The 288,358-nt window shown below is 32.3% G+C and overlaps 10 protein-coding genes, 2 long non-coding RNA genes and 1 other non-coding gene across 18 annotated transcripts in view; 8 read left to right on the forward strand and 5 right to left on the reverse strand.

Moving 5' to 3' along the window:
• The first annotated feature begins 12,000 nt into the window (after positions 1-12,000).
• LOC111000083 (discoidin domain-containing receptor 2-like) lies at positions 12,001-135,003 on the forward strand. The gene is made up of 18 exons (XM_022269425.2): positions 12,001-12,164; positions 70,475-70,744; positions 84,083-84,194; positions 86,519-86,750; positions 88,066-88,213; positions 88,351-88,539; positions 88,605-88,738; positions 89,003-89,210; positions 94,985-95,294; positions 95,437-95,540; positions 98,756-98,850; positions 117,685-117,852; positions 129,032-129,150; positions 131,726-131,884; positions 131,969-132,061; positions 132,666-132,807; positions 133,939-134,043; positions 134,416-135,003. Exons 2-18 carry the CDS (start codon positions 70,480-70,482, stop codon positions 134,620-134,622), a joined length of 2,790 nt encoding a protein of 929 aa, XP_022125117.2. The 5' UTR covers positions 12,001-12,164; positions 70,475-70,479; the 3' UTR covers positions 134,623-135,003.
• Positions 125,133-127,048, reverse strand: LOC123690591. Its single transcript, XR_006751197.1, has 3 exons — positions 126,745-127,048; positions 126,184-126,315; positions 125,133-125,393 (listed from the first exon to the last, which is right to left on the reverse strand). It is a non-coding gene; the product is annotated as an uncharacterized LOC123690591 (long non-coding RNA).
• Positions 135,004-143,553: 8,550 nt separating the features above from the next.
• LOC111000100 (polypeptide N-acetylgalactosaminyltransferase 35A) lies at positions 143,554-150,897 on the reverse strand. 2 transcript variants are annotated; one of them, XM_022269444.2, is made up of 11 exons: positions 150,574-150,897; positions 150,060-150,329; positions 149,668-149,803; positions 149,006-149,438; positions 148,249-148,489; positions 147,498-147,643; positions 146,759-146,911; positions 145,770-145,987; positions 145,315-145,444; positions 144,502-144,636; positions 143,554-143,992 (listed from the first exon to the last, which is right to left on the reverse strand). In XM_022269444.2, the coding sequence occupies exons 1-11, from the start codon at positions 150,668-150,670 to the stop codon at positions 143,861-143,863; spliced, it is 2,091 nt and encodes a 696-aa protein (XP_022125136.2). In that variant the 5' UTR covers positions 150,671-150,897; the 3' UTR covers positions 143,554-143,860. The 2 variants fall into 2 exon arrangements, with proteins under 2 accessions (XP_022125136.2, XP_022125137.2); XM_022269445.2 differs by lacking the exon at positions 150,060-150,329.
• Positions 150,898-151,745: 848 nt separating this feature from the next.
• Positions 151,746-155,216, forward strand: LOC111000086. The gene is made up of 5 exons (XM_022269427.2): positions 151,746-151,870; positions 153,780-154,032; positions 154,174-154,284; positions 154,547-154,678; positions 155,088-155,216. Exons 2-5 carry the CDS (start codon positions 153,781-153,783, stop codon positions 155,169-155,171), a joined length of 579 nt encoding a protein of 192 aa, XP_022125119.2. The 5' UTR covers positions 151,746-151,870; position 153,780; the 3' UTR covers positions 155,172-155,216.
• On the reverse strand, positions 152,667-153,756 carry LOC111000087. The gene has a single exon (XM_022269428.2). The coding sequence runs from the start codon at positions 153,174-153,176 to the stop codon at positions 152,667-152,669; it is 510 nt and encodes a 169-aa protein (XP_022125120.1). The 5' UTR covers positions 153,177-153,756.
• A 697-nt stretch (positions 155,217-155,913) lies between the features above and the next one.
• Positions 155,914-183,091, forward strand: LOC111000096 (ubiquitin carboxyl-terminal hydrolase 38). 2 transcript variants are annotated; one of them, XM_045634107.1, is made up of 12 exons: positions 155,914-156,313; positions 158,495-158,665; positions 160,510-160,662; positions 161,005-161,228; positions 161,394-161,552; positions 163,353-163,523; positions 164,141-164,328; positions 178,462-178,641; positions 179,186-179,317; positions 180,389-180,453; positions 181,190-181,565; positions 182,484-183,091. In XM_045634107.1, the coding sequence occupies exons 2-12, from the start codon at positions 158,509-158,511 to the stop codon at positions 182,914-182,916; spliced, it is 2,238 nt and encodes a 745-aa protein (XP_045490063.1). In that variant the 5' UTR covers positions 155,914-156,313; positions 158,495-158,508; the 3' UTR covers positions 182,917-183,091. The 2 variants fall into 2 exon arrangements, with proteins under 2 accessions (XP_045490063.1, XP_045490064.1); XM_045634108.1 differs by lacking the exons at positions 178,462-178,641; positions 179,186-179,317; positions 180,389-180,453; positions 181,190-181,565; positions 182,484-183,091 and adding exons at positions 165,817-165,996; positions 167,947-168,078; positions 170,293-170,357; positions 171,066-171,435; positions 172,038-173,606.
• Positions 183,092-185,563: 2,472 nt separating this feature from the next.
• LOC110997382 lies at positions 185,564-192,961 on the forward strand. Its single transcript, XM_022265520.2, has 9 exons — positions 185,564-185,974; positions 186,166-186,363; positions 186,452-186,562; positions 187,166-187,285; positions 187,363-188,552; positions 188,695-189,823; positions 190,544-190,659; positions 191,402-191,777; positions 192,305-192,961. The coding sequence occupies exons 1-9, from the start codon at positions 185,821-185,823 to the stop codon at positions 192,505-192,507; spliced, it is 3,597 nt and encodes a 1,198-aa protein (XP_022121212.2). The 5' UTR covers positions 185,564-185,820; the 3' UTR covers positions 192,508-192,961.
• Positions 192,962-193,716: 755 nt separating this feature from the next.
• Positions 193,717-213,662, reverse strand: LOC110997384 (SPARC-related modular calcium-binding protein 1). Of its 2 annotated transcripts, none has more exons than XM_022265523.2 (12): positions 213,230-213,662; positions 211,679-211,847; positions 210,889-211,107; positions 202,007-202,060; positions 201,157-201,356; positions 200,593-200,719; positions 200,182-200,247; positions 199,438-199,544; positions 198,110-198,302; positions 197,349-197,442; positions 194,665-194,921; positions 193,717-193,992 (listed from the first exon to the last, which is right to left on the reverse strand). In XM_022265523.2, the coding sequence occupies exons 1-12, from the start codon at positions 213,305-213,307 to the stop codon at positions 193,913-193,915; spliced, it is 1,644 nt and encodes a 547-aa protein (XP_022121215.1). In that variant the 5' UTR covers positions 213,308-213,662; the 3' UTR covers positions 193,717-193,912. The 2 variants fall into 2 exon arrangements, with proteins under 2 accessions (XP_022121215.1, XP_022121214.1); XM_022265522.2 differs by having other exon boundaries at positions 200,182-200,280.
• Positions 213,663-214,152: 490 nt separating this feature from the next.
• LOC110997363 lies at positions 214,153-216,073 on the forward strand. Of its 2 annotated transcripts, none has more exons than XR_006751195.1 (5): positions 214,153-214,365; positions 214,706-214,813; positions 215,089-215,221; positions 215,517-215,604; positions 216,019-216,073. It is a non-coding gene; the product is annotated as an uncharacterized LOC110997363 (transcript). The 2 variants fall into 2 exon arrangements; XR_006751194.1 differs by having other exon boundaries at positions 214,161-214,365; positions 215,093-215,221.
• Positions 216,074-220,737: 4,664 nt separating this feature from the next.
• On the forward strand, positions 220,738-221,619 carry LOC123690562. The gene is made up of 2 exons (XR_006751182.1): positions 220,738-220,824; positions 221,480-221,619. It is a non-coding gene; the product is annotated as an uncharacterized LOC123690562 (long non-coding RNA).
• A 3,316-nt stretch (positions 221,620-224,935) lies between these two features.
• On the forward strand, positions 224,936-259,753 carry LOC110997367 (peptide transporter family 1). 2 transcript variants are annotated; one of them, XM_045633994.1, is made up of 13 exons: positions 224,936-225,016; positions 245,778-245,856; positions 248,652-248,793; positions 250,614-250,700; positions 251,805-252,079; positions 253,849-253,931; positions 254,074-254,238; positions 254,588-254,713; positions 255,053-255,175; positions 255,697-256,037; positions 258,088-258,304; positions 258,737-258,973; positions 259,567-259,753. In XM_045633994.1, exons 1-13 carry the CDS (start codon positions 224,951-224,953, stop codon positions 259,711-259,713), a joined length of 2,088 nt encoding a protein of 695 aa, XP_045489950.1. In that variant the 5' UTR covers positions 224,936-224,950; the 3' UTR covers positions 259,714-259,753. The 2 variants fall into 2 exon arrangements, with proteins under 2 accessions (XP_045489950.1, XP_045489951.1); XM_045633995.1 differs by lacking the exon at positions 224,936-225,016 and adding an exon at positions 226,628-226,802.
• A 5,667-nt stretch (positions 259,754-265,420) lies between these two features.
• On the forward strand, positions 265,421-269,826 carry LOC110997385 (T-cell acute lymphocytic leukemia protein 1 homolog). Its single transcript, XM_045634146.1, has 6 exons — positions 265,421-265,512; positions 265,580-265,752; positions 266,164-266,269; positions 267,985-268,105; positions 268,562-268,652; positions 269,100-269,826. The coding sequence occupies exons 1-6, from the start codon at positions 265,460-265,462 to the stop codon at positions 269,216-269,218; spliced, it is 663 nt and encodes a 220-aa protein (XP_045490102.1). The 5' UTR covers positions 265,421-265,459; the 3' UTR covers positions 269,219-269,826.
• Positions 269,827-274,594: 4,768 nt separating this feature from the next.
• Positions 274,595-288,358, reverse strand: part of LOC110997372 (forkhead box protein F1) — a 15,094-nt gene continuing 1,330 nt past the window's right edge. The window contains exons 2-3 of the mRNA XM_022265507.2: positions 275,334-275,565; positions 274,595-274,735 (exon numbers count right to left, since the gene is read on the reverse strand). Of these exons, the coding sequence (XP_022121199.1) occupies positions 275,351-275,565 (215 nt within the window). The 3' untranslated portion in view covers positions 274,595-274,735; positions 275,334-275,350. The remainder of the gene's footprint in view (positions 274,736-275,333; positions 275,566-288,358) is intronic.

Here is a 288,358-nt window from a genome sequence, read left to right on the forward strand (position 1 = left end):
TATACTAGTATAATACACGAACTCTGAAGGGGTGAAGGGCTCCTGCAGATGCATCTACTTGTTCTGTCTCTGCTTCTATTTTTGATTCTCCCCCATATCCTCTCTATCACTTTTATTTTATCTTCCCAGGTTTCTCGTGGTGGTCCCTTCTTTTTTTCTATTCACTAGGCCATTCTAAGTTAAATCACGAAATTTCCAATTTAATTTTCTTGTGTTAGGCTTCGTGTTAATTTATTTTGCTGTTATTCAGTCTGTTTTTAACTTGCAACCAAAGAATAGAACGCTCTCAGCCCTTCGGCATACTGTCATCCATATGTTAGACATGGAAGTAAGCATTTGTCTATGACTCTTGAATCAATGGCTGACTAAAAACTCAAGGTCGGATTTCAGAACTTATAGTAATGTTCAAAACTTCATCTATGCTCACTTTATTTTCTTGGTAGTTTCATCTAAATTAACTAATTATTATAGTATAAGTAGTATATTTGCTCCCCTGAGTGTGGAATGTATCGTACTCGTATATAGTTTAAGACATCTACAATGAACGTTTCGTTTACAAAGACTGATCGGTCGTTGCTTTAATTCATACTTCATTTCAGTGATACTTTTTTTTGGAGCTGTTAATATATAAGCCAAAGTTTTTACTTGCGCCACCCAATTTGTCTGTCTAGTAACTGTGTGGTACTGTTTGATAAATTATAACATCAGTATCATATTGCTTTGATACCGGTTGCTGATATGACTATGGCGGCATATTTTAAGTGTAACGCTCAATTACCCTAGTCCAATATTATTATATATAGAACTTTATTTAAATACGCATATCAAATGATATTTATTGAATTTATACTGTGTGAAATTGCTTATGATCGATAAATATCCCCTTAAAGAATACGTAAGTAGCGCTTAGGGTGTCATTTTTCATTCCTATTCAATCCAAATAGTTAGACCCTTACGGGTAACCATTACTCTCAATTGACTCTTATCAATATCTTACTTGAGACGTATTTATAGCTTAACTGAATACTTTGTATTTTTTACTTAATTATTTCATTCGATTATATTTTTATTTTATTTGTTTTACGGACAAAATTAAAATGAATAAATAATAATAGTTTGTAACAAGCATGGATAATGTAACACAGCTGCATTGGGTGTTTTTATTGCGGAGTAAAGTATTAAATATTGCGATTATAATGCCGTAGGGGAGTGTGCCCACGATTGAACAGAATTATTGAGGGTGAGTTGCGCTAACCAAAATAATACATTCTGTTGCGGACACTTTTATGCACCTGATGTTTAATGTAAATAGTTGAATTGCAAGTGTTTTTTTTTCGTAATCTCAGTAATCAAATTAAAATAAAGTTTTTGAAATAGTATAGATATATGGACCACAAAATTGAATGCTTTTAGTACATAAGGCATTTTATATGGCGACAACTCTAAAGTTTTAAGGCACGGTTTTAAAAATAGATTAAGAAATACATGAATCTGAGGACGTATTTATCTATAATAAATGTACATATAATTATTATTTTTTAGTATATATAATATAATTGTATTATACCTTATACATAAGGTATAATACATAAATTATATATTCTAGATCATGAAGGTTTTTAAATATTATATTAATTAATTATAGCGATATTACATAATTAGACAGAAATGTAAAATTCAAGTGGTATCAATCGAGACACGCTATAATATTTTTTACGATGCAGTGCATAGCACAATGGCTCTTATTCCATTCGAAATCAGTCTCGGCGACATAATCAACCTGTGCATGTGAATAAGGTTGAAAATTCTATGTACTTGTAATAGATTCCCTGTTCCTGGCTGTTTGTTGTCCGTTTGCACACTCGATTATTTAAGCCCTCTCTAAGACACAGTAGGAATCGAGCAGTGCGTCTCTCGACTGAACTGCCCGGCACATTTCGTTTTCATCCCAGACATCCCTACTCATCAACAAAGAACACAGAGGGTGTAGGCCGAGAGAAAAAGCCAGCGTAAAAAACTAATTGATTATGGCAACACACTTATTTTAAAACAAATATCGCAAATTAATTCTAAGTAGCCTGTCTAGCACTAGACCCAGGCCCTTTTATCAACTAGGTAATCGTTAACTAAATAGTATGACTTTTTACATATTTATCTATTTTGAGGTCGCACATAATCAGTTAATGGTAAGAATTTGTTTTCATTGTATTTAGATGTTAAAAAACATAAACAATTATCAACTTATGATAAACATTGATTGTGACCAACTGTTTACAAGATAACTGTGCTCCCCGGTACCGGGGGTGTTTCTTGCATCTCTTATTCATAATAATTCAATTCAAGTACCTATCACTTCATACAAGTGTATCTTTTATTTAAACGTGTCGTAGAATTATTAGCCGACTGTTTTTATAAAAAAAATGGTTTTATTAGGTACATGATTTTCTCATACTAATATTTTTGTCAGGACGTATTTAATATCGGTTCCATAGAGACTTTACTGTTTTCAACTAAGAGTACGATCTTGTAGTCCGCCACGGAGGCCAAAGGTCTGCAACAGGATGACTGGACGTCTATGACCACGTGGATGTTGATAATAGTATGTTCCATTCTGGGCAAGTTGGCCCATTCTCACGTATCTGGGACAAGTTCAAAAGCCAGCGCAGCCGCAGTAGGCAAACAAACGGCAATATAAATGAATTTTCTTCAACTTTTATTTGTTTCCTATTGGAGTAGAGACTGGGGCCATGGAGTACAATTTCCAAGCAGCTATTTTAAATCCTACCCCTAAACTGTTGCTTTCCCCGCATAGCATGGACATATAGCCTCGACGAATTTCTGCCGGCATTGAGGGTACTCTGCCGTTGGGATATTCCGACTTAGTTCGATACTAAATTTAAATATAGGTTAGGATTTCAATCTATTTAATTAATTTTACAAGGATTAATTTGTTATTTATGGAAATAAAGTTTATTTCATTTATCATTTTATTTTACTTTGGATGCAGGATGGTTATTTTACATTAATTCCCATAGCCGTCGACAATATAATAATTAATAATTCGTTATAATAATTGTAATAACCAATCCGGGTATAAGCAAGTAGATTTTCGTATTCCTTCGCCGTAGGAGAAATTTGATTATCATATACTGATTTATTTTTGTCAACCGTCGCTGTATACCATTATGTGTGTAATTAGATACAATAATCTGTTTATCGCTTGTACGTCAAAATTGTATTATAGTGTGTTAACAGTAAATTAGTCTTAATATGTTTTAAATAAATTGATCCGTCTTTCATTATATGATACCATTGCAACAATTTGAAATAAATTTGTAAATAGGCTATAATCACAGGAGGTAATACGGATTAATACCTTTAGTCGAGTATCATAAATAGAAATTCCACCCGTACACCTGAGCATTTTATCAGGGACCTCCTGCCACTCATCTAGGTATAGCCACAAATTTGAATAAAGGTCATTCAACAAAATAGCCTAATAATTCCTGTCACAGATATTCATATAATAATATATAGTCATATTTTATTTATAAAAGGTGAGAATAATTAAGGTAAATACTACACCATTATAACGCCACTGTTAGTAAAAAATTAATTTAATATTTTATTTACTGAATACAACCTTAATGAAGCAAGTACCATTTATTGTAGAAAATTCTATTGTCGTTCACATTAAAGATTTCGTATTAAGAAGCCTGCTTTTGTTACCTTAGTAACGTTACAGAGGTATCAAATAAATAAGGGTATTCCGATAATTCCAATGAATTCTATTTTTAGAAGTTTGGGGTTATACAGATAAAAACTAGGAGAAATAACGATTTTCACTTAATCTCTATAGAAAAAAAGCGAATAACCAAGTATAGTACAAATGACTTGTAGCCCTTCCTTCGACGGAATTCATTTTGTAGGGTGTAATCAGTGTGAAATCGTGCAGAAGCGATCTAAAACTTATCTAGAGAGGAATTCGGGAAAAGAATGTGTTTCTTTCGCATGACAATCTGTTAGACAGCAGTTAATACATTGTTCTAAGAAAGAAGGAATACTATACAATATATATGTGTTTCTATATATTACTGTAAAGCAAAAGCTGTAGTATAGTAGCGGTATAGTGTGACACATTTCAAAGTTATTTATTTTAGTATAAATAATCAAATCTTTGAAAAATAACAACAAATTAGATAGATTTATTATAAATATAACTGCAAACCCGTGTATTAATTTTTATGAATCTATTGTGTCAATTACTTATAAATTCCTGTAAATATAGTACCGAGTCTCACCATTTAAACTCTTATAATATTAACAATAATAAATAATTTCTTTGCAAGAAAGTGGTACATTTCGATCGTTTACTATGTAACTAAATAAGTTTTTTTACTAATATTTTAGTTTATATCGTTTATATATAATATAACTAGCAGATCCGACAGACGTTGTCCTGTCTACACGTCTTTAATTTCAAAATTTCAATTTTTAATAAGCCATTTTGATGAAAATTATAATTCAAATGTTATGACAATATCTAACGATCCAGCACATGGTCACACACGATATAACACAATGATAACAAAACTTTTTTTAAATTTCGGGACAGACTAAAATTAAAATTCGAATATTATTTAAAATTTGACACTGCGATGGTAGCGCCGTCTGTCGGATCCAATGTAAAACATTCCAAAATCAACAACAACTAATAAATTGAAAATTAATTAAAAAAACATTGTCCAGCGGACAAAATTGTGAATCTAAACCATTCCCAGATCCCCTTGAACACACACAAAAAATTTCGTCAAAATCGGTCCAGTCGTTTAGGAGGAGTTCAGTCACATACACACGCACACAAGAAATATATATATTAAGATTTCCTAGCTAGAGTGACACTAACAAGCAATTATATTTAATTAGCGTATTATTATCCTAATTAAGCCGTGTTACATAGAATTATTCGTTTCGAATTATATAAGAATAATACACCTTCTAATAAACAAAAATATGTCAAGATATTTAATTAATCTAATAAATACAATACAAAAAATTCATTCATCTCTTCAGTATACTATATATAATGCTTCTGGAAATGTCTTGCTGGATTGGGTATATGGATATTTCTAATTAATGAAACTATATTATAACCAGTTTCAGTTGGTCATTTCATAATGCGGTAAAGTCAATCGTGCAACGACATGTACGAGGCACTATCGGGAGTCCTAGAAAAGCTGCTTAAATGGAGTTAAGGTACCAATTAGACTAAAGTTATTATTTCAAACTTTAGTCAATTATTTCTAATCTATGATATAATCTGTTAGGTGCTCATAACATCCAATTAATAAGTTTCCTTCTGATGTGGCACACAAGTTAATAAATATTTATTTCATCCACACGAATATTTGGTTTTTGAATAAAAAATATCAAACAATTTACACCACTTGTTCTCCAGCTAACTCGTCCAAGGCGGTTTATCTGTATTGAGACTTTCCAAATACGCAGGAAGTATGGTACTCAAGTGTGACACAGAAAAATAGTTAAGTTCACTCTCTAAATTATAATTATCATACTACGATGAATCAGTACTACACCCAATCAGACGTAAGACCAACAGCTTTAGGTGTTTAACCACCAACTTTCATTAGGGCGGCTCTATTGAAATTTTCTTATCAAACAATTCGCGCGTAAAAGTGCTGTGTCACAAGTGTTGGTATCTTTCTTAAACCAAGCTATTTCGAATGAACTGTAATTTTGTATATATAAAAAAATTGAAAGGTTTTATTGTATTATTTATGTACAGGTATAATATATTAATATTATAGTATTTTTGAGTAATATAGTATATAACACACTCTCCCACACACTCACATACACACCCTCTCACCTTACTCACAGGGAGAACACTTTAACACTCCACACCATAACATTTACTTTTACTTACTTTTATTTTAATTACTTGTTAAATAGATTGTAAATTATAACATATAAGTTTTGCCAATAAGTCATGTACTTGATGCCAGAGTTTTTGTCTAATATATTTAAGGGGTTAGGCGCTGTATGCTGAAATACAAGTTCACACCTAGTTCAGCGTCAGATAAACCTGACTAATTTTGTTTATGTAACTAGCGCAATTAGATATAAGTTTTTCCTGTGAAACAAACCTTAAATAAATTATTATTATTACATTATATTATTGTATTTAATAGTAAATAAAATGTTGTTATATACGGATTTTTTATTTTTTTCGTAATCAAACTATAGGGTGATGCTATGATTAATAAGATGCATTCAATAAGGGCAACCATCACAGCCTGGATCTATAGATTCATTAGTAAATTGAGCTTCAGATTGCAGTAATAGTATTAAGATATTTGAGCCTGGCTACGTCCCTATTAACTGCGGTCTCTCACTGAGAAAAGATTACATTTAACGTTGGTATTAATTACCAAAATGTAATAATTGAGCAGTCTTAACCTAGTGAATTTAAAGTGCAATTTTCATCAATCAGGTCGTAGGTTCGATCACTAAATTTCTGACGACGATTTCTGAAAAATGATTAGTTGTTTGCATTAATACTACTACTGTGCCCTCGACCAGAATATGTTTAGTTACTATCAATGCCATCGACAGTTACTACGTATAGGCTGCTTCGCAAATGCATAAAAGTTCTTCCAACGTATCTAAGAATGTTAGACCAACCGATGGGAGGTGTTTCTAAATTTCTGGAAATCCTTAATGAGCTGGCTAAAACCAGCAAAATCTTTAGGCTAATTGTCACTCTTCGCCGAATCGTGTAGCTCACATATTGTTTATTATTTGGTAAGAAAGGAACGCTGAATTTGTGTAAACGAAGTTAGTAATAATAACAGTGGTTATTAACTGATAAGTAAATAATCTAAATAGGCAAAATCCATTTTTCAATTTCAAATAAATGTTTTTCATTTCTGGAGATTGAAACGATTGAACGCAATTTTATTACGTTAGGTACGTTGTTATCGGTTCTCGGCAGGAAATCGAATCCACCTAGATTTCTTACCGTGTTGTGAATAGGAATTTTGTGTATTTACTTAATATTGTGCAAATGAAGCTAAATCAAAACCAAATAAATAAGTTTTCTATTCAAAATGTGATTACTCGTTACAGTTTCATATTTCTAGATTTAGGGTCGGCAAACAGTACGGGGACATTATAATTTATTATTATCGATTTAAAAAATAGTTACCAACTACACTATTTCCCTACCAGTTCATAAACCCATTTAAATAAGGCGCACTTTCAAATTAGGTTCATAGGTTCTTTTTTCTTACTTATCTTCTAAAATTTAGATTCTGTTACAAATATTCTATTAAATTATAATTTGATTACAGTTACGTGGAATTCTAAGCTAGGCTGTTTATTCGTCATAGTTTGAATAAGTGGCTTAGTTTAGTTAAATTATCTTACAGAAAAAGGACATCAGAGGACTTAAAGCTAAAGAACATATTATTTATTTGAAACATATTATTATTTCCTTTGAAAAAAGTAACGATTTTTGATCATAAGATCTTTGTAATAATCCAATTGTTACACGTAGCCGCCAAGCGGTGTGTAATTTTTCATGCACATAAGTACACTATATATATTTCAAAATTATTCTCGCTTTAGGCATGTTCTGACTTCCCGAAATAGTATAGACAATTAAAAGAAGAACAAATCACATCTTCTAAAGCCGTCAAAACATTTTCAAACTTCTCAACGGTTCCGGTTTTCATCTGCGTCCGTTGAATTGCCTATTAAAATATTCAATTACGGTTATAGTCTTCATTTTTTTATATAACTTCAACAATGTTTACATAGAAACATTTATGTATATACCTATAATTAATCTCTATGCACACAATTTTTATCAGTTTCACACCACAAAAGTATACAACAAGAGAAACTCATAAAAAGAAGTCACAACAAATTACACAGAAATATATAATTATTAAGTAGAAGAATAAAGACATTAGACACTTCATAAATAATCCCATCGATATTGTATTTAGTTTTTTAAAGTGGCTGTCTAGACAACATTTGAAAACTCATAACATTAAAATTTTAAAATAGATTCCATATAGGTAGGAAACTTTCCTTCGTCGTTTTCTTTTCGTTCGATGTATTATTGATAAGGCTAGCCTAGCCTGTATAATATAATGAAAAAAATATTAATAAGGCTTGGTTCTCGAATCAAAGTAAATATGCGTAACAGATTATTTTACCCGTTAATCTCGTCTTCAATTACTTTAGGTCAAACTGTACTCATATGAGGGTTTTATTCTACAACGGGGTCTTGTGTAAAAATGTCCACTCTTGCTGTACTAATCCACATTGGGTTTTTCTTTTTTATTACTTAATATTAGCCCATGCTGGATTTAGTAACAATATATTGCTCTCCTCTACGCTAGTTTAGTTTCGATTAAATGTTTCACCAGAAACGATGTTAGAACAAATATTTTTTTATCATCACACAATTGTATATTTTTTTATTAATTGGTTAGTTGGAGATTCATACGAATAAAATGATTACTTACAAAAACGTCAAGTACAATTTAAAAGCTAACACAGTATGCAAAACAATAAAGTAGATTTAAATATATAATATGAATAATAAATCAAGTTTAGTTACAGAAATAACATTTCTTTGTGACGGACAGATATTTGCCTCTTATACATCCATTTCTTTATTACATTTCATGACTATTATAAATATATATTGAGAATATTTTTTTTGGATGTACCGCGCGCACAATCTAACTTGGTTAGCGAAGCCCCACTATCGCGAGCAATACAAATAATAAATATTATTTATATCGAGGTAGATCTATTTGTTTGTACACTGGTTGAGTTCACAAGAGTTGTTTGTTATTATTAGTTATGAGAACTAGGTAGATCTTTATTTTTTATGTTTTGTAATTTTAGAATTATCGGTGTACGTATTATTGTGCATGTGAGTAGTAACTATTAAGATTATAATAATAATGTGGAAATAAATAAATTATTCCATAACTAGCTTCCAGTTTGGGTTAATATTTCAAATAACGGAAAACCGAGCGAAGCCTTTACTTGTAAATATGTTACATTTTAAAGAGCTAGCCTACTTTTTCATTCAAGAGTTAACGGAAAGGCACAAAGTTTTCTATTCAATAGTTTACTCTTCCAGCTGTCTTGCCATTTCCAACGTCAAATTAAAACTCCACTTGTCAAATAGTCAGGACGAAGTTATTATGGTTGAATTGAGGTTCAATTTAATTTTATATAATGCTTATGCTGTTTTCCTCGTGTATAATACATTTATCACGTCGTCTATAAGACGATTAAATATTTATATATAAAAAATAAAACATCTAGAATTAACGAACTTTTAGATGGATGGAAAATTTTATCCCCTGCCAGGAATTGTCATATTTAATTAGTGCACGAGAAAAATCAAACTAAAGATACCAAAAAAGTCATCAAATAAAAAAATATAAACGTTCTCTGCAAAGGTTGGTTTTTTATTTGACTTCTAGTTTCTGAGAAACTCTTCTGATTTTCTACGCTGAGATATTTATTATTTATTCAAAGATATTTCTAAATAAAAACTCAACTAAGCCATTCTTTGAAATAAAATGAAAGGAAAAATAAAACAAAACATTTTTTAATGATTCATAATAATTAGTTGTTAGTTAAGCTTAATTTACAGACTCTAATAAGAAGAAAACACTCTGTTCTTAGGAATGTTCGATACACTATTTCATTAGAAATTATGAATTTCTTTATAGATTGCAATTTATTCTTGTTCGTTTAGGGAAATGATCACATCTAAAGACTAATGACCGACGACGTACCTAGGATTACCGAATTATAAATTAACTGTGGAAACCTAAAAACAAGACATTATTCCAGGGTTGTTTCGCCATTGGGTTATTAATAATTATCTAAGTTTGGAATTCACGAGTTACCAGAAGCCCCTGATATTAAGAAGTCTTATAATATAATAATATTTTATGCGTAGTGGAGCACCAGCCCCTAACCCATGTACTCTTCTATGCTGGGGTAGCAACCCAAAGAGAGCCTAGGCCTACGACACTCGTTACAACAGTTAGTTACAACAATCGGTTACTTGGAGTTCGTATTGGTCCATCTACATGTATCAGTGTATAATTCCAGTATTCTAATAAGGTCCGCTTTTTTAAGACGTATTGACTAAATACCTTACTCATTTACATCCGAAATCATACGTAGCTACTATGATCTATGTGCCTACAGTATGCGATAGTGTATTCTTGGGCCGTGGTTTGAACTTGTGTAACTCGTATCTAATTAGTGAATTGTAGGTAATTGTGTTAAATATCTGGTGCTAATGAGCGGCTTTGTGATCTTGATTAAAAATTGTTGCAGCATAGTTAGAAATATAAACATCACGTTAAAGATACATAAGCGTGTGGATAAGTAGTAGGTAAGAAATTTAATATAAGATAATATATACAATGTAATTATCGAATGTAATTATATATTTTTCCTATTATATATTCACTTTTGTGTTCACAACTTAATAAGCAATTATAATTTTTTTAAGGAAATTAATTAGAATTAATCCATATTACAACAGTGTAATTAATTCATTTTGTAGGAGGATAGAGATTATGTAGGAATTGTTGAACTTATGTTGTATCGAAATTAAAAAAATACAAATTACCTAAAGCAAAACCCAACAAAAACTTTTAATGTCAAAGTATAGTTGGAACTTTCTTGTGTGGACACGATGCCCGTCTCACCTGCCTCGGACAAGCAAAGAAGCTTGGGCGGCCGCAGAGCAGGTGGAAAATAATAGACGGCTCAAATATAGAGAGCCTTTAACCAAATCCGATTTTGTTCCCTTTGAAGTAGAGATTCTTGGGCCGTGGGGTTCAAGCGCACAGGCGCTAATTAAAGAGTAAAGTTGGCGTCTGTTAGATGGTACCTGTGACCCCAGACCTGGTACATTACTCGCTCAACAAATTACTTTAAACCGTTTTAATTTTTTTTTATAAATTTTTAATTATTCTTACTCAGTACTAAATATGTTTTTGATGAATATTAATAGCAAAAATGCTAATTTGTATTGAGGATACGTACTTTGCGATCTTAAATTAAAATTGCTCACCTTACAAAGGTTAAATATATGTTAATTGTGTTTAATGTACTGTAATTAAATTCATCATAAACATAAGTTTTTTGATAAGTCAGGGTGCAGAATACAGGGTGGTGGGTGAGTTACAGGTTGCACGGGGGTGAGTTCAGGTTGCTTAGTGATGTGTACGTTCTGATATCGCTATTTTTATTCTAATAGAAAAAATATATCTGAGAATCATAACCTGTTGATAACATCTTCTTTTATATACATGTTTGTATATGTAAACGTCAGTAATCTTAGGCTATATTTAACTATAAGAAATATTTAGTATTTCAGCCATTTGGCCTGAAAACATTAGTGTTTTATATACAAAACTGGTTGGTGTGCAAATTTTTTCGTTAAGTAAAACATAAACAGTTAAAGCAAAAATAATTCTTATATAATAGAAACTAAATAAAAAATCGCGAATTTTATTAATAGTGTATTTTTTAATGAAATGTTTCTGCGCTCTTTTATTAATTTAAGACCATAGATATTTTCATAGCACATTTTTCCTTTCGTTTTCTGCGTATAAATCTTTAAGCGTGGCAAAGTGCCTCATAATAGTCTTATTACAGTAACCACGCCAAATCACGAGGTCTTTCTCATTTTATAACATAAATAGTTCTTTAACTACAATGTTAGGCGTTATTGCATGCTAGATAGAAGTCTATACCAATTTTAAATACTGTAACAAAAAAATTCTATCGATACCGACACACTATTATTAGATTCACTATGAAGCAACAGGGTGTCGGACGCCTGCGCGTTTCCACCCCATCGGCTTATAAAAGGGCTGGCGGGTCCGTTTGGACCTCATATCCTCGCTAGTAATCTTTCAGAGCAGTGCCACTATAAGCTCTGGAAACCTAGATTCAATGACGTAGCATGTCACCTGGGGCCAAATTTTTGTTAGACTGAGTGCTGTGGTTGTTCGCGAAAATGACTTTGTAATTATTAACGCTATGTATCGAGTTCCTGTGAAGAGGGGTTGAGTAGAAAGGTAAGTTTTAGATAAGAACATTTTTCAGGTGGTCGCTGGCGATGGTTAATCAACAGAATTCAAGGTAAGTCAAGGAAATAATCGTGTACATATTTTCTAGCGACTTTTATGTTTTTTGCAAATGCGACAGTGTTTTTTTTATACAGTTTTTAAATATTTTTTTTTATTTTTGTAACATTAAATTATTGTTAAAGTAGAAAATTTTGCCGGAAAATATTCAAGTAGATTATGATATCATATTTGTACACGATTATTTTTATCCAATTAATTTTTAGTATTTCAGCAGTCTGGGGGCCTACGTTATTTTTTTTAAAGACCGGCGTTCATTGCAATTTTTCTACTCGTATGAGCTTGCGCTTCAAGAATTATGCGTTTTAGAAATATTTATAACAGAGTTTGAAATTAAATTCCATTCCGTATTTTCAAAAATAAATCATATTTTAAACTTTAAAGGGATTTTATTAGCTTAAACTTTTATTTTTAAGCTGCCAACCTGGCTTGCTGTGCCAAATTTGCTGTAAAAAAATGATTTCTTTACATTTCAAAGACCACTTGTTTTCTCAAAGTATAGCTTTAGGCTACCGCTAAAGATAATTTAATTTGTAACAGTACTATTTTAAAAACTACAAGTACTATTTAAAAATGACAAATAATTAAAGCTAAAAAAAGTAAATCAAATAAAACTACAATTAATGAGATTACCCGCTGTCACCTGCAATGAGCCGATTTTACCTTAAAGTTTGAACTTGTTTCAATGAGAGTTTGTAATCGGACCACCCTTGCTTTGTGAGAAGTAAACTAAAGCTCTAGAGAGCTTTTGAAAATTTTATGGTAGACAATTAAACATTTTGTTTTCATTCCATAAAATATGTAAATTTTAAAATTGACGATGACGATGCCTTTTACTTCTATTCCTACTATATCAGAATATGATCAGTTTTAGTCTCCCTTAAGATGAGTTTTTAGTAGAAGTATAGAAAGACAAAAAAAATATTTATCTAGAAGACGATTTTGAAAACTGAAACTGCAACCAACTTTTCTTAGAATAATTAAAGTAGTCTTGAACTTAGACTCTTTCTTTAAATTGGTTTACTTTGTCACACGAAATGAGAGTCAAGTACTTCAGGTAAAATAATTACAATAAAGATATTCGCGTTTAGATTCGCGCTCACTCCTAAAAACTCTATAGGTCTTTTTTTATAAATATGATGTTTGCATATAAATTAAGTCAAACGTAAGTATAAAAGCAAATAGGAAAATTTCACTTTTCCCGCATTGCGTATGCTTCGTACAGATACCGAGGGAATAAAATGACTTACATCCGCATGCTATTGTAATATTATGTGAGATGAATATTGCCGTTTTAAATAAAGTTAACGGAGTTTAAAGAACAGTTTCCATTTTATGAGTATTCGAAAGGATGGAATTTTAGCTACAGTCTTTTAGATGATAATTTAAAGTAAAACACGTTGATTAGATGCGTCTGAGATGTTCTTTTGTTTTGTTTGTTTATATGAAATTTGAAAGTAAATATGTTTTAAAGTTTATATATTTTAAAAAACTCGTCATAAGAAGATATTGTTAATAATCTAGAGAAAATTAAAAGTCATATTTAAACATTATAAAATACTAGCGGGTCCGACAGACGGTTTTTAATGAAAAGTATTCTCGAAAAGACGTTTGGGAGTTTAAATACAAATATATACACTGAGGTTTTATATATACACCAGTTCATTTGCTGTTTAGATAAATTACCTATTTATCGACAGCCCCACTATCAAGAGTGCCAAACAAACGCAACCAAAAAAATCACACAATCAATTTAAAACATATAACAGCGGTAGAAGACGAGTTCTGAGACATACACACGTATAGTAGAATTATATTATATATATAGATATCGCATTAGCAGTTGATTATTAAATATAAAAAATGCCAAAATCCCCTTAAGTGCAAAAGCTAATCAATGTTGGTGATTTCTTGTTTGGTTTGCGCACGCAAAAGTCACTTTTTGAAGAGATATGTCCCATCGCGTCGTAACTAAGTCACTCGGTTTTGAATTTTCGTTTATAATTTTAAAAGGTTAATATTTCTTTAAATTAGGATTCTCCTAAAATTGTTCTTATAAAGAATTCAAATAAAGTACTCGACGTGAAAATACCGTACATTGTAAGCACCTTTGAAAAATGTGTACATGTAACAGGAGAATGCACTTTAAAAAGTTCAATAGTTAGCAATTTTTTGAGAGAAAACTCCATTCTTTCACCCCAGTGAGACCAAGTATAAAAATTCAATTCCAAAAGATTTTTACTAAAGTATTGAAAATACCGCTCGAATTTAGTTTGGAAACAAATAAACGGATTTCTTGGTCGCCTTCTTTTTTATACATAAAAGCGTCGAGTGATTTATTATCCATGGAAATGCGTCCCACCGCTGATCGACTGAACATTCCAATTTATTTTATGACTTAACGCCTTCTCATTTTGTCTTCTATTAACCATGTAAGGAGATTTTCTGTATATAATTATTTTTTTCAATATTACCCCGGTTTACTGATTTGTCTTAGAAGCACGAAGATTGTATTGTCTTTTAATAACATAGCTTTTTCACATTTAAAGAAAACTCTTTTTTTACTGGATTGAAGCTATGTATTATTGTAAACTTATTTAACATAATTTTAAATTCATCCGACGTTTCGCGCGCTTTACAGCGTGTGTGTTCACGGTGCCTGAAGGTAAAAAAACGTAATAAAACAAACAAACACACAAAATGTTTATTCTTGACTTCAATTATACAACTATGCGATTATTATTTATTTAATTACACATAGTGCGAATATTTTAGGTTACACTTTGGCCGTAGGATTTATTCATTGTAAATAAAGAGGCAAAAATTTCAGTGACGTAAATCGCGATTTTTCGGATGTGTTCGTGTAAAATAGAAAAATGTTCATATTCCGTAGAGCATTTCGTCGGTCGTGTGTTCATTCTCTACTCTAATGCCACTTTATTGAATTTTGCTGTAAAAGCATTCGTGTTCAAAGATAAAAATTTTACTGTTTTGTAAATAAATACGGTTTGATGTCGTTGTTTGTATGCCAGTACTAAACTTGCAAAGGATAATTAGTTTGAAAAATAAATCAAATCATATTTCATTAGTTTATTCTTTTATACTTTACGCAAACTTGCGTTTTTACTAGCAACTGATGTAGTCGTAACTTTATGTATGTAAGTGATGATATTTTTAAAACAATAATTTTAAAAAAATTACCGCCGACATCCTTAGCTACACGTTAACCTTTTTAACAATGGGACTGCTATACCCACCTTATTATTAAAAACTAAATAATAGCGCTCTTTTAACTAAAATACTTTATTGTCTCTTTCTGTCAAATGGAAAACGCTGTGTATCAAAAGAGACAGTTAAAATATATAGAAACTGGACGTTTTATTGAAAACGTTTATTTTATTTCACACATCGAAACATGATCGATTGTGTCATAAACCAAACTTTATATAAGTGTATGGATATTGAATGGAATAGTAAAATGTAATAAACGGAAAATTTAGTAGTTACAAATGAAATATACGATATTAAAGTAAGCAATATTATTAATAACAACGCTGTTTTATAACGATTACTTGGGCTAGAAAAATACAATACAATTCTTTGTTTTACGTTCTGCTTCGATGGACCGTAATATTTTGAAGTAAAATGTGAAACATTGAATTTATCATATTGGCTTTCAGTTCGTCTTATTTCAAAGTGTATGATATGAAAAATAATATTGAACTGAATATGTATATTTAACTTTCTGATGAGTGTTTTATCTATAAATACCATATAGTTACTATGTTATAAATAATTAAATATGTTTTATGTACAATCCGTTTTCGAGGGTCTGGGTTCAATTTCATGAGAAACAGTAGTAGGTATTACAAATTAAATACGACAATACATTTTTGAAAATTGAAATTGAATTGATGGATAAAAAATAAGAAATAATTTGTAGATGATCTACACATTTAAAACTTAAACAATTAATTAACATTAAATTTAATTATAAAACATTGTAAAGGAAAATGAAAAAAAATCTTCGTAGTTATTTTCTACCCTGTTGAAGTTGAATACTTTTAGAAAAGCTATCGAAAGGAAAGGCAAGAAGAATGATGATGCAAACGGTAGCAGCTGCCAAAGCTCGGACGGGGTTAAGTAAATAAGCTTTTGTTACACTCATTGTGTGGGGAATACATCACAGTCGATAAGAAATAACCCTGCGTTTGGTTTTGAATGTGTAATATTGTTTAGTTTATTCTATTATATATATATATATATATATATATATATATATATATAATAGTATATTATATAACATAAGCAAATATACGTGTCTCGTGTTCCGTTAAGTATGTATTAGTCTAGGCTAGTTATAATTCTTGTTCAGTATTTTGATGTCAAATCTTTATAAAATCGTTTTTCTTCCGTAAATGCTTTTTTAATAACGATTGTTCCTTACGTTTTAACCTTAAACTTAATTTTATATAGCATACTATCAGTGGCCGAGAAACTAGGCAGCAGGAGAGTGCCAAATCTCCCCTTTCCTAAAAAAGTACTTTATTTGCTTAAACTAGGTCTGGTGATTGTCCCGTCCAGGCCTGGGTGTCATGTTCTTAATCTTACTTTTAACTTCTATCAGTAATAAATAGTGACGGTCACAGTTTATTTTTTACAAAGCTTACACAAATAACGATTAAATGACGTGAGTAAGAATATTATTAACTTTATTTCAATAACTGAAAACTTAAAAAAAACAACAAAACATTTGTACACATATCGGATATAATCTAAAATATACAAGAAATTTTTGTTATTTTAAAAGCATTATAAATAGAATTCATGATTTGAAAATAGCAACAGTTCACATGAAAGGAAATATTTAAATAAGCTGACACTAATGGCATGCCTGTAACTAGGATAAGCTATCATATTCTTTCATGTGGAAGAGATGTCGGCCTGGGCTTGTGGTTTATGCGCACTCACAAAACGTACCTATATGAATCCCGTGGATCTAATAGATATATATTTTTATAAGCATTGTGAACGCAAATATCACGTGAAATTTATAATAATTTTAAAATTCAATTAACCCAAAGTTTAAGATGTGTCAGACATATAAGGCTTATCAACTGTCACTGTAGAATTTCCGATTCAATTTGACTAAGGCCCATTAGGCTTAAGAAGAGAGCGTCCCAAATTTTTAAAGGCCGGCAACGCACTGGCGTACCCTCTGGCATTTAGCTTTTCTATGGGTTTGTCTGTTAAATGTTACAAAAACAGATGGAATTTGAAACCATTCACTTGATTATTGTTACTATATTATGTTGTACTCATGAGCCCGAAAACCGTAAATAACAGTATTTATGTTTTAACTGGGCTCCCAAATCGAAATCATTGCCCAAACTAACATAAAATACTATTACTCAACTTGATGGTTTAAACTGGGGCATGTGGCAGACACATTTCTGAGTCTTAACATTATTGAAACCAAGCGATAAGGTAAATTGTGAATAGACTTGATTTTTCTGTCCGTCACTTTTATAAAAGCTCTTTATGCTGCGCCATTTATCTTGGATAAATGGTAGATAGTTAAAATCTATAATCTTTTTAGTGGTTTTCGATAAGCAGTAATTGACAGATGAAAATGGATATTGTTTTCTTTTAGTTTTCTTTCAACCTTCCGCCAATAAATTTTAAATTATTTTATTTGTGAGAAGTTTATAGGAATTCTGGTAACTATCAGTACGGTATTGACACAAGTTTGAACAAAAGTCGGAATGAACGTGAATTTAAAGCGCGCGGCAAGCGGAATTCCTGTGGGCCGTTACCCGCGGAATAAAAAAGTAAATGGCACATAAACCGTATCAATATTGACTGTGTCTCGAGCTGCGTACATCACGGTTATATTGGTCATATTTCACACACTATGACATTTTGCCATACACTCTAATTCACGCAGGTATTTTCCTCTACCACGTACTACACATTTATTAATAAGCAACATTTTTAAATAAATGTTTCGCCTTTGTAACTCCTATAGATAGGACGTTTATATTTAAAATATGTTTTATTATAAATATTCAAGATTCTATATTATTTATTTTCATATCGTCTTTGGTTGGGGTACTATACGTTTAAATTATAAAGCCACTAATGAGAGGTGTTCCTCCCGTTGGCTGCTCATTTAATGTCAATTACAAGAGTTTTATTACAAATTTAAATGCTACAATTAATCTCAACTATCATTTATAGACTTCAGTTTAACGTTTTGGAGCGAAAAACTACGAGGTAAAGGCATATTCGTATTTTATAAGATAATCGTATCGGATACAGTCTATCAAAGAATAAAAACCTCAAACTTCACAATAAATAATCTAATGTACATTTTGTTGAGACAGTTATGGAGTACCTTAAAAAATAAAATAATTTAGGCAAAGAAAGAAAATTAAGAACTACTAGCGGATCCGACAGACGTTGTCCTGTCTACACGTCTTTAATTTCAAAATTTCAATTTTTAATAAGCCATTTTGATGAAAATTATTATTCAAATGTTATGACAATATCTAACGATCCAGCACATGGTCACACACGATATAACACAATGATAACAAAACTTTTTTTAAATTTCGGGACAGACTTAAATTAAAATTCGAATATTATTTAAAATTTGACACTGCGATGGTAGCGCCGTCTGTCGGATCCAATGTAAAACATTCCAAAATCAACAACAACTAATAAATTGAAAATTAATTAAAAAAACATTGTCCAGCGGACAAAATTGTGAATCTAAACCATTCCCAGATAAAACAAAATAAGATGTTTAAACACACACAAAAAATTTCGTCTAAATCGGTCCAGTCGTTTAGGAGGAGTTCAGTCACATACACACGCACACAAGAAATATATATATTTAGATTACCAACTGTGGTAATAAAGGCCATGATTCTATTTGTATTTTGATACAAAATACATCTGGTTTTCTCTACGAGAGTACGCAACGCATTCGGAGAAAAGTCTTATGCGTGACACCATTAGGCAATATTAAAATTAGAAAATTAAGAAGAAATGTAAAAGTCATCTGTGATTTAAAACATTGTTAAAAATCGACGGCATGAAACTAAGCATGTAAAGAAAGTATAGTAAGAAACAATTCTGTGGCTCAAAAGCGAGCTGTAATATGCCGTATGAACAGCTGATATAGTTTCTACTTAATATTTCTGTCCGTACTTCTGTGTGTACTTCTCTTTTGTCAAACATTTTAAAATAAAACTGCAATATCTACCTATACTTAAATGTAGTTGAGTTATTTACTATTTGCTGTTTTCAGGTAAATCATGTAACCTGCAAGATTTGGTCACTCTTCAAAGTTATTACATATATAAATAACATACACAGTACGTAGAACGTATCTAATGTTTTTGCATTATTAATGAAATCGAAATGGGCTTTATAGCCGGCGTATCCGCTGCGTTGAGCAAATCTGTATTGCTTACTATCTCGGTAGCTGCTTGTAATTTTAAATTATTGATTTGTTAATAAAAAAAATAAAATGTGTTAGGTTGGTTTTGGTATTCTACTAAATACAATATAAATAGTAAAATTCTTTATAGTATTACAAGTATCAAATGAAAAGGCGTTTCGAAAAATTAAATTATTCAAATTTAAAATAATAATAGAGATTACAGAAAAAAAACAGTCAACATATAAGGAATAATCTTAAAAGACGGAAAAGTTATAATTGAAAATCGCTTGATAATAAACACTTTTATGTTATATTTCAGTAGAATTTGATATTTAAAACTAAACTTTTGTCGTATCAAGTATCTATAAAAGATTCAAACAGTCTTTGACTCGTTAAAAGCAATCCCATTTAATTTGTTTCAATTATAAAATAGACACCCTTTGAAATTTTACGTCGCTAGAATTCTCTTTCATTAAGGTACTTTTAATTTTGTTTTCGATTAGAGTAAACGCTTTTGTTTCTTTGCAGAAAGAAGAGTTACCATTATTTTGAACGATTTGTTCTTTTCACCAGATTCAACACGTTTAATACTTCTACAGTATTTATATTTACAAAAAAGCTCGGTAAATATAAAACAACTAATTTAATTGCGAGGCATTATGGTATAATTTTGCAATAAATAAAATATATATGAAAAAGTGAGTCAACATTAAGTCAACTTATTATACTGGACCTTTTTTAGAAAATTAAAAAATATACATACAATTCCGCCACATATAGTCTCTGTATAATTTCGTCGTTTTCACAGCGCAAGCAACAAAAGTTGTCAAAAAAATCTCTCCCTTTATTGCAACATTTTACATTCATACTCATTATAATTGTATGTTATATAGCCTAACTTAATAAATGAACTATCTAAAATACATTTGCATAGTAAAAATAATTAAAATTTAATAAAAAGTAAATTATAACAAATTTAGAAAGTTTGGTCCCTGTGGCATTATTATACCTAAAAAATATTTATAAGAGTAATCACTACACTATAGGATAGGTTCAATATGGAACATGGGAATGAAAAATATAACAGATAGGTGTCGCTATTGTTTATGTTATGTATAATTTTATGTCTAAGTGCCAGAAAACAAAAAACACACATTAAACGCGTCTAAATGTCAGATGTTATACAAGCTATGTAAAGCATGTAAAACGTCTGGAAAGTTTTAACGTTTTAAATTAAATTTAAATAATTTTCAAATTTGATACGTGAAAACTTTATAATTTCAATACTAAAAACGTTTTTCTACGTAAACGTAACGTAACGTACTTTCCAATAACACAGACAATATTAAGGTAAAAGTATGGTTCTATAGATAACTGCTGGTTATGCACTTCTTGCACTCATCATTTTTATTAATTTTTTCTTTTCTTACTAAGGTTCCTGGAAGAGATCGCTTGTTAGCGATAAGGCCGCCCGTTGCATCCCTTGTAATTTTTTATGTATTGTGTCATTTGTGTTTCTTTGCAACGAAGTGTGATTAAATAAATATTACTGCTTCTGTTGGATGGATTTTTTTTTCTTTACACCAAGCCGAACAGTCTAGTGCATGGCATATCATCGAATTTTGGTTCGACATTCATACATACAGTGTGGTTTTCCGAAGATCCTTTCCCTGTCCGAGCATAAAATGCATATACTAAAAAAATACGGTAGATATCGATTAAATTGCAGCCGAATAATAAAAAAGGCGGTTAAAGCTATTGATTCGCCCGTGGCTAATAGAAGCATTAGCACCTCACTCAAAATAAATTATTCATTACTACTAAAACTGTGGGTTTATTCCTCCTGCCTGAGATGTAGTCTGATAGTTTAATTGTTCTCTTTATTGATCCGTCTTGTTTGAATTGTTAAACAGATAATTTATATATAATGTATGTTTCTACATAATATACATTACACAGGGAGTATGTATACAAAGTTCCTACATGACAGTTAGTGAGTTTTTTTAGACAAAGTACATATGTTTGAAAAATTTGTAGTTTGGGATAGTGAGTAGTGTCAGAACCCGAAGTCGAACTTTAGTGGGAGATCGGATGCTTGCTAGAATGCCAAGTTCACCATCATTCTTGCAGCGGATGCTGGAGCAGTAGAAGAATGCCTAGACTCACTCTCTTTAGTCGGCAGCTCATGTCTGAGCGTCGTGGTCAGCAACGAAGTATCTAGAGTGGACTATGTGCTTCTATCGGTTTCTGTCCAGCGCTTGCCTTTTGACACTGTATAGCTTTGAAGACGATGAGTCTTTCACCTGATCGGTCCATCTGGTTGGTGAACGGCCACGTGATCTTCTGTGTTGCCAACCACGGTCAGTTTTCTCCAAGTTCTCATCGCCTTTGCGCATTTGCGCATTGCATGCCTAGACTTAAAGTACATAAAGTATCAACTTCTAAAATAGGATAAAACTTATTTTATTAATACTGTTAAGTTAAATAACTTAACACAAGTTTAAGTCTGCTTTTATAATTTAATTTGCAAATGTTTAAAGAATAAAGTAAATAACAGTTTTAACTAAGTAGGCGTAACATCAAGGACTGAAACCCTTTTACTGCAAAATACTGTACTGATATCGTTTAATGTTCTTCAAAGAGTTGTTTTAGGCCCTACTTTGCATAACGATCTAGGGAGAGGCGGCGAATATTATGCTTAAATAAATATCATTCGTGTTAAAATATTTTTACACGTAATGGTTTTAGGATGGTGTGAAAAAGTAAATTATGGCCGTTTAAGATGACATTAATGATCGAAGGGAAATAGGCTGGAGTGAAAAGTCCTGAGCGTGCACAAAAGAATGAATGGGGTGCAGCCGTTCACCTTAAAGATCTTTGATTCTCAATAGTCTTTTAGCGAGTGAAAAATTGCTCACGTTTAAAAACGTATCCAAGTTATTTTTTCATCCCGTCCCCAATAGTACATTGTGGTTGTTTCTTATAGTATTTAGTTTCTCAAAATCATGTTAAATGCATTGAATAATATAGTGAACTGGGCAGGTCGAGCCAATTAAAATTTACTATGAAGTCAAAAAGAAAAATAAAGTTCTTATTAATAAAATACGTTGTGTTACAATTTTTCCTTAACAGACCGGTTGATCCATAAAATTCACGTTGTGGGGACATTGAAACGCAACCCGCTGCACGGGTTAGCTCAAAATGGCTACCAGAATTTGAATTTTTATCGGTTATAAGAGTACCCTCGCAAGTATTTGTAAAGATTATCCGGTGAAATAAACAAGTGACACGTTGTACCGTGACTGTGGGGGTACGATAAGAACGGGTCGTGAGGACGAATATGTTAGTGATTTGCCTCTATTTCTCTGAACAACGGGTGTCAACGAAACGTTTTTATTCTAAATTTAAATTAATATTTTAAAATTATGTTGACCTCAATACATATAAACTCATTTCAAGGAACTATGTATTCATTTATATAGATGCATGTGTGGGTTTATTTCCTTGAATAGATAAAAAGTTAGCGCTGTAATAGTCTTAACCCTGTGGGGTCACCGAAATGTGTTTCGGTGAGGCAAGACATGCTGTGTCTAAGACATCACGTCGATTTTTGGGTAGAACCCATGCTGGTTTAGTAAAATTAGATTTAGTATTGTCTTTTATCAACATAACTTTTACACGTTTCATTTTAAAATTAGGTTTAAATAATTATATGTTTACAATAATACATAACTTCAATCCGTTAAAAAAGTGTTTTTCTTTAAAATTTAGATTTTTTCACCGTAAGACCGAGTGTTAAATGCGAACGTAGAAAGGGTACTTTATGGAATATTAAAATTTCTTACAAACCTGGATACTGGGGGATAAAGTTAACTTTTTATAAAATACTAAAATTCCCAACTTTACCAAAAATTTAACATACATTTTGTAAGTGAATGCTTTAAAGGATATTCCACGTAACTGCACTATATTGTACTTTGAAATAATATTACCCATACAGTTTAATACAGGAAAACTTTGTCAAGTTTCTGTAAGTATTTTCTGGTACTTGTCCCTCGGGAGCCGTAAGGTTTACTGGTTACAATATTATCCTTTTAGAGTGCGAAAGGGTTAAAGTTTTTTATTTATAGTCTTTTGAGTGGAATAAATTTCTGAAGTCTAAACTAAGGTGAAGGGGAACGAGCGAACGAACGAACCTTACGAGCAAAGCCCTCAGCCCTGAGTCAGGCTGCCAAACTTGCAAATGTAGCTACGTATGAACTTAGATAAATAAAATAAATCAGTGGCACTACAACCTCTTTAGGTCTTTGCCTCAAATTTCTGAATCTGTTTCATGATCAATTTTTAAATCTAATAGGCAAGTAGGTGATCAGCCTCCAGTGCCTGACTCACGTCGACGACTTTTTGGGTCTAAGACATGTCGGTTTCCTCACGATGTTTTCCTTCACCGTTCGAGCAAATGTTAAATGCGCACATAGAAAGAAAGTCTATTGGTGCACCACCGGGGATCGAACCTACGACCTCAGGAATGAGAGTCGCACGCTGGAGCCGCTAGGCCAACACTGCTCTTGTTCATGAACTTAAATGGTGTTTAATAAAAATACCTCTCAAAATGACAAAAAAAGTTCACTGACTTTCGTTTAGTCAATGGATATGTAGCCGGTTAATTCAGTCCTAGACCAAAAATCAAAACTTTTTTCGTACCACAGACTCATTACTTCGCTAAAGAAACCCTTTAAAAACTTATAGTGACGAAACATTTTTTTTTGGAATAGAGAGGAAATCCAATAAACTCATTTTGTAGTGTTTGACATTGAAAAGGCTAACTGAGATACAGGCCAGTATTTTCTTAAATGCTTAGTCAAAAGTTGATCACGTTGATGGTGAAGATAATTCGAGTGTCAATGTAGACTCTTCGCGAAGGAAGATTGCATTATCCAAATACTGTCTATATCTGATATGGTTTGTAATATTATGATAAGGGAATAGATGATGGTAATTTAAACCCAACTATTATTATTATTATTATTTACGTTTTAGCCTTTTGGCAGAAGCCTTTCCAATATAACTTTGGCGGTGCGTCCATTACTGTAGCACTGATTAAACCCGTACATTGTAATTTTAATTTGAAACTAGAAAGTACTACTATTTATCCATAAACCAGTCAACCAAAATAACTTAACACATTTTAATATGCTTGTAAGTAACCATGACCCATTGGCTTCTGATACTATATTGCCTATTTTAATAGATAAGTAATAATACATGTTTTCCTTAAATTTACAACCAACGATTTATAAAAAAATAAACATATTATTTCCATTAGTGCCCCACTCCAATAAATCGTATAATATCATTGTGATTCCGTCCTCTAAAAGACAATTCAAATATCAGCTCGCTGCATTTGCAAGAGCAAAAGTGCTTAAGCAAGATACAAATGGGCCAAAGTGGAGTAAATTTTAAATGCAAATCCTAGAGTATTTCATTTACATAGCTATAAGGCTAATAATTGCATCAAATTTACACTTTTCATGACAATTTTCTGGTTAATATTTTCTTCCTATTAACAAGAATGGGATTAGGAAAGCTTTTTAGTTTTTAAATTCCGGGATTTGTTGCTCGGGTAATTGTTCCATTAGCAATAAGCGCATTACCGACTTAATGTAAATCAATTAGCACCTTACCCTAATTATATGAACTGAATTAATGCTCGTTTTAATCTTACAAGTGGTTACCTTGTATACCTTTGAAGGTCCATTAAAGGGTTTTAAAAGATTAGTCGAGAACCCTCGACACGGTATTGTTTTTACTCTTCACTGTACATTCTTTATGTATCTAATGTACCGGTAACACTTGTGTATAATATCAGGTATCTACGTATAGATAAGAAGAAAATTAATGTCTGTATTTTGAATTATTATTACGAAAATATCGGTTATACTGATGATTTCGTCAAGTAATAAAAATTAAACTTTATATGAATGTAAAATAAGAAGTAATTTCCGTCAACATTTTGCACCTTATTTTTCTTGTTAAATTAATGAACGTATCTCAACTTATAAGATAAACGAACATAAGCCAACACGTTAACGTCAGGCCTTTGTACCAGTATCATTTTATGAAAACTTAAGAGCTTTCCACATAGACATATCAGTCCTCATAATTAAAAATTAATGCAATTCTTAATTGGACGATGTTTAAACCGCTTTGCTCACCAAATCTGCTCCCTGTCTATGGCGTGCATCGATTGTATGCGGGCGAGACAAAGGGACCAAGCATCCCATTATGATAATGCATTGCGATATAATATCGCGTCCGATCGATGCCGCAGTAATGGACGTACCGACAAAGGTATATTGGAAAACATGAGGCTGCTGTTATAATCTTTTGTTTAGTGTTGAAGGAAAGGATTAATGTGCGCTTGGTACAGGCGTCTGGTCCAGGGTACTGAGGGCACCACGTATTTTTTTTTCATAGCATTTTAAAACCGCAAAATGACGTGATGAATCTGTGTAAATCAAACAAAGAGAAAAACATGTCTAGATTAATAATTTTACATTTAACTTTTTAAACTTTTTAATTGTATTTTTTTAAATAATATTTTTTTAAATATATTTATAAATAATATAGACCTAAATGGTGTATAACATAATATTTATTTGACTAAAACTTTTTTAACGAATTTACCTTTTTTAACCTATTTTATTATTTTGCTCTGGCAAGGGAAAACGTTCCAAGTTCTTTTTATAAAATAAATAAGGCATTTTAGTGGTCTGAAATACGAAAAAAGCTTCTTTTCAATGGTGTTTGTTAGTCTTAAGGTATTTGAGTGTTAAGTAGAGGCAATTCAATTAAACTTGCATACTATTATCTCGAGTCGGGAGCGACCGAGACGCTATCGAGTTCATACATAATATTCTTAAAACAAAAAGGAATTTTCAGCGCATTTTCGAAAACTATGTGGTAAAACTAACTCGAGAGAAAATTACACAAAATATTTCCCAAGCGGAGTTAAGTAAGTGACTCGTAATAGAAAGTTCACTGCAAGCTCTTAAGTATTACTTAAGCGTCAATTAGGACGAGAACAGTGGCAGTTAAACCCGCGTTGCATTAAATATTAAGAAAACTAATACTTACATCTCTGATTTTAACTTTTCTTAAAGAGCTTAAATTTTGTATATATATATTTATATTAAATGGTAAATATTAACTCAGTAGTAATCTTATAAATCTTGTCACATAACACAAATAATAAACATTATGACTAAATTTTTAAATGGATTTCGTAACAAGGAAATATATTTGGAAAATATTTCTTGACCCTTAACCATAACCCTTTTTCTTTAAACATAAAAACGGCAACATACAAACTAATTAATAATTCATGTAATATGTATTAAACAGTTAAATATAACTTCGACTATTGAATTTGAGGTAACCACGATGTGGTCATTTTGATAGCCCCTATTTAATCGGCGCAATGATATTTTGTATTTCGTGCTTAAATACGCTGTCAGATTTTCAATTATACATAATTTATGCCACACTGATAATCCCAGTCAATATGTTGTTGTTTTATTATTTAATGGTACTTAAATTATTGACTTTTTTAGTATATTAGGACGGCGCAGCCACGGCGACACCAGCAGTATATGCAACAAAAAAAACCCTTTACCACGACCTGCAAATGTTCATATTATGCCTTTTCTGAGGCTGAGAAAGGCTGTTTCAGTGGGTAGAGCCTCGATGCCCCTTTTACAAGCTGGGGGCTCTTAATATAGACCCCAACAAGTCTCGTGCCAGTAGGACTTTACTTTGATTTTCAAGTATGCGTAAGGTGCGACATGGGCAGCTCTGAAGTTACGTAAGTTCTTCTAATGTTTATAGCGATGGCTAGTATATAAAATAATTTCTTACATAAATAAAAATGTTAAGATATAAAACTGCTGCACCCTAGGTAATGTATTTTATTCAACGTAAGTACATATCTTTTCGAAGATCTCGCTTTAGAAGTTTCACTCGTCCACCGTTTCTATCTAGTTCGTATTTTAAAAATTTATTCAAAGCGAACGGGCTCAACTTCCCAAGTTTATTGTCTATGTACCGAAAATATCATATCTAACTCAAACGATTTCACAGTCAAGGCGTTCAAAGACTGGAGGGACCATTTATAGCTTTGATCTCAAGCCTTCGAGACGTCAATAGCAGAACTCTATTGCAATGTAACTTTACTAGGGAATGAGTTGTGAAGTTTGAAATAAGATAATGATTGATTAAAAAGGTTTGACAACTTTCGAAAATTTGCTATCGAAATACTGCTAAAAGGCAACGTATCGAGCTAAGAATATTGCTTTATTTTTTTAAATATCTTTCAGATTTATCTGTCATTCACAATTCAGTTAGTTCAGTCAGATTAAAGATCACAAAAAGTGTGTGTGTGTAGACGTATTTTTTAGTTTAGTTTTTCCGCTGGAGATGAATCCAACAAAATCAAAATCATTCTTTAAATTGTGCAACTAAATCTATATACATATTATATTGCATATAGACGTTCTACACATAACCCTATAATATTTTAGGTAAAAAGCGTATAAGCAAAACGGACAACACATAAATGTTATATTCTCCAAGCATCAATTAAGGTTGATCGAAAAACAATTTTATCCGAAATTTTGTAAGCAAAATGTCCCTTCAATTTATATGTAAAATGTTATACTTAGAACATGCTATTTTAAATACAAAGAAAAACCGTTAAGCATTTGTGATATTTGAGAATATGGTAGATCACTTTATATACTTTAAGAGTCAGTAATAAATCTGTAACATGATATCAAGGCAATTGCGTATTAATTAAATTAAAAGGCCGGCAGCACGCTTGCGAACCTTCTGGCAGTGCGAGTGGGTGGTATCACTTAACACCAGTTGAGCCACCTGCCCGTATCCCTCCTGTAACATAAAAAAAACATGATGTTTCTAATTACAAAGGAATTTAATTTCTCTATTATATTGGCCGTAGCCCAAGCACTGTAGCTGAGTAGTGAGCAAATTTTACTAGGGTATTGTAAAATTTTAAATTAAAGATCACAGTCCTGGAGCACTTTTCAAATAACGAAATTTAGTAACAGAAACCCTCGCTCTAAAGTTTATTACAAATCGAGAAAACCTCATACAAACGATAGCGTATCGTGCCGACATTGTGTGCGCCCAATAACTGTATTGCAGAGCCTGTCTCACGCTATTTCAGTAGGTCGAATCGATGTGTATCGGTTGGAATGGTCGAAAGTACATTAAAAATCACTCTTGAGAGGTCTATTCAGTCGTAAGAGGCTGAATACGGTATGCGCTTGTAAGTTTTGAAGGGTAAAAGGAAATTTACATTAGTCACTCGTGTTGCCCCAGATTTGCGTAATTATTATACTTTGCGAGGTCGAATATATTTTAATGATGTCGATTTTGTTGGTTCCTATATATTTTATGATGTGTCAAACAAATGTTTAGTATTTGTAATTTGGTTAAAAATGTTCGGATGAGATTTTGTATACAAATAAAACTTATTTGAAAAAAGAACACCGCGGAAATCAAAGACTGATCTATTTGCTTGATAAATGTTTTTCATTGGTTAATCATGATCACGATGTTGATAATTAACCGAAACTGACGTTTTATTGTTAAATACAGAACAACAATTTATGTTAGATTGCGTAGTTCGAATCTTAGAAGAGCTAAATCGCTTGAATAAACCTAGCTTCCAGTTAGCAAATCCCTACAGATTGAGTGTTGAAATGGCCGCAATGGTCAGTTTGCAAACCCACAAAACGTGTTATGTGAACGGAACTGTTGTCTAGGCGCATATCTACTAATGTCTGCGCGAATTTAATTTACATTTGAACAAAGTCATTGCAACCGAAGCAAATGTTTCAATTGTTTTCAACTTGAGCCTTAGAAAGACTGTTCATAAAATAAGCATAAATCTAAATTTAATCCAAAAAAGGTTTCGTAAATGAGTAACGCGGGTCATTTTTCAACGGCCTTAAGACCGTTACGTTACTGAGACCACTTTTCTACTTTTTTGTTTTAAACTCCGGTAATTATGACCAAGCACATTTTGTGAATTAAAAACTGTTCTGACTTGTGAAAAATGCATTCATCGTATTGCGTTCTTTGTATACATTATTCAATATTACATACAATATATTTTCAAAGGTTAATATTATACTTAATAGATTATAATTATTTATATAATTTATTTAGACCCGAAATTATTTTATATTATTTAAGAAAATTATGTAAATCAGGTTTCATTGTTGTCCTTAACATTCTTTCTCATATTTTTTAACCACAACTTGATATCTTCGAAAATCACATCAATAAATGATAAAACTTTCAAAATAATAAAATGTCTAGGAATAACTGTATGTGGAATATATAGTATGGAAGTCGACAAAAAGTTCAATTAGTATTCTTAACTATAGACTACTATCAGATCCCACAGACGCTGTCATGTATGATATTTCAAGCGATTAGGATATTAAATAAAGTATGAAAGTACCGACTGCAGCGCCATCTGCTGAGCTGATTTATGAACCTAAACCATCCTGGGCTCCACCCAAACGCCTGCTGAAAAACATTGAAATCGGTCCAACCGTTTTTCAAACAACGTGACGCGCAATTTATAAATAATAACAACGATAACACAGATTATGACTTCATAGATGATGGCAAATCGATTTTTGACATATGCTTCATACATTTGGCGAATATATTGACTGACCTTTCCGTCTCCCAGGAGAAATTTACGAGCGCAATAAAACTACATAAGTAAATATTTAACGAATGTCTATCAATCATGCTTTGAGTCTGTAGAGTTTTTAACTTTTGTAGTTATTCCGGCATAACATTAGAAATCTCTACTAGCACAAAGGATGTGTCTAACCAAAGTATTTTTGTATGCCAAATACAAGCTAGAGAAATTTCATAAAATTCAAATAAAGAAATGGTATTCTACAACATAGGTATGTTCTAGAATGTCGTGTTATTCATGTACCGTCATTGTATTGTTTCTAGTTTCTATGGCAGTAATTGATAGCGGTGTGTAGAATGCACGGCATTGAGATTCCACTCTCGTTGTCGTCACGAAACAGGTTGGCCATAGGCGACTGAACGTATGGCAATTTGGTTCATTGTTCAAAATTCAAATGCTTTTAGTTGGGCACAAACTATGTGTATCGATCGGAGTCTGCCTGAATTTTCATACTATTTCATACATATTAATTTTTCTATGGCGAACATGTACCTATTTCCGTCCGCACTTTGCTGTTTCCGAATGCTAGGTTTTATTGATTATTTAACACATAAAAATTATTTAAGATTACTGAGAAAAATTATTAATTTAGTTCGTTATGTTTAGCAAACAATTAAATGTTCACTATATATTTTAAATAGATTAGCTTTAGATTTTTTTATATGATGTAAAGTGATACCGCCGCCAATGGACACTTACATTGCCAGAAGGCTCGCAAGTGCGTTGCCAGCCTTAAAATTTTGAAACTCTTTTCTTGAAGGATCCTAAGTCAAATTGGTTCAGAAATACTTCGATGGGCAGCACATTGTGGCAATCATGATAATATATTGGGGCAATTATATGTAAATTGCACCGTTCTCCAAATATGTATATACTAGAGAAATATTTTAGCTTGTATATTTTTATATATGTAATACGTTTTTAGTGACAGCCCAAATTATTAATTGAAAGTAGTAAAAGGTTTCCTTGACTAGTGTGCGTTGAAAATAAATGACAGGTCTATGGCGTGTTCAATTGAGAACTGTCCCTTGGAGACAATGTCACGTCTCCGGCGTAATTTCCGCTAGAACTCAAGAGCATCCTGCTAATATTTGACGACATTCAGCCCAAGTGGATACTACTGTTGAACGTAAGCTAACTTTGAACTGTGGAAATAGATCTATGTTTTCGGTATTTAATTTTCAACTAAAAAAACCTTATATATATTTAAAGTCTAGTAGGCTTTTGTGCTTAACTTAGCTGACTTAATTATCTATATTATATATATTCAAATAAATTAAAACTTTTAATGAACTGTTAATAGTTAGCAAATTCTTCGAATTACCCGTATGGTATGTGTTATATCAATTTATTAATGATTTGTATAAGTTTTATCTATGAGGCACTTTCGTGAATGTAGGCATTTCAAAATATAAATTAATGACAGTTTATAAACATTCCCATTTAAATTTTTACAAACGGAATTCTCTTCATTAAAATTCTTTGGAAAAATTAATGCAGCATGATAATAAGAAGGCTATTTCACAGAAAATTGTCTCAACTTCAAACACGAATAATAAAAAGCGGCCAGGCGCGTATTCTCATAAATTAGCAAGGTTTATGTTTTTGTATAATTAAAGAGTCTAAAGTTATGGAGCAATTTTATCTGTAATTTGTTTCTAAATTAAACCAATATAAAACATTACAAGCGTGTTTAAGTATGTTTAACCACTTCTGTGGTTTCTAAATGCCGTGCATGGAGTTTGTATTAAAGAAACTAATATGACAAACGCCGTTGACTTTTTGGGTGTTTAACCAGTTTCTTGACGATGTTTTCCTTCCCTGTTCTAGCGAATGTTAAATGCAGAAAGACAGAAAGTCCATTGGTGCACAGCCAAACCTACAACTTCAGAGCTGAAAGTCCCACGCTGAAGGGCAACACTGCTCTTTGCTCGACAGCAGAAATCGAAATTTAGTTGAGACCAAGGATTGAGCGTGACATTATTTAACCTCGTTTTGTATATAAATACTAAAATGTACCAGGTACATAAATTGAAAATCCTTGTTTATTGGTTGAATCGATATTTTGCGAAACGACACTTTGACACGAAATCATGTTGAGCAAAATAATGTTCATAGTCTAAATTGTGCAATGAAACCCCGGTACAAATAGGCCACTTTATCACGAATATTTAGTGGTACATCACTATTTTTTGTCACCAGCCCCGACAGTTTTATTACTTGTTTAAATTCAACCTCAAACGAATGGACCTTTCCGCTAATTTATTTTTGTACAAATGTAACCCTGATAGACAGCAATTCAGAAGATTTCACCAATAAACCCTCGTTTGTATGAAAAAAATCTAAAAAACGATTAAATACTGCAAGACTACCTTCAGCTACGACGTGTAATCTCCATTGAGACGGGCCATGGCCCATGTGCGCACGGGATGTGCGTGTGTGTACTAAGATACCCATACACAGAGCTTATATAATGGCTACTGTCACGTGTAATTACTTCGAAAGCTCTTGAAATTTTAAGCTATACTATGCAAAAACACGACAGATATTATTATTTCAACAACTTTCATCACATGTAGAAAGAATATATGGCAAAATAAATTTGGTTTGTCAATGGTATAATGCGAGATTAAATAACTTATTTAAATTATCAGTGCCGAGAGTTATTATAATTGAACTATAACTGAATTTGAACTGCCGTTATGTGGTATTATATTCAAACCGGCATTGAATTTAATTTAAATGTGTGTACGCCTAGAGCCTTTATTGGTGTGCTATATATAAATTTTTATTTTTATATGATTTTAATTCGTTCAGTTAATCATAATTATAAAACTTGAGCTATATTATTACGTAAATATATTTATATTACAAATGTTATTGGTATTTTATAAATTATCTTAAAAATCTAGTAGTCTTGGATTCAATTCTGGATTTTGACTCCAATTGCAAGATTGGAGAATCCTTTGACAAGTTATTTTACCATATTTTTTCCTCGTCCTTGTCTTCTTTATTTATGGAAACCTTTCTACCAAGGAATTTAAGCGAAATATTTTTATAAAACTAGAAAGATAGCTCACCTTGTGACACGCACACTTCCAGAGCACAAGCGAGCTTCCCTTGTGCTTTTGTAAAAAGTTCAAAAATAAAACAACACTTGCGAGAACACATAAAAAGTTCGTAGCGTATCATTGCCGTCTAATACTATTTTAACAAGCTATTTTTATTCAAATGGAACACTCTAAAATTATTAAAACATACGAACATTTTGTTGATATAGCAATATTTAAGGACGTTAATATATATTTAATGTGAAAATCATAAAGCAATTTATAGTATTGATGTTGATATTAATTATCCGTATTTGACAAGTTATAATTGGCATATCAAGCTTTTATAACAGTCATTAAATACTGATATAGCATTCATTTAATATTTAAATAAAAATATTATCAAAGATATGGAAAACTGGGATGAAATAAATGTTTCTTACTTTATTCGTTTCTTTAATTCGTTAATCGACATCACAATTAAATACTACTATTACTATTGAAAAAATATTTAAAGATTTAATAATAAGAATTTTTCGCACCTTATCAAATTTTTTTTCACAGTAGTTGCCTGGATGAGATCCCTCGAAACCATGAGGCTGCCAGTTGCCCTCCTTTTTATTTAATTTTTTTAATTGTGTAAATAAAATCACTAATCACAACTTAATTGTATACCAATAATTAATCCAAAAGGTAGATACTTTTCTATAAAAGTAATATAATAATAATTTATTTCAAGAATATCGTCCAAAAATGTTATGGTGGTACAATCGTAAGCTCGCATATTCTCGCACACATAATGGCGTCCAGATTGGCCTTAAAAGGAATTTTACATTATTAGTCATATAAATTAGTCAAGACTAAAAAATACAATTATAGTGTTAAATAAACACATATACTTTAATAGACAATTGGTGATCACCTTTTTGTGTCTGCATGCCGTCGATTATAATAATTATCCGATCGTCTCCATATTAATTGCGCAGATAGAATGAAAATCCATCTAATCAGACCTGATGGTCCAATACCATAGTCAACACTACACCCAATTATAAACATAGTAAATCAATCAAAATAATTACTCCTACGAAAGCTCATAGTCATATTACATATACTTAGGTAGATTCCTATTGGGGAGGGCTGGGAATATAGCAGGCTGGATGGCATTTTGAATGAATAATTGCGGCACAGATTTGACGTGAGGTATTTTTATTGCCTCTCTGCATGAGCAATATCCGAATTCTATATTTCTGTATAAAACCTTTTTGCATAATATAATGATTTTATGAAACCATTATGTTGGGAACGTTGTATAACATTTATATAGAGTTTAATATGTATGTGCTATAATTGATAATTAATTTAGAAAAATTCAATCATGGTTAAATGCGATATAATATTTAACTATGGTTAATGGTGTAAAATCCAGGATTCGAATCCTAAATAGAAAGAGAAAGAGAAAGCATATATAAGTGTATTCAGAGCATATATATACACAAATACCTTAAATATTTTATCCGCTATTGCAATTTAATTTATTTCTTCCTCAAATAGCGTTTCATATTTAAAACTTTCAAGTTACACCATTAGCTTCGAATCGCATAAGCAATAATGTTACCAATACTTGACGTCGTATAATCCAACAAAAGGCAGGAATATATTCAGATTGACAGGAGTTTTGCCTATCAATAGCAAATCATTTTGTAGGATAAGTGAAGCGTGTGGCACTCTACTCAAATTCGAGTGAGGATGCTTCTTTAGAAGGTATGATAAATGTAGAAGGAAACGCCGTATTTCCCTTCGAGTTTTTATCCTATTTCACCTTATTTTGTGTGAATTCCTTTGTCGCTTTCACGATGGGGACAATTAGCCAAGTTTGTAAAAAATTCAACGGATTTTCAAAGTAAGTCAGTCATAAATAACGTAGTTCACTATTTTTTATATCATATATGTAGTTATAGGTTTCAATAATTCGTATATTAATCTTGACTTGTAATGCGATTTAGGCAAATACAATATATTTATTATATAACTATCATAAATTATAATAACTTTAAAAAAGCAGTAACTAAGGTTAGTTTATAGGTATATGTATTTTATGTTTTAAATATGTAGTACTCGCAAAACAAACTTATTTTATATATAACAAATTACATAGGAATTAAAAAAAGACGTCTGATATTCATACACTTTGCCTCATAATAAGCAGTTTATGCACGCGCTAATTTCGTGAAAAAAGGCGTTTGTCGAGGTAATGCCGAGTTAAAAAAAAGATTATAGCGGACCATCCTCATAGACAATATCTCATAGCTCATAGGCACCGCAAATTATTTGAAATGCCACTCGATTTAAAATCGGTTTAATGGGTTAGACGGATCTATTAGATCTGAGTGTTGCATGTATAGACTAAGTACTTAATTTTTTTTCGCACACATATGTTAATGTATGGTTATTTAATTACACGACAAGCTTGCGGTGCCTTTACTCTTTACTTAAAAAAATAACGTTTAAGTAATTAAGACCATATAATAATTAAAACTATCTTTAATTAATGATATATAGTATGATTTTGTTATTTATTTTATTTACTTTATTTTATAGTATTGATTAAATAGCATTTAATTACATGGCTCATTTAAGTCGCTGTGCCAGACACAGAAATCCGATCACCTACTTGTCTAGAAAATAAACCTGATCAAAGAAACGCATCTGATTGTAGCGGTGGAATGTTATAATTATGAAACGTCTGTAGGCATAGAGAAGTGCATATTGTATATAACCAACACTAATAATGCATCACCTCCAATAACGGAATAATTTCGTTAACATTGATGTTCGCATAATTAACGATAGACATGCGTTGTTTTGAATAACTAAATCACTCGTTATGAGGGGCTACGATGAATTTGTTATTTATGGAATGCCCGCTAAATGGTTATTAGGTACAATATAACGAAAGGGCTTCAAAACATCCGACTAATTTATGTTACCTCCAACAGAAATAACTTCAATAATTTCACAACGGAAGTATGGAACATATTCAAACGGGACAAATACATTAATAAAGTTATAAACGCCATAATGTTCTGAGCTCTTGCCATTTTAGTTCTAAACACCATAGGCACAGAGTTGAAACTTCTCCGAGTTTAAGTACGAAACGCTGTCGAACCTTTGTCATTTTAATCATACTTCCGATCTTCCAAAGTAAGGTTATTGAAATATGTTCAATTTCCTATATTCGAAAAGACTTTAGAATATTAAATGTTAAAATAGTTTATACTTGACATCTGATGAAAACATTTATGCGGGATGAATTAAAGACCGATAGAACGCGTATTTTTAAGTTTGATGTTTTGTATCCTATGTGCTAATAACTATCGCTCGCTGCAGTTTCACTTCACTAGTGAGTTTATTGGTAAACATCTTGTGTGCGGGAAACTTTTAGAACACCATTATTACCTTCTCTGGCTTATATAGCACAAAGTTTTAACATTAAATCATACTCGTACGCCAGTTGCAGCGATAAATCACAATAGCATAGCAATAAGCTCTTCTGAATATTACTGATTGTGTATTGTTTGAATATAACATTTTAACCACTAATTAATGAGATTAAAAAATGGTAAGGTTATAAAACTTGTATCAATTTCACTGCCTTATAAATTTCTATGAAAACTGATTGGTCGTGTCATGTCATGAACCAACCTGCTTTAAGGTTGGTATTATTATTTACCTATCGCTACCTACGCTGGTTTTTTATCATAACAATTCAATAATATCATATGTTGTCATTATTTATTCATTTTGCCTAGTTATTTCTCTCAGTTTATAAAACAGAGTGATAATATAGTATTGTCTTTTATTAACATAACTTATACACATTTAAAGAAACACACTGTTTTAACGGATTAAAGTTATGTATTATTAATAATAATGATTATTAGTAAACTTATAATTATTTAAACAATTTTAAATTTAACCGACGTTTCGCGTGCTTCACAGCATGCGTCACTGGTGATAATATTCTTTTGCCTTTGAATTGACTTTAAACGCATAAGGTAACGTAAAATCCGAAAAATCCAGATTTTATTATGCAAAAGTATTCCCGATAGAAATAATGAAAAATATTATTCTTGTAATGTAATTATCACAATAATTGATTAGGAAGTATGTTACAAGCTTGGTATATATATATATAAGATATTGATGTATTTTTGGATTATGTTTGAATCGGATTAGGATTTACAGAAATCATAATTTGTGGAATAATACGTAGTGCGACACTTAAAAAAGCCAGCCGTAGTAATAAAAAGAATCATGAATGTAATATTTGCAGTTTATTCCGCACAAGAATGTCGCATTGAGTGATTTATGAGCTACCAGACCGCGTGTTCTCAACTGGTTCTAGCCCAATAATATATTGTCCGCAAAGTTTCCCCGTAAAGTCTGGGGTCTTTCGATTTACTTTGATTGATGGGAAATTTCGTGCTTTGTTTTGTGATCTACTGATCGAGACTTATGAGGTATACTGAGCAGTCTCATGGTCAGCATGTGTGTCATTATATATATATATATATTTAAAATAGCCGTCTTCGAGTTTTGCGCTCAGCAACATATTTTGGGAAGCATTTTCATTTATATAGCAAGTAGTAAGGGCTACGACCATGTGCTTTTTGCAATATATATGGTGTATATAAATTAAAAACGACTTCATATTAATAAATGTATATATACTTATTATTTTAGACATCTTCAAAGACACCATCTCACAAAGAACGAGATCTCTGAAGATTACCCCTACATAATCCTACTACGAACATTGTCTACATTATTAATCTGGTAGTTTTCCTTCATTAGCGAATTACATACTAATTTATTATTTACGGTGTCTATACACTTGCATTAATCTTTTAGTAGTGAGATATTACATTTATATATTTGCACTGCGTGAAACTTTGAGACATTTTATTATTATTATTTTCAATATTAAAATATAGTCATATATATCTATATTGAAAAAATTAGTACATCCAGGTATGCATTATTCTTTTTTAAAGCCTTTTTCCTACACTATACTTCTTGCCATACTTTAAATATGCAAATTTTACGGCATCCGTTCAATTACCGTTGACCATATAAGGTGTAAAAACAATGCTAGGTTTTAAACCATACAAAACAATAACGTTTCGCTTAAAATATATCCATTTGTGGATCCTCCTGCTCAACAATCATAGCAGCTTCCATTACACTGAATGACATCACACAAAACGTGTTCAAACGGAACTGTAACCAAACCTCGCCTGTTAAGACAAAAGCGTTATCCGTTATCCCTCTCGCACTCGTAGATATTGCTACGGTAGAATATCCTTGTTTTACACTCGTAGGCGTCGTAGAGCGGAGCTACGGGACCTATAGACCTACAAATTGAAATTGCAAAGGGTTCAACGCGTTATCCGTCGATAAACATTGAGTGGAGTCAGACATATCATTGTTCGATGTTTATTTTAATTATTAAGCTACTCTCGAGAATAAGTGATGACCCTTAATGGATCCTTTTGGGATCCTTTACTGATAAGTGGACTTCGACTGTTTATCTGTTATAATGTTGATAATATTATCGTGAATTGGCTCCAATCAATCAGGTTTAAAAAAGATTAATAAATATCAGAATCGCTTTAATTACATGTTACTTTATCAAACAAATATAGGCAAAAGGAGGTCAATTTTGTGTCAGTAAAATTTCTATGATTTTATTTTTATGGCGTTATTATATCTGATACTTTCCACTATTTACATATAACTATATCGTTATATAGTACAACACTATATCATAATTTGATTAAGATTAAAACAAAGAAGTAAAAAAATTATTTGATTTCTTTCTCTCTACATTTATTAATTTAATTTCCAAAAAGTGTGTGTGGTAAAAGAAGGACAATTACCACTTAATACTATTGTAAAAATAAAACTACATTACTTAGTAATATCAATGTATTTTTAAATTTTAATTAAATATTTATTTAACTACTGGGATAGGGTTCAGGATAGACGGCAGTTTTATAAAATTTCAATTAATTTCATTGTTATTTTTGAGTATTATCTTATAATTAAAAGCAGTGTTCGCCCAGTGGGTAGGCGTGAGAGTGACACACCCCTGTGATCATTTGAAACCAACCTTACTTAGGTATAATCGAAAATAACCATTGAATGTAACGTTTTACTAATTCCAAATATCTTCAAGGGAATTTTTGTACGATTTTTCTTGTAATTCAAAATATAACAGTGAAAAAGACAGTGACAAAAGCACGTTTCCGTTCCAATTTCAAAATCAAATAACTCTGTGACGTTGGCGCTTTTAGTTCGTCATTCCTTTCGTTCATTACGTAGTAACGACTGAAATAAAGCAAGGGGGTGTGAATGGAACGAGTGAATGGAACATTATCCCTAAGAATTGTGCCCCTTCCCAAGCTGATTCTTACAAAGAAAATATTTAATTTGAATAAAAACACTTGTTTGTTTAAACGATGGTTGCTTAGTATTTATAACAATTGATCGAACGTATAATAAATATATATATTTGAACCACTAGTAATATGTATATAATTTATTCAAATATAGTCTAGTACGGGACACGAAAAATTATCTTTCATAACTCAAACAATAATGTTATAAACACCGAGATTTCCGTTATTATAAAATACATATAAATATGCTGTTACGTTACACTGCATCATTAAATGATATTAATCACAAATCATGATGGAAAGGATCCATATAACGTGAAAGTTCATCGTAATGATAACAAATTTGTATAAAGCCTTATTGTGTGTGGAAAATAAGGCCATTTACTGTATAACAATGAACAAATTGGTTTAATTCAATATGGCCGATTTACCGGAAAAGATAACATGATGCAAAGTAATAAGCGTATTATCTTGATTGTGAGAAAATTATTTAAACAAAAAGAAGTTAATAAATTCCATTAATTACATTGTAATTTCTAGAGGCAAATAATGCATTCAACTCCTTACAGAGAATATATGAGACTTTCCTCCAAGTTTGATTTGGTTATCTCTGGAGTAGCGAATCTTGGTTCGTAGGGTTCAGGAACAAAGGCGCTAATAAAATATTTAAGTTGCTAGTATCAGTGTCACCAGAGCTTTGCTTTCCTTGCACAATAAATCTTCTTCTGCAGTCTCACTCTTCATTTCTCCACTCTCCCCTGTCTTCAACAAGACGTAAGTAATACATCGAAGAACCGCTGCCGGCATTTATCAAAAGCATAGGGACCATTCTAAAAATAACATTCTGTTAATATGCGCATAATAAATACGTTAAGTCTGTTGTAGAAGAGTTAGGAACTCCGGCATGAGTATTTTTAACATTTTTTTCATTCATGTAAAAAAAACGGTAAACGACATTCCTTAGATTAGAGCATTCAAAAACAAAACCTTTCAATCATTTAATATATAACATGGATTAGCTTAACCTTCTCAATTGTGTATAATCGATTTAAAGGATCTTGAATTAATAATCTTGATTTCAAATCTTGAGTGAACAATTAGACATGTTAACTCTCTCTGGATATAATATTTGTGGACCTAACAGAGGTTCATCTTAGCGTCTGTTAGTTTGCTTTAGTGACGTAATTTGTAAACAACAGTGCCACTATAACAGCACAGCCGCCAACATTCTGATTGGATGTTTACTCAAGACACTAAGCTTATATAATTTAACTTTGTATGATCTCTGCTGATTGCAGCTATCTATTAACTATATCTGAGTTTTTGCTGCTGATTTCTGTGTCTAATTAAGTATTCTTTTATATTTTCTGGTGGTCCTACTCTGCCAGATGCTGTCGGTATTGTAAGTGTTAACGTAGTGTTGTAGGATATGTTGCATTTCTTGCAAGTATTTTAATAAGTCCAAAAATTCACATAAAGAATTTGAACGAACTATGTCAAATTTGAAAATCAAAAGAAGTTGGATCCAATCTTTGTATCTCCTCCACTTATAATATATATATTAAAAGCAAGAATTATATCATTAAGAAGACACCTTTATTCTTCGAATTAAACCCAGTGATGGTATGCATAGAGATGGACAATCTAAACTATTATGAATAATCGGAAATATATGTTATATTAATTTTAAGATCGCAGTTTATCGAGAAACCTCTATAATAACTTCAATAGATAAGATCGATCTACGACCATACAATTTCCGACAAAGGGGAAATGTGAAAAGCAACGAAAAAATATCATACACAATTTTCAACGTATAATAATGTTGTGATAACAACTTTTTACCGATTACAAAAATACCGATTCACAAAGCTTTTCGATAAAGAATTTTTGTGAACGCTTGTTCTCACATTCAATTACAGTAGTCGTAGTCATATCTTTTGTATTTAGCTTCACCATAAATCTATTCTTGATTAATAGTTGAAGATGGTAAGCGACATGCTATATAATGTTAACTCACGAGTACACAGTTGTCTAGCGCCTCAAACATATCGTATGTTCAAACGAACATTTCACTTCAAACGTCACTGAAATATGAAACTGAATACAACCGTATTATTTATCTATTTATGTACTTTGTTACTCCGGTCACGAACTATCACCCTATCCGCATCGAGCACTATGGAGTGTGTATAAAGCACTTGCGACATATACAAATTAATGTAAATTAAGTAAATTTACCCCAATTAAATTCTCCGTGCGACTACAGTGTTTTGATTGTGTCGTGCTATTTGCGTTGAATCAACAACTGAGTTAATCCACTATCAGCTGAACTATTAGCCCGTGATCATCTAATCCGTCATGCCTGGAGGCTCAACGTTCATTTTTATTGATATTCATTGCATTTACTTTTGAGACATATGTGATAACTGCGGTTTACAAGGGTCATGTACAGTAAATAGTTGGCGAATAAACGTTGAATTGATTAAAACCGTTCTTGCCATAAGTACATTCTATGCCTTAGATTTGATAAATTAATTTAATTTTTTTCTTCGTTCATTTAAATCTTGGAACGCCATTTCATGTTCAGTTGATCAGTTCAGCCATTGAAGTCAAAAACACTGTAGCAATGAAACACTCAGATATACACTTCCACACACCCACACACACGTGAACAAATAATATTTTGGCAGTACATAATGTTCTTTGTAAAATCCGAATTAGCTATATGTTTTTTTAATCACTTTTAATTAAGTAAATCCATCAATTATTTTAAGATATCATATTATAATTTCCTAAAATGCATGTGTCTGATATCTAATATTTCGTATAGTGTATAAGACAATTTTCATTACAGTAGTCCGGCTTAAAATACCCATTTTGGTGCAGCTCAACGTTACATTAACTGGGAAGCTTACACTGTGTTAATAATGTAGCGTCGAACCTGATAGGATTGGGTTAACACATTAATCATTCCAGGCATTATCTTGACTGGTCTACTCGTCAATCTGTTTCCCATTTATGATCATATTTGCCAATTTCAGTAGACCTTGTTATATTTAAACATGTGGCATTTGAGTGATTGCATAGAAATCTCGCAGAGGAAAATCATGGCGTTCTTCGTAACCAGTGAACGTACTTTTTAAACCTTTTAAAAGGCCGGCAACACACTCGCGAACCTTGTGGTATTGAGAGTGTCCATGGGCGGCGGTGCCACTCAAATCAGGTGAGCCACCTGCCCGTTTGCCCCCTGTTCTATAAAAAAACATTGTTACACAAACTGCACTTCATGTATATCTTAATTTTTCAATAAAAATACCCTAGAGTTGCCACGAAGAGAATGCTTATTAGTTACTGTTTCGCGATTAGTAAAGGTAATAGGATTATTGTAGAGGTTTTATATAATTATAAACACAAACAATGATAGGCGTATAACATCACTGGCCTACGGTCAACGTAAAAAATACAGTAGTTATAATTCTCATCTGCGTTACGTTAATTTCACGTTCCATAGAGTACTAACCGAGCGACGCCAAAACCGTAGCAATAATAATTTACGGCTGGCGCCATCTTGTGAAATTCTACGCTTATTGTGCAAACGATAATGACCCTTAAAGCTACTTATTTGCAGCGAATATGGAAATTTATAGGTCGTGGATAATTTCCTGAAATGTCGTCAACGTTTGTGTACTTAGATAGGGTACTAAATAATTTTATTTCCATATTAGAAGTCCTCTTTATTTAATACCTTATTAGTTATAAGACAGTTTAAGCCCAACAGAATATGTCGTAGTTTTAAAACTACTTTTAAAAGAGGAAGAAAAATTTGTAAATAACGATATCGATTCGACTCGGGATGTAATCATTTTATTCCATACAAAGTAATAACATAATTAACTGCCTTAAATATCATGTCTCGGATGAGTTTGGTACTCTGTAACTCCTAATAGCAATACCGTTGCCAACTGCCTTGTAAATTTCGATGTAGGTCTCTAAGTTTACGGATATTCCGTAAACCTTAGGATCACGCGGTACAGTTACTCAACATTGAAAGTGGGAGTCGCTATTGAAAGTTGTAGAGTACCAGTGCTGGTTATAAGATTTATGGAACTAAGCTTCTGTGTATAATACACAGCAGCGAAATGGTGAAAATTATTTATCATAATGTTGCATAATTTAGAATTTGAATAATACAAAATAATATTGAATTAAAAATTACGGATCTTAAAGTGAATGATGAATCTAATAATGCCCCGGAGATGGTTTGATTAAATATTTTTACTTCCTTGTTACCCGCAGCTCCACCTGTGCAGAACAGAAGTGCAAAAGAAATTATAATATTCCTTTAACTTGGCAACATTAAATTTTCCTGTAAGTTTCTTAAATTACGGAATGCTTTGGAAAATTTTCGTGACCTTTTATAAGAATATTTGTGAATGTTTCAAAGTTTGCTTTTTTAAGATTTCATCATGTTTTACAACTTGTATCTGTGTCGGTAATTTCTCTAGACTGCATGTAATTTCCACCAAGATTTTGGTTTGCCTTTTCAAATAAATAAATACCTATAATTACTGTGATTAATGTATCCCAGTGAAGCTCTATTCATATAAAAGTATATTTCGATTTCTATATTCGGAACCAAACTATGACTCGAAAATTGAACACAATATTTCGTATAACTGCGAAAGTGCAATATTTGCAACGCGCTGAAAATAAATCTCTCGTCGCCGTAACGAAATAAAGATAGGAAAATCTTACATTTTCCTTGAATTCGAGCGGATACCTAGTTTCAATAACTTTAAATTGTAAACTATATTTAACACCATATTGGAGACTATTGTCATACTGCATACGTCCGTCTACGTCTAGAGTAATTAAAATTTATTATATGGATATATTTTTTTATGTTAAAGTTCCACATAATAATATATTTACGTTATTAATTAAATCAGCATTTATACATACATACCCAGATGGTACATCGAAGTGGCTAATAATAAGAAAGGCTATTTATTGTTCGTCATTAATTCACAGTACAAATTAAAATTGAGATTGGATGAACAAACGATCGTCATTTACTAAAACAGTTACCTAAAAACCAAATTATTACTCACTAGTACCTTTTATCAAATAGTAATTACGCCGTAAAAAAGGTCACGTTAAGTACAGTTTGAAAGGAGCAATTAGACCGATTCAGTTTTTATGAAATTGGGTATAAAACAATATCGATCCTGCATATCCATTAAGGCGCGCCGATTGACCGAACACTGTTTCTAATCGCTTTTATTTCAACTGCGAAGTAACAACAACAAACAAAACCGCTTAATGGGTAACTATTAACCACCAGATGCGGCAATAAAAATATTTTACCTGTCTTTTTCCATGTCTGTGGGGAGGGTCACGCGATGTACTGCAACCATTAGTACTAATTTGGTCGGTCCGTTTCTAGTTTACGACCAAATTCTGCGCAATGTTCATGGAATAAGCATGTATTTTCTGTCTAGGGGTAATATGCTTGCAATATTGAATTATTAATCTTCACTGTTTTTCTGTAAACCTATATTAGGTGTAGATATATTTATGTTGAAGTAAATGTTGTATATTTCAAAATACCGTTAGGAAATATAATTCTTTATTGAAAGTACTTAATGTTTATTGGAATAATGTATGTTATATAATTTTTGAAATGAGAGAGTGGATATCCGGAAGCTATGCCCAGGATGCTCACTTCCTTCGTTAAAATACTATTTATTGGTTCGGACGTCACGTATATAATAATAATCATAAATAGTATAATAAAAAAAGATATCCAAGAATCGATCAGACCACGACTTATCAATGCTTCAACGGTCCTACACCAAGCACTGGATACTTTAATAATTTATTTACAGTTACGGTACACCTACCATTTCCGATTTGTGTGTAAAAGTTAAAACCAGCAATCCTTCTTTGACTGACACCGATTTAGAACAAACTACGAGAATGATATAAATTCAAAGATACTGTCATCTTTCACTACTCTGTTTCAAAATAATAAATCGTTAAATATAAGAGGCATTTATCTTCGTACATAAGTGTACTGTTCATTAGATTACTAACACATCTAATTTGATGGATTGGTTTATGAATATTATCGCAGTTAATGAATTTTAATATTACCGCATGAAAATACTCTTCAATGCATAAAAAGACAACTTATTTGAACTCAGGTTTCCGTCAGATTCGGCTGAAATCTGACAGCTGACAGCATAGGCTCACAATAGCCACCCTTATCGCGAAAGGGAAATAAATGAGAATACTTCTTCCTACTTTACGAGCTAGTCACCTTGTTGTTCAATTCTATTCATATAAGTTTAGCTATAATAGAACAGTTCAAGAAACTTATAATGATCCAATATGGCGTGCATTTTGTACTTTTCTATTAAAGTATGTGATTGTTGAAAAGGATGTGTTTGTTTACGGGTTTTCTCATCCGAGATCTCAAACTTTGCCACATCTTATACTTATACACTAATATATATAACAGTTTTTCACAAACACAATCAGTATATTTACTATTTACTTAATTGAAAAAATGAATACAATAAAACTAAAACAGGTACGTTCTACATTTTCGTCTGATGTTACAAATATAACGCAATACAAAATCCACCAAAAACTTTTATGAGCCTTTTGTCATAGCCAATCGTAAACAACATATAACATTCCAGCCGAGCATAATGGCTTAAACACAGCTGCTTCCTAAGTTACATTCTCTGTCCCTTTGAGATTAGTACAAAAAGTAAAAAAAAATCTGATTACGAAGAGAAACTAAAATCGAAAATTTATATAATTTAACAAAAACAAACCTATATAAGTATATAATGAACGTCTAAAGTATCATTATTATTTATCAGTATTTAGATTTATAAATCAATTATTATGTAATAAAGCATAGTATCTTTATATACTTAATATTTTTTTAGGAATTCTAGTCTGGTGTAGTTTCACAAAACCAGAATCGTACAGTGAATAACTGAAGCTATCTCCATCTTTTTTAATTTAATCTTCTCATTATAAACAAAAATTAACTACCGATGTGGGAGCAATCTCCTGCGGGGAATGACCGACATTCCATCGCGGTCAAAGTTAATTAAAATTTTCTCTCACTCAAGTTATTAAAAGTTCCACGAACAAAAAATACTTAACCCAATACCGTCGGTAGGCCGCCCGGTTATCCGCAAAGTTTCTTCCCAATTTCACGACCGGATGTCTCCCTTGGGAGTCTTAATGAGAGGAAACTATAAAACAATTATATATCTTGTCTAGTCGGGGGAAAAAGAGACGAGAATAATTATAGAATGCGCTGAAGTTTATTATGCAATTTAATTTTTACCTTCATCCATCCTACGTACCCGTTGGGTTTACGAATGACGTTTTTTTTAAAGTGTCTGTATTGGGAGATTACCTAATATACCAAACTGGACAAAAATTTGTGGAATATATTTAAAGGTGTCAAAATGTGTTGGATGGCCCGGACTCCAGTAATAATTGGTTTAACGGGAAATCTTTTGCCTATGCATTTCGCTTTGCCATTGTGTGCAACGGTATAAAAAATCAATAGTTTTCGAACCTTAGTACTATGCAAGTATATGCACATATTGCTTAAACTGTAAACTATTAGGCAAAATATCAACCCGAATTCCATTCGCCCAATACTTCGGTACCGACACCTCGTCTTAGACCCGATAACACATTTCAAGGAAAGAATTATATTGGTCATTGTTGAACATTATCAATTATACAAGATTTTTTCCGAGTCATTAATACTGAGAGGCGCTACTGAATGATTACTAATGTTATAGCTGGGAACCTATCAGCATGCGTTTTCAACGAACTTACTACATCTTACATATTTAATACAGTACGTGTAATACAACTAAGATAATCTGACACTGATAACGAGTTCTTACCTAGATTAAGGCTATTAGTATAGTTAAGCTTTCCACCCTAATCACAAGTCACATATAATGTGTACATTATAGTATATTGTAAATATTTAGTATGTACTAAATAGTACAGTTACGGACTTGATTGAATTTCCGATTCATCTGCGCCTAATGTACTTAATAAACAAGTGCAAGAATTGTTCCTTAATCAGTTATATGTACATATCGTTCTAGAATACTTCAGAAAACCATTCGGTAGTAAAAAAAACTCCTTAACCAATCAATAAATATCACAGCCATCTAATAACTCTCCTGTCCGCTTGCCCCCCTTTTCTATAAAAAAAAAACATCAAAAAACATAAATGTTTTGTTAAGGCTACATATGTGTACTTTGTGGAACCAGCTACCCACTGGAGTATTTTCAAATCAATTTGACTTAGGGTCCTTTAAGAAAAGAGCCTACCAATTCTTAAAAAGGCCGGTAACGCACTCGCGAGCCCTCTAGCATTGAGAGTCCGTGGGCGGCGGTATCACTTAACATCAGATGAACCTCCTGCCCTTTTGCCCCCTGTTCTATAAAAAAAAACAACTCACGTTATTTTTAATATAATTCTCAATCAAATATAAATTTTCTTGCATTAAAACTTCCTAAAATCATCCAAAATACAAATTAATGTAGTGTGAATACAATAAAAGTTTTAGTCTTTGTTATCATTTCAGTAACAGACGATTCCAACTCTCTACGGCTCTATATGAAAAAAATGAATATCCAAATAATTCTAAATTGCATACAAGTCATATGTTTAATGGAATTTTGAAAGTCACCCTCGTAATGTGACCGGAGTTGCCTACGGATATTTGCAATATTGCTTGCCTAACGATTTAACGCCCCTAGGAGGACTCTGTAACTTGATCATATATCATATCTAGTATTATTTACAGGTGATTAATACATGTCATATAATTTAATAGCCAAGCATTTAACAAACCTTATTAATAGGAACCCGATATTTCAAGTAGAGCTCCTTCAGTCAGAGAACTTTTAAGTAGGGAATTTCGACACCAATGAGCGTCATATTTACATAACTTGATATTATATTATAATAAAGTATGTCTACAGTAATATAGTGACAGTATATTACCCACTATTTATTATGCTATGCGATGTATTTTTAAAGCTCATTACATTTCATATTGAAATTCTAGATAAAGTACTTTTTGTTACTATAAAATGCGATCGTCATAAAGAAACATTTGCATAGCGGTGAGGCTAACATAACAGTGAAACTATTTCAGGAACAAAAATCTCTATGGAATAGGGACAAAGAAGTGTAAATGGAGTAACGTTATTTTGTATGAACGCGTCCCTTTCAACCTGTTTGAAATATTCATACAAAGAACGAACTGAATTTCAGAAGTAGATTTACTACAAAAAAATAAAAAGTATTTCTTTTTACAACTCCCGAACAAATAAAAAAATACTTCTCAATAACTAATATCTTGAATAGACCTCTTTAATAAAAATAAATCAACAAACTAAACTAAACCATAAACAGTCTATTTGTCTCTCGCCTCAATCTCTTTTGTGATAAAAATATACTTTGTAAACATTGCGGATTATTTATGCGCCAAGCAATACTAGCTCTACATGCCCAAACAAAACCTTTTAAAAATGACACTCAAGGCTAGCTGTTCCACATTATTACTATGGTCCGTAAAACGTGATAACTACTGAAAGCGTTATATAACGGTTTTGAAAATTTTAACTATTTTTAACCTACCTAATCTTTTTATAACCTATAAGGTTTATTTCAAAAGGATCGTCACAAGATAATAATCGATTAATACCCTTGTTCAGTACTGCTTCGGATAATTTCTACTTGCAGAAAAACTCATTACAATAAATAGATTCCGTAACAAACAAACAAGATCCGACATTCCAATTTCTACTTACCAGAGGTAGAAGCGGTGGACACAATAATTTAATTTCATTCCGTATAACGAAGGAATTATTTGGAAAAAATATGAGGGGAACTCATAAAGCTATTATTTTCTCGGAAAACTCCGGACGTTTCGTTTACAAAGTGAAAAACGTTGTTTTAAATTAATATTTGAGAAACTCGCTTGTTTGGAAAACGTATTTATTAAATATAATATGTTTCACCGAATAGGCAATGTAATTCGCCCCAAAACATTTATCGGAAATCTGAACGAAATAAAGGAGGTTTAATGGAAAATTTTGTAAATGGATCCTTGGAAACAGACCAATTGCTATGCTTTTATCATAAAAATATTTACAACATAACCTACAACTTTGCTTATACAAACTCATTCGGTCTTTATTTTTTCGTTTGTCTCCTTCTTTTAAATACCGCTGTAATGAAACTACAACTAATGTAGTCATTCGCTGTTAATTTGTATTAAAAAGTTTAATTGAACCGATTCTGCTATAAGGATCTATTAGACGTGTTGGCCTAGTGGCTTCAGTTTGCTACTCTCACCCCGGAGGTCGTTGGTTCGATAGGCTGTTGCGAATGAACGTCCTGTCTACGTTTCGTATTTAACACTCGTTCGTGTGGTAAAGGAATCATCGAATCCTTAACGATAAGTCTTAAACCTAACATTTTTTAAACGTATATCATAGACTGACCTATTAGAAAAAGAACAAATTATCACAAAACACAGATCATTCAATCATATGCATTGCTTATCAATAACCACATACTTTAAAGGCTTATATAAATGCAATCTACGATTGAACGGTGTTTTTTTAACTAACACCCTTATTCATAAAAACTAACTGCAGTACAATATCCGTTATTAGTCATCTTTTTAAAAAATCGTGATTTTATTGTGCTAAAAAGATAAAGAACCTATATTATGTCTTTAATAAGTAAGGTATTCGGGATATAAAACTTGTTTGACAACTCACGTCACTTAGCACTATTCGCACACAGAAGTCACGTCAAAATATCTCAAAACACTGCAAACTGTAGAGCGTATATTACTAACATTCACTCGAATACCTTGTCAAATGCATTCTCTAACTACGGTAAACTTTCTTGATGCTTGTTACAGATAATCGGGAAACTTCACTGAATCTCTAGTTCAACTATATATTAACGTGTTAGTTTCTTTTCATATACTTTTAACATATGGTATTTCAATACCTGCAGCTGAGTTTCATCATCGGACGTCGAGGCAGAAAACGAAATTCCACCCGTATCGCCTCGACGTCCACCGTTCCACAACTGCGCGTTTTTCTAGGCAGTTCTTGCCGCGTACCACCATTTTGTGGAACCAGCTGCCCACTGAAGTATTTCCGAACCAGTTCGACTTAGGGTCTTTCAAGAAAAGAGCGTACCAATTCCTAAAAGCCCGGCAACGCTCTCGCGAGCCCTCTGGCATTGAGAGTGTCCATGAACGGCAGTATCATTTAACATCAGGTGAGTCTCCTGCCCGTTTGCGCCCTGTTCTATAAAAAAAAGTTCCAGCGTTAATTATCCACTATAAGAAAACCGAATATGTATTTTGTGATGGAATCAAAAACATTTAAGAATTCTTAGAAAACATTGTCATCATTATATTTTAATGAGCTAGTTATGTCTGTCAGCGCGTCCTGTAAAATAACGAGATCATATTAAGAATCATGTAAGCCTCGGGTAGTTTTCCAAACAGAACTTGAAGGCGTATAACTCGAAGCTATGGCCTGTTATAAAACAATTAACATTTTTATTTTACTAATTACTATATTTTGAGTAGTATGCGGACACAAGAACAAATATATTATGTTATGAAATTAAAAAAAAATCTACACATACAGAGTTTATTCGCCTTTCGATTATTATTATTACCTCATGTTTTTAGATTGACGTTACAGTATGTGTATTTGTTAATTAGAGATTCTTAGTGTAAGCACAGCTGACTCAATCTTATTACAATTTGATGAAATTGAAGGAATAAATCGCATTTTAATACTACAAAATTTCTAATTTAGAATATTTTTTCTTCATTACACAAGACCGCAAATTGTACAAACCAAAGAATACTGCCAGAGGTTGTGTTATTAGAAAAATATTTCGGAAGCACGTTAGATAAATACAGAATCAGAATTAATTTCCGAATCAATGAAGACTGTTCCACAAGACGCGCTACTTCCTCCCTGTAAATTGAATGTAATGAACGTTTTTAAGGCTTTCTTGGGGAAATATTAGCTTTTTCACGCGTGAGTTAAGAGTTTTACAGCCCGATATACAAAATGAGGTCTGAAGATTTTTTCGCTGACTTAAAATGAATTTATTACTGGGGTCGTTAGTCTTATCCTATCCATTTTAGGAAAGTTAAAGTTTTATTGCTTAGTAATAAAATTCCTGTGTCTTAGAAATATGCATATGAATTCGCGGGTGAAACAGTGTCTAAAGACTAGATACTTATAGATATTAGTTTACGCGTAAAGGATTTCCCATCGCTTCATCATCCATCGCCATCACACACACAAAGCTTCATACTTAATTATAAAAGCGATTCATATTGACTCATGCTAAGGAACGCCTCTAAGATATATTGGTTCGGAAATCCTTGAATCGTTTCTAAGTTGATGCAAATAAAAGGCGCGAGCTGATACACAAATATATCTAATACTATGTTACATATACTTAGCTTTAGTTTATCCAAAGCACAAACATAACTTAGATAGAAAAAAACTATATTACACTGAGATGATATGCAAACTTTGTTACAACGAGAATAGCAACAGACTCTGCAATTAATATAAATTCTGTTTAAATTTAGAATCAAAGACTAAACCGTCCCTAACCAAAGATCTGCAACAGTTTTCATATCCTGAAACACACAAGCTTATCTTCAATATACCAGTGCAGCTATTAAGCTTGCAATTTCCAATCCATTACTCACGCCTTATGGAAAGCAATCGTTGGAGTAGGAAAAAAGAATAACATTTGTTTTAGCTGTTAGTCTTGCCTGAGTGCATAAAATGAGCAAAACGCAGTAGAATAGGGAAGCTGCATGCATTCGACGCCGGCATACTATGGGGTCATTAACGATAACGTTTACGAACCTTTATATGTACGAACAAAAATTATATTATTCAACATGTATTGTATAGGACAGAAATTAAACACCTACGTAATACCAGAATACCAAAAATAATACATTTATCGCAAACGCTTAAGTGCATGCGCAAGTTCAGAACTAGAGTTGCTTTTATGGTTACGGCCATGGGTAGGTTGTTGAGCCTGCATTGAATCGTGGTGGAACAAAAAATTACTTCATGGTCTTTTGAGACAATAAAAAAATATAATTGATGGCATAAAAATGTTATGGAGTATAATAACTTGTAAATCAACAGTGAAACATCTAAAGATAAAAATATTATTTTTAAACGTCGTAATACGTTGACAATATGGCCTCGCCTGTTGTAGCCTCTTGGAGTTTAGATTGTGATTGTGAATGATTGGAGACTGTTTTAAAATATAATATGTACATACATATATTTTGACCAATTGGTGAATAAAAATTAACACGTTAAAATTTATAACAGGCATTGTACCTCATAAAAACTGTTTGGACTCCAACTTCCCTACAAAGAGGTTTCAGGGGGTTCTTAAATTAATGAATATATACGTATACTTTATATTTTTAATATTTTATATATCTTATAATATATTATCCCGCGGACAAGCAAAAAACACAACAGCCGCAGAGCAGGCGGATATAACCGGATTAAATACATATAAGAGTCTTCTCCAACTATTTTGTTCGGAGTAGAGTCTCTAGGGCAGTGGGCTTCAAGTGAACAGGTGCTAATTACAGATTTAAGTTTGCGGTAAATAGTACGGGTGGCACCAGATCTGCTTTCCTTTCTCAACGCATAGGCATCGCAATACAGCGAGAAAATGCTGCCAGCGTTAAAAATACACTGCCACGTGGTCAAAACTTTTTTCAATTGTTTTAATTTTCCATTTACAAATTTTAGTTATGCATAATTATATATTTTTACTATTATTATAAAGTATACTGTATATACGTATATAATTAAAATAACATTATGTGTTGGTATCTAGTAAATTACTATCTAAAAAAAATCGATTAGCCTAATTATAAAAATTTATAATATTTTTTGTGAATACTCGTTAGTAATACTTCAAGCATCTAAATTAGACAGGTACAAGGTTATGCAGTTAGCTCGGTTCCACTTAGCCTAATTGCTGGCTAGATTACATTTACAATCTAGGTTATAAAACTTAGTATTTGATTTTAATAACGCATAAGAGCGTTTTAGTGTTTTTTTCAATTTCTGAACAAATATTCAAAGAAAATTATATAAAATAAACTTACATTGATCGCTAATGAATATCATTTGCAATGTTAGAAAAGTTTCTGAAGAACCGAGATTTAAAAAAATAATCAATTTTAAATAATACTTTTCACTAGGTGATACAAAGTGTTCTTCGGCTTAAGCGTTTTACTTAACTTACTTACTTTAACTACTGCATATAGATGGTAATATTGGTATAAAACGCTAAGATCAAATTAACATTGAAAACTGTTTCACAGTATTCTTCTGAAACGACATATTTTGATAAATCCTATGCGCAACTTGCACAGAATTGAGTTTATTAAAAATATCATGCTTGCCAGGTACGCTAACTGTATCAGATATTAGATTAACAAAATCTTCCGTTTTGCGAATTTCCTTCCACGTTTTCCAGATAATTTGTAGTCTGTGCCGGCTTGCGATTCTAATACGATTGTGATAAATAAAGTTCTACAAGTCAAGTGGCATTCCAATTAAATTGAATCCATTTTGCGGTGAACGGTGTTAATGCATATTTAAGCTTAAAGTAAATATTTTTCGAACGTTATTTAAATTGTATTTATTTAAAGAACACCATTCGGAGGGCGCTACATTGGGTACGAAACGTTTAAAACTGTAGTATTATATTGTATACGGAATACAAAAATGTACTAAAACAAAGTTTTGGGTCTCAATAAAACATTTTTTATGTTAAATATCCTTATTAGTAAATTTGATTAGACATAATTACTTAGTAGTCTTAAGTTAGGCTAGATTGATTTGATATTCCATGATGTCTTAGGCAAACCCAATAATTAATCCACATTTTTGTTTCCACACACAATTCACAGATTGTTTACAATCTGAGACCAGAAGGTGACAGTCCATCGATCTCCTATGTGCATCCCAATAACCAAACCATACGAAGACAATCCATTTATGGCGACGGATAGAATGCAATCTCTTCGCTCTTTTCACTATTATTTGATAATCAATATAAACCAAATAAAGTAAATAAAACCGTACAAATAATTTAATTTTAATTTATTTAACAAATAATTTAATTAAAATATACATGTGTATATTTAAAACATATCAAATTGGTTTTTAATTATTTTTAGATTGGATATTGGCACGGATCTGACCTACGATGGATAGTTTGTATCGACAGATGGCTATTACATTACTTCGATAAATTATTGGCACACTTTTCTCAATATTTGGATTAAGATTGCTAACTCAGATGGTCAAAAATGGATTGAGATAGGTTAATGGTATTGGGCGTTAGTAAAGACTCATGTGTAAAAAAACATGTGTGAAATTCACACGTGGTAGAAGTTAAACCTTCGAAAAATTTCAGTTTAAAGATTATAGACCGTATATTACTATGTCATTTTCTCCCACGTTACATATTATGAAGTTATGTCTGTCCCTTTTTCCTGTCGCTTCAATCACAACGATGGTAAAGAATTTTTCACTTCAAAATATATTATATATATTATATATTGTATATTTCTGTTTCATTCTTTCCTGGAATTTTTCATTCTCCTACACATTACTGTATTGTGTCTCTTACTTGTCTTTTTTTCCATTGCATCTGGTTTGTAATCACAACGAATGTAAAGAAGTATCCTTTCAAAAAAAATAAAAAACATCTACATATATTAAAATAAAGAATGTTAATTCTTTAAAGCCCAACCAAGGAGTATATTCTTGGACAACTTTTCTATCTATTCATATTTGAATATTGGAAATTTCTTTGATTGTCTCTATAAGTATGTACCCAGACGAACCACTACCCTTAACATGTTCAGCCTAAGACATGTTTTCTTAATATTTTCCTCGGTTAGTCTACCTGGAACGCACAGATACAGAGTTGGAAGTATCGCGCTAAATGCTAGCACTAGTATGTAGTTTTTGTTATGAAGTTTAATACAAAAAATTCAAGTATTCATTAAAACTTGCCTCCGTTCTAGAAATAGTCACCATTCCATTACGAGTTGACATTCAACTGTGTACGGTTGGACCAAAAGCATTCAACTTATTTAGATGGAATGATAATCTAGCTTGTGTGACACGCGATATAAAAATGCGGTCATGGACTAAAGGCGTGCATATAACAAACAATTACATGTAACACTATTTCACTATTTATTTATGAACTTGCACTAAAATGCAAACATTACATTTACGAAGAGTATACAAAGATATTAAAAAAAAAAAACAATTAATTATAAAAACTAAACGAAAATCGATGGTAAGTGTGAGTTGAGCAACCTAGACATCGGTAACCAAACCGCGTTTGGAAAGGAGGGAATGATGGAATGGAATGGCCTAGGGTATCTAGAGTGTTCATGAAATTTAAATTTACTCGATACACCTTAATTTAACACTAGACATATACTTACTAAAACAAAACATAACACAAACACATTTGAATTCAACTTTTTTAAATATATTTAATAATCTGGAATCAATTACATTATTCAGTTTCACTAATCACCATCGAACCTAGGATTTTGTTTCGTTTTACATTGGCATTACAATAAAATCTTACATCGAGAAACATACAAAAGAAAATTTAATTAAAAACTCATTGCACACCCTTTTAAGAGGAAAATACGTTCGTTAAAGGAAGAAGAAAATCATGGATTAAATAACTATCCTACCGGCTAACCTAACGGCTACTGGATAAATGACAAATATCCGTATTTAGTGTACTAATATTAAGCTCGCAAGTGCGTTGCCGACCTTTTAATAATTGGTCCGCTCTTTTCTTGATGGATCCTAATTGTTTCCGAAATACTTCGGTGAGAGCTGGTTCCAAGTGGTGGTGCGCGGCGAAAACACGTTCAGTTGTGGTACGTCAGAATTTAAGGAGGATAAGGTATCTTGCATTCTGCCTTAACGTCCGATGATTAAAAACTCACTCTCCATGGTCACTGTGGTAGAGGATGTAGACATTCTCCACATCTTTACGCAATGCCAAGTGATCAAGCCATTATAAATGATTAATAATAATAAATAGACATCTCGACATGGTTTAAATATTTGCACCATAGATTAATATTATATTATTATCATCTACTAAGTGTTATTATATTCTTTTTTGCGTCCAAGGCGCAAACTAGCTGCTGTGGTCTCTGGCAGAATGACTATTCTGTGGAACATTCTGTGAAAATAATATTAAAACCACATACTTTGATTCATTTATTATTAAGAATTCACCCCCAAAATGTCAGCTTAACGTGTATTTCTAATCCCACTAAACACATTTTGCACCGTGATTTTCATTCCACATAATCTTATGAAGCTTATTTCCGAACCCTAGATTTCGGTACGAAAGGTATTACATTTATGGGAAGGTAGACGTTCGGTGGGAAAATTATTAACAAATTCTCTCACCGTAATACTCTCAGGTACTTACCATACTTTTAGGTATACGCAGGATAACCGGTTTATAGAGGTCTTTGTCCGAAATCAATTAAATTCCTCCAACATTGTCTGACATGACATACATAGAGATATTTGTGTATATAAGTTATCAACTACATTTACTTTTTCTCTTATATGAGAGCGGAATAAATATGAATCTGTAACAGTATGTATAGGTAAAATCAAAACTTCCATTTTTGAAAACACAGACCGTTAAGAACATTTTAGGTCTCGGACTCAGATTACTGTTTTGTGTACCTTCTATGCCTGATACACACTTTCAACTTTTAGGGTCAGTTTCCTCAAGATGATTTCCTTTACCGTACGCGTAAAATACGCACAGAAAGTCCATCTGCATCCAGTCGGGAATCGAACCTACGACTACTCAGGCACGCTAAAACCACTAAGACTGCTGTTAGTTCAGATAATTAAGTCGTTTGCTTTCTTATGTGAGCATACAAAGAAATAATAATGAAATGGCGATATTTTTCTTTGTTTGATGAGACGTTTCTTCTCACCCTCGGAATAAAAAGAAGATCTAAAATATAACAAAAATTTAACGTATGCCCTTTCCATCAACCCTAAAATATGTAAACAAGAAGTTTATATTTCTGAACGCGCAGAGGATTCTTGTGGATTGAATAACCCATTTCCAATATCCCCTAATCCTTATTTACTGCTGAGTAGGGCTGTCGCTAGAAATCTCAGCTTAGCGCATTTCCAGGTGCATATTTAATAAAATGGATTGAACATTTTCGTGGTATGAGACATTATCTTATTACAAGGTTCTACTGTTTCACCCACATTCATTTAAACAGAAATGCATATTATAGATGCGCACGTTGTTAAACTGAAATTTCTGAAAGTAATTCAAATTCAAAAATCATTTATTCATGTAGGTAACACAATGTACACTTATGAACATCAAAAAAATACAATAAATGCTACTAATTTTACATTAAATGCCAGTTTTCAAATCAAGGGCGTAGAACGGAAGTGAAAAATTGGCAATAAACTCTCCGCCACTAATTCATTCGTCATTTTTATTTTGCGTATCTATAACATACATTGGAAACATAACGCCATGGGAAATTTTATTCCATTAATACATATACAAAATTTTCAAACTTAGTAGCCAGGAGTTAATTAAACGATTAGATAAAGTTTAACTTCTATGTTACTTTCTTTGATATATGTACTTTTGCTTTAAAATAAAATACTAAACTTAGAGACGATTTCAAACAATTATAACTTTTGTGTGATACTCTGCTTTTTTAATGTAGATGGTGTTAATATACCGTTTATATTTAAAACATTTGCTTACCAGAAAATTCAGTAGAAATAACTCTTTAAAGTTGAAAGCCTGATATTGCATGACAATTCATAATAGTGAATGATTAATGTAACAAATTGTGAATTGTTGGACTCAGCAGTCACGATATTTTCCTTCAAGACGACAAAGAAAGAAAAATGTGTTAGTCGCACGCTTAACACACAAGCACCGTTACACAATAGCTTCCAAAAGATCATATGACGGACAAACCGCCCATTGACGTTAAATTCAATTCGCGTATTGTCCATTCTGACATCCCTAAGTTGGTGGAGCTGCGGTCACGATTTTCGTGAATGCTCGCAGCAAAATTCTTTTCAACCTGTCTCCATAAGCTTTCCCGAATAATCGCTTACTATGAAAAGACGAATAAGCATACTCGCTCAATATACCGAAACATATTCTATTACATTACTATTATTTGTTTTTAAGTTACTTGGTATTTTGTAAATTCCAGAAGCTATTTGGTCTATAAATATTGTTTTCGATCGGCTCTAAAATAAGGCCTTTTGTATTAGACATGACTCGTCGAGAATAATGTCATCATTATTATACCACCAATTATAAATATTGATAAATGTTTTTGAAACCCAAATTCAGATCTCATACTTTAAGGCTAAAATTATTTTTATTGAAAAATGTTTGTATCCGTTTCTAATTTGTACCACATTTATAGGCTTTTATCAGGGAATCTCATCAAGCACGAAAGCATCAGTACTGGCTTATGATATTTTTAATATATGCAAATCGCTGTTTGGTCTGGTCACGAAACAGCGTTATCAAAATTATTAAATCAATCCACGGTTAGGCGAAATTAAATTCTGCCAATTAATTATTTTATTATTGAAATTGAGTTAGAGATATTGGTGTCGCTTTGGAGTAGCATACGTCAGAATGTAAAACGTAAGAGGAAACAACGACGCGTTCCGTTTGATTGTGATTGGTCAACACAATATTACGTCCGTTTGTGCAATCACTATCAAATGCACGATTTCGTGTAAGTCTTCAAAGGAGCCGGGTGTTGAGTTTACTTTATTTATTTATTTATTCAACCATTTTTTCCCTCACAGGAACACAAATATACAAAATAGTATTCAGATTGTATGTCACTCAATTTCCATAAAATGATCTAATGTTTATCGAGCGATTTTATCACAATTGCACCAAGTATTGTCGTCGGAGAATACCTTTTTTCTCGACAACAAAATTGCATAACGTAGCGAAATAGACAATGTTTTCAATGGAATATAAAATTTCCTACAAATGGAAAGAAATATTTTTCAAACAAGAATGATTGTGATTAGTTAAGTAGTAATAGATTATAAATTACTTTTTAACTATAATATAACTTCCTTAGGTCTGGATATCGGATGGGTAGCTTTAGATTCATTACGGTGTTAGGACGTAAGCCTTCATCAGTGGTTCACATATTCAGTATTAATTTAATATTCAGTAAGACACTTAAGAAACGTACTTCCTTATATTTCGATATTCATATGGGTACTGACTGACATGCCGTCGCCGGGGTTACCTGGCCACGCCTGGCCCGCGACAGACGCGAGTGGAACCGAATGGAGGAGGCCTATGTTCCAAAGGTGGACAAAACAAAACTTAACTAAATGATAAAACATCCTTTGCTATTGTGATTGGATCATCCGGATCCGTTAGTACGTGTAATGTAAACTTAAGCCTAAGTTTTTTTGGAGATAAAGGCTATTATTATTATTATTATGGCTACCGATCTTTTCAAAATGGAATATTCATTTAGCATCTAGCGAAAGTTAAATTCAATACAATTTGTCAAAGTGACAGAGGCTGATTGCTATTTTAGTAGGTGAGCTAAGTAGGCTTTAAGTTGCTAAAAAGTTGAACAATGACAAGTCAAACGTAGACAAGAAACAAGGTGTTTGAAGTAATCGATGATCACTTGAACGACAGATGTTACAAACGGGCAACCATAAATCTCCCCCTCTTTAGGGGACCACCCACTGAATTGTTATTCACGTACCATTACTTACCTCAATTTTTTAGCCAAGATACCTGAAAGAAACCCTTTCACTTATTGTGTCTCGTCACTGAATAAGTATACTTACGTCAAATTAAATTTACTTCGATTTCTCGTCATACTTACAGACTCATAATTTATCGAGTTATTATTTAGATATTGCTCTATTTATTTTTCTTTTATAAAAAATTGGGGTCCTAGTATATGTATACTTTTGAGTTTAAGTATGGTATTTAGACTTGCTAGGTATGACACCCGCGTGTCAAAGGCAACGTTTTTGACAAACAAACAAACAAAAATGATTTATTCATATAGGTGACATAATTTACACTTATGAAGGTCAAAAAAAATATACATTAAATTAAATGATTCTAATTTTACATTTATCGTACGGGTTTTATGCTTAGCGCTTAGTTAAACCCTGTCTCTTAGACCCGTATTCTACCAATCTAGTTTCATGATATGAAACCCATGTTTTCCGTATGAAGTTTGACGTATCTGACTTTAGACACGAATTACAATATGTGCATAAGTCAAAGATGTGCCGGTCTTCTCACGATGCTATCTGCACAAAGTGTGAGTTTTACGCTAGATATACCCAGCTTAAAGTTAATTAAATTATAAGATGGAGTATTGGGATACAAATTCAAGAAACTCCGCATGCACTTAAAAACTTGTTCAATGTTTTCTGTTTACATGAAATTTCGCAACGCGCCCGATTGCACCAAGCAAAACTTTTACAAGCAAACGTTGATATATTTCATCATTTTAGATTCTCGCATCTGAATCACTTTAAGTTTGAACTAACCGTAAAATTTCATATGGAAATTCAAATAATATTTTTAAATAATAAAATTACAATGTAAAACTGTACTAACTTTAGATTAAGCTATTCCGGAAGTCATAATAAATAACTTAACTTATTATATTGAGAAAATTAATATGATATCAGCCTATTTTTATATGGCTTATAAAAATAGGGTTATTCAAGAAAAGAGCGTACCAATTCTTGAAAGGCCGGCAACGCACACGCGAGGCCTCTGGCATTCAGAGTGTCCGTGGGCGGCGGTATCACCTAACATCAGATGAGCCTCCTGCCCGTTTGCCCACTGTTCTATAAAAAAATATGGCTGATTGGGTGGATTTATATAATTCATCAATCTAAATATACCACTTTCTCTGCAAAGGTATCTACAATTTATTTATAATTTATTTTTCAGTGTTAAAAATATATGTTATTGTAAATTTACGAATTTCAAACCTACTAAGAGCTAAGGAAAATTATGTTACCATTTTTGACATTACTTACTTATAAGATATTTTAGCTTTAGACTGAATAACTGAAACATTTGATGTTACCTAATACATTTAACTTTACTTTGTCATGACTCTGGCAGCTTTCCTAGCTAATTACGGAGCACTCACTAAACTTTTAGGAATTATGAATTGCGTTATAAAAGTAGTAGCTTTCTATCCTGGGACTAGAAGATTATACGTAAAATAAAAGCTTTTAGTAACGATCGCAGAAAAAGACATGTTTTTAATTCTTGTATTAAAGTATACACTGTGCCATACACGAATAATACAAAAATCGTAACATATTATCAAAACTAATATTGTGACAGAGCAGCCGACTCTATTATTTAAATACACAGTAACAGTAAAAAAATAAAACTTCTGGTCCATATAATATTTCGATTGAATATTGAAAGAATTTTCTCTTCTCTTTTTTCACTTATTATTCTCCATGTACAGAAACATAAAGTGCAAAGTTCAACTAAGCCGAACGCTACTGATGTTAATTGCACAACGGCTTAGCCAAGTTTCAGTTTATTTTTTGAAAACACTCAGTACGGGAGTTTCGCACTTGCAGTATAGAACCAGAATGTACGGCGTACAAAGGACTTAGATCACCTTTTTATTTAACGATTTCTACGTGTATTTCATACTGGAAGTCTTTTACACAAATTGATCACTGAGGTATTACAAAATTTTCACTACTTTGGCAATCATCGATTGCCAGCTAATCTAGTGTCACTTTGTTTATTGTTACATCTGACACAGTATTTATAATAATCTTAACCTATATAATATTATTAATAATAATTAGGTTTAGAGTAATGGAAATTCATAAATGAAAAATAAATTCAAAAAGTTAGTCCTTGTGTGGCAGTGTAGTGTGTATTACGATACTTCTTCGCTGAGCAAGAAAAGTACCGGCTCTGGGGTCAGTGTTACTATGGCTACAAGGTGCTAACTTAAATCTTTAATATGCTGTGCACTGTGCACTTGAAACTTTCGCGTTGGCCTCTCTTATCTATAGACAGGTTTTTTTTTACAAAATAAATTTGATAAGATTGTATTTTATACTTCGGACCACAGTTAAGAGTTTATTGCTTTGTAGCCAGTAACGAGTTTTTAAATACTAAAAGTAATAAATAAAATATCTCTGCCCAATGCCTGAACTGATAGTTAAACTATTAGATATGATGAGCAAAAATAGTTGTTTATATGTAAAGTGTGTTGCGTGCCTCTTAAAAGCATTATGAAACATTGCGACCGTAATCACATCTCCATTGCCAAAAAAAATATTAACAAATGTTTAAAACCATATTAACTGGAAACCAAATTAAATTCATGAAATAGGTGTGAGGTCAACAGCAAAAAATAAAACTGGCGAAATAAATAAACAGCGATATTTTACTTTTCCCATTTTGAAAGAGTGCATTAAACACCGACACACCTGCACCTCTGAAATGTTGGATAAGTTAAAAACCATGTACGACGCGTTCCAGCTCCCATGTGGACGCCCGTCGAGAAAAATGGGACTGCAAAATAAGGAAAGGCTTCCTCCTATTCGTATACTACATTCGATATTCATTCTAACTTTAATGTTATTATGAATATAGCTTATTTAGATGTAATTCTGTAAGTAATATACGAATTTTATTCTTAAATGCTACCTTTAATATGTTAGCTAATAATGACTATTATTATACTACTTTTCATTTCGTGTTTAGTTATTTTTTTGTTGTTTCTTGTTTAATTTTCAACCTTGCTAGCTTGCTTATGTTCTAATATAATTGATATTAAGTGTGCTTCTATGACTGTATGGATAGGTACATGTTGTTTTAGAACTTATACATAAATAATTCAATGAGCAGTGTAGGCCTACTGGCTTTAAAATCGTTTAGTCGTAGTTTCGATACCCAGCCGTACGCCAATGGACTTTCTGCCTATGAACACATTTAGCACTTCCTTGTATAGTGAAGGAATACATCGTGAGGAAACCGACATGCCTTAGACCCAAAAAGTCAAGGTGTGTGGCAGGAACCTACTTATTGTTGAATTCTGAGTCCCAGAACTAAAAGTTTGGAGCGTTTTTGGTGTATATTAATAACTATCAATTCCTTAGTGTCAAATGCGTGTGAGATTGTAATCGTACTCAGAATTTAGCATCGTAATCTAAAAATATGATATTTAAAAACAATCCCAGATTTATATACAATATAAATACATACATTACATATAAATTATATATTTTGAAGGGTTTCTTAAAATTTCCTGAGCAGATTGCTTTACGTAATTTCGAGAGGCGTATTACCGAATGATTACCGTAACAGATTTTCAGATGAGGTAACATACAATTTCTTTATTCAATCGAATCTAATCAGTTCACGTTGTCACGACATGTTGCGTCGATGCCATTCCGTTGTCGGCAGATAAAATTAGGTTACCTCAGGAGTCCGTTGTAAAATTCCAGAACCGCGATTCAATCTTTGGGATAATTCTTGGGAATTCGACGTAGAATTGACGTTTTACATTTGGTTTCATGAATATCGTGTATAACACAATTTTTTATAGACGAGATTTGCAAAGGTTGCGTCCCTGAAAACCTTCAAGGCAAAAACAGAAGTTGCTTGAAACGTTTATTTATTTAGTAATCATACAGCTAACATAAATTATATATAATTACAAACAAATACACTGAAAATATAGCCAAAGATGGAATACACCTTTATATAGAATATATTTTTAATTACATAACAAAATAAATATTATATAAGTAATATTAAGTACTATTTTTGTAGTGACTAACTACTACAACCGAGTTTTGCGTTTCAATTTGTGTTATTCAACAAAACTATATACACAAGAATGTTACGCCGTTATATGAAACATAAATTAATCGCAATGCTTAAGTAAATAACAGAATACATAAAAATATATCTAATAACTAACCTTAAAATTTAATTATTAAAAAATATTATTAAAAGGAGTCCCTTTAGGCAAGGTTCCGAAGATACTAGCAGCGTTCCCCCTTTGAATAGTTAGACTAATATATATATCTTAGAGTTTTTATTATTGAGTATTAGCTCTAGTATTGCGAGTCTCAAACCTAGGGTCTTGAGTAAGAAACCCTGTAACTACCTCCAAACACCATTTATCTTTTGTACGCCCAATAAAAATTATTATAGAAGAGACGTCAAAAAACAGTGAGTATTCAGTATACAATTCTAATGATTCTACAACCAATACATCCACAAATTAAAATTTAGGTCCAAAATAAAATGCATTATTAATACCTAAATTTAAACACATCTGCTAAAGCGCGCCTAACTTCTTGTCAACATTATTTATTAAACTTTGTCTTGGTTTTAGAAACCACATGAGACAAAAGTTTGAACAATAGCCTTTAATTATTACACAATCCCTTTCAGAGGCCCCTAACAACCCTTGAAACGGTGGAATTTGTTTTAACCAAACATCAGAATGAATTAACGTGGACGAATGATAAATATTAAAAAATTATGACTTTAAATTCCTGTGGTACTTTTAACTAACTTTTTTTTATTAAAACCCTTCCTCGAATGATGAAACTCAGTCTCTAAGTAAATGAATTCTAATAATAGCATAATTTTTAACAAGTGAACAATGATAAATTTTGTGTTCTATGTGAACAGTTCAACAACTGCAAATATAAAATAAATATTCTGTGGTACAGGGTGGTTCGCGTCCCGTTCATACATTAGGTTAAGACGAATAAAGCTCACATATAATAGACTTTTACCAGTCATCTTTTTCTTTTAAGAACAGGGGCACACAGGTGTGAATGCGAAATGATTCCAAGTTGTAAAATCATCTACTTATAATAAAATCTACGTTATAAGGAAAACGAAAACATTATCTTTTGTGATGTAGTTAAACTTAAGAACTAATGCTTAAATCATTTTAATCTAAACCCGTTTAATGTTACACAAAAAATGGTACTTTCACCAGTTTTTATATCAATCAAGGGAACACTTGGTCAAAGGCTTTCAATAAAATAATAAAGTAAATTTTAATTAGTCGTGAAGCTGTTTATCCCCTGTAAATGGGTTTCAGGTAACAAAGGGACGCGAAATGAAAACAAACAGTATCGAAATTAATTTTCCTCACATTAAACGACAGATCAGCTTTTGAAGTCCCCCTTCGCTTAATTACCCCAGTTTCTCGATGAGGTGAAAGCGCCTTGAAACATTTTTCGGTCCCGGCAGGGGTCATTGATCCCCGTTGACTACAATAAAGGTACACATATTTTAAATTAACTACAGATTCAGATATTTCATATAACGTTAGTCATCATTCTAAGGAAAATAAAGTTGAAATTTTCGTTTTATACTAGATTTGTAGATGAAATAATGTAATAGAACGAATCGATGTTTTTAAATCGCATATGCAAAGTGTGTGAATGTAACAGGAGACGAAGTAATTTTCAATATTCTGAATGGTAGCCACCATCAAGAAAACGAAATAGTATCACACTACGACCGAGTTAAAGCTGATTTCATTAATTATTCTTGTATCTTATCTACTAACTACGTTTAAAAGTTTAGTTGGTGAAGAAAATTGAGATATATCACCCATTTACAGTTAATAGCTTTGTTAAGTAACCTTTATCAATGAATTAACTGGGAACTATCTGAACCAGCCGCCCAGTGTAAAGCAATTCGACTGAGGCGTACCAATTCTTAAAAGGCTGGCAACGCACTCGCGATCTTTGGCATTGAGACTGTCCGTGGTCGGCGGTGACTTAACATCAGATGACACTCCTGCTTGCCCCCTATTCTATAAAAGAAGAGTTTTCTTAAGTGAAATATTTATTTTATGTTAAAGGCATAAAGTGTAACATAATATATAAACATTTACAAGACCTAATAACAATCCTAAAATCTAAATATAGAATTTATATTCGTTCCGTACATCAAAATGTTTTAATAACAATAGTTCATCCGTCTTATATAACGATTGAAGTAATACCGTTGGAAAGTTATGAACAAAATATAATAAACAAACTTATTGCAAACGCTACCACGCTCATGTTCAAAATTAAAATTCTTCATTTTTACGAGCTCTGAGTAAATTCCAGCTTCAGGTTTTTAATATATTTCGCAACACTTTCTGATGATACTGCGTTATAGAGATTTTATTGGTATGATATTTTTGTTTTAGGCATTTTTTACTTTTTGTTCTTTATTTCAATGTATTACATTTGAAAAGTCAGATATCGTAATATCAATATAGATAATGTATTGAACGTATTCCGCATTTAGCAAATATGTTTCAAGCAAAATTCCTTTAGTATTATAAAAGGTATGCATCGAAAACAAAACTCATATATTGTATTGAACCTAGGTTATGACCCCAAGTCGTGTAGTGCCACCAAAGTCACCATTTGCATTTTATTACCCAATTTTTGGCCGCAGCATGCCTATTTTTATGGTAAACTTATTCAAATGCACGACGGCATCATAAATTGGAAGGGGTTGTCTTGCTTTAAGGTGGAACGCGAGCTTTTAAGCCATCTGGGTTCACCTGAGTACATCGCTTCGCTATAGCGCTATTTTTATTATCTATTTTATAAATGTAAATGAAAACTTAATGTAATTAAAACGAGGACTTTGCATATCAATTAAAATCTACTCGGCTTCGGACGAATATTTTTTTTTACATTATGCATATACAATCTACATTAAAATTAATTGAAGCCTATGTTTCTTAGAAAGATGTTAATGTAGCATTCTAATGGCATAAAAAATTAAAAATTGTTCCACAAAAATACAAATCTTTCGTTTTATATTATTTTGACAGCGATTGCGATTCGTTGATTTTCACAACTTATCAGTTCTATATAATTTCAACTTCTATTTAATAGAGTAACTTCATTCAAAGTATATTTCTTAACAATTTATTAAATTCAGGACCCCGACAGGTTGTTTATCTAAAAGCGTTTTTGTGTTATAAACAAAGTTTTGAAGGAATTATTTCGAGGGAAACGTCAATCGCTCCAAATTGTTTGACATGGGACGGCCGCAACAAGCGCTCTGAAAACCGCCTTCAGCATTCTGTACATTCAGTTTTGATTAAATATTTTTAAAACAACGTATTCCTTTGAACATTTTGCGTCCCTTAAAAAAAAGCAGTTTTACTTTTGTTTATTAACAGTCATAAATCATGTAAGAGACCGGTTTCCTGAACTTTAAACTCCTTGTATTAGGTTATGCCGTTTTGAAAGCTGTTCGCTTCTCTGTCTTTGTTTTAACATTCTCTAGTTGTAAAGGTCTTCGTCACCTTTAAATGACCTTGATCTGTCCAAAAAGTCTTTGTCTTGACCCAAGATTTTGTCTTGGGTCAATTTACAATCCTCTTCGTACACTTCTTTCCACATTTTAAGAGCATTTATTTTTTATTTATTATTTATTTCTATTATGCATTGCCCAGGGTTTAATTTAGGTTTTACTGTATAGGTAAAGTAAAGGTAAGGTAGGTAATACACAAATAAACCATTCTCTTTTTGGTTATTATGAAAATATTTGTGATCCCAATGATCCTTTTAGGCATGCAACAAGGGTGGTCTAATTTTAGGGCTTCTTATTCGTACGTTTATTTATTCGTACGTTCATAAGTGATACCAATTTATATAAAGTTATATACCTATGTGTCTTCTTCCAGCTCCGAAGTTAAGTCAAGAATTAGTTTTTCGGAACCTTTTAGAAAATTAAACCGGGTTAGCAAGTAATTACTTCTCGTTAGTGCGCCAAATTAAAATCGACGTTTAGAAGGTGGTAAATAAATTCATAGATATCTCGAGGGAGGGAGTTTAAAAGCCTCCCCATGATCCCCGTTCCGTTTGTGATTACAGCACTTGCTACTTCTCACCTTTAATGTGACATTGTTTAAATACATTAACTATTTATATATTTCCTTAGTTTCTACTACAATTAGACTAGCTCTAATGTTAGATATTTCATGCATATTGAAAAGTTACATAAATTACTTTTAAAAGAGAGAACAAAGAGAAAAGATTTTAAAAATAAAATCTTTATTGTATTCACAAAAAACGCTTGGATTAGTTTTATCCATTTCAAATATACGACTGAACTTTATCGCACAATTACAATATGCCTGAAATGTATCTGTTGGAGGCTTCGTAATGGAGGCTGGGTGTAATAATAACTTTGACAGTTATAACCTCCACAATGCTTAGTTTGCTAGGGCTCGCCGAAACTTTGACACTTCCGTTTATACGCGATACATTATGCTACTGAATCTTTTAATAGCTATTTGCAATTTATCTCTCACCTACCTCAGTTTTGACATATCATACCTACGTAACATATAAATACTAGCAGACTCGGCCAAGCGTTGCTTTGGCTAAGGTTTTTGTTATATTACATAGTAGTAACCTATTCGATTTGCAATAAAATAAAATTGTAACAATAATAATTAAAAATTTAAGCTATCCTATCACTTAAGTTGAACCAGACTGCTCACGGTGTGCCAATTTAATTTAAAATCGGTTAAGTAGTTTAGGAGCCCATCGCGAACAGTCATCGTGACAGGAGATTTATATATATTAAGAGAATATGATACATCACGAATGATATTATTTATTTATTAATAAGTGATCTCTTCCAGGCAAACGAAGTAAGAAAAATAAATACTAAGATTGCAATTTACTTATATTAATATACTCAAATACAACTTTAACGGACCAGATCGATTCTTAAAGGTTTTACAATTAAAAAAAATCCCAACGTTCTACAAACTCGGTTTTATTAGTCTGTATGGTGTATCACTAGAATATTAATATATTTCAAGTGGTATAAAATTAGACCTTTTCAGATGCCTAATTTAAATGCAAGTCACTCCTTTGACATGTTAGACTACTCGAGTTTATATTACGCGCTTTGAACATAACATTATGTGCCATAAAGTGATCCAACTACACTATAATTTAGTATTTTGCTGAGAGTTGTAAGTTAGGAAATGCCAACTGGCACTATTTATATGTATAATGTTCAGTTAGAATGCAATCCCGAAAAATCTTAAACAGTCGCTGACACTCATGTTTTAAGTTTCTTCTTAAAAGACTAGGTCTTGCGTCTTGACAAGCAAATAATTTAAACATTTCCTTTACAGGCAAAATGTGGCGAATAGCGCCACTAGTGATACGGCTCCTGGCTGTGTCACTGGTGGCGCTGGTGCTCGCCGACCCCGGCCCAGGCGGGACCGGCCTGGTATCCCGTAAACCGGATAGACCCGAGCGTCCGGTACGGGCCACTGGACCCCCTCGCCGCCAGGGACGAAAGAAGAAACGCACTACCACTACAACCACTGTGGAACCGGATGAGGAAGATGAGCATACCACAATTCCAACTACCACTATAGATCCTCGGCTCTTCGATCACAGTAAGTTAAATTTCAGTCATGATTTGAATTTGAATGTGTTATGTCGCACCTACTATAGATTGTTTTAATGGTAACTAATAATGTATGACGTGATCACCGAATAGGATTTTTATTGGATTTATTGTTACTAGTAATAATATCTCAAAACATGTGAACAATAAATAATTTATTATTCACAAGTTATGAGATTAGATACTAATTATTAGTAAGTGTAGGACTATCATGCATTGTCACAGGACAAAGGACATGTGTATGTGTTGAGATTATAGTATTAGTTAACTATTAAGACTATAGAGACTCAACATTAAAAAGCAATCCATATAATTATAAAAAAATAATAATATATCCATATAATTATAAAAAAATTTACAAAATATATTTCGAACGAGTATAACGTGTGTAATTGTAAACACACCACACATATTTTCAGACCTGACCTATTTGAACACATCAATACACGAATGAAACAAAATTGTTATGTCGAAAAGCCTGTTAAAATAGTTATTTTTTTATTTATCTTCTGTTTTAATAGTATTAAGCACACTAACCATAGCGTAAAAATATGATGGAAACTATTTTTATTTAATAGCAAGTAAAAGCCGTCCCTGGTCGAAAATATCAAAAAAGTGTAGTAAGTATATATTAAATAGATAGTTAAACTACAACTAACAGTATCAATCAATCAATAAAAATTTATTTATTCAATTAAGATGCGACTTAGGGCATGCTTATGAACGTCAAAATCGTTTACAAAATTCGCGAAAGAGCAAAACTACGCCATCCGTTCGCAAAACTACCAGGAGGCCTTGTTCTGTATTTTTCCATATTGTCAAATATAATATTCTTGGTGATACTTCTTTTTGATTTAATATTTGATTGATTGAAGTAGCTCCAAGTTGCATTCCGCTTTAGTAACAATATAAAGTTAAAGGCACCTGCTCGTTTGTGGGAAGGTTTATTCGTACTGTATTTAGAAGATAGTTCGCGAGTTATTATTGGTTTTCGATAAGATGGGATTGTTTCGTTAACTATTCATCAGATATCAAGGCAAAATACCTTAAGGTCTTGCCAGGGATGAGATTAAATATTCTAACTGAACATTATATAAATACCTTGAAACTTGTACATAATATTAAAGTGGTAAAGTCCTATCAACATGGGCAACGACATGGCAACATGGGCTAGTTTATGTCTTTTTTATTAAATTTAGTACTTGTACTTTCCTTTTATAACTAAAGATGGTATTAATTTAATTCTATACTAACTGCAAAGGAGTAGTTAAATCAATTTTGACTAAACCACCTCAGTGAATTAATGGCAATTAACTCAACCCAAGGATGGAGTTCGGACCCCAGTAGGTAATTATTTCGAGCTGTAGACACAGTAGAATTTTGCCCATACTACTGGTGCAAATGAGATAAAAATGTTCAAGTTTATATAGGGTCAAAACGCCACAATTGAAACATCCACTGACACTTAAATACCTTGCGGTCAAGGGCTAAATCGTAAATCATTATAATTATACTCGTTATCCAGTACGTGTCCACCTCATTAAGCAATTAGAGCAGACAGATGTCATCTGAAAAACGATTAATTAAATGCCGTATTTTTGCAAGAACAATTTGTGGTTCAACATTGTTGTTCTGCGCTGTATGTACATAAACTGATATAATAATTTGTATTTGGCCGAATGTAAATTAATATCGTTTTGCCTTACAGAATAGTCAGTGTGTGAATTAAACTCTTGTGGAACATTATGTAAATAATATACTGCGCTTATAAACGTTAAATAAGTGTTATTTAAATATGTTGTACTCGAGTGGCCAAAGGAAAACATTACCTGTTCAAATGTGTCAAATCGTTGTCGCTACATCTCATGGCATTCCACCGTCCGTTCACTAACAAGCATATGACATTTTTGGATACAAATTCTAGATGCTGGACATTTCTTTTATTTTTCTAAACAATGAATATTAAAGCGCAATAGAGATAGAATGTGGAATCGATCCAGTTACAGATTTGCGGTTTTTGTTACGAACATAAAAATAATAATAAAGCTCATTATTCGCTGACCTTTTTAACTCTTATTACATTCTTAGTCCATTGTTCTTTGTTAGTCCTCATTATATGTCCAGTCCAGTTCCATTTAAGCTTTCTTATTTTTGTAGCACATACAAACATACAAATATTTCCTCAGCAGCCCAATATTTAAATTTCAATTAAATAATCAAATGATTAAATTATTACTCATTTGATTACTTCCAAGATATATCACATTTACATTACAGTGGGCTACCACTGTTTCACTGAAAAAATGTAAATATAAATGAAAAAATAAAACTCCTTGAAGGTTTTATATGATTTCAAAGTATGTATTACTGTCAAACGGCAACTTCACACTTGAAGTTCTATTATTAGTACAATACGTGGCCAAGAATGTATTGACCTCTGAAATATGAGAACTCGCATTCATCAACCTCGCACTGTTGGTTGTCAGTCGTAGACGAGCGTTATATTTAGCGTGTACGGTCAGATTAGTGAATTAAAAAATAAATTTTCATCTTGTATTTTTCTTTACTCGTTATAATTCATTTTTTATATCCTTTTTTAATGTTACACACTAAACAATTCTTAGTTTAAATTATTAAATATATTAAACACAAATTAAATAAGGAAGTTAAAGAAATAAGCTGATATTTCTTACTTTAGAACACAAATTTACAAGGGTTTCTAAAGGAATGCTTGAGGACGTGAAGCTATTCAAATTATTTGTTGCCAAAGCTACGGACGTAATTTGTATGGGAACATCAGAAGAATCTGCTGAGTTAGTTGCAAGGACGACTGGATATTACAACAACGTGAAAAGATGTTTACACTAGTAATGCACTAACAATTAAAAATATTATTGTAAGATTTTAATTTTTATAAATAGGTATGTTTTAAATTAATAAACTTCATATAATCTAATCTACCTTAGTACTAAATTTGAATTTGGAAATTCGAATAGACTTTTATAAAAGCATACTTTTAAATAGAATAACCAAAAAAACTTGCTAAACGTTATCAACTCTCTAATTACACACTTCCAAGGGTTGCATCAAAGAACCGTTTAACGAAGATCCTTTGAATCAAACATCACCCACAGCTTTCCAATAACAAGAGAGCTACGTTAGAGAGGTCTGGATTAACTGGTGAAAATACGACCAAGGAGGTGGGGGCTGGTCGTCATTTCACACCTCTTGAACGCGTATTGGACCAATATTAGGTTTATTACATTGACGCTTCGACGTAAAAAGCGATTTTATTCCTACTTTACACTTTTATCTTCTTTTTAAGTGTTCTTAATAAAATTACGCTTTCAGACTTTCAGTTATAAATTGTTTTATTTCAGTCGCTCCGTTTTTACACTTCCTTTTGGAACTAAAAAGTCTTGCACTTTAATATAGGTATATGTATGTAAGTTTAATTATATTTTATTCCTTTATATAATACAAAACATAAGATTAGATACTTGGGTAACACTGAAAAAAAATTGCTAATAAAAACTTTTTAGAATTACGATTTTATAACTCTATGGTAACCTATTGTATACATTAGGTTGCATTACATTCATTCGTCATTTGTTTTTATGAATCGGCGGATAATCTAAACTCTGGATGCACGTGAAAATAGACCTAACTCGAGAAAATTTTCGATCAATGATTTATTATGATTTGCATTGGTATGAGTCAATTTCAAAAAACATTACACGAACATTCGTCAGAAAGCATTGTACCAGATGGATATTTATGTTAATAAAAGAGAATACTATTGTCAACTTTCTACATTACGCCGTTTCTCATTTTCTAAACATTTTCAGTGTTACCTGTGTTCTATCAAACATTTCCAAATGCTAGTCTAAGTTCTGATTTTTCTTTCTGTCTTTTATCTTTAACCTTAATGTAAAAACTTATCCTACATAGTCTTTTTGATAATTTTTGTACATGTATTTCTCAGATACTGTTGTTTATTAACAAAATGGGGATATACACCCCAAATAAAATTAAAAACTGTAATATCATACAGCTATCAGCTACACCGCATAAACAAATGATTACCATCATAATTGATTCTAAACTTAATAAAAAAATAAACTCAATTTAAAAATAGCGAGATGTTTGCACAAACAAATTAAAATTCATTAGACGCGTAGTTTTATTAAACAAACAGCACCGATGAAAGCTCAGCGAAGTTATTAAAATAGAAACTTTAATTAAAAATATGGAAGTTGGTGTTTTGAACTGGACAACGATGTTATTATTTATGTATTTTGACTCAATTTCATCATTATCCCTCAATTTAATGAGTAAAAGGTATATTAAAATTGTTTAGTTCTGAACCAGTTAAAAAGTTCCGTTAGCGTGTCTAGTATTAACGTTGAAAAGCATTAAGTATCATTGGTTTGTAACGATAAAAGTCACATATGACCAACGCGATTTATTAGAACAAAAGTGATCTCCAGACTGTTTCGACGGCTATTCTAGAATGGTTACACCAGCACTACTCCATAACTCTGACACTCCACCACGAGATCAAGCGCAAAGTTGACTTTACGTGCTCATTCGAGATATGTAGAAAGGGGTGGGGGAGCATCCATCGCCATCTTCTTAATCTATTATTAAGAATACCGTATAGCCTCAAACACATAATTACTAGCTAGCTACCCACTGAAGTATTTCCGAATCAATTCGACTGAAAAGAGCGAAATTCTTAAAAGGCTCGCGAGCCCTCTAGCATCGAGAGTGTCCATGGGCGGCGGTATCACTTAACATAAGGTGAGCCTCCTGCCCATTTGCCCCCTGTTCTATAAAAAAAAACATCATTATAGCGGGACATGAGAACAATTCAATTTAGCTTTATCTAGTTAGCTAGAGAAAAATAATAGATACACCCTACATGGCTTCTGGTCTCAGATCGCATCAGTTTCTTACATAATTTCTATTTTATAGACAAGTTGATATTCCCCTGACATATTTGCGCCTCAAAGATGCCTCTTAGCTTGCGATGTTTGGTTTCCACATTCAAGCAACTATCAATCGGGATACAGAAAGGAAAATTAATTAATTAAAAAATTAAACTCAAACATACAACGTTGTTAAATAAAAGCAAACATTAACTACCACAGAATACTAAACAGAGAGTATTACACAATTGTTATAAATGCCAATAATGCACACTTATGTAAAATGTAACTGGTATAAAAATGTATTACATTTAAAAGAGAAAAATTTTATGACCACTCCAAAACAGCGTGTACGTGACACCGTTGATAATGATGCTACTTGAAATTCCACCCTCGCTATAAAGCATTGATTAAATAAATTTCAAACTGATATTAATATCCGAAATGCTCTTAGAACAAAAATCACAACGAGAGTTATGTAGCGTTTCAGAATAATTTGTGCCAATTTATCTCTTTTGTTTTTGAATATCGAATGAGGAAGTAATTGTAAATATTTGTCTCAGACAAGACCAGCTTATGTGAGGGTGTCTGCGCATCAAATATCACTCACCTGTGTCAGTATACCAAATTTAAAATAAAAATAATCTTTTATTAAATAAATTGTTTAAAAAACGGTAAGCTAACGGACTATGCTCTCTGGCATTGAGAGTGACCATGGCCGGCGGTATCACTTAACAACAGATGAACCTCCTGCCCCGTTTCTATAAAGAAAGCATATGCATCATATTTATCCGTAAATAAGGAAATCTTGACGCTTTGGCTGACTAGTTCCTATACGATTTTGACACACGACCGACACACGGAATGTGAAAAAAGAAATACAAACTGTTGCCAAAACCCATTCAAGGTTCCACACGGATAACCCTGTGTAATAATTCTAATAATAATAATGTTATTAGAATTATTTCAGGAACTTATGACAATCACTAGACCAACTATGCTTCAGAAACACGTTTATAATAACTAATATAAATTATTATATTATGTTAACTTCCTTCCAATACGAATTTCCCGAACTCAATAACCGAGTTGCACCGATTAAAATCTTAAATATTTTTTGTATATAGTTTTCATAAACGTTCCAGTTAAAGTATGCTTAGAATAATAAAAATTTAGAACAATCAATATTTTTTTTAACCAATTTCAAAATCTTTGTCTGTCTCTTTTAATTCCTGGATTGGAATTGACGGAACATTACCAGTATACTGCGATGTTTAGGTTTAATTACATAGAATCTTTTTCTCTCGAATTTTACTGGATATTATAAAATATCGTATTACATCTATTTAGATAAACAAACAATAAAAATGTATGACGTAAAACCCTTTTCCAAAGCAAAGTAGCGTCGGCAAATAATGCGTTACGTGCTAGTTGAATACGAGTATATTGAATTGTTTTGAAAAATTGATGCATATAAAAGTTTTTCTTGCTAACCAACTAAAAGTTTAAAGCAGAAATTTTATATATTGTTCTCTGGATCGTTTGGCGCTATGCCATTTTGTCGAAGCTAGTGCCTAACCACGATGAATGTTTTTCTTAAGAACCGTTCGGATGTCGCTTACATTTGGCAAAGCTTTCTAAGTAATAAAAATATTTCTCTTCGTGATTGTAATTTGGTAGACAAATTGCTCCTCTATTTGGACAAGTTTTGACCGCTCTATTACGTCCTATTGTAAGAGTATTACTGGAAAAATGGAGGCAACGCGTGATTCATTTGATTGAATTGATTTTGGTAGTCGGTATAAAAATATTGTGTTAACACGATTTCAGCTACATTAATATAACTATAATTTTTTTAATGTAAGCAAGTGTATTTCACGTAAAGACTGAGATAATATAGTTTCAAAAACTCAAATGGCAATGTATTTATTTCCAAAATTGCATAACAGTATTTACAACATTTATAACCTACATAGTAATACTAATAGTTAAAAATTGGTAAATAGAAGACTAAAACAAATTTAAAACGTTTGGTCCCCATGGCAATGTAGCTATAATGCTGGCAGCATTTCCTCGCTGTATTGCGATACCTATTCATTGAGCTAGGAAAATACCAGCTCTCGAGTCACCGGTACTATCTACCAGGCGCCAACATAAATCTTAAATTAGCACCTGTGCTCTTTACCCCACGACCCAAGACTCTCAACATTAAGGGAACAAAATCAAAGTTGGAGGCAACACGTATATTCTTTCTCTTATTTAAAGTTCTATATCCAGATATTATCTATCAAAGGTGAAGAAGGCTCATTTTAAAAAGAGACAGTTTTATATATTCCAAACTCAAAGCGAATAAATAATTTTACAGTACTACTTAAAAGTTACATACGCGTGTTAAAAAATGTTAGTAAACTCCAGTTACCTACAACCGCTTCGAACTGGTTTAACAAAGAACTAAAATTAAATTTACGCGACGAAAGAAAAAACTAGTTACAAGGGGAAATTGGCGGAGACAGTGACAAATTGTACTCGCAAAGCAGAGATATTCCAACTCACTCTAACACACCTATGTTGTATTTTTTATTTCGCCGTGTAAAGTGCAAACTATGGTCGTTGTTCCTACATTAATTATTTTATATAAAAATACAATGGTTGCACGATTCATCGTTTTATTAGTTGAAAATCCGTCCAGAACTTACTTTAGCTAATATATATTATATTTATTCGTTGTTCTTTGTAAAAGTACAATCGTTTAAAAGAATAATCATATACATATATAATATAAACATACTAGCGGCCTGTACCAATCTGTTACTACAGGAGCATTTACTGTTTTACCATCAGGATTTTACCAATCTTCCCATTTTATGCCTTAAAAAGTACAATCTTTTAATTTTTTTATCGTTAATAATGAAACGTACAAGAATCATCAGAAAGGTATATGGGCACTACTATATGTGTGATGACTTGAAATGCGCTGTCGATTTTTTTATACACAAAAAGTGCTTTTAAACAATATTTAACTCTTCGTTAACAGCAAAGAACTTTATTCTGGAAGTACTAAATGTAATCAAGTACGAAGCGAAACCTTTATATAAAGGCTTCTAAAAACTTAACTTTAATACTTACAGTAAAAATATTTTCTTTTTATGAGTAGGTAATCGTATTTTTACGAGCAAGCTATACGCTGAGGTGAATAAAAAAGTACTCAAAGACGCGCCTGTATGGAATAACTTTAATTTAGGTAATCGAAATTTTATGAGGATCCTAGAATATAGGTAATAACAAGATGAATTTACGAAGTAATGAAGGAAAGATTTGAATTTAATTATGTATATAAAAATGTATTATGGGCCCTAGTGGTATCATCTCTATTAAGATAACATAATCCAGTAAAACAAATCTAAAGTAATTTGTTTCATCGTCAACTTAGAAACTCCGTGACAGACGAAACTAATAATAATCATTATTATGAAATAAAAATTTCTGTTTACTTAACGAGATTAACATAATACACTTACAAATCCCTAGCACTAATGGTCTTTTGCATAAAATATATTTTAAATATGAACAACATCCTCGGTCTTCAAAGCTTTGAGGCGATGTGATAATGAAGTTAAAAATATCTATGTGTACTCCTTCACTCTTAAATAAATCCATGCATGATCCTTTTTCCAAGAAGCGCATCAAAGTAGGAAGCGTAGAACCATGCTTAAAAAAAACAAATCCCGTACGCTATAATGGCACAGTTGTGAGTAGAAACATGTTGATACCTAAAATTGTATGAGAACATATTATTTCGGTTTGAAGGATTAGTTGATTTCAATATAATTAGTGGTTATACTTGGCATTTACGTTTAATCAATCAATATGTGGGCTACAGTTCTTTACTATTTTCTATATAATTACGGAATATTTTTCGATTGGTGTAAATTTGACTTTTCTTTCTTAGCTTTGAATGAATATAATAGTGGCTTATAGTCTTGTCTCTCTAAGCATTAAAAGGCATATGTTAGTGTGTAATCGTTGTTTTCCGTCTAACGCATGTCTATTTTATCTAGATGACTATATAAAGAGAAAATCGGAAACTGCATTTTCTATTAATTATTAATAATATATAATACATGTGTCATATTTTATACCAAACTCAGAGATAATCAAGTCATTTTAAGATTAAAAAAATTGGATTATTTTTATTTTTTATCTTCAAAGTATTTCCCATAAGAGAACAAATAAATGAATAGGAAGAAACCTAGAATTATATGAACAGTAGACACATCATGGGTGTAGTGTTTTTCCAATTAACAACGAATTGTATTCACCTCGCAAGCTGTTTAAGTGATTGCGTCGAACTACAACTGCTGATTTATGGGCTGTTCGCTCTCTGCGTAGTGATTTTGTGCTGATACAATATTTACGTTACCAAAAAAAACCTGGAATTACGATGCTGGAACTGTTTTTATGTTATTTCTGAGCATCATTTTTTATATAAAGAGTCCATGCTATAATAAAGATTGTTAGGAAAAATGGAACGAATCTAAATATTTAAAGAATTTAGAAAATACAAAAATAGATTCATTTTTTTTACTTCAATCGTGGATTTTACTCGTTTTTTTTAATTGGTTAAGAAATAGTAAGGGTAAACGGTAATATATTTCTTTGTATAAATTAATTCACGAAGACGGCATACGAGCAAGTTTAACCAAATACAAGGAATTTTTCTTCATCAAAGTTCTTTATTCCGTAGAAATAAAGCGGAAAATAAAAGAAACATCTCCTCAAGGATCTGTGATGAACCCATTGTCTTTCATACCGCAGTTGCAATTATAAGGCTCTAAGCTTTATTGTGTGCATTCAACAATAGCATTTTTTATCTACACAAAAGCCTTTATAAACGCAGTATTACACAGATTCCTAGCCGTTTCATTTTTAGTGAAAAAATTAGATCAGAAACATATTGTTTAGTTGCAAAACACTAATTTGTTCGCGTTATATTTGCAGCATAAAATCTTACATAAGGACCTCGTTTTCTGTGTGTAAAATTAATGCAGCATTGAACGTGCAACTCCGAAATCCAAAAAATAAAACGACACTGAGCACTCATCATACAACTCGTTCCAACGCTAGCTATCTTCGTAGTTAAAAACCACAATCATATATTTGCCTAACCCAGCGCGCAATTGAAAACACAATAGCATATCTACATTACATCCAAAATTCAGCGACTTTCCCTATTCAAATATTAAGTTTAGTAAGAATTTTAAATTAGACTAGGGTGGCGTACCCGAATTAAATATTAAGTAGTCTAATCAAGGGAGTTTTGTATGAGGTTTTACGAGATATCATTGGCAGTTTGTATAAATATATACGGAGGTTGTCTTACAACGATCTTTTTCTCTGGTGCTTTGTTAAATATGTTGAATAGAAATAAAATAATGACAGATAGTTACACACAATCAGTCAGCTTGTCTGATTCATAGACACCAAAATTATAAATAATTTATTTACTATTTATAATTTTGCAGGGTTATTCTTTACATTTTAAAATATGTAATTTTTTATACTCTAAGGCCACACACTCTCAATGTATTTACTTATAATTGTTATATTTTTTAAATATATGGCAAATAATTTTCCTCTGAAATTGAAATCTAATATTGTTATCATGTCGTGTTTAATTATTCTATTAATGAAGCAACATTTTAATACCTATTAAGTATTTTCATTGTTATGTTATTGAGTGGTATTTACAGATATATATTATACGTACGTACGTGGAGTATATCTATATCATTAGTGATTAACATAGTTTGCCAATTTAGATACAGTCTAAGTCTATCAATCACAGTTAATCATCAATACACCTGATCACATATGGGAATTCAATTGCATTCTAAAATTACTGCAGTTTAACTACATCTAAAGGTATTGGAATGGAATGTATAGCCTCTTCCTACTAATATATATGTGGTATGTTAAATTCTGGTGAGATAAAAGAAATTAAAAGCTTGCATAGAAATGTAAAAATAACACGAAATAATTGTCTCCGTCGCTGCACTAAGGTTTCTACTCGCTTCGCTGCATTCAACATTCTAAAACATATTACTTTCAATTAGTGTAACGAAACAAACAAAAACTATGTTCAAATAAAAATTTGAATATTCGAAAAATAGGTCGATAAATCTATTTTCTCTTCTATCAGATTACCTTCACGTATGCCCGGTGTCCTATGAAAAATAACACCTATAAAGTGCACACTCAAAAATCCATGACAAAATATTTACTCGAAGTCTGGCTTCCTATCCGCAAGCGATCGCTACACGCAAATAACAGGCGGTCGGATGAACCTCAATTTTTAACGATTTAGAATTCTTCTTTATTTATACACGCCGTAGAGACCTGGAGGGCAAACGTCCGAAATTTTATTTATTTTTCCGCTATTTAATGAAATGAAAACACAATACACGTTGGCGGCGGAAGGCAAAAGGAACAATCTGAATTCGCTTTCGGTATACCTACTTTAAACATACTATATTTATTTTTCTTTAATGCCCTTTGTTCGAGATTTCTAAAGATAAAATTTAATAATGTTTGTTCGGAATTCTCTTTAAAAAAGGGATATATTTCAACGTAAATCTTATTAATCTAATGTTATTTTATTTCTTGATATAAATTTACTATTGATATTACATAATAAATGTCTAATATTTATTGACTATATAGTATTTTTTGAATGTTTATGGTTTAATATGTTAGACTAAGCCGTGTTAATTCAATCGTTTAATCCTTTAATCTAGAAACAACTTTAGTTCAATTTGCATATTGATTATTGTTTATGAAAACTCCGCACTCGTACATTAGGAGATTTCTCACATATAATTTAAATATAAAAACACGGTATAAAAATTGTAATCTCTAGGTCGTAACATACGCATTTATCATAGGTTTTGTTTTTGTCAGCAGTCTTAGTCATACATATTGTGAGTGATGCGCTTAATCCGAACGAGACATGATATATTACATGAACAAACTACGCGGGTATGGAGAAAAACAATTCATTAGGAAGATAAATGAACGGCGAGATCGGTACCGTCAGGTGATTATATTGTAATGTTCTAAGCTTCGTAAGTCCTTGCAGAACATTATAACACGCTCATGACGATCGATACTTGAGACTGTATTAATGGAACTTCTAACAATTTTTACTTCAAGGCATTGCTACAAGGCAAGTTTTTTTTTTAATTTTGTAAAAGTGATATGATAGCATTTGAGGCAATTAAAAAATGATATATAGAAAGAGAATAAACATATGGATAATTATCACAAGTTACCTGTAAAATGCCGGGCATTGTAAGAGAACTTATAAATGGCCTAAATTATTGTGATGGTCATAAATAATAAAAAAAACTTAATTTTACATATAATAAATATATATAATATAATAAATTTCACTCAGTCTAAAGTTTCCGGTTTACATGAAATAATGTTTGCCCACGGGCACAGTGCTTACACGTTTGGTTGTGTGCCAGAATGTATATCGTTTTGGTATCATTAAGGAGCATGCACGAACCACTACGAGCTACTTTAATATTTATATCATTCTTGTATGTAACTGTACATGATATGAAATGTGGGTTCATATTGCAAGGACTTTTGAAAAATTCAAAATAGAATTGTTGACTTATGTGACTTGGCCTGATAATATATCAAGTAAAATCTATAAAAATTAAGAAAACAAACTTTATGAATTAAAAAATTTTAGGACAAAACGTTAATTAAAAAAACAATAACCATTTATGTAGCAAGGCTGTTTTGCGCTAGCTACTTTGCCACTGCAGCCAGAATATCTTCGTTAACACGTTTCAGGATATGACGTCATCGTAGTGATTCGAAGACAGATTGTAGGTGTATCTACACTTTTCTTATACCTCTAATATGAAATGTGAACGATCGAATGAGCTAAAGACCGAGAGTGATATTCGATTATTTAACAAATAGTGCATGATGTAGGCCATATGATATATAACTTTTATTGTTCCTCAATTGGCAGGCATTCTCTAACTTAAAAATTGCCTTACGCTAGCTGCATATTTAAGAATTTAAAAGAACATGTAACTCCTCCGCTAGTATAACTTTATGCTAAAATTATTCTTTATTCATGAAAATAACAACAAACTCAAAACCGTTTTGGCTGGATAATGTTTTAAAGGCCATTTTAAATGTGTGACCAATGCGTAACGTTGTTTTTATTAAAGAGATAATTAAAAATTTATTTTGCTTATCTCTTTAATAAAATATTTAAAAATTCTTAATAAAAATAAGTCCAAATGGCAATTTTTTCCCCTAAAAGTAACCAATGTTTTCCTAAAGACAAAAAATAACATTTAATTTCTTTTCAGCCGAGACTGGAAACTGTGAGGTGCCACTTGGTATGGAGAACGGCAAGATCTCTAACGAGTCGTTATCTGCCAGCTCCAGTTACGACCAGAGTGTATCTCCACTCAGCTCAAGGTATAACAGTTTCCACATCATTTTCAAGTTTTAGATCTCACTACAATTCTAGAATCTACCCAACTTTTTAATTGTAAATGACTAGAATATATCTCCTCTCAGCTCATGGTATTCCAGTTTTCACACATTTGGCATGTTTTAGATTGTAGTGACATCTGAATCTCTTTAGCAACATTTTTAGTTACGATAGAACCGATTTTTAAAATGTTAGTAATTATTTCATGCATAATTCCCTTCAAGGCAAGATGGCGTCGGTCGTTCCAATGGCGTACCATCAAAACAAACGTTCAGTTTGTTTCATAATAATTATTAGTATGAAAATACAACATTACATTTCGATCAAAAACAGTCTATCCTTCCTTGTCGAATCTACTAATCTGTGACCTCTTTGTGTCACGTGAATGACATATAACTTAAAACGTAACACAACTGCAAAATTGTGATTGTTCGATAAATTTATATTTAAATATAAGTTATTTTACTCTTTAACATTTAAATTAAATATCTCTTTCTAATATTATGTATTACTATCATAAGTCTTCGATATTATTATTTTTTTTACTCTTATCTCTAAATCGATAAAAAAGGGGTAACTTTAAATTTTCGAAACTAAATAAATATAATATAATAACGCCATATCAAGCTTATTTTAGTCAAAAGGACGAACGCAACATATCACGATCGTTCTTCCTTTAGACACCCTTTGCAAGGGGAGCACAAAACGAATAGATAAAAGGATAATCTAATCATGATTAGAAATACGATACGCCATACATTTTAAGACATTTTCTTTGACTACACTAATCCGCCATTATGTGCAAGAATAAAATGTCAAATTATTATTTATTCACAGAAATAATGACATAACTTAGTATAGACAAAATACTTTGTTTTTTAAAGTTTGAAATTAACCGAGATAATTATATCCCGCCTTAGCTTGCAATAGTACGATTTTCCAACATTTGTTTGTGTCCTTTTTAACTTTTCCTGTAACATATTATTCTTAGAGCTAAGAATTTAGTATCTTTACAACGATCTTTGATATTAGATTACACAATGGAGCTTTTCGGCTCGTTAACGAATTACAACACCTTCAGAATTGATAAATATGTACATTGTTTGAAAACAATGCGAAACGCGTTATTGTTACAATAATTGTGAATTTCCGAACCGCCAACGCTCCTACTTAGTTTAAACAATTAACCAACGGTTTCACATTCGACTAGTAAGCCCGCATAAGCTCAGCCAGACAATGGGAAAGCTCTTTACTTGTTGGAGATATTTACTAAGGGAAATTAAATTTTCATTGACTGTGATATGAAGTCAAACCCTTTACACATTAGTTTTAAACACTAACTGAATGAAACCTTCAGTGACTTAAGATTTAATTAACACTATCTCTCATATACACTATTTGATAGATGTTCGTCTTCGTACATATACTTCTAGACATCGTAAAATTAATAAGGAAACTACAATCAAACATAAGCAAGAAATTCTAAATAATCATTATTTTCAAATTTTATCCAAGTCCATAAATGTCACAAATGTACAGGTCAAAGTTCTCTTGAAGTCTACATTCTACTAGTCAAGTCTACATTAAAGTAAATTGAAACTAAAATAGCATACGTTTTTTCATTAGTATATACTATAAATATCTACCTATGTTGTTTTCTTTAAATGAATTTCACTGGAAATTTTGCGGCTGTAATCAAGAGTGGGACTCTAAAGAAAACAAATATAACTAGGACAAGACTTGAAACTGCATTGATGTTGTCCCGTTTTTTCAACATTGTTTTTGCTCCTAATGAATTTTCACTAGAGTTATTACAACCACGATTCTTTAAGCAACCTACTTTTGGTATAAAAATAATTTGTCTGTGTATTTCATGCTATCACAGTTCTGAATAACAATTGAAACGACAGCAAAGAATTTGCGGAAATATAAAAGTTTTAAATTGCTTTTATATACGTACTGAAAATGTCATGTTTTGTTGTATTCAAAGGTTTTGTAATATCCCATCAAATTTCGGCGATACGATGAGGGAATTTTGAACAATATTTAAAAACATTAAGTTTAAAACAAAGAAGCTTATTTTATGGATATGGCTACAATACATTTACAAGTAGTTTCCGTATGAAGTCTCGTATCCCTTTAAGCCTGGAAAAGACACATTTCAGACTGTGTTCTTTATTATCAAGAAATAATCAGCCATTTCCGCCTTCATTTTCTCTTGTTCTGTACTTTCTCGTCACATAAACGTTTAAATTATAATTTTCCTTAAGCTATTGTAAAAATGCCAATATATGTTTCTCCTTAACAGAATCCGGACTGAAATACGCGGCGGTGCGTGGTGTCCCAACGGCCTGATACTAGCGCAGAGTCGTCAATTTCTCGAAATAGACCTCCACGCTGAATACTTGATCACGGCTACTGAATCACAGGGAAGATTCGCCAACTCCATCGGCGTTGAATTCGTTGAAAGTTACTCAGTGGAATATTGGAGAGAGGCGCTCAGCCGCTGGGTCAAGTATAAGGACTTTAATGGCAGCCGAGTAAGTACTTTACTGTTTTAGTCGGCCAAAGTATTTTTAAGATATCGTGCCGCTGAGTATAATTTAATTCAATGTAAATATGACGGGGATGTTAAGTTAAATTCTAAATAAAAAGTCCCTTTTCTGTGTAGTATTTTTTAAATAAATTTGTACAAACCTACCAAAGTCATACCTTTGGACATTCAGATATTATTACTGTATTTTGCACCTTAAATATTTACTTTAGTTAGGTAGCAATTTTAATAAATTCTATATGAATTCTTTGTAATATATTTTTATATCTAATGATAAGATAAGAAATAAAAACTCAATAATTAAAGTCTACCATTAGTTCTTAATGGTTACTAAAATCCAACTAGAATTTGGCTGTTTTTGCCCTGTGAATGGATGATTACTACCAAATAAAACAACCAGTTTTAGAATTAATTTACAAATTCGAACAAACTTAAATTATTATATAAAAAGTGAATATACCGAACGTAATAAATCGATGTTCACACGGTAATTATGTGTTATAAAAGCCAAGTGCATTAACACGACAAACTTAATTACATTTTATTGCCATTTGCACTTCACCTCGTGCATATAGAGGGATCGTAAGATGTGTTGTGACACACATTTATTCGAATTACCCTCGGCTACACGAAACCTTACTTAGCATTATAGCGGTTATACAAATTTTAATACGAAAATAAGATCGTAATGGGTATTCATATTCTTTGTTGTTTAAACGTACATTAAAAGGAAAAATATAATAAACATACAACACATTTAAACTAAGCCATCGATATTTCCAATAACTTTTAAGTCCCTAAACGGCCTTTTCGCGTTCCACCTGTGTCTCAGTGTAAGCCTACTAAATTAACGAGGCACTCCCATCTGGTTCATCAATAAATTATAACCAATACAAAATACAGTACACAAAATACTTATACCTTAAGTTATTCTAAGTTACCGAAAACTTAATTAATAATTATACCGGACTGTTCCCAGTAACAACCCTTAGTTCAGCTAATAGTTATTGAACTATTCACATGTGTGGTTACACGAGTTTAGAGCTCAGTTTGCAAAGATCCTCTTACGAAATTAGTCCCGATGCGACTGCGAACCCGAGCTCCGCTTCATCACACAAATTACCTCCGTACATTTATAAATATTTTATTTCATCATCCTTTAAGATGCCGCGTCCTTGTACTTTACAACGTGAGCGTTAAATATTAAAGTTCTCTCGTAAAGTATGCACAGAACATCAAGTCTGTTTAATTATTATGAGTTAGTTGATGTAATATGAGTTTGATAAAGTGTTTTCTTGCAGCTCTTACCTGGCAATGTCAACACGTACACCCCTAGAAAAACAACTTTGGAAGCGCCGTTCATAGCGTCGAAGGTTCGATTCTTTCCATACGCAGCGCACCCACGGACGGCCTGCATGCGGGTAGAGCTCTATGGATGTCGTTGGAAACGTAGGTACAACAAGCATAAAGGTGGCTCGCGCGTCCTGGGACCTTTTGCTTTGCGATTTTTATAGCGAACGTTTTTTATTGCTATGCGATTAGTAACCACCGATCGGTGGGAAATTCACTGTGTCCTATTTCTTCAGAGGCTCTTGTCGCGTACGCTGCGCCCAAAGGTTGTGACATGCAAGCGATGACAGGCGGCGCTCGCTTCGAGGACTTATCCTATGATGGAATTGTACACGGAAATAATCTAGTGGACGGTCTCGGTCAGATCACTGACTCCTTCACTGGACCCAACGACTTTGAACTGCCTGATCCGCTAGACACTCGAGGTAAATGGTTTGTTTCGAAAACTCCCCTTGTCGCGGATGTTCTGGACTTAAATGTATTTTTACAGGTACCCGATGGGTGGGCTGGAACAAGTCGATGTCAGTGGATGATGAAGTTGATATCACGTTTAACTTTACGGACACAAGACTTTTTCATTATGTAGACATACACACAAACAACATGTTTACCAAGGACGTTCAGGTAAAGTTTTAAACTGTCTTAAGAAAAAATTCTATATTAGATTCAATATATTTTATGGTAGCTGTCGACGATAACAGTAAGCCAATTTCATTATCATTTTATTAATAAGATAAAGGCAAATTTAATAAGAGTAATATCTTAGAAATGGGTCATCTGTTCAAATATTGTAAATTGATTAGTCATAATTTATTCCAAAGAATTAGAATAAAAAATTAAATTACGCCAGAAATCAATAAAACCTCTTACGTAAAAATGTTTTTGTAGCTTTTCAAAGAGGCAGAAGTCTACTTCTCTCTGGAAGGGGAGCGATGGCAGGAAGATTATCTTTCCTACGAACCCAAGCAAGACAAAGTGTCTGAACACGCCCGTGTCATTCACATAGACCTGGAAAACCGTACTGCAAAACATATTAAGCTTAAACTGAAGTTTCATCACGAATGGATTCTAATCAGCGAGGTCACATTTAAATCAAGTAAGTTTTTGAAACATTTACCAGTGTTTTAAAGATTCCATATGTTTTCTATTTTAAATTTATTACAATATCATTTTTAAAACCACTTCGTAGATCGTTATCGCGATAACTTTAGTTAGGTTCCACCCGCGAGGATTTGGCAAGATTTTTGCGACTTATTAAATGTATCTCGCGCATATATATACATATTAATATTAAGTTTCTCATGTAAATCCCTTCTATTCAAATATTTCCTAACCTTATCCTATCCTGATCAATCGTGACCTGTGTAATTCTTGTATCTCCTGTTCGTTTTGTAAATTCTCTATTTTCTTGTATTTGTAAGATTAGTTTTAGTTAGTTATTATAATATATATAGTTACTAATAGATTAAGGATCTATATTTTAATATAAATTTATTTAGTTTTTTATATAACTTCTGCACTTCTTGCACCCATCATTTTTCTTTATTTATTTCTATTCTTACTAGGGTTGCCTGGAAGAGATCGCTTGTTAGCGATAAGGCCGCCCGTTGCATCCCTTGTAATTTATATATACTGTGTTATTTGTATTTCTTTAGCAACGAAGTGTAAATAAATAAATATTTTTTTTGGAATGAGAAACAAAGTTTTTTAAACAATTCATGAACTACGAGATAAACTTTTAGTTATTATTTTATTTCATTATTAGTTTTATTTTTGATTAAGTTTGGTAATAAATATTACTTTTCAGTGTAACATTAATTATTTTTCTTGATTGGGTTCTTGCACTTTACGCTTAGTATTTTTTTTTAATTATTTCCATACTAGGGTTGTCTGAAAGAGATCACTTGTTAGTCATAAGGCCCGTTGTATCCCTAATAATTTATCTTTTTTGGTTTTATTTCACTGTAACGAAGATTAAATAACATAAATTATATTTATTTATTTATTTATTCGGAAACCAAACAGAAACATCCTTACAATAAAAACAAAATCAAAAATAAAACACAAAAAAACACACTAGATGCATCCACAATAGGTTACACTTATACAACCATATGATACAAACAAAACAAAACATAACATGTATGTAAATACATTTGGCACCGACCTTACCACGTTTATATGAACTAACATTATTTTTGTCTTATAAAACTCATTTCATTTTACCTTTGTCAATAACCCGATGCACTATATTTCTACGCTGCTTTTTAAATAAACTCAAACTCATCGGTTTGTGAGTTAAGAAACGGATTCAAGCGGACCGCAAGCTCTTTTGATTTCAAACTTAAAGGTAACCGCCGCTTCAAGAAAATGCTCACTTCCTCATTTTCTAAGAAAATGTCGGCAGTTGCTTTCACAATATATTTTTTTGTTATAATGTAAGGGGATTTGAGCCATTATGGAGAGGTCCCCCAAAGTGGAGGCAGACGCTCTATAGATGCGCATCGCATGTTGATCGGTCTCAGAAATTCCAAGCTTATGAGTGATTTTTTTTTAATTACAGATATTTTTTTTAATTCAATATACTGCCTATTATTTTCAAAGGGGACTAGGGACCCTTTGCATCTATGGGGCCCTGGGTTGCAGCCCAAAAATCCGTTAAGTAGATCGGGACGATAAGTTTTTGGAGGCTTGATTCGTTATTTATCAACAACCCTACAGCTCATTTAACAGTCACAAAATAATTTTGAAATCAAAACGTCCATTAAAACATTACAGACTAAACAGTCATATATACATAGAGAATGCGTGTAGGATGTGGGTGTATGTGTTCGTGTGTGTGTTCTTTACATACTTAATATGTGACCCGAATGAGCACTTATCGTCTTTAATTACACCCAAGTCTTTCACCTGTCTTGTTCAATGAAGTATGAATAATTGAATTCATAAATATTTATTGGAATTTGGTTATTTTATGAATATGCATATAAACGTTTGAGATGAGTATCTAATGAATCACCGTCACAGTAGTGACTATTTTATGGAATATTTTCTTATTTTCCGCGTATAGAGGGCTATAAGCTATCTATAGACAATGGGTCGTGTCAATTAACAGGGGAATATGCGACATCCTTGTAGGACACCGGAAGTCATGTTGACGACTCGAACGAAAACGAGAACGAATTAGAATCCATCCACCTGAGGAAATTTTCTTTAATGCCGACTGTTTTTCTAACTTTACGGCAGTACATATGATGTCAATCTGTGCACCGACACTCATAATAGACCACAGATAGTGAGTCTGAAAGCTTAGTGTTTACGGAGCGTGATTTAAATAGCCCGTGTTTTGATGAGGGAAGGCATTCTTTGTATGAGTTAAATACAAAGTTATTAACGATGCTTTCCCACATTTTTCGAAAAAAAAATTTTTTAATTTCACTTTTTTAAAGATTTACAGATCTCTTAACGGTTGGAGTGAGCAATTCATACAATACGGGAGGCAACTGTTTTTTGCTATTGCTATTTATGAACCTCTAGAATTCCTTAGGGTTTTCAATAATTTCCTGTTCGCAGCAGTAAATATATAATCACTCTTCTTGGTATAGATTAACGTTAGCCTCTAATGAAGCAATTGAGGTAGAATCATTTTTGTTTACATGTAACTTAAACTTCTCCTTTATGACATGATGTTCAGTACCACTGAGAGAAGTGATGCCCAGAAATGTACACAGAACGAACGTGAATATGAATTACAGAATAGAGTTTTTTATAAAAAGCATCAGCAAGATAGTGCTGTCAATCATTATAGCACAGTGCTTTTTTGACAGCTTTAAAAATTTATTAATAATTCTGAATTTGTTGTGCAAAGCCCTTAACATCGTAATATTATTTATTTTCACTCCTTGCATGGGCACTAGGTATACAATTTAGAAAACCTGAATAAGCAAATATCATTGGCTCCCGTACCCAGTTGAACATAATAAACGAAGGAGTTATAATAGCCAAGGTACAATTGACTTTAGATGGCCAGAATAACTGAAACCATAGAAGACACGCTAATAGATCCATTCCTCTTTCCTTATCAGTTCCGAGCACTCGCAAACTCACAGCAATTTCACAAATTTTATCTCTAATTAATCCATGGCTCATTCAGAAATCGCTCCTTAAGTGATAAATCGCCGTCCGCCAAATAGGCGGCTGGTAATTAAAACAAAATTCTGATCGCGATTAATATTCCAATTATAATCCTGAATAATTGCGCTCTGTTATGGAAAAAATGAAAGGAATCGTGTGATCACAGTTACAAGGTTTCTCAGTACTTGTTAGTATAAAAAGCTTACGTAAAGCCTTCTCAAGGAAGCCTTATTACTGAGTATATTTTTTTTCAGTTTCTTTAGAATATTTGATAATGCTTTTGATGCCATCATGTGCTTTACGACAAGCCTTATACATTGGTATTGGAGTATAAAAACCGCATACTTTGGTCCTAGAAATATCAGTTAATTACCTGTTTAATAAATGGAATTTTGAAAAAATTTTAACAAAGCAAACAAACTAAATTTACTTGAAACAGCATAAGTTAAAATAATAACATGATTTAATTACATTCCATGTAAATAAATCTAAACCCAAAAAAACATCAAAATCTAAAAACAACTAAAAGTACAACAAAGTTAATAAAGAAAATCATTATAGTATTAGAAAACATCCCTAACACATATAATAAAACGAATATTCTTACGACACAGACCCTGCCTGAGGAAATGGTAAAACAGCAGAGCATATTTAATTCAAAATAAATTCAACCCAATAGGAAACAGCTGGTTAGGACACGGCCAAGCCAATGACACGTGAAACTGAATTAGTAGTTTAGTTTCACAAATGTCGGGCAAAGTTTCTGAACTCTATTTGGCCTATCTACGCCATTATAACGGCATAAGTTTTTTTTTGTTTGTAATCGAATAGTTATTTTGTGACTGTCCAAAATTTATATTATTGTTAGTAGTGCTTTGAGTCAAATGGCGTGATATCTTATAAACACTGAATATTAGATTTTCTTAAATCGTATTTCTCATTAACCTAATTTTTAAAATCAGATTAATGGGCTGAAATTAAAAAAAATCTCTCTAAAATATGTAAACATTTTAATTGACAGTGAGACTTAACTTTTAACCGAGTCAGCAGTCTTCTTTAATCTTGTCCAATTAGGAAACCTTATAAACTGTGGTAGTGGCCTGCAACAAGAACCTTATTAAACGGGTCTTTCATTTTCTAGCCTTTTCTATTTTTTTTTTATTAAAAATAAAACAAGTTGGACTCGTTCTAGATATTATAAGGTGGAACCGACGACTAGCGTATAACCATTGAGTTTTATATATATCATATATGTATAAATAATTATAAATAATCAAATAGTAAAAAAAAGTATAAAAAGTAAAGTAAAGTATAAGTATAAAAGCTGTAGAAAATTTATGTTTTTTGACATTCAACACCTTTCGTCTTCAGTCACCCTGACCACGCACGCTGTAAAGCACTGAAACGTAAGATAAATTTAAAATTATGTCTAAATAATTATAAGTTTACAATAATACATAACTTTAATCCGTTAAAAAGTGTTTTTTTTTTAAATGTGTAAAAGTAGCTTAATAAAAGACAATACTAATAATTTATTTATTAAATGAAATATCAAAAATGTCAACAACAATCGTCGTAAATAGAGCATTAGTCAAAATATTTTTATCACTATGATACTTAAAAATTATGAGTCGTCAATTAAATAATTATTGTACTTTGTAACGTATGCCCTGGGTGCCGTAATTACTTTAGGGACAAGTGTAACGGCAAATTAATACTTGGGGAGAACGTTATTAATTATGCCTTTGTTTACGTTACCTTGCGGGTCTTACGAGTTTCAATATTCTCATAAAATTCAATGCTTATATGAACCACACGGTACCTTTAAGTTGGCCCGGAATCAAATTTGCAAACTCACACGTTGCTGGCTTTGAACAAACCACGGTTTTAACGCTTTTAATTTTCAACCCTTGGAAATATATAAAAGCAAGTCTAGTATTGAATTTAATATCAGTAAGGTAAGATGAAGTTAGCGCGTCAGGCGCGGATGGTTTCACCTAGACCGGAAGGGTTGTAGCGCCGGATGACGAACCGATAATTTTGTTTTGCTGTGCTTTTATATAAGGAGAAAACTGAATACAACACAATTAGAAATCCGCACAGTATTAGCAGACTCTTGGCACCTAGGCGCAGTGACTTTGGCAAACGGCCATCTCTCACCTCTTAGGCTAAACCTAGTTTTACTAGTTTGACACACTAACTAACGACTCCACTAGATTTAGCATTCCCGGCTATTTAAAAGCTGACGCTGCAATTTATAACGGCTAACGAACCTTACTCTTTATTAACTCTCGGAAGATAAATTATTGCAATAAGTTTTCCGAAGATGTTGTTATGAAAATTTAAAAAGAGAATTATTCAGTTCAGTTGGATTTCAAGAGAGCGTGTAAAATGGTATAGTAAACGAACAATTGAAGTAATATTTGTCAATGGATCAGAAAGCGCAGCAAACAATCAACCGTGACGTCCTTGTTCCGTGAACCGTCTACTCAGCACAAAACCCATCTGGATCCGAACTTGGCTCCTTCCTTTGTAGAACAACAATTAGCTCTGCACCCGACACCTATTCATTACGGTGCTTTGTCTCAGACGGGCGAGATTTTCTTTAGTTCAATATTCTAAATTAAATGGTGCTTACATATCTAAGATTTCCAAAAAAGCATAATTTAAGAAGGAGATTTAATAACACATAGTTTTACATTAATATATAATGCTAAAATTTATTTTTTGTTACAGTTCCAACAGTTGTGAATCAATCTATAGAATTCCTAGATGAATACTATAGGACAGACACGCCGCCGACGTCAAGAAAGAAACGCAATTCATCTCTGAAAGTTTCCGTTGGCCTCGCCTGCGGTGCCATTGTGGGTGGTGGAGCATTCATAGCGGCCACAGCCATTCTCGCGACGAAGCGAGCTAGGCGAAGAATTCCAAACATGCTCAAAAAGCCGTTCTGTCCCTCCCTACGAAGCAATGCACGAAACAATCGACGTGCGCCCCGTCTTGCATTAGCCCTTGCAAATTGTCCGCCAATACACATGCTTCGGTAAACTTCTTAAACTTTCTTAAAACTTAACAAACAAATAGCTTGTTATATACAATTCAACAATAACAGTAACGATATTTTTATATGTAATGTAACTTTAACTAATTAATAAGTTTATTTATCATATTATTTTTCAATGTAGCAGTCCAGCCATTGTGGATGAAGACTATCGAGAACCCTACAATATATGGCGAGAGACACTTGGACGTCAAAAACGTGAGAGCCATGACCAAAATGAATATAACGGTAAGAATTATTTACTTTACAGTAGGCTTTTATTCAAGCCTTTCCTTACATTAGTAAAAGTATGGCGGGATTATGGCATGACATTAATTTTGCACTGTTAAAACTTAATTCCATCAAAAAACAGCTTGGAGTAAAAGAATATTTCGTTATATTACTAAACAAACATACATAGGCGGAATGTATATGAGCAAAAGTAACTTGAGTATTAATTAATGGGATATATTTCAATCAAAAGCTACAGTGCCTTAAATTAAATACCTTGTGGGCATGTCGGACATGTAGGGTCATAGACAAAAGCAAATATCACAAACACGCACAATGAAAACATGGGGTTTGCCCCTAATTGTAAACAGGAGTATTCCGTTCAATTGAGTAGCTTTAAACGTAAAGCTTTGTGCTATTGTAAACACTGTATTTTTGTGTATTGTACTTATACTAATATTATAAAGAGAACAAATGTCTTTGAGAGTTTATTGCTATTTCTTCTTCGTTATTAAATTCAGAACTGGTAAATAATATACATTTAAAAATACTATGTCATATTAATAAATTAAATTTTCTTGTGTGTTGTCTTTATTACGGTAGGAAGAGTGTAGTTTTTGATGTGACAACGTCTTATAATTCGATGAAGCCGGCTGCACGCACGAAAAAACATGACGTATGCGGCGTTACCTCTATTCAATTTAAGGCTTAATGTGCAAGCGAGAGCGCGGAACGAGCGACAAAGAGGCACAATCGGCTGCGTAATTGTATTTATAAGTACAAATGAATGTACCTCAATCAATTCAATTGTGATTTCCATTTATTCTAGCTCTATATATATAATATATCCATACAAAATATCTATCAAACAAGTTATATTAAAATTTTATTTTGAAAAATGCAACCATTCCATCAGTATTTTCTTATGACGTTGTCACGTTCAACTATCTTCAGTAAACCCACTTTACAGACGACCGTATTTTTATTATTGTTGTTGGACCGCTTAATATTTCACCACCAACTACATTTTCCCTGAGCGAAACGGTAGATGATTTTAAAGCTGGCACAATAACTGTTTTATGTAGATAACATTTACATTATTATAAACAAGTTTTTTTAAGTTAAACACTATTCGTATTGATATTTTGTAAATAATTAATAAATAAAACTTCCAAATTTGAAAATCAGTAATCCTAATAATACCCAATTCGCTAGCTTGAAACAGAGAAATGTTGAACCCTTAAAAAAAATTAATGGAGGGACCATTAAGTATTTTTTTTATTAAAACCAAGAAACTAGCGGCGCTACAACCTTTTTAGGTAACATTTCTGTACCGTCTTCTTGATCATTTGTCAACCTCGTGGGTGATCAACCTTCTGTGCCTGACACAGACCGACAACTTTTTGTGTCTACTGCATACCGGTTTCGGATATGTTTTCCTTCACCGTTCGAGCGAATATTAAATGCGCACATAGACTGAAAATTCATTGGTGCACAGCCGGGGTTCGAACCTAAGATCTCAAGGATGAAATTCGCTCGCTAAATCCCCTAACACTGCATTCTAAAAGTGTGAAAAACCCAATTACCCAAAACTACTTATTAATTTTAAGTGATTTTAAAAGTGTAACCTCATACTATTCTCGAAATGAGGTACCTAATCTAGTAAAAGCTGGAGACACTGTCGCTTCCCAATTAGCATTCGCAAAGCCAGCATCTTTACAATAATTGATGTGATGTTTTCACTGCGTCTGAACTAGTTTGTGACACTCAACGGATCACGGCCCTCGACTACACTCGTTACGTTTTGAGCACACTCAACATCAGTTCGTTACTCTCAAATGTGTACATTTTTTCTCACACACGTACTTAAAGTTGTTTTCCTCCGCCTTCTCTACAGAAATTACCGTTCTTAAATCTTCTTTAAAGACCGTCAACACTTCGGTCTCTCCTTGGACCGTTCATGCATAGGCCAAAACTATTGCATCTCAGAACAAACCTTAAATGATGAAAGAAAACATCAGAGTAAACAAAATTGCTTTGATTTAATTTAAGATGTATGTGTCGCAGCCAAATATATTAATCAACCGTTCAAATATTAGCCTAGCCCTTTAACTAAACAGCGCCGTATGACTAGCGGCATTCAGCTGTAGCATATTTTGTTACATCATTTAATAAACTGGCTGGCTTTATATTACTTTAAAATTTAATTGCTCGAGTCCCTGCTAAATTCTTATTATTATTGTCACTACACTCTTCTTTTTGTTCTACGTGTTGTTTTTATTAAACTTTAGAAAACATCCTAAAAATTGTGGTTGCCGACGCTATATTGACAGCTGAAAGAGTTTCGCGGCTAGCCTAGCCTAGGTGGCAGAAATTGTAACTAAATTAAAATTAACAGTCAACAGGCTAGGTAAGTAATGAAAACTAACTAACAACTAAAAAACTAACCTAAAATGGTAGTATCACTTGCTTATTACACATACAAAACTTTCCATCAATGTGTACTAAAAGGTAATGATTCCTGTGGAAATATATGGGATTCGGGCTAGACACTACGGGGCTGAAGTTACGCTCACGTGCCTCTTAAACACTTCAAATAGCGATACAACAAAGTGAGAGACGAATTGCTCGTTACAAAAGCCGGATGTCCGGCGGGAAAGCCGCATTGTTCAACTACTGTATTGTTAAGATGCATCGATGGCTATGGTATAGCTCTTTGCGAAGCGCGTGAATGGGCTAGGCACATCATTTGACCGATGATTTCACAACCCTATTGTAAATGCCTCAATAACAATTTACCAAATCGACAGAGTTATAAAAAACCTTTTACTATATGCGTGTCATTTTCGTTGATGCCTGATGGTAGTGTTCTTTAAACATATTATACTATTTATTTACTCTTTCAGATTATGTAATTAATTACCCGGAGCTTTTAAGCTACTATTAAATGAACACAATCTAAAAAGTTTACTAAATTAAGCTTTTAATATCAGTGATATCAATCTCGGAAGTTAATATTGGAAGCTTAAATTTGTTGTTTGTTGAAAACAATTAGTTATATTTTTAAGCTATCTTTCATCTTAATCTATTAAAGAAGTTTTTGATCTTTGAGATTGAATTCAAATAATTCTGAGTTGGATAGAATTCAAACCAAACTGAGCAGCATAACAGTCCAGATACAATTTTGCCACATTTACAAGAATGTAAAATGAGTATAAAATATTTTGTTATAGAAATATGCGAGGATCCGGAATTCCCTCGACCCTACATGATGAAACGGGCCGACCCTCACGAGAGCTTCTATGCTGCCACAGACATTATTCACCATGTAAGTACATTCTGTGATAAAAATGTTTTACAGGATATTACAATATGTTCGCCACGACGACGTCGGTTTAAAGAAAGTATATTTATTTCCAAGATAAAGCGTATGTCACACCTGTGACGTCTATACCAGCATTTTATTTTTTTATCATAATTTCTTATATTTCAAATGATAGTTTGCGGGCCTAACAAGTCTTCGCCGTAAACGTTGTCTAACGGCTAGTATTTATAAAGATCTCTTTAAATCACTACTAACACAATGTGACGAGCCTTTGCGTTACTATTCAGGCTACAACTTATCACAGCTAAATTCATAGAAATTTTTTTGACATATTGTAGATTTAAAATTTATAACTCAGTCGTATAGGTAAGTTAAACAAAAGTTAATCCTAGTTTCGGTAACAAAAGCTTATAGATTATTAGACACGCGTAAATACGACAACTGAGAAGTAACTAGATTTCTACAGAATTTCTCTTTGGATGTCACAAGAGCCGTTTAAGGATTTACTTTATTCTGCAGTACCGTAGCTTCGGTCAATTGAAGCTTTAATTACTTTTTTACAATTAATCCTCGCCCGGTTCAACTCCTATTTAAATTGAAATAATGAGTTCTTTTTTTTAATTCTCTTTAAATTTATTTTAAAAGCACACTAAGAATTTACATCTATTTATAAAAACATTTCTCGTTTATTTTAAAAGAGGATTCATGAAACTAAATACGTAATATTTGTGGGATAACATTTTTTTTAAATTATGATGGAAGATTTTGACTACATTGCATGTAACGAAATAAACTATTACCGTGAGTAACTCTGTAAACGACACACAAATATAACAATGATCTTAATATATAAAACAGAGTCGGGTTTGCTCGACACTCGACACTCGAGTAACCGACCGATTTTTGATTCGTTGTACAATGGACATGTCTCCGTTGTAGAGCTTTAATAAACAAACGAAAAAACAACAGAAAAACAAAAAATATAAAAAAAATTAAAAATTAAACAATAATACAACAATAACATTTAAATACACACACACACGTATTCTAGATGCAATATTATGATTAATTAATGAAAAAGGATGGACATAAATATTGGCTGTCAAATATTGATGCGTGCGTTCAGAATATTATTTTGTATACGTAAAAAATAAACAACAAATCAAGACACATTGTAACGGTGCGCAATTCGGCGATAGTAGTGAACTTTACTTTCTATTCATTGTATTACTTTCAAAAAATTATAAAGAAGTTTTGGTAATGTAACACGATATACATTGTCTGTTAGGCGGAACACAGTTCGCCGAGTCGCCTTGTCTGTGAATAAAATAGCTCTTTAAGTCAAATGTAAATCCTCGTCAACTAATTATCGGATACCAACCGGGAATCTGAGTAACACATACACAATCAAATAACGTATATAATAGATTTCACATGATTAACACGAAATCTGATGAACACAATCAACGGAATTAATTAATTTCCGCTCTAATCGAAATATCAATTTAGTATCAAATCATGATTAGCTCTTATTCAAAATGGTTATTGATTGCCTAATAATGTAGTTTAGTAAGCAGACACAATTGTTGCATTGACCGTTCCCTTTTAAGTTATCTTTTGTAAGTACGAAAGCGGAAATTAATTAATTTCCGCTCTAATCGAAATGTCATTTGAGTATCAAATCATGATTAGCTTTTATTTAAAATGGTTATTGATTGCCTAATAATGTAGTTTAGTTATTCCTTAAAAAAATGCATTTGTAACTACCCTCATTATTTAAACAAAATAAAATTGCCTACCCTCACTTTATGTTTTTTTCTAACGGAAATAAATATACGACTAAAATCTTTAAACACTCCGCTATACTTGAATCTTTTGCACAGTTATTCCTTATGTGAGCGAAATACAGTCTTCATCTCGCGTGTATTAATACACCTATTATCACACCCATCGTTTACAAGCAATACTTTAAAGGTCTTAAGAATAAAACCCAAACATTTCTTACGTAGACATCACAAGTACCCAATAATCGATAAAACTCCATATCTATTATATAGGACCATATCTTATAAAACGTATTATCAGCCAGTAGTTAAGGGCCTAAATTTGACGAACAATAAATGTATAATACATGACACAATGAATTATATTTACAATACATCATATAAATACGCTTATTTTCCTGTCTCGTCAAGGAAAGTCAGCAATTTTTATAGAAAAAGATTCTGACGAGAATTAGGTTCAGTGGCGGTATTTTTATATTAAAATAAAACACTTTGATTGAAGCTAGGTAACAAGTGGCTTTAATTGTTTATAAATTTAAGCTTATATCTAAGATTTCATTAGGAGTCGGCGACCCTGCATTAAAAAAACTACATCGACTTATTGAAGAGTTCATAAATCTAGTGACACTTATGTTCTTGGACATTATCGGAAACGAATATTGAATCACAATTTATTAGTAGGTATTTTAAAAACTAAGGGGCTTGATTGTGAGAAGATTGTTTACATTTTGTATACGTTTTACTTATTCACTAAAATAAATGTGACTTAACTAATGTTAGGTTACATAATTCGAGTAAGGTCCTTTTTTCATTAAGAATTTAAAGAGGGGTCCAGGGAGGCTGCGTCCATCCTAAAATGGTTTAGCGCTCACCCCAAAATATTTACCGATTCAATCTAGGTTTGACAGTTAATAAGATAGTACCTGGATGCTTTGATTTTGATTGCCCGGTATTTTTTTATAAATTGTGTTTTTCGGAAATTATATTTAAGTACGAATTACATACTAATAAAATAATGAAATATGTCTTGTATCGATCACAGAATAATAAAAAATATGAACTGGTTATTTATAGAAAAAAATCATCATCATTCCCAGCTAGGTCGATTTAACGCCCCCGAAACTAAATAGTAAATACGTATACTAAATTTCATAAAAATTGTTCAAAGATATAAGATAATGTTAATAAGATACAATGTATTAAAAATAATCAACTCTGAAGTTGTTAATTTGATCCCGTTTGTGTACCAATAGATTTTTGTCTGTGCATTTATCATTCGCTCATGAGAAACCTGATATTACTCCGTATCGTTCTGCGCCCGCTGAGGTCGAGGTCTGGACTGACCACCACACAACGTCACAAAATTACCATAATGCAAAATGTACAATTGTATCCCGCATCAAATTATAATGGCCATAATACTAAATTTTCCAGACAAAAGCTTAACTTATAAACGTCTGGATCAAAAACTTTGCCGTCCATGAAACTAAATTTTAATCTACGAAAGGTCATCGACTTTTAAGCAGAATTTTAAAGCATTCTCGTGTCTTTTCAATTCAGTTACCTTTTAGACACTTATGACAGCGTTGGCTCGTTTTAAAATATCCTTTTGAACGGATTGGTAAATATGAATACTATAGGCATAACATTTTAATGACATGTTTTTCACTGGACCGGACATTTTCAATTTTTCATCTTTGTTGTTAGTTTTGACATCAAAGGCATTTTAATTAATTTATCGAGTACAAAGGCGTATGCACTGCACAAAAAATGATTGATTAAATAAAGAACCGTTTTAACAATTACTATTCTGTATGATAAACCTGTGTTGCTGTTAATATATCTTATGGTAATAAACAATTAACTTACAACTCCCATTAAAAGACTCGAACTCAGAGTAGAGTACAACTCAAATTACGAAGTACTAGATTAGTTAACAACTTAATGAAGAATAGTGGAATGAATTAACTATGGTATATAGTAAACTTAACTACTAAATACTAACCGTTCCCCGTAAATATTTGACTATGAGAACAAGTATAAGATAAAGATATAATTGTTGCATGTATAGTAAATATGCAGACTTCATTCATCACAATAAGCAAGGATTATTTTAAGTATGGCATTAATTGGACTGTTTGACTTCAATATATGATAAGGCCAGTAGCGCACTCGCAAACCATCGAATATTAAGAGTGTTCATGGGCGGTATCACATGACATCATGCGAGCCACCTTGCCCGTGTTCTATTAATATATAAAAATATCGGGAGCTAATAATTGATATTTTTTCACGGTTGTTGGTATAGTGATATTACAGAATATACACCTACACTCTAATAAAATGAATACGTGGAATCTCGGTATATTGTTGGATATATAACCTTACGCCTACAGGAAAAGTATGTATTACTTCTTTTGTATGATGTTAGCGTGGTGGCTTCATCCACATATTATTACATGAAAGAAGCCTAAAGATGAAAATGAAACGAATTATTAATATTGTTAAATCATTATTTACTGTACAACTTGATTCGTTATCTTAAAAGTTATATTTTTATTTTTTAAGTTATCATTAGTTATCTTATAAGTCTTCGTTAAAAGGAAATTAATTAATAAAGCCTTTTATAAATGTAACGAATACTTAAATGATCCTAATCCTTGGGATTGATTGGCTCCAGTTCATACAATTTGTATTAAAATTTGGCGATTGAAAAGAGTGGCGGAAAGTTTCTTGCCAGTTCTTCTTACCCGCTCTACGCCCTTGACTTGCGAACTGGTTGTAAATTTACAATTAATTTAATTTGTTTTCTTGACGTTCATTAGTGTACATGTTTACCTATATGAATAAAGATATTTTTGAGTTTGACTTTTGCGTTTGAGTTAAATATTAAACAATATCGCGTTGTATGTTTCATAAAAAGGCGGTAACTATCAAGTAATGTTGTTCTCCAGTGACCTACCCTTTTATTTATGAGGAAACACATGTATCCTAGAACAGGTTTAAAGTTAATATACTCGTAAATAATAATAATGCAGAATGTTAAGATAAAAAATTATGAAATAATAAAGGCAAACAAAGATGAACAAATATTAATTATAACAATGACGAAAGATAAAAGGGAAATAGATATTATGAACAAATGTTTTAATATATTCTTAAAAATAGATAATACGTTGTTCTTCTTTTAAATTTCAGGGCGAAATGAATGTTGTTATTATTATAAGGATGCATACGTGATTGTCTATTCCTATTAGTGTTTCGTTAAAAACATTGGAATGTATACAGCAGCATTGGTTAAAGTCGTTGCTATTTTATAGTTATAAAGGGTGGATGATTTCCCAAAGGAAAACCGAGCGAGCGGCAAACACGCCAATTGATGGTTAATTTATAATGAGCGCTGTTGTTCGCTACATTGCTTACAGCGTTATTGATATTATTTTGTTTGTAAATTATTTACATTATAAATCCCTTAGTGGTATTATTATTATAACTATTAGATGTAGTTTAAAACGTAAGCCGTTATTATAGGTGAATCAAAGAACCTTAAATATAATATATGTAATAATGTATATCTGCTAAAACCTCCTGTATCTGTTTAACGTATTTGTACATAATACTGTGCAAGCCTTGTTAAAAAACCAAATGAACTTTTACAAGGGAAAAATTGATATCACGTTTTACAGATTGAATTTCCCAGGATTTCCGATTAGCTCGGATGTGAACGATGAATAGTGGTCGTACGCGTAAGCTAAGGTATCTGCAATGACAGTTCAAACAAGGGTAACGAGAATTAACATCCCCTTAATTGAGATTTCCAAACCAAACGTTCGACGTTTTCGATTGCACCCCGCTGTCGGACATCATTGTTTGGCGATAATACGCCGGACAATTTCAAAATTCACTTTCACAAATCTCTTGTCCTTAACTTTTGACCTATGAAATGCAAGTTCGTAATTAAATCGCACACGTGACATCCTCGAAATACGTTTGAGCGACAAGCTCTACAAATAACCGTGTTATGTGATATGAATGTCCTGCGCATGAGGATTAGACCCTATTGTTCCACTAAATAAATTAACTGTAGCCCGTGCAGTATGATGTTGCGCTGACTCGTCTTTTGCATACGTGATGTGGTTATATTGAGAGTGATATAATTACTTTATAGACGGAAATAAACGATAACAACTAGGTCATAGCTGGCACATTCGAAATGATCAACTAACCGGATATTTATGTAGACATTAGCGGCCATTTCCTGGTTTTCTACATATTTCTACGATTCTTTAATCGTCTCGGTGGTAAGGAAACCTTTTAACAACTTCTTTTGGCGCATGATGGTAAATTTTTACGGATGAAACGCAATAATATTAATAATATTAGAGTCACAAAATGCAGTGTTTTTGTCGAAGAAAAGAGACAATGCGATTGAGACCGATTGAGAGAGAGTGAGAAATAACGCACGTAGCATGAAGCATGGAGCGAGAGTAAGGCAAAGCAAGCAAGTGAGAAAGATTTAGAAAGAGCGAACGTTGCATCACGCACAATGTCATAGACCGAGAGGTGGGAGAGAGTTATAGTGAGAAAGATTGAGAGAGAGTAAGAAAGTGAGATCGAGAAAAAATACACGGTTGATGTATTCATTTAGCATATTAGAACTTTAGATGGCAATTCTGTTGCATAACGTCTTGTACAGTAAACTCAGATGTTTTATTTATTTATATTATCATTAGCACGTATATAGTGTGAATATAGATATACAAATACATGGAATTAACATGATCACGTGCTTTTACCTTAGTTATTACTTTAGTAGTGAAACTTCTTTGTTCTTTACGCCCTTTTTTCAGAATCATAAATATATATTTATTAAAAGCCTTTGGAAAAAGATTAACTGATGGTATAAACCCGAATAATAGTTGCGTCATATTGATTAGCGCTTAAACAACAGTAAAAGTTGTAGTAATGTTTTTGTAAATTATTTACAAAAACTGAAAACAATTGTTCCATATTCAAATTTAAAATGAAACAGGTGGTTATATCACGTGTCATATATTGGATCTTTAAAGTGTCTAAAATTACAGCGCGGTCGAAATGTCATGTTAATATCGGAATACATTTCTAGCGCCAGCACGTTATTATGGGTGGCAGATATCACGTGATACTGTCATTCACTATGATTGAATTTCCACTCCACACTGAATGCAGAGAGCAGACACTAACATACTGTAGGTATAGTAGGTTATAGTAATTGGAATATCAAATTTCAATAGATTATCACATAGATTGATGAGCCTAAGGTAACTAGTGCCTATTATTCTACACACATCTATATCGTACAAGTTATTAAGTGGCGCTGTCAATCTTGACTTCAGATTTATTTTTTGATACATTTTTAGTAGTAACACAAAAATATCCACACATTTTAACATACCAGAAACAGATTATAAGAATTCAATTTTTCATTTTCTAAAGTATTCCAGAAGCGCTGAGCGTGGAATACAACAAAATGCTTTGCCATTTTGTATTTCTCGACATCAATACACAATAGGCATTACTAAAGTAAGAGTATTAAGCCAGCTGAGTGCGCAGGCAAAGGCTTCGCTTAGCACTAAGACTAATCAGAAATCTCGGTTGCAATGTTCGCCCGCGTTATATTAACGCACTCGCTGCTTATTTTTTCTGTTCTGTGGTATAAGTGAACTTGAACTTGTCCCACGTCTGTGTTTCTTATACATCTTATGTGTCGAGCATAACATTGCTTTAGTTCAGTTTGTGAAAGAAATGCTCACGAGTAGTTACCAGAATTTCCGGTTTTGAATGCTTGCGGTTTGTAATGCTCGTATTTCTGGGCTTATGACTATTATTTTTAAATTTAAGGATTGAGACTTTTTAAGTTATATCCCTTTTTTAATACATTTATATGTAATAATCGGGTTGTAACATAATTATTATCTATATTTAAAAATAAAACAAAATATATTATGTAATGTGGTCATAGAGGCCATTCCATTGAAATAATAATACGAATTTTCTATGTATGATAAATAAATAATAAATGAAATTGAAACGATAATAATAATCAATGTAGTAATCGAAAAAGCGGGCGAAAACGACGCCACAAGCCGCCTAAATCTACGCATAAACGTACAAAATCTCTAAAAAATACAAAACATTTATTTGTTAAATCATCTGAACTTTTTTTTGAGTCACCTGTATTTTGTTATTTTTTAAAGAATTTATAGCGTAAATGAAAAAGCCTTGATTTTATGATAGCATCTTAAATATATAATATATATAAATTCTGAAGAATTTTAGTAATTAAAAAAATAAAATAGGTTTATTATAGATGGATATACGATTGTGCGAATAGCCCTCTTCTGCAGGATGAAAATAGATTCGACATCAGCAGCATTACCACATAATAATAAGCCAAAAGTCATTAAGCTGTGAAAGTAACTTCGATGAAAAGTTTTTCAAACATATAACGTATATAACAAATATATCTGAATGTCAGGATGTTAGTTACTTTGTTTCATTATTTCTAGTTCCAACTGAAATACCTGAAAAATCAGGAATTTCGTTGAAATGAAAGGTATTAAATACTAGCATAATAAAACATGAAACAGTTAAGTAAAAACCAATATCCTCTGTGCAGGGTATCGGAAAAAATATCAATTAATCAAATCCCACGTTCTTTAACTACCTACCAATAGTAATATTGCTACATTTTTTTGTGAAGTGCTTTTCAGATTTTACAAACTCAATTCAGGCATAAAATCAATCAAAATCAGTTATATAGACAGATAATCATTAAATCGAGAAAAATACTCGGGACTGGATAATGAAACGGAGAATTTTTAAATTACGTGTCTATCATAAAATACAGTGTTACGAAGGTAGAAGGTGTTGTTTTATAAATATTCACTCTACGGATACACCTGCAGCCTCTGGCAGACTTGAGACGATGACTTTTACAAACTTAATATTACCCAGCTTAATTTGTTTAGAACATTAATTTATCCAACATTGAGAAAATGTTTAATATTTACATAATATATTAGCTATGTCTGAATGTTAGGATAAAGTTCATTTGACGCTTAGAGCGTACTATTTTATGCCTAAATAAAATCTCCCGTCACGATGTTTGTCCGCTATGGACTCCTAAACTACTTAACCGATTTTCGTGAGCAGTCTGGTCCAACTCAAGAGATAGGATAGCTTAGATCTTTAATTATAGTCGCAATTTTATTTTATTGCAAATTAATTGACAGTCACAATTATCTGTTAACTCTAAAAGATTCTAACAGATGTCGATACTTTTCGATTGGACTGAGTAAGTAATCAATGGATGGCACTGCTATGGTTAACCGACAAACGTGTCATATAAGCTACAATTCAATATCATGATTACCACGTGTTATTGAGGCTAAAGTATAAATTAAATTTATTTCGTGAAACGAAGGAGAAACTAAGTTCGCGGGGGCAGCTAGTTAGAAATATATGTACATACTTAGTCCAGTCATAAGTTCTGTTACAAATGAAATGATTTTTTTAGTGTAGTTGAAGAAATTATTTACTCTTACATAATATTATACTCATAAAACAACATATTTTTTTCGAAATGGCCACCTTTGGCTATCTATACAGGGCTTTAATCTGTTTGACCACTCCATGAATTCACGCACTGTTTCGAAGGGAAATTTCGCCACTGCTTGCTCCAAAGGTTTTTAAGAGACTCAATGTCGTGATGTTTAGAGCAGGCCATATCAGGCCAGTCTTCAGCTCTCAAAGTCCGGAACTTTGGTTTTAAGTCATGCTTAGGAAGTGTGTGCGTAGTGACCAGGCACAAAATCGACGGAAAAGTCGACGGTATTGCTAAGTTGGTTTGGTTTCATAAGATGATCCAATACTGTATCTTGATAAAGTATTCCCTCTCTTTCACAAAAATGTAGTTTTGTGACTCCTTTATACTTGTCATGTATAAGACTCGCTCCACCAAACTATCACTGAAACAATACGATGATGACGATGATGATGATGACGTATCTTTCCGAATACTTGAGCAGCTTCTAACGGTATACGAACATACGGCTGATACCAAGCTTTTGATGTGTCTGAAATATGACCGATGGCTCCATACCTTATTTGTGCGATCACTACAATCCTATTCTCTTAAACAACCCATTCCTAATTCAAAATATTTAAAAAGTCGAGAAAAAATAAGTGTTTTTATAACAGTATTTATGGCCAGGCTAGTATATACATAGATATAATTCAAAACTGCAAATAAAGTCACCCTAAAAACAAATGAATTTTATAAAAATCGGTTTCAATATTTACAAAAAAAGTAAAACTCGGCATTTTTTACGTATTTGAAATACAATCAAGAAGGCTAATGGACCCAGAGGTTGCGGGTTCGACGATACTCCATTTGTGTTTCTAAATACAACGTATTCCTTACTTGCCATAAATGAAACAGCCGATACATAGCGCGACTTTAAACAATTGTACAAATAACAGATAAGTTTAAGTATTCCTATATCTGCAAAAATATCTAACAAACATTCTAACTTCACTGAGTTTTACTTCCAGCGGTAATATATGTTAAGTTTCACAATTTCGTGGGTAGACTATTTTAAAAAAGTATCTTGGTACTGTCATAAATTTATTCTAGTGACTTTTCAAGTTATAAAAACGTGAATAACATTTGTGAGGTAGTTACTCTACGGACGAGGGTCCCAGGTGCTTCAGAGCCTTGCTTCCATTTCTCAAAGTGAATCCGGGTTCGGCCATATTTTATAACGACACCGAGCTAGTTCAAACGACGTATGCTCGCTGCCCACTCAAGGATTAAGTATATTTAGGGTTGTCTGTTTATTTCTTATTTTCCAACGCCTTCTAGCTAATAGATTCTCTTATCTCATAGTGTATTCCGATTTGTTGTGGAAATCATTGAAAATAAACCGTTTAAAATGTAATAAATTTATATGACATGGCTATCGTCGCTTTATATATATTATTTTGTAATTGGCGTGAAGATGTTTGCTTCTAATTGAGCTTGGGCCAAATAGTGCTACGTCTCGTCTGAATTCTGTCTTTTTAGTAACATAATTTTTTTTTTGTATAATATTGTCTTTAAAAAAGTGCGTGCGTAGAAAATACACATGACGGAAGTGAAAATTCTTTGAAAATTAATTATTACTAAGGTAAAATCCCCAATAGATGTACCAGCATATGATTACTCCATGTATTTGTATATCTACGAGTATATTCAAACTGCTTACAAACTGTATACGTGCTAATGACAAAATAAATAAAAAAAACCTGCGTTTACTGTACAAGACGTTATGCGACAGAATTGCCATCTAAATTCAACTTTACTAGTTACATATTAGAATATGTAACTATGAAACGAATACATCAACCGATACCGTTTATTTTTTCTCGATATCCCTTTCTCACTCTCTCTCAATCGGTCTCAATCGCTCTGTCCCTTTTCTTTGACAAAAACGTTGCACATCTTCGTGACGTTTCATCCGTAGAAATTTTTCCCTCATGCGCCTAAAGCAGTTTCAGTTCAAAAATATTTTCGTTCGTAACTGTTATATATCTTGTGTTTAAAAATGTAATCCGATTTTGGCTTAATCACTGGTTAGTAAACTAATATAATGTCTAATGTACGAAATTATTATTAGAATGTTATAAATTAAATAAACAAATTGGTGTTTAAGCTATATTGGCATGAATTGTAAAATTTATGCATTAGGCTACGAATATATTCCAAGCAAATTTAATCATCTGACAATAACAAGGCCATTTAGTTGGTAAAAGAACTTTGCATTGGAGAACGTCTCTCCCCTGTTCAGTATGGAAACTTAGTTCGCTTAAAAGAATTAGTGCACCCCTAGAGTGGATGTTAGACGTTTTTCGGGAAATCTTAATTAATGCATTTTGCTGAAGAACACCTGAGGCCCGGCGTCGCTTAATTTTTAATTAAGCTGTTAAGCACGGCACCGTAAAACGTACAATGTATAATTTGCTCCATTTTTTACACGACTGTACTTAATTTTAGTGTATTTTATATGTCAGAGGTTAATGTTATTCTTGAACAAATAATATAACTAAAAGTTGCATTTGTCTTTTGTAACTTTTTAGCACAACGTTTGAAATGATTATTGTTAGCTAATTGTATTTGAGAACTTATCCTATGCAGTAATTATTATCATAAAATTATGAAATAAAATTTTATTACACTGCTCATAATTCATTTTCAATTCAAATACTAGTAGTGTTAAATATTTTTTTGGGTAAAGCGGTCAGCACAACAACTATGGTTTAATCTCTTTCTATTAATTCGATGGTCAGCCCTATGTGCCTATCATCCGTCGTCGAGCTGGTAAGACATGTCAGTTTCTAAACGATGCTTTACTATAAAGAGAAATGGCGCGCAGACAAACGAGGCTATTAGTTGAGAAACACACTCATCCACCTTTGAAACTATTGGAAAACTAACATCAAAGTGGAATTTAACACAATTCTGTGATTAACACATTCCTGGCCGTAGTTCAATAAGTTCATTCTCATGCATGTTTAACGCGTCATTTAATCGCTGGCGACATCTCTGAGCACTCCATTAGATGTTACATGCCGTACGGCCAACTACCCCCTCGTGCCGCGTGAATAAGTCACTCAACTCTAACCCACCCCCCCCACGCTTCAGCAATAATGGAACAGTTATGCAGTATAGTACCGTATCATTTACCAATGTTTATTTATATAGGACAATTTTAATTTTAAACTAAAAAACAGGATTTATCAAATGTCTATTAAAACAAAATATCGTCAACCAACAAAAAAACAGTTTTCTACACATTAAATAAAACAATTTTTTTTTTCAAAATATTAGTTTGTTATAAATCATGTTTTTTTTTTAATTATACTAAATTATTATTTTTAATAACTTTTGATTAGGAAATACGCATAAAGGAAGCCTATAAAATATGAGGTTGCGCATTATGTTTTTAATTTTATGACTGAACAACAAGTGACCCAAACATCGTCATCACTATATTTTGAATGTAATATAATTTGAAACAACGAAGAGCATAAACCTACAATAGTGTACTTTATAAACAAATTGTTCTGAATAATTCGCCAAGCCTCGAAAAGTTATAGTTTTAGGGTCATAAAGCATTCTCAGTATGCCTAACCACATTAAAAGCATGCTCACAGCGGTATTGCACTTTCCGACACAAGTTTGCCGCTCGTTTAGTTTTAATTATATCCAGGCTGGATAAGAAGTTTTGTGACATCGTTATGAAAGCAGAAATATTAAACTCTCCCAACTCCACACTAATATTTGCAAAGAAAACATTTCGGTTCGTACTTTAATTAGTACTAATAACATTAATTAATTATATACCTTTGCATAGGTTGCGAGGTTTATAATTCGTGTTTGTCCAGTTTCTTTATTTGCGATCTCTGAAGGAGTTTGTCAAAATTATTAATGGTTCATTCGTAGTAGAAAATTTTGATTGGCAGAAGTTTTAACCACAATATTTCTTAATTTGTTTGACCAATTAGGATATTTTATTTTGAATCGAATTTTCATTCGAGATATTGATTATATGTTTAGACATTAAAACCGGCCAAGTATATTACATAAAAGTAAGTTAAAAATCATTGAAAATTATTAAAACCAAAAAAACATTCATGCTTATTACTCGTTCCCCTTAATGTCGCAAATACTTGTGAATTGCCTGATCATTAGGTGACCCACTTGCTCGTTTGTGTTTGATATAAAAAATCTTAATAACCTTAAAGAAAAAGTAAAAAAACTGCGTTCCTTTTGGCGAACGGCGACCGTTCTTCAACTTTAAATGAAAGCCTGAAATGAGGTAAATCGTAAATGTGCTTTAAACTATTGTGTATCCCATCTGCAAAGGGAAGGCCGGGTTCGCAATATTAATGGTATCGCCTAAGGTATGCTTGGATTTTACTCATTAGGGGTATTATGCGGCTGTTTGCGAAATGATTAATGAGTTGAGGACGGTATTATGAGAGAAACGACTTGCGTGCTGGTCCGGCGTTTTGTAAATGTTTTATCACGGCTTTTGTGAGGCTTACACGTAAGCCAACCGTTGTTAAATTGCCTAAATTGTTTACCTATTTTTATTTTCCTTTTTTTTCGTACTTCCAAATCACATACCTAAAACATTTGGATACAATATAAATTTAAACAGAAATCCTTGGCCTATCTTGAATTTATTGTATATATTATATTTATTATTTATTTATGTATTACAGCAAAAAAATCAGTTAAATAAAATTTGCTTTTTTTATTTCATTCATTTAATTCGTTTCGTAATTAATTATAAACAAAGAAACAAGATTTATCAAATGTCTATAAAAACAAAATATCGTCAACCAACAACAAAACAGTTCTAGACGTTGGAATGGGAAGTCACAGGCTCAAGAAATACATTTCTCAAATTCATATTTATTAGATATTTTTTGTAAACAGCGTAAATGTAATCTAAATAATTATGATAAATCATTATCAATCAGAAATATATGCAGCACAAGGGGACTAGGAAATAATAGGTAGCTATTCTGAAACTAGGATATTACTGCGCAATATAAAATATTTACGGTTTAATATCACAAAAACGTGAATGTAACCGCAGTTGTAATAACTATTCATTCCGATTGGAAACCACGGCTAATTGACTAATAGACCTGAAAATCCCAAACGATGATATAGTGCTTCTGTAAAGAAAAGTTTATGCTTTTGACGGGTACGCTATTAAAGCTCGGCTATTGGGACCTTCTAGATTGTTTATTTTTCCATACTTTCTGATTAAGTGCAGAATTGTGTTGGACCAGTGGCTTCAGCGTGCGACTCTCATCTCTGAGGTCGTACGTTCGATCTCTGCATGTGCACAAATAGATTTCTTTATATTCATAATTTCTTCTTTATGTTCCTGTTCATTTGCATTTGACTTGCCTTAGACCCAAAAAGTGTCTGTCATGGAGGCTAATCACCTAGTGGTCTATTACATTGACAAATAATTCTGAAATGGATACAGAAATCTGGGAATAATTTTTTGGTTAACTTCTGGTTTCGTTGTTAAACATCCAAAACAAATGAATGCAGCTGTGTTGTATACACATACAAGTATTTACTTCATTTTAATATATGTTTTACGAAGCCATGTCAATTCACATATTAATGGGTCACATGTAGATATGTGTCCTCAATTGGCACACAAACGGCATATACAGTTACAAGTTACAACATGCAAGTAATAAATGTTTTATTCAAATAATAACATACTGTTACCAAAAAATAAAATTTTATATAACATAGGTTTAACATAACATCTTGTAATGCATTGAAAAATATGTCCGAGTTAAAATTTGTATAAAACTTGTTTCAGGCCTAATTATTGCCAAATATAATATGTAGCAGACGCCCCTGCATTGCAACAAATTGTGATTTTTTAGTAACTCTAAAAGAAAACGAAAGATTGTATGAATGATGTAAGAATAAGGAATGTATGTTTAAATATCTTATTACTACTAAAACAAGTCTCTTTGTGGCTATTTCCAATTACAGATGGAATGATACGAGTATATTTATAGTTACCAGATAAACTCGTATCACCTACATATTTGTGTCAAAATTTAACATATCAATAATACAGACGAAAGAGATCGAACCTGATACAGCTACAGCTACACACATACCTGAAGGCATATATAAATATATGACAACCAAGTAACAATTTGTTATTTCTAAAAAAGACAAAATACATCAACTATTTCCTAGTTAGTAACAATTCTTATTGGAAAATTCAACCGTCGTTCTTAGTAGTTTATTCCCTGAACCAAAAATATTTATATAAACAAAACAATTTTTATATATATTATAATGTCTATGGTCATCACAACACTTTTAGATACGTGTTTTCCCTTTATGCTGTCTCGAGAAAAAGCCATTGCGTTTTTGCCCATGGACACCCATTTTATTAGATACGTTGCCGGCCTTTTAGTGAGGAGTATACTCTGACTTTGAATAGTTAAATATTCCTGTAAAATGTTTCGAAATGTAGCTGTATTATATAAGCGGAGAACTAACTGAATACCTCATCTATCACCGCCCAACAGTTGGGGTTAGAACTTGAACATTTGATAGCAGAGTTTGGGAATTTCATTCCTCTGGGTATAAAGAGTATTTTAAATTAGGAATAATATATTACTGAAGGCGTTATAAAGCGACGAGTTAGTATAATGTATATAAAAAATAAACGTGTGGTACTGGGGGACTGCCACGGTAAAGCTATTGCATAGCATTTTTTATCAACTTATGCATTTATAATTATTTATTATTCTATATATGTATGTACTTTTTTTATTGATATTAATTCAATCTACCACTCTACCAGACTCAGACTAACTCGTCACTGATCACGCTATTTTCGTTACGGATTTCTTGATTCGGTCGCCACGCTCAGAGCCCGCGATAAAATCTATGCAATAGCTTAAAAATATATCTTTGAACTTAAATTACACTGCTACAATTACAATTAGTTAAATATGAATTTGCTTATTAATAAACACAATTATTATTAAAATCGCGGTTTCTAGTTACTCATAAATAAATAATCTATTTAGCTCTTTTCTTTATAATAATCTCCATAAGCTGATAATGGCTCAATAGAGCCGATGCATAGAGACAGACGCAGAACCCATTAGAACACTAAACAATTAATACTAACTACTAAACATTGTTAAACTATTCCCAGGGGTTTAGTTCTTAGTAACTGATTAACTGATTATGGCTTCCAGTAACTTATAATAATTAGATTTCCTGTAGAATATTATACTAGCACGCTGCACTAGCACTTATCCACTGTTGTACTCAAACACTTTAAGAATAAAAATAAAGGTATTTTACACTGTAAGAATAAAAACTAAGTATTAAATAGCCTGCCTGCGTCGATTACAAGTGCCAACAGGTTAGCGCTTTACGAGAGGTTTGACGATCTTCATGATTAACAGTAAAGTATGGTTTTAAATGTTATTTGTTTAATTACTTCTATTTACCATTCATTGTTGTTTCAATGTGTTATGTTATATTCTTGTTCCTTTATTTTTATATGGAAGTCATGACCCCCCCCCCCCTCCTGAGCTGGTTCCAGGACTTAGGTGGAACACTAATTGAACATAATGATTTTATTTCAATATTTTGTCAGCACCAAGATTTTTTGTAACTACATATGATCAATATTTCTATACTAATATTATAAAGAGGAAAGGTTTGATTTTTTGTTTGTTTGTATGAATTGAATAGGCTCCGAAACTACTTGGCAGATTTGAAAAATTCTCTCACTGTTGGAAAGCTACATCATTCCTGAGTGACATAGGCTATATTTCATTTTCAAAAAAAATAGGCATCCTTACTAAAATTACGATAACATTAACATTTGTTTATTATTTGATACAATTCTAACAGATGGCGCTGAGTTAAAGGTAGTTTAGTTTAGGTCCGTGTCGTGGTACCAACGTTTCACATAAGTTCTCCTACGGTTTCCCTTGATTAATTTACTACTATGTAATATAACAAAAACCTTAGCCACAGCAACGCTTGGCCGAGTCTGCTAGTAATTAATATAATATAATAATTTTGTATAATGACAAACGTATAAGTTCTTGACTTGACCACGACTATGTGACCCCCTCCTGGCACCAGAGCTGGATCCGCCCTTGAATAGAAATGTTTCTGTGTATTTTTTTTAAGTTTTAAGAATATATAACCATAACCATAAAAGTTCCACACTTTTATGGAAATTTAAATCAAAAGATAACTGTGCAATTGCACGCGTATCATTGTGATTAGTTAATAGCATCTCTCGCCTAATGGACGACCATTAATCTAATCACAATTGAAGGCAACGTTTACAGCGATTTTTCTTCAACTTGAGGAGACATTCGAAAGCCGAAATTCGACAAAATCTCTTTAAATTACGCAAGCGATATAGTATTTTACATTATCATCAAAACTATTATTCGATTCGATTCATTTTATTCACGATTAACATCGTTTTGTATATCCTGGAAAATATTGTTTTTCGGGAATCTAACCAAGCATAACGCTCGACTAAAAACAGTCATTAAGTATAGAGAATCTATTAAAGCTACGAAAGCCTTACACCTAAAATATGTCAATGGACTTAAAGAGAACCTAAATAGCATCATTACAAAGAGAAATGATGCAATGTCCATTAGTAGAGAAATTGTCGTGTGTAATAGTTCTGTCATGTTACGATATACTATGACTTGATGGCACTATAATTCTGATTGTACTTTCTAGACTTGCAAAAGTGTCAACAACTCCATGTTATTTAAACAACTGCCAAATAGAATGCTGGTGGTAGTATATGTATTTGACAGCAGCTCAATACGGTTCTATTCCTAAATTCCCCCCCCCCCCCCCCCCCATTAAAACCTACGATTTCGCAAAGAAAAACATCAATATACGCCCTAAATTTTCTACTTGGCAATGTTTGCCTTTTTGTGATTTTAATAATTCTCTTAAGAAACAAGTTATGAACATTGAACATTGGTCATGTTAGGCACGAACCTATAAGCGAACATACCATAAAAGGCACGAACCTATAAGCGAAAAACCTGCTTCCATCCTGTGAGACTTACATTTTAATTTTTTCATGAGGTTCAAAGTTCACACGTAAACCAAGTACGGACGATAAATTTTAAAGAGACGTTATATAATGACACCTAACGAGCGAATACTCCTCAGACTCTAATCAGGAATTAGAAAACTTTATATGCCACGATCTTGTGATTTCAGCGTTGTACAAATTTAGTTTTATACAGTAACTGATTAACTGATTATGGCTTCCAGTAACTTATAATAATTAGATTTCCTGTAGAATATTATACTAGCACGCTGCACTAGCACTTATCCAGTATAAAAGTATAAAAGTTTCTAGTATAGAATAGTTTAATGAAAGCGGTGTATTTACAGACGTACCCGGATGAACGGCTGAATCGCCGAGAGAGGCCCGCCCCAGGGCTTTTCACCTCTATAAAACTACCTGAAGCCGAGCCCCCAAACGGGGTGGCGCCCCTGCTGGATTTCCCGCGGGGGCGCATGCGACCAGTTACTTTCCTTGGCGAGGGACCACATGGCACTGTAAGTAACTTATTATTATTAAGATAACGATACTAATTGCGTTTAAGTTTCGCGTTTTTTCCATAGGAATTAATTTTACTGGTTTTTAATTTCTAGTTTAATAAAAATCGTCAAAAAATGTTTTAGTAGTGTTAGGTACGTTAACGTTACGCGTTTTAATTATAGGAAATAAAAAGAGAATATTATTCATCCTCGTTGATACTAATACTTAATATAGTCTGCAATACCGTGAACTATAAAAATATATAGCAAACCCAGGATTTCAATAATAATTCTAATCTGTCTTTCGATGAAGTTATATTTTTTATGTTTTATAATTATAACAAAATATAATTATTCTGCAATACAACAGGGAAAACTTGTGCCTTATTTTATATTGTACTTAACAAAACCGAAGTTTATATTATCATTTTAAATAAGCATAAATAAAAAAATACTGGAATTGGTCCAGCCGTCTTCGAGACCCGATCTTAACATATTTTGTAATTCATTATTAATAAATTCGTGTGTCACATATATATTTTTTTTATTTTTCTAAGCTCCTTGCGATTTCAAAATTATTAATGTCAGAAATTATTGAAAATAAATATTGTACTTAGTACTTTAATATTATCAACCTCTTTCATACGATGAAATCGTATGAAATGATTTCTACCCCAGCTCGTAGAGACTATCATATGATAATAATAATTCAATTTGAAAAAGGAATAGAATTAAACACTACTACGATTGATTTTACCTTACTGGGTCTTGGTTTCACAACCATTTTAATTTTATTGTTGCCAGCAGTATTCATGCAAGTCATCAATTCATAATAGATATATTTGAATAATAAGTCCATTTACAGGCGGGGTTCAATAATGACACTACTAGACTGCTTTACGAATGTTTATCGTTCAATTATTTCCAATGCAGGCGAAGCGAAATTGAGAGGCTCGTATTATAGTGCACGTCTTCGACAAGAGGGATGTTTTACATAAACCATTAGCGTACGGTTGCTGGGTACAATGGGATTATGTTACCAATTAACGACTCAGCAGGAGACAGTTTCCTTTACAATAAATATACTCGCTCGATATACTATGTACTTTCCTTACACGTGCTAAATATTCGAAATTCGAATTATGAACAACACAAACCCATTCTTCCTAGAAAATTTGTAATTGTAACGTTATTATTAATTAAAGAGCGTACCAATTCTTAGAAAGCCGGCAACGCATTCGCGAGCCCCCTGGCATTGAGAGTGTCCATGGGCGGCGGTATCACTTAACATCAGGTGAGCCTTCTGCCCGTTTGCCCCCTGTTCTATAAAAAACCCCGTCTATGTAACCTGTTAGTGCAATAATACCGTTAAGTTTATTGTTTGCTTGTTTATTTGGTTACTCGCGCTTATATTACATAAGTACCTATTGGATCGATTTGAGTTCTGTTACCTCATTTATAAAATGCCACTTAAGGCAGCGAACAAAAATCTAGCAAAAGTTTCCTAACCACACCTGAAAGAATAAAATAAACATTATTTTTAATGAATATATTAAGATTTCTAAAGTTTAATCACAAAAGCTGAATAGGTTTTCATTTTCCTGGTACGGATCATTGTCTTCATCTGGAGGGTTTGGTTTTTGCAAAACATTTGCGGTGTTTGTTGAGGGCTGTTTTTTTTGGATATTAGACGACTTCATAGTGTCAATCACGGTTGATTCCTCGGCCGTTTCTATTTTATCTTCCACGGTTTTATCCATTGCTTCCTGCACGTTTACCACAGGAGTCGGCTCCACAGTTTCTGGCTTCTTGGTGTCATCCAACTCTAGTTTAAAACAACAATGGTATATGTATATAGCGATGTAAGCGAGTTACAGTGTGTCCTAACGGTTTTATTAATTTTTATTCAGACATTATGATTTTAACTTAGCTTTTTTAGGTGTTTTTAAAAGATTATGTATAGATAAAAATATCAATAAATATTTACCATCTCGGATAGTCTCTATTAAATTTTCCACTGAAAATCTCTGTTTAATGGTTTTTAGAAGTTCGTCCATTGCTATTGGTTCCGGTTTTTTATTATAAGTATGAGGAAATTATAGAAAAACTGATTAACTCACATCATGTACGGTTGAATCATGAAATTTGATTTATATTGTCACGAAGTCAATTTCAAGAATAGAACTTTTATTCTTCTTTGAGATTTTTTAAGTAAAAAGTTTTTATGTAAAATATAATTAATAATTAAAATTTTTGTAAAAATCATATTTATCTAACACGTAGACGCCCTCAGAAATATCAATCAAATGTCAACTAACTGTCTCTGTCTGTCAGATGTCAACCAACTGTCAAATTTTAGATTCCTGCAATACGCGGGTAGCTGTGACCGAAATAATCCGTAACAGTAAAAACCTTCCGCTTTTCGATATCCGGTAAGCTGTGCTACCGTCTGTGTTTTTAAAGTAAAAAGTTTTTATTTACGTTCAACAAATAGTACAAGAATTCATTTACATTTCTTTTTCATCTCACATTGAGAATCACACACATGATTAATTAAAATAAGGTCGTTTAACGTAAACCTAAGAATCTATTGTCTCACACATAAACGCCCTTACAAACATAATACATTTTAACTGTCATGTGTCAGATGTTGACCAACTTCAAATTAATAACCTTCCGCTTTTCGATATGCCCGTCTTTGATTACAAAAGATCAAAAGTTATTTTATATTTCATAATATTTGTATATACCTATTTTTGAATGTAGTAATATAAACAAAACCCGATACGAAACACCATACATACTACATGTATGTATGTGTGATAAAAATTCGGTCGATTGAAAACGTGAGGAAAACTGCATATCCTAGACGTAAATTCAATCTGGGTCAGATACAGAAGGGCGAAGGCAGATCGCATAAAAAATTGATCAAAAATGCAAATACAGTGGTGCTGTATGCTGCAAATGAATCCAAATATTTATTACCATTAATACATATACATTGAGTAGAGATATATAGAACATACAAATTAAGGTAACTGAACCGTTCCTTTACTGTAATTTGTATGTCCTATAACGTGTTGTTTAGATGAGCCAAGACGAGCTTTGTGCGATACAGATACAGGCAGGGCGTAACAAGACAAACGTGCCTCGGAATGTTTGTTTTCGTAATTGAATTTGTTCTTTTCGCCGCAAATGTAGTCTTTTCTCTACGTTCACATTTGTTTACAATAATTGAATTAATATCAATTTTGTGTTTGATACTGAAATATACGTAAACACGAATATGCAAACAAAGATCACAAAACAATTAATACATAGTCATTGGGTGTGTCTCATCATATACAAGTGTCTTATGTTAAGTCCAAACATAATATTTTATGGGCTTGGAACTATTATATACTTAGTCTGGCCATAAATACTGATACAACTAAAAATAAACAAAATATTACATTTGAATTTGGAATGTGTCATTTTTATATGATTGTCCATTAAGTTTTCTCATTTTGGCGCCAATACTTTGTATAATATTTTGCTATATTAAAATGCAGTGGGGTGATGAAGAGAACCGAATCGCTGTGATTGCATTACACAAAGTAGGTATGGAGGCATATACAATTTTTAAAACTCTCCATACGCTTGGTATTAGAAAAATATGTGTGTACCGGGCTATTAATAGGTACAATGAGACCTCCTCTGTTTGTGACAGAAAAATATCTGGCCGTCCACGTAGTGTTCGTACGAAAAAGATGGTCAAAGCAGTAAGGGAAAGAATCCGAAGAAATCCTGTCCGAAAGCAAAAGATTTTATATCGGGAGATGAAAATAGCACCTAGAACCATGTCGCGTATTTTAAAAGATGACTAAGACTTGTAGCCTATAAGAGACGTACTGGTAATTTCTCAACTGGTAATTTAAAAAAGATTAGGGTGATAAAATCGAAAAAAAATCTGAAGCGGTACGCGGAACGAATTTTTTTACAATCAAGCAACATTTTAACAAACAAAATCACCGTATTTATTCTCAAAGCTCTAAGGAAGCTTCCCGATTACTAGACAGAGTGCAACGTGGGCACTATCTGACTTCAGTGATGGTTTGGTGGGGTATTAGCTATGAAGGAGAGACTGAGCCATACTTTTGTGAAAAAGGTAGCAAAACTTCGGCACAAGTGTATCAAGATACCATCCTTGAGAAGGTAGTGAAGCCCCTTAACAACACCATTTTCAATAACAAAGAATGGTCCTTCCAGCAAGACTCGGAACTGGATCATAAAGCTCGGCCTACGCAGTCTTGGTTAAAATGAACGTTTCGGACTTCATCAGCGCTGAAGACTTGCCGTCGTCTAGTCCCGATCTTAATCCGCTAGATTATGATTTATGGTCAGTTTTAGAGAGTATGGCTTGCTCTAAACGGCATCATAATTTGGAGGCCCTAAAACAATCCGTACGATTAGCAGTGAAGAATTTTCCCATCGAAAGAGTGCGTGCTTCTATTGATAACTGGCCTCAACGTTTTAAGGACTGTATCGCACCCAATGGAGACCACTTCTAATAAGTTTTTTATAATATAAATTGTTTTTTATTTATGTATTAAACTAACACACTATAAAAGTAATAAATGTTATTTGCAACAGAAAAAATTTTTTTTTCTTTGTTTCAGTATTTATGGCAAGACTAGGTATTTATTTTTTTCACGTTGCTATTTTTCATTTACCCTCTAACCAACTCTAAGTAATTTAATGTTACGTATTTTTCCATGTATGAATAAAAATAAAAACATGTGGCACTCGGGGACTGCCGCGGTAAACCTATTGCATAGCATTTTTGGTCAACTTATGCAATTATAATTATTTATTTATTATTTATTTATGCAGTTTTTTTCCTATGATATAAATTCAATCTACCACTCTACCAGATTCAAAATAACACGCCTATATAGTCTCACTCTAACACGTGCCGGCTGCACCAGCCGCGCTTACGGTACATCACCGACCTCGTCAGAGAGACGTAAATGCGCAGTATGCAATCTGTCCCACTCTAACGACACCGATCACGGCAGACCGATGTGAGACGCAGTATGGGTTCTGTTCCGCTCTAACGTGTATTGGCCACACCTATATTACGCCATCGTGTGTTAGGTTATTTTCGTTACGGAATTTCTTGATTCGGTCGCCATGCTCAGAGTCCCAATATCATAGCGCAATACCAATATTAAATGCTTTTATAACGTCCATTTTAAAATTACAAACTTAATTTTGAGACTAATAACAAAAATGCGATATAATCGAATTTCATTTGATTGATAGTGGGTCTATCGATGTATGGAGTAATTATATTTGCGCTATTAGCGGCGCTTCGGATAATCTACGACCGAGTACTGTCTAGTGTACTCGAATGAGCCAATCAAATCACTGTAATAATAACTACGGCACCGGGTAAATGGGCGATTGCAATTATCCATGGCTTTGTCAAACATAGCGTATCTAAATATCAAATTATGATTTGCCAATTATGATTAAATCCTAATTCCATTCCATTAAGTTATTAGCTTTTGATTTTCGAGTAAGTATTATTCGACTAGATAATTAGCACGAAACATTAGTATTCTGTTGACATAATTCATATAAAAGTTAACGCAATTGTAAAGTCGAGTCTAAATTTATGTTAAAAAACACATATGGTGATATGTTTTATGCATATAAGATACATATATAAAAATTCCTTGAACCCAACATACAGTTACCAGTGGCGGATTCTCATCCTTCAATGCCTGAAACACGCTAAGTCAAGAGGTGGGTCTAAGGCAGGTACTGGTTTCCTCGCGATATTATCCGTCAACCTAGTCCGCAAGTGCTAATACGCTTATAAAAAGTCCATTGGTTCAAACAAACGACCTCAAAGATGATTGTCGCACACTCATAGGGCAACACTGCCAGTTTGCAAATTTATATTTTTAAATGTCTAACATTCATCACACTTCACTAATTTAAAACTAAGCAAAAAATCTTTAAGCAGAAACTATATTCACATATATTCATAAAACACAACAAACTCGAAATTAAAATCTTTAAAAGAACAAATACCATAGTTATAATAATATACGTAATATTGACTTTGTGACGAATTAACTAGAATACTGAGAACATAGGGACAAGAAATGACAATTCTATTTCCTTTAAAGCCTCTCAAAAAAAAGACTGTCAGTGTTGCAGGTCAATTCTACATGGTGGTGCCTGCTCGTTTCCCTCAGAAATATGAAATTATCTACTCAACTGATTAAAAAAAATCTCCATTTGATTCACATAATACCCTAATATCTTCAAATGAGTAGTGCATTTCTTAATATTTTAGTGTAAAGTCCAGACGTGCGAAGCCCTTGCTTGGTTTATACACCCGTTATGTTACGCATAAAATGAAATTATGTTAACAAAACGACTGAAGAAACTTTGTATCTAAGTGTTTAAACATTAACTTTATTATGCATGCCATATAAAACCTTTAAATTAATTATAGAGTTTCGTATTGCATCGCGATCTTACAGCAGACGTAGCGCACTTCGCAACAATACTTACTAAGTGAAATTCCATCGAAACTTCACAAGACTAAATTGAATTTTAGTAAATGAAATTCCTGAAAGTATAATTATGCTTCTTTATAACTTTGGCGCGTCACAGCATACGGGAGCGAATTTCTTGAGCCCATAAAAATTGATTGCTCGCTGTAATAACAAAATGCAATCTGCTCAGTGCTAACATTCAGTGCCGCCCCGTGCCACCCTAATAGCCTTAGGTTTAATAGTAAACTTACACCATATTTACGAGGTGCAACAAAACTAATGTGTAAAATTAATTGCGCCGTCAGAGCTGCCCACAAAATAGCAGTTATTTTTAATTACTGACTTAAGCCCGTAGTTAGCTGGATAATTAGAAATAGATGGCTGGATGTTTTAGAGAATCTGACCGAGATTTGTTTGATGGCGGTTATTGGAGGGTTCTTCAAATGAATGAAACACTGAAACTAGGTGTCAACTAACTTTAATTATTTAAAACTAGGGCTTATAACATAATTTAGGAGTAGTGGGGTTGCGACGCTGGACTGACAAAAACTTATTTATGGGTTCTTAAAACTTAGGGCCTGTTTCACAATGTCCGGATAAGTTCCAAATAAGCTATTTATTACTTATTCGTAGGATAAATAGTATTTTTGCGTTTCACGACTGTCAGATAGCGCTATACGTCATGAAATTCGAAGTATCTTATTTGGAACTTTTATCTTTCGAATAATTTATGTGTTGCATAGCTATTTGACACTTTATCCATACATTGTGAAACAGGCCCTAAGTGACATGTGTTACCTATAAAGGTATAAGCTATATCAACATATTGTTATTATCGGAAACGAGAATATTATGTTACAATTGATGTATGTGTGGAAAACTAGATAGCCAAACTGATGTTTATGTGTTATTATCTTCAAATGTAAGGTAATTGTTATAATTTGCGCTTTTAATTATGAAGAAAGGTTTAGTAATTTAAGTCCTGACTTTTTCTTGGGCACCATCCTGAAATTCGAAACATGAAATCATATTATGGTTAATTTATATATAATAAGTTAAAAATATAATTGTAGTTAATTCTAATATACCTAATAACTAACCTTAAAATGTAATAATTAAAATATATTATTAAAAGGAGTCCCTTTAGGCAAGGTTCCGAAGATAATGGCAGCGTTTCCCCTTGTAATAGCTGAACTAATTCTTTGTCCGATTAGCTGGGTAGCTGCCAGCTCTTCATTCTCCTGTGATGTCGACTAACCTTTTTGATATTTCCCTAAAAAGCCTTATAGCGCTAGAACCCCACGGACCAAGGGTCTCAACGCCGAATGGGACAAAATCTTATTCAGAGCCTAGACCCCTATATTTGCAGGCTTTAGCTTTTTCAGCCGCATCACAAGCCGCACCAGATCTGTTGTTGGTTCCATGAAGATGGGCAGGGGTCAGTGTGTCTGAACAGGTGGCATCCCATACCAGCTTCCGGCCCATCTTCCATGGAATCAAACTCATACCGTCCGGTCTCTAATTGATTTTTATAAATATGAGGGGATTTCAGTATAGTTCAGATTATTTACAATTAGATGTTTTTTGTTGGTTTTTTAAGTTTCGAGTTTTGTAATTATGTGTGTACAGGACAACGTTTGTCCCATCAGCTAGTTAAAAATAAATACTTCTGAGCTTACAGATATTTTACTATTTGAAATCGTAAAATCTTGACGGTTTACACAATCTAAAATACGAATACGATTACGATAAGAAATACTAATTGTAATAAATAAAATAATATATTTTTACACACCCATGTAAAAAATTTCATTGTATACGTCCGAAAAGCAAAGAAAGTAATTTTGAGGAATGCACTTGACCAAAGCTTATACGCCTCCGGCATGGAATTCAATGGAATTTGTGATTCTTGTGGCTTGTTCAGCGACTAAATAGTAAAAATGTGAGGAACATTTATGTTCAATTTTATTTTGATATTGTAAACAATGTTCAAATAAACATAGAAGATAAGTGCAGAAATTGTTTTCATTGATTGGTTAAGCATCTAAATGGTTTAATTAAATATAACTTACTACATATATTTAGATTGCCTTTAATATTTTATACATATTGTAGTTTCATATTAATTAGCTAACTTATAGATGCTAATATCTCCTATTATTCTTATAAAGCGAATTCAATGATGAAAGAGGTTCTCTTTCTTTTTAATAAGGTAGATTTTTTAATTCAGTGGCAATTCAAATTGAATTATAATAAACCTGTTGAGAAACAAGATGCCGAATATTTGTGATCTTACTTATTTATATATTTGACAGAATTAGTACCATATTTTACACAATATATCTCTTTTACTTACTGCGCAATCTTTGCGACACTTAATTGTTTTTCTTCAAGACAAGACTAAGACCCGATTACAAGACTAGACGACGACGTAACATTATATGTACATTAATTGCGACGACATGCAATTTTATTTAATAGTAATATAAAAATGACAGAATACGAAACTAGTCAAAGAGTACGAAATACGCTAAGAAAAACTTCATTTCTATTTTAACGCAAACTCATAAAAAGTTTTCGAATTAACTTTCAATTTTATCGAAACCTATTGAATTGTCCCGTATTGACAAAACTTTCAGTTCACTATACAGTTACGTTTACACACGTACAACACCTGAGCAAACAATACTTTAATACGATTACTTTTGTTTCTTTGTTCAGTTTAGTAATCCTTTTATGTCCGACCATATTGCAACATCATATTTCGAGTATATTGATTTTGTGATATGTACGTTCAATATTATATTACATTCTTTATCTAAATTCATCTTATGGGTGATGAGGTTCACACAATTTTGCATCGATTTGTTGATTGACGTTTAAAGGGTTTAGAGCCTGTTGGCCTAGTGGCTTCAACGTGCGACTCTCATACCTGAAGTCGTAGGTTCGATCCTCGGCTGTGCACTAATGCACTTACTTTCTATGTGCGCATTTAACATTTGTTCGAACGGTGAAGGAAAACCTCGGGAGGAAACCGACATGTCTTAGACCCAAAAAGTCGACGACGTGTGTCAGGCACTGGAGGCTGTTACTACTGGCACCTACTTGCCTATTAGATTTAAAATGATCATGAAACAGATTCAGAAATCTGAGGCCAAGACCTAAAGAGCGCCACTGATTTATTTATTTTTTTAAAGGGGTTCAAACAAGTTCAAATACTAGTTGTCAACTTAAAGGAATGTTTAATTATCGAGGTATATTGTAAATGTTCCCTCTAGAAATAAATAAAAACCGACCTGAAACTTGTTTGCCTTTTCTTCGATATGACTTTTAGTTTCAGTTTAATTGAGTGCACGGCCGGGGATCGATTCTACTACCACAGGGTTAAGAATCGCATACGTCCTTAGTTAGTACTGTTCCCCACTTTTAGTCACCTTTATTCACACCTTCACGTACTATTAATTCAAGGTTTTCAATATTTAAGTTTGTGTCCCTAAAAATTAAAGTAACCTTTCCCGCGACACGTTTAGTGCGTCGATGAATTCTTTATTAAGCCTTCTTTATTATTTTCCAGTAACTCTAATTGAACAACAACTAATCGTTAGGAATAATTATTGTTCTATAAAATCTACACGAAAAAGTATAATGTAATATTTTGGTAACGTTTTACCCAAGGCCTGTACATCCGACAGGCGCAAAGCCATTTTCCACGCTCGGTAAAATTAGAAACTGGGCCAAAGTAGGCTTTTGCAAAATATACAGGAAATTCTCAACGTCCTCACTATTTACGTGCCTAAGAACTATTTTCCTAGAAACTTTCCACGTGCCGACGAATAAAAATGTAAATTTTAATTCCTTCATACTTTTAATTCTCTTAAACATCAGTTTAACAGAATAGTTACGGTTCTTTGAAGTTCTTCGGTAAACTTTTATTTAAATTACGGTCTTAAAGATTTTTATACGTAAATTTGATTTTAAATAAATTTAATGCTAGTACTAGTATACTAATTGCACATCTGTATAGTGTATATGACATGTAGATCCATTCCCTTATTCCATCATTATTACTCATAACTACGTAGCACAATAATTATTCTCTATTATACTGTTATAAGCAGACTAAATAACCCGACTAAAAAATACTTCCTTCTATCTACATAAAAGTAAATAATACTTCATAACATAATGTATAAAACATGCCCCTTCAAAAATTAGTCCAAGTTTAAATAAAATGACTTCCACCTAAAATATCATCATCGTGGCTAGATATTATATTTATTTATTCACACTTCGTTGCTAGAAAGAAAAACAAATAACACAATGCATATAAATTTCAAGGGATATATAAGATATGATTTATATTTCTCGAATAATATAAGATATGACGATAAGTAGATTACCCGCTGATCATCTAGGTACGGAATGAAACATTGCTTCCTTGGAATGCTAAATAGAGCAGCATACTTAAGTCGAATTTCAATTATACCATACAGAAGTCTTAATCAATATTTTATTATTATTATTTTAGTTAGTATTTTATTATTTTACCAACCATCTTCCTCTCCTGCTATAAACAAAATATTGTGTAACGGGAGGCATGCAAGGCATCTTCTAATATTTAATTAAATTTTATTGCACGACAGCTCCAGATTTGCGAGACGGATGGCATCGAGGAGCTGAGCGACGAGGAATTACCGAGTGGCGACCGCCGTCGTTTGGTCGTTGTGAAGACGCTTTGGCGCGGCTGCCATAGCGATGTCAAGTATGAAACTTTATCTAGTATTATTAACTTAGAAATATAAAAATTAAAAAATATATTATTAACTTAAAAAAAATAGATTTATTAAACATATTTAAGATTTTTTTATCGTTTAAAGAAGTCATTGTCCGATGAAAAATTAGAGTTTTTTAAATAGATAATGTTCTATATTTGCGAGGTATTAGTTCAGAAGTGACTCATGATATCAGTAATTGACGACACTGCGATTTAACTGCGAAATTAACGTATTGTAAAAAACTAATTTTAGTCCTTAAAATCGTTATAAATTCAAAGTTCCTTTACATTAATGAAATGCATACTATAATAATATAGTTATTGCATTTATGAGATATTTGCTGTAGGTACATTTACGAACACACATTTTACGTACGAAGCACAGCAGAGACGCCTTCATAGCGGCTCAGTTCAACCTTCAGATAGAAATAGTTACATTGAATTGAATACGCAACACGCAATCGTGAACTAAAAATGTCGTATAAAAACCTTCTAGCGTGCATTATTGCGATGTCAAGCGAGTCGACATTTTATATAAATCACGGCATTTCATGCAATAACTTCTTTCTTGTGAATGTAAATTCTACTTAAAAGCCGTTTTTTACCTTCCCGGTGAAGTTTTTATTGCTCTTTGATGGACCTTTATTGTATGCAGTTAAATATTTTTTTGCTAATTACAAATAAATTATTATTTTAGGTTTAATTACTAACATGACCGATCACGTCCTTTCAACTTCTTTTAATATTCCTTGTCCAGCCATAAGTTCTGTTACAAATTAAAATGCATTTTTTTCAATTAAGTAATGCAATATTATTAAAATTTAGACCAACATTTTTATTAAATTATTTAAAAAAATCTATTCGAAATGGCCATCTTTGGCTTTTATACAGGCCCTGTAATCTCTTAGGTGACGAATCTATGGATGTACGCACTGTTTCCAAGAAAAATTACGCCACTACTTGCTCCAAAGATTTTATAAGAGACTCACGGTGTCGTTTAAAACAGGCCATGTTCTCTAAAAATGACTCTGGGCTAGATGAAGGTATTGCTGAGAGGTTTTCGAAACTTGATCCAAGACTGTATACTCTTTGGCTAATGTTTTTACTTCTTTTTTTTTATAAAACAGTGGGCAAACGGGCAGGAGGCTCACCTGATGTTAAGTGATACCGCCGCCCATGGACACTCTCAATGCCAGAGGGCTCGCGATGCAGGATGATGATGACGTTGTGCCTTTCCGACTTCTTAAGCAGCATCTTTAGAACACTGTACACCATTCACTTTATCATTTTACTGTAGTGTTCGACAATCGTGAAAATTTATACATCGGTAAAGAGGATATTTCTGTATTTTCTTTTTTTTTGTTTTTGAAGAAATTGTTTGTAGAAATCTTCTTTGTAGTCCTAACAGGACGCGGCCACACGAAGAATTGTTATATATCTTGATAGTACGAGTATAATATACGAACATACGGCTGATACCAAGCTTATGAAGTGTCTGAAATATGACCGCCGGCTCCATACCTACTTACTGGTTTAAACAAAATATCAACTTTAAAATAGAAAAGTATAGGTATATAACATTACAAATCACAGATTAACTTAACATAAGCTATAAGTTAAGAGCGGTCAAATGGAAAGTCAAAGCAGAAAAAGTTAAACTTTCCAGTAGAATTTCCAACTAAACTCGGCGATTCGAACTAAGCGTTGCTCCAGCTACAATGATGATAAAACATCAGAGTGAGAATGTTACACGTCAGACGAAAGTTGGAAGCGTGCATTTTTATGCTACAGGAGGCAAAGGAGCTGACGGGTTATATTCAAATAAAGTGACTTTCGTGAATGCCTCTACGGGCAAGTCCCAGGTAGAAAGCTAACGGAATTTGTATCATGTTGAATTTCTAAAGATTACAATAAAACGTACGCGTCGAAGTTTCCTTAACTATGAGCATTATTAGAATTTAATATTAAATTATTCAGGATAAGCTATGTTTTCCATGGCGGCGTTTTTCATAAAATTTGTATACGTAGTAGGTATTCACATGGATATTAGTGTTTCCGTATACCAGAATACGGATTGTTGTTCAAGTTTTTCATACAAAAATGTATCGCATCTATATTTCGTTATCTATTTGAATTATATAAGGCTTCGGGTTGAGTTTGCCAATTTGCCAATAAATTTTAATTTATAGGTTCTATACAAATAATAGAGGAATATCTTGAAATCAAAACGAATCTAAAGAAGGCACAACCTTCATGGCTTCACTACCCGCCGGAGTATTACGAAATTAACTTCTTTGACGACTTAATTGAATACATGATTGATTTCTTTCGATATGAAATATTTCGACTTAGTGCATTACTTTTAGACAAAACGTACTCAATAAACGTTTATTTGTGTGAGACATGGTAATTTACACAAATTTAATAATGTATGATAATTGACTTAATTGATATGAAACTGACTAATAAGGTAAAATCTAAACTATGATAAATTTGTACCATATTCTTGCAATGAATAAATTATTATTATTCCATTTAGAGGTTATTTTTGTGTGTTATCCAGAGCGGCGTTTGCCCGCGAAGCAACATGGGGCGCTGGGCTGAAGCACCCACAACTAGCCCGTGTGCTCGGTCTGAGCCTCTTAGAGCCTCCATGCGCGGCACTCGACCGTGGCGATGCAGTCCCATTGACTACGATTCTGAAGATGGAACGGAGATTGAAGTATGTAGTTATTATAATTATATCCATTTATTAAATATATCAGTCACCACACAAAATCCTGCTAATTTAAATATATTTCTATAGTTATGCGAGTTTGATACACATATGCTGCCAAATAGCCAACGGCATGAAGTATCTGGAGTCATTCGAGTTAGTACACAGAGATCTCGCAGCAAGGTAAATTATTTCATAAGAATTAAAATGACATACACTCTTTTAAACTACTTTAATTGCCATGCAGAATAAATTAAACTATATTTGCGCTGGTAAAACATTATCTGCCTCGTTTTTGCCGTATAATACAGTCAAATTATTTAAGTTAGGTATGTGTTCTATTTCGGATTAACTTGCGAATGTATTGTTGTCATTACTGCAAATATATTTAAAGTCAGTCCACGAGGAGCAAGTACGATTCCTGAGGGGGCTATTAATTTAGTCCGATTGAAAATGCTATCGAAATAATATTAAAAAAGGTTATAAATTAATTTAAAACAAGAGGAAATATTTCAGTTCACATTTCACATTTTGGTATATTCTTTCCTTCATTCTGATTGCATACAAGGAATCGCTTCTAAGAGCATTGCAAACCGTAACATATATTTCCTTGTTTAAATACTTCTTTGTAATTATGCGTTTGTTACATTTTTTTATAGAACATGGGAGAAACTGGCTGGAAACTCACATCTTTGCTTAATTTTTCAATTAAATTTTATGACATTTTAGGTCATACAGCATACCTATGCTCAATTTTTAACTTAAAGCATTAACATTTCTCTTTTAGAAACATAACAGTTACCAACGATCTGAACATTAAAGTATCCGACTATGCTATGTTCTGCGAGGAGTTTATTGGCGATTATCACATTATGGCAAATGGAATTCGAGTACCACTTCGGTGGATGCCGTGGGAGAGCCTGCTTATGGTAAACTATCTTATAAACAATTCATAAGAAACACTTTATACTGTCTAGAAAGTTCTTCAGTACTATTTTGGGGCTAGGACTAGGTACTACGAATTATATCCGATGTTTTTACATTCCCTCACAAATGAAAATCGGTATAATTGCACCATTTTAATTAGAGTAGGTACTCAGCTGTCACATTTCATCGCAGAGTAAAAAAATAGACAGAAAGAGACAAAAGAGTACTTCAAAATACAATTAAATGATTTAGTTACCATATTTTTAAGAGCTGTAACGCTATTGAACTTGGGGTAGCAAAGTGTCCATGGCCGACAGACATTGATTTTTAATTGATTAAATTATTTCAAATATCTAAAGAATAATTCTACGCGATGAACTGCAACAAAAATTATTTTTACGAAGATACCCTAATTGTTACTCTTTACGCTTACGAATGTAATTTTTTATAAATTCTGTGCACAAACACATCATTTAACACTGCGATCAAACCTAACTTAAGACTAATAAGTAATATAGGTCTAATTTTCTAAAAAGGATATTTAACAAGTGTCGTTTAAGTGTCTGATAACAATTCTCACATTCTCTATTTGGTGAGTTACGACACTGTTAAGGTGTAAAAAAAATTCCCCTCAACAATGTAAAGTACTTAAGTCTGACCGTTCACTCACAGTAATTCACTTATTCTAATGGTTTTAAGATTAGAATAACTTTATTTCTCATATGAATTATGTACAAAAATTCGCTTACTGTGAAAACATTATAAACTAAGATTAATAATTATTATTAGAACGCACAGATGTAGGTACTTATATAAAATTTACAAAACAAAAACAGCAACAAAAATGTAGGTAGACATAATAGACTCGACGGTCAACCAAGCAAAAACATAGATGTTCGGATTGGATTTATTACTAGATGTTTTGTCTTTTTCAATCTTCTCCCTAGCGCCGTAGTGTAAAGAAGTTGAATAGCCTTTGTTCCTGGGCTCCAGCAATCTTGTGACGTCCTCTTTACAGTCCCAAAGGAATTCGCCATTGTGAATGTACCGTGGTACATGGAGCATTGAATATTCCCGGGCATATGAATGTAGGAAATAAATTTCGAGTTATTATAAAAGTAATATTTCTATAGGGTATGTGCTCACCCGCAAGCGATGTTTGGTCATTTGGAGTCACAGTCTGGGAGGTGCTCACATACTGCGCAGCGCAACCTTTTGAGGAGATGAACGACGATCAGGTGTGTTAAGTTTAATACATATATAGAGGTAATTTCGTTTTAAAAACAATTTTGCACATAAGGAGACTCCTTCTGGATAATCCCTCATATGTCCCCATGCTCCCAACCAAATATGAGATTTAAATTTTAATAAAAGACAATACAAATATGAGATTCTATACCGAAACCGGAGAAACTCTTCACATTATTTAAAAATCCCTTACAACTTTACGTTATGTTATTGAATTATGAGTTTCCATATTTAAAATCATTTTAGTAGAGACTTGTCGTTGAACTGCAAAGGAAATTGAGAGGTACTTATTTTCATTTTCATTCAAGCCTTCTTCATATCCAGCATTTCATGGATAGTGATTCAAGTGGTTTCTCCTCTAGGTTGTTGCAAATGCAAGCCAATGGCGATCCGGCGGCCGCGGCGCACGAGTCCCGGCCGCTCCTCTACCAAGATGCCGACGAGAACTTTACGATTTAATGCATGAATGCTGGCGACGCGAACCAATGCAACGGCCGCGTTTTAACGACTTGCACCGCTTCTTGGAACGTATGACTCAGGGGTATAAACCACCAATGCAACGCCCTTAAGTGTGTTTCATTGGATGTTTATTAGTATTATCTATTAATTAGATGTACGTCTAAATGGTCTAATCACTTCTGTATCTGATAATGTTTGAACTAATCTTGTTATACCCACATGCAGCCATACCATTTCATGCTTTTTTTGGCTGATTTTTTAAGACGTTGCTAAACTCTAGTTGCAGTAAATATCATTTACTTCAGTAACGTCTTTAATAATTATAAACAATTTTAATTAATACAAATTAAATTTCACAAGGCCGGCAACGCACTGGCGTTTCTTAAATTGTCTATGGGTGGCGGTATCAGTTAACATCAGGTGTACCCTCTTATATATCTTTAATAAATCAGTATTGAAATTGTTCACCCACTAAAATTGCCTTCGATTAATCGATTGGGTCTTCAATTGATATTATTATTCACTAAGAATATTGGGGGGGGGGACAACTCTGCGCTCAAGACCTTAAGAAATGTCCAAACCATTATGACTTAGGGTCTTTCAAGACAAGAGCGTACCAATTGGAATTGAGCGTGTCCATGGGCGGGCTTATCACTTAACATCAGATGAGTCTTTTGCACGTTTGCCTTTTTTGCTGCTTATAATTTAAAATCAATTGACTACTTTACAACGAAGACCGGTTCGAAACGTCGACGACCAATCTCTCTCCGACCAGCCTGATCCTTTGGCATTACGTAGAGATGTGGGGTCACTCTGCATCTTCTACCGCATTTACTACGGATAATTGTTCGGATTAATACCTGCAGCCCAGTTTCATCATCGGACGTCGAGGCAGAATACAAAATTCCACCCGTATCACCTCGACCTCCGCCGTTCCACAACTGCGCGTTTTTCAAGGCAGTTTTTGCCGCGCACCACCACTTTGCGGAACCAGCTGCCCACTGAATTATTTTCGAACCAATTCGACTTAAGATTCTTCAAGAAAAGAGCGTACCGATACTTAAAAGGCGGGCAATGCACTCGCGATCCTCTGGCATTGATAGTGTCGATGGGCGGAGGTATCACTTCTCATCAGGTGAGCCTCCTGCCCGTATGCCAACTGTTCTAAAAAAAATAAAGATACACAAATGGTTAGGCCTATTAGACCAGTATAACGTATAATTAGTATTAAATGTAAAAACAAGTGAATAAATAAATTACACCCGCTATATGCAAAATCTAGTGCTACGAATCGTAAAATGTGTAAAGAAAAGAACAGACTATACGTTCCGTTACAATCAAGACAGATATTTTGCATATAGTTGAGCTTTATTCATGTAAAAGACCAAACTCGATGAAAATGTTAATGTGAACAACAACTATGGGAAACTAGTAAACCACAAATCTCGGGAAACATATTAATCTATACATAAAAAATGAAACAGTAAAATTACTATGAATAAGAAAATGCTACAATTTTGGTTAAAGGTATATTATGATCCCAAACGACCATAAGTAGTTTTACCGAAAAAATATTCAATAGCAAGTATAAAAATCTTATAAAATATAATGACCCTTAATTATTTGAATTACTTATATGTGTCACGAGGACAACAGAATCATTTACATCCACAGACTACTAATTGGTATTAAAAATGCTATAGATATTTGTACGTTACTTTTAATATGTATTTAATGCTATATAGTATTTTAGACTAAATCAGAATTCATACCTTAATGGCACTTATAACGGACGGAGTTTCATGAGAGCTTTTAGCTAGTAGTTTTAAGTTCTATTGGGAAAGTCTACAGCCTGCATCTTAATCTCGGGGCTCGTCAATGTTTTCGAATCCAACAGACTGCATAAGTAATGTGATAGGATATCGAGCAGTATTAGGTACAGTATTCATATAATTTTAGGTATAATGATTTTTTCGGGAATCGCTTTACGACTGTTTACTTGCTAACTTTGATCCCCACACCCTATTTCTCCCGCTTCAGATCCACGCTGCATAGTGACGCTGTGTAATTAGAACTAAGTGTTAGTTAGCAAGTAGATAGGAGTTGCATGTAGGATTAAATGTAGCGTAAGAATTGCGAAATATCGATGTACTCGTATGTATACTGTTAATGTGTCATGTAACTTTCACGTACTCCCAGTCGATATTTCGCTTACACCGGTCACTGAGTGAGTCTTAGATAGTATCGATAGAGTGCATTTGTCGTACAATTGAGGTTGATAAATTGTGATCGAAACTCAGGGACTGGTATTGTTTATGACAATATTGTAGACGACGCGCTCAAAGGGCGAGTTTACATTATTGTTGCAAACATTTGTAGCTTGTAAGTTTCACGCCTATCCCTAGCGCCCCTCGCCGAGCGCTCCCACGATCTTCCACTTCGCCTTGACGGCAACCCTCACAAGGGACACCAACATAATGTACGAAAAGTCGTTATCAATATCAGTTGATACGTTTTCGTACCTTTGATTGGTGAAGCTCATTACGTAGATCGATATTGCGGAAAATGTAGAACAAGAAACCATAAGATACGTTAACACAGAGCACACAATGTCTTATGTTGCGATTTCATTAGAGCAAACACAAACGAATTAATCGCAGTATCGATCTGCTTCCTATAATACATATATCCAAATCTAACTCCTATTTTTTTAACCTGTTTTAAACGTTAAGGATATATATTTCCGGAAGTGACAAACTTCCTAGGCATTTGTTGCCACCTATGCTTCTTGTTTTCTTCGATTAGGCACAATTGGTAGACGTCGTACAGTATTCGATAGAACGTGTCGAATTTACAAGAGAGATATTTTTCATCGTGGTCATAGAGTCCACTTTTGGAGCACACTGTCGTGCTTTGATTTGATATAATAAATAGTGAATCGTTGGATACTGTACGATTGTAATTTTGTGTTATATGCCGAATTGCTATTAATCAATATCTGGTCTCACGGGATCTTTGTAGTTTTAAGAAATAATCGGTGTCTGAATGTTTCGTCAATGTATTCTATAGCACATAGTCCATTTATCGAGACACATTGAGCGATTTATGTAGTGTTTCTGAAAGCCTCAAATAGCTAGCCGTAAGGCTGTAAATTAAATGAAAGAAATGCTCATACTAAAAGTTTCTCAGGATACGTATGGATTGCGAACGAGTAAAAAGCTCAATGACTCGATAAATCGGGTCGATCGGTGTTCCAATTAAAAGTTAGGATAAATATCCTTATCACTTAAGAGTTAGTGGGTTGACTGTGGCATTTCAAAAACCTCTCTACAATTGAGTTTCTTACCGCATAAAACTCCTATTAGATGTTCGTGTATTAAACTTGCGCTCGATATTTAAACGTTGTGATAGATTTTTTAGATTCAGACATTTATTAAGACGTTTTGATAGATATTTTAGATTAAGACTTTGTGATAGATATTTTAGGTTTAATCTATAGGTGTGTTTAGTTGTGATTTTTGTTATTATAAATATATATACGTTTCTGAAGCCGACATGAATCGGTGTTGGCACGTGCATTCTCAGTTAAAGCAATATAAAGATTAGCTGTAAATAAAGATAAATGTTTTAAATATAACAAGTAATGCAGGGATACCACATTTTTATATAATACAGTAGCCTTGACTTATTAAAACCTAAATCGTTTAAAATCCATATTCATTTGAGGTAATTGTCTCTGTAATTCTCGTTTAATTTTGGGATATATTTAATTAAACCAATAATAGACCGATTTAATTAGTTCAATAATATAGGTACAAAGCTTTTGTTTATAATTTCCCAGTAAAAAGGAAACTGTATTGTATAACACAATAGCCATTGGAAATTTGTAAATAAGGTTGCGGTTGATGGATGTCCTGCAACGACAAAATTGTGTATTTCTGCATTACTATTATGTTTACTTAATATAATTGTATATAGTGAGAGGCATAGGATAAATTTTAATAATAAGTTTTAAAAATATTTTAATAGTGGGTAGAATTTTTAAAATTATTTTCAAACTTTTCATTTAGCCGGAGACAAGTTACTATTAATAGACATGTACTTGTAATTAGGTATTTTTTTAAATTGTATTCTCAAAATTTGCTATGACATTAAAATTACGTTACATCTATAGGTATTTAAGTTACATTGAGTTCAGAAATAAGTTTTTAGGTATCAAAGGTAGGATAGACGCAATCATTGTATATATACCATTATACATATAAATGCTTGTTTAGACAGCTAGGGGCAATTCCATTTCACGTAGCATTTAAGTACTCGAGAAATTAAGATAAAGGTGGTAATAACCGAACTAGGTTTAAGGAAAACAATATTGTTTTGTAGAAGATCCGATTTTTTTTAAATAGATAAAAATGTTAATTTATATTGGGTTACTATATTTCTCCAGTAAATCTCATATATAGGTTACTTAGCAAATTAATTTTACCAAACAATGCGCAAGTTTAATGCACGAAATTTAAAATCTAAAAGTTTATAAATCAGAACAATCAAGTGAATAGTATTTACAATTACTTAACTGACACAGTAATAATAAAAATTTAAAAGAAAAGAAACAATACAAATTTAAAAAGTTTGGTCCCCTTGTCAGTGTACCTTTAACGCTGGCAGCATTTGCTCTCTGTATTGCGATACTTATTCTTTAATTATTTTAATGAGGTACATCCTTTATCATTTAAGAAATTTAATAGCACTAATTATTTTTCTCTTTGGTATAAATAACCACGTCGCCCCTAACTCTATTCCCACCCCAATGCATATTTAATCGTAACTAAAAGAAAACAGGTAAGCTAAGGTAATATTAGTTAAGTCCTGCAAAATAAATTTCATTCTATAGAGCTAATTATTACAATTAATACATTGTGGGTTGCTACAACGAATGTTAAAAATCACTTCACATAATTGGTGTCATCTCATTCGTGTTAAGATTTGTTTGCTTCACATAAATAGCTGGTTCATATCACGAAAATTTAACTAAGTACCGCCTGTCATCTTGATATATGAATTGAGGTCTATGAATGTCACGAAGTGATGAACGAAGTCACTTGAAAATAAACTGTACAAAAGTAATACAAAACCTTATACGTAACCTAAGAAATAGCCAGCAGTCTTTATGGATTGGTGTACATTAACTGTGCAACTATGTCAAATCTTTCGTGACGTGGAAACCAGCTAAATTTCTTATCCATCAACAAAACATCTAGTGAATGTTAAATGTAAGGTGTGATTTTAACTGTCCAATTGTGCGTTTAATGTAGTTTACAATATTAATAATTATTTTCGCTTGAATGTTTCAACATTTATACATTTTAATATTCTTCGAGTCTTCGTGAATTTGTTTAAAATTTCCAAAGGGTTTAAAAATAACTGAACTTAACATATCTTAACCACTTCTGAGAGCCCGCTTGGCTCAATTTCATATCAGTATGCCAACATTAGAGACGGTAATGCTTTCCATTTTAAATTTGGAATGTTGATAAGGGGTCATAGGTCTAAATATCAGTAATTCAAAACACCCTCACTGTGACTCCTAATAAGCGTTGGGACCAATCGACCACTTAACTAGTGACAGATGCATTGACTGTTGTGTGGATTTATACAAAAATACCCTTAAAAATCTTAGAACATCTAACAAGATCTACTTGAAAACCGGTAACTTTACAGTATGTTGCCAAACATGAAAGCTTCTTGTTTAGTAATTTATCTTTTTTTTGTAAATCAATCAGTCAATGTTATCGATTATAAAGACAATATGTATGAAGATAAATATCATAAAATGATGGCTATTTTCTCGATATAAACGCGCCCACTTGTGAACCATAGTAATTGTTTGCACAGTTGTACCTACTAGCTTTCCACTTAAATCCTAAATTATTCTGAATGGCTCTAATTCTGACAATATAAAGGAATCTTATTTACTGTCACTTATAATGGCTTTTATCGATAAATACCTAGCATACCTAATTATTTTTGGAGTATTTATGTCTAAATCTACCTCCAAATTAGATTTTTTTATGCAGAAATATAAAAAAAATATTATATAGTATTTATAATATTTGCTGATATTCCGAAGGTTTTTATTTTATAGTTGTAAGCAGACAGGGGGTAGATTTTTGTAAGATAATTCTATTTTAACATAATTTTATGACCAAAAACACAATTATTTATTCTTAACATATCAAACCTATATCTATTATGCTTTTTTAAAAAATTAGCTTTTATCTACACAAATGTCTACAATTATCTGCATAATCTATTTGTGACCGGCTCACACCGGAGGGTTCTATAAAATTTAATGTATTTATGTTGGTGAGGTTTCGCAAAAATTGGAGCCAATTTCCAAAGCTGTAAACGACCATTTTGTAACTGTAAATTGTCAATTTCTACATCTATCAGCTTTAAAACATGCTGTAATTTCTTGACATTTACTGTGGTTAATTGTCATGTCAGCATGTATCGTTCTTTTCAATATTAACACTCTATAAATGAAATCAATTCTGTAGGTCGTAATAAATAATCAAAGACTTTTAAGGCTATTTGCCTTCTTTTTATGTAATTTTAAATGTTAAAATAAATGTTGATTAACATATCAAATTCGTGTTTTATTTCACCCTCTGAATTCCATTAGCTATTATAGTTTCGATAGTATAAGTCAGAAATTTTGATATTAAAAAGATACCTACGCTTTGTTACATCGCATTTTTTTCAAACAAAAATTTTTTCATCAAAAATAGTTAAAGCTTCCTCTAGTAAGAATATGGAAACCCTTAATAATTTAATAACTTTATTAGTTCAATAAGACGTGACTTATAGCTAAGGCGCTAAACTTAACCAGTTATTCACATAAATTTGCACAACATATACGTTAAAGAATTGTAGCAACACCTACAATTTGTGGCTCTAATCACGGCGGTGACGTCATACCCCGTAATACGCGAATCATCCCAACCGCTAAGTATATTCAATTTAATTAGGCAGCGGAAGTACACGAACCAACCAACGAACTCCAAAACTTTAAAATATTTATTAGTCATGTAATCCGATTTTTTTAAACTAATTATTCTAAATGATCATTTGTAATGAAACAAAAAATATTATCTTACATTTATTTTAATATTAAAACACAAAATATATTTCAACTTCTACATTGTATAAAATAGTAAACAACAAATTCTAATCTTAACACTAAACATTCTAGGATGAGAGAAAACAAATTAAATTCATATTAAAAGAGCACTGAGGACTTAAACTTATGTTAAACTGTTAAACACTGTGGCATTGTTAAACTTAATAAAAAGTACAGCTGCTTATTTTTTATAGAAGAGGGACGGAAAAGGCACCTCTAATGTTAAGTGATACGATAAACACTCAATGCTAGAGCTCGCGAGCGCGTTGTTTTTTTTTAATAATTGGTGTCAATAAGACACCAATTATTAAAAAAAAAATTATTACATATTTCATAAGTGTTTGATGGTCTCTGTTTCAATATGTATGTTCCTTCCTTTCTCTTTTCTAGATTCCTTAATCAAATAATATTTGTGATGGAATGTATTTTCGGAAGATTTTTAACATTTACACCTACTTTACAAACATGAAATGTACTTAAAACTAATATAATTAAATCTAAATAATCACAATTATCACGTAAGTTTAAGAGTATTATCAGTAGGATTTTACCGAATTAAAATTTCAAATTTTTCCAAATTAACCAAAAACACCGCGACACGAGAATTTTATATATTAGATTTAAAAAATTAAAACATGATTTCAGGACTAGTTTCTCAAATTAAGTACACAAATACACTACTACACAAAACGTCCAGGAAAACGTGATGCATAAGAGATCCACTTTTCATTGATTTAAAGGTAAAAAAGTCGTCTGTAACAATAATAGATTTTGGCTTTTATAAATAATAAATAAATCGCTATTTAGGAAAAAATTGGTTTCATAGACGACGTTTTATATTATAGAGAGACATTTTATTTGTTTACTCAAGTCTCTAAAACTTCGGGACCGATTTCAAAAATTCTCCATATTTACAATCCAACATTATCCCTGATGAACACACACTATAGAATATATTCAAATATCAGAGATCCGAATAATTTCTAAAATTTAAACCAGACTAAAATATTAATACCGTACCAAATGTTCTACGAAAAATAATCGAATTTAAATGTCCATTTACCGAATTCTATAGAGTGCAGAGCACATCAATTTCATCATATAAAAAAATCTTTCGAAATACATTCTTGCGTAGAGGGTTTCGACATGTCTTGAAGTACGTCGCGACATGCAGACTCGTTATTTCAAGTAGACAGATAACGCCCAGAGCTCACTACACATGCAACTGTTGTTAGACAACTGTTGTTATGTTCAATTAGAAACACTGAGAATATTCTTCAATTTGTCATTTCTCTCGTTAATATTCGCTTACAAATTACTCTTTTGCCTTTAAATAATTAAAGCGGTACCAATGGAGTAAGCATACGAAATATTTAAATATACTATTATTCGTATGATAAGAAGCTATATATGTATATATTATTGGAAGGGGCTTCATAGAAGATTGGTTTCCACTTAATTTCGCCATGAAATATATGAGATTTCGCATGTGCATATTTCTATAGTACTGTTTTAGTTTAATAAAAAATATTTTATAACATGAAATCTCCCTAATTCAATTAAAACACTTCTGTAAAATCTTTACGATGAAATAATAAGTTAAAATAGTTTCGGTTTTAAATTATTTTAAAGCAAAGATTTGGTTTAAGAAATATTTTTAATCGATTATTTTAAAGCAAGTAATCAATCTGGACCACAGTTTTTTGCCGGTCTTCGGAAGGATGAGAAGCTGGTATTTCCCATAAAATTGATTCATTACATTTTCCAATTAAGACCTGGAGGCAACCTATTAGAATTTATGAAATAATAAAATAAAAAAAATAAAATAATCAATTAGCGCTACATCCCTATATGGCCTCAGATTGCAACGTTTCCTTGATGTATCATTAAAAAAGTCTTTAAAAAAGCTAGTTTAAGAACGGTTTTTAGTTTTTAGACTTTCTTGATTTTAATTAATGACTCATTGCAATAGTTCATTTGTTGCAAAACATAATAATATATTATAATAAAAAAAATATATGAAATTAATCTAGGCCCAAAACTAAAATACTTAATTTGAAATTCACATGAGATTCATATATTACAGTAGAACAATTACAATACAACAGAATTTGAATTGCAAAATGTTAATTAATCACTATTTCTAAAACTAAAAGTATCAAAGTTTACGATCTGATAAAATCCCATTGATTTTTCGATTCGTTGTTGCAAATCACCATCAAAATAGGTTCATTCCGGTAGGCGCGATCAACTCCCAAACACATTCCAGCTGCTGCATTGTATATTGGGCTCCCAGCCTAGAAAACGTAAGTATAAGGAAACAGGGATAATGGTAATTAATTTTGGAGGCTATTTATTATACATTAACCCACACATAAACATATCTTAACCAAATGTAATGGGAAAACCTACTTCCTTAGTGATTCTTTTTTTTAGGTTCTTTGAAACAAATTCTTTCAAGTTGTTACGTTTTGTTGTAGGGCTAAGAAATTTTAAAGGCATGTTAACGCTAAAAATTATTGACATAATTTCCGTTTGTTGAATATCGATAAACACCAGTGATTAATAGTTATTATAAATTATTACTATATGTTTGATAGATATTTTGCATGGAATTGATGGATTTATTTGTTCCGAGTTTGGCTGCTGCCAAGAAGGAGAAATACAGATGACAGCCGGCTCCATCGAATTTTAAGACGTTGTTACGTCATAAAAACTTAGGTAACATTTGAAAAAATAATCTTTCAACGATATCGTTCCATCTAAAAAATCGCTAATAATTGAATAAGTAAGTAATTTTACTCACCGAGCCCTTATGCTTCCACTCCTGTGTACTTCCCAGCTCATGACACTTTCCAAGTAGTGGTGATACATTATTAACAGCATCGAGACACAGTGTTCGTGCTAGAACTAGTTCACTTCGATCCGTTTCAAACCAAACCTAAAAATTGCGTAAACAATTTAACGAATTAAAAATTAACCTATAAATCTGCAAACTCAACTTGCATTTATTAGTATTATCGTGAAATTGCAAAATAATAAAAAGTAGTGGAATGTGTATAAACTCTGATTTTTATTCTGTAAAACAAAAGTGTTGCTACTAAAAAGTGGTCAAATTAGACTCATAAATAATATATGAATAAAAAATAAAATGCGATGTATTTTTAATGTTTTTCCTATGAAAAGCTATATCTAAATATTGACTTACTCATGTGACCTAATACAAAATAACATATATTTCAATAACACAGTGTATCGAATTAAACTTTAAGGTTTCGAAACTTAATTTTTTTTATCTTTACTCAGTTTTTACTGTTTATGATGAAAAGGGATATAATTATTATCGCTATAAATCCATCCCTAGCCTGAAATACAGATACCCTTTTAACAAATTATAGGACCCAAAGTACCGGTATATTACATAAAAAGTAGAGGGTATGTCAGAAAGAAGTTTGATCACCTTGCCAATTAGATACGTTCACACCATATAGAAATATTGTAAAAAGAAAGGAAAATTAATCAAAACCATTCAGGGTTCCAAGCTAAATAACATATATAAATAACTGCGTAGATTATTAGCTTTATTACTCCGTTTTACTAATATAAACCACATAATTACCTGATTAAGACTCCTAATACAGTTCACTAGTACTAGCCCACTACCTTTAGTCTTGATGTCTTTTGCGCTTTGTATACAAAGGCTCGTGTTCTTTAATCGTATTTGATAGGAATCAGTGTAATTCCGTTTTCTGAAACATATTTATTTTTATTACTTATGCATTTAATTAACTTTTTCCAGTAACCTTTTCGGTTTTTTTTGTAATCCTATATTACTAGAACTAATATATTATAAATGGTCCAGTGAATAGGCTATCTCGCTCTTACAAATTGATTCCTAATATTGATGAAAATATTGATATATTTTACAAGAATTTACTAACTTATCGTAACTTAAACAATCATGCTCTTTATGAGGTTTTAGTTTTTATTTATTATTTGTTATTTTTGCGGTTGCTTGTTAAGTTTCTAGCTCTATGTGACTTATTGCAGAAATAAAAGAATGTAATGTCATACCTAGAATGCCACGGCTGAAATTTGTTCTTGTCTGGATCATTGAGGGCTTGAATCCTTTTCTTAGCTATTGTATCTTCCCCAGCCTCCAGTTCTGGGTAAACATTCTCAAGATACCACTTAAAGGACTTGCAGTTTAGTTCCTGCCGAAGTTTTTGACGTTCAGAAATATCACCTATGGAGACGTGAGCAGCCGCCGGGTTGTGTTCTATAACTTTATTCTGAAAATATAATAGAATACTTGTCAATTGAAAAATAAATATATTATTACTGAAAAATAAATAAATTACTTAAAAAATAAATATTTGTATCTCAAAGGACTGAACTATTTTTTAAATCTTAAAAGGCCGGCAACGCACTCGCAAGCCCTCTGGCATTGAGGGTGTCCATGGGCGGCGGTATCACTTAACATCAGGTGAGCCTCCTGCCCGTTTGCCCCCTGTTCTATAAAAAAATATATATATATATATATATATAATCAATTGTAAGAGGAATAGCAAAGCCATCGTCTCTAATAAGGGATTCGAGACTTCTTTATAATATTTTTAGGCATATTTAGGTAAATTAAATATATGTATTTATCTGATATTTTGTGTTATAATCTGAAATAATAATTATAATCTAAATTCCTAAAAAAATTGGTTGCCTGTAAAGTCGGTATACGGGCGAAAGTTTTACGTGACAACGACTTTGAGTGGTAAAATAATTTTAATGTGAATATTCATTCGTATAGTAGGAAGAAGGATGAATCACTTTTAATGTCTGTCTCTCTCGCTCTTAGGCGGGCTAACCATGCCCGAGTGGAAGGGACGCGTGCCTCTCACTCGCTCTCATTGTGAGCGCATAACGTGAGCGGAGCGTAACGCAGTTTCTTGAAGTGTCACCCGGCAAACCAATTTATAAGACGTTGTCACGTCAAAATAATTACATCTTTTATTTTATTTACTTTTTTCTTTTTTTTTCAACTGCTAATAAATAAATAAAGTGCTTACAACGTATTCGTCCATCCACACACGCGCCATTCGCATAGAATTATGTAGCATGAAGTCCTCTTTATTACCAAGGCCATATGGCCTGCGTTTCCTGAACACGTGACCCACACGACTACAAGGTATTAATTCCAATTTACCACCACACATCCATATCTAAAAATACAAAAATCTTAAATTTATAAATTAAAACAGCTTTAAAAAAATTATAGAACCATAATTTAAAATAATAGAAAATAATAATAAAACCAACTAAAAACAAAAAATCTAATCTCACGGACGGATATGAATAGCGATGGAATACTAAACAGAAATACAATAATGACAAAATTTACAATTGAGCAGGATAGGATATTGTTAAGAAATGTTGATTCAGAAGAGTTTTAAAAGATGCTAGGGAGGTTACCCATGGTATAAAGTCGGGCAGCCTATTACACAACTTAATAGCGGAAATCCGAAATGAGTTGCGAGTTGGTATTTCGTCCTATTAGAGGAGCGTAATACGTGTTAATTGCGTAGGTTAAATAATTTATTAATCTACTGGCGGGTTTTGTATCCACAACCTCTGAATCGAGTGTTATAGTGTAGACTCATGTTTTATCCAGATTGACAGCTTCCAGAAGGTCAAAAGTTTCCGGTGACCTTAAGGAGCGACCTCACTTCTTTGAGAGTCCTGTTCGTTGAAGCCTCAGCCACACATTCAGCCCCTGCATCAAGACTATCTGTCGCTTATTTAACTTACCCTAAATGAGATTTCCAAATTTTCTCCACCCCATAGGTTCATTCCAGAATCATATTTACCAATTTTATTGAAATATTCCCTATATATAGCGAAGAGACCACCGGCTATAGTCGGCGACTTAATTGGTTTAACAAAATCTGCATCATCTGTAAATCACAAAAACATATCATAAATACACACAATGATGATATCAAAACAAGTCATACAAGTATAATTGTACTATGAAATATGTTGGATTTAAATAATTTGTAAGAAAATAATTTGCTAACTACTATTAAGAACACTCATGGATATTGGCGTGTGTTAATCTATGTTTATTATATAGAGATGTCATAATGACACCAACTAGTCCTCATCAAAAAGTAGGAAATAAATATTCATCATTTTATACTCAATATATCTGTGGCTAATATGGTAACAAAAAAAAAATGATTTATGAAACATAGACAGTGTAAACTCTATACAGCCACGCTGTAGGACTGCTCTTTTTAGATAGAGACTTGACCTTATATGGAAACATTACACTGTATGGACAAGTTAAACCAACCAACGTCAAGTAATTTAACAATTTAGGAAATTATAAGTCACATGTAGCTTTTTATATATAACAGAGGGCAAATGGACAAGAAGCTCAACTCAAGTAAAACTAAGGAAATGATATTGACACTCACAAAAGTTTAGGAGTTTACTGAATATAATATATTATCAGTTGACTCTCTAGTTAAGAAAATGGCACGGAGTATTGATTTACCTTTAAGTAGACTTTTAGGTACATTGTCCCATTTATAATGCAGACCCCAATTAAAGCCACCACGAACTAAAGGACTTGCAGTATAATCAAATGTGTCTGCATTAATTACATCAATCATTGGAGCTACAACATTTGAAGAATAGCGTGTCTCAACTCCGTCCACTCCCTGGGATATTTGTGACAGCAACGGAGGTAGCCAATTCTCATTCACCTCAATATGGGAATCCAAGAATATAAGTACCTAAAATGAAACAGGCAAAAATTGGTAAAGTAATTGAATGGATCACATTAAATGACACACGCAAGCAAGGTAAAAAGAAATATATTTTAAAAATTTGCAAAAAATCAGGCAAAAGGCCTGCCTGTTTATCTAATTTTTATTAGTTACCAAAAATAACTAATAACATTTGTCATCAATAATGCATAATTAATTTATGAAACATACAAACAAAAAATTATTACTGGCCACTAATATTTTTAATATTTTAATGCATGTCTGGGCTTTCTTCTCAGTAATTAGTTATTACACTTCTAGCCTTTAGATGAGCTATATATTATTAATCAGCGAATAAGAAGCCAGTGTTAATGGAACACTGGCACAGGGACCCAACATTAAAAAATTTATTTTAATTATCAATGTTTTAATTTTTAATTATTATTATTATTAGTATGTAGGTTAAGAAAATTGTAATTACGTTAAATTGATTGATTGATTTTTTAACATTGATAAGGAGAAAATTACGTTAAAGTTACTTACCTCTCCTACACTATTATCTGCTCCATACAACCTTGCTCGTATCAACCCTTCTCTCTTACTAGTTTTCAATAGTCTAATATTTAACCCACTCTTAGACAATTTTGCTGCTTGACGGTCTGTAGTCTTTTTTAACTCCCCATTATCATCATTAATGTAATCAACAATATTTTCACCATCTATATTGTTAGTTTCAATCATTTCTTCCTCTTTTCTCATTCTATTATTCAACTTATCAACTGCTGCTTGAACATTGGTATGCAAATTTTCTATGTCACTAAAGTCATCAATCAATACAATTTCTTTTAAGTATTTTTGTTCTGTACGATCTAATATAGAATGTATGGACCTCATGAGAGTCTCAAAATGCTCATTGTAAAAGCAAATTATTATTGATGCCTTAGGAAGCCTCTCTGGATATTGCATCGATTTACACCTGTAATTATTTTGTTAAAAGTTTGAAATAAAATGTCATTATATTCCATAAGATCAATATACTAATTGTTGATTTTAAATACAGAAGTTAAATGTATAAGGAACTACAAGCAAGCATTAGCTTTGATAAATAATATTTATTCTATTACACAAAAAAGTGTGGATCTGTCACAAAAATATATTTTGACAGCTTAAATTAAAATAAAACACACACAACAAGTGAAACTTACAGTTTATGTCTTGTATCTGGTAACTGTCTATGATTTCCGATTCTTTGAGAGATGAGTGTATTAAATGCATGTAAATTATACCCTTTTTCTCTTATTCTTACATCTTCCGCATTGCGAATTAACCCATTTTGATTTTCTGTAAGTCAATTAAGTAATATTGTTACATAATATTATAAAGCAACCTAATTTTATAAAACACTTTATACTTTAAACTAAAATTAAAAGTTATTTTAATTTAAATTTAAATTTTAGATATTTATCAAATTTTTTAATTCCTCAAAAGAATTGTGTTTAAGCATAACAAGCATTTAAGCTAATACTAAGTAAATATAATAAATCTTGTTTTACTTATATACTCATCAATCATTATTTATCTATTTAAATGTATTTACCTAGACTTTTATCCAATTTTAGGGGTTTGAGACCAAACTGCCGGGAAAACTTCTCTTTGAGCATTATTTTTCTCAAATATTCAGAATGATCTCTATTATTTTTCCACAGCCTACTTGAATCTTTAAAATTTGCTTTTAAGTTATCATACAAGAGATTCTTTCCTTCTAAATCAACAATAGACTTATCATTATTTTTCAATCTATATTTTTCTTCTGAGTTTACTAAATGATATTGTATTCTTTGTTCTGCATTTTGTATTTTATTAGAACCTAAAAATGCAGATATGTTATTGGTAAAATACAGTGTTATGTGCTATTAGGATGAAATAGAACTTGCTGTTATATTTTGTTTCTAAACTGTTGAATTAGTGAAACAATTAATATTTATTATGAAACTACAGCTAGTAACAGGAATTTCCATGAAAAAGAAAATGTATTTAAGTGTTAGCATACAATGACTATACATACCCCAATGTTAAAGCATACATATATTTTATATTTGTTCGAGACTTACCGCTCACACTGAGCAACCAGTAGAGGTACAACGAAACGCTCCAAGTTGCTGACGCTGCCAAGATGCCCCAGAGAAATATATTAACGGTTTTACCCATTTCTTGTACTTGGAGATCATTCAAAAGTAAATTATTGGTATCTCCAAAAATTAACTAATTTTTGCCACAACTGTATTCCTTCGCTTTGTGTTATAAACTTCCAAAAAAATTACATACTGTCTATTTACAAAGCAGCCTTCAAGAAACAAGTTTTAACGTTAAACGTTTACGTCTCAACTTTCAACAAGTGTGTGAACTGTGAAGTGATTAGTGAATGAATACTGAATACTGATAACTGATTACTGAATAGTGAATAGTAAGTAATGACAGTTACAGTGTGATTGACACTTGACCGATAGCATTGCGCTGTAAGTAAAATTTTTCATCACCTGCCACAGAGGAAAAATAATTCAGGCCCGATGTTAAGCCATTTAGTGGTTATTAGTATTTTGGGATCATTAGTTTATTTATAATGTTCAAGCAATAAAAATACATGAAATATTGAAGACGTTAATAATTTGAAGCTACAGCATGAAGGAAAATTTGAAAAGTCTAACAATAAATTAATGGCTTGTATAGTAGTGCTTAAGTATTATTAGTTATGGAACATGTTTCCTATTGGCGACCACCCTTGTAGCTATAAGGGTGCAATGGTAATAAAAGTATGCGTTCTATATAAAACACAATTTTTGGTAGGTTTTTAAATCGTATAAAAAAGAAGTATAGGGGTTTAAGTTATCTAACCAAAGTAAGGTTTATAAACGATGTAAGACATAATTACCTGGTAATAAGTTATTTTAAATTATTTTTTTTACTACTTATTCATATTAATAAAAAAATATGTAATGACATACAGTGTGCGTACCGTAAAAGTTATATATATACGTATGGATATAACTTTTAGTATAACTATTTGACCGTAAATCTAACTACATATTGATTTTTAAAATAAATAAATTACCAAACTGTTACATTGTGTTCATAGTGTAGCTACCTAAGCACCATAAACTATTTAATCAAAACATACCAATAAGCAAAGCCAAGAAATACCCTAATGACCCCTCATATTATTAAGCTTACGTGATGCGATGCAATACTTGGGAACCCTTATATCACATCGGTGCTAACTTCCAAGGCTCCATGACGTAACGTGTGAAAGTAGGTGAGTCTCGGCCCCTACTTGCCATCAGAAATTAGTTAGTAGTGAGTTACTTAATCACTGCGGACGTGAGTTTAAGCCAAAAAAAGTGTCTTCCAAAGGTGAGTCATTCTCTACATCTTTCTTAAGTTATATGAAAATACTACAAATAATACAAAATACTCAGAAAACTAACGAATAAAATTAATTTATCAATAACCGTTTTTGTGAAGAAACCAGTAAACTACTGTGAAACAAAATATATTAAAATGTGTTAGAATCTTTGGGAAACTATCTCTCCAACTATCGCGTAAAAAATATTATTTACTTTGGAATATCAAGCTTTGCGTTTGTGATTTCGTTGTTTTCAAAAAAGTTAGCGAGCTTCACTAAGGTATCACTCGTTAACTTACAAGCTTGATGCAACATTATTTAAAGTTTATGTACATTTAAAAGTAATCCTACACGGTGTGTATAAGGCTTAATCGCATTTCTATAATACATATAAAGATTTTTTGTGTAGTGCACTATTATGCTTTTACAATAAAGGTAAGCATCCTTGCGTGCCTTCTATACTTCGTAAAACAATTTTTTTCAGCCCAGGTCTATAGCGATTAGGATTCATTCTACTTTGGTATATATCTCATTGATTAATTAGGTCAATTATTACTAAAGTTAATTGCAATTAACTTTCATTATTATGATGGTAATATTATTTTTTTAGTTCATTAATTAATTTGTTTACAATTATAGTTATAGGCAAGTCACTTGTGTAACTTAGTCATTTATATGATTCTAAAATATATCTTTTACAATATCCAGCAAATATGATATCAAAAAAATCAATAACATAATAAGACTAATATAATGTCAATAAGTAAGGCTTAAAGATTCTATAATCTTTAATCTATAATTTATTTAAGTAATTTCCATGAGATAGGTATTTGTAACAAGCATAAAGTACACCCACATTTCTAGAAAAATAGTCAACAGCGTAAATAGAAATACTATTGAGGGAAACGACAATTTTTTTACAACACATAACGTATCCATAAAGAAACAAGACAGCGGAGCTGAGATACATAAAGTTATAACAATTACGTTCATTGCAAATATAATCCATACTGAAACTGCCAAGGGACCGGGATTACTGGAAGTAACTCCCAAAAACATAAGGGCACAACCGATAGTCAGGAGCAAAGACGTCAATCCAATTGTTAGAAGTACACATTTCTTCACTGTGTCATCTACTGGACCTTTAGAATGTTGGAAAAGAAACGCTGTTACCGCCTTCTCTATTAGACCGTATAGCACTATTCCAGTTAATCCAAGGCCTCCCATTCCCAACCCAACCAACGATATTAAATAAGTTGCATGTTTTGCCGGGAACATACCAAAACAGCGGGTCACTTCTGGCATATTTTCCATTCTGTGCTTTTGTAAAATTAGTGTGTTACATATTAATAATGCTCTGTCAATTCAACTAATAAATACATCATATTAGAAATATGTCATCTGACTTTTGCAAAAAGAGTATGGTAGCCGAAGTATTCAATCAATTAAATATTTATTGTAGCACTAATAGGAACTCAAGCGTCAAAACTCAAACGTTCTTGAGTTCAACTCAGACCCGCCAGTAATATAATTCAGTATGGATTACATTTGCAATGAACGTTATTGTTATAACTTTATGTAACTCTGCTCCGCTGTCTTGTTTCTTTATGGATATTATGTGTTGTAAAGAAATTGTCGTTTCCCTCAATAGTATTTCTGTTTATGCTGTTGACTATTTATAAGGGTGGTATGGTAAGACCATACCACCACACTTTAGTCACTAAATAATAAAATTTAGTATGAATACATCTTTTGTGTATTCATATTAAACATTATTATTTATTGGTTCGATGATTATGAATGACAGCCATTGGTGTTTCCAATTTCTACAAGATTTATAGTACTTTCATTTCTACAAGATTCGTCGTCAATAGTTATAGAATGTTAATACACGCTATAAACTCTATTTTTTTACAGAATGCATTCAATACTTTTGTTACTGTCGATACACACAATAGAGACGCTTGCTACTCCAGTAGATTATCCTATTAAAGTCGACCTTCCAGTATATGAAGATCCTGAAGCATTTAAAGGGCCGCCTGATGTTCATCTAGCTGAACCCCTATTACCCGAAAATCATCCTGGTGTTGACACGCTACACAATAATAAACCTAATTTAGTGGATCATAAACTAGGAGCGGCAAACGATATACTTCATTACAAAACGCGAGTAAGCTAATATTTTATATGTACTTTGCGGACCTTCTACATTTTCTCTATGAAATATTTAAAAAAAAAACAATTTTAACGATTATTACGATATAGACCAAAAGCAAGTTATTTAGAAACAAATACTTTCTTCAATTTCCAGTTGGGATATGGAACAAAAACTGAAAGTGCATTGCTGGAAACTGAAGGATTCGGAAGTAAAGTGCTTTCTGTTAACGAAGGCATTCAGCATGTTGCCGCTGGTATTTTACAGGTACCATAGGATAAAAATATTTTATTTCCATTGTCACAACAACTTCAAAAACAATAAAATTATTGTAAACAATTATGCGCCATAGTTTTGCAACCTTGCGTCAAAAGTTAGGCATACTTGACCCAAAAAGTATTTACACATATTATGAATTGCTTTATAAATAATATAAATAAAATTTCTTAAAATACATTACATATACCATAGTTTTTAATTACTTTATATCAATGACATATTTTTATAATAACTTTTATGCGTTTAATAGCCAAAGCCGATAGTGGATACAATACGAGAAGAAGAGAAGTACGGAAATACAGGTGATAAATTTTATAGCACTGGTCGAGCAATTGTCGGCGGTGCAGAGCGGATATCGAACTTCGTCAATTCATTGATTGCGGTGAGATTGAATATAGTTTATTGCGGACGTTATTTGATTGTAGGAGTTATCACATTTTCATAGCATTGTATTTATCGTCAAGTGAGGTTTAATTATAAAATTAGGTACTTCTCTAGACTTAACACTTATTAACACACGACAGAAAATAAAACCAGTGTAGTTGTATGACTCTATAATAAAAAATAAACTTTCTGGTATAAAGTAAATTAAGTAAAGTTTTCATCTTATTAAATTATTGAATATAGCCATTTACCTGTCTGGTAATCGCTTAGATTCTATCCTAGCGTAGATAACCCCTAGCTATGCCACTAATATTAAGCCACTATAAAACTAATGCCACTCGTATGTCAAACTTATTTCATAAATCTCGAATCTGATCCTTTTCATAGTTTGTTTATTATTTTTCCAGATACCAGGAACCCTCTTGAACACTATAACTCGATCGGCCTCTGAAAAACTGAACACATTTGGTGGAAAACTTGTTGGATTATAGATATAGATATTTGTAAGAATCTAATAAAAACATTTTGTATCTTTATTTATTATCTTACATACGTACACATTGCATTTCCTTCTATTATTTGTTTTCTTTTTAATCACTAGGGTTTCCTGAATAAGAGCGCTTGTAAACAATAAGGCCACAATAGTTAATCAAAGAAGTGTTCATAGATAAAAATCGAATCTTAATTAAATAGTAAGTCGCAATTAACGAGAAAACATATAATATAATTTGAGACAAAGATTCGTTACTGAAAATCTAATCCTCTATAAATAAAAATAGTAAAATGTACCGAAACGAAATATATAATACCTGTAACTGCAGAGTAAAAGTCTACTAAAATAATAAAAACACAAAGCAACAAAATAAACATATAAAATATTCCATCCTCACGATTTACTATTTTTATTATTCATTTAAAATAGCGTTTATTTAGTTCAACTGAACACGTCTTTCGTTTTGAATTTCGCGGTTTTGCAGAGATAATACAATGATAAGAATCCACTAAATACTTCCGCGATTAACACTTTTTTTATTTTTATTTCTTTATTAGCCGGATACAAAGTCCATTGGCACGATTAACACATTCGGGAGTCCAGCTTAAAGAAAATACTTAGGACTCACCTGGATTTCGATGTAAATGAAGTGTTTATCACTTGAGTGGAAGTTCCACAGACTTAAATAGCAGAATAATCTAATCTGTGTTCTAAAATCTACTGTCTATACAACTATACTCTCTACCCTATGGGTTTTCGATTTTACAAGGATTTTATTGTGAGCAATTTTCAGTATCACTACAATTTTTGAAAACGGAGTATTGTTTGTTTTTAAACTGTTTAATCGTGAACTAATAATAATGTTTTGTGTTTAATTAAATTCTAAATCAATTATAATTTATCTCAGTTTTTGTGCAAGAACCTATACCTCTGTCTCAACATTGCTGGACATGACAGTATTGAAAGATCTCTATTGTGTGAAAAACTCATATAGACTCTATGAAATGGAAAAGTTCCGGGATTTTATGTGTTACCGAATAAGATGAACTCATCTAACCATAAATATAAAAGATAACAGTGATCACTTGCTTTGTTCTACATTGGTGAATTGATGATACTCAACACGAACATTTGTGCAAGGTGCGTATTCTGATGTTCTTGATGTTGTATTGATTTCGATAGTTTGAAGGATTGAAATGTCAATGAGTGCAACATATAGTTTTTCATTTACGTATTTTATATTTTGCGATTTTTATTTGCAATTAACACTTAGTACTAACATCTTTACACATTGATTAATCTATCATGTTAATAAACAACATCTAACCCTTGTGGTTAATATATAAATTTCTTTATTTATTACTTGTGAGAAAAAACGTTATTGGAATATTAGTTTCCAATATTGTCAATTTAACCATTGAAGACAGTATTTTGAATGACATGGAATGAGTAAGATTTATGTATTGGAAAATATTAAAATTGCATTTTTTATCAATGACATATTTGTGCCAATCAAATCAAAATTTGTTTGAGTTGGTAACCATGTACAGTGTTGAATGCAAATCTAAAATAAAATTTAATACCAGTTCCCAAAAACATGGCCATAAAGCAGGTGAGAAGAACTGGTAATATTCTCCACTACACTCAATGTAAAATGTATGGAGAATGTTTCACTTAACATATTGAAACAAAATGCCTGATTTATAATATAACATATGCTTACCATCAGTAGGCAAAATACTATTATGCATTAACAATAAAGTGAAAACAAAACACCAACTAAAACACTTAAAAGGCCGGCAACACACTCGCGAGCCCCCTGGCATTTAGAGTGTCCATGGGTGGCGGCGGTATCACTTAACAACAGATGAGCCTCCTGCCTGCTTGTTTCTCCCCTATTCTATATAAAAAAAAACAAACACATAGATGATCATAATTAAAAAGCATTAAATGACTTGTTGAAATTATTAATTACATACACAAATATAACTTTAACCGTACCCCATACTAGACTATGTAAAGTTAGTAATTATTTTTTGGGAAAAGGGATACTCTTCTTTAATAAAATCCCAGAGGCTCTTTTATCTCTGCCTTTTAATAAATTTAAGAAATGTATTAAAGAAAAGCTGTGTAAAAAGGCTTACTATAAAGTTATTGATTATCTAGTTGATAAAAGGGCCTGGGACTAGTGCCGGGCAGGCTACCTCTAATTAATTTGATATATTTGTTTTAAATATTGTTTGATGATTTGCTTTTTACACCGGCTTTTTCTCTCGGCCTACACCCTCAGTGTTCTTTGCCGATGAGTAGGGATGCCTACAGGTTTGAATTGATTGACGTGGAATAAGTGATACCTAGATGATCTTATGTTCCAAAATAAACGTATTTTATTTTATTTTAACCAGACGCCACAAGCAGAACCATTATATATTTCTGTTAATAGAGAGAAAGATATTAATGTGTGTGGCATATAGAAAAATGGTTCACCATAAATCTAAATCTAAAATTGGTTCCAGAAGTTCAGTACTTGCCTCGAGAGTGTCCATGGGCAGCAGTATCACTTGATATCAGGAGAGCCTCTTGTTGGTTTGCCCCCTTTTCTATAAAAAAAAGGAAAAAACATGAGAATAATTAATGAACCAGTCTAATTTGTCAATGGAGCATATTCATGAGATGGTAACTTTCTCCTGCATAAAAGATTCTTGTACAAAAATTCATCCCTGATACTTTGCTGTATAATAGATAGTTTATTAAATGCATTTAAAGTATGTGCCCCGACTATGCATCATTTAGCAATGTTACCTTTCCTGTTTTTATAATACTCATCTTAACTTTCTTAATTTTATAAGGAAAAAAATAATCACTGATTTTGAATTGAAATTGAATTGAACCTTTGGATTCAACAAACATACACTACTTACAGTAACTAGTGTATGTTCGTCTTAAAGTCTAATAATCAATTATTATTACACAGTCATTTTGAAATTTTGATGTTAGTTTTTTAAAACTTTACATTTTACATGCACCACCTTATTGTTCTAATTGTTTTTAAACAATGAGTTTCTTAGGGGTTCAAGCATTCAAGGTTATTTAAATCTTGAGATTTTGTTCACCCATCTCAATGACAAACTTTGTATATGGTTACTAAATATATTTAAATAAATTACTTTGTTTACAAATACAAATGTAGTTACTAAGAAATATTATTTTTATTTTTACTTACTGACTATGTATAAGACACAGTAATAATTTATTCAGTGCCAACAGTTCAATTATTTATATATTATATTATGTATGAGAATAAATTGCCATCTATTTCAGGCGAAAAAAAGGAAATGGCTGTTAAGAAGCATCAGTTGGTTCGCCAGAATCAAGAAGAGGTGAATTTGACAACACTTGTGGAGTATATTCAACCAATTGTTGATAAACCTGTGTTTCTGCCACCCCCAAATGAGCTTATTCAAAGTTGTGAAAATGTTGTCCAGTGTCTGAGTAAGTATAACACCAAACTTATTACCATTATTCTATGAGACACACTCACTCAGCGCGCTGGCACTTTTTTTTACTCCTGAAATCTGTGAAGTTTAGGAGATTCAAAATATATTCTATGGTCCCTTTAACCCTTAATTATTTATTAATAATTTAAAGGTGACACCTAGCAGGATTGAGTTTGCGGATTTAGGTCTAGAATTCGTGGCATTTGAGAATTAGGAAATTTGTGGTAAAAATTTGATTTCGAAAAACCCAAAAACACTTTAGCTCTCATTCTTGGCTAAAATCGCCATTGTGGTGATGGCTTAAATTTTGCAAAACGTCTTTTATTCAGATTGATAACACATAGGCGTACAGGGAACTGGTCTCCCGGTCTCCATCTCCGAGTTTCATACCACCGAAACGTGGACGGCCCGCCCAATCGGTGATAGAAAATAAGTGCTCGTACTAACTTGATCAGCTTCATGGGGCGTTGATTGATTTCTCGAATTTTGGCCTAAAATACAAACTGAATTGTTTGGTGAAAAATGTGAATGTAAAGTTCCACCATGTAATTGCCTCAAGAGGCCAACCGCCTGGGCTAACGGTAAGATATCGAAATGGGGTGTTGTAACAAAAGTTAGAGAACCGTGGCAAAGTGTCGAACGTAAAAAAAATTCAAAATTACCGAAAAAAAAGATGAGAGACACATTTATGTCTGACTAACACTGAGTTAAGCGCTTTTTTATAAATCAATAGCGACCCTCTCGGCTTCGTACGGGCAACCGTAAAGCCGTTTCTCCACTGCTCCGGTCCGGCAAACGTTAATTAAGTACCTATCCGATTTAGAAACTGACGACAGGAAGTACTTATGTGCTTCTCCACTACTCCGGCATCCGGTTTTTAACGATCCGATAACTTGCTAGATCGGAACGCGGTGTTTTATCGGTCCGAAGTGATCGACAGTGATGCCAACTTGTACAAATTTAGGGGCAAACAAGATATACAACGGTTTTTTCAGGGGGTACATTTATTTATTGGAATTTTGATTCTATACAATTTATGTTAAGCTGCGAACGCAATCAACAAACTAAACCAAATATAATTTCCAAGCCTGGCCTTTATTATATTTATATTTAAGCTACAGCTTAAATATCGAAAAACAATAATTTAATCCGAACGAATAATGGTTAAATAATGTATGAAAAGAAAATGACAAAAAGGCAAAAAAATGACGGGCCGGAAACGTTAAGAAAAACTGAATTCGAAGAAAGAAAAGTTAAGAAATAAAAAATAAGAATCGTTTATAAATAATTTAATAAAATCAAACATTTTAGATATTGGTGAAAACAAATAAATTCCGTTCTGTAGTTTTTGAGTTTATCGCCAACAGACAGTTAACATCAGGTGAGCGGCGTGCGTCTGAATAAAAAAAAAGAATTTTTGGTTCACTAAATCTCTGGGGATACCTGCAACCTCTATTGGCTGATGGTGTCTATGGGTTGCTATGACTGCCCTTTTTGGGCGTCCCGCAGGCTTGTTTGCCCCCTATTATATAATATAAAAAAATGAGTAGAAATTAAGTAAAACATGATTTGTGAAATGAATGAAAGACGGTACAAATTTGTTTACCAAACCTAACCTGATCTCAAACGCCACGAATAAAAGAAACACTGGGAACTGAGACAATGTCATTTACATCATGCCTGTAATGTTATCCGATTTTTAATTTATTTAAGGGGTCCAAAACCTTGGAAAATGATATTACTGGGAGTTCTACATTCTACGTTCTATACAAGACGTAAAGAACCTAATTTTTTAATGATTTTTCAAATTTGAAATATTTATTTATATTCTACTTTAAGGTCGTTTGACGGGTACGGAGCAAGAGCTTTGGAAATGCCTACGAAGTATTGAAAAGTTTCTTGTTTTCGTAATTAGCAATGTGGACTGTAAATTACGCAATGAAATTATTACAACCATTATTAATAAATTCTATTCCTATATTTCGGATCCAAGTAAGTTTTAACATGATTTATAAAGTTAGGCAGACATACGTTCGTAACTATAACAAATTTTTTTTATTCCCCCGTTTATTACATAATTTCTTGTAAGAAGATAAGTCCCGTTGTGGTTGGATGCCCACGTTCCAATTCCTATTTAAAAAATATATGCTTCTAAATATAATATTACGGGACAAAAGCTATTGAACGAACGATTTCAATATCTACCCACTGTAACCAGTGGGTAGACATCTCTTTGTATGAAACTTATTGAGGCTTGAATATGAAATTCATTCATCATTCTATTTGATTCTTATTTAGTAATCGATAGTGTGTGAGCTTACAAATTACTTTTAGATTCCAATGCGTGCCCGGCCACGTCGGTGGTGTTAATTGTGATGGACGCACCCGATCCCAGAGCGGCATTGTCCACAGCCCGATGGATTATTCAACAGAGTAAAAAAGGAGCATCTGATGATGGTCTGCGGTCGGCGCTGTCATGCCTATATCGCTGGCTCTCAGAGTCGTATACATTACCTTATCTAAGCAACTGGATACTATGCTTCATTAAGGTCCTAGAGGTAACATCTTTTTCTCTCTTAATTTGTATTTAATAGCAAAATATTTACTAAAGCTTGCTTTGTCTGACGATTTCTATTTTTCTTACTAAGACCCCTTTTATACTGATTTAGTTTAGTGATTCAAAACTAAATAGAACATAGCTAAACATCTCAATGTTTTTCTAGGAAAATCAAATGTACGATATCCTTATTGAGGAGTCAGTGAAGAATATAGGTAATCTTTTTTCTGTTATGATAAGTCCTGCAACGCGGAAACAGCCCGTCGCTGATGTAATACTGCATTTATTGATATCGCTGCGGAAATCGCCTGAAGCTTTTGACCGGGTAAGTCCATGTAACGAATAACTTTTCTAGAATTACTTAAACAGTGGTACCAATAAGCATGGAAAAAATGTATACCAAAAATAACCTAAGAATAAGAAAAATATCTACTAATATAATAAACCTGGTGTAACCTACACCTACTATAACGTCGGCACAACTGTTCATACTAGTGTTATTCCAGCCGCCAACCTAGTATAAGTCTGACATAACCTAAACCATGACTCACTGATTTTTCGTAAAAAGCCGTTTTAACAATGTTTTGAGAGGGAACAAGTTCATGGTATGATATGGTGACTCTGGCTATGCTTGCACTCATTAGTTATTTACACCAGTAATAAATGCGACCACTCGTAGAGAAGAAGCATACAATTATACCCACATTAGAAGTCACAATAGTGTTGAGAAATGTTTTGGTGTTTTGAACAATCGATTTAGGTATTTATTGTCAGAACATATCTAGCAAACACCAATGTTTATAGTAAGTAGCTTTTTTTTTATAGAACAGGGGGCAAACGGGCAGGAGGCTCACCTGATGATAAGTGATACCGCCGCCCATGGACACTCAATGCCAGAGGGCTCGCGAGTGCGTTGCCGGCCTTTTAAGCTTTGGCAGTCTTACACAATATAGCCATTGAATTGAAAATGAAACCTATCTCTCATGATGATGATGATAAGGCCTGCCTCCACCACCAACAACACCCTCACCTTAAACAGTGTTTTCCTCCTGTGTGGAGTAGCCGTGACAGCCATATTCATTAAAAAATCTTAAGTTCGATTGCTCATCAACATTTAAACATTTTTAACATCTTGTTCTATTCATTTTTGAAATATTTTTATTACATTATTCTCTTTATTTTAAAGTGACTAATAAAATCTTCACTAGAATGTCTGTCTGTAGCTTTTTTTATATTATATTACTGTTCTTTTTGAAGGTGCTCATTTTCCAGAGCTCAAGACTGCATATAAGGTATCCCCGAAGCTAAAAAAGACTTGCTATCTGTAAAAAATAAAATAATAATAATTAAAGCTTAGAGTAACAATTTAGACAGTAAAAAACTGCACAACTAAAAAACAATTATATATTTTGATTAAACAAAGTAGTTTTTTTGAGATACAGGTACTTGTCAAAATGTGGTTTTCTCTGTTATTTCGCTCCAAGCCTTTACTTTCTCCATTTTTTGTGTTCGTACTTAAATCTTTATTTTCAATTATGGACTGATAGGGTCGTAATATAATTTTAAAATATTGCTGTAACCGAACACAAGAAACAAATTATAATTCAACAAAATCAATGAATAACCATTCATTTTTCAGTTTTACACGACATTCACAATTCTACATACCTCTTCTATGCCCCAATTAATTCAGCGTTCTCTTTTATTATTTGGCATTTTTAAATCTTTTAAAACTCGTTATCATAATCAAAATAACCGCGATTGGAAACGTCAAACTGACAGAAACAGGGTTATCATAGACAAGTTTCTGTTTTTGCTTGAACTTATCAATGAATAATTGTAACTAATTATTTTAAAGAAGAAGGAATCCAGCTACGAGAGGAAGCCACGTGGTTGAAGGTTCTGTGCCGATTCCTTTCTTTCTTTATCTGTCAATTATTCCAAATATTGAGCAATCATAAATTAAATAAATACAGTGAACTGTTATATATTAATTAGCAATAAGTAATTTAATAGGTATAAAGATACATTTAACAACCCGCGCCGCCACCCACTACAACACTAAGTGATAGCTTTAATAATTATGTGCTATTAAGCCATTTGTACATATAATTTATTTTTATAGATATCCAAGTATATCGGTGATATCCTAGAGTCTCTAGCTTCTGATAGCAGGCAGTGGAGCAGGCAACTATTGGGGAGCCTAGTTGATATTCTTACTTCTATGATGAATAATAATATGGAGTCATTGAAGGGTGTTCAGCTTTACATGTTCCGGGACAAATATAGCCACGTGGTGAGTATGAACTCTGAAACATTCTAATTAAGGGCAGGTTTTGTTGGAGTTGCACATCCTAGGGATGCATACGGTAAACAATATATATTGATTGAAATCAGTTGATAGGCGAGAACTGTGAATTATTCTAGTAACAAAATAAAAGTTTATATTAATTTTCTTAGCTACATTTGTTTAATCTAGACATCTTATTAAAATGATATTACATAATAATTATTAATTAAGATAAAAAGTAATCACATTTAATCGTATTTGTAATACAAATGACTGAGCATTACTTAACTTTACGTGAACTGGCACATAACAAATAATATCGAGCGTTTTGAATCAATAATTTATTTTGGTTCTGTGTCTTTAATGCCGACACATTTATGAAAGTATATAAATCAATATAAATCAGTGACGCTTCAACCTTTGCTCTTGGGCTCTTGTGTTTATTTTGTGATCATCTTCTTTCTTGATAGTCAAGTAAGTCTTAAGGCTTTCATCGTTACATGGCGTAGTTTTCGATACCGCATTTCCGACCTTACCCTACAGTTGACGGTACAAGCCATTAATATATTCGCAGGATTGAGGGTGTGTAAAGCATAATTTAAATAATCGATGCAATTTTCTAGATCAAGCATCTGGAACGACATATGGTAACCAACAATTCTACGGTAGTGCTGGACCCTGTATGGAAGTCGCGAAACACTGACCAACCAGCCAAGATAGATACTATTACAAGTCCCAAAGTTGGTCTACAAAATCTTGGCAATACTTGCTACATCAACAGTGTAATGCAAGCCCTTTTCTTGATTCACCAGTGAGTATGTTTTAATTAGCTTAACGAAAGATGTATTTAAGATTTTTTATTGCCTTTTAAGCTGTGCGTAAAAGTGTTTGAATTTTAATTTGTAGGTTATGCAGTTTAAATCTGTGCTAGTGCTATGCATCTGTGGTTGTAAATAAATAGTAATTGTATTATTATTATTCTAACATTAAGGAATCAGTAATGTTCGCTTTGCAATAGACAATTTTAATAATTATTTAGTAAAAAAGCAAAATCTTTATGTGTACTGTACAGTCGAGTATCATATTGGAGCAGAACATTTCTTAATTTAAACGCAATATGGAAATATTAATAATATAATTCATTATTCTGGAAACATTTGTATTTCCACAGAATTATTACTTTGTACTAATTGAAGAGAGGTGTGTTTAATATTAGATAAAAATTGTTTCTATTTATTTAAACATGCTGTGTCGTAATATGTTTGCGCTAGCTAGATGCGATTATTTATATAAGTTTGAGCTTGGTTTAATATGACGCTACGCGATTTTTAGCCTTAGAGTTTCGTAGTTCTTAAGCTAAATAGTCCAAGATACATAGATGCCTATTGCCCAGACGTCGACTCTGATTCCCGTCAAGCTATTTAGCTAACTGTTCGTAGTTCACAGCTTTTAAGAATAAAATAGGAATAAAAATATAATATATGCAGAAATATGCCTGCTCCTGCATTATTTTTTAATTCTTAATTAAGTCTTCCAGGGTCTAACTTCTATAATATTAAATACCGCCTATTTCTGTGCGCTGTGCAATTTTTTTTAATTTCATTTAGCGAAATAATAGGTATCTCTTTTGATTTATATAATAGGTTGCGCGAGTGATTGTTTTAATATAATTATTTATTTTATTTATTTATTCACACTTCGTTGCTAGAAAGAAAGTCAAATAACACAATACATAAAAATTACAAGGGATGCAACGGGCGGCCTTATCGCAAACGAGCGATCTCTTCCAGGCAACCGTAGTCCGAATAGAAAACAATAATTAAAAATGATGAGTGCAAGAAGTGCAGAACCAGAAGTTATATAAAAACAAATATATTTATATTATTTATTAAAATTTTGAAAGTTTTCTTTGTCGTCTCTTGACTGTAAATTCATTCATTCAAATAGTCGCGAATATTTCTAGTATCTATAAAGTATTCTATTTAAATTGAAATCAATGTAACAGACACAAAAACTCTGCCGAGAGTTTATTTTTAGCGAATTGTATTTGCTGTAGTTGATGCTACTAATCAAACGCGAACGTTTTGTGCTTCGTACGCAGATACTACTTTTTGTGCAAGCGTACTTTTGTATCGGTCTGTCCTGTTTAAGTTTAATACATAGCACCTGTGAAACCCCTAATTTGAACCATTAGATATTGTTTTAAAATGTCAATTTATTGGAAAGCTATGTTAGATTTATATTTAGTCTATAATTTGTTATGCTATTGGTAAAATGTCGCATTTCACTTGTCCTACAGGTTTAGCAATTACACAGTGCTCAAAATGTATGAAAAACCCTATTGGGCCAAAATGTCGTCGCTATTTGTGACCATGATGCATACAGTTGCTCCATGTATCAAACCAACAACGTTTGTGTCGGTCGCCAAACCGGACTTTTTTGTGCCGAAGCAACAGCACGATTGTTTTGAGTTCTTGGGGTAAGTAGAAATTACCGTTTTTTAGTATATTTAGTATTCATAGCAGAAAAAAATGTTATATGATATATACCTTTTCATCGGTGGGGAAAGCGGCTGTAGATTTTTAAAGATGTAAAAAAAACTGTTGCATGGACATACTCGAGCGCGTCAGTTATTGATAGCATCAATGTCCTACGTATTTTTAATAATGTACGTATGTTAATCTGATCATTTGCATGATGGGGGTGGTTGTACGTAAGGGTTAGAAATGAAAAAAAAAATTAAACCAGTGCGTCAGGTTTTCTAAGGGGGTGTTAAGTGCACCAAAAAAAAGCTCTGATTCAATAATCTGACGATTTCGATCTGACGCAAACTCGCAGCCATTATTATAATGTGCAAAAAAAATTCGCCATTTTGAAATACTCAAGCGCGTCAGATTAAGATATATATGGTTCAGATTTATGTTCTAAACGTACTGTCTCATAATCTGACGATTATCTAGAGGGATTTGCCTGATCTGACAAAAAAAATATTAGAAAAACGGTTCACCCTAAAAGCCATCCCTGCAATTCCATTCCTGGGCGCTTAAAATTGTACTTATGAGCTCGCTGAGTTCAAAGAAATAATATTTCTATGCGTTTGAGCCCTCCCAGCTCGAAAGTCTGATAGAAGTTTCATAGAACACTATTTTTGAAATTTTCAAACCCCAATAACTTTTGAATGGATCCAGCAATTCTCCCGCGGTTGACGGCGATTGACGCATTTTTTAAGTTCTAATTATTTAATTTCAATCAAAAACGATAATCCGATATGAAATGTCGAATTTATGTGAAAGAAACACTTTTTTCGGTTTTCTTTCGTTCACGATATCTCTCGAACGAATCAACCAATTTCGACCAGTTTGTTGGCGATCGACGTCGTTTTTCAAGCTCAAAGGTGGATTAGTTTTTAAAGTTGATGGATAAAGCCGTTTAAAAGTTATTGCAAAAAAACACTTTCAAAAAAACAAATTGTTATTTTTTTGAGATTTTTCAAAATTTCTCAAAATCTATCGGTCCGAATCGGTTCAAATTCACATGAAATCTAATTTTGAGGGAAACGCGGAGAAGGAAATGTAGGCATCACGCAGCTGCACGCGTTTATCGCACGAAATTTATCGACGAAATTTTGTTATTTCGGCTTGCGAAAATCGTCAGATTATATATTTTTCAATATTCTTCAATTAAATCATTCAAAATAAAAAAAAATTTAGCTACGCTCGAGAATGTCAAGATGACTTTTTTTTTACAACTTTGCTGCCCTCCCCTTTCTTTACGTCACTCTCAAATTGTCAGATTAGTGGAATATACACTTTTTAAGATGTAATTAACTCACACTACCTTAATCTGACGCGCTCGAGAATGTCTGATGATCAATTTTTTTTTACTAATCTGATCCTGTATCCTTCACGGGCGGCCTTATAATATATGGGCCTCATATTTGGTGGAGGTACTTAACCGGGTACAAGGTATCCCCCTGTATATTAATCTGCCGCGCTTTAGTAAATCCCGAAATCCCCTCTTGGGCTCCCCTACTAAAATAAGCGAGGCAAAACACTACCGTCTTGAGTGAGCGCGGCAAACGTACTGAGGCGCCTTTGAGCATAGATAAATACCCGGATTGAAGCTTTGTATTAGTATAAATGTATAATTATTTTACATAATTTTAAATTTTTCCGACGTTTCGCGTACTTTACATCGGTGATACTTTTTGACATTCAACACCCCCTCTTCTCTTGTCTTCAGTCACCGTGACCACGCTCACTGTAATATTATGTAAAATAGTTATTAATTTATAATAATACATAGCTTCAATCCGTTGAAAAAGTGTTTTCTTTAAATGTGTAAAAGTTAGTTAGTTAAACACAATACTGAGTAATTACCTTAAATAAAAGATATTTCTGCATCATACTAATTACAAAAATGATTTCAGGTATTTGTTCGAGTTGTTAAAATCATATGAGAATAGTACATTAACCGACGCTAACTTTGCCTACAATACACCGGTTGTGCTTAATTCTAGCCGCACGAACGTCACTGAGAGCAAGTCGGGTCATGGCAAGAGGTATTTATTATGAATCATTTAAATTGAATTAATTTATTGACACTTTATTCCATTACGTATACGGTATAGCATATACCTTCAAATAACATAAATTAAGGAGTTAACTAGGTAACCCTAGTTAGGAAATAGTATATTTCATTACAAGTGCGGAAAGCCTGTCATTGCAAAGAGTTTCGGAACAAGTTGCAATGACGGTTCCGCACGTGTACTGAACAACTATTTTTAATACAGTTGCGAGAAAAAATAATCAATTTAATAAAACTATTTGCTTTTTTTCTCTTCTCTCCACGCAATAAATTCGTTGCACGTACATATGTAGCGACTTTTACGTTTCCGGTAAAATGTCCTCCGAAGCATTTTGTGCAATTATACTGAGTTCGGGTGGTATTAATTCTTTGTTTGTGAAATTACATTTTTAGAAAATGGCGCCAACCGTCAAAGAATATGAGCAAATTTTTTTTTCTTTTCTTCACCCATTCTGGGTAGGCAACGGGAACTTCGCCCATACAGCCAAGTCTTCAGTAGAATATTTTTATTGATATGAAATGAAAAGAAACCAAACCTAACGCATTGAATCCAATCATTAAATCTGATATTGAAACAAATTAGTAGCTTCTTTTTAAAATATTTGCGTGAATCATAAAAATTACTATGATTTTTTTTAATAAAACCTTCGTGGTTGGTGTTTTCTTTTTAATAGACAGTTGACAGTTGGGAATGATAACGCACTAGTGTGGGAAAGGTAAAGAAAAAAATGTGAGCCGTCACGGGACGCCTGGCAGATGTGAAACATCGACATTATTTTGTAAAAGTAATGTGCAGAAAAGAACAAACTGTGATAGGAACTAAATATGTTATAATGATAAAATAAAATATTACGATTTTTTCCAGATAACGATGACTATTTGTTGAATAAACATTATTTTCATTAAATATTTTTAATGTGAAATTTACTACTGCATTTAGACTGTATATCATATAGCGTGGCGACGTGTCGCCACGCCAGAAATCGGTTTTACGTGCGGCTATAGATGTTTCACATCAAAAAGCACGAGTGTGTAATAGCCCTCTTTCCGAACGCTATACGTCCCTGCAATATGCCACTTTTTGAGCAACTATATTAAAAAAGAAATATAAAGTGCATAAAGTTACAGATAATATTGTCGATTTATCAATGTCAATTGTCAATTACCCAACTAAAAGCATATCTTAAGAGTAATCATGATTTTTTTTTCTTCTGAGCGAATTTGTAATCAGCCCTAAGGCTATGAGAGAATCTGATCTGTGGTGCTGGTATGTGGAGTTCCCATTGGAAGCGACTCTTCTGCCACCTAGAGACTGCTGGCCTTCTAGCTCTAGAATATGGTGACGTTTTAATCGTCTCACATGATGTTGTATAGTGGTTTTTTATTTTAATAACTCTTTATTTAACCCAAGGATTTTGGTGGTGTAGTTCGTGATGTCCCGTCTTCGAAACCACCGAAACTCAAGGAAATTTATACAAAACTAAATAAAGAACAGTTTTGGCCTAGTAGCTTCAATGTGTGACTCTCATCCCTGACTGGCAGTAGGTTCGATCCCCGGCTGTGCACCAATGGACTTTTTTTCTACGTGCGCAATTAACATTCGCTCGAACGGTGAAGAAAAACATCGTGAGGAAACCGACATGTCTTAGACCCAAAATTCGACGGCGTATGTCAGGCACAGGAGGCTGATCACCTACTTGCCTATTAGATTGAAAAATGATGATGAAATAGATTCAGAAATTTGGGCCTCAACCCAGACCTAAGGAGGTTGTAGCTCCACTGATTTATTTTGTTTACTTAATAAAGGACATTTAACTTCGGACGTTTTAAATTCTGTCATTATTATTTAATAAACGCCTTTGAGCTAGGCTTAAGTATGCCTTGTTTTATGTATATTTTTCTTTTGAAATTACGAATGAACCCTACAAACTCACACTCACTCACTCACTCCGCTGGGTCTGCAACCAAAAAAATGTGTTGGCCTGCGTCAATATCATATATACCTTCGAACAACTCAGCTCGCCATTTTCTATCAACAGTCTACTCTCCAAACTAATTGATATGTAAAAGAAGGCGTCATCATCATCCCTATAAGCAGCGCTTGTACGGAGATATAGATTATCAACATTTAATTCGTGTACTATCGGGCAGTTTAAAATTTTAATATGTTTATTATTTTAAATTGCAGTAACGAGCCAAAAGTATCCGAAAAGCCATGCACATCGTCACAAACTGCAGAATCCAGCAACACGGGTGTGTATATTTAATGCTCACGAATGCTTTTTTTTACACTCTTTGGATTGTATTTGTAACAGCGTTATTTTTTAACGAAATTCATTTTATTTTTCATTTTATATTTCATTTGAATGTTATTCTAACGTTAACCTTCGTTGAAATAAATAAAAGGGGTTTATAGTAATAAAAAATATTAATTAATAATTTAAAAAACATGTGTGCAATTCACTCTTGGTAGAAGTGAAACCTTCAAAAATGATGGTTTCGACATAATAAGAGATACTTCTGATAAAAACTACAATCATTATTAAAGTTTTTATATGTTAATTAGCTTGAAGTCGATAAACGAAAAAGCAACAGACAGACACAGATTTTTCATGGGAGAATATGAGATAGTAAGCATTATACAAAGTTTAAACTTTAAATAAGTGTAGTAAGAAGTTATGATTTCAAAAGTTTTTATAATTTATGATATGTAAAATCAAGAATTTACTTTATCTAATTTTATAATTGAATGAAAGTAATCTACTTAATTTTTTTTGTACATCTATTTTTTTTTAATTCGACACACTAATTTAAAGTTTATATACACACATTGTATAATGTTTATGCGCCTGATACATGTCGGTTAACTGACATTGTTAAATACACATATTCGTCTGCACAATTTTAGAGACGCTTATCAAGAAAGCTCCAGACTATATTATAAAGATTTTTTATTTTCAGCTGGTCCGTGCAATCTAAAACGGCACTCTGACGTCGATGTCAATATTGCTACCAAACGGCGGCGTTTTAATGATTCGTTCATTAACAATGTATTTGCTGGAGTATTCCTCACCCGTATAACATGCATACATTGTGGCTCTTCTTCACGCTCTAGAGATGTTTGCCGCGATATACAGTTGGCGTTCCCAGAGAAATCCGGTGGCAACCAGTACACTATTCAAGGGCTGATCGACTTTTATTTCTCTAATGAAATATTAACAGGAGAGAATCAGTACCAGTGCCATCATTGTAATACATTGCGGGATGCCGAGAAATGTGTCATCATAGAATCTACCCCGAAAATATTGATAGTAATTTTGAAAACTTTTAAGTAAGTTTTGATATACAGTTTCAGCGATATGCTATTTTTCAATCAGTTTGACTAACTACAATTAAAAATAAAAATAATGTATGAGCTATATGATGATAAATGACGTATAATTTATTTGCTTGATTTATTGCTTACGTGTGAGAAAGTAAATAGACAGTGGAAACGTGGTCAAACGGGAGTAATATCATGTATCGTGTTACACTTGCCAATGCGTATTCGACTTGCGAGGCTGTTGTTCAATTATAATCGAATAGAACGTAACTGGGACATTAACAAAATGTGTTATAAGAGTCTGTGCGAAAAGAGCCGCCTAAATTTGTTTGTTTCTTTAATGTCTTTACAGTGTTTATTATATTTGTGAACTTTACATTTAATTTAACGTTTATTCTATCTAATACGATGACGAATGCCGACGGGACCCGGCAAGTCCAAGAAAGGGAACCTTGGGTTGGAAGAGCCCTGGTCATGTGTTTCCTATACTGAAAAACTAGTGATAAATTTGTATTATAAGATAAAGATATTATTTAATAATCGGCACGGCTGCACTTTTCGTACAGATTCAACATTCCTAAATGCCTAAAGTAAACTTACTAAATTTTCAGATACGATACAAAACTTCGGGTTCAGACGAAATTGATGCACTCTGTGATGTACAATACATCTGTTAAATTGCCAACTCTGCGCAGCCAGACGGATAATAACTCGTATAATTTGTTCGCTGCTGTAATTCACGCCGGTACCACCATGAATGCTGGCCACTATTATACGTTAGGAAAAGACAATAGTGATTGGTATATATTCGACGATTCCAGGGTAAAAGCAACAGACGAGACTGGCATTAACAGGCTCGACCGTTCACACACACCGTATATGCTCTTCTATAGGAGGAATGATGTAGTTGAAGGTACAATTGCAGATTTCGCAACTCTGCCTAAACAGATGCAACAAACGGTGATGTCATGCAACAAGGCCCACTTAGAACTCCGTAAAACGACCAAAACTCGTCCATGACGGTTAAGATCTGACAAGTACATGGACTTTTCATTAGACTGTGATATATAAACACTATAGACACATATGTGGAGTGAGATTAAAAGTGTCGGAACTGATTTTTATTTTCGATTTAAATTCTTTATTGCAGAAATGATTATAAGAAAGAAAACTTTTTAATAAAGTATATTTTTATTGTGTATGGCAACACCCAAGAGTATTTATTTGTGCGGGTCAACATTTTAGTGTGGAACTATAATCTGAACATTTTAAGAGAGTGAGCGTTACATGAGGGTTGCAGCTAATGAAAATTGTGTTTTTCAATGTAATGAAAACCAAAACATCTAATTAAGAACATTTATGTTAGTGTAGTTAAATGTCACTTTTCTATCAAATAATTAAATTAAATCGAATAATTTATAATTCTTCATTGATCAAACACTAGACTATTTGTTTTTTATCTGAAACCAAAATTTATGATGAATTAAGTCTTTATATATACGAAATTGGATTGTAAATAGATAGAAGTACATACCATTGAATACACACACCTTTAGAACCCACAGTTAGCCACTAGTCGCCTATGTAATAAGTCAATGTGATTAATATATCAAATAAATTCTGGAGAGCTGTTATCTTATACAAATATCTGTTGTAAACAATTATTTTATTCATAAGGGTTGTTAACATAATTGTTAAATGTGCTTACAACTTTAAAACACAAATATTATGCACCCATCAGTGGGATTGCATATATATATTTAGAGAAAAGAAGTAAGTATTTGATGATAATTATAAGGATATTAAAATTGTATGAGATCATAATAGTATAGTTGATGTATCCGTCTAAATAGCGTTCCCTGAACCATTTTATGTGTATTATGAATTATATGATTTCTATGGTGTATATGATTTTTAATATTGGGGCAAAATCAAAGTGATCACAAATAGGTCAAAATCGAACATATTTTTACATAAGTCTCGATTCTAAATATCGCCCTCATTAAGTAGTCACTAAAATTCGTTAAATGTACTGTCTACCAATCTATTTATGAATTAATTTAAATAAATGTGTACAATTAAAAATAAATCTTAATGTATATAATCAATTCCTAATTAATTATAAGAAGGTAATTGATTTGTTATGAATATGTGTGTATATTAATTATGACATAATACATGGAATAATAAAGATAAATGTGTTGTGATTTTAAATTGTTTCTCACTAATATTGGACATCTCCCAGCCAGTAATGCAGGAAACGTTTTTTAAAGAAGAAAACAATAGAATTAATAAATACTTTATATTTGCACGCTGGTATAAAATTAACTAGTTAACAAGAAACAAAGAATGCCCCGCCGAATTTTCAAACTCCCGACGGGCCCTTGCCTCGGTTGGTTGGTTTTCTCTTAACTAATCAACGCCCGATTACGATTCTATCTAATTCTATTGAAAATAATTCAGATTTACTGGCTTTTAAAGAAGAAAATAACAAATATTATACAATCTACACTGATGGCAGTACGGGCAATGATTTTGTGAGTAGTATATGATTTCCAAAAAGATGTTGCTCAAAGCTTTGTTCTTGATTATAACTACTCCATATTTACAGCAGAGGCATACGCAGTTTTTGCCGCTTTAAAATTGATTACTTCTATAAGCAATTGTAAATATTTTCTAATTTTGACAGACTCTTTAAGTCTTTTAAATAGTCTTAAGCATGCGACACTTAATCATTTTAAATTTAATTTAAAATTATTACTGGTAATGAAATAGCAGACAAAGCTGTATATGAAGGGATTAACACTGTTATGACTGATTATTATATAAATAACTCAATAAAACATTAATGGTCAATATTATGGAAAGAGGATCTGAAATTTAAAGGAAAATGGTATGGAAGTATAGAAGAAAACTTAGTGATAAGGCCCTGGTATGATGAGTTGGATACAGCAAGTCGTGAGTTCATTACCACAATAAACAGATTGCGATTTGGTCACAACACTGCACCTGCGCACCTCGCTAAACTTAATATTATAGATAATAATGTTTGTTCTTTCTGTAATAACGAGGTAGCAGATATGAACCATATCTTTTTTAAATGCCAAAACCAAATATTCATTTTTAATAGACTACTATTGTCCAGTGATATAATGGAAGTTAGTGATCCCTCTCAAAAAAATCAACGCCCGATATTTTCCCGCCACACTACTCGAGAAAAAAACTGAAACTATTATTTACAAAATCACATTAATTAATATACATCATTGTATCTATTTTAAGTACTAATAATTTAAGATAATAATAATACAAATCATCTATTTATTAAATTACCTGAATTATAAGAAACTTGTATTTATTGTAAAAACCACCGGATATTGTTGTACATAGTAAAAAGTATCACAGACCAATCCGTATGATTGGCTAGCGTCTCCGCAGGAACATTAAGGACAATTGTAAGGCATACAATAGAAGTGTTATTTGTATTCTAATTATTAAATGCAATAAGTATATATTATCAACTATTTCGATATAAACCAGCCATTAATATACGTATTAATTATGGTAAAACTAGCAACGTATTCATTATACAATTTTAGAAACCCTTACACTTATTATTGCATTTTATTTTCGGAAGGCGTCCAATACATAATCTTTAATCAGCAAGTAGATTTTTTTAACCAGCTACAACTCTCATCTATCCATTTAGTCATACGTACGAAAAATAATAATATTATTTATATATTATTATCTTTCAAAGAACCCATAATTAAAGATATTGATTGTTATACCAGACTAGTCAAATAATTATTAAGTATATGCAATAAGTATATATCAACTATTTTGATATAAACTAACCATAAATATAAATATTAATAATGGTTAATATATATAATAGTGGAAAAGTACTGTTATTTTTGAGGTTTCTAATTACATTTTTTCCGCTTACATTGCAAACGCAGGCTGAACCCTAGTTTAACCCTAGAGTTTTATCAAAATGATGTACTAAGTATTGTACACATTGAAAAGGTCTACAGAAAATGATGGTGATGTGATGGTATATGTCTATCTCTTATGGATAACCCACATTTTTAAATACAACGTTCACAGTGTTTCTGTAGTGTATTTAGTATCAGCATTACACCCGTGCGAAGCCGGGGCTGGTCGCTAGTTATATATATTTTAGAAACCGTAACATTTGTATAGGTCACTAGTTAGGTTAGTTAGCTTAATAAACTTTTCTTTAGATTATTGCATTCTAGTTTTATTGAAGGCAAACCTTCAAACCCGGGGGAATGGTTGTGCCAAATTCGCATTTATATAATTGGTTGCTCAATATGTATATCCATCCTAATTTTCTTAGACGCATATCTCATCACGGCCGTAGGAGGCGCGCGCGATGCTTCGTCTACATTTAAGAAAAAAAGGGTAGATAAGTTAAAATATATATATATAAAAAAGGTAGGTAGTTAAAAATTTTATACTTCCTTTGTTAGTTAAAGTTTCGTTCAGTGCTGTTTGTCCAGTCTATCCATAAGGTACTGTGTCCTTTCTTTTTTTATCAGTCAATTATTCCAAATATTGAGCAATCATAAATTAAATAAATACAATTCAGTGTTATATATTGATTAACAATAAGTAATTTAATAGGTATAAAGATGCATTTAACAACCTGCGCCGCCGCGCCACCCACTACCACACGGCAGTGTTACGGGTTGGGTTTATAATTCAATACCTTGAATTTGATTAAACCTCCGTAAGATTTGGAGTAATTTATGCTGCTTGAGTTGTAATTTAAACTAATTAATATTTTTTTCGATATTTTGTGCAATATTAGAAATTTGCAAACGACCCGCCAGAACAGTGTGTTAGTGTTACAGTGCGGATTATTCGTTAAAAAACTGTTACTTTTTACATTTCTTTTGTATTCTCTTGAATGTGCGTGATTTTATTTGATTTTTTTTTAAACTTGGTGAATTTATCTTGGTATACGACCGGCTTATGTGGATGACTTTGAGGACGATGGACCCGGTTAATGTTAGGTATTATACGTATGTTTTGTTTTTTTTTCTTTTTTTATTGAAATAACTGTTTCTGGTACTTGAAATTGGTTGGGGGTGATAAGTATAACCTCCCCCGACCTCAAAATCGAGGTATTGAATTGTAAACCTTAACCAGTGCTACTGTAATACTTAATTATGTGTTATTAAGCCATTTGTACATATAATTTGTTGTTATAGATATCCAAGTGTATCGATGATATCCTAGAGAGATATCCTTCTGATAGCAGGCAGTGGAGCAGGCAACTATTGGGGAGTCTAGTTGATATTCTTACTTCTATGATGAATAATAATATGCAGTCATTGAAGGGTGTTCGTCTTTATAAATTCCGGGACAAATATTTCCACGTGGTGAGTATGAACTCTGAAACATTCTAATTAAGGGCAGGTTTTGTTGGAGTTGCACATCCTAGGGATGCATACGGTAAACAATATATATTAATTGAAATCTGTTGATGGGAGAGAACTGTGAATTATTCGCAGGATTGAGGGTGTGCAAAAACGCAATCATAAGAACCATAATTTAAGATAATCGATGCAATTTTCTAGATCAAGCTGGACCGTCATAATATGGTAACCAACGTTTCTACGGTAGTACTCGACCGTAACGTAATTTCTTCGTCGCAAAAGACTGACCAACTAACCAAGACAAATACTATTATTACCAGACCCAAAGTTGGTCTACAAAATCTTGGCAATACTTGCTACATCAACAGTGTATTGCAAGCCCTTTTCTTGGTTCACGAGTGAGTATGTTTTATTTAGCTTAACGAAAGGTGTATTTAAGATTTTTAATTGCCTTTTAAGCTGTGTGTAAAAGTGTTAGAATTTTAATCTGTAGGTTATGCAGTTTAAATCTGTGCTAGTGATATGCATCTGTGGTTGTAAATAAATAGTAATTGTATTATTATTATTCTTACATTAGGGAATCAGTATGTTTGCTTTGAAAAAGCAATATCTTTAAGTGTACTGTACAGTCGAATATCATATTGGAGCGGAACATTTCTTAATTTAAACGCAAAATGGAAATATTAATAATATAATTCATTATTCTGGAAACATTTGTATTTCCACAGAATTATTACTTTGTACTAATTGAAGAGAGGTGTGTTTAATATTAGATAAAAATTGTTTCTATTTATTTAAACATGCTGTGTCACACACAGAAACATGTTTGCGCTAGCTAGATGCGATTATTTATATAAGTTTGAGCTTGGTTTAATATGACGCTACGCGATTTTTAGCCTTAGAGTTTCGTAGTTCTTAAGCTAAATAGTCCAAGATACATAGATGCCTATTGCCCAGACGTCGACTCTGATTCCCGTCAAGCTATTTAGCTAACTGTTCGTAGTTCACAGCTTTTAAGAATAAAATAGGAATAAAAATATAATATATGCAGAAATATGCCTGCTCCTGCATTATTTTTTAATTCTTAATTAAAAGTCTTCCAGGGTCTAACGTCTATAATATTAAATACCACCGTTTCCGTGCGCTGTGCAATTTTTTTTATTTTCAGTTAGCGAAATAATAGGTATCTCTTTTGATTTATATAATAGGGTTATGGGTTGCGCGAGTGATTGTTTAAATGTAATTATTAAAATTTTGAAAGATTTCTTTGTAGTCTCTTGACTGAATGCTATTCAAATAGTCGAGAATATTTCTATAAAGTATTCTATTTAAATTGAAATCAATGTAACAGACACAAAAACTAGCTAACCTGCCGAGACTTTATTTTTAGCGAATTGTATTTGCTGCCGTTTATGCTAACTAATGAAACAAAACGTTCGCGTATCGGTATAACTTTTGTATCGGTCTGTCCTGTTTAAGTTTAATACATAGCACCTGTCAAACCCCTAATTTGAACCATTAGATATTGTTTTAAAATGTCAATTTATTGGAAAGCTATGTTAGATTTATATTGAGTCTATAATTTGTTATGCTATTGGTAACATGTCGCATTTCACTTGTCCTACAGGTTTAGCAATTATACGGTGCTAGAAATGTATGAAAAACCCTATTGGGCCAAAATGTCGACGCTATTTGTGGCCATGATGCATACATTTGTTCCATGTATCAAACCAACAACGTTTGTGTCGGTCGCCAAACCGGACTATTTTGTGCCGAAGCAACAGCACGATTGCTTTGAGTTCTTGGGGTAAGTAGAAATTACAGTTTTTTAGTATATTTAGTATTCATAGCATTATAAAGCTTTATTTTATTTCTACCTATCTAGCCTTAACCTATTAAATAGTTATAGTGTTTCATTTTAAAGCTTTTTCTTGCTAGGTCCGTGGTTTATATACTTAATTGTTGGATAATACTAAATAACATAGAATTTTCTCATAATAGTGACATATACTGCTATATATATATGTAATAGTAATTACCTTAAAGAAATCACAGTACAAATTTATAATTATTTTACATAATTTTAATTTTTTCCGACGTTTTGCGTGCTTTACATCGGTGATACTTTTTGACATTCAACACCCCCTCTTCTCTTGTCCTCAGTCACCGTGACCACGCTCGCTGTAAAATTATGTAAAATAGTTATTAATCTATAATAATACATAGCTTCAATCCGTTGAAAAAGTGTTTTCTTTAAATGTGTAAAAGTTATGTTAGTAAAACACAATACTGAGTAATTACCTTAAATAAAAGATATTTCTGCATTATACTAATTACAAAAATGATTTCAGGTATTTGTTCGAGTTGTTAAAATCATATGAGAATAGTACATTAACCGACGCTAACTTTGCCTACAATACACCGGTTGTGCTTAATTCTAGCCGCACGAACGTCACTGAGGGCAAGTCGGGTCATGGCAAGAGGTATTTATTATCAATCATTTAAAATGAATTAATTTATTGACACTTTATTCCATTACGTATACGGTATAGCATATACCTTCAAATAACATAAATTAAGGAGTTAACTAAGTAACCCTAGTTAGGAAAAAGAAATATAAAGTGCATAAAGTTACAGATAATATTGTCGACTTATCAATTCCCATGGGAAGCGACTCTTCTGATACCTAGAGACTGGTGGCCTTCTAGCTCTAGAATATGGTGACGTTTTAATCGTCTCACATGATGTTGTATAGTGTTTTTTTTATTTTTTTATTTCCTTTTGGTGGTATAGTTCGTGATGTCCCGTCTTTGAAACCACCAAAACTCAAGGAAATTTATACAAAACTTAATAAAGGGCAGTTTTGGCCTAGTAGCTTCAACGTGTGACTCTCATCCCTGACTGGCAGTAGGTTCGATCCCCGGCTGTGCACCAATGGACTTTTTTTCTATGTGCGCAATTAACATTCGCTCGAACGGTGAAGAAAAACATCGTGAGGAAACCGACATGTCTTAGACCCAAAATTCGACGGCGTATGTCAGGCACAGGAGGCTGATCACCTACTTGCCTATTAGATTGAAAAATGATCATGAAATAGATTCAGAAATTTGGGCCTCAACCCAGACCTAAGGAGGTTGTAGCACCACTGATTTATTTTGTTTACTTAATAAACGACATTTAACTTCGGACGTTTTAAATTCTGTCATTATTATTTAATAAACGCCTTTGAGCTAGGCTTAAGTATGCCTTGTTTTATGTATATTTTTCTTTTGAAATTACGAATGAACCCTACAAACTCACACTCACTCACTCACTCCGCTGGGTCTGCAACCAAAAAAATGTGTTGGCCTGCGTCAATATCATATATACCTTCGAACAACTCAGCTCGCCATTTTCTATCAACAGACTACTCTCCAAACTAATTGATATGTAAAAGAAGGCGTCATCATCATCCCTATAAGCAGCGCTTGTACGGAGATATAGATTATCAACATTTAATTGGTGTACTATCGGGCAGTTTAAAATTTTAATATGTTTATTATTTTAAATTGCAGTAACGAGCCAAAAGTATCCGAAAAGCCATGCACATCGTCACAAACTGCAGAATCCAGCAACACGGGTGTGTATATTTAATGCTCACGAATGCTTTTTTTTACACTCTTTGGATTGTATTTGTAACAGCGTTATTTTTTAACGAAATTCATTTTATTTTTCATTTTATATTTCATTTGAATGTTATTCTAACGTTAACCTTCGTTGAAATAAATAAAAGGGGTTTATAGTAATAAAAAATATTAATTAATAATTTAAAAAACATGTGTGCAATTCACTCTTGGTAGAAGTGAAACCTTCAAAAATGATGGTTTCGACATAATGAGAGATACTTCTGATAAAAACTACAATCATTATTAAAGTTTTTATATGTTAATTAGCTTGAAGTCGATAAACGAAAAAGCAACAGACAGACAGATTTTTCATGGGAGAATATGAGATAGTAAGCATTATACAAAGTTTAAACTTTAAATAAGTGTAGTAAGAAGTTATGATTTCAAAAGTTTTTATAATTTATGATATGTAAAATCAAGAATTTACTTTATCTAATTTTATAATTGAATGAAAGTAATCTACTTAATTTTTTTTGTACATCTATTTTTTTTTAATTCAGACACACTAATTTAAAGTTTATATACACACATTGTATAATGCTTATGCGCCTGATACATGTCGGTTAACATCATATGAGAATAGTACACATTGTTAAATACACATATAACGAAAGCCTATTCGTCCGCACAATTTTAAAGACGCTTATCAAGAAAGCTCCAGACTATATTATAAAGATTTTTTATTTTCAGCTGGTCCGTGCAATCGAAAACGTCAATCTGACGTCGATGTCAATACTGTCAATAATACCAAACGGTGGCGTTTTGACGATTCGTTCATTAACAATATATTTGCTGGAGTATTCCTCACCCGTATAACATGCATAACTTGTGGCTATTCTTCACGCTCTAGAGATGTTTGCCGCGATATACAATTGGCGTTCCCAGAGGAATCCGATGGCAACCAGTACACTATTCAAGGGCTGATCGACTTTTATTTCTCTAATGAAATATTAACAGGAGAGAATCAGTACCAGTGCCAAGATTGTAATATTTTGCGGGATGCCGAGAAATGTGTCATCATAGAATCTACCCCAAAAATATTGATAATAATTTTGAAAACTTTTAAGTAAGTTTTGGTATACAGTTTCAGTGATATGTTATTTTTGAATCAATTCTGATACGTTATTGTATTTGGAATTTCTTAAATTTTAATTTAAAAATAATGATTGTATACGAATAATTTATCTTCATTCTTTATATGGAGAAGAAAGAAAATTACAAATCAACTTAAAAACTATTTGATTGATAACATTGTTTCACTATTATATTGGTTCAATTTTTAAGAAAGTCTGAAGCCATCCTAAGCCAGACAGACAGTCATCAAATAAAGTTCAATGCTTACTAGACAATATATTATTAGTTATTACTATCACGGTGGGACGGAAGGACCGGTACAGCCTCGGGCGATCGCGGGTAGCTCTATGGGGTTTGCACAATAACGAATATGTGGTATATGGAGTGTTAAAGCTTCCCTGTGTCATAGATGTCTTAAAGTCTCAGGTTACATTGCCGGAGATATAAAACATTTCCTAGTCAGTCAATATCGTTTATATCATCAAAAACAACTAGTTAACGAGTTAACTTAAAGAACTGCGAGTCGCGATTTCTCAGTGTATTTTTCTATTTGTAGAGTCGAATATTTCAATTTCAATTTGAAATTAATGCATAACATTTCAATTTAATTTTTTTACATATTATAAATTAAAATGTACTACTTCCGGAGACTCCTTTTTGAAATTCGAGTTATACAGTAAAGTATTATCAACACTTCGTAAGGAAATAAAATTTTGTTCGGTTTACAAAGTCTAAATAATTTTAGATAACGCGTATTTAGGGGTTTAGTGGAAGAGAATGGCATTTTTTTCGACTTTTAATTTAACGTTTATTCAATCTAATACGATGACGAATGCCGACGGGATCCGGCACTTTTCGTACAGACTCAACATTCCTAAAAGCCTAACGTAAACTTACTAAATTTTTACAGATACGATGCAAAACTTCGAGTTCAGACGAAATTAATGCACTCTGTGATGTACAATACATCTGTTAAATTGCCAACTCTGTGCAGCCAGACGGATAATAACTCGTATAATTTGTTCGCTGCTGTAATTCACGCCGGCACCACCATGAATGTTGGCCACTATTATACGTTAGGAAAAGACAATAGTGATTGGTATATATTCGACGATTCCAGGGTAAAAGCAACAGACGAGACTGGCATTAACAGGCTCGACCGTTCACACACACCGTATATGCTCTTCTATAGGAGGAATGATGTCGATGAAGGTACAATTGCAGCTTTCGCATCTCTGCCTAAACAGATGCAACAAACCGTGATTTCTTGCAACAAGGCCCACTTAAAACTCCGTAATCATTTCAACAAAATAAACAACGTAAAACTCGTCCATGATGCTTAAGGTCTGACAAGTACATGGAAATGCCTTGGATTGTGATTTATAAATACTATAGACACATATGTGGAGTGAGATTAAAAGCGTCGAAACTGATCTTTGTTTTTTAGAAAATAAGAATTTTTTTATTATAAGAAAGAAAACTTTTTAATAAAGTATATTTTTATTGTGTATGGCAACACTCAAGAGTATTTATTTGTGCGGGTCAACATTTTAGTGTGGAACTATAATCTGAACATTTTAAGATAGTGAGCGTTGCATGAGGGTTACAGCTAATGAAAATTGTGTTTTTCAATGTAATGAAAACCAAAACATCTAATTCAGAACATTTATGTTTGTGTAGTTAAATGTCACTTTTCAATGAAATAATGAAATTAAATCGAATAATTTATAATTCTTCATTGATCAAACACTAGACTATTTGTTTTTTATCTGTAACCAAAATTTATGATAAATTAAGTCTTTATATATATTGGATTGTAAATAGATAGAAGTACATAACATTGAATACACACACTTTTAGATCCCACAGTTAGCCACGGAAGCACAAGCTTTGTTCATATAGACTAGTCGCCTATGTAATAAGTCGTGATTAATACATCAAATAAATTCTGGAGATCTGTTATCTTATACAAATATCTGTTGTAAACAATTATTTTATTCATATGGGTTGTTGACATAATTGTTTAATGTGCTTACAACTTTAAAACACAAATATTATGCACCTATCAGTGGGATTGCATATATATATTTAGAGAAAAGAAGTAAGTATTTGATGATAATTATAAGGATATTAAAATTGTATGAGATCATAATAGTATAGTTGATGTATCCGTCTAAATAGCGTTCCCTGAACCATCTTATGTGTATGTATTATGAATTATATGATTTTTAATATTAGGCCAAAATCAAAGTGGTCACAAATAGGTAACATTCAGAAACGAGACAGTACAAACTATAAACACCTTAAGTCAAAATCGAACACATTTTTACGTGTCGTCTGTTACCAACTTATTTATGAATTAATTAAAATAAATGTGTATGTACAATTAAAAATAAATCTTAATGTATATAATCATTTCCTAATTAATTATAAGAAGGTAATTGATTTGTTAAGAAAGACGTTTCGGAAGACGTCCTTTAATCAGCAAGTAGATTTTTTTAAACCAGCTACAACTCCCATCTATCCATTTAGTCATACGTAAGAAAAATAATAATTAATATTTCAAAGATGAAAGAACCCATAATTTAAGATGTTGATTTAATATACCTGTGACGAGGCAGTTGACACAAAACGGTTACAGATTTTTTTTTGGCTCTAACACTGTTTGTGGCGCATTTGCCGGTTACAGATTAGTCAAATCAATAATTTTTGGAACTGGCATGAAGTTATAAATAATATAACTATTGCCATAATTAAAAAACATAATAAATAATTACGTAGCATGCATGGAAATAATAATATCTTCGTCTGTCTAATTCCTAATCACAATACCTATAATATCTGTGTCATTTAATTATTTTAATATATACGCAAAAAAGCTTAACTTTGCTTATCTCAATGTTGATCAATATCGAAGGTTTATTGTTTGGTGGTGCAACCGGTTTTGATGAATTTTGCAGGAACTCAAATAAGATTAAAAGACAATTAATTTAAACTTAACTGTTTGTTTTTTTTTTCACTTTCGTCAATTAAGGTTTAAGCTGTCATAAAGCGAAGCAGAGTTACGATAAGAACTTTAGTTGATACGGTGGAAAATCACTGTTTATTTTATTTATTTATTTACTCTACATTCTGAACGGATTTTAATGATAATTTGACTATTCTAAGTTTCCAATCTTAAGCTAAAGGTGTATCTCAAGATTTCATACTTTCCGAGAAGTTGTAGAAAAATATCATACAGACATACAAGTGAAACTGTTATCTGTTATAAGTCAGTTAAATGTAGTTATTGATAACAAAACAAGGAAAACGGTTTCGTAATAAAAAAACAATATTATTAAAATAAAAACTGCTCTGTTATTGCTACATATTTATAAGTCATATATTATCATAATCAGACTCAAAACAGATGCGTCGAAAGGACATATTTTTTACTTATTTGCTGTTTGATTTGATATAGTAAGGTTTTTTTTTAGAGTGAGCACTGAGCAGTGTGACTAATTAAATTTGTTTTATTTTCAAATGTGGTAAATATACGCTTTTATGTCTACTTAACTTTATGTAATTTATATACGATGGATATAAAACCACAATTTGTTTTTTAAATGCTTTCTTAATTTCCGGATTGCAATATTTCAAACTCTAAAATCTGTGTGCAATTCTAAAGAATGGTTTAAAAGTGATATAAAATAAAATTAATTATTTAATATAACATTAAAAAAAATTTAATTTTAAACTAAAACTTTTTGTTGATTGCAATTTACCTTTTACCTTTTACCTGGTAGCGATACATTTTTATAAGAATGCTCATTAATGTTAGACGATATCATTATTTCAATAAAATGTGTAGTGTGTAAATTAATAATATTGTATAATATTTTATGGCCATGCACTATGCAACTTTCATTAGCAGAAAATAAAGGGATAGGCCACAGAAATTAAAAATGAAAAGTGACTGTCATAGATTGGACAGTGATAATTGACATACGACGCTTTCATTTTCAAATATCAACTATCAAGTAGAAAATCTTTAGTGAAATTAACAATCTTAAACAATATTATTTGTGCTTAATGTGTTAAGATTACGTTTTAATTTTACATATTACACGGTTAAATATTATGAGCTTAAGCAGACTAAAGCACATACAAATGTGCAGTCTTAAAGGGATAAATATGCTTTATCCATATTAGGTACAATATTTATAACAAAAAAAATTCCAGTGTTCAGTTTATTTAGTGCGTATATTATGGACGCATCTGCCTCACTAAAAAAAGATGCAGAAATTCATAATTTGTGTAGTTTCTATGTAAAAATAGAAAACGCCTTTCCTACAAGTGTGAAACAAAAAAGTTCAATTATCAAATACACTCGTTTGCCTGAATACGATTTCAGTCCCATAGGTAAGTATTATTCAATTATTGATAAAATTTAGGATCCTGTTTGAATTGCGTTAGTGATACATATTAAAAAAAAGTTTTATATGTAATGTGTATTTCAATTGTCCTTAACTGACAAAGTACTCAGTAGGAAATTAAACTTTGACTTATACAATGTAACCATTAAAAATATAATTATTTAAATTATATTATAGAAAAATGGCCCAAGAACAGTTATTCCTTAGAACCCAGATTACGGCGTATTATATCAATTGAAAAGCCCCTAATAGGATCTACTAGGTCATTGAAAACAGAGATGGCTGGTATTCCAAAGATGGCATCAACGGGCTACTCAAAAAGGAAAATTGTAACAATCGACGAAGATGATGAAAACAGTCTACATCCCAAATTTTGTATGTTAATTATAATACTAAAGGATTTATAATTGTAACTTGCTTACAGTAATGGTTTTATTTAATACACTGATAATAATGTTTACAGCTCGTGAGATAAAAGGTTCATTTACCAAAGTGGTAAACAGAGCTTTAGAAACAAAGGATCTAAAGCAGTCATCTCAGAGAAGTACATCAAGATTAATTAATTCAACAAAATGTAAGTACATTAATTTTGCTTTTGAATGTTATGTGTGATTCTAGCCAAATTGCAGATTTCATTATATGCCAGTTAACAAGTTATAGTTTCATGAAAATATCATTTTACATATAATGATGTATTTTTTCATATGAACTATAAAATATTTTAGCATAATTACACTTCTGCATTAGCTATCTGTCCTTAGAATAAGACCTATATTTATTTATTTAAATATAGTGGAAACAAAAAAAAATTATGATTGAGGATCAAACACTAGTGATAACAACATAGTTTGTTTATATTACATATTGATTTATCTGGGCTAGTCTGATCATGATTTGGCATACATTTATTTATGTAATAGTCTACAAATCATAAAGTAAATTATAAAAATAAGAAACGAAATTGCTATTTATCTAACATACACATTAAATATTTATCTCAACTATTTTATGTGAATCTTTTAAAATAAATTTGTATTTTTTTAACATTTTCTCTTTGCAATTATTTTTGAAAATTGAAAAAATTGAAAATTTCAATTCAGTTCTATGGTTATGTTAATTTTTTGAATAAGAAATAAGGTTTGAAGATTAGATGTTAACATTCAAGTATTTTTAACAGATTCCCAAGATGTTAAGCAAAGTAATAAAACAAGTCCTACAAATAATACTAGAAGGAATGTCAGTGTATCTTCCAGGAATAAGCAACCTAAAGAAAACGACCCCATATTTAAAGGCAAAGGTAACATAAAATAATAAATATGTTGTCCTTGTACATAATTGTTATTGATTTCATAATATATGTTACATTAATTTCAGAATCTTCCCGAAATACAAAAAGTATCAATGCACCATCTAAGACTCTAGTTGGTAAAAAATTACATTCAACGGATAGTGGTAAAGAAATTCAAATATTCAGGAACAAAATAAAACAAGACTCTAAAAGTACTTCACCTAAAAAGATAGCATCAAAAGAAAAGTGTAACAAAATACCTCTTGAATTTGGACATCTGAAGAATAACTTGTTAAGAGAACTAAGTGATAGAAAAAAACAAGTTAATGTCATTCATGTTCCCTTAGAAAAAGACTATGATAAAAATTATGATTATTTGAGTCAAATATCAAAAATTGAAAGTGAAATAAATAAAAAAATGGTTGATAGCAGTACTGATGTGGAAGACTTAAAAGTATTGTGTGATGTAAACATTGGGACGGAATCTGTTGAAAAAATCGATAAAATAACAACTACAGTAACAAATTTCAATGAGTCAACTTCCACAGCTCCAGAAAATAAGGATTATAACACATTTGAGAATCTTCAAATACCAAATGTTACTTTAATCAGAGATAAATGTGAGAAATCCAAAGAGAACTTAGTCAGTTTTTGTAGTCAGTCAGTACCTAATTTAATAGTTCCATTATTTAGTGTGACATCCATGGATAAAGACAATGCACATGAAAAGCCTATTTGTAAAAGTTCATACATTATTAGTAGAGCAACATTAACATATACTACAGAGCAGAAAATTGATATTCACATGGTTAAAAATAATGTTGATATGAATAGCCCACCAAATACAGTTAATTACCCTATGAATGTAATGTCTGTTTATAAAAAGGAATTAAAAGAACAAACACATATAAATAAAAAGAAAAATGCAGAAACAGAAAATTCACAAGCCAATACAGAACCACCGAAAGATATTGATAATAATAGATTAATAAAACCTTCAGAAATAATTAGCTCAATGAATACTAAATTGCTCCAAAATGACTACATTAATGAACAATTTCAGCGAGAATTAAATTTTATTGATTCATTTTTTGAGTCTTTACAATATTTAGAAAATTACTCTTTCTCTCATAAAAGATTAAGTCAATGTAATGTAGAAAAATTTGTCAATAACACATGCAATTTAAAGAAATTGGAATATGATTCATTTTTCTCTAAATTTGATCATTCCCATGTTGATGATAGTGAAACAATAGCTTCGAAGAGTCTTTGTCTGGTAAGTGTTTATCTTTGAAATCACAAACAAACTTGCAAGTATTTTCAAAGTTGTTTATAAAGCATTATTGTTTCCCTTATTAAAAAATATTCTCAAAATTTAATTATATTTAAATTTATTAATCACATTAACTTAATTGTAGCTCAATTTACTCATACGCGATGAGCAACGACGAGCGAAGAATTTCCTATTCGTGTTGAAAATGCGCGAAGATGCTTTAAAAGATTTCACCAAATCCCAGATTTTGTGGTTAGAAAATCGTAAAAAGCAAGATAATACCGACATATCTACATTAAAGAAAAAACAAAGAGGTGCATTACTCAAATTACAACACGAGTGTGGTGAAATGCAACGTATGCGCAAAGCGTTGTTGGCACTATCAGAAAAGCGGAAAATTGCGCTCATGAAAACCAAAAGAAATATTGAATTAAAATTCAGAAAACAAGTTGATGTGGAACAAATATTAGAGAAGCGGAAGTTAAAGAGAAGTATATCCGCTGATAGAAATACAGCGCCATTAAAGTGTTTTGACCTATCAAGTAGTGGATGTGAGGAAAGTTCAACGTCAAGACCAAAATCTGTAACTCCTCTATGTATTCTGAAGCCTGTCATAAATCCACAAAGTGCAGAAAAAAGTATTCAAACTGGAGATAGTATTTTATCCATAACAGCACAAACTAGCACTGCTGAAGAAAATTTTGTTGTAGTTGATGGAGGCTATCTTAATATTTTGTTTCAAAACTTGACCTTACCAGAAATTTTTAGTAGTTCAAAACAATATGAAGTAAATGAGGAAGCACTGAAGAATATAGTCACAACAACAAATAACAAAGTTAATGATAAAGGTGATGCTATCAAGAATTTCATGGATCATGTTAAAAGTCATGTATGTGATACTTCTAGTCCATCAACAGCCCGAAGTCTAGTGGAAGAGTTTGACCAGTACTATAAAGGTCTTAATTCAGTAGAAAAAGGTCAATCAAGCAATGTTGACATTCATGAAGTGAAAGATGTTGGTACCCAAATGGTTGAAGAATGGATTGAATCACCGGTTAACAGTGAAATCAGTGATAAACATGATTATGAATCGGTTGAGCCCTGTATGGTGTCAGTTGAAACTCAGTGTATAAGAGGAAGGGATGATTCAATCGGTGGCAGATCTGTGGCCGGGCCTTTACCAGTACCTGCAGGTGAAGCGGCAGCCACTGAAAATACTCCAGATCTAACTATATGGCCCGAACAGAGAACTTCATCTACATCCACTTCACCGGGTATGTATACCAAATTCCACAATTGTTTGGCATTAAAATACCTGTTAATATACTTATATATAAAATTTACATAGGTTTTCTTTTGTTAAATATTAAATTGTTTTGTAGAAATAACATTAATTCAATTTAATTAGAATCAAATTAAATATAAATAATACAATTAAGTGATTTAAAATCTGAATTTTCAAAGTTTTTTCGAAATTGAAAGTATAGACAATATATATCTTATATATATATAGTGTAACAAATAATAACATTATGTAAATAGCTATACTTTCTCCATGAAAAGAAAAATAACACTGGCAGGTTGAGCCCAGACATTTGATATAATAAAAATATAGAAGCAATTTATTATTTATTGTTTTTTTAAAATAGTCTTTTGTTTTCGTCGTGTCGGTAATATAAAAATGGGATAAAATTAGGTTTGGTTTAATATTGAAATATCTCTGCTTCAACATTTTTATAACGAAGGTGGTAAATAACTTAAAAACTTAAACTATTCCTTAATCAACAAATGGTAAGTTGAAACGGAATGCATATATTATATTTCATTTAAAAAATGTAAAAGAATCATAGTAGTTTTTAGACTAATTATATTTTTATTTTAAAATATAAGTTGCTTACAGATCCTAGTTTCCACTAGAGACATGCCCGTTGTGGGTGACTGGATACTCTTCCGAAATATTTTTTTTTCAAAGATTTTTTTATATATGTTTTTAGATGAAAATAGCAGCGTCGATTTACCTGATGTTTACACAAGTCCAACGGCCGTCACCACTCTTGCACAGAACGAAGCAGATGAATTGCGAAGACAGCAGCTTGCTATTGAGAAAGAGGTATTACATCGTTTTCTTATTACATATAAATTTTCCTATTAAAATAACATAATCCAAATTGTACTATAACTGTTACAATTATAAAAATATGTTATCAGAATATTTCATTAGGTATTGATACTATTTGTTCAGCAGTTTCACTCATAGAAGCTTTCACGTAAACTATGTTTTTTTTGAAATGCTTACGCTAATGAGGAAAATGTGAACAAATCTCAAGAATGCAGCTTTTAAATTAAATTATTTTTTCGTTATTTCGTTATTTTCTCAACTGGCCAGTATATTTGCATTCTTGGAAATAAAACGATTTGTTTTGGCACATCACATTAACAACCAATTTTACCGTAAAAGCTATAATGCGTTTTACGTGCAGGTGTTTGAAATCCCTATCTAGTTGTCATATTATTATATGACTATTGTTTAAAAAATTCGAAGACCAGACTAAACAATGTTTTTTATTATTATTGGTACCAAGCGAAATGTCTGAAGCTTGTAAGAATACAATTTCAAGAATGTACAATTACCTCAGATTATCTAAAGGTAAACACAGTACATTCATTGCGAACCACATGTCAAACGCAGTTTAATTATTAAAAGGCAGTCGACGCACTCGCGAGACTCTGGCTTTGAGAGTATGGGCGGCGGTAACTAACATTGGATCCTCCTGCCTCTCTGCCGCGTAAATGTTTTTTAAAATAAATGCTCTTTATATCTATATATTCATTCTATCAATATTATATTTCAGATCAAGGCATTGGAACAACAGCAGTGTCGATTACTCGTACGCGAAATACCGGATAAGCCGCCACCTCCATATACTCCGCCGGCGGCGACACGCGCTCCGAAGCCTAAAAAATTTACACTAGATGAGGCAAGCGAAGAGAAAGTACAAAAGTATTTAAAGAAAGAAGACGCCTTCGATAGCGTGGATCCATTCGATGCGTTCCTCAAAGATTACTGCGACGAGAACGTCGAGCATGAGAAGAAGGAAAAAGGTGATAAGTTTTGGGACACCTGCCACGGCTTGCCGAAGAAACGTGTGAACGCTGAAAAATCTGCCAGTTTTTTGACGGCAGAACTTACGGAAGTTCTCACTGGAGTGAGAGCTACAGTTGTTACTGGTAAATTATGTTTTTTAGTGTGAGGTTCGATTTCTGGGTAGGAAAAAAAATTAAAAACTCCGTTTGGATATTTACGGTGGTGGTCGTATAATTAGAAATTAGTATAATTATTTTTGAAATTAAACAATAAATAAAGACTATATGATCGGCGATTTACTGTTACATTACTACATTTTAATGTTAAATTACGGACAAATATTAATACTAGTTTTAAGTTATGAACAACTAAGTAGAAGCAACAACAAAAAAGTATTCAAAACAATATTTTTTTAGTATTACTAATCGGTATTGTTATTTACGAAATAGCTATATCTACAGCCTACCAGTAATTACAATTAATATTTAGTGGCGTATCCTTTATTTTCAATAACATCACTGCAACGACGTGGCATTTCATACAAATGCTTCAAATAGTTCGTTTTCTTTGGGGTTAAGTTTGTTTGAGACTTTTCTATTTATGTTATATACCATCAATGGACATATACAATAAAATAATTTATTTAAAGCTGAAATAAATAATGTTCAAGGTGTGGGTGCACGAAGATCGGATCACATAGACGACATATTGTTTGCTGAATGGCGCCGGTGCGAACCCGAGTGGACGTCCCTTCACACAGACGAAGTTATCGTTAAAAATCAAATATTTGAGAGCATATTTCAAAAGATTCTTACAGAAACAGTGGACGAGTATAAAAAATCGGCAATTGTTAAACGCGTTGATAAACTTTAAGCAAGAAATAAAACATACATAAAACATAATTTTTTCCAAGACGAGCGGTTTCAAATTGTTAAATTGCTTTCGATGTAGTCATTATAGGTGTTTCGTTTAAACCCGTTAAATGTAAAGATTTTGAACTATGTTACTGTATTATTAATAGCGATATTATATTATAGCAAATTAGGTATTTTCAAAAATAATATTTTAGACAAATTAACTGTACACGTGCGAGCGTTTGTAATCTATTGCTTTAAATGGATATTAGGGTAAGATTGTATCAATACTTAACCGGAACTCCCATATGTTAAAATAATTTTGACATACGGGAGTCATACTTAGCTGTTTCTCCTGGCTTAGATCTGAGAGTAATTAATGTTCAATCGTTGTGTATAGATGTTTCAATATAGAATCGTCATGTTTTGTAGAACAAAATTTAATTATAATATTTACAAATAAACGAATATATTCAAAAAAGACTTTTTATTTATATTCTCTTCTGCATATGATGAAGGAAATGGCAAGTTTTCAAGCCATTTTTAAAAATGAAGCATTTAATGTTATTTATGTCTGTCCAAAAGACTAAATGAATAGCCTAAATCGTAATTACATATGTAGTAACATAGAATTATGGATCGCAAATTGTATGAAAAAAAGAAATCGAAAGTTATTAAAATAATATATTAATCGTATTTAATTACCACAATTAACATGTGTTGCTTCACTACCCTTCCATTTTTTGAAATAATAAAGAGGTGCGACCCATATAATATTTAAAAAAAATAGTTGATGTTATACTTCCGTTGGCGCGTTAGATAAATGAGAGTCAATTTTTATGACGCGCGCGCACACCGTCACAAAAACCGACACTGAAATTAGCTTGTCAATATTTTAGTTTTTCTATTGTTAGTGTCGTTATTTCTACAAACAGAATACATTTTTATAAATAGGATCATGTCAAAGATCAGGCGAAAGAAGACTTCTTGTTACGGCAAAGAAGTATAACTTCTTATACGTGTGTTATTATATTTTATACTTATTTTATTATATTTTGTTTATTATATTATTGTATACTTACACGTGTTTTTTCTGATATTGCATATTTTACTAAGTAAAATATTGATATATTGATTATCAATTGTCTTATTATGCAGTGCTTGAGTTCTTCACAATAAAACGGGAATACATATGAACAACTTGTGTTATGGAAATAAAACAATTTAATTCATACACTGTTATACGTATATTTATTTATTAACAATTGTTCTGAGAAGTTATAATCAGTAGAAATTTTTCCCTTTACAATTCGGTAAGTTAAAACAATTTATGACTATCGTTGTCATACGTTTTCAAACTAATATTGATCATTGATAGATAGGGATTTTTTTATATAATAAATAAATTTATGTGAGTTAATAAATCAGTCGTCTGCTTTTAAAATTGACTCCAAGGGGTTTGGGCCTTTTCTTCGAGGATTAGATGGTACTTTTGGAACTTCGGCTGAAAATAAAAATGTGTTTTTAATCAAAACTTTGTATCTATATAACATCGACATAACAACAATTTTTTCATCGAACGTCATACGAGACATTTTCAAAATATCGTTTTTTTACGGACTCTTGATGTTAAGTGGTAGATCAAGGTTCGAAAGTGCGTTGCCGGTCTTTTAAGAATGGGGACGCTCTTTGAAGGACCCTAAGACCAATTAGTGGCGCTACAACCGCTTTAGGTCTGGACCTCAGAGTTTTTAATCTGTTTCATGATCATTTTTTAAATCTAATATGCAAGTAGGTGATCAGCCTCCAGTGCCTGACTCACGTCGACGACTTTTTGGGTCTAAGACATCTCGGTTTCCTCACGATGTTTTCCTTCACCGTTCGAGCAAATGTTAAATGCGCACATAGAAAGAAAGTCTTCAAAATTGGTGCACAGCCGGGTATGGAACCTACGACCTCAGGTATGAGTCGCACGCTTAAGCCACTAGGCCAACACTGGTCTAAGTCGAATTAGTTCGGAAATACTTCAGTGGCAGCTGGTTCCAAGTGGTGTTTCACGGTAAAAACTGCATTAAGCTACAATTATGTCCCACATAGTTCCCGAAATTAACAATGAAAATCCAAAAAAAATTGTAAGAAATATAATTATACAAACTAAAACGATTTACAAACTTACTTGTTGACACCTGCGAAGCCTGCATGACTTCTAAACAGGCCATCCATTCTGTAATACTGATTTTGGCATCGTGGTTCACATCACAATATCTTGGCAACTTTCGGCCGCATCTTCTGAGCTCGTTCACAGAAGAAATGAGCTGATGGAAAGACTTCCATTCTCTTCTTTCGAGAGCCTTGTTCTTGTCTTTATCTAACATAACATATGTCCATGTAGCCGCTTGTTCCTCCTTTGATGCACCCCATTTTACCATTTCTCTGAAAATGTTTGTCGCGGAAATTAAAATATCTATTCGGTCTTATTTTCATGCGTAATTTTATTTATGTAACCATTTAGTTATTACATTAGTAATATTGTGCGTGTTATTTATTATAATTTTTATTCATCTCAATATGTCATGATATTGTTAATAATAATGTATTACATATTTCCGTTGATTAAAATTATACTGATTTAAAAAAATTGAAAGTGGTCGATTGTGCATCCTTCTGTTTGACAGGTTTTATTATAGAAATCACATCGTCGCGCCTAATATGTTTTATATAGTCATAAAAAAAATAGAATGTATCTATAGAAAATTATAAAAAGCCAAATTTATAATCTATGTCTAATATATATGTGCTGTGTGAAATTATAAATAAATGTGTGCCTGCTACTAAAACCGTGCACTCTCTTAAAAGCACCCCACACTCGCACAAGACTAGGGATCATTTCTTTCCTACCAAGGTCAGCACCTGTCGTTTAACATCGAAGGGCTTCATAGGATTCATTAGTTCATTTTCATTTCTATTAATTGCAGGTATAAAGGTTTTTAACAATAAATATTGTTAAAAAAAAAAACATATAATGTGCAATTCACACATGGTAGAAGTGAAACCTTCAAAAACAAAGTTTTTATAATTAATCAAATATAAATTAATCATTTTCCACTATCTAAATGTGTGTGTTCTTTAAAAACAGTATATTTTAATGATACATTTTAATTTATAAGTTTAATATAAATCTTTAATTTGGCAAAAACTAAAACAGCGAAAGTTTGAAATTCGATCAAATGAAAAAGCGGCAGTAAAGAGAGGCTGTATGCCTCCTCTCTCATTTTCTCCCACGTTAAATCTTATGAATTGATGTTTCTGTCTCTCTTTACCGCTGCATCCGGTTTGAAATCACGACGATTCTATAGAAGTTTATCTATCTCATTTTCTGCCACGTTAAATCATATGAATTAATGTTTCTGTCTCTTTTTACTGTCGCTTTTCCGTTGCATCCGGTTTGAAATCACAACGATTCTAAAGAAGTTTCACTTCAATAATATCTATTTAAGCTAGTTTAACAATTAAAGAATGTTGGGGACGCCTTACTGTAAATCTTTTTGTATACATATAAACGAGTGCATCGACATGAGAGCAAGATTTGAGATACGAATTGCACACTACACAATACACATAACAGTTTCGCCCATAAGACTTTGTTCTGTTTGCTTATTTCTCTCGTTTTCTAAGCACTTTGATAAGTTGAGTTGTAGTTTTTTGCTTTTATTTATTTTAATAACCCTGGGTCCGAAGATGTCTATTGAATCAAAGCGTAAAATCATTTTCTTATTCAAAAACACTTCAGGTGTTTTTGGTGCTGAAGCGGATTAATTGCATTTCAATTAATTTCAATGGGGAAAATTTCTTTGATATACGAACAAGGTAAAGAAACTATTTAATCCCGTATGTTGAGGTATTTAAAAAAATTGTATACCGTTAATTTTAACATCTCATCTGAGAAACAATTTGTTTTAGTAGAAATCATATCACTATTAAAACAACTGCTATTTAACATAATTAATTATTATCTGAACCAAAAAATGCCACCAAATCTTTAAGCCATATAATTTCATAACACATTTCTAAAGACAACATAAATTAATGAATAAATAAGCATAATTTATTAGTTCCAGCGTGTTATTTATTTGCAAACACAATAGTGATAACTATTAGCTATTTCGGCTTATAGTGAACAAATGGTGGCTTATGAATGTCTACTTATAAGGCATTTTCTAAAGATTATTGTTTGGCGATATAGCGGTACTATGTCATTAAGAGGAAACTGTTCCTAAGCTAAAGAAGTTCGGAGATGTTCAGTTACCGCTTTGAAATGTCTTAGAAAATTGACTGAGGTGATATAAACAGACTAGCTCACCTAGGTGTATTTTTAATGCTGTTGATACAGTTGATAAAAAAATAAAAAATAAAAATATTTTGGGGTGGACTACCCTTAACATTTAGGGTGATGAAAAATAGATGTTTTCCGATTCTCAGACATACCCAATATGCACACAAAATTCATGAGAATCGGTCAAGCCGTTACGGAGGAGTTAAACCACAAACACCGCGACACGAGAATTTTATATATAAGATTTTATGTTGATTATAAATATCATGTAAGATTTAATGAATTCATTTGTTTCAGCATACAAAGCGGGATGCTATTTTATTATTTTATACTTTCTGGATTTCAATGTCGTTTGGCGGATAAAATTAAATGTCTTTAGTTTTCTTACGATATTTTCCGTTAGCGTATAAGCAACCACTAGGGCTCTCAATACAAAACTGCCTTCGGTCAGGGCTGTCTTATGTATATTGTTTATATCCGTTTACATGTCTGAAGAACAGACATATAAGCATTAGTTGATGTCTTACCCGGGCCCAGTGCCGTTAATTGAAGTAGTCATTTTCGAAATGAAAAAGTTCATAAGGTCTCGCAAAAAGTTACTCTTCATTGGTTCGGGACAACCTGAAACTCATAAAAATAGGTTAAATTACATAATAAAGGTTATTTTTCAGAAAATTATACAGCTACCTATATCAATGTACACTTATTATTGAAATAAATCATTAATTTTTTATGTTGATGTAATTTCTCTAACTCTGATTATAATTTAGTAATAATAAAAGTAATGTAAAAAGATTAAACCGAAATTTAAAATACATGCCAGCGGAAAAAATTAAGAAAAAAATCAATATTTTTTACATAAGAAAATGTGTTTATTTGTTTCAAATCGGACTACATATTCGAAATATACCTGCCATTATACGTATACTTTTACACGGTATATACACAAAATTTTAATATCACAAACATACAGGTTTTACGACATAAGGTCTTTTTTTTTTTTTATAGAACAGGGGGCAAACGGGCAGGAGGCTCACCTGATGTTAAGTGATATGTTAGGGCTCGCGAGTGCGTTGCCGGCCTTTTAAGAATCGGTACGCTCTTTTCTTGAAGGACCCTAAGTCGTCGTAAGGTCTTTCAATAAATCTTAATTGTACAACCACATTATGAGCGTTAATTTAATTATAAAAAAAAACCTTTTTTTTTTTTTAATTTGCATTGTATCTAAACTCCTTGGTGTCCTAAGCTATGAAGTGCGGTCAAATTAATGAAGAAAAAACCTATTTACCTCTCATTGGGCTAGCATGTTGGGGTGCTGAATCGCAATCGGGTTTACTATCCTTGACCGACGATCCTGGTATTGGCTTTCCTGTGTCTTGATGCACACACCAGCAGTAGCCTGTGGAACGGTAGCACTGCGCCCTCGCGTATCTTCCGTCGCCCATGCATTCGGGCACGTAAAGTACAGCACTACCCGCTTTCTACCAACAAACGTGATCATATAGGGCGAGACCATTTCATGAGCAATCAAGCTGCAATGCGCTGCGCTGTTAAATAAAAAAGCGCTACAAAAGAGTAGGGACTTTGTACGAACTATCATTCCGGTCGGAGAAAATGCAATTTAGCACCTATAAATGTCAAAATCCACGTTTTATTAATACAATATGGGATCTACTTGGTTCTAAATCTTACCCTTTTGTATATGAATTCCCTTAAACAAAATTCGCATTCACTAATACGTAAACTGATTATATAGAAATATAATATTTATCTACCAAATATGGGGTTCTTGTTAACTCCATATACATATATCACTAAAAGCAACTATGTTTGCAGATACTAGCAGATACTAGAAACTAAGTTCTATAAAAATATTCGCGTAATTCTACTAGAATATATATTTATTTCAATTGGTTTATTACAAATACGTAATACAGGAAATAAAGAGGTTATCGTTTGCAGTCGCACTTTCGCTACACTTAAAACAAACGCCAATTGTAATTCGCACAAGCATTAAATTAAACATTAGGAGAAACATTTTTTAATGTATTAATTAAACTTAAAATTATTAGTAATTTTATTTTAATTTCTATAATTTTTTTTTTTAACATTTATGTTGACAAAATTTTTCATATATTTTGGGAAAGATAGCTTGTAACATATTCTGTAGATATATAGAATTATGTATGATGTGTTAATTTCAATATGACAATATTATACATATCCATCATATAACAAATATATATCACAACTTACTTTTAACCTGTAAAATCAAAATATCCCTCTAAATAAATTCAAAATCATTAAATTTATTCATAGAGGTAACACAATGTAGACTTATGAGCGTCAAAACAGAACTATACTTATATTAAATGCTTTTAATTTTACATTTACTGGCAGTTCTTAAATCAAGGGCGTTGAACGGATGTGAAGAACTGGCAATAAACTCTCCGCCACACTTTTTAATCGCCAATTTTTTTTGTTTTAAAACCATAAAGGAAGAATACATTTAGGTGTTTGGTATCGCTAAAGTCCGAGGCATTATGTAAAAATTACGCTCCATGATCGTAATTCAAAGACTAGAATACGAAAGAAAGTCAAAATTAAAAATAATACCTGCTCATCTAGCACAGCTTGTTTGTCAGTTAAGCAGTCGTTCGCCTCATCTTCCCTCGCAACGGAACCTTCTGGTGCGAATGAATTTCGCATTATTCCTGGCAGCACTGAAAAAATATATTGGTTTTGTTGGTAATGTTGCCGTATCATATTATGACAACGCCCTAAATAGAGAGAGATGGCAAGAACAAAATCTATTTGATTTGCTCGTGTCGCGTCCTTTTTTAATAGCGATAATTATATATTAAGGAACAAAAAATTTTTAAAGAAACAGGTATACGATATCATTTGTTCGTGTCTGCCTTGATGTTTAGAAACATTTTCAAAATGAAACTCTGACTTGAAAGATTGACTCTGACTTTTCAAGTAAGTAATTAACTTAAAAAAAATTGTATTTTAAAAAAAATATATATGATATGCACACTTGGCAAACCAGACGAAAAAAGTAGCAACGTACGACCTTTATTCGTTATCGTATTGATCCGAACTTTAGTCCATACGAAATACGAGCAAAACATAATATACTACAAAAAATTTCGCCAGGACCTTAGTTACTAAGTTCGATTATTATTAGCTCGGGTGCTTTTAAAATCAAATCAAAGGTATCCTGCTCTGGCAAACCGAGTAATTTTTGTTAGACGAGGTGAGTGATGAGGCCAAGTTCTCCTACTACATATAAAAGGCAATACTAGTATAATATAATATAATATGCCACTTAGTTTTTTACTGTTACTATAGATATACCTGCACTTGGATCGGGTGGTGGTTCCTCCTCATAATCCGGCTCATTCTCTGGCCCGCTGTCATCGTCTGCATTCAACGACATGAAGAAACGGAGAGAGACTATATATTATTATTATGTTTGCGCACACGTTGATATAATACAATTTTCCCTAATAATTATGATACTGACTCCGCAAGCGAAGTTACTAGCCTTCTTCCCCCAATGGACTTTCTACATGCGTATTTAACATTCGCTCCAACGGAGAAGGAAAAGATCGCAAACCTGCTTGCCTTATATCTGAAAATCCGACGGCGTATGTAAGGCACAGAAGGCTCATCACCTACTTGCCTATTAGATTGACAAATGATCTGCAGGCAGAAAGACCTAAATTATTATACCACTGATTTATTTCATAGTATCAAGGTACTCACAGTCCGGAGCGGGTGGTTCTGGTATGGCCAGGAGACAAGCTGACCACTCCGCGCGCGCGATCTCACCATCACCATCTCCGTCACAGCCACGAGCCCACGCACGGGCACATCTTTTTGGTTTCACCACCTAAACCACATTTTACCTACTGTATACAATAATCACAGATTCGAAGGTACCATTTCTAATAAATGAAAAGTTCATACCTAATAGATTTTAGGAAAATCAGTAGAAAATTAAGCCTACAATGAAACCCAAGGCCGTACGGAACGAATAGACTGTGCCTGGTCCAACAGAATTGGAAAATTTCCGTTATTATGTAGCGTTGTATTGCACAAATTTTCCATAGAAAACACAGTACTTATCCATTTAAACGTATAGGTACGCTGTTTATGTATTCGTTAATAATATTTAAGTATTAATTATGCTATCAAAACACATTTCCAATGATTTCTATCGCATCACGTACGTTGTTTTCAATAAAATTCCTATTCAATATAAACTACTTCTTTAGTCAGGCAAAATTAGCGAAATTTAGAAACCGTCGATGTCCACATAACACAAACCTTTTTGATAAGTCTCCTCAAGCCTCGATATTCTGATTTCTGCAAAGTGCCGCTTCTGTCTCGATCAAGTTCCCTGAATTTCCAATCGGCAACATCACGGGGGTCCGATCCCTCCCCACCCCTCTCTGAGCGACCAAACTCCCCACTAAATATCTTTATGAGATTCCCATTAAATTGAGCTCGATCAGCCCGTGTGCAACCTAAAAATTTTATATTCAATATAATTGCTAAGTAGATCTCAGTGCATAAGGAAAAATTACGAGACGTTAGATTAAACACATTTTTCCTTCTAGCTCTAAGATATTATATAAATAGAAGTACCAAGTTTCTTTTTAACTTCTCATGGAAATATATTGTTATTCTCACGCGAGATATGACTATTCAGGCATTCGAAACGCATGCTGAGATGTGTGCGCGGCACTAAATAAAACGATTTGTTTCATTATCTCGAGGATGCACCTCTATTCAGACTCAACAAAGAGCTGTATGATATGACAAAAATTTTATATTTATAACCTCGTTTAATGTGAAGCTTTCGCCTTTCCCTGTGGAAATAGAAATTCATCTATGGTGTTGTACAAAAATAGACCCATTCTGTTACCAGCTGTATTGAGAACACGGGTTACGTAAATTATGTTACACTTATCCCTGGTGTTAATAATCAAATCACTAGTTTTAAAGTAAAGCATTTTAATGCGACAGGAGAAAGGTCTGTTAATGTCAATGGCATTAAACGTGGTAATTAGTTTCGTGATCGCATTGTTGCATGTGCATAAAATCAATTGTTAATTTATGCCTTTTCATTAAATTCTAGTATGAAAGTCATTTTCATGTGCGAAGTAAGACTTACTTCTTTTATTACGTTGACCTCGAACCGACGAGCGCCGTCGCGTTTGAGATTTACCTGAGAACAAAAAAATAACGTTATGAGAAAACGCATAGTGAGACTAAAAAGAACACGCGCCCGACAGGAAATATTATTATGATGGAAATACAGGAAATATTAAACAGTATTGACACAAAATAGTACAACATGAAATAAAATCACTTATTACTGTCTGTACTGTCGCCATTTAAGTATTTAAAGTGGCCACCAATTAAATATCAATTAAACAGGCACCTGCCGCGCAAACGATGACTTAATATTTGCTTGAGGTCATAGACACCCGGTCTAATTGCCTATTAACGATTATAGGTATTATTTAGTATTTGAAAGGGAACGTGCTCGAGCCGACATGCCTACAGTGGAAGTTGAAAGTGCGATGCTGTCTACTCGACCGGTCTTAACGACAATGATGTACGGCATTAGTCGATACTAAAACCGGTAACGGGCGAGCTCCCCATACTTATTACATCTCCATAAATTGTTTAATTGAAAGTTTAAATTGCTTTATTTGCGCCAATCGTACAATCTGTATTAAGTTACATCGTTTACTTTAATATTTCACGTTGAAATGTGAACACTTCTTAACTCAGTTCGAATTTTAACAAATTATTTTTAGTTTGATATTTTAACTGAAATATTGTTTTCATTTGGCGTTCTAACTCTTTCTCCATTCCGTTATATGGCCAGAGGCAGGTACCTAAATATAACACATCAAAGGCGCGGCGAACCGCTTCGACAAAGCTATTGAATGATGTCTGGGGCGTTTTTTCTATCGTCTCATGGTTGAGGCATGCCTTCGTTACCTTCGACAAAAAACTCCAGTCCATTGTGCTACGGCGTCGCGCAGTCTGACTCGAAACGCGATTTCTTAGAACCTCACACTTGTTAATGTGGGCTACCTTAAGTCTCAATAGTGCTTTAAATCCAAAAAGCTATCGGTTAATGAGCCCTATTTTATAGAAATTTTTGTATTTTTTGCATTTGGGATACCCTATATATTTGTTCAGATATACATTTTGACGAGTATATATATAATATTAAATGCTGTTTTTTTTAAGCACCATATAAAATTTTGTTTGATTTTAATTTGAAGTAGCAAGTGAGAATAAAATTATTATTTAGTGTTTGAAGTTATTAATGAATAATAGTCTTAGTTTATTTTAATAGTCGTAAGTAATATCGGAGAAACGTAATTTACAGTAACAGGGTCAGTATATAAGTGGTAATAAATATTTAATTGCGTTGCAAAAAGGCGCCACACTTCAACGCAGCAGTAAAATATAAATAGGCTTACTATATTAATAGTAATGCCGGCTGAATTAATTTTGATTTTAGTTTACATTTAAAAATTATAATTACATCTCTCTATATTTATAAGTGCAATATATGTCGTTCCGTAATAAGTAGTGTAAGTTTGGACTATACGATTTTTATTAAATTTTCAAAGGATTTGCATGGCGCAGACACTGATTTTTTCATTGATAATTTTAAAGTCATGTAGTAATCAGCTGTATCTAGAAGCAATAAGCGGAATCATTAACAGTGATCTTCTTGCTATTCTGTAAATGGTTTAGACGGAATGACTGAGTGCGGGATATTTTAAGAACGGGCGTTTTGTAATCCGATATATTATTCATATTGCTTTTATAAAAACCTGGAATTTAATAAGAGCCATGTGTTACGAAATGAAATTACTTGGTGTTTGCGCAGTGCGGTGTTTGCAGTACACATATTCGTCTCCTTAGAACTAGAATAAAAATAACAAATACGATTTCAAGATAAATAAAAACGCGTTTATTATGTACCAAACATGACAGTTTAAATAATCAATTAATTTATACAAGCATTAAAATATATGCAATATTTAAATTTACAGGCATACACGAAGTGGTATAAAAATTAAACCAATAAATTAAATTATAAAACTGAAGGAAAATCGATTTCAAAGTGGGAGTGACTATGGATATCCAGAACTAGCTCGTTTTTTATATTTTATTATGTAATTTCTACTATGTATCTCTATACTTGTAACGAAGGGTTACTAAATAAATAAAATTTCTAACGATAATCGTATGGTCCACTTAAGAGATTAACATTCTTAGCCACATTTGACTTACATAATAATAATTAGAAGTAGAAATTTAAGTTAATCTCATAGCAAATAACACAGCTTTCAAACATCCGTTGTTAATGGGTTCCGAGGTTACTGCGTTTGAACCCTTTAAAATAATTAAGATAAATACCGTTTTAAGAGGCGATTATTGGTAGAGTAATTGTATACAAATTAATGTCAGAAATGTATACTATTTGCGATTTGAATAGCATAAGTTTTATACATATATATATGCATTCCGCAAAGCTATGAAATCTTTGTGACGAGTGTAATTATAGTATAATTACAGATCGAAGCTAAGCATTTAAATGGCGCCAGCAGGGAATCTGATTCATCGATTTTATTACTTCATTTTGATATAGAAAATACTGTATTAGCTTACAGTGTTTTATAAACCTATACACAGCTTTTACTTTAGAATAAGCACATACGAAGAGGAATAACACTCTAAAACTTATATAGAAATGATAGGGTCGATAGCGATTCAGTGTTATTTAATTTTTAATACATATAAGAAGTTAACAAATGTATAAAGCTTGCGATTCTATATTTACATAGAACGTAAAGCGCTCCGGTATAACGGTAAAGCACAATGAACGTAAAAGCCGTTTCTCAAATAGACGCTAATATGCATAAAATTTTAAAGCCAATTCGCGGCTGACTATAAAACGATGAACATACAAATTTCCATTAACATATAGAATGCATCGTCTGTAAACCATAACAGTTGCCAGACGTCTAATGTAAACAATGTGTTAGTTACAAATGGAACGGTATTCACTGGAAATATCTGGTCTTTCTGGATCCGCGAAATTGCATCACGGCAAATCGATTTTATATAATCAAGTATATTTAATAAATATAATTATTTATCACTAAGAATAGTAATTCTCACGATACGTATAGTTTTGTTTTCAACCGGTTTTCAAGCAAGCAAGTGACTTACATTATAAAATCTAAGCGATTGCGAAACTATAATAAATTATTAATATATTTGTGCAGCAGCGTGCGACTCTCATCACTGACGTCGTAGGTTCGATCCCCGTGCACAAATGGAGTTTAATTCTATGCTTACCTTACCCAAAAAGTCAATAGCTTGAGTCTGGCAGAGGAGGCTCACCTACTTGCTTATTAGATTGATCATGAAACAGCTACAAAAATCTGAGGCCGAGACCTAATACGGTTGTAGCGTTATTTTATTTTTTATTATTTAAACAAAGTTCTGAAATCAATAGCTACTTTTCGGTAAGGTTCATTTACGTGTTATAAATAAAAATATGTAGACTAAACAAATAGCTAGTATTCGTCTAGACAGACACTGGAATCAGGCCGTTTAGCGAATAAATTGATTCTATTCCACATTTGTATCTAATACAAACTGTGTGTCGTCGTAATCCGTTAGGTCATTTAAGGTGAACCAAAAAGTTTTTTGAACTGTGAATGGAGATAGAAATTTGAGTATTGATTATGTATGCGTACGTTTAAATGTAAAAAATCAATATATATTGCAGCATAATATTAATATTAATGTGTACCTGAGTATAGAGTACCCCTGAGATTAATTAAAAATGTATTATTTTTACCATTCATAAGACCATCATGGTATCACTTTATATTAACCTGACAAGTACAGAACGTTAAACTTCAAAGGTAGTAAGGAAGATCTTAGCTATTTAAGAATTTAATTTTTTTTTATAGAACAGGGGGCAAACGGGCGGGAGGCTCACCTGATGTTAAGTGATACCATTCTGTTCGAATAAAACATTTAGATGCTTGCTCACCTTATTTCATTACAGCTCAGCGCAGTAGATAATATTCTCTAAGAACTCAAGACTTAGAGCGCGGCCACACAATGCGGTAACGGCGCCGCACCGCACCGCAATTATTTCGAGCTATAGGATGCCACACTGCCGTTGCGGTGTGGCAATATATTTTACCCCTCCCCGCCTCGTCTCGCAGGTCACAAGTCCGGCGCACAAGCGGTGCGACGCAACGCGTCGTGTAGCATGGTACAGAAATTTGTATGTAGAATGACGTTGCGGCACCGCTCGGGCGCCGCACCGCACCGTTAACGCATCGTGTGGTCGCGCTCTGAGAGCTAAAAAGGACTATTTTAAGTGCAATACTTTTTTAATGTAGGCATGTCACCACACCTAAGGCAGTCAATGACGACAAATATTATCTGATATCAAGAAATACATAACTGAAAGTGGTATAATAGTTCATGATCACATTTGTTCATTTTATATTACACAGTTTATATCTGAAGACAATCCTCTAAGTATACTAGTACACATTTTTCTATTATAGTTATAATAAATAGAACAAGTATAATAAAATTATAACAAACTTAAAAAGTAAAATTTATATAGTGTAAATGTCAAGATTAAAAGAAAGAGATGGTTATGCAACCTGTGGCCAAGATATAATATCTGGCTAGGAGTTAGGTGTTTCCAAACCCGAATTAACATACTTTTTTTAATGGGTTAGATAGCGACCTTAACTGTATTTTTTATCTATGACCAAGCTTTGTTGAGTTTAATATACATTAAACCATCTGGAATGAGATAACTCCGTTGGCGTGTACTTTCAGGCAAACAATAGGAATTGGTAGCCCGAATTTCTGGGATGAGCATAGATACCTATGCTCCGTAAACATTTCACTGCATTCACACTTAATATCTACTTTATATTCTCTGACCGTTTAGTCATTTGTCAAACGGATACGGATACGAACACTTGAAACAAGATTATTAAGTAAATTCTTCATTTAACATAACACTTTGGTGTAGTTACTTTCAGACAATTTAGAGGAAAATTGTTGGCCCCCAACAGTCATAATTATCTACAGGAAAGGAGTGTGCAAAATTAGCTATGTACATCAATGAAAATAATTACAAAGTTCTCAATGAAATTGTGGTATTTGAGGTTTTGAAATAACAGATTAAAAATACAACAAAGGAAATCCAATCGGTAACATAAACCATAAGTTCGGAAAAAAGTAGTTCTGTGGATTTATATAAACTTTCGACTATATTATGAAATTAATGAAAGGATTACTAGTCATATTAGTGGCTCTAACGAAGCTGTTAGAAATTTTAGTCCTTAAACATGAAAAAATTTAAATTTGAAACTGTATAAACGCGAGTTACTGCAATCCCCATTTAAACGCGGTAGATATGGACCGCGTCGGAAATCGCGTTTAACAGCATTCGATTAAAACTGTTTTTTTAAACTAAAAAACTTTATTAAATAAAAGTATAATAAAACTAGTGCAATTATGTAAAAATATCACACTACAAAAATCTTCGCGTTATACGGGAGAATACTGTACTACTGAAATTACTTTTGTAAGGTTCTCACCAATAAATAATGTACCATGCTAAGTATTAATTATGGTAGTCTTATTGAACTGAAACATATTTATAATGAGGTCACAAATAATACACGGAATCCTCGCGGACGACCTGTTTAAACGGAAACCTTTAAAAAAAAGTTTTCCCGATAATTGCGTCTACTAGTTTCATCAACACACGACGCTCAACTAAATAAATCAATAGTTTAAATTGCAAAGTGAAACTTATTTTACATATAAAAAACTTAAACACAATTCAAAAGCATAATTTTATTATCAAGACTAATGGAATAAACTCCTTAATAAAACACGTATATGCCAGACATGAGACTAGTTCCTGAGCATTATCAAAGCATTCTCAAAGAGCAATACACTACCTAGGTCACGAACGTTGGGCTGAGGTACTGCCAAAAGCAATAATTTAAATACCTAAATTGTATTGGATTTTAATTATGTCTAAATGAGTTAAATAATACATGTAATGTGAATCGAAACGATTATAATTTATGGGATTTAATTTATACAGCCGATCACGCCAAACTATAAATTAGCTTAAATTGTCATATGATTAATAGAACAGACGCGAAAGTTAAAAAAAAACACAATCTACTTAAGAAACCCTTAACCTTCTCATCGAAAAAATCAAATTCAACTTTAACCTTTTCATTCTAATTATAGTTATATATGTATATTGACAATGAGACGTCCTCCGCAGGACAACGCCCGGACTCTGATAACTGATTCTAATCGGTATCTTCCATACATTTATTTGGTATAACTAGAACATATTCCTTCTTAAGGATTAAGGAAATTAATGTGAGTCAATAAAGTAGAAGAACTGTTAAGCGATACTAATATTATTTTATCAGTTTGTATTTTAATGACAGGTATTTTTGTTGCGAAAAGAGGTCAGGTAAAAAATGGCGTGACTCAATTTTAACCTGCGGCGACTTTATTTTGCACTTAATTCTATCGAAGAATTTTGATTAAAGGCGGTCCTTTGGCGCTCAGATGATATCGTTCCAATTTCAAGGGACCTTTAATACTCGCCGCTAGCATCACGTTGTATTTATACATATTCTTTCGTTTTATTCTGTAGGAATAGGTTTATTAACTATTTTCTTGGTATTTTACGCGGCTACACGACAATCACATCACCATTTCACATCACCGCCATATCAATCGTCTAATTCAATAATAGGTACCTGTCTACTGTCTAGTAAATAAGTTGGGATTGACATCTTCCGCTTTTAGAGCCCTGACCCCTTTTAAATACATAACATAACTCATGGTTAACATTTTATATGCGCACCAAAAAATCAAAGAACTTGTTGCTTCAAATTGAAAAGTTATAGATGTTATAGTCTGTTTGCAATCATTTTGGTGAACAGCTATTTTCACTTATAGCAAATACAAGGCAACTAGACACAGTTTTTAAATTATTATGTTTTTAATTAATTGAAATATAGAATGGACATTTCAACCTCGTCTAACAAAGTAAAATATTCAATTTAATCTTTATGAATAAGTCCAAGAATAAAAGTTCAACATTTCTGCGAATTTAATTGAAGGATAAAATTCAGTAAAAGATTAAACAGATTCCACGTATTTTAAATCGTGATATGACAGTTGACAGTTTTATCCTTTTAAGATTATCGAATAGTTTTAATCCGTCTTTAAAAACAATAAATAACAAAACACGATTAAATCTCCCTAAATGAAAACCTTACACACATTCAAAAAATGAGGCAAAATAAAAATTTCAATTTAAAAAAAAACAAAGTGCATGAATGAGTAGGTAAGTGGTGTCAACTGGGACCGACTCAGTCTATTGACTGAGGGCCACATGTTTTAGCAGAAATGGTTAGCGCACTTTTTCAATGATTCATACTTGATGAAATATCAATTTAGATTTTACGATGATGGACACAGTAACTATTAGCATGTATATTTAACAACATGCAGCTTTAATGGCAATACAATAGAAACAATTTAAAGGCTTCTTTTTCTGTTTGTGCTCGCATCACGCAAGTTGCGATTCGATACGTGATCCGATGTGGTTTAGAATTTATATTATATTCTATCGCCTAGAATAATATTATAAATATGACGTAATGCGTTGTTCAAAGCGTTTAACGTTCTTGTTAGAGTATAATGTTTGGGTACAGTTAAGTATGCAGTTCAGAATGTATCGTGCAATTCTTAACCCCGAATTTGTTGGAGATCACTTTTTTCACAAGGTCGCAGGGATTATTGTGAGAAAACTGGCGTGTCTTGGGATAAATCAATCGAAGAACGCCAGATTCACCAACATGCACTTGGGGTGGACACAGAAGTCTGACAACTACCTGTCCAAAATTTAATAATTAAACGTATTCGTCTATTCGATCTATCAGACCATTGGTTTATTTATTTTCACGCAAAAGAGAAATATCGTTCTCCACGTAACATCACTCGATTTGACGTAATAAATCGTCTTTACTGGTCTTGGTTGTGCATTGTTCATACGATGTTTATGTCGATATAATCAGCAGTCTACATGTCAGAAAACACTCCCTGTAGCGTCCCTATACAGACATACTGTATATTTTTTTGAAAGGCAGACGGCATAGTTATTTATTGGATAATTCTTAACTCGTCTGATTTAATATGATGATATGTGATCTTTCAGCTTAGTAAAGTGTAAACAAGATCGAAGTGTTACGAATTGCTATGAACCAATATTTACAGACTGACGTTAAGGAAAACAGATGTGTTGAAATAGGAATTTATGATTTTTGTAGCTCGTTGCACACATTTTCCTAAGTATTAAAAATAGTTCCTGATTCATATATAAAGGGATTTATAGCTTCGAGTATTCTAAGAACTTGATTACTGAATTTACTTAAAATAATTATAAAAGTCAATAACATGTTTTTTATGTCTAAATACCGGATACATTAAATAAATTATTTATGTGGAAGTGTTAAGTACTGATTGGGTGCCGAAACAAAATTTCTGTCTTTGTCTAATACCACATAGTGTCAGAAACAAATCTTACGTATCAAAGATCATGACCACTACTAGATAAACTTAGAGGTAAAGCTTTTAACTGATTTTCCCTTAGTAGATTACTTTTTTAAAGAATTCTCTGTGTATTAATCGAATCGGAACACCGGGGAAATATAGATAAATATTTCCCCGGTGTTCCGATTCCTTGTTCTAAGCTGGAACATGAACTATGCAGCACAAAAATATTTTCAATTCTAGCATTTACAGGTTAACATCGACCGCGTCTCAGCAAACTAATGTAGCATTGTTGACGAAAATACTTGGAAAATCATATTTTTAGTTTTAATCCATTAAAAAATCTCGTGTGAATAAAAGTACATTTCTGACCAGGTCGTGTGCAATCAGGCCTTCCGTTCCTAACAGCTGTGTCTGGTAGGGGTTTGCCGTCTGGTGTGACACACCAGCAACCTGCCGCGGCGCCAGCAGCTGCGCACTGAACCGCTGCATATGTGCCGTCTGCTCTACACTTGGGCACGAACGCCGCCCTCCTGCCGCTTTGTGCGTTCAATGCATACCGCAACACTGCTAGGCAAGACGACTGGCCATCTACGAAAAAAATATCTATTAGGTGTAAAACAATGCCACGTACATTATTTTTAGTTCACAGATAAGAACTAAAAATAATGTACGTGGACCTAATAAATACCATAGACAAAGCTATACGGTCAACAAAAAAGTTTCTAAACTATAGAGGTTTAATATTTAAAGGTGAAGTCTAAACTCGACGTAAATACGAAACATTAGTTCTTAGAGTTCACTGTTTTATCCCAACAAAGTACAGTCAAACCAATATTTAACAACTATTAACTACAATTCTTACTATTGAAATAATAACAACGATCACTTATTCATTTAAATTTGTATCAAAAAATGACATTTTGTGGTATTTTTTTTTTAGTTAAGAATATTACTGACGTTATGTATAATAATCAGTAGTATTTTAAGATTTTCAACACCAAACCATCGTGCTTTAGATTACAATACACTATTCCATTACGAATTAAAACGGAATAATTATCAGATTTCAAAAAAAAATATGATAAGATCAGAACCAAAAGGATGAAGAAATTCGGAATTTTTTCCCCTAAAAGCGCTGAATACAAAAAGAACGCCTTACCACTGCAGGGACCTTTGTGAGCTACAGTGACTGGTTCTCCATTACACTGTGCTTTAAGAAGATGGCACTTGGAAGGGTAAGTACGCCCATCTGTGCCGCAAAGAACTCTATGGGTCCCACTGGTAGCTTCGCAAGCTGCGACACGATTTACGCAGGAATCACTTATTGGCTGTAACAAATAGATAACAAAATATTACTTTGGCCGTCTCGCCAATAACTGTAACGGTGATATTCATTAACAAGACTTATAACTTAGACTGTCGTATGTCAGACTTTTTGTTTTTTTTGACATAATATGTAGGCGAATCATTGGTCACGCTGATTATCGACTCTTTATCTTACCGTAAGGATTGATCAATTCGACTGAGTTATTTTAAAGTGGTTAAATGTTTTTATTTTATTTTTTATTGTATTGTAGAGTGTAGATAAAAAAACTCAAGTTTAATATTAGATTGACATACATTAAATAATGGCTACTGTCTTAAGACAATAAATTTCGAAGACCCATTTGTTGTAAATATTATGTTAAAGCTACGATTTCAAGTTATAAGTCTTGCAACAACTTGCAGTGAAGTTTGAATAGTTGATTAATACCAAAATAAATATTCAATTTTTCAATTTGTATTCAGTACATCACGGCGTAAGTATTGCCAATTCAAGCTTGGCAATCGAGTACTATTCAGAGAAACCATAGATACACGTAACACGGCATCCTAGCACCGTAAATAGGTACTTTGGGATTGATTTTTCGAAGTGTTTAAAAGTACGTATTTGAGTTGCAGAAAGTTGTCACGGCAATCGAATAAACATATTTAATAGTTTAACTATACTTTATTATCAATTACATACGATAATAAGTCATAAATGGTCCTATACATATAATAATTATTGATTCAATCAATCAATAATAATTACATTTGCGTTAATAGGGTAATTACTTTATATAGATTTCCTCACTGTGCCCTTTCTTATATGCATAATATTGTTATTATACGTGTATAATATAAATTAGTCCAGACTCATAATGTCATCAGTCATGATTTATTTTTGTAACAGCATTGATCGTAGACCGTATATAATATAATAAACGATACTAAACACACACTTATTATTATATTATATATATTTGTATTATACTATTTAAATGTATTTTTGGTATAAAATGTTTATTATTTATATTAAAAATTAAATGTGCAAAAGACGGCTATTTTTTATTTTCTATGCATATATCATATTATTGTAATGTTATCTGTACAGTTGTGATGGGGGGACGACTTTTACTTCGTTCTCTACTGAAACAGTCTATTACTTTTCGTCGGGAATTACACCGGCGACATCCTAACTGCGTTGATAAGCCAAATACATGACTCACTAGTCACAGAAGCAAAAAAGAAATGCATAAATATCTTGTACTTAAAGCCTACATACGCATTTATAAAAATTATTTAAAAATCACATTCGCTGAAGCTTTATTTCTTAAAATTTATATGATACAATGTGCAGATTTAATTACATATTTACAAAAACATACTGAAAAAAAAAAATAGTTACCTTAACATCCGCAGCTTCCACCACATAATAAATAAGATTAATAAAAAAAATATTACACACTAGGTCATTGATATACATACTGTTAGTTTATTTCAATTAATTAATAACTAATATTTTTAATTTCTAACACTTTTGCAAAAAGGAACAAAAGACGTGTCTGTTAAATAAACTATTGTCTCTTTATACATCATATTGGCATATTAATTTTCTAAATCACAACGCTTTGTTAACAACTTACAAGAATGAAAAAGTAATAAATTATAAAACCGTTGCAAACACGTTTGCCGGGAGAGCGATCGGATAGTTATGAACAGAATAACAATAAAGTACAATAAGGATAAATCCCGATACCGGATCGGATCGTCTAACTACGAGCAAAAAGCGCACACGCACCCCGCCCACCGTTTAGGTTGTAAACTACGTTTGTCTTGAACTGCTTCAGTAAACTGTACCCTGCTTGTTATTTGCTTTGTGTTGTTTATGCTACGTACATTAATTATTATATAGATGTTTTTCGGTGCTGTCATTAAAAATGATTGCAATAATTAAAGCTTAAAAAATTAGGGGAAGAAGAATTAAAGTTATATTTTATTAATCTAATAGTTAGTAATAACATTTTTTTCATCATCAATGTTAATGTCAGTTGTTTTTAAACGAAAACTTCTTGTTATATGAAACGTCAAACGTCAAACTACAGTTATGACTTATGAGTTACAGTATAAAAAAAAATTGTAATAAGATTTCATAATTCACAATATTGTCATATTACTCTGGCGGTAGTAAAAGAAGCTGTAAAATTGTATTTAATATTTTAGTAATTTGCATAATTATGTTATTATTTAATACAAAAACGGTAACTTGTATGTCAACTCACGGAGTGTTGATGTTAAGTCAGTGTCAAGTATTAAACATTTTTTGTTATGTTAATTGTCTGATACCAATTCTCAAATGTTGTTTTGATATTCGAAAAGGACCGCCATCTTTATTTTTAGGTGTTTTTTATTTTTAAGAAAATTTATGAAAATTGAAAACTATCATTTAAAAATTATATACTTAAATATCCAGAGTATGAGGCAGGAAAGTATGCGCGAGTGAAGTAGAAACAGCAAATTTGCAGCCAACCTTAAAATAAAGAGGTTATTAAATCGAATTAAGACTCGATTCCTTTCTATATTTGTAATACATCAAATCGGTGGAACTTTAAAGGAAGCAAAAGGAAGTTGTTTTCGTTTAAGTTCACTCCAACCAATAAGCAATAAAACTCCTATTGAAAGTGATTTAATTTTACAATTTTACGATCATGGGATATAAAAATAATATACCTCCTCGTTAAATAAAATTTTTGAAGTTTGTAAAAGTAACTTTTACCTAAAAACTACAAATACCTTTTAAAAATGGAAGAACTACTATTTTCTAGTGGCAAAAACAACAAAATTCAAGTATTTATAATAATCAGCATTTTATTACTTTTCTCAGCATATTGCCGTAAAAAACATAAAAGACAACATCAGACTCGTAGAATTACAACTACAAGAGACCCTAATGTTAGAAGACTCTGTATACAATTTAATCGAACACTAAAGGGTATGTTATGGACTATAATATATATCTCATTGACAAGATTAAAGATATAATGATAGTTCCATTTTTCATCATTCATTAAATATATCTTAATCCCATAGTTAAAATGCAATCATTCATATTTTGGATATTATATTATTGGCTGTTTGCTGTTGAACTATGCAACACTAGAACTACAAAGAACAACTGTATTAATAAAAATAAACTAATCAAATGCATAAACAAAATACCTTAAAATTAAGGTGTTCTAAAGAAGTATCTCTGTTCTTGTCTTCCAGCCAGGCATAAAACTTGTTTCTTACGACCTGACATTGGACCCTGTCGTGCAGATATAATACAATGGTACTACGATGTCAGACAGAGTGCATGTTACCAATTCTTCTGGGGCGGATGCCAGGGCAATGGAAATAGGTTTGAGACAAAGAAAGATTGCTATGATTACTGCTATTTAAATGTTCATAATGCTCCAGGTAATGATAAGATGGTTTTTTGGAATCACTAAATTAAGTATTTCAAATTGTGACTCATTAATTTTGGAAATAAGCATATGCTTTAAACAAGTTAAAATTTACTAAAATATAATAAGGTTTTTATTTAATTACTATGTTTCCTTCTAATAACGCAATGGAGACTCACTGTGGACGCCCTCTGCACCATCTAGAGGTTATAGGACATTAACTTCCTTCTAATAAAATTTCCTTTCCAGTTAAAATACCATACTTTTGTTCACTGGCATTTGACTATGGTAGCTGTTTTGGGTATTATAATCGTTGGGCATGGGACACACTTTCTAAGTAAGTTGAAGTAACATATTATACATTTAGTTATTAATGAAACATATTTTGGTTTAATCTTGTTTTAAAAATTAATTGCTTCTTGACGGAGAAAATATTTGGTAAATAGAATATTAAATTATATGACTGGTACAAGTGCTATAAATTAATATTATCTTGATCTGACACTGACATAATGTACTGTATTTTAAAGTTACCTTTATATTTGTTAATATAAAAGCCTTGGCTGTATGAATATGTGTAGATTTTACAAATATATTAAATATATCATTAAAATGTCTCACACACAATTTATGATATTGCAGATATTTTTTAAAACTGCTAGATTAAACATTGAATTAATATGAGTGTACAAATAGACTAAAAGGAAAGCACATGGGAAACATTTCATAGTGATTATGTTGATTTTTATAGAACCTGCAGACAGCATCTCTACTCAGGCTGTGGAGGTAATCAAAACAACTTTCACTCATATGGAGAATGTATCGGAACCTGCCTTTTTCCTCCCAACAATACATTAGGTCGATCTCATGCCTTCACTACATGTATACCAGCTATAAATATTCCTGAAGTGCATTAAATAAATATGTTATATAATATGTTTTTTAATATTTAAAATAATATTAATGACCCATCCTAGTATCCAAAATATCTATCAAAAAGTTAAATAAAATATTATTTATAATGCTTTTTAAGGTATTTTCAGCATTTATGTGCATACAGGACACACTGAACGCTGATTGGTAGATAAACCAATTGCAAACTTGTGATGTGTACCGATTCCTTAATAAATATTCTTTAGACGGAATGAAAAAAAATACAAAATTCGAAATAAATACTACTCTTTAATTTCCCAAGTGGTTTTTATTATGCCTTTTGCTGTTTGGGGTACACAAATGAAAACCGAAAAAGAAATTCACTGTCTTTATCGTTAGCACTGTATTACATGGCGGTTTTAGGGCGACTGCCCTGATCCACATGCCAAATAGAATTACGCCATAATTACAAATGGAATTACGAAATTTCTATATAGACATAATTACACCGCTACATACTACGCCTCCTAAAAAAAATTGTTTACTGATACGTGATACTTTTGTTTAAAAAAAAACTATAACAAAGTTGACAATGTAATAAATATATACGCAGTCAAAAATGAATACAATATTTTTCTTTTTAATCTAAATACAATGACTTAGTCACTTAACTCTTATTATTATAACTCCGCAACCGGCAAAAGGCCTATACGCCTGTTGTTGTGTGTAACATTTTGTGACGCGCACATTAATTCTCGGCGCAATATACGTTTAGTTTTGTATACACACACTTTATACACTGCTACTGCACACGCTATGAAGATGATGAACGACATGACCGTGACCATGATGCCTAGACCTTCTAGCTTGAATTCCGTGTGGGACGTTAAAGCTTGGTTGGCTCCATTCTGAGCGATGACTTCTTCTTTCTTTTCCACTGAGTAAGTTTTACCCATTCCGAGATTTAGGTATCTGACGGTTACAGGTAGCTACGCGTTCTAGCCTATGCCAGTGGAAAGGGCACAATGATTTACCTAATACAATATTACTTCAAAATTTATCTCTCAGCTATACAATTTTTCTAAACATTCGCTTAATTTACAATTCCCTAGTTACCTACTAAGTATGTTGCTTACACATCAACACGTAAACCAAACGGGTAGTAACCTTAACAGTTCTACCACTATGCGTTATTTTTAAAGGTTTGTTAAGCTGCTAATGCTGATTAAAGTTTCTGCTTATTTGTTTGCTATCCAACTCGTCTAGAATGTACGCTGACTTAACATTGTCTATTGAAACGTATTTTTTTAATCATTTATTGCAATCTTTAAATGAGATTTGCATTTTTGACATGTCTAGATTTAACTAAATAATTAATTATAACTAACAATAAAAATAGGGTAGCACCGAGAACAAAGGAGTGGACGGTAAGCAATCATAATAGGAACAGTCACCCGCTAAGGCTAGCGCGAGCATCGATAACGCGACGCACGCGCATTCCGGCTCTATATCATTGATAATAAGACCGGAGGTCGCGCGCGACGCGATGACCAATACTCGCGCACCTGCGCGGGTATGGCCTAGAGTAAATTCCGCTGCGCTTATCAAATCGCTTTCCGCCTGACACGCTGCTCGCAGACCTATCATCACCGTAGGTAATTCTAAGAACCAAGCTGTGTTATTAGTTAGCCTCGCCATCAATGCCGCTTTAAATGAGCTATGCCATATGACCTATGCCATCTTTCTATTTTAATGTTTGCCTGCAGATGATAGTGCGAGTTTTACGAATGCCTAATATTTTCATTAAGTATATGAATAATTTGCTCTCTTGTTCTGACGTCAGAAAAATTACCTATATTCGTTGATAAATAATAGCTGTCGCGTCTTTCTAGGTAATTCTTTGTTGTCGCCTATACACTGGGGGGAATGTTGTCTCAATATGGTGATAGACTGAATGCTCTGGCACTTCCTTAAAAATAGGTGGGTGCATGATTTCCTTAAATTGCTCAAGTTATTCCGCAAACGGCTGGCTAGTACCTACTAATACACTTCACCGCTCATATCGAGTTTACACTCTTTGATCTACAAAGGTACAAATTAGTAAGTAGGTCGACTAATCTATTATTATATAAATCTACTGATAATCTAAAATTTCTTAAAAATTTTCCCCAATTGTTGGTTGCTTAACATCGCACACTATGTACGGCCATTTTAAATCTCTTCTAAGACCAAAAGTTTTTGTTAAATAACATATTCCATGTCTTTATTTCACTATCATTAGCCGCATATAATTTAAAATCGCATTTAATTTGAAATTATGAACGTCAAAATTAAATTAATTGTAAATTTACATTTAGTGCCAGTACTCAAATCGAGGGCGTAGAACGGAAGAGAATAACTCGCAATAAACTCTCCACCACTCTTTTGAATCGCCAAGTTTTTTTTACACCGCGTTTGTAAGGAGTTGCAACCATTACACCATGTACATACAAATATTATAATGCTGTGTGTGCTGAGGTTGATATTTTTCACAATAATATTTGTAAATTTAAAAAGATAGTTCATAGTAAATACTTGCAACCTTAATTACTAATTTAATTGATGGATGTATATGTATATATACATGTGTGTGTGTATGTATATATATATATTTTTCTTTTATTTTTTATTTTTTTGTCATTCGGTTTTACTCCGGTCAATTTAGACATCCAAGGTTACAAAAATTCGCACTTGGCTGAATATTGGTAGGATTGCTCAATACACTATTATAAAGGAAATGTGAAAAGTCCTCATCGATCCGGCACGTGCAAAAAAATTTACTCGGGTTCAAAGGTCACAAAAACGGGTTTTTCGCGATTTTCAGCAAAATGGTAAGTTTTATCATAAAATTAGCTCAGACAAAAATTGTATATCAGATAATTATCTATAAAAAATGTCTAAATACTTTTTTTCCTAAGAGCCACCGTTTTTGAGATATAACGATTCAAAAAGTTGAAAGAGTTGTAATCGTCATAATATGCACACGTTTCCACGCCACCTTTGAGGTAGTGTACTTAGCGCGTTTTTTTAATGTGGTTTCCCCGGTAGGCCTATTCCACTGATCTTTTATGATTCTGTTTAATTTGAAACTATTGAATAACTGTAGATATTGACAAAGGTTGAAAATGATGAAAGGGGTGTAAATTACAAAAAATAAGAAAATTTATCCGTCTGAATCTAAATCATCATTAACTTCTGCTTTCTCTTGTTCTTGTTCTTCTTCTCTTCCTTCTCCTTCTCCTTCTTCTTCTTCTTCTTCTTAATTCTGGGTGGTAATAAATTGTTCCAATAATGACACATCGCATGTCTCTTCGTCAACATCAAATGAATCTTCAATTGTTGGCAATTCAACATTGGAGCATGACTGGCCTTGACAGTTTGTACATGCTACAGAACAAAACAGTCCAACTTTTTTGCAACCACATTTTGCACTACATCCTTTTTTACAGTTCCAAAAAATGGTGTTGAGTAGTTTTTCTGGTGCAGGTGGAAGTAAAGTTTGAACTGGCTCTAATGAATTGTCGACCAACTTCCAACCCCAGTCTTTTTGGCCTAACTGATTACCAAGCCACACTTGAACTTGGTAATATACCCGAAAAAGATGTTGATGAGCAGCCGCTGAGGTTGGAGGAAGACATGCTAACTGCACTTGTTTTTTATTTCGAGTATTTTTAACGAAACATGCATATCTGAATTTATCTAAGCACGTAATTTTTTTAGGCGCTCCATACATAGCAAGAAGAATTTTCATATTTTATATGTGTAAGTCACACTGACCGATAGAACGATATTTTTGCTTGTATTACGGCTTCAGTGATGTATATACGTGGTGTACTTATACATATTATGACGATTACAACTCTTTCAACTTTTTAAATCGTTATATATCTCAAAAACGGTGGCTCTTAGGAAAAAAAGTATTAAGACATTTTTTATAGATAATTATCTGATATACAATTTTTGTCTGAGCTAATTTTATGATAAAACTTACCATTTTGCTGAAAATCGCGAAAAACCCGTTTTTGTGACCTTTGAACCCGAGTAAATTTTTTTGCACGTGCCGGATCGATGAGGACTTTTTACATTTCCTTTATAATAGTGTATTGAACAATCCTACCAATATTCAGCCAAGTGGGAATTTTTGTAACCTTCCCCCTATTTTTTAGTCTAATTTGACCGGACTATTTGATATGTGTATGTTGTTTAGTTGATATTTAGTGTAAATGCTGTGTACAGATATAACTGGAAGTCAGATTTTTAAATGTTATTTAGTGTGTGATAATTTTATGTATGTAATTAATCTGTTTTCTGTTTTTGATCCTAAATGTGAAAATAAAATAAAATAAAATACGACATGATACATACATCATTACAAATTTCTATATAGACGTAATTACACCGCTACAGCATTAAGTAAGTTAATCTATGTTGTTTAAACAATAAATGGAAAAGGAATGCGTGCATAAGGATTGTTTTTTTAAATAATAATATATATAATATCAATAAAAATTCAATTACATTGTGAAATAGCATTTTATTAACCAAGAAGCAATTGACATAGTAACTGGCTTCTCTGGCTACATTCAATAACATGAAGTTAACCACATTGTGTTTTATTTTATTGCTAATAAATCTTGCGTACTGTGTAAGTATAAATTATTTTTACTTTATGAATACGTTCTTGAATGTATTAGTACACCAGCAACTGTTTGTTAGAATTAAATAATCGATTTGCTAGAAGTTTTTCACCTAGTGTTGTACATATTTGAATTTACCGTAGGCCAGAAAGAGATGCATTGAACCACTAGAAGACAAAGATATGAATAGAACTATATCTTCTGTTGCGGCCGCACTTAGACAATTTAATACTCTTTTTAAATACAACATCGATATCTTGAAATATGATTTAAATGACCCAGCTAATAAGCAAATTATTAAATTTTTTGGCTAGTTTGAACATACATAACAGCTGTCCTGGCAAACGTCGTTTTGCCATGTATATCATTTGTAATAAAAAATAGGGGTCGATCGTAGAGGGTTGAAAATTTAGGCTTATATGTATTTTTTAATGCTGTTGATACAGTTGATAAAAAAATAAAATTTTATCGTAAAATTAAAAAAAAATATACATTTAGGGGTGGACTACCCTTAGCATTTAGGGGGATGAAAAATAGATGTCCGATTCTCAGACATACCCAATATGCACACAAAATTTCATAAGGATCGGTCAAGCCGTTTCGGAGGAGTTTAACCACAAACACGAGAATTTTATATATAAGATCATATTATTTGCTTTCCAGTGTACTGTATGCAAAGCTAAGCCACCACGCGAAGATTCGTGGAAATATGTTAAAGTACCTCTGCCTAAACGAAAATTTATGTTTCGCTTAACAAACAGTACATCCCCATACTAAACCAAATAAAAACTACTTAATTATTATTATTTTTTACATTTATCTCTCCTCGGACCTATTCACATTGTAATATATATATATGTAAACATTAAAATACTTCCTAATAAGTTCATATTTTATAATATATAATCGTTTTCTGGTATAAAAACATATTTGAAATCGCTACTAACTCTAAGCAGGCGTTAAAATTTACTGCTTCAATGATGGAGTTAAAGAAATCTTTGATCGCGTGATTGGAATTAGGTTCATTCTATTTCTATGATGAAATTGCCTAAATTAAACTTATGTTTAATTTAGGCAATTTCAATTAAAATTAAATTAATTAAAAAAATTAAGTTGCTTATTGTTTGTTTAATAGCATAGGTTTAATAACAGTTTTACTGAAACAATAATGAAGTATCTAACATTTACTCTGTTTTAAAACATACTGGTGTTCTAAATAACAATATACATTTCACAATTTGCCTATCAAAAATAATATTTTTAAGTTGTAAGTTGTTGTTTATAAGTTGCTCTGAAAATAGCACTTTAGCACAGTTTTTGCGCTTGCTAGCTGAAGGATTATTTAATCGTTTGGATAGTATAGAAGTATATTCAAAACTTTAACATACGCGTATAAATGCGTTGAGACTTCACTCTTATGAACTATAAATTGTTGTCAGGCGCTGCACAAGACGCGTGATAATGAAATTGGTGCTGGTGAGAGCAAAACAACATTAGCAGTACAAATACGACGTATCTTGTCTCAACTGAATGCAAAGCACGATGAAATTAATTTTAAATCAATATTAAAGCAATTAAAAGATATTTATCAAACTTCCTCTACAACAGAAAGCTCTAAATGTGGAAAACACAATTAAACTTTTATTTAAATGTTGCATATCTACCAGCGAGTTTATTAAAGTTTAGTAAGAGAAGGAAGTATATTTTATATTTATTATATGACTATGACTCTTTTCAATTTTGTAGCTTTCTTCTTTTGATTCTTACACAATACTGCTGGCTAGATAGCATAAACCACAGAAGAAAAATATTTAAAATTTCTGCCATAAAGTATTTTATAGAAATAAGTATTTCAAACAGTTTTTCGAAGAAAACAAAAGTCATTGTCACAAAATTATCTTTCAATCTACATTGATAATGTTAAATAAATAGAAAAAGAATTAAAAAAAACGCAAAATGTATTCGAATGAATTTCGACCATATTTTATTTTAATTAAAAAAGAAGAAGAAAAGGGTGAAAAATTCGCGAGAATAACGATGGAAGTGAAACACCGTGCTACTAAGGAAGCCATTAATCCTTTCACCAAAAAAACTGCTTACACACAAACATATCCCACAAAACTAATCCCGGCTGCCCCAAGAAAAGCCTGCTGCTACTATTGTACCGCCTAATCCACACCTGAATAATGCAAGGAAACTCTGAAGATAATTTTCTGAAAAAAAGGAAGAGGCCTCTCGTCCACATTCTTGGGATCCTGTGGAGTAGATCGTTGGGTAATATCCTAGGATCCTCTATGAGACTGATCACCTGCCACAAAATGTCGAGCAACATGTATATATTTTGCTTGCAATCATATTATCATATATCAGACTATCTGTCTATACAACTATATTGTGATGAGAGTTTTGTGGCCCGTAGTAAAATAGAAAGTATGGATGATCTTTTTGATGAAGCCGAATTCTGATACCTGATAAAATTTTATTGCAATAAATTTATGAGACTGCGTTTATTATTTTATTATTATTTTATACTATTCTTTATTGCTATGTTATAAATGGATTCCTTTACTTTTACAACGACAGTTTGATATATTTTACCGAACTTTTTAAGGAGAGTATCAGAGGAGTTGTTCGGATTAATACCTGCAGCTGAGTTTCATCATCGGAGGTCGGGACTCGGCAAAAACAACTGCAGAACCTACGGCACACCTTTTCTGTAAACTACCTTAGATCATTTATGATGTATGAGCATTGATTTTTAGTAATGCTTAAAATTTTAAATTGTCTCGAGGATACGTTTACTTTTAAGTGAGATAGGTGTCGCAAATAAGATAAAATATAGATATCGCGAGTAGCTATAGATGAAAGCCAAATTTCACCTTTTATCATCCTATCGGTATGGATGTGCTAACACTATGATAAGAACGACTCTAAGGCACCTGTTATATTGTATGCTTATTTATTGTGTACATTTTAAAATTCAGCTGGTTAACATTTGAGAATCCTTATGCTACACAAAACTACGATGCGATACGATCGCCGCATCGCAATTTTGACCGTACGATTTCGTGTCAAACGTTACTTAAGGTGACTTTATCTTCGATTGTACTTAACCGTACTGGACTGGTTGTAGAATTAGCAAGCAATACAGAAGATAGCAAAGCAATCATAGCAAGAAAAATTATGCACTGTTTTAAATCTCTAGTATTGCCTACCTACTTTTACTCAAAAAATTTTCATTAATACAATATAGTACATAGAAAGTATAACAAAACATATTATTATTCTTTTCTAAATGTTTAGTTTTATTCAACCTGTTAATAAATCTATAAGTTTAACGATGTTTCAGTATTTACTAGTATTGAAACATTTAAAAAGCCATGTCGACGTTGGCAACTTTTCCGGTGGCGGCGGGGCCTTTTAGTTATACGCTGTCTCAGAGGGGTTAACAATGTATATCACAGGACAAGATTATCTATTTATTTCTACAAGTTAGGCAATGCCCCATTTTCAAACATAATACAAAATATTTGGTCCTGTACAAAAGCTGTCCTGAGAGGCGTCTATCAATGGCTGGTGATGTGTGGACTAGCAACTATAGTCACAGGACACACTTTTTTCATACACGACCAAATAAAGGTATAACGTTGTATTATTAAAATTATTGGATGTCACACAGAAATAAAAAAAAAAGGTTTAATTTATGTAAATCCTGTAACCGTTACAGTGAACTATAATTAAATGTGACTATCATTCTTATATTACCGGCACCATGCAATGTTTACATAGCCTTGATCAACGATTGCGGTAAAACAAACGGAGACTAATAACCTAAAATTGAATCATTAAAAAATAGATGGTCATAGAGAACCATAGTAAAATTATTAACTTAATGAACTAAAGGCGTACAATTCAACATTTATTCACATAGTCACGGATACTACGCATTTATATGACGAAATACCATTGTTTGTGACGCTGCATTTTATTCTGATTACAATGCAATATTTCTTCTAAGGCCTATTAGTACTTCTTCCAACCTCTCATGCCTTATACGTAATTGAGTGAACCTTATTATCTTATCACAAATTTATCGCAAATTTGTCCTGATTTAATTTAAATTGAGTTTTAACCATGGATTGCGAGGACGCAACAGTTAATCAAGGAAGTTGTCTTTTGAGAAGTGGAAACGGAAAAAAAGTGAGTAGGTATGCTTTAAGCCGAATAAAGATTGTAGGAGGTTAATTCTAGTATCTTAATAGTGGTCATGTGTGTGTTATCTCTGTATTGTAATGTATTTTGACACACCACACGTCATAAGATAACAGAGAAAATTACGAAAGAAAATTGAAAATAAATATTTTAATAACCAAGGACATTACTTACCTCAGAATTAAGAGTTACTTAAGCCATTCGTTAACATTTAATTAAGTTTTCTATTGATATCATCAGACCTATGCTTCCTTAATCAGCCTTTAATTAATATTCACAGCTTAACTGTTTTCTAAATATAGTTCTTTTAGAGATAATTTATTGATTTTGATCGTTTAATAATTACCTCATCAAAACGTTTTTATGTGTCACTTATAAACTCGGATTAAGGTTATTACAATGACGTAATACAACTTACAATTTCAATCGTTTAGTTGAAAGGTAGCAAATGCGACAGACGTTATTTTTTAACAGTAAATATAGTAAATAAAATTTATTCGATTTTTATTTAATCATTCAATACTATCCACTTATTTTAAGTTACAACCATTTATTGCATATTTTATGGCTAAATTAATCTTTATTACTTGATACATCGTGTAAAAGTGTAATCAATTTATTGATTATTGTGAACCCAATAGACACTTACAATAAGGCCACATAAATGTATTATAAGTAAGAAAAATATCGGAAAATTCTAATCCAAATTAGGAAACATCGGAAACAAAGTGGTGCCTAATAAGTGCGATGCGGGTTGCCCGAGACTTTGTTCGAGCTCTGTTGTTGGTTCCATGTAGATAAGAAGGGGTTAGTGTGTCTGAACAGGTTGCATCCCATACCTCCTCCACTCGACCCATCTTCCATGGTATTAAGCTCATGCAGCTCATTGCCATCGTCTCTTGAAATTCCAGTCGACTCAAGTAGACTTGCATTGTTGACAGTGGAAAGGGACCGGCGTATGAGAAGAATCGAATAATGTAAATTTATAATTATTTCTATGTCATAAGGGAGCCATTAAAATTAACCAACCTATTTAACACAGCCCAAAAAGCATTCAAAAAAATAATTAACTTATTATTTGGGTATTTATTTTATACACTCATTGTTTGCAATATTTACATTTTTAAAACTTAAATTCTGTCTTTGCAATATTTAAATTCTGTCGATGTATTAATAATTCTGGTCAGTTGGCTCGATTAGTTATATTTTTACTACTTAAACACACTCGACGTACTTCGACTTTGGTTTAAATAGTTTGCATCAATGTCATAACTGCGAAATGATACTATATGATACCGGTTACCAAACACAGGTTCCTAGCTGATAAACCAGTGATTAAATGTTGAGTGTTTTATTAGAAAATAAATTGCTATTGCTATTTTAATGACCAGTTTACTGGATTTGACTCTATCTGGACACATTTATAATTAAACTTTAAATATAATAATAATGAAAAAGAACCTGGTAAACAATTCTGTATAACTATTTAATAATGAGATCGCGACCATTATTCTAGTCAAACGTAGATAAGTCAAACTCGCGATATAATTGAACACAGAATCATTAACTTCAATAAGAAGTTACTATCGAGAGGCAAGTCAAGTCGTTTTGTCATTCGTGAATCGTAGTGCACGTTCGGCGGACAAAGTGTCTGAACGTTCGGCTGCGCGTACGCAGTCCTCTCTGTTTACTCGTCAAAATATAATTGTAAAAGTAAAGTGTTATTTTTTTATGTCGCACGAGTAACGTTCATACGATGGAAGAAGGAAAAAAGGTATTGTAATTACTATTGCAAAGCGAAATTGCACAGCCTTTTATAGTTATTTATGTCTCGAATTAATTAAAATAATTATTTACCGTGGAGTGTCGTTATGTGTTACGTATATAATAATAAATATAGCTTTGCTGGGTTTTGCGTATTTTAATTTTAAGGCTTCGCGCTAATTTAATTAATTATAAAATAATACCACATTTTATAACTTTACGATTAATTCCTTATTGAGACTATTTTACGACTTAGTTTCAGTATGTCGGTACTCTCGTATTTAATTACAACGGTTCTTAGAAAAGTAATAACTAAGTTATAAAAAATTGTTTAGATTATGCCATCTAGATATGCACATATATTATAATATAGTAATTTATTGAAATAACTTACTATCCGCCGCCCTTTTTTTAAATTCATCGTGTTCAATTCATCATGCATCTGTTTGTTATATAAAATATATAACTTTAAATAAATAACAGTCCGCGCTAATATTATCCGCGCTTGTATCGGTTTTATGTTTTGTTAATTTTACATTGTAGTAATACAGAGATGCGTGTTTATTTCGTAAAGTTTTCGGAGATTATTTTCGATTAATTTGCATTATTTGTGGTCAGAATATAGAAACTGCCACATTATGCGTGCTTATTAGAGCGTTAACTATTGTCGTTAGTATGGATGTTGTATGGATGACTTTTAACAAATTGATCACCTCATTTTAATTAACTCGTAAAACTTATAAAAACAGTATATATCGTGAACGGGTTTGTGATAACAAGACTCGTAAAACTGTATGCCAAAATTATAATAAACTTAACTTTGAATCTAACTCTTCAACACATTCGTATATAAAGACATTGTCACTACGTATGACAATCGTTTTAACATTGATAAACTCTATGCCAATTTAAATGTATAATTAACATTAACTACATTTGTTAACGAGCAGTATAGAAACCATGTAGTCAAGCGTGTGAAGTCCGACTCTCAGGTGATGCGTTTATACACCGGCTAAGCAAAGGATTTTTTTCTAAGTATGCAATAAACTTCTTGCTAGTACAACGAATTCTATCGTGCGGAAACCGGCAAAATAAGGTTCTGCTGTTACCGCATCCCGCTTAAGGCGATTGTAGGTGGCCCCTTGGGGTTTTAGTGGGTATGCAATAGTGAGTAATCTTCCCGCACCATGCAGTCGCGCCGCGGTAGGGTATGCGCCATGCATTGCTCCAAGTAAAAAAAAGTATGAGCCTGCAGCATTCATTAGCCTATTCAATATAGCATTTAGGTTATTTTATACTAATACTTTACACCTATCAGTAGAAATGTGATTGCCTATATTCGACAGGTTAGTTATCGTGTAATATTGAAGACATCAAGATAATATGATATATCGTTCAAACCTTTCAGATATGTCAATATTGGACATAGTTTAACTCCAAGTGGTTTTATATAATAGATATCTTTTCAATAAATTTTCTTCTAACTGTCGTCTTATATAAGCACTTGACGTGTATAATAAATAATTATAACAATGACGAGTTAAGCCAATTGTGAAATTGCACAGATCTCGACTCGAACTCATTTCAATCACCTCTGCCATTGTTCGAAGGCGTAATCGACCAATTACTGCGTTGGGTGAAATAAATTTGCAATTGAATTCTACGATTGATTATACAGAATAAGACTGTTGAACAGAATTATTGATTATACAGAATGGGCCCGATGTAGTGAGAACTGTATTACAGTGGTGTGTTATTTCCCAGGCATTATGTTTAACTAAATAAATTTAATTGTAATTAATGCTTTCATATAGGAATTCTCTTAACAGGATTAAACTTAAACGTATTATAAACTTTAACATATTATACATAGAAAATGTTTTGTCTCGACCTGAATTATTGGAATCCGCACTTCGTTAAGGAGTGCCAATTTCAGTCTGGATTGGAAATCGGATTAAATTTAACTGAGTTGGCACGGCAACTCTGTAAAATTTAATCTGATGTATGTAGAGATTCCGTAAGAGATAAAAGTGAAAATTAAATATACACACTTTCAAATAAAATGTACTGGACTAAAACAGTAATCATAACTATTTTTCGCTTAGCGTAATAACGCTTCGCACGGCTGGACTTTTATTTTATAAATATTAAGGAATAAACTGTTAGAAATTATGTAGCATTCTTATGGTGAAATATTTTTAAATCACTCACAAAAAGTACATACTTCTAAGTGTAAAAACCTTGCACCAAAGTGGTGAATGTATCAAAAAAACAATAAATTTCTGATGATTTAGTTTCGTTATACGTAGGTAATCTTTTCGTCGATTAAAGCCAGAAGTCAAAATGAATATATATTATGTTATTAATTACTTATATTAAAACTATAGCTACTTAACTACTTCTTTTAACTTATGAACGTCAATAAAAAGAATAATGATTCTATATTTATATTTACGGCCTATTATCGAATCAAGGGCATATAACGGACAAGAAGAACTGACAAATTTCGTTCCCAGTAATATGGAAAGCGTTAAAACGTTAGCTTAAATATATATTATTAAAGTATTTTGCAGAGGTATTTCTAAACCAGACATACCCTTCCCTCTAAGGCTATCAACACTACTGTAAGCCCCGTGGCTTTGTTGTTCATGGGCTTCAGCTCATTAAAAGTTTAATCAAAGTGTATTCATTTACCTCCTGTACCAAAAAATATTTCCGGTATAGCCTAGAGTCTTTACAATGCCCTTGATCTTGAATCTTTGCGCATTTATTGCAGGTGGTAGCGCATGACACAGCGCGTCTCGTAACGCGTTGGACAGAAATTAGAAATGTACTGTATGGTACGGTTATTGGTGTCTTTTAGGTCTGCTTGCTTATTTTTTTTTATATGACAGGGATAAACGGGCAGGAGGGTCTCTGCTGTTACGTGCTACTGCCCATGGCGTTTCGGGAGCCGTTGAGAGTGCGTTGTCGGCTTTTTAAGAATTCGTTTAAGTTTTTAAGAAAACGTTATTTTCTTGATGGACCCTTTGTCGAATCGGTTCGGAAAAACATCAGTGGGCAGCTGGTTCCAGGGTGGCGGGAAAAACTGCCTTTTGGAATTTCGTATTCTATCTTATGCTTTCGTATTCTCGACGTCCGTTGATGAACCTCAGCTGCTGCATTAATTGCTTCTTTGGAAACAGAATGTTATTAAAATAAAACTTCATCTGACATCTTATATTTTTTTTTATTGTTTTAATTTCTAAATTTTATATAGTTGTGCCGTATTGAATGGCGGTAAGCAAATGTCGTAATACTGCGAATGACCTTACCTTGACATACCTTGGACAAGACGAGGAGAAACTTTGTAATTATTTTTCCTGCTGTTTATTATTGAAAAATAACAAAAGACGTTCTTTTGAAACAGTCTACTATGAAGGAGGAAATTTATTAATCTATTTTTCTTAATTCTGTCCAAATTCCCCGAGTGTCCTTGAATTTCTGTTTTTTTTTTCTTTATAACACTATCCTTTATACTCTACTATCGCAAAGTATTGTAACACATCGCTTATATGGCCACCGCTGCACACAGCCATTAGCTTTATTGATAGGAAATTAGAGAGTCATTAATTAGTTAAATATTTTTACAAAAAATTCTTGCTTTTCTATAGATTCCTGCGTCTGGTCGATACATGTGTACCTAAATATATTGTGCTGATCTTGAGAAATCGCTATTCAAATTAATAATGGCCATAATTAAATCAGAGAGTTTTTTGTCTACTTTATTTGTTTTTTATTTTATATTAATTTAAAAAAATAAAAGTTATTTTTCTTGTTACAAAAATATATTACGGCCATTGGATAGTAATTATTTGTTTTATTACTTTGTCTTAAATTGCCTCGATTGGGTCAACTGACCCTGACTGCATTAAAATAAAATCGTTAAAATCGTTATTGTTTAATGTATGGTTAAATTTTTAAGTAGAGAAGAAACAATAATTAATTTCGATTTTTTCCGCATAAAGTACTAAAATTCGCAATATACTCGCAAAATCTCGTTATTACATAATGGATACCAACTGGTTAAAGAGGTTTTGTCAAAATCAAAGAACTCATGCTTTTACGTCCTCAAACCGGACCTCTGAAATTAAGGAACAAGATTATATAGTTTACGTTACGTACACCATAAAAACCAGAACACATCATAAATTCTTTTAAGACCAACCAGCAACAGTAATTTGATTTTTTTGTTCGTGCTCACTAATATATTCTATTACATGTATTAATTATGACTCATTACCCCTTATAATTAGCTTTTATGTATTTAAAATTATTATATCATTTTTTAATTAGTTAAAAATTAGTTTAATGTAACATGTAATTTGTTCTTTTGGTACCGTTAATGCACTTGTATTTTACCCAGACTGTGTTTTTTTTCATTTGATAGAGCATTACAAATCTGGTACATGTTTTTACATGTATATAAAGGTAACGAAGTGTAAATAAAAAAAACATATACACGCGACTACAAACATTTGCTCCCTCTTACTACGACTACTACTCCCAGGTTGTAGCCTGGCTTACGCACAAAAATTCACAAGTTGACACAGATGGCGCTGATCAGCCATTAATATATAGGATATCTATCAATTAAACAAATTAATAATTCTGAGGCCAATACCTCTTATGTGTTAATGCGCTGGTTGTTATTACTAATTCAATAATATTATAAAAATTAGATATAATACTTTGTGGCTATTTTTTTAAAGATTACTTTTGTTATATTTTGCAATTGCCTGCACGTCCACAAACTCATAAATTATCGGAAATCACGATTGAACCATAAGTCACTTCCGTCTAATTGATACATATTTAGATTTGCCTTTCAAATATCGCAGAAAGATAAATAATGAACTGAAGTAAAAAAATATTAATTCGGTTGAAAGATTTATTTCTCACAGAATTACATTAATTAGTGAGAGTTTTTAGAGAAGATTATTAATGTACATTGTGTTATCTAACTATTGCAATATTATTTATAACTAGCTGACCTGGCGAACTTTGTTCCGCCTTAATGGCAATAAATAAGCAGTTTGGGTTTTTTTATTGGAAAAAATACAAAAAAATTAAATACCTACATTAATCATTCATTATTATTTCTGTATTTTAGTACATAGGTTGCTCTTCCCTTAAGTACCTTGTGATACACATTTTTTCATTTTTTGTTTTATTATCAGGCGCAAAAACAAACAACGCTGATGGTCTTCCGACCCGTGAACATGCCACGTATAATTGACCATGGGAAAAACATGAATGTTCTAGATTTAAACCACAAACTTTTAAGGATTGGCCTTGTGATTTGTTGATGGTCATGGCAAATGCAAGACGTATCGGAAATTGAAGTCTTTTAAATTTTCCTATCATTATCGTAGCGTAAATTACATTGTTCTTCAATTTTCTAACCACCAAACGCATACCATTATGTAGTTCAGGTCATCTACATCTTTATTCTTTTTCTTCTTTTTTATCAGTAAGCAATGTAACTCTCATGTTTGTTGTCAGCTGCAGTTTCGTCACATAGCGCCATAGATTTGACGATTTGAGGCAAGCGTTTATTTCGTCGACAGCCGTAGATCTTGGAATTACTGGCAGTATTTGGCGGAAATCGCCAGACAGTAAAATCATTGCTCCTCCAAAACATCTCGATTCATTGCGTAAATCTTTTAATGTTCGGTTAAGTGCTTCCAATGCACGTTTATGCGCCATTGTGCATTCGTCCCAGATGATGATTTTCGATGCCGCTAAAACTTTGGCCATTGCTGAGTGTTTTGCAATATTACACGTTGGTTCTCCAATAGTTTGAAGATTTAACGGTAATTTTAATTCTGAATGAGCCGTACGGCAACCTTCTAACAATGTGGCTGCTATTTCAGAAGAAGCAACTGCAACCGCTATGTTGGATCTCGCCCGAACAGTTGCTAAAACTAATGACATGAGGAATGTCTTGCCAGTTCCACCAAGGGCATCTAGGAAATATAAACCACCATTTTCTTCATCGTTTGCCTTCATTAAAGTATCATAAACTTCCTTTTGTTGGTATTTCAACAGGGGTACATTCGTTTGAACTACTAAATCTAATTCCTGGTGATCATATTCACGTTCCCGTTCCAATACTCGATTAAATGCGTCATTCGACAACAACAACAAATAGAAACATTCATCATTCTTTGGATGAACTGTATACATACGACAATACCGAGTTTTATAGTTCTCTTCACTGTTTATACGAATGGGCAATAGCACTATCATTATAATTAAATTGTAAATTGTAAAAATAATTAAACGTATTTATTTAATAGAAATATTTTGAACATTGATTTCTTACAAATATCAAATTGTCATATATACGTCATTACATAGCTGTCATTATACGTCAATTACATAGCTATCATTTGCGTTTTATTATTCCAAGTCTGATTCTTATTTGTTATACCACTTTTTATAGTGACAGACGTTTCATGTCAAGTCCCACGGGAACGCTGTCGAACGGGATAAAAAGTATCCTATGTCCGTCTCCTGGCTCTAAGCTACCTCCATACCAATTTTCACTCAAATCTGTTCTTTCGTTCTTGAGTTATAAGTGGTGTAACTAACACGACTTTCTTTTATATATATAGATAATTAAGGTAGGTCGCATCGACGTTACAGCACGCATTGTGTGACCAAATAATAATTATAATTTCTTAGACAGATATAAATGAATGCCAGAAGTGACTTTTGTTCAGTTTTTATTAGTTCACCATAGTATACCCATAACAAAGTGAAATAAAAACCACTTTTGTATGTTACCTGTCCTGTTAGAGGTTGTTGTAATTGCATTAGATACTTAGGACTATAGAGAGTCTGAATCGTCTAGACTCCAGTCGAATATGATATAGTAGGATACAGATAAGTCTTACCTACCCTCCATTTGAATAGCCTATCGTATATATTTCGCTACGTTTACCGCTGATAAATGTGATTTTTGTATTATTAATATTAGTTACTGCAAAAGTATCTTGTAAAATTAAAATTATATTAAAAGGATGAACCGTGTTCCTGCAAGTTCTTCTCGGACGTTCTAGTCTGTATATATCTGTATTTTGTATTTTAATATTTGATAAAACTTAATAATAAATATCTTTAATAAACAATACGCATAAGTTACCATGAGGTCAGTTTTTGTTAAAATATCTTGTTTTTTAAGTATCTGAACACTTTACTTTTGTGATAGCTATGTCCGCCTAAACAAAACCATGCAAGTATTGTAAAAACCCTCTTAGAAATATACACATAGGTAAATCAAACCTCCGTATAAACCGCAAATGTCAATTGCACTCGGATCGACGCGGGGTACTTTTATAGAGCTCTGAACTTTATCATCGTAATCTAAAGCAATAAACTTTATATAATCGGGCACTGTATATAGAGATAGACATAACATTTATTATGAACGAAATACCGACACTGCAACAGACAACATAATAATGATACTCAAAGAAAATTATGAAAAATAACATTTTTCTCTTTTAACTGTAACTGGCCCTGGTTCAGCATTATGCTGAGAAGCGTACTGTACTATAGCGCATTCTACAATAACTAGTTTGCGCCTCAGTCGCATGAAAAAAAAATAACCTACAAATTTTCAGCATAAAAAAAAACTACAAGGTTACACAAAAACAAGCGCAACCTTGTTCGAATTGATGATTTGAATCGCGACAGTTTTTTGACTTTGCGATCATTAAATCGGTAAACAGCATCAACGGAGTCAATCATTATATCGGTCAAGTCTGTAATCATGATAATATGAAATCTTTGTCGTGGACCACCAATGAACTTAATAACTCACTCCAATTGCTTGTCGGCTTTCATAAAGTCCCAATCCAGTTATAACTGGCTGTCGACATTCATGAACGAGGAATTCAGTTCGTGATCTGTGTTCTAAATTTAACTCATTTAATGAAACAACTAGCTGACCTGGCGAACTTTGTTCCGCCTTAATGGCAATAAATAAGCAGTTTGGGTTTTTTTATTGGAAAAAATACAAAAAAATTAAATACCTACATTAATCATTCATTATTATTTCTGTATTTTAGTACATAGGTTGCTCTTCCCTTAAGTACCTTGTGATACACATTTTTTCATTTTTTGTTTTATTATCAGGCGCAAAAACAAACAACGCTGATGGTCTTCCGACCCGTGAACATGCCACGTATAATTGACCATGGGAAAAACATGAATGTTCTAGATTTAAACCACAAACTTTTAAGGATTGGCCTTGTGATTTGTTGATGGTCATGGCAAATGCAAGACGTATCGGAAATTGAAGTCTTTTAAATTTTCCTATCATTATCGTAGCGTAAATTACATTGTTCTTCAATTTTCTAACCACCAAACGCATACCATTATGTAGTTCAGGTCATCTACATCTTTATTCTTTTTCTTCTTTTTTATCAGTAAGCAATGTAACTCTCATGTTTGTTGTCAGCTGCAGTTTCGTCACATAGCGCCATAGATTTGACGATTTGAGGCAAGCGTTTATTTCGTCGACAGCCGTAGATCTTGGAATTACTGGCAGTATTTGGCGGAAATCGCCAGACAGTAAAATCATTGCTCCTCCAAAACATCTCGATTCATTGCGTAAATCTTTTAATGTTCGGTTAAGTGCTTCCAATGCACGTTTATGCGCCATTGTGCATTCGTCCCAGATGATGATTTTCGATGCCGCTAAAACTTTGGCCATTGCTGAGTGTTTTGCAATATTACACGTTGGTTCTCCAATAGTTTGAAGATTTAACGGTAATTTTAATTCTGAATGAGCCGTACGGCAACCTTCTAACAATGTGGCTGCTATTTCAGAAGAAGCAACTGCAACCGCTATGTTGGATCTCGCCCGAACAGTTGCTAAAACTAATGACATGAGGAATGTCTTGCCAGTTCCACCAAGGGCATCTAGGAAATATAAACCACCATTTTCTTCATCGTTTGCCTTCATTAAAGTATCATAAACTTCCTTTTGTTGGTATTTCAACAGGGGTACATTCGTTTGAACTACTAAATCTAATTCCTGGTGATCATATTCACGTTCCCGTTCCAATACTCGATTAAATGCGTCATTCGACAACAACAACAAATAGAAACATTCATCATTCTTTGGATGAACTGTATACATACGACAATACCGAGTTTTATAGTTCTCTTCACTGTTTATACGAATGGGCAATAGCACTATCATTATAATTAAATTGTAAATTGTAAAAATAATTAAACGTATTTATTTAATAGAAATATTTTGAACATTGATTTCTTACAAATATCAAATTGTCATATATACGTCATTACATAGCTGTCATTATACGTCAATTACATAGCTATCATTTGCGTTTTATTATTCCAAGTCTGATTCTTATTTGTTATACCACTTTTTATAGTGACAGACGTTTCATGTCAAGTCCCACGGGAACGCTGTCGAACGGGATAAAAAGTATCCTATGTCCGTCTCCTGGCTCTAAGCTACCTCCATACCAATTTTCACTCAAATCTGTTCTTTCGTTCTTGAGTTATAAGTGGTGTAACTAACACGACTTTCTTTTATATATATAGATAAAAAATTTAAGCTGTCAGAAATGACTGACCCTTATTGAGAATAGATTTTTGAAGACTCAACTAGTACCCAGAGTAGACATATGACTCAGATGTTATATCGGTGAAGTCCCGGGAACGTTAACTCTTAGGAACTATAAAACTGTATATGATAATTACTAAGGAATTTATTTAATGAAATTCATAATCTCACTAATATTTATTTGTCATTTTGTCATTTGTTTATCAGTTTTCTTGGGAATAATTATGAAGTAGTTATCTCGTTTGGTTTTATGTATTGGTATATAATTTAATTACGTTTTTAACAATTACTATATACGTAAGAGTTATTTTTATATGTTTCATTCTACATTGGTATAAGATATGATTATCTGTAGAAATATTCATCTTCATACATAGTTATAAAATATGTTTTACAACTAATAGATTAAACTTAATTAGTTAAACATAAAAGGCCATTTCAAAACTTTGACGTGATTAATAAACACAATATACATGTATTTTTATATATTTCACAAAAATTAAAATACATGTATACCTTTTTACTCCCCAGTAGTAGGGATTCACGGGTTCTGCCTCAAGAGGCAGAACCCGTGAATCCCCGCGTGGGTGGCCAATATCAGCGTCACGGTATGACACGAAACTAAAAAAAAAAAAAAAAAAAAAGTTTGGTCTCTTTCCCCACTAAACAGACCGTGCTGAGTCGATAGCACTCACTCCCGAAGCGATATTTCTCTCTGTTTCGAAGTTAGGTTTTGCTATACGTTGCAAATTAATCGATTTACTAATCACCTCATAATAAGAATGTAACGTCTCGTCCAAATCCTCATTTACTAATCACCGAGTCAGTTTCGTATCCATAATTAGCAAATTACCATGCGCATTTACCTGCAAATGCACCAGGACAGATGGGAAAAGGATTTACTGAACATTAAAAATATGATTTCCGTGTTTTATGTGTTTATTTGCATTATGTTACAATACAACTTTACTAGTGTCATGTCATTTCTTGGCGAGTCATACGAAAAATTTCTGAGGTAATCTTCCAAGCTGAAACCCCAGAACTTGTAGTACAAATATACTACACAATACTCCCCACAAAAGGCAGAATAGATGTCCTGAACGCTAGCTGTATTATAGCTCCATACCCGACAATTTCTTCTTAAAAAATCCGCTATTACTCTAATAGGCTTACGTCCAAATGAATCAAAATATTCTCCAACTTTTTCGTGGTTGATATGAATAGCTACCCAATGAGATCCTGGTTGTGAGTCAGGGTCGAGATTGCATATAATAAATGTGGGTAAGTGTACGTGCATTGGTAGGCGATTCGAGGGGTACACGCTATACTGGATGCTGGGATGTATTTTATGGAGACTCATTTGCAGGTTTAATGTATTCATTTTTACTCCAACGCGTTTGACCTTCTACTCTTATATATTGCACTAAATACAATTCCAATTCCTATCAATCATCCACCTCAACTAACATCTCGTTGTATTGTCATCCCAATATATGTGATATCTTATATGAATTTATTTAGAAAAGTAGGGAAACTATTAATGAGAAACCATATTTTTATTTATTATATTTCATTCCGTTTATTATTCTCAATTTAATCATAAGTACATAAAAGTCATTTCTTAACTACTATAATCCACACATACATTTCTGTTCTTATCTATTTCTATAATGTTTGAAAACTCTGCATAAACTACACAGTTAATTGTTTCAGTCAATGCGTTCTCGAATCTTACTTCCATTCTCACACTACCATGACGAATGAGATTCCAGTGAATATTAGAGTTAGCTGATAAGTCGGGGGTTAAATCAAAGGCTAGTAAACAGTATCCATCTGAGTATTGCTCCCTCGATATCCCATTACCTTCGTTAAGAAAATGTATACCGGTACCTGAGTACAGTGTGTGGTATGCGCTGGCAAATACATCGTTTGGGAATGATGGTTGTAATGATTTTGATGGTATTTGTTGACCGTCTATATATAAACTAAAGGAGCAAATACCGAAGTTTTCAAAGTTGAATGGGTTTTTATTATAACTACCATTGAAGGCGGTATTATTAACAAAACCAATGATACATCTCTTAGGAACCTGTCCTAAAAATATATTGTCCAGTGTCTTACCCTGCACACCAGATGGTATGGTCAGGACTTTCACTTCGCCTCTTGTTATAGGATATTTAGCTGTAGTAGTGGCAAGAACCTTTTGATGGGCTATTAGTATTGATGGATTAATTTTTGCTCTGCGTATTATTAAAGTTGCATCTGTGATACAGACTTTGTACTTATTATCTGCATTCTGTGACATGAGGTTAAATGTTTCTCTCGATCTCACTAATTTTATAGATAGTTCGACCCCGTTAATGAGGAATTTATCTTGATTGAATATATCCCCATGTAAATGTCCAATCATTTCGACATCCTTACCATCCTTTGAAAGTTGTTGTCTTTTGTAAAAGCCCTTATTTGCCTCATTAGTTTCATTCATTTTACCAGCTGTATCCTCGTACCATAAACCACATGTCAAATGTGATTTTTTGGCAGATGATGAATAATTTAATAGAGTTTCTATGAAAGCACGATATGCATAAGTGTTATTTGGGGGTGACACAAGTTTTTGGTTTAGGTAAACATCCAATTGGTTAAATAAAGAATGTAACCAATTATTGACTGGTGCCACTACATTAGCTGCATTAACTACAGAACCGTCTTGATTTTTAATTTGAGCCTTGAGATGGAGTAGTGTATGCGAAAGGTCTATGTAGTCGTCTCCTGTACCAGGTACTTGGAATTCGATGGGTCCATCATCGCTTAATGAAGAAATTGGTTTGTAGTGTATCCAGTGCCCATATTCGATACTTGTTTGTGTGGAAGGAAGAGCAAATAGGTCCAATTCAGATTTAACACACTCACATGAATGATTATGAATAAATGACATTATGATTAGTTTGAAAATATATCTTTGGAAATATTAATATTTTTGTTCCTTGTTTTCCTTAAAGCGTCTTTCTTCTTAAGAGGTGAAACTCGAATGAGCTCATTTCTATATTTTCGTCTTTTATTAACACCCGATCCAGTCATAAGTTCATCAATTTTGGTATCAACTTTGTGTTTAAGGTTAGAACTAGCACTTTTCAAACGATTTTTAATTGATTCTTTAATGGGGCGACTAGCTACAACATCTGACAAAAGCCCAATACCACTGTTAAGTGCTTCTTTTCCAATCACCTTAGCACCACTAGTGAGTAAAGGTAGCACACTTCGAAATAACCCCCCAAGAAAACTGCCGATACCATGACCACGTTGATGTAAGGCTCCTTTGTAGATTACATTAATACCAGATCCAGCTTGTTGCGAATAATAATGTTCATAAGGACATATAATAGTATCTTGAGGTGTATACATTTCAAAAAAGATATAAAGATTATATTTTTTTAAAATGAAGTTTCACACACGATGTACCGTATTGAAATGGTACCGCATTTCCCGTGGTTGTTCTTATATCTACCTCAATAACATCAAATTCTCTTCTCATAACAGGTAAATAATGTGGTGGTGAAAATATATGCATTTTATTTGAACCATATATGTATTTAGCGGGATCTAAGGGTATAATTCTCAACAGGGGTGTCATGACATCACCAACAATTTGTGGTTCTATAATATCACAATACACAAATAATTGTGATGGTAACCCTAAATGTAGATTAGCAGGGCGTTTACTGATATTTTGATTTACTAGATTGGTATCTGGCTCAAACCCAAGTTGAAAACTCAAATTAGGTGATAGAGATAATGAAATTATTGATGGATCCTTTACTGCAACAGAGACAAACTTTGACACGGTGTCCTGGCGAAAACTAACTTTCTCTTTCGAATTTAAAGCTATAAGAATATTTTGTATATTATCATAGTTGGTGGCCGGTATATGGTTCTTATACATTAGTGTGGTCTCTTCGTTATTGATGGTAGTTTTTTTACTTATGTACATAATATTTTCATGCTCTTGCACGGAGAACATAGTAGAGGGATATTGGAACTCAACTATACCTACCATCCATTCTCCTTCTAATGTAATGGGCTTAGGTAGTTTTGTAGAAAAATTTGAAGTCATATTTCCCGGAAAATATTGTGTGGAACTATTGCTGAGTAAAGTTAAATAAAAACTTTCCTTCATTGTAAAGTTTTGATAGAAGATAATAATACCCAAGAATTAAATTTGTTTGGGTACCCTTTCCACTTGACTAATGCTTCTTTTCTGAGTCCAGAGTTACGATACCTTAAGATTTTATCAATTTTATAATCAGAAGTGGGGGAAAATGTAACTTTTTGTAATTCTTTCTCATAAAATGTGCCTGTTATAGATTCATTTTCCAAATCCATCAAAGTGTATACAACACATGGTGAGCGATCTATAACTGAAGTTATAATAAATATTTCATCACTCCAATTACTTTCATAACCTTTTTGAAATGTATGTTTTTGTTTAGTAATTCTTACATGGTCACCGACTTTAAACTTGGGTAACTTTTTCAAATTTGAGTTACATGAAATTCCATCAAAATATAGATTCCTCCAAACTTTCATAATGTTTTGGTTATTAACATCACATGGTCTCATTTTTATACTAGAATGCACACTGTGATTATATGAACTAACTAAATCTTGTAAGATATCTATATAGCGATGTGTATTTTTATATGTAAAATAACGCCACATTTTCATTTTTAAAGTTCTCTGAAATCTTTCTACTATACTTGCTTTAATATCTGGATTATTTGTAGTATAATAATTTATATTTTTATTTTTTAAATAACTTTGGACATCTTTAGATACAAATTCTGTACCTTTATCTGATTGTATATGTCTAGGAACAGTTTTAGCTTCATCAAAAATGCTAGTAAAACACTGTTTTATTGTAACAGAATCTTTCTTTTTTATTGCTCTATCATACGCATATTTACTAAAAACATCAATGACACATAAAATATACTTATATCCATCATTATCCTGTTCGTAAGTTCTTAAGTCACTCAAGTCAGCTTGCCACAATTCATTAAAATTTGATAAAATGTACTTATTTCGCAGAAATCTTTTTCGAACTGGCTTATGTAACGTATATGTTTCTTGAGACTGCAACCACGTCTCTACATCTGTTTTAGAAAGTTTTCCATTCATCGCTTTTGTTAATGTATTCACATTACTGTAACCGGCAGGATGTGAAATATCATAATATATTTGATGAAGCTTTAATATGGGGTCCATTTATCCCAATCAATTTTGTTTTTTATTTTACTGTTATGATTTGATTGAGTCGGAGAAGTGTAATCGATGCTTGATTCTTGGATCGGTAGTGTGTGATGTTTTTTAAGATTGCCAATATATTTAAGTCTTTTGAGATTACCAATGTATGTCAGTGGTATATTTATATCATTTAAAAATTCTGAGAATGTTTCCCAACCGATGGGATCTGCTTTCTTTGAAGGTCTTAATGCATCATTTACTAAATCAATAATATTACTTCCAGGAATTTCTTTTCCACTAATTACCACTGTACCATATTTATTCCATTGTAATTTATCACTATGGTTTTGAATGGATTCCATCAATAATTCTCCTTTCTTTATATAAGTTTTCGGAATCAAATTTAATATGTCCTGTGTTGACAACTGAAACGAGACGTCTTTACCCAACGACGGTTGTTCACCACCTACCACTTTTTCATTTTCATTTTCGTTATCAGTGAAATTAATTTTACCATCTTCATAAGTTTTATTATTTACTGTTTTTTCAGTAAATATTATTTCTTGAGGTTGACGTTCTACCATAGAAAAATGAAGGTATCTTTGTAAAATTTGTTGGTAAAGGGCCCATTTCTCACGATCTCCTAATTGGCTTGACATTATTTTTTCCATTTCACTGTCTAATCGACTTCGTGGTGTAACTTTATTTTCATTTTGTTGATGTGTTATTTTATCAACAAAATCGTGTTCAATAATCAGCATTTTTTTAGTATTCATAGTGGTTTATTAGTAAAACAACTTATAAGACTACTTAGAACAGTGCCTAATATTATTGGAAGAAAGGAACCTCCTTTTTGAATTAATATATTTTTTCTATATTCAAAACTTTTTCCTCTGCTTACTAGCTTACGTAAGGTATTTTTTAGGTTTTTAAGTTTAGACTTCTCTGCTCCTTTCAATGGTACTTTTCCTTTCAAAACGTTATAAATACACTCACAAAGACAGTTTATTTCTTGATTATTGCAGGTTTTCAGTAATACCTTCCGATGTCTTGGTTTTAATGTGTGTAGAGCTGACAATAAATCTTTATGTGTTGTTACTCGATGATACATAGTTTAAAACTGACTCAAAATCGTTGATTACAAAGATATTTATATGCTTTCATGGTGATATATAATGTACAATAGTGAGTGTTTTCAAAAATGTTTGATTTTATCCGGTGTGTATCATCAGTATTTTGTTTTAAATCAATCATCAAATATCCGTGAGCAACTTTTGTAGCATCTGCATATGATTCTTCGATAAATTTAGTGTTCTCAGGCGAAACCTGTCTGGCTAGAAATTTAATTTGTGTTTTATCACGGGGATTTTTGAAATAAATGATGTAACTTGAATTAAGGGAAATGTCACGTTGTCCTCTTCCTTGATGAAATAAGTTTTGTGTTATATAAAAAACACTTAAATTTCTATGGTGACTTCCTTTTGTAAATATATCAACAACTCTACCGTCACATTCTCTCATTAAATCATCTATTATTATCAAATGAGGATTTTTACCATCGAACATATGCAAATCAGGCAACCCTTGATGATAATTCACTCCAGGTATATTATATAGTGGCTGCATTTCATCATAACACCATGTTATTTCAGAAAAAGACTCATTACATGCACTACCCCTATGTTTAATGAATTGTGCTACAAAGTTTGATTTTCCACATCCTGTTGGACCTGCTATGATTGCAGCAAAAGGATGAATAAAATGAATCATTTTTTTATACTTCTTTCTTCTTTGGGTATCCAAATAAAACTGAATATTTTTCTTTAAAAGATTTTATTTATACATTAAAGTTACTCTAAAATATAAATAAGGTAATATCTAAATAAAACAATAATATGAAAACATTATCTTACAAAATATTATAAAACACATAAATAAATAATAATGAGTAATGAAATTATCTACAACTAAATTTCATAAACATATTATTAATAATTTAGTTCACATTTTTCTTTTATTTTTTTTACTTGGAATTGCTAACGAGTTTATAATGGCCCAGTGGTATCGTATCTATATTATTTGGTAGAATGTGTCGCTTGGTATCATTAAAAGATAAACATGTTTTATTAATTTCTTGGGTGAAAATTGTATGTTTTAACGATTTAAATCGATACATTTTACAAAATTGAATATTAAATTTATTAAATAAACATGACTTATAATTGTCTAACGTTAATTTTTTTGTGACACATTTGTTAACACCCTTCGCCTTAGTAATAATTTTAGAATACAAAGTCTGTATCACAGATGCAACTTTAATAATACGCAGAGCAAAAATTAATCCATCAATACTAATAGCCCATCAAAAGGTTCTTGCCACTACTACAGCTAAATATCCTATAACAAGAGGCGAAGTGAAAGTCCTGACCATACCATCTGGTGTGCAGGGTAAGACACTGGACAATATATTTTTAGGACAGGTTCCTGAGAGATGTATCATTGGTTTTGTTAATAATACCGCCTTCAATGGTAGTTATAATAAAAACCCATTCAACTTTGAAAACTTCGGTATTTGCTCCTTTAGTTTATATATAGACGGTCAACAAATACCATCAAAATCATTACAACCATCATTCCCAAACGATGTATTTGCCAGCGCATACCACACACTGTACTCAGGTACCGGTATACATTTTCTTAACGAAGGTAATGGGATATCGAGGGAGCAATACTCAGATGGATACTGTTTACTAGCCTTTGATTTAACCCCCGACTTATCAGCTAACTCTAATATTCACTGGAATCTCATTCGTCATGGTAGTGTGAGAATGGAAGTAAGATTCGAGAACGCATTGACTGAAACAATTAACTGTGTAGTTTATGCAGAGTTTTCAAACATTATAGAAATAGATAAGAACAGAAATGTATGTGTGGATTATAGTAGTTAAGAAATGACTTTTATGTACTTATGATTAAATTGAGAATAATAAACGGAATGAAATATAATAAATAAAAATATGGTTTCTCATTAATAGTTTCCCTACTTTTCTAAATAAATTCATATAAGATATCACATATATTGGGATGACAATACAACGAGATGTTAGTTGAGGTGGATGATTGATAGGAATTGGAATTGTATTTAGTGCAATATATAAGAGTAGAAGGTCAAACGCGTTGGAGTAAAAATGAATACATTAAACCTGCAAATGAGTCTCCATAAAATACATCCCAGCATCCAGTATAGCGTGTACCCCTCGAATCGCCTACCAATGCACGTACACTTACCCACATTTATTATATGCAATCTCGACCCTGACTCACAACCAGGATCTCATTGGGTAGCTATTCATATCAACCACGAAAAAGTTGGAGAATATTTTGATTCATTTGGACGTAAGCCTATTAGAGTAATAGCGGATTTTTTAAGAAGAAATTGTCGGGTATGGAGCTATAATACAGCTAGCGTTCAGGACATCTATTCTGCCTTTTGTGGGGAGTATTGTGTAGTATATTTGTACTACAAGTTCTGGGGTTTCAGCTTGGAAGATTACCTCAGAAATTTTTCGTATGACTCGCCAAGAAATGACATGACACTAGTAAAGTTGTATTGTAACATAATGCAAATAAACACATAAAACACGGAAATCATATTTTTAATGTTCAGTAAATCCTTTTCCCATCTGTCCTGGTGCATTTGCAGGTAAATGCGCATGGTAATTTGCTAATTATGGATACGAAACTGACTCGGTGATTAGTAAATGAGGATTTGGACGAGACGTTACATTCTTATTATGAGGTGATTAGTAAATCGATTAATTTGCAACGTATAGCAAAACCTAACTTCGAAACAGAGAGAAATATCGCTTCGGGAGTGAGTGCTATCGACTCAGCACGGTCTGTTTAGTGGGGAAAGAGACCAAACTTTTTTTTTTTTTTTTTTTTTTTTAGTTTCGTGTCATACCGTGACGCTGATATTGGCCACCCACGCGGGGATTCACGGGTTCTGCCTCTTGAGGCAGAACCCGTGAATCCCTACTACTCTCCCCATCTTTTCATATAACTATCGTTTATAAACATATGTAATTTTCTTTTCAGAAACTGCCATATCCCAAAGCAGTGGGGTTCATTGTCACAAATGAATTTTGCGAAAGATTTTCTTACTATGGAATGCGTGGTACGTACTTAGTTATCATTTAATTCCAACATACAATACAATATTTACAATATACTTAACCTAATAATAATAAATAAAATATTTTATTTTATTGATTTATCAAAAATCTTTAAAGAAATTTGCCACGTGCAGTTAAGACATATCAATATGTGGTACGTGCCAATTCCTTATCAATTAATTGCTTTTAATAATTAATTAAAATCATCAATAAGGAATTTGCTTAGTCTTTTATTGGCTAGTTTGGAAATATTCAAATACTAATTAGACTATTACTATTAGTAAAGTTTAAGATATCGAATAATTGTGAACGCCGACATTGCGTCTGCATAACGTAACACGTTCCGTTTCTTTACCACCGTATGAATTTTCTTTATATTTTCAAATCGAAATTGTAAATACTCCCGATACAGTATTTTTCCCTAAAGTGATGCAAGTACGAAAATACTGGTGTCACAAAAAGTTGTTGTTAAGATCATTTTGACGGAAGTTAGTTTTGCATTTATCAGTGAAAATGATAAATGCAAAACTAACATGACAACAACTACTGAAAATCAGTTATCTATATATATACTATTGTATCTAGTTTATAAAATATTAGTAGAAATAAATCTAACAATTAGCATACAATTTTAGTTGTGATTTGTTTAGCTTTAAAATTTTCCCTTAGCCTGTACATAATTATATATATTCCTAACTTAACTGTCTTCCTTTTATGGTTTAGAAAATTGAAAAAGCGGCTCAAATATTAGTCTTTCATTCGATTTTTATTTTGTTCCATCGTGGGATCTTATTAAAGAACCATCCAGAGCCGGTGCTTTCCTCGCTCAACGAATAAGTATCGCAATACAGGAAAAGATTACACAATACAGCATTAAATGAACACATTACACCAAACTTTTTAATTAAATTTATCAATTTTTAGTTATTATTATTACGTTAAGCATATTGTAAATACAGTATATTTGTGTGTTGAAAATATATTATACATATAACCTGTTCATTTACATTTCATTTACGGATTTCCGTACGGTTTTTTTTTGGTTGGTTGGTATATTATTAAATTAATCTGACGGGGTTAGAGTCGTATTAAGACTACATATCTATTTGCAGGTTACTCTTCGACAGTAACCTAATTTACAAATGTAATCTATAGGTATTAGGTAATACATGAGGTTTTCAACCCAATTTCCTATCACTACTATCGGTAAGGTGAAAACATTTCACAATTTTCTGATTACTGACTTTGTTGTGGCACAAGTTTTTGTGCACAAAGCAGTTATGACAATGTTTTAATCGTATTTATTCATTTGTATGTAACTTTACGTGTCTTTAAACCTTCTGAAAGTATGAAGAATATATGAAAGTTTTATTTTACTAAACTTAACATCAGCAGTCCATAACATTAGTTTTATTTTCATCTAGTGTTTTAAAGTTAAACAGCTGGTTAGGTATAGGTATAGAAACTACTGTTTAAACATCACTTGTGTTAGTCCATTTTGTGGGTGAGGCTGCACAAGGAAAAATGAGCGGTGCACCAATAAAATGTTTAGAATGATTCCTTATTGACAGCTTCCGTTGCTCCGTAAACGGTAATCATACAGCATGCATGAGTAAATTATAAGAATAAAATCAGTGGTCTTGTAAGTCCCATATGTCTTAGGTTTCTGTGTCTGTTCCGTAATAATTATTTTTTTCTGGCAAGTAAATTTTTGGTTTTAATGAATGCTGGTTTGCGACGTTCTACATTAACGCACCAGCGAGTGTTAGATACGGTCAGATTTCTTAGAAAAATCCTCATCATTAGTCTATGCGTTTGTAACACATATCATACATACATCAGAAGCATTCATGGCACATACATACTGACACACAATTTTATCATAATTTCTTCTTTTTGCGTCTGGGGTTATTAATATAATGCAAGTCAATAAAGAGAATTAAATTATTATATATGTATTGTTTTTAAGTAAGTACGTATGTTGTAAGGTCAGACTTTAAATTAAACCAGCTTAATATGTAGTTTGATAATACAGCTGTCTAACACACAGTCGTTATCATAATAACCATTGTTTTCTTTAAAGTAGCAGAAACATGATTACTCGTGCGACATAACTTTTAAAACAAAGCGGTGTAAATCTTCTTTTTATTGTAACTTAGAACTCGGGGAATTACTATTGATTCAAATAATATTATTCTAAAATGTAACGCAATGTGAAATCTATGCGAGCGGAAGCTAGAGAAGGATATATGAAACAAATAATAGTGTTTATTTTGGAAAACGGATTAAATTTGTTCAGCAAGTTTAGGAGACTGTGTCCATTATCGTGTGTTAATTTATATTTTTTTACAATTCCAGTGGTAACGACCCTACGTTGCCACAAATTCCAATTATATATTTTTTTAATTTTAACTTAGATGACACACTTCTATTGAGTCTAACGCCCAAACCCAATTACCTATCTTAATCCATTTTTTACAATCTGATAGACACCTTAATCCAAATATAGTAAAAAGTGCGCCAATGAAGAAATTGCATTCTATCCGTCGCCAAAAATGGATTGTCTTCGTAGGTTTTTTTAGACGCAGATAGGAGATTGATCGACTGTCACGGTCTGATCGCAGATTGTTTTTGAGTATTTGGATTAATTATTGGGTTCGGGCGTAAGAGTACGAGTGAATCTCAGGGTAAGAAAAGCGATTTCCTGACGGTAGACAGGCTGAGGCTAACCACTAGAATATCCTTACCGATTATCCTTACCTAGTAGATTTTAATGTGTAATACCTATTTGTTTTAGCAATCCTATCGCTATACCTACGATACAAGTTGGGATACACCGACAATGGGGCTACTGTCGTGTACCATACATTCACAATGTTCGCTTATTTCTTCCCATTAATCGGAGCTATGATTGCTGACAGTTGGCTGGGACGATTCAGGTAAATAAATATAGAATAGAAGAACACCGTTTAGTATTACACTTTCCCGTGAACTATCGTCCTCAAACAGGCTATGCAGCCAAGTGTTTAGGTTTCACTTAATGACGTTTACCTTCACCCAAATGAATATTTAACTAAAGACCTGTTCTTTATAACCGATATAACACCATTTACTTAGGACGAAGTCTTGTAAATTAAGTGGAAATACATACAGTACCAGTATTATCTATAAAAATGTTATAAAGTATTTTCACGCTTAATTGACATAAAAAAATTCTCTCATCTAGTATCAATTGAATAAATATATAGCCCGAAACTGACGTTTATATGCAAATAATAGCAATCATGTTGTTAGCTTCGAAAACAATTGAACTAACCGTCAAACATCAAATAAACGATTTTAACTTCAACGTGATGATGTCGATATTGAAAGTGTAAAAGTTTTTTCCATTTCGTTCATACGTGTAACATCATTTGGTAGATATAGACGTAATATTATGTATCTTTTTAATGCTGGGCCTTTATCCGTAACTTCCAATAGCGGGACAACGACCCTGATTCAAATAATGTGTTTTTGAGGTTGGTTGACATCATCGCCACAGATATTAAGAGAATAACATCCAACTTGCACACAAAAACGTCGAAATCGAAATTGCTGTCGCTAATGGAAGTTATAGACTCCGGGCGCAGCTTATAAAATATTCATATTATAACGACTATCGCCCAAACCCAATTACCTATCTCAATCCAATTTTGACTAGCTGAGATAGACATCTTAATCTAAATATTGATAAAAGTGTGCCAATAACCAAACCGCGGAATGTAATAGCCATCTGTCGGTACAAGCAGTCCATGGTCGGTCGGATCTGTGTATGTGTACCTTTGTATTAAAATTACAGTTCAACTGTGCCAATATCCTATCTTAAGATTTTAACTTACACCAGTTTTTAAAATAGTTAAAAAGCTAATATGTACGGTTTAATTTACTTTATTTGGTTTAATGATTATCAAATATGAGTGTAATGCGACGAGATTGCATTCTATCCGTCGCCAAAAATGGATTGTCTTCGTAGGACTTGGTTATTGGGATGCAGATAGGTGATCGACTGTCAGGGTCATCGGCGGTCGTCTCATTGCGGATTAATTATTGGGTGGCGTAAATCTACCATTTGTCAAAAAGCAGAATGCACGCTCGAGGTTTTTTTAATTTTCGTTCGATTCACACTTGCATAGTGTTGGCCAATCGGCCGGTCTTAATTAATTGTAAAATTGTGAGTTTAAAACCTGTATTTTTTAATATGATACAAGTAGTATAAAGTCGTTAATAACACCCATCATTAAATCGTTACTTTTTGAGCTTACACAAATTTACTGCAAATACAGAATTTAATGCAAATAATGATTTAGATTTTTAATTTAGGATTTTTTAACCGAGATGGAACAACCTTGGCACGTGATAATTATAAGTAATAAATGTATGTAGATGTATTACAGTTAGAACTGTTTTTTCGATTTCGAATTTAGTTTTAAAAACTATTATTTATATATATTTACTATTATTTATATTTATTATATTTATATTATCTAACTTCTAAACATTCAGAAGCATATGTAACATTTATTTAATAAAATCGAAACATCAAATATCAGTATATATATAATCAAATATACAGTATTTACAAATTTCTTAACCTACTTAGTTATAATAAAAAAATCCCTGGTGCAGTATACTTTTGATGCTGGCAGCAGTCTATAAAATTCAATTAAATTCATTACATATGGAATCGCAGGCTTTATGCAAGAGATTCTTTTCATTTCAGAACAATATTCTATCTGTCACTCGTTTATGCGACGGGAAGCATCCTTATATCACTAACAGCCATGCCGCCTCTTGGCTTGCCACAAATGTGAGTATTATTACAAAATATCATATATCGAAAGAATATCATTTATTCAGGTACGTGCTGAACGCAAAAAGTATGTAAATTTGCGTTTACTGTCAATCATATCAAGGGTGATCGGACTGAAGGAAGCAAGAAACCATTTTTCAATTATATTCACAGGATCATATATTATAAAATATTCCAACCTGGCCGTGTTTGTCATATGTCGAAAGTTCTTTAGCATATATTGAAAGAATATCATTTATTCAGGTCGGCAGAGAGCATAAACAATATGCTAAATTTGCGTGCACATTCAATAACAAGGGCGCGACCGGACGGAAAGGACATAGCAAAATTTTCTTTTGTAATAATATTAAAAAAGAGTTACAGAATTCATCTACACTAATATTATAAAGAGGAAAACTTTGTTTGTTTGATTAGTAAGCCTATTCAAGCTCATAAACTACTGGACTGATTTTAAAAATTCTTTCACCATTCGAAAGCTACATTATCCACGAGTAATATAGGCTATATTTAATTTTGAACAAAAATAAGGTTCCGTAAGATATTAGGGTTTTTCAGACACAAGGTGTAAAAAATCAACCAAAAAAGTTACTTATTTTGCGTACCCTGCCTAAACTATTAAAGATAGAACCATAAAATGTTCTAAGTAATTGTAGATCTTATTAATATCTACAAAAAAGTCCGCGACACACTATACCTATTTATGTCGAGTGAGGCACAATAACCATAAATGATATACATGGCAAAACGATGTTTGCCAGTTCAGCTAGTATATTATAAAATAAGTCACCCTAGCCGTGTTTGTCAGTATGAACGCAGTAAACATCAAAACTACCCAACGGATTGTACCGTTTTCAATAATACATAAAAGTAAATCGTTGAAGAAGTCGCAAAAAAATATTTGAATATACACGAAACTACTAGGTGAAGTGTCTTAAGGAGTAAATATATATAGCTGACATCATGGTTCAGTAACTGATTACAACAATGTATAAACTAGACTCTCATTGAATTAATTAACGCGGATTTCGCAGAAAACATCACAAATTAACAACATGACTTTGCACTCCACTATTACATGTGCTATTAAAAAAATTATTTCAGGGAAATCACAATTTTAGCACTTCTCCTAATAGCATTCGGTACGGGAGGAATAAAACCTTGTGTGTCCGCCTTTGGAGGGGATCAGTTTAAGCTACCTGAACAGGCGAGATACTTGGGATATTTCTTCTCCCTGTTTTACTTTGCAATCAACGCTGGAAGCCTGATCTCAACATTTCTAACACCGATCTTAAGAGCTGATGTACACTGCTTTGGTGAACAGGACTGTTACTCCCTTGCTTTTGGAGTGCCTGGTTTACTAATGATCGTATCTATTGGTGAGTTATGGACAGTATTTTAATGATTTTTATTTCAAGACAAGGCGAAGCTTTCTATAAAACACGTCTATTACCGCCACGGTAACTTAGTCGTTCACAGACATATAATCCGTTTTGATTCCTGTCTAAACATCCTTTTAACAGTTAATGAAAATTGATAAATGAAACCTATATTAATAGATTAGCATTTTTATCACCGTTTTATGAGTATAATAAACTATGATATAATAATGGTTGTATCGACACGGTAAAATCCTTGCAATTATTTTTAATACTAAACAAAGTTGTATCATTGTCATATTAATTTTACCCTTCGATAAATGAGGTCAATAAAATCGCTAATCTTTTATCATTGAGAGAGTGACCACTTCAGATAAAATAATGGAGTGACTGTTTAGAAGATCTATATCTGTCTCTATATACTTTAGTAAGGAAAACTCTCATTTACACAGAAACACGCCCGTTTATAGTTGAATTTATAATTTTTATTAAACTATTGCCTACGTAGATAAATAATATTAATTAAAATTAAATAGTTATTCCAAAAATATAAAGGAAGCAATTGTTTTCATGTACAATGGCTTATGCTTATATTATATTTGGGAAAGAGGCAGAGGCAATTTTGTCATATGTTTTATTCATAGTTTTTTTCTATCAAATTAGTCGCTTAGTCAGCCCTGTACATATTGACAAGGGATGTGCGTTTCCTCCCTAGGTAACGTTCGTGTAATGTTAGATGGCGCACATAGAAGAACCCAGTAATACTCCATAATTCATGCATTATAATACTTTTGACTGATAAGAGATTTGTCGCATGGACAGTCGTTTATTAAAAGAGTGGCGGAGAGTTTATTGCCAGTTCTTCTCTTCCGTTCTACGCCCTTGATTTGAGAACTGGCAGTAAATGTTAAATTAGAAGCATTTAATCTATATTTTTTTTGACGTTCATAAGTGTACATTAAGTTACCTACATGAAAAATGATTTTGAATTGAATTGAAAAAAAAAGTTGGTTAGACCCTATAATACCCTTTTCCTACACCTTGTTTATAGGGTTTTTGATCATCCCACCATTAAGAAAATTAATTATTAGGTCTACCTTGCAGTTTGCTTGGTTAAGGATCTTGTAAGACTTTTCCTAGACAGTAATTATATAGTTATTATACAAGTCCTGCTTCCATGATCTTTGAGTTACACGTACAGTAGGCTATAAACTGTCAGTTAAACTAAGATTAAGTTTCATTGTGTATGTGACGTTCAGTCGTTCAAGTATCGCTTATCATAAGATGAAATGATACTCGTGACAATTACTGGTTGGATATCGTTTATTGAAATGTAATCAATAGGATGATGTAACAGAGAATAAAATAATTTTGTAGGTGGTATTAATAAGTAAGTGAACATAATATCAACTCTCCGCCTAAACGCACATTTATGAAATAAAATCTCTTTTCTTTGAATTAGTTCGCCTATCTGAAACAGTTTTGCACTGGAATCCAAGCCTGGATCCCTGGCAATCGATACTGCTTTAATAAATTATTAATAAGCTCAAAAAACGCAAACCAATTTCCTGTTGGTCTTGTATCACAAACATGAAATTACTAAGACTTAATATTGAATCGGAATTCATAAGTTTACGTTACAGGGCCTGCAGAACCGAGTTACTCGAAATAATAATAATAATATCATCTTTATTTCTTCTCTCACAAATAAAGAATCTGTATTACGAAAACTAGTAAATAAAATATAATAAACATACATTTCTTTGTAGGTTTCTTTGTTGCCGGAAAGAAGCTGTATATAATCAAAAAGCCAGAAGGTAATATTTTGGGAAAAGTGTCTGCTTGTGTTGGTGTAAGTATTTTTTTACTCATTTCTATTTATTGCTGTGTACTGTGTAATTTTCTTTATTATAATATTTTACACCAGATACAAATTGAATTGAATACACGAAAAATTTTTTTTTTCCAACACAATATAAAATTTTATTTTACAGTATGCTGTAGTAAAATCAGTGAAAAGCAAAGAAAAGCGAGACCATTGGTTAGACCATGCTGATGATAAGTTTGATAATAATCTCATAGAAGACGTCAAATCGTTATTAAGAGTTCTAGTTCTCTTTATTCCTTTACCAATATTTTGGGCCTTGTTCGACCAACAAGTGAGTATCTTTTTAAAATAGGTTTCATCTTAAGGAATAACAGATAAATAAAAAAATAAAAATTTTATTCTATACGCGATTTCGGTTACTTTATTAAAACTGCTGTTAAACATATTTTTTTACGTTTAAAATTTTTTATAAAAAACATCATAGGGGCGCGCGCCGTCGGATGATTCGCGATAAAAATCAATGAAATTGTGAAATTGTACATGCCATACGTATAGTTATATTCACTGCAATTTTAGTATTTAGTTTACATATCGGAAATGTAGTTACGCTGCGATAGCATATTATCCAATAAAAAATATTGTTTGTAGAGGTTCCTTCATATTAACTGTCCCGTTTACAGGGTTCCAGATGGACCTTCCAAGCTGACAGAATGGAGCAAAATATCGCTGGATGGACCTTGAAAGCCGATCAAATGCAAGTGCTGAATCCTTTGTTAATTTTGGTGTTCATACCACTATTTGAAGTTGTAAGTATTTATTGTTTTCCCATAATAAACATTAGATTAGAAAAACACGAAACTGAAATAAAATGTTAAAAATTATTTGCTTTGTACCAATTAATTTAATGCTGGCAGCATTTCCTCGCTGTATTGCGATACTTCTTCGTTGAGCGAGTAATTCGCTATCTATAATGGGTTTAGATTCTAAATAATTCAAAAATATATAATTCTTTATCAATATATATTTTTTTTATGAATAAACATCTCAAATTTTAAATAAACATTAACTATTATTTATTTCTGTCGATTTGTGCTATACTAAGTTTTTACGAATTAGGTTTAAGACTGAATTATGATTTGTTTTAGGCTATTTATCCTTTCTTGACGTGGTGCAAGCTGGTAAGGAAGCCATTGCATAAAATGATATGGGGTGGCATATTGGCGGCTTTAGCGTTTTTGATATCTGGAATAGTTGAACTCAATCTATTGGTAAGATGTAATTATTATTAAAATATTTTTACATTAATGTCCTTAATCATAATTATAGTGGTATTAACAAAAATTTAAAACTAATTTTTATGGCAACCAAGTCGTAAACAGTCATTTTTTTAAAGCGTTTTAGTTTCTAATATAAAACGTATATTATAGACAATATTGGATAATTTACATTAAACGGGAAAATCGTAAGTGAAGCTTATTTTAATTAAATTTCCAATAAATTAATGAAATGAATGAAATCGTTTATTTGCTAAGATAATGGTAATTAGATAGATTAATTATAAAAATCCGCACAATCCGCCTACCAATAGGCATGAAAATGTCATATTAATTTTTATAATGTCATATATTAAAAACATTAGCATAATGTCATAATAATATGTAAGTTTTTGGAATTGTTTTTATTAGAACTTTGAATTTGACGTTACTTTATACCATCATTTCGACTCACGTTTTAATTGATAGGATTATAATATTTCTACATTAGTAAATAAGTAATCTGAAATTTTTAGCCGACATACGGAACACCCGTAGCTCCGGGGCTGGCACAATTACGAGTATATAACGGTTATAATTGTAACTTTACTTTGGCCTTACAAAGCGACGCAAATAATACAGAAAACTTCATAGTCGGGCCGCTGGGAGTATTCGAGAAGCTAGACATTGAGGCAAAAGAGGCTATTGAATTACCTTATTCACTCACTGGACAAGAAAACACTGCTTGCGCTAATGTATTATATAATGGCAACTTTCTACTTAAGGAGAACACAGCCAACTCTTTCTTTATTAACGATAAAACAGTTGAAGGTTTTACTGATAACAACGATAAGGCTATCGATGGAGTTGTTGTTAGGTAAGTTGCTTGTTTTTTTTATAAAAATGATGATTAATGCCAAATTTTCGAGGCGATAAGGTGTATGAAGGACGAAGAAAAACAATTAGGAATCCGAATAGAATTCTATAAAGATAACAGGTATCGTAGATTTTAAGGATATACAAATTTTAGTTGTCTGTATGTAGTTTAATAATAAAAAATAAAAAGAGGGCCTTGTTTTAAAATTTGAATAAATCACCAAATAACTGCAAGCATACAATTCAAGTTTTTTGTGTTACAGTTCATCTCTTACGTTTTTACCGCAAATTTCATTCGAATAGTACTTTGTGTATAAGTCATTCCAAAATTCAAACATTTTGCGTTCCGGCCTTGAATCGACTATTTTATTATTTTTCGCAAATAGATAAACGTTGTCATCGTATTTGGTCATAGGCAACCATGTATCATTTTGATTATTAGGCGTTGGTTTTCCATATTTGGCAAAATTAGCCCAAATATTCGCAATCTGTGTGATAAACCTCCGATCTCGATTGTGCAAATCTTGTTTGAGCTTTACATAATATTCCCAAAGTGGGTCACATCTAAGAATGTAGCAAATTTCATCACCTTGAGCAGCACCTTTTATTTTAGTCTTAGCACCGGCTACAGCCGTCATTTTTGCTGCATTCAGATTACCAACATAATTAAACTTATAGACATATAGGTCACTACCGGTAGCATTCAAATATGCTTGAACAAATTTATATATTGGGTATTTGTGAAGATCAGAAACATACTTTAAGAGGTTTTCTAAAGAGTTTTCGTTTATTCCTCGTTTAAAATAATGATTTAATATTAAGTCCCCAACTTCCTTATATTTTTGAGAGCCATATTTATACTTACAACTATTCAAAAAAGGAACCATAAATTTGAATGGTTTTAGAGATTCCATGTAATGAGGATTGTGAATGAAAGGTAATACTTCGGTAATACTTTCTTGACTCGAAAAACCTAACATTATTGGCATTTCTGTAAGTCTTTGAAGATTTGTAATTACTGGAAGGGTATGCTTCGATATCAAGTAGCGTTTGGATTCACTTTCTTTAATAGGCATAAATGGTATAAGCGGTCTTTGAATGTTAAGAATATTTGTATTACTATAAATGTTTGCCGTATGTGCTACTAAATCGTTTGCAGACGCCTTTTCCAGATTTTTATCTGCGGCTTTCAAAGCCGTTTCTAGTTTGATTCTTTCCACAGCAGGGTCACCTTGAAACAAAGAACTCGAGTATATAGAGCCACTTTGTAGAATTACCTTTGAAAAGAGTTTTCGAAATTTCGTCATCATTAGTAGCGAAATGAATGTTGCTGCTGACCCAGAAGCCATAACGGTCAAACGGTCCTTGTTTCCTCCGAATTGGCTAATATTTTTCCTAATCCATTTTAAGCCCATTACAATATCCTTAAGACCCATATTGGTGTGGTTATCTGTATCGTTTATTTTCAAAAATCCAAAGACGGATATTCTATGAGTTAATGTAACCAAAATTACATCATTGTCTATTAAAAAGTCCGCTCCATGAATGTGACTAAAGCCTGAAGTAAAAGCGTACCCATGTATCCACACTATAACAGCTTTTTCAGTTCGTAATTCATATATTGGGAGATACGGTGTATATATATTTATATTCAGACAGTCTTCAACACCATACGTCCCATGTTTGTGTATAATATGTTCTTGAGCGCATGCTCCACGATACTCGGTAGTGGCGTCAAACATCTTCGTTGATTTTGCCAGAGCCACGGGATTTTTAAATCTTAGCTTTCCAACAGGCGCTTCTGCATATGGAATCCCATAAAATGCGTAAAATGATCTTCCGTTAAACACTGACACTTCAGTCGTGCCTAATATCACACCTTGTTTTAATTTTACTTCAACTTTACTATGCGTTATGAATATTTGACACAAAAATAACACTAAGAGACGTAGCATAGTTTATATTGTAAGGAATGGTGATGTAGAGAATGTTAATACAAGCGATAATGTGAAATTAAATTTATTGAAGCAAATCATGATATTACTTTTCAGGTTACTGTGCAATTTAAATGAAGTTGTTTCAATCAGAATATATAGCAAGAAATTGGAGAGAACCGTTTTAGATTTCCTAAGTAATGACATGACACAAAAGTCGTTGGTAAACGGAAAATATGACATTTTAGTAAACAATACAATAGTTTTAAAGGACATAGCCTTTCAAACTGGCGCTGTCTATACCATTAATGTCAATGAAGATACAACCAATTATGTACGTATTTTATATATTGTCTAAATCTGTTACAACGACATCGAAGAGACTACTCACATTTGGTGCATATTTCGTAAAAACCGTTAGCCGTAACATCCAATGACGATGTTATTAAGAACCTAATACAATATAATTTATATGGGACCTTTGATTTTGGTCAAAATAACCAGTGTCTTGTTCTAAACGATGTCGTCATAAACGGTTTTGACTATACTTCTTAATTATTGATTAAAATTGTATGCTTTGTTTCACCGTTGGTTGGATGGATAATGCAGTAAAATCTGATTTCGAACCATACCTCTTCTCATTGATTATAAAAGTAATCAGCGATGGTGACGTGATTTGTATATCCCATCCCCATCATAACTGTGTTTATTAGCGGACATAATGTTCATGATAATACAATAAAAATAATCTAGACTTGTCTTTCAGAATGCCAACGCGGTAATAATAACACCTCCGAATAGTATCCACATCCTATGGCTAGTTCCACAGTACGTGGTGATGACTATGGGTGAGGTGATGTTCTCTGTCACGGGTCTTGAGTTCTCCTTCACACAGGCTCCAGCTAGTATGAAATCTGTGCTGCAGTCCATATGGCTACTCACTGTTGCATTTGGAAACTTAATCGTTGTATTGATCGTTGAAGGAAACTTTTTAGATGCTCAGGTTTGATAATTTTCTTTTAAAATTTAATAAAAGTAGATTGATTTCCTAAATTTATTTTCCGTAAATTACTTGGCTTATTTAAATAGTTTTGTTTATGGGCTGGATTTGGGCTAATTATAAAAAAACCCATACTCGCGCTTCGTCTGATAGCAAAAGTGAATTGCTTTAGCATATTGTTCTTTAGGAAGAATGTGTTACGAGTAACAGAGCTTTCAAAATCACTTCAACAATCAAATCTAAAAAAAATCAGAATATATCGCCCCATGTCCCATGACCACACGTGATGTCTATATAGTTTCTATGTTATGAAAAAAGTCGTAACATGTTGTTATATATTTTTAAATTATTTTATTATAAACGCATTCTAGACTATTCGTAATGATTTCTGTTGCTAGAAAAAAACAAGTAATCTCACGATAGAATATAAAAACCTAATTTCTTCTTTAAATAAAGTATATAACAGTAAAAGCTTAGTGACAGTTGTTACAACGATTATCATTTGGTTTAGTTAAATACAGTTACGACGCCTGAAACACTGATTTTACTAAAATATGGGTAAACAATTCTTGAAATTAATCTGAGATATCTTTCAGTGGAAGGAATTCTTCTTGTTCGCGGGTCTCATGTTGGTGGATATGATAATTTTCACCGCAATGGCCTTTAGATACCAATACGCTGAAATTAAATCAAGTACTGAACAACTACCATTAGAAGAAATAAGACTGCCAAAAAAGGAATAATTGTAGTTTTAGAATATCGAATAAAGTAATTTAAAATTTATCTTTTTTTATGCTCTTTTAATCATCGTTAACATTGCTCACAGCTAGTTTTGACACACACACATGTTACAGCAAGCTTTCTAGTTTTAAGTTCGACTATATAAAAACGGAAAGAAAATTTAAATTGTGAATTAAACAGTATATACAAGTAACTGATCTTGCATAGTACTTAATAGTATTAAAGCAGCAGAAGCGGGGTATTAGTCGTGTTTCCCCAAGGGAGTCTGTACAGAATAAGTATAAGGAATTAGTATTATGACACTATCTGGTCAATATATGCTTAAAACCTTGTTGGATATACAAAAAACTTTCACCAGTGTTATACTCGTAACAGAGGTAATCTAACCGTAAAACCAACTGTCCTCCAGAAGATAAACCACTCTCCACATTATATGGAAATTGCTAATTTTCTCCAGTTAGAAAAAAAGTTATGATTCAAAATTTTTTTATTTATTAAGTATTTCCGAACCAATTCGACTTAGGGTCCTTCAAGAAAAGAGCGTACCAATTCTTAAAAGGCTGACAACGCACTTGCGAGCCCTCTGGCATTGAGAGTGTCCATGAGCGGCGGTATCATATCATATTAACATCAGGTGAGCATCCTGCCCGTTAGCCCTGTTCTATAAAAAAAAGCTCTTGCCCGCTCTACGTCCTTGAATTACGATACTGGTAGGACATGTGAATTTAGAATTATTAATGTAACATATGACATCCATAACTGTACATGTAACTTTATATGAATAAAGTTATTTTGAGTTTGAGTTATTTATTACTTTAGAATAGAATATACTTAGAAAATCGAAGTAGAAATATTGACTAGTTGCACATACACATAATATTGAAAAACAATTTTTAATGTCTAATAAAAATTATGTTTAGTAAAACACACAGTGAATTGAACAAATCTGGTCGAGTTAAATGGCGTGAACACATTATACAATTGGTTTTGGATAATTTGTGTGTTGTTCCCATAGATCGAGATGAGTGCGCTCGTGACGTCGGTTAACCCTCCGAGAAACAACTGCATAGGGAACGATCCTGGTTCTCAAGCCTAGCGGCTTAAATAGTAGTTTTTATAGAATTGTTACATTTATTGAAGTGAAACTTCTTTAGGTGCATGAGTACGCAATTTCATACGGATGAAACGTCTAGAAGCGATTTAGTCGAAGCAAGGGAGATAGCGATTGAGACCGATTGAAAAAGAGTGAGAAAGGGAGATCGAGAAAAAATACACGCTATTGGTCTATGTATTCGTTTAGTAGTTACATATTAGAACTGTAGATGAAAATTCTGTCACAACGTGTTGTGGAGTAAACGCAGATTTTTTATTTATATTATCATTAGCAAGTAAACAAAAAATACATGAAGTAATTATGTTCTGGTACTGGATCATCTATTGGGGATTTTACTTTAGTAATAATTAATTTAAAAAGAAGTTTCACTTCTGACATGTGCCCTTTGTACGCAAGGACTTTTTTTTAATATAGAGACATATTATATATTAGACATTAATATATATTTTGAACTATAAACATGAAACCTAAACCTTTTTATAACTAATTATAAATAATGCAACTCTTGTGAATTCAGCCAGTGTTAAACTAAATACGGATAGTTAATTAAATAACTTTGAAGTTTGAGAACCGAGTTCCCGCCGTGCACGAGTCTGCATGTGACTTGTTAATAATTGCGTATAATAAATGCTTAAATACAACAAACATACAAATACGGGCAGGGGTGAACACAAAAAGACCTATTTGGTTTCCTACTACAGATATCAATGGTTTGTACAACGTGTTTAGTTTCAAGATTTGTTGTAAAATTTGGATAACTGGATATGTTGAATTTTACCTAAAACTATATAAAATAATACAAATGGGTATATTGATAGTTGATACTAGCCCGAGTCGAGTCATCCGTTGGTTCTCTATTCCCAAGTAATAAAAATAGACATAGGATATATATATATAAGATATATATATATATATAAGATAAATAATATATATAGGATATATAAGATAAATAAAGAATTCGCATAAACTCCTTGTAAAGATTGGTAGAAAATTTATTTTAAAGCTCACATTATTCTCTAGAATCTAGACGGTTTCCTTAACAAAAGAAATAGACACATAAATGTGTCCTATAACATCCTCTACTCTCATTCTAATTTAATTACAAAAATAATATGTATAGTACAGCAAAAAATAAAATTACATAATAATTATTATTTCGGGATTATAATTGTAGCCAGTTATAAAAAATACGGCCAATTCTTAAAAGGCAATTGTTTTAGTTGTAAACATTTAACACTAACAGCCGTGAAGTTTGTCAGGTTTGTATGGTACAATTGTATACGGTCATAAATGGAGTTTTGAAGAAGGCGTCGGTACTCTTTCCGGGCACTTGGCAGAGCGCGTGCCGGCCGCGTGCCTCTTGCGCATGCCACGCTCTGCTCCTTACAAAATGCAGCTGCACCACGTGCTTTTCCAGATAATCTGCCCCAAGCATATGCAGCCAAATAAATAAATTAACTGGAGCCTATAACGGTGGTTTTCTGGTGAGCTTGGCGGTTCTTTAATCTCATGAGAAAATTAAATTGTTTGCAATCCCAATTGATCGCAGTGGCTCCATGATGACACCATAGTTACATTTATACAAGTTTAACAAATTTGTTTCATTTGATTTTTGGCCTCATTACATTACATTCTCTATTCATTACAGTATATTGTGAAAATTGTAAAGGTGTCTTAGGAAAAGTGTATTTACTCCATAACAAGTAGGTATAAAAGGTTTGGTTAAGTTTAGACTTAGGATTAATTATTAAGGATAAACCAGTAATAAGATAAATAGGAACTATTTTTTTATTTTCTCTCTATATTGTATTGTTCCTAAGAAGATATAGTTCTATGTTTTAAGAGAGCGATAATTTAATTGCCAAACATAATGCGGCTTAGCCACCAACGATATAAAAAATTTATTCAAATTAATTTAAAATTCTCAAATCAGCTCTTTGATGTCTCTAAACTATAAGGGGCGTAACATGTCACGCGGGGGTCACGCGACGCGACACTGGCAGGCCCGGTTCGTACACTCCGCCACGACAAATCAATTACAGGGTCGAATTGGGACGTACTTCCGAATGGGAATTAGCACCAAATTATACAGGCAGAAATTACTTGTTTGCACTTATAGGGCGAATGTATAATTTATAGGCACAGTTGCACGGCTTGTTACATGACAGTTAATTTTATGTTCACACGGCGTTTTAATAACAAGACTGCACGTTTTCAAAAGTAATGAAGGCGTAGGAATCAAGTATAGATTAAAATCGTGTTTTATTTTCAGAATTTATCTTTACAATTGTTAAATGAAATAAACTTTCAAAATGCTATTTCATACTAACTTATTGGTTGAGTTTGACTTATAGAGTAATCTACGTCGTATCAATGTCGGAATGTGTTCAAAATATAGACAACACTACGCGAGGGCCGATATTACATTCAATATGCATTCGTGAACAAATAATTGTTTTAGTGCAACTCCTGTTTTTAAATCCGAATATTTTAACGAATTCTGACAATTCACAAAACTAAATCAGTTTAATTACTTCGCTTCCGGTCAAAATGATTTTATGCTGTGATAAAGAGACTAAAAAGTTATTTACTGCATACGTACAAAACAATAATAAAAACATATGCATTACCTAACGTACAACCTTAAACTACTAGACAATTGTATTACTACTTGAAAAATAAAAACATCTTACATTCGTCTCTCTGTCTTCCCCAACTTGTAACAGTTATATCCAGTTCTGGTGCGGACCTGAGGAAATGGTTAAGCGGTGAAATCATGTAGGGAATTGGTGTCTACTGGTAAAGGACAGTCGAACTAATAAAGATTTATTATTATAAAGGATAAACCAGTATTTGACTAAGTAAGTAAATTTTTTTTCTCTATATTATGCTGTTTCTAAGCAGAAAAGTATCTGTGTAGTGCAATATGAAGAGCCTTTTCTGTCCTGACCGAAAAATGAAAATTAATTAGACTTCCACATTTATTTTAAATGTTGATTATAATTGCTAAAATGTTTGTATCTACGTATTTATATCTCATAAAGGAGTAGATGCTGACGAGCTTAATGAAGTTTGTTGGCAGATTGATGTAAAATGCTCAAGATAGAGAGAGAGTGAAGTGAAGGAGTCGGTTGGAAGTAAGTTGCCTTTGCAACTTATGATGTTAAAAATACACACATACCTAATGTGTGTTTCTTTTCTAAATTGCATTAAGTATTATTAATTAAGTATTATTTTTTGTATAATAGTTAATTTTTATCAAAATATATTAATTTAAAAGATAGTATAAGCCAGTTCGTCGAGAAGAATGTAATTCAGAAATAGAAAATAAATGTCGACATAGCATAGCCTAAAAAATAACAAAGCCTTCCCACCGAGGCGTGCATTTAATGGCTGTCAGAAACACTCCACCAATGGGCAAAGTTGGGCCTGTTGGGGAAAATCGGATCGATATGCTTACCACCCGTTGTTAATCTTAACATAATAAATAGCCCACAGACACATCTAGAATTTTGTTTTCTTACAAGACTGAATTGTATATTTATTGTACCTACTCTTGATTTAGTATATATCATATTATTAATCACTGTATTGTTATTACCGTTAATATATATATACTATACCAATTTATATTGAAATAATTAAAAAACCTTGCTTGGAATACTACTGCTTTTTGGGTTTTTTCCTTTACTAAGATTGTAATTAAAAATTAAAATAAATCGGTGGACCACGCTCATGAAATACTTAATGGCAAATTGATGAATATAAGACTCATAATCAAATATATTTCAAAGACCGTAAACATAACATTAAGAGTCTGTTTCACAATGTATGGATAAAGTACCAAATAGCTAAGCAACACATAAATTATTTGGAAGATAAAAGTTCTGGATAAGAAACTTCGCGTTTCATGACGAATAGCGCTATCTGACAGTCGTGAAACGCAACAAACACTAGTTTATCATATAAATAGCTTATTTGGAACTTATCCGTACATTGTGAAACAGGCCCTTAGTATTATAAACTATTACTCAACAATATATAAAATAATTACACACCCATACGTCAGATACTTATCAGAATATCAAACATCAATTATAAAGAAAATTAAAAAAATTGTATCTACTTGGTTATTATAATTATTATTTAATTTTAAATTTGATGTTAGAGAAATTATTTGCAATAATGTAGTTAAAATACTTACCCTAAAAATAATTAAGTCTTGGTCGCCTAAATGTAGATTCAAATGAAAATTCTTATACAGAATAGTACTTTCAAGAATTAAAGTTCAAACCAAAACCGGTCTAAATGTTCTTTTATATTATAAATTTTCCGAGAAAATCAATTTAGGCCCAACCCCTCACCGCCCTATTGTCATAAACTCCGCCCCTGTTTTGGTGTTTTTGTTCATACAGCACACATACAAAACTGTGCATTAGAAATAAGCCCTTATACCCAAACTAGTAAGATACACGCTTCTGTTGCGGCAAACTAAATTTCCCCACACAGAGGGGTTGGAGTTCCCGCAAAATGGCCACCCTCTGCGGTATAAAATTAATTTTTTACTTAGTTCCCTATCAGTCTCCTTTCGTGCCGACAGCGATAATCAAGTTGGGCAGAGATTTGTAGCAGAGATGTCAGGCACTAGAACACAGGTTGCAGACTCATCGACGTCACCACCTTTAATGTGAATATTATTTACTAAGTTACTTTGTGCTGTGTATTGATTTTATAAAGATTTTGTATTTTTATAGTGATAACCGTCGAATCGATTACTCTGCACTGAAATTCACTTATGTCGACGGATCTGATGACGAAAGTGCGATTACATCGGAATTGCCATCGTGTGTTTATGCTGCTGCAAGAAGCCGTCTTCAGCTTCCTTTAGCTGCTTATGTTCATCAGCATTCTCGACAAATTCATACAGGTAAAACTGACTATTATTACTAATAAGTGCTACACATTTATATCCAAATCGGTATATATTTTGTGGGCATAGCGATGGCTTCCTTATTTATGTTATTTTTGCATTAAAATGATCCAATAAATCTTGTATGTTCAGGATTATAATTACATTAAAAATGCCATAGTATAAAACGAATGGAATGCAGAATTTTATTGCGTTGATTATTGTGTTGAAACATTCAATGATCCAAAAAAAAAATACATAAATAATTACGATGTAAGTATCTTATTAAAGCTTTTTTAATTTTATTACTTACTATTTGATTTACTTACGTAATTTTCTAGTTTTGGCAACTTTTCTAAATTAAATACTAATCATTCTCGCCAATCCCTGAATTAAGAATAGACTTCATGTGACATATTTTCTTAAAAGATGGTCTTCTGGACACATCAATGGAGCCAGAATATCAGTGTGGAGGGTCTCCATACCGCGTACAACGGGCGGCGGCGAACGTCCGCGAACGACGGCGAATGCTGAGGTCCGGACCCAATGGGTATCTTTTCATTACATTAAAGTGTTACTACGTTAGAAGTCGCTTGTATATTATAAACCTAGTCCAGCCATAAGTTCTGTTACATATTAAATATTCCTACATATTTATTAAAGTCTCAGCAAAATACAAAAATATATTCTATTCGAAATGGCCACCTTTGGCTTTTATACAGGCTTCTAATGCGTTTGGCCACGAATCTATGGATTCTATGCACTGTTTCGAAGGGAAATTTCGCCACTGCTTACTCCAAACATTTTTTAAGAGACTCAATGTCGCCGTGTCGTTTAGAGTAGGCCAAGTCTTCTAACACCGACCATAATTTGTATTCAAAAGGGTTGAGGGTTAGCGTAGGCTTTTCACAGAAATGTAGTTTTGTGACTCTTTGATACCTCCGCCTCACCAAACCATAACTTACACAGGATGATGACCACATTGTACCTTTCCGACCGCTTGAGCAGCTTCTTTAGAACTGAGGGGGTACATATTTATCATTTTGCTTGTCGTAGAGTTCTTCAATCGTGAAAACTTTTTCATCGGTAGAGAGGATATTTGTATGCTGATATATTTTCACCTGCGTATCACGACAGAAGGCGATTTAGGGCATGTCCTGTATATCTACGATAAGCACCGAGTCCTGTTCATACGCGACAGAGTCCTAGCAGGAATCTTCATTTCTCATAAGAGTTTTTGCTTCCTTTGGTTTCGACGAATACTGGATGCTCTTTAGAGCATTAACAGCCATTGTAGGTCTAACAGAGCCTCACCATCCCGATCTTTTCTGGTCTTCGGCAGAAGTGTTGTTGTATCTGTTAATAGTACGAGACTATACGGATGATACCAAGTTTTTGATGTGTCTAGAATATGTCTCCATACTCACTTTGTGCAAGGCGATCACTGCACACCTATTGTCTTTAACACCCCATTCCATATTGTAATTTGATAATAAACACGCAAAAATACCTATATGAAACAGCGCAGCGGAAGAAGTTTTTAAAATAATATACGTATTCTAAATTCATAATAATAAAAAATAAAAAAATAATAGTTTTTATGTAACAGTATTTATAACTAGACTGGTTATAGGTATATCAGGTAAAATATCGGTGATTATCTATTATCTAGCCTACTGGAACAATAGTTGGTTCAAAGTATTTTTTATAGAACAGGGGGCAATCGGGCAGGAGGCATTAATAATTAAAGAACATAATTCTATCAGTGTGCACCAGATTCTATTACCGTTTACGTGTAGTTTACAAAACGGGAAAACTTTAACAATATTAAAAATAAATGTTAGTTGTAACAATTCTAGACCCTACTGGTTCTAGTACTGGCTGAGATAAGCGAATTTAAGGGCTGATGTCAACAAACAAACTCTTTAACGTTATATTAACCTTAAAAGCAATAAATAATGTTTCGATTAGCATTGTAGCGAATGTATGTGAATTTATTACAAGAAAAGTACTTACCCGCTTCTTCTGCTTACCCGCTCTACGCCCTTGACTTGCGAACTGGTTGTACTTTACAATTAATTTAATTTGTTTTTTTTGACGTTCATAAGTGTATATGTTTACCTATATGAATAAAGATATTTTTGAGTTTGAATTTGAGTTTGAGTTTGCAAGCCAACGAAGGTTAATTTATTGGCTTATATGAATGAAATTTTCATTTACTAAAACGAAGTGTTGTTGTTGTGTCTTTAGCAGTATAAACTCGGCGTTCGACGAGTTGCGGGTCCATGTTCCAACATTTCCGTACGAGAAAAGGCTGAGTAAGATTGACACCCTACGGCTTGCGATCGCATACATCGCACTACTTAGAGAGGTAATAGCTTATTTTATATAAGCAAATTTGGTCGCGTTAATTTACAAATACAAATACCATACCACAATACGAATTTCTTTTGAGCCGTAATTGATTTTCTTTAAGTTTTTAATTCAATCCTCACCCACTTAATAATAGTAATGTATTATTAAGTGGGTCATCGTTTAAAACATCGTTAAAAGATTGTAAAATAATTTCCAATTTTTTTTTATAGAACAGGGGGCAAACGGGCAGAATGTCCTATGTTAAGTGATACCGCCGCCCATGGACACTCTCGATGCTAGAGGGCTCGCGAGTGCGTTACCGGCCTTTTAATAATTTGTACGCTCTTTTCTTGAAGGACCCTATATATAATTTTTTATATTTTTTTTATGCGTTGGCCTTATATTCCTTATGTTTTACATTACTTTTGCGTCGAAGACAGAAGAAATGTTCCTGATTGAATTCATTTTCCAGGTCCTGGATGCAGATTACGATCCCTTGACTTATGTAGAGAAATGTCTTCGAGGTGAAATCAAGGCCGATCGTGCACATTGGAATACTAGTGGTATGTTTCATATTTTGAGCGTCTTGAATTAAAATCATTTCTTAACCGATTATAAGCAAGGTTTATAGCCATGTCAAACACAGACATATTTTTATGTTGTACAACAAAGTCTATCTAGTGTGATTTCTGAACATTTCTAAACAAAATTGTGTTAAATTAAACATTATTTAAAAACACAATTTCTGCTCTTTTAAAAGTCTCTTTCTAATTGAAAGAGAACTCTACTATTAAAACAGACAGTTGAAAATAATGATTTTTAATACTCATTTTCTGCGACTGATTTATGATTAACCTATGAATTTGTTTACACTGTCTAATAATCATTCACAGTCAAAAAGAGAAACGCTTATAGAACACGAATAAATAAATCTGTGATTCATATGACGTGGTTTTAGCTTGTTTGAATTACCAAGGGTAGAATTTCGACTGATAAATTACGTTTTCCAGATTTGACCGCAAGATTATCGTGGATTAATTGGGAGAACTTGGGAGTTAATCCGCAAAGAAGGAGTGTCTTGACATCGCTGGCCCTTAGTTCTGAAAATATGCAGTATCCTCATAACTGATGCATTTTAATGGGATTATGTTAACTATTCATGTACTGTTGCAGACACTTTGTAGTTAATGTCTTTTTACTTTATGTTATGAATTAGAAGAATAGTTATCAGGTCTGATTCTATTATGTTAACGTTATTATTCGTAGTTTAAAAAAAAAATCTAGTGCCAAGAGTACTCTATAACTTGCAATTGCGATAGTGATCCTGACTATTCAGTATCGAAATTAGAGAGTACCGGTGCAGGCCACGCAACAATATGAACTTAATTTTTGTATATAAGTACGATGTATCATTTTGTATGGAAAAATCTTCTAAATGTGTTTGGGCCATTAAATAAGTTTTCCATCCAAAAGTTATGGGCGTTCTACTATTTTAAAGCTGTTAAGACAGTTTCTTGTTTTAGTTTATAACCAATACATCTCTATCTACGAAAATTATATTTGAATTTATTACGCAGTTATTCCAAAACATGTATACACACTGACGGACTCATAAACTGCATCAAAGTAAAAAAGTGATGAGTAAAAAAGCTAACCCAACAATTCTGCTGGTAACAATAATTCAATTGTCATAAGAATAAAAAATCAATAAGAATCAATTTAAAAAAACACACAACTCTGATACTACGAGTAAATTTTCTTTTACCGGCTATTTATTTAATTATAAGGCTATATTTATTTGTTTTACTGTAGTTCTTTTTTTTAATTTATTTAAGTATGTCCCTATTTATATAATTTAATCTAAAAAGTTTGCATACTTATTCAAAAATCATTTCAAAGTAATCCTGAAGTTTGATGCAGTTTATAAGTCCGTAAGTTTATAATAATCATAATTCATAGTTTTCCGCTCATATAGCAAGTCTCGTAAGCAAGAAGACGAACTTCATAGTTCATATATAAGATTAAAATACATTTTTTAGATGTGGATAGCAACAAAATACTTGCAATAAGGCCCTTGTAAATATTGTAACTAATTAACTTGGCTTTCTATAAAGGTTAAATATATGAAAGCTTTTGTCTTAACTATAATATTATATCTTTATATACAGGCAATGACAACAAATATGTATTATCGCGGCTTGTTTAATTCTTATATTTCATGAAATTTCATAATTATCAGATAATTATCCGTTCTAATTAAACAGTTCCAGAGAAGAATTTAAGGTAGCAAAACTGTGATCTCTTTAATTTTAATTTTTAGGTTAGTTATTTATCAAGTTCTTTATACACAACCAATATCGCGTACGCGTAATATTTTAATTATATTTATTTAATCTATTGCAATAATAAAAACTATTTATTGGAATTGAATATGTCAATACTGTAATAATATTGTCTTCCAGCAATTATCATAGCATAGAGCAGTAGTATTTAAAAATTGTCACCATGAAATTATGTAGACATCGAATGTAGTTAATAAATATTTACTCCCTTTGAATTTAAGTATAAAATTAATAAAAACATAATGTTGTTTAATTAATATACAGGCCTACAATATTTTATTCAAGATAGTGTTTCAAATTAAATAGGCACCTAATAGTAAATGGGGTGTGATTACGGCGAATCTGTGTTTAGTTTTTTACAGCATGTCAGATTTTCAGGAAAAGTGTTTTTGAAAGTTTTCATAAAAACGGCCAAAAACACAGAGATATTGTTATATTAGAAAATTACACTGCAAAACTAAGTTGCTTACAACAAACATGGAGTATAAATAATAATCGACGTTAGACAATTGTTGTTTTTTTTAATCGTCCTTTATTTTAACGCAAACACAAAACGTAGTTTTCATAGTTTTATTTTTGTGAAAATTTGTAAGTGAGACCCTTTTCAAACTAGCTGTAGTCAGCCATCATATTCTTTCACGTATCTCGCTCTACTCCAAGATTTACAGAAAAAGACTTAATGTGAGAGTCAAGGTTTCTTTTCATGAGTACTGTGCAATATGACAAACTTCTCTTAAAAGAATAAATAAATAGCCTCCATGTGGAAAGGTAATTGTCAGATCCCAGTTAAACCTCTAGAACGAAATATTCCGCGAACTCTTTTTCACGATGCCTATACCACGAAAATGAGCTTCCTGAAGCCTACAGAATTTTATTTTTCAATTGTGATTCTAAGAATTGTTTCCTACACAAATTGCCTTTGATAGGCCCAAGTCTAAGTCACTAAGTCTTCACCGTTTGAACTTTCGTCTGATGATTGCTGTTGGATGGTGTAAAGAGAAGAAGGAATGGGCTTTCCTGGTCCATGAGGTAGGTAAGTCGTTCAGCAGATGCTAAATTAGGATACTGAATAGTATCTTTATTTAAAGAAATAATTTTTAATGCAATTCAGGCAATATCATGAAGGTACCTTTTTGCTCTAGTAGGTACAAAATATCTCACAAGGGCTGAAACCAAATTTTTTGACCACCAAGATCGGGCCACTCTACTTTACTCAGGAACCCTTTGGACGTGACAATTAAGATACATCTTACTACGATACATTATGATACGTTACTACAGTAACGTATCATAATGTATCTATTTGAAATTTAATATATGTATATTAACCCTTGGTTTTATAGAAATCTATATACATACAACAAAATAGTAGGAAGAATGATATTGGATGCTATGCTATTACTAGATATGTCATAGTAAGTTTGGAGGCAAGTTCACAACGAATAAAAAAGAACTAGATAGCCAGTCTCTTCCGAATATAATTGAACCCAAACTCCGTCAATTATGTATTCCATGTATAGGAATCTGGCATTATAATAACGCACACAGTTATTAAGCCATGGCCATTGGGCAATGGAATTGGTGGTGTTTTTGGTGATATATACTTCTTACATATAGTCTAGTTATAACTCAGTATTGTCCATATCCTTTCACTCCATGTTTTCTATAAAAAAAAAGGAAATTATAAGAATTTAAAATGTACAAAATTTACAAGCTTTATTTTAATATTATTTATTAACGTTTTATGGCCTATTACAATAATTGGTAGGTAGGTATTTTGGAAGCACAATTAAATGTCAAATATCAAGCCAAATAATAATTATGCATCAGTTGGCATATTATACGCCGAAACGCAGTTTTTGTTTAGGACGCCATCTAGCGTGCATTGTATGTACCAGCTTCAAGATAAACCTGCTTATTAAACTTGATAGTTTGACCGTTCAACTAGTTCGAATATTTTCCACTAGATGACACTGATCCACTAAACTGGAGGAAGCCACACTATTATATTATTACTTTGCATTTCTAAAGGGATATTTTTGATATATACAATTCTTCATTTTACAGTATTACACTGCAAAATAAAGATAAAAAAATGATATGATAACAGCATTGTTATTTAAATGACTAACTAAACAGTTTGCATCTGTAAATGCCGGTTCAGTTCTCAGGAATTACGATTCCGTCGCATTTGTGGGAGAAAGTACATGAATCGAATACTCAGTCAGGACAATTAAATCAGGATCAAATTGAAGCCTCATAAGAAACACTAGACAAATATCAAAGTTTTTATTTATGCTACGGACGTTTTGAGTAACATTGTTGAGATCTGAGGATTTGAAAAATACTTTGCAGTCTTCCGGATAATTCAAAATATTGCTTGCTAATGAAATTTGTATCATCTATATCGCGAATTAAACTTAAATTATCAAATTTTTAAAATGAAATGAAAAGAAAAACGATATAATTGTACTTAAAAGTGTTTAGGATTGCAGTACCGATTGAGTCATATTTGTCGAATAATATAAGAGAGAAAAGTAGGCAACTCTATCAGTTCTAAATAAAGCCTATCACTATCATAGTGGTAATTTGGTATCCATATCATAGCAATAATTCATAAATATATTATATATTTATGAATTATTGCTATGATATGGTCATATTCATATAATGGTTTAGTTTTTTTTGCTGTCATATCTGAGGAGTGGTTCTATACAGTGTATTTTTTGTTTGTAGAACGTGTTAACCTTTGTATAGAATTTAAAAAAGTGAGGAATTTAAATATAAACAAGAACAATAAAAAACATTAAACTAAAGCTAACCCTAGTCATGCTTTGTTTAGCGAGTTAAGGTGATCTTCATTTTTTATTAGAATGTAAGGAAAGCCGTTCTTCTTCCTAAGATATACGTTACTATTAGCAGACCAGCAGTAGGTACAGTTCTGACTTCGTAATTTCCCGGTTTGCTTTATGTGTTAAGTATTCTTTTACTTAAATAGGTGTACCTATTAGTGGGTATAGAAGGGTATTCGATAGTTCAACGGTGAGGTTCCAACTCATGTTATCTTTCCTGTTGGTAAATCCGCCGGAGTGTAACTCAATATTAAGCCCAGAAGAAAGTTTGAAGATGAAATTGATAAGCTTCGACTCCGTTGAGGTTGGGGTTAATTTGGGAATATTTCGGATTTTATATGTTTTTAAGGTTGTAAAATAAACACATTTGTAATATTTTTTATTGACAAAGAAACAACTTTATTTAGGAATCAATCAGTAAGTGAAAATGCAAAATTCCTAATAAATAAATATCATTAGATCTTTTATACTGATTAATCAGTTATAATATAAACTTCTAGCAATATCAGCAATGTTTTAATTGCTTCATCAGAACATCTAAAAGACCATGTCGAAGCTTTAAGGTCTATAAAATTGAATTTCTCTTTTATATGAAATAACATTTTAAAGCTCTTGATCGCTGCACATTTTAAATTTAATTGGGTTCTATGATGATGTCATCGAAGGGCTTATAGTAATTTTACCTTTCCGTCCAAAATTCCAGTTTCATTTAAATATAAGAAAAAGAGTAAAAATATCATCCAAAATTGAGTTAAGTGTACAATTGGGTAAATTATCTTTCTTTCCGATATAGTGGGATATGACAGTTCACATACAGATTTGGAAATAAAATGTCTGCAGACCTTACATAGCTAATCTATATTTAAATGAAACGCATTATATGTTGCTAATTGCAAAACCTGAAGTTGACTGGATCAATTTCAGAATTTTATTATTCCTTAAACTCTGAAGAAGGTTTTTATGTAGCGATAAATTAAAAAAATATAATAATGAAAAAAATTTTTTTTATTTAATACTTACGATATTATTCTAGAAAAGCGAAGTTTCTAAGGGGTAGCTTAGCATTAGGTATGTATCTACTAAAAAGTAGACCTAGTTCTTTAGATACTTAGAGAGAGATAAAGCAGTGTACGCTCCATTAGACATGTTGATTTATATTCAATTTGTAAACTGTAAAATGCATAAATAACTTATCATTTAATGGAAATATTTGATTTTAGATACTCTTTTTTTGGTTTTAGTCTTAAGCTTACTTAGGAATAATTATATAATACAAAATCTATATTAACTAGACGTAAAAATATGTCTATATTATAAAAATACTTTTCACGGGGAAGATATCTATTTTAATTAATTAAAATCTATCAGAATCTTTGAAAAATATTGCAGTTGACTCTGCTCTTGAAACGTAGTCTTTTTGTCTCCTCAATGCTTCCATGTCCTCCTCCTAATCTGAAAATGAAAATAAATGTTATTAAAACTGAACATAGCAGGAATAGTTTATATATACATGGCTTGATAGTTAATTCAAATCGACGGAAAATTTAAATCGAATACCGACAGTTATAGCTTGCCTCTTAACGAAAATCACATGCCTATACCACGACTTTTATTTTGATTCCACATTTGACATAAGCTACTGTCATTTTGTAAAATAATGATACCACATAACATAATAGTGTAGTGATGTACACAAAAATTGATAGTGTGAATTATTGATTAATTAGTAATCGCTGCTTTATTTTATAAAAAGTTAGTATTTTTGTTTTTTATTACTGAAAAAGTAGAGAAAAGATGAACTTAATAAAATTAATCGTCATAACTAAATTATCCGTTCAGATATATTTAATTTCCTGATATACTTAGTTTCTATTAAAGTAGTAGTTGTTTAGATATACTACTATAAACCAGAGGAATCGATCCGCAAATATTCCATTTCCGTATCGAATAATTTCGCAACGTCACTATTTATTACTTTTCATAACGTTGCAACACTGAAATTGTCAAATATTGAATCGAATTAAAAGTTTTAGTATAGATTAAAACTTACCTTATCCAATAATTCCTTCATATAATATGATCGTAATATGAGTGTATAGACGGTGGAGCCGCTGATGTGGACGGTGTAGGAGATGACAGTGTTGGCAACGGAGTCGGCGGCTTGCAGTCACCAATGGTTGACAGCGATGAAGGCAAATGATGTCCGAAGCTCATTACGCTACTTATTGTGGAGCTGCCTAGCGAACTCGGTGGTAACATCTGGCTGTGAACCCCACGCATACCTGAAACATTTTTTATTTTTAATGTACTTACAAATTAACTATTTTTTTTACAAAAACACCACATTTCTCTCACAGAGCGCAAAGAACAACAAAAAAAAACCGTAAAAAGGAAGTATTCTTCAGTATCTTTTACGTCGGACAAAAAGTGGTTTAAAATATCTACAACCATATTCGTATATAGATGTAACACAAAATAATTTACATAAAAGTTATTTTTTATTATAATTGATAAAAATGGTTTCATTGCTTTATTTTTCCACAAGAACTCGCAATATAAAAATTCCCCAACTTCATGCTCTTGAATGCATCTACAATGTCTATTTTTCTCATACTCCAAATATTAAAAATCACTTAAGTATAATAAGGTTAGTTTCAAATATGTATTCAATATTCAATGCATTACGTATAGGTACAACTGTAACTCCCTGTTTTTAGTCGCCTCCCGCCTTAAACATTCAGGGCAACGTCTGACAACGCGTTGATACACAATCCGTGATCAGGTGAAATCTCCGACACATTCGGCATTTGTCTGTGGCTCTATAATTGCACGGATCTCATCGCCCGCCGTGCCTGCCCCACGTCTGTTCACACCCACGGCTCACTGATCGGTCTAATCGCCTTAATTTAAACAAACCTACCAATTGAATTAATTTTGGAATTCCTAAATCTATTTTCTGTAATTCTTGACATGTGTTACATGAACCAATCCTTTAAAAGTATTACTAATCTGGTTGTAAGTGGTGTTTAATTGCGATGAAAGGGTTACATTACTCGCTCGATGATCTCTTTGTGGATCTTGTCAACACTTTACACAGTGCATTAAGTGGAGGGTTCACGATAGAACATGTTAAGTTGACGCTTGATGAATGATGTTGAGTAATACACTTTACAATTCAACGTGAAAATTCCGACGACTGTTGACACGAAAATGACGACGAATACATAAATCGCGATTGTTATGGTTAATGACGTCAGTCACGATTCGTCACGCCATCTTTTTCAGCCTTTAAAGAATCTTTATAAGACGTGATAAGTTATCATGATAAAGACCACTTGTTTTATATATGTTACTTTATGTACATACTCTTTTGAAAAAAATAATAACATTGAGAAATCTAAATAGAGAAAAAAAAGTATTCGCACAACTCGCAAAGCAGTTCAAATCAACAAAATAAAAAATTGTCGCTAGCGATTTATGTGAATCCTGAATGCCAATTTACTTGTTATTCGTGTTATGGCAATGTTAGCTATACAGTCTTTTATAAATTCTTATATAGAATAAGTAAATATACATAGTTTTAATATACCTACCTAAGCATTAAGGATTCACGATGACGCAATAAACCAGAATAAAATTAAACATCATTCGCAGTTCTGATAATATCCTAAAACGTGTCTTATAAATCTTCAACAATATATATTTTGTATGACAAATCATACAGCGCCTTTGGTGTTTTCGCAAGAACAATCTTCATTAAATATTTGACTGGATCGATGGTGCGTATCGTTTCATTGTGATTGGTTAAAACGGGTAAACCTATTATTGAACTATAACTATGGGCCTATCACAGTCAAACGAAACGAACCATCAGTTTGTTAAATTATTTGTTGTTGTGTCACACTCGGCTGCTAGTGTATATTTGAAGACTTAATAAGAACAAAATTAATAAATTCGCTTTTGTGATATTTAATTTTTTACCTGAAAAACTATTACTTGGTGAAAATACTCATTTAACTGGAGAACAGTAATATTGTTGAATATCTGGTATTGCGCCTTCGATCCACCCTGAATGAAGGAAATTTAAAAAAATCAATATTTCGTATCTATGACTACTAAACTTGTAAAATATCAAATTACAAGACAATAAAAGTAACCGAAAAGGGTTAGATGTTTTAGGCCGATGCATCTGTTCGTCTTTTTTATGGATATCGCATTAACATACGACTTTTATGGAGCTTTATTTACATAGTAAACCTAGTATTGAACAATAATTTTTGGCACGAATTAGAAATTATTGGTAGATAAGAATACTAATGTTTGGATATTAGCAGGATTTGTTGCAATAGTTGGCATGGGGCACTACGACTGTATTTGTAGATTTATTATAGTAATCGAAAGTTTTTAAACAAAATATATGTAATATAATTTTACGTTAATTTAAAATTATAAAGTAGTTGTATCGAAGTACTACATAGAAAATGTTGTATTGAAGTTTATAAATATAGTACCTACATAATGAATTTACCCATACCATATTGAAAGTATAAAAATATGTTGGAAGAACACCAGTTTATTGAGGGGAAATGCGTTCCACATACTCTCCCGCGGCACAGCTACCACGTGTTGGATGGATATGTCAGATTAGCTGCTGTATACCCACTAAAACCTCACAGCACCACCAGCAATCGCTCGAGGCAGAACACGGTAACAGTGTAGTCTTGGCCGCATCCCGCCAGGCGATATGCCGTTGAAATCCCGGCCCACTATGGCCAAAAATGATGAACCACAGCAAGAGCCAAATTTACTCCAAATCCGCCTCCAAATTTACATATATATATTAATATACAATGCTGGCAGCTTCTTAAGGCTCTCGGTAAACAGTGACTAATACATAAGAACAGACCAAACCGAGGCCTGTTATATAAAGGAAACGTATCATGTAATTAATGTATAATGTAATTAATACTAATACTATTTTATCTTTTTCAAAAGACCTCCCACATTTACAGGAAAATGTAATACGCATCAATACTGGTGTCAATTACTGAAGCTATTTTTGACGGAACGCCTTAAGTTCATGTCGAGTTATTTATAAAACATTGTTAAACAGAGCACGATTATGATTATTAAAATAAATACTACATCTTATTTTATTTTTAATTGTATTATAAGAATAAATCGTATAAAATTGTTTGCCTATATTTATAAACTTAAGCTATATGAAATAATGTATTTTAGGAATTATGTATGAATGGGTTTGTTAAATATATATAACTGAATATAAAGATGCAGCCACATTTACCCAATCATGCTACATTTAGTGCTAAATTCGAATTTCAAACAAACGTCAGTTAATGTTAAATCAAAAAATTTAAGAAACGCAGCTATCAACGTTCGTAAACATCGTATTGAGGTTGTCGTTCTTAAAACTCATATTTTTTGTAATGTCGGCATTCAGACGAATAATTCTCAAAATACCTATGCATTAATAAAGATCAAACGTTTCGTACGAGCAGGCGATAGTGTAAACAGATCATACCCGAAGGTAGACTGCCGAGTGCTACGCCCGTTGGCGTCTCACATCTAGTAAAGTCATACGCACGATTGTCTATACGTTAACTCAACACGTCCTAATAATAGTTTCATATTTTAACGACGCATTTAAAAAGAGCTTTGCCATTAATATTTCATTAATTTGTCATTCTGTAATTTATTGTTTGAAAATGGTAATTTTATTATATCAACATATTATTTACTAACGTAGCTTTGGTAAGCCATATATATACAGTTAATATGAATGTATATTAAATATATATTCATAATTTAACATACATATAAAATTATCGTGTCACGATGTTTGTAATTAAACTCATCCTAAGTGGATGGATTTTTGTGAAATTTTGTGTGCATATCCGTTAGGTCTGCCAATCAGTTAACATCTACCACTCATCCCTGTAAATGTTAAGGGTTAAATGTTAAGGTTAGATACAGCATATAAAAAAACATACAAACCTTATTTTTTCCTCTCTAAGATCCACCCTATTTTTATTTGTTAATTGAATTCAGATTTGTTATAGAGAAAAATATTTTAATTCAGGAAAACCAGTCTCTGGGGTAGCATAGCAAAATGTTCCGTGTTGGTATGTACGTATACTAAAAAGATAGGCTAAATAAGTAGGGGTGTAACTATCCTTATATAAGGATGAAATTTTCTTCCTGTTTTAAAATTCTTACACCAACAGATAGAATAGACCACCTAATGGCTGGTCTCCCGTTCAAATCGCTGCTATGAGTTGTTGGTTGAGTTATCAACTTACTTATACTGTTAAGAAAACCATCGAATTGACTCTGCCTCGTCTAAAACCCTAGAATTCCTACCCTAGCGTCAGCCCAAAGCTATACAAGAAGACAAACATCGATTCAGGATTGTCGCACTGTTTTTTAAAGAATGCAAACAAGGAAGAAAACTAAATTGGTTTTGAGTGATATTCGAAGTGGAAAAATAAATGCGACAATTCGATTCAAATATTTATGGCCCCATGAACCTCGTAAGGGTGATGTGTTTATAAGGCAAAATGTAAAATCAGGCTCGCCAATAAAGGGAATCTGCGAAACGGGTTAGTGGTACGTTCCTTGATTAATAGGTGATGATGACGCTGTATATTGAGTACTTATAAATATAATATTCAGGGTAATATAGGTAGACACCTATATTACCCTGAATATTATATGATACCTTCTACTTTTATATTCATACATAAATATTTATTTTCATGCATTTGAAGTTTTTGACTGATATATATAATTTAAATTATAAAACTTTATTAAATTTTAACAGTTTAGGTAATATCCCTGTGCTTTTTAATCATATCATTTCATGATATTAGATATGTAACATACAAACTTTTCTTTGTCAATTACGATTTCCAAATGCATTACCACCTAAGCCACAGAGATGGGATTCTGTGATAAAATAAATCTCATTTCAATGCTTCATGGATGTGTATATGCATTGCACAAATGCACATGTTACCGCAGCTTTTATGATCTTTGTAAGGGACGTATGGCTTCTGAGAAACCAGCACACATGGATAGCAATAAAACTTAGATTATCAGGCTATCAATGGAACAGTAGACTGTATGGAAACGAACTGGGTAACAAGTACATCCTTTTTGGAGCACCAAGAGCTACGCAAAAAAATGTGCGTATATGAGTGAAGCCCCTCATCTCACACAACTCCTTTAGACACTCACAAAAGCTGGCGTAGTGTCCACAGTAGTTTTGTTCGCTTTGTATCTCTCTATTTATTACTAATAAATATCATTCGTATGTAGGTTGAGAATATATATTTATTTCTGCGTAGAAAATATTTATTTTATGGCAGGGTTGCCACTGAGTTTTTTAAGGTATATTACAACTGCATTTTCTATATGAATTACCAGGAAAATATGATCTTTAGCAGATTGTTATTATGTTATATTAATCATCATATGTATAGGGGATGTATTGATAGCTGCGCAAATTGAAAGCGAAAGTGGACCGTTTTCTAATTCCATGTGTGAGTGAGAACTGTTCTGAAACATACGTTGCTGGATATAAAAATAGAATAGCAATGTTTATCATTTGATTTAAAAAAAAAGATTTAATATCGTAAAGCTACCTTCGTGTCGGATATGACGAATGGCTAAAAAGAACGTCTTTAATTTTATTCTTTAGATTTCAAACCATACCGGATGCAACGGCTACGGAAAAAGCGAATTACCAGGAAAATATGATTTTGTATGAGATTGTTACAGTGTTGTGTTACATATAATAAGGTTATTTATTTATCCATATAAGGGTGTATTAATTGATAGCTGCGAATATTGATGGTGTGAAGTGACCGTTTTCTAGATCAATGTGTAAGTGAGATGCTGGAAGTTGGGCGCTAAATAAAAAATAGAACAGTAATGTTTATTCTAAAAAAGATTAAATATATCTACGAAGTTCTAAAAGCCCCCGACTTTAATTTGAAACTATTGCATAGATTTTAAAGCGGGCTTTGAGCGCGACGACCGAATCAAGAAATTCCGTAACGTAAATAAAAACCTAATACACGAAGACGTAATATAGGTGAGGGTAATACGAGTTACAGCGGGACAGAACGCAGGCTGCGTATTCACAGCTCTCTGTTGAGATCGGTGACCTAGCATAAGTGCAGATGGTGCAGCCAGTACGCGTTAGGGTGAGATATACTACATAGGCGTGTTAGTCTGGTAGAGTGGTAGATTGAATTAATATCAAAGAAAAAAAACTGCATAAATAAAAAATAATAATAATTAGAATTGCATAAGTTGATAAAAAATGCTTGCCGAGTGCCACATACATATGTTTTAAAAATAATACATGCCTCATATAGATTCCTTTCGCCTATCATTATTACTACGTAGATTAAAAAACGTGTAAAATATTTATATGTATTAGTTAATAAGGCCAAATAATAAGTTTTAATATATATTATTTGGTTTTCCATCTGAATATGTTTTTATTACACTGTGAGGGATGAAAATGAAAAATGCATCTATTTTTGATACGAATTACCAGGAAGATATGATTGTGTATGAGATTGTTATTATGCTGTGTTATATTATTAATTATCATATGTATAGGGATGTATTGATAGCTGCGCAAATGAATAGCGAGAGTGACCGTTTTCTAGTTTGATGTGTGAGTGAGATACTGTATAGAAACAAATCATGTGTGATTGTGTGGTTTAAATGTTAGTCCGTATCTGAAAACATCGACACTACTTTAACCAAACAAAATTTTAAATCAGTAATTAATTCTGAAATTATCAGTAAAGCTATGTTCGCATCCACCATTGACCGATCTGTGTCACAAAAACATTAACAATTACGTATTTCACATGTCTTGATTATACTCATGAGAAATTTCTTATGCGCGAAACAATAACATTACCTATTACTTATGCTATCCTGGTACAGTATCGTCTGTCTTCTAGAAATTTAATAGTAAATAAAAAGAAGAAGACCTTTTTTTTTTAAAAAAATTTTAAGTGTTTTAAATGTCATAAATGTGCTAATTCAGATTTTAAAAGTAAGAAAGTTCGAGAAGGGTACTGCTACGCGAAGCTACGAAAACTGTAGCTTGGATATTTAGACCTTTTTTATTTTTCGATTACATTCCCCTTAGGCTAAAATATTACTACTGTTAACAAAGTATTTGAGTGTGTGAAATATTAGGTATATATATATATGGGTGATCCCAAAAATCTATAAAAAAATACGCAACAATCTGAAGCCAAGAACCGTATGGGGTCGTAGAACCATAATCAGTATACTTATATTTGTAGTCGTAAAAGAGAATTTTAATTAAACTGAAAATAAACAAGTCTCAGCAACGTGAAGTTGGCAATTTCACATACATATATACATAAATATGGGAGATCGAAATGCAATAATTTATGTAAAACAGTTTCTTCTTTGTACTTTTTCTTTCTCTTAGTGTCATATTTCTGGGTTGTCTGAATCTGATCTGATCTTAGCGGTAATACCAGCTTTATACATCTTTTGTGTACACCAATGTATTTTTTTTAATGTCTTTTTAAATTTGCCTATTAAGTTAAAAAAAATATGGTGCCGTCTGCGTTATCCCTGTTACTGGATGCAATTTAAATAACTCCTTGATATCTATTGGATCCTGGTAATATTAGTCTAAAAATACGTCAATAACTTCGCTGCTGCGCAGTTAGTTAGAGTTATCCAGGAACTTGCAGCCTGCATCACAGTGACGTTTCTATGACGTTTTCCGAGGATCGTACATCTATCTGACCTTCACCAAAGAAATGAGAGTTGACAGAAAAACAACACTTAACGACACGCAGGTTAACAAAAGGGTTCATTTGTTTATTAAATGAACGCTAAGTACTGTAGCGTGCTAGTAGTAATTAATTAAAATATTATTAATTTTTAAATCAAATATAATTGTTAATTACCCAAGACATCAACCGAAAGCAAACTTATTTTACTAAATGCACCCTATAAAAAAATTCTACTACTACCATGTTTCCGATGGCAATAAAACTGTATAAAGCCTAAGGATGATTTCAGTCATTATAGCCGCAGTCGGTGTAAAAAACCTTTCCAAAAAATTACAATTACTTTTGAGCATTTAAGCCGTGCTGTCTTTACAATAAATTATGTTCAATAGGCGTACAATGTTTACATCGTAGAGTAACCGGCATGTCCTAGGATCCATCCAAGAATTATTCTAACTTAAAAAGTTAGTTCTTAAGTAAAAAAATATTGGATTTTACATATCGGAGTCATACTTGACTTGGCAAAATTATAATTATCTGTGTATTGGCGCGGCTATTTATAAATAAATAGATCGTGCAGTGGTTTAAAAACCCAATTGGGTAACCCTTTTATATTTGTAAAAAGCACGAGTTATCGAGCATTTTACTTTTTTATAAAAGGTACGGAAAGAATAAAGAAAGGTACGAAAGTAATAAAGATCTGTAAGCTGGAGTTATTTGAAGTGCATGTAAGCTTGCATAACTTTGAAACTTGTTGAAGTTTAACCCTCTGCGCTTGTATGCAGTCCTGGTAACTATCAATAAACTTTTCACCAAGGCCTGCCAATAATAATTTATGTATTTATTATTTATTCTGTGTAAAAATTAATTTAACCATCCATCCATCCATCAATTTCGTTTAAAATTTCTTATGGGAAATACAATTGAATTAATTACGTAAAGAAAAAAGAGTTTTTATTTAATTACACACAGCAACGGGTTACTTAGAACAACTTGAATTACTACATGCGCATAAGCTAATTAATAGATAAATAGATAATATATATATATATATACATGCATACTTGTTAATGTTAATTAAAATTGCATTCTTCACCCTCTAGGATCCATAACTTCCTAGTGACTGTCATGCAAATCGTTGCACTTTACGTGTAGTAAAGCACACACTTCCAGACAATTGAAACACTCTAAGGCCCTAGTATAAAAGCATCGCCTTGGTATGCGGTCTTGGTAACCGTCAATAAACTTTTCCCTAGCTCTATCGGAGACAAATTAGAAAAACATAATGAGCAATTCACACGTGGTAGAAGTGAAACCTTCAAAAACAAAGTTTTTATTTTTAATAATAATTAATGAGACTTTTGCGACAGGCGGCAAACGGGCAGGAGGCCCCATGTAGGATGTAGGAATATTATATAAATATATATATATATATAACATGTAGAATCAAACTTTAGTTTTACAAAAATATTTTAATGTTAAAAAAAACTTTAAATGAAGTAGTAAACTTTTAATTAATAGAAGATTTTCTGTAACTGTAAAATTTCTATAATTTATTAAAATTTACAAATGTAAATAAATTTGATAAATGTCATCTAATTATATAATTGAACTATATACTTATATACTTATAATTATATACTTATTTGAATTACATGTTAAATTATATAATTGAACTATATACTTATTTGACTTACATATTTAATTTTTTGCACATCTATGTTCTTTTCATTCAGAAAATGATCAAATAAACACTAATGTAACACTTAAGAATAAGTCAGTCCCTTTTAGTGTCGCTTCTTCATTTCAACAAAATTCAAATCACAACGATGCTAAAGAAGTTTTCACTTAAAAGTAATGTGTATATTATTTATCTCATTATTTGCCGGCTTCATCCTACACATTTTTGTATTTGTGTCTCTTACCTGTCGTATTTTCCGTTGCATCTGGTTTGAAATCACAATGATTCTAAAGAAGTTTTACTTCAAAAATGATCAAAAGTTTCCTAAGCGATAATAAATAATCATTTTTTATTGTATAATTTAGTAAAGCGTAGTAAGTAGTACACACAGTCAACGCACTTTTATTCATAAATATCGCTATTTATGTTTCCCTGATATATGTAGGTACAACATGTACCTACTTGACGATAGCCATTATTACCAAAAACAAAACTTAACATCCAATAATACGATTAAATTTCTGTTGGGTCAGGGTAACATAAAAATTGTAAACTCTTAGTTCTACCCTCTACGCTTGTATGCAGTCCTGGTAACTATCAATAAACTTCTCGCCAAGGCCTACCTCTGCATACGTGTTGTTTGTTGTTAATTAATTTATTTATTAATCAATCGATTTCTAATCGTTTTAAAATACTAAGAAATTTAATCAAGCACGAAATAATGAATGACATGAGGGCAAAGCTGCTTTTTTTTTTATTTCACGCAGCAACCCTATCTAGAACAAACTTGTGTACCTACCTACGCGTTTTGATTTCTTAAATACTACTTCGCTCAGAGTTCTGAAGGTCAAGTGCAATATATACTATATATGTATATATTGCACTTGACCTTCAGAACTCTATATGATACTATACAGAATTATATTTTGAATCAAATTATATATTAAGAGCAATTAATATAATATGAAAATCTCATGCAGGCAGAATTCAATCTTGGATACCAGACAGATTGCTAAGCCATCTTAGGTACAATCAAACAAAATAATGTCAAAAATCTGACATTAAAATTCCAGTCGAAGCAACAGCTATCCACATTTCAACAACCAACCAACACACAGTCGTCGAAAGGCTTGCATTCTCCATCCTCTAAGATCCATAACTTCCTAGTAAATGTAATACACTTTTACGTGTCGTCGTCATTATTATTATCGCAATTCATTCTCCACGTTGCACATATTATGAAGTTGATATTACGCGTGTACTTAATATGCACAGTAAAAGTACTTATGATTTTATTATATTAGATAATAATGAGGTAAATTAAAAATTAGTAATAATCATTTCGTACTTTAGCGTAAAAAAAGACTTTCATACATATCACTGTACTTACTACATCCGTATATTTCAAAGAAAATCTTTTTAATTTCTGTTAGGTATGACTCTTCTCAAAATCTCATCATCCCTTTATCACACAGTAAGCTTCCACTACAAGTCGCTTATAACTCCCTAGTAATCGCATGCACGGCGTTGCACTTGTATCTTTCGGCAGATAATAATAAATATATAATAATATAAAAATTTAATTATAATAAAAGCGATTAAACCTGTTTAATAAATAAATGTGCTGATAACAAAAAATTACGCGATAACGTGATTCCAAAGAAGTTAAACCGACTGACCCCATACATCACGGCGAACCCCCAGATATCAAAAGTGAAATAATTAATTCGGTTTCACTACTGTTACTATTAAAACTTGCATAAAATCTAACTATGTTGCGTTTTCTTGTTATCATAACTTATCTTATTATTAAGTATATTCCTAAGACTTCTTTTACCAATGAACGTCATTTGAAATAAAACTTTAAAATATCATATTTAAATATACTCACTACTTATATTCTTATGCGTCCTTAGTAGTTAGGGAAATAATTTAACTTAATAACTTAAGTTAAATTAAGTTGGTTACGCTTTTTAAGCTAACAGTAATAAAAAAATACCGTAAAATGTTAGTAGTAAAGGTTAAGTAGTCTATCTATTTGATATTTTAAATCATTTACTAACTCCTTAACTATAAAACTACACAAATTGTCACAAGGAATGGATTGCGGCTGAAGCATTTTATCATAATCAAAACAGATTCTCAACTGTAAATGTTTTTACATAAAAAAAGTTGTCGACGACCTGTTTTATCTTAACGCATCTATGGTAGCAACTGTTAATCATCGAGTAATAAGTCACGTACCACTTGAGCTCGAGAAGTGGGCCAGGATCGCGTAGCGTTTAAAGTGCTACTGAAAGATTTACTACGTAAAAATTCACGTGCTTGTATTATTTCAACTGCTGGAAAATTTATTATATTTCATAATACATACGATAAATTCGTTTTAGGAGTGCCAACGAGAATTAAAGGAGAAACAGATTACTGGTAAATTAACTTAAATAGTTTATTTCATTACAAGTGCGGCAAGCCTGTCATTGCAAAGAGTTCCGAGGAGGTTGACAGTCTTAGCAAGTTGCAATGACGGTTCCGTACGTGTACTGAACAACTATTCTTAATACAGTTGCGAAAAAATTAAGCAATTTAATTAAACTATTTGCTTTTTTTTCTCTTCTTTCCACGCAATAAATTCGTTGCACGTAGATATGTAGCGACTTTTACGTTTTCGGTAAAATGTTCTCTGAAGCATTTTGTGCAATTATACTGAATTCGGATGGTGTTAATTCAAATAAAATATCGTCGAAACTACTCATTTTGTGCAACAAACAACTCAACTCGCAAGAACATTCTTGGGAAATGGCGCCAACCGTAAAAGATTATGAGCATAGATTTTTTCTTTTCTTCACCCATTCTGGGTAGGCGAAAGTAACTACGCCCATACAGCCAAGTCTTCAGTGGAATATTTTTATTGATATGAAATGAATAGAAACCAAACCTGTCATTGAATCCAATCATTAAATATTGAATTGATATTTAAACAAATTAGTAGCTTCTTTTTAAAATATTTGCATGAATCATAAAAACTTCTGTGATTTTTTTTAGTAAAAGTATTCGTGGTTGGTTTTTTCTTTTTAATAGACATTATTTTGACAGTTGTGAAAGAGAACGCACGAGTGCGGAAAAGGTAAAAACAAAGCACGAGTGTGTAATAAATAGCCCTCATCCCGATCGCTATACGTCCCTGCAATACGCTACTTTTTGAAAAACTCTATAAAAAAAGAAGTATTGGTAGAGATTTCAGCGTGCTAATTTCATCCCTAAGGCCGTAGGTTCGAAGACGGCTGTACGCCAATGTACGTTTTGGCGCATTTAACAAGCTCGTCCGGTTTTCTTTAGGAAAACATCGTAAAAAAGGGCTTAGTCCCAAAAAAATTACAGTCTGAGTCGAGCTACAAAAGGCTGATAGAAAGAACAAATGATAACAAAAAACTATATATTCCAAATAGTAGATTATAACTAAATGGTGTACATAGTACATGTAGCTATGGAGTTCAATTTCCATTTGTTTAACGGAAAAATGAAAAAAACATTTTTAGGTTTTAATCAGTCAAGTAATAGTAACTCCTAACTAGA

The sequence above is a fragment of the Pieris rapae genome, chromosome Z, assembly GCF_905147795.1.
Source record: "Pieris rapae chromosome Z, ilPieRapa1.1, whole genome shotgun sequence".
NCBI classification, from domain to species: Eukaryota; Metazoa; Arthropoda; class Insecta; order Lepidoptera; family Pieridae; genus Pieris; species Pieris rapae.

What these genes read in the sequence shown, in the direction of transcription:
- LOC111000083 (XM_022269425.2), top strand. Translation starts at nt 70,480, where the DNA reads ATGTGGCGAATAGCGCCACTAGTGATACGGCTCCTGGCTGTGTCACTG. An exon ending in AGGACTTTAATGGCAGCCGA is followed by an intron (nt 86,751 to 88,065) that starts GTAAGTACTTTA and finishes GTTTTCTTGCAG; the next exon opens with CTCTTACCTGGCAATGTCAA. An exon ending in CGAGGTCACATTTAAATCAA is followed by an intron (nt 89,211 to 94,984) that starts GTAAGTTTTTGA and finishes TTTTTGTTACAG; the next exon opens with TTCCAACAGTTGTGAATCAA.
- LOC111000096 (XM_045634107.1), top strand. Translation starts at nt 158,509, where the DNA reads ATGGCTGTTAAGAAGCATCAGTTGGTTCGCCAGAATCAAGAAGAGGTG. An exon ending in AAATGTTGTCCAGTGTCTGA is followed by an intron (nt 158,666 to 160,509) that starts GTAAGTATAACA and finishes TTCTACTTTAAG; the next exon opens with GTCGTTTGACGGGTACGGAG. An exon ending in GATTGCTTTGAGTTCTTGGG is followed by an intron (nt 178,642 to 179,185) that starts GTAAGTAGAAAT and finishes AAATGATTTCAG; the next exon opens with GTATTTGTTCGAGTTGTTAA.
- LOC111000100 (XM_022269444.2), bottom strand. Translation starts at nt 150,670, where the DNA reads ATGGGTAAAACCGTTAATATATTTCTCTGGGGCATCTTGGCAGCGTCA. An exon ending in ATTTGGAAATCTCATTTAGG is followed by an intron (nt 146,912 to 147,497) that starts GTAAGTTAAATA and finishes TTGTATTTTTAG; the next exon opens with ATATGGATGTGTGGTGGTAA. An exon ending in TTTCAGCCGTGGCATTCTAG is followed by an intron (nt 145,445 to 145,769) that starts GTATGACATTAC and finishes AATATGTTTCAG; the next exon opens with AAAACGGAATTACACTGATT.
- LOC110997367 (XM_045633994.1), top strand. Translation starts at nt 224,951, where the DNA reads ATGGATTGCGAGGACGCAACAGTTAATCAAGGAAGTTGTCTTTTGAGA. An exon ending in ACTAATGATCGTATCTATTG is followed by an intron (nt 252,080 to 253,848) that starts GTGAGTTATGGA and finishes ATTTCTTTGTAG; the next exon opens with GTTTCTTTGTTGCCGGAAAG. An exon ending in ATGAAGATACAACCAATTAT is followed by an intron (nt 258,305 to 258,736) that starts GTACGTATTTTA and finishes CTTGTCTTTCAG; the next exon opens with AATGCCAACGCGGTAATAAT.
- LOC110997382 (XM_022265520.2), top strand. Translation starts at nt 185,821, where the DNA reads ATGGACGCATCTGCCTCACTAAAAAAAGATGCAGAAATTCATAATTTG. An exon ending in CAGTCTACATCCCAAATTTT is followed by an intron (nt 186,364 to 186,451) that starts GTATGTTAATTA and finishes TAATGTTTACAG; the next exon opens with CTCGTGAGATAAAAGGTTCA. An exon ending in CTTCGAAGAGTCTTTGTCTG is followed by an intron (nt 188,553 to 188,694) that starts GTAAGTGTTTAT and finishes ACTTAATTGTAG; the next exon opens with CTCAATTTACTCATACGCGA.
- LOC110997385 (XM_045634146.1), top strand. Translation starts at nt 265,460, where the DNA reads ATGTCAGGCACTAGAACACAGGTTGCAGACTCATCGACGTCACCACCT. An exon ending in TCGACGTCACCACCTTTAAT is followed by an intron (nt 265,513 to 265,579) that starts GTGAATATTATT and finishes GTATTTTTATAG; the next exon opens with TGATAACCGTCGAATCGATT. An exon ending in GAACGACGGCGAATGCTGAG is followed by an intron (nt 266,270 to 267,984) that starts GTCCGGACCCAA and finishes TTGTGTCTTTAG; the next exon opens with CAGTATAAACTCGGCGTTCG.
- LOC111000086 (XM_022269427.2), top strand. Translation starts at nt 153,781, where the DNA reads ATGCATTCAATACTTTTGTTACTGTCGATACACACAATAGAGACGCTT. An exon ending in TTGCCGCTGGTATTTTACAG is followed by an intron (nt 154,285 to 154,546) that starts GTACCATAGGAT and finishes TGCGTTTAATAG; the next exon opens with CCAAAGCCGATAGTGGATAC. An exon ending in TCGTCAATTCATTGATTGCG is followed by an intron (nt 154,679 to 155,087) that starts GTGAGATTGAAT and finishes TTATTTTTCCAG; the next exon opens with ATACCAGGAACCCTCTTGAA.
- LOC110997384 (XM_022265522.2), bottom strand. Translation starts at nt 213,307, where the DNA reads ATGTATATCAATGACCTAGTGTGTAATATTTTTTTTATTAATCTTATT. An exon ending in ACATGCTAGCCCAATGAGAG is followed by an intron (nt 197,443 to 198,109) that starts GTAAATAGGTTT and finishes TATGAGTTTCAG; the next exon opens with GTTGTCCCGAACCAATGAAG. An exon ending in ATTAACGGCACTGGGCCCGG is followed by an intron (nt 194,922 to 197,348) that starts GTAAGACATCAA and finishes AAACATTTTCAG; the next exon opens with AGAAATGGTAAAATGGGGTG.
- LOC111000087 (XM_022269428.2), bottom strand. Translation starts at nt 153,176, where the DNA reads ATGGAAAATATGCCAGAAGTGACCCGCTGTTTTGGTATGTTCCCGGCA.